Below are 285,944 nucleotides of genomic sequence, written 5' to 3' on the forward strand. Positions count from 1 at the left end.
TATTAATTGGAGGAAACACCTGTGAAGGATAAACGGGAGGGAACAGGAGTGGGTGGGAGAGCCTTGGGGCTGTGGTCCTGGTAGAGAAGAAAGAAGGAAGGGGCCCGAGGCAGGAAGAGTCTTAGATCGCAACACGGTTCCCAAAAAAGCTCAGCCCCGTGATGGGGAGTCCTGGAGCTAAAGTAGGCTGAGGGGGGAAGCCCGCACCTCCTAGGACCAGGCCTGTGCCAGTCCCCCTGCCACGGCCCATCACAGGCTGGGCGCAGCCTGCAGGGAACGGGAAGCCTGCCTCAGTGAGGATGCGATGGTGGGCCCGGCGGGACAGAGCTGGGCTGTGGTCCACTCGGCTCCCTCAGCGGGAGATCCAAGTGGTTCACTTTTACCACATTTGCTCACTCAGTAGGCAGACTTGGGAAACATACTCATGCTCTCCGAAGCTCAGATTCACCATCTGTAAAATGCGGATGATAATAATAGCTTAAAACAACACTGATTTATTCTCTCTCACAATTCTGTGGGTCAGTGGGGCTCAGTCGGGGGGCTGGAATGTGCAGGGTGGCATCTCACCCTCCAGGTGCTCCCTCCACAAGGCTCGTCATCACTCCACAGCCCGGCCTGAACTTCTGTGCAGCATGGCGGCTGGCTTCAAAGGGCAAGCAGTCCAAGAGGACAAGCCCCAGGGGCCAAGCATTTGTCAAGCCTCTGTTTGCATCATGTGGGCTAATGTCTCATTGGCTGACTCGTGACGCATGGCCACGCCCAGAGTCGGCACGGTGGGGGAGGGGGCACTACACAAGGGCATTCATTGTGGTCACCAGTGTTACAGGCTGCCACAGGGCTACGGGGGTGGGGGTGGGGTGTGTGTGACAGGATGATGTTGCTAAGTGCTCAGCACAGTGTCTGGTCTGCCTCTATATATGTGCCCAGGACACAGTGACTGACGGGATGAAACCTCCCTCTGAAAGGCTCTGGGGTGAAGGTGTCCGCTCTGGCTCTGAGGAGAACTTAGCAGAGTGGGCTGATTGGAGAGGGGACACTTGGGTCTTGTCCCTGCCCAAGGATTCCCAGGAAGAAGGGAAGTGCTGGAGCCCAACTTTGTAGATTCTGGGTTCGGGGGAAGACGCAGGTCAACAGAAGCCCAGTAGGTCAGAGCAGGCCTCCCGGGGGACGAGGAGAAGACTTCCTGCCAAGAAGATTCCCAGTGGGAAGGAACTCACAACTGTGGAGTAACTGGGAGAAAATGTCCTGTGGAAACTCTCAACCCATCATCTCTAGGTCTCCCGGGGGAGAGTGAGAGGAGTCAGCTCCTTCCAGAACATTCCGTGTAATGACTTCAGTCTTGGGAGACTGGCGAGCGCACAGTAGGCCTCAGTAAACATGGACTGAAAGAATGAAAGTTGAGATGATCGGGGGAGGAATGGTGTGGTGGACGGCTGGGCAGAATTTGGCAGGGAGAGGCTCAAATTTATATTCATTATTTCACATAATGCTATCCATCCCTCTTCCCTCACCTCTCTTCACAGATGAGGAATTGCTGTCCAGAGATGCTTAATAACTTACTTACAGCCACACAGTTTCTAAGTGGCTGAGCTGGGATTCGAACTTGTGACTTGACACCCAGACTCTTGACAACCACTCCATATAGGTCACAGCACACCGCACCATACCTCACTCAGAGAAAGGGACATTTCAGGGGATCACAGCAACCAACAAGGCCCAGACAACAAGCGGATGAGTTCAGAGCCTGCCAAAGCCAGACAGCACCTTCCCCCCGGGGAGCAAGGCCACCCAGTCACCCCATGGTTGCCATCTCCTGCCTGCTCTCCCCCAGCACCCCCAGGGCTGAGGACACTCAGTCTCCCTCCCAGGACCAGGGCTCCTGAAGGGGGCCCCTTGGCTTTGAAGTGTGGGTGACAGGAGTAGATAGTGTCCATGGATAATGTAACAAAACCCTTTTCTTTGTGCCCTGAGCAGTATCCTGGGTCTTGGGCAGAGGGAGAGGGGGGTGGCTGGAACAAACTCCTCTTTGACAGCTGAAGCAGAAAGACGCTGGGGAAAAGCAAACAGAAAGCGCCCAGAAAAGACTGACTTAACTGAGCCACAGCTCTGGTAAGGAGAACAGCTTATTCATATTTGAAGAGGTATTGAATGCTGGCAGCATACTAAGTACTGGAAGGAAGGGAGATGCTGCCATCGAAATAGATCAAGGCAAAGTAATGAGATGGAGAAGCCAGAGGAAAAGGCATTGGCAGGTGGGGTAGCGGGGGCAGGAGGCTGGGGAGGGAACGAATGGGAGGGTGAAGGGGGCAGTGGGCCGTAATCGTGCTTTCCCTCACAGACCTACTCTGTTTGCCTTAGAATATGATTCTTCATCTTTGGGGGATTCTGATGAAAGCCTGGTCCTCATCATTCCTATAACACCAAATGTACTTGCAGAGAAGATTCGGAGTGGGATGAGAGGTCCCGAGGCCCATCCCCAGCCCCTCTAAGACAGCATTGTTGTTTTTCTCGGCCACGGCACACATGCGGGGGTCTTAGTTCCCAGACCAGGGATCGAACCCGTGCCCTCTTCAGTGGAAGCGTGGAGTCTTAACCACTGGACCGCCAGGGAAGTCCCAGACAGTGGGTTCTTTTTTTTTTTTTTTCTTCAATATACCAAACTCGATTGTATTTCTATACATTTGCAATGAACAATCTGAAAATGAAATTAAGAAAACAATTCCACTCACAATAGCATCCAAAAGAATAAAATACATAAGAACAAAGTCAACAAGAGAAATGCAAAATGTATCTCTGAAAGCTATAAAACATTGCTGCAGTAAACTAAAGATCTCAGTAAGTGGAGAAACATCACGTATTCACGGGTAGACAACGGGCTCTTAACGAGTGGCATTCATCCCCATGGTCCACCCCAGAGTCTCTGGGTCAGCGAGGCAGAGGTGGAACTTGGCACTGGTTTGGGGAAAAGCTTCCCAGGGGACTCCGACGTGGACCCTGGTTGAGAATATTGTCCTGGGGCTCCAGGAATCCCAGATGAAGACCTCAGGCTTTCAGGGAGCAAAAGTGTTCTACTCTAGCATTGAGAACAAGTGAATCCAAGCCAGGAGTGGACCTCACACAGCCCCCCCGGTGTCCTGACTGGTTTGGGAACCTCCAGTCAGCCCCACAAGGCAGTTAGTCACCCAGATACGAGCTCAAGAAGATCTGTACTGTCTTCCCATGTGCTCAGAATAAAAGCCTAAATCCTCATCAAGGTTCACCAAACCTTGTGAGATCCTTTCCTCAAAGTCAGCAAATACAAGTTCTCACCTCAGGGCCTCTGCACTTGCTGTTCCCTTTGCCTGGAGCTATTCCCCCAGAGATCCATGCAGACTCTCTTTCAGTTCCTGAGGGTCTTTGCCTAACTACCCTGTCCAAAGAGCATTCCTTCTTGCTCTTAATCCCCTGCCCAACTTGCATTTTCCTTATAGCACTTATCCAACTCTGTTGGTTTATATACGTTGTTCATTTTCTGTCACCTGTTTCAGAAGGTAAATTACAAGAGGTCTGCCCCTTTTTGTTGCCTTCTGTGACACCAGTGCCTAGAACGGTGTCTAGCACATGGCAGTGGCTCATTAAGTGTTTGTTGAATGAATGAATAGTGATAATTCTTTACTCTCTGTTATCCCACAGGACACAGATGTCACTTTCAAATTCGGTTAAAAACTCCCTGGAAACACAGAGCTGCTTTTTAGAGCCGTCTTCCCATGTAATCAGCAAATAAGTAAACAAAAAGCAGCTCCTTGACACCTACTGTATGCTCAGCCCCCATAGGCTAAAGGGAGGTACAAACAAAGAGTTAGTCTCTCTCTTCAAGGTCTTTACAATCCAGCTGGGGATGAGTGCTCCGGTCGTAGAATGCCTAAGCAGACAACTGCTCAGAACCTTGAAGGATAGTCGTTGGAGCTCTGAGGGGCTGGAGTGGTCAGAGAGGCTTTCTGGAGGAGGGAACACCTGCAGTGCCCTTTGAAGAATAGGGCCTGCTGGGTAACTGGTTGGAAGAAGAATGTTCCCCAGAGGGCAACCAAGTGGCAACCTTCTTCAGGTCCTGATGGAGGAAGGTGGGTTGAGCGGGTCACAGCCACCATATCCTGACATTATGGCATTCCTGCTCCTCAGGCTGTCCACTCCAGGTCACCTCATACAACCTGGAGACCAGGCCAGACCTAATGGAATCGTTAGGGTACTATTGCTGTGGCCCAGGAATCCAGGAAGAGAACACATGGGATTCAGACACACCTGGAGTCAGGCCAATGCAAGCAGCGTGAACTTGCACAAGGCTGAGGAAAACTTGCTGGGCCTCAGTTTCCCCATCTATAAAATGGAACCAAGGACACTTTCCTCATTCGATTGTTGGGATGCCCAGTATGTGAAACTCTGGATCCATGTCCTCAAAGAGAGCCCATCACTATGGACTCTCAGGTTCTGGCCACAAGTGTGCATGGGCCAGGGTTTTCTCAGGTCACCTCCTCTCTGGGCCTCAGTTTCACTGCTGTCTATCTCTGAGATGGGTCAGGGAACCCTTTGCAGTTTCCTCCCCTCTTGTCTTCACCTCTGTGCTTGCCAGGCTCCTCTTTCCCAAGTGAATTTGCATGTGGCCAGGTGGCTATTTCAAAGTCCAGGGAACTGAAATCAAGGGAGCAAGGGTGATACAAACCAGGGTGGGAGTGAGGGAGGGCAGGTGCTCAGGGCAGCTGGGTCCGCGTCCTTGGGGGAGGAACTAGGTCTTTTCCCCACCTCCCACTGCCTACCTCCATGCTTTCCCCACCAGGAAAGAGGACTCAAGGGCCTTCTAAATGAGGCCAAGCCGGACACTGGACTTGGAATCTTGCTCTGCTTCAGCCCGAAAGAGCTGGGGAGGAGTGGGGAGTGGAGCGAGGGAACAACAGCGTTCAGCACATCTGGATTCTAATCCTACCCCTGAGGTTTTCTAGTTGTGCGACATTGGCGAAGGCACCCAGCCTCTTTGAGCCTGGGGTCCTATCTGAAAAACAGATCCTAGGAGACCCTAAGAGCGCAGGGGTCGTGCTGAGTCAGGTTGGGATTGTATTGCCGGGCTCGTCCGGGCCCCGCAGTCGGCGCGAGCTCGGTCCCAGCCTTCCGTGAGCGCGCGCCACGCGGCCGGGGCGCTGGCTGCTCTCGGAGGGGGTCGGGGCCTTCGCCCACCTTTCCTCCCGTCCGCGCTTTCTCTGCGTCTGCAGAGGTCCCTGCCCTGAGTTTTCCGCGCCAGGAAGGAAAATAGGGGTTTAGCGACCCCTCTTGGCGAATGCATGTTACAGCTGTTGTGGTCGCAGGCGTCCCACGGGCAGGTGATGGGAAACGCGGGAGGCTGGGGGAAATGAGGGTTTTCCCTCTGGGCAAGTCTTCATTCCACCGTCAGCAGTCACCTGGCGACTGCAGTGATTGGTTCCTTCATTCCCGTCCTCAGTCACTCATCGAATTGCTACCAATAGTCGTCAACAAACACTGACCGAGAACCACCTCTGTGCCTTGGAACCTAAGAAGCTACTGCCCAGAATGGACCCATTGCATTATGGTATACATTCGTTCGTTCATTCGTTCGTTCCTTCCTTCATTAATTTACCCACTCGCTCACTCATTCATAAATGTGGTTGAGCTCCCCTATGGGCCAAGCACCATTCTTTACATTTGAGAAACAGTAAGCAAACAAGCAAAGACCCTTGCTCTCATGAGCTTTAAGTTTTAGAAGGGGGCACTGAAAATAGTGCACATAATAAACAAGTATCGAGTACATGTGAAGGAGAAAAGTGCTATAAAACATGAAAAGTGGAATGGGGGGCACTGCAGTGCGGCAGGGGTGGAAGCAGGTTGCAGAATGAGGTAGGTGGTCATAATAGGCCTCCGAGAGAAGGTGATATTTATGCAAAGAGTTGTAGGAGGTGAGAAAGTGAGCCGAGCAGGTATCTGGGGGCGGAGCAGTCCAGGCATTGGAACCCAGCTAGAGCAAAGGCTTTGAGGCACTGCTGTGCTTTATACTGTAGGCATGAGCAAAGAGCCTGGGGATATAGGTTGGGGCCCCTAAACCTGCCTAAGGAGTCAGGGAGGAAGTTTCCTTGGAGGAGGTGACATGCAGGCATAGACCTGAAGGAGAAGCAGGAGTCTGCCAAGTGGGTAGCTTTGTGAAAGTGCTCTCTGAGTGGAGGCAACAGCACATGCAAAGGCCTGGAGGAATGAGAGATGATGGTGTGCTGGGAGCGATACAGGAGGTTCAGTGTTTTGGGGCTGTTGGTGGTGGGGGAAGAGAGGTGCAAAGAATGAGACTAGGCAGAAATTTGTGATTGATTATTCTAGAGGTCTGGTATGCCACACGAAAGAATTTGGATTCAGAGGTTGCAAATTGATGGCCGAGGGCTGAAATCAACTGGTAAAACCGTTTTGCATGGCAGTGCTTGCCTTTTTTTTTTTTTTTTTAACTTGAAGGCATAGAGGAGGGATATGCAGGCTTCTGTTAGTCAACAGTCTCCCCCGTCCTCCCCTTTGCCTTAAGCCAGCTTTGCACATTTGTTACCATTGTGTCCTTGAAGGCATTTGGGTTTATAACCCCTGTAAGAGGAAGGGGAGCCACTGAAGGATCTTGAGCAAAGATCAGACTTTTCCGTTGGAAAATGTATTCTGGGACTCCTTGAAATTGGGGAACTTTTCCTTTATTTTGATAGTCTCACGGTCTAACACAGGGCTTGGTACATGATAGGTGCCCAGTGAATTGTTTTTTTGAGTGGGGAATGAACAAATAAATGACAGAAGAGATGGGTCGTCAGTGCAGGCCAGGCTGTGGAATATGTGAGGTCCTAACGCTCTCGGTAAAGTGCCTGCCCACTGCTCATGCGTCCTCTCAGCGTGGAGTCCACGAGGACAGCGTCTCTCCAAGAGGAATTCAGAATCACCTGCCATGTTTGTTTTAAAATGCAGACTCCTGAGCCCAATTATAGACCTACTGGATCGAAATCCCTTAGTGGAGCCCAGGCACCTGCATTTTAAACAAGAACCCACTGAAGTTGGAGGACAGGCACAAGACAGGGTATTCTTGAACCACAAGCTGCTTTTGGCCTTGCTTCTGTTTGTCGACCCTCAGGGAAGGCAGACCAGGAAGCTCGTTCACCTAGGCCATTCCCATCGCCCTTTGTGAGGTAGTTTTCATGACCTCCCCCTTTAACAAAGAGACACTGAAGACCCCGAAAGGCTGAGTGGGTTTGCCAAGGACACACAGTCAGGTAGGGCTAGGGGGATTGGGACCAGCCCTCCTGGCAATCACTCCAGTGCTTCCTAGTCAAGCTGCCCTTCCTGCCTGAGGTTAACCCACTGCAGCCTGCTCTCAACTGTGACCTCCCCAGAAACGGGAAAGGTTAGTAGCTCATTTGTGCTTTAATTGAGGTTCCCTTGCTCCAGTGGTTCTCAGACATTGCTAAGTATCCAAATCACCTGGTGGTCTCAAGATACTACTCAGGCCCCGGCCCTCGCCCACTTCCAAGAGCCTCCTGCCCTTTATGAGCCCTCCAGGTGACGCCAAGACCTTCAAAGTTTGAGAACCAGGGCTCCAAACTGTGGTTCTCCCAGGTGTGGGCATTGCTGAGCCTCTCTCTGTAATGGTGCAAAGAAGAGTCCATTTTACTCTGAAATTTTTAATCTCCATAATGTTTTCCATAATGGCTGCACTAATTTACATTCCACTTCTGGGTGTTTATCTAAAGAATACCGAGACACTAATTTGAAAAGATACATGCACCCTTATGTTCATCACAGGATTATTTACAATAGTCAAGATATGGAAACAACCTAAGTCCCATCAATGGATGAATGGATAAAGAAGATCTGGTATAGGTATACTATGGAATACTACTCAGCCATAAAAAATGAAATCTTGCCGTTTGTGATAACATGGATGGACCTTGAGGGTATTATGCAAAGTGAGATAAGTCAGATGGAGAAAGACAAATACCGTATGATTTCACTCATAGGTGGAATATAAAAAAAAAACGAAAATAAATGAACAAACCAAACTAAACAAACACAGAGAACAGAGTAATGGTTATTGGAGGGGAAGGATGGAGGTGGGGTACGAGTAAAAGGGATCAACTGGGTGATGACAGATGGAAACTAAACTTTTGGTGGTGAGCACGCTGTAGTGTGTGCAGACGTTGAAATAGAATGTTGTACCCATGAAACATATAATGTTATAAACCATTGTTACCTCAGTTAAAAGTAAAGCAATAAATTAAAGAAAATTTTTTAAAAAGAAAGGCCATTTTAGGTAATGAGAGCAGCTGGGGGAGATCCCCTTGGAAAGGGCAAGGTGGATCTTGTCGCCCTTGAAATCATCTGTGCTTAAAAGCAGAGCATGCAGGCCCAAAGCAGTAAGCAAGCCTAGTGGGAGGAGGAGGTGGTGGAGGGGTCTCTGGGCCCCAAAGATTAAGAACAATTTCATCAGACATAAGGATTTTATTTGTTTTTGGTTTTGGTTTTTTGCAGGACGCGGGCCTCTCACTGTTGTGGCCTCTCCCGTTGCGAAGCACAGGCTCTGGACGCGCAGGCTCAGCGGCCATGGCTCACGGGCCCAGCCGCTCCGCGGCATGTGGGATCTTCCCGGACCGGGGCGCGAACCCGCGTCCCCTGCATCGGCAGGCGGACTCTCAACCACTGCGCCACCAGGGAAGCCCAGACATAAGGATTTTAGACCAGAGAAGAAATGAGTAAAAACAGGGACGGAGGTAAATGCAGCGTGGCTCGGTCGGGAGCCGCGGCTGTGGAGTGAGAGGGGGCTTTAGGCCAAACATTGCCGGGCTTTACCTGGGCCCCTGGAGCCCCAGTGGGGTGGGGCAACGATGGACTTAGGGGGCTTCTGGATCCCTGAAAGTGAAAGCCAAGCTTTGAGGGGATATGCACCCTTCCAGCAAAAGCCTCAGGGAGGGATAGTTAAGAGGGCAGTGGGGCCTGGGGTTCAAGCCTCCCTTTCCCATCCTATTTGTGTGAGCCTGTGTGATTCACCTCCTGCTTTTGAGCCTCTGTTTTCTCATCTGTAAAGTGAGGCTAATGGTGGTACCCTCCTCATAGAGTCACTCTGAGGATTAAATCACGTGGGGCATGCAAAGAAGCCAGACCAGAGCCCGGCTCAAGGCAGCACCCAATCGGTGTAAGTTGTTGTTGATAATGTTGCGGTTGCAGAGGGTCTGTGACCCCCAAAGTAGCTTACACTGTTCCTACTCATTCTGGGTATGTAGGGGGGCTGCATTAAATTCAACAGACTATTATTATGTCCTCATTCACCCCATCTGAAAGTTGGGGATAACACCTCTAGGATTAAAGGAAAATGAAGCTGCCTGTGGTTGGGGGTTCCAGGCAGTGCTAGGCTCACTCATGAGGTGAGTGCCCCCGGTTGAAAGTGCTGGTCTAGTGTTCACTACCGAAGTCTGGTCAGCATATATATGCAACATGGGTGTAGCTGCATCCCCATAAAACTGTATTTACCAAACGATGAACTGGGGCCCTAGCCTATAGCTATACTCAATTCTCTTGTAGAACGTCTGTTAATTCTTTTGCGTCTTCCAGGTAGACAGTAGGAATCTGTAGATAGCAATCATCCAAGTTCCCTATTTTTAACTCTAATTTCTTTCCTTGCTTAATACTTCTGGCCGAGACCTCTGGTACAATGTTAGATATTTCACAGTGATCACGGGCAGCCTTAGCTCTTGTTCATGATTTCAAACCCTTCAGTTTCTAGATTGAGTAGGAGGCTGGCTTTTGGGCTGAGAGATGTCTTAGTTAAAGAGGTAGCCATTCATGGCATCAAGTTGTCTAACTCAAGAATGGGTATCGAATTCTGTCAGATGTCTCCATAGCATCTATAGATCAAGTGACTTTTATCCCCTTAGGATCTATTAATGAAGAGTTACTATAAATCATAGAATTGAGCTGTCCTTCCATTCTCAGTATGACCCCACGTGGTTATTTTGTTATGCTGATGGATTCTGCTTGTTAGGTGCTATTTGTCTTCTAAGTATTAATAACCTAATCATAGGTGAGATTTGTCCATAGTTCTTCATATAAACATCATCAAATCTACATATCACTGTTTATTTGATTATGAAATGTGGATGATTTTCCTTTCTTCTAGAACAATTTAATAGCACTGGAACAATATTCTCCTTTAAGTACATGGTAGAATTTCCTTATGAGACCCTCTGGGCCAGATACTTTTTTTTTTTTTTTTGCGATACATGGGCCTCTCACTGTTGCGGCCTCTCCCGCTGAGGAGCATAGCCTCCGGACGCGCAGGCTCAGCGGCCATGGCTCACGGGCCCAGCCGCTCTGTGGCATGTGGGATCTTCCCGGACCGGGGCACGAACCCGCGTCCCCTGCATCGCCAGGCGGACTCTCAACCACTGCGCCACCAGGGAAGCCCTGGGCCAGATACTTTTTAAGGGAGCTAGCTCTTTGGTAACTTCTATGGAAACGGATTTGTTTAGATTTTATTTCTTATCTGGAATTAGGAATAATAAGCTATAATACATTTTAAACTGAATTATCCATTTCTTCCGGACTTAGGCATATCCATTAGAATAGTTCAAAATACTCTTTAGTTCATCTTATTTCCATGCACGTGCTTTCTCCTATTTTTCTTGACTAAGTTAGCTTCTGCTTGCATTCTCTCTCTCTCTCTCAAGAACTGTCTTTTCATTTTTTTCTACTGTAAATTAATTATGCAAATATCCCTCTGTATACTTGGGGCCTGTTCCCATACTGGTCTTTACATTTGAAGGGCTAGCATTGGAAATGAACTCATTTAGCTATTTATAGTCTAATAGAGCCTTAAATTAGCTACAGCTGCATTTTCAAAACCTACTTAAATATAGTAAAATTCATAAGTGTACACTTTGAGCTTTGACAAACGGCTATAGCCGTGTAACCATCACCCTATCAAGATATAGGTCATGTCGTCTCCCCAGAAAGTTCCCTGCACCCCATTACAGTCAGTTTCCCAACCTCCTGTCCAGGGAGCCACTGTTCTGATTTCTATCACTACCGATTACTTTTGCCTGTTCTGTGAGTAGAACTGTACTGTATGTACCTTGTCTGCTCTCTATCACTCCGTTGGTTTTAGCTTTTAAAGGCAAACCTACTTGCTCTGGTTAGTAGTGTCCTCTGCAGTAAATCCAGCCCCTCTAGGGGGAGAAATTGGTACTACCTATTGAAATGTTGATCTTGTGATGGCTACAAGATTCTAGGTTGGGAGTTATTACCTTTCAGTATATTGAAAATAGCATTTCACTATCTTCAGGTGTCTGCTGTTGCTAACACCAGCTTTTGGTCTATTATTCCTTTTAGATAACTTTTTCTTTTTTTGCTTGGCTGCTTTCAAAGTGTTTGTTTTGTTTTTTTGTAGCTTCACCATGATGTCTTTTTTTTTTTTTGTAGCTTCACCGTGATATATATATATATAGGTATAGATTTATTTATCCTAATTTGCACTTGTTGGGCTTCTTGAAGCCATGCTTTGGTGTCTGGTTATTTGGCACTGATAAAACATCTTATTCAAATTGCTTCTCTTCTGCCCCATTTTCTCTTCCTTTGGGACTCCAAGCGAATGTGTATACGTGTATGTATATTTTAGATTTTATATCTTTTGTCTTTCTTTTGTGTCTTCATGCCACACTCTAGAAAGTTTCTTCAGCCTCTTTTTCCAGGTCACTAATTTTCTCTTTAGTTGTATCTAATATGCCATTAAACCCTTCCACTGAGGTTTAAAATTTTTGATCATTGTATTTTAACAACAGGCGATCTAGAATCTCCCGTTTTCTTTAAATCTGTCATTTAAGTAACTTCTAATTTTTGTCAACTTTCAGGCTTGGGTTTTGTCTCCTTGAACAGAAAAGCAATTATTTTACAATCTCCTCCTAGTACCTCAAGTCCAGTTGGTCTTTGTTGTCTGTGCTGGTTTTAGCTCATGCTGTTTATTCATGTGTCTGGATTTTCTGTGTGCTCGACACTGTATTTGAAGAATTATCCTTTTTGAGAAATCTAAAATCTAAAGTATACTGCTTCCAGAGTATTTGTTTGCTTCTGCCCAGGGACTTTGAGTCACCAACAGTACAGGATGACAATATTGTTGGATGAAGTTAATCCAACGTCAAAACTCGAGACTTCTGGGGCATCATGTGATGTGAAGTCAGGCTGTAGTCTGTGTAGGTGCTGGTTTTCTGCCAGTTCACTGTTTTTCTAGGAGTTCTGGGCTAAAGTCAGAGGGCTTAGGTTTAAATCCTGGTTCTACTATGGGACACTAGAAGCTCCTTGTCTTCACTGAGCTCCAATTTTACCTCCAACTGAGGTAAGTACCTTCTCATCTTACATGAGTAACTGATGCCCAGGGGAGATAATTCTTCCAACATCCTACAGTTGTTGAGTTGCAACTACAGAATAGAATCTGGGCTTCTCCAGGCTGCTTTTACCTGAGTTTTCAGTTTTGCAACTTGTATTTAGGCATCTGTATCCCCAAACACCTTGCTTCCCATGCACATAAAGAAGACTCGACAATCTTTATCATAATTACTACATTGAAAAGGAAGAATCTTAATTAGGTTAGAGTACTGAGACTCCAGGGGAGGCTGGTGCATGGCAAGGGGAAGGAAGGCCAAAGGGCAAGATAGAGCTAGAAGGGCTTGTAGGGCACTAAAAAAAGAGACAGAAGTATCCTGGTATAAATGGTATACCCAGGTACTGGCATCCCAAATGAACAGGAGACAAGCTTGTTCCTAGTTCACTTCCCATGTTCTTTCCCCATTCCCAGTTTCTACTGTTTAAGATCTTTCAGCTCTTATCAGAGGGCACCAGCTGGGCTGGTTCTGAGATGCTGCTTCTATAGAAGGGCCCTGAGTGTGGTTTGGGAGGTAGATGGTTGAAGGATGAGAAATACTGAAACCAAGGATGTAGCCAAAAAGACTTAGCCAGACAACTTAGGGCTGAGAGTTAAGGACATTATGGCCTTTGTGGAACAACATCATTACAATAGACTTTTCCTGTGGAAAAGACAAGTTTTGGCAGAGGTCCATCTTCTAGGTTTTCCCCCTGGCCTTGCAACATACTCAGTTCCTTATCAGAGAAAACATTTACCAGGAAAATACACTTTTTGCAGTTCCTTGCCTTGGCCCCACTTTCTGCTCCTTAAGCCCGCCTGGAGAGGTTCTCATTCCACCTTCTTTAAACAGCCTCCCTCCTCCAATGGCTTGTTGGGCCACCTGGCCTCCAGCTTCCCTGCCCCATCCTGATCCCTGTTTCCTGTGAACCTGGAGTCCCTGGCTGAGGGCTGGGTGGATGGGACAGAGTAATGGGACCTTGGTAACAGCAAGGACTTCCAGGATAAGAAGTCCAAGAGACTCCCTAATCCAGCTTGACCTGGAATAACTTAAATCCTGGGCCCATGTGCTGCTCTATGGAGCTGTCACATCTTTGATTTTATTATGAAGGTAAAACAGAACAAACACAGTCTATATGTGACAGCCCAGGCCTGGGAGAAAGCAGAAGTGCCCTGGTGACAGCTTCTTGCCCATAGAAGGGAGGTCATCTCCACCATCTTGGCCCTTCCCACAGGCACTGATCAAGACCAATAAGGATGATGGGTACCACCTTTTGGAAGGCAAAAACAAAGGAACCTACTCACCTCCAGAGTTGAGAGCCCCGTTGAAGTGACCCTCTTACTTCTAGGGGATGGAGCTTGGGCCAGAGCAAAGCTTTTGCTTGTGAAACAAAGGGTGAGTCTGGGAATAAGAGCTTATATTTGTTCAATTTCTTTCTAAGTATGTTTCTAAAAGTGGTAAGTAAAGTTCTTTGTATCACTGTTGATGAAATGTTGACATCCTAAGTCAAAACTTGGTACCCCTTTGTCCTATGGCTTCATCTGGCTGTTGCTCTGTCTTCCATAGCTTAAAGTCTTCAGTCATTGTTCATCTCTTTACTGACTCGGCCACATCCTTGTGGTTATGCCTCTCCCAATAGTTACCTACGTGCCAGGCACTGTGCTAAGGATGTGATGACGAAGTCTGACCTGGGCAGATACTGAACAAGTAACAAAATTAAGCATCATCACATAGAAGTATAGGTTGCAAAAAAAAAAAAAAAAAAAAAAAAGAAGTATAGGTTGTGATGGGAACATCACAGGCAGACCAAGGATGGTTTGGAGAGGTTGGGCGGAGTGTCTAGTACTTTGAAATGCTGGTGCCACAAACCTGTAAAAGAAGTAACAAGGTTTTGTATATGTGGGGGGAATGTAAGGGATGTAACATAGAAAAAGAACTTAGAAGATGGCATTTGGTGGGAGATGTGTAAGTCCAGATTCTTAGAAAAAGAGGTCTCAGTGACTGGGCATATGAGGATTGTCTTATAATGAATTAGAGGCAGCTGTCAGCCTCAAATTTTCTTACCTCCTGGCTTCTTAATATCTGATTTTTTTTTACTCTTTGAGGCTTTATAAAGGTGTTTCTCAAGTCTTATCCAGCATTTTGACTTCTTTTCAGACAGAAGGTTGTTCTGAATAGTTAGAGGTTCGGAAAGTATAGTCCTAGGAACTTCGTTAAAACTGCAAGTTCTTAGGCCCCACCCCAGACCTCCTGAAACAAAGTACAGTGATGAGGACTAGCCATTTGTGTCCTCACAAACCTTCTAAGTGATTCTGGTGGACTTTAAAGTTCGAGAACCATGTATCTCAACCATGGTTACTGGTGATGGAAGTCCAAGGCAGCTGTCACCGTGAGCAGGTTGAAGGCATTTACAGGAAGTAACACAAAGTAGGAGCTTTGAACATCTGGTACGGCCAACTTGGGGAAAATGGCAAAAAGAAGGGCTGACGTTCTAGAACAAGAGCTGGCAAATGTTTTCTGTAACAGGCCAGATAGTAAATACATTAGTCCTTGTGAGCCACGTGGTCTGTGTCACAACTATTCAACTCTGCCGTTAAAGTACAAAAGCAGCTATAGATAATATATAAACAAGCAAACACAACTGTGTTCCAATAAAACTTTATTTACAAAAACAAATGGAAGGCTAGTTTGGCCCTTGGGCAGTAGTTTACTTACCCCTATTCCAGCAGAATGACTTATTCAGCGTTTTGGTTTGGTGTTTTCGTTTTTAGCAGCAGAATCCCTTTTCTTACTTAGAACTCTACAGAGCAGGAATTGCTGTGGTTGAAGAATCCACAGCCTATCTGTTCAGTTTCCCCTTTTTCTCTAAGTGGGCCCTAAGGGTCTTCCCCAGAACATATGTTAATGACATTTATGTACAGCGCTCCAGCATCTGGGTTTGGGGCCACTTAGGCATTGCCCTTGAATGAGCAGGTAACTCTTCCTGAATTCATCTGGGCCTACAACCAAGGTGTGGAGGTAGGAGGAACTAGTGACGAGCCTGAGATCAGGCCCAGACCTTTGCTGCAGTGCATGGACTCTCTTTCTCTGCAGGTTCCAGCCAGCCTGCTGAGGCCAATAGGAATACCCAGAGTATGAGTGGCCCATCAGACATGCCCTCCATGCCCTATGGCCAGATGAGGGACCAGGCCCTCAGAAACCGTAGCATCCACACCCAGCTGATGGAGATTGTGCTGTCCTTGCGGCAGACGGTGGAGGATAACATCACGCAGCTGATGACCAGGCACCAGCAGCAGGACCTGGCGCTGGAGAAGCAGAGGCACAATCAGGCCGTCAGGGACAAGGTGGCCTTCCTGGGTCACTTAATGTTCCAGATGCTCCACTACCTGCAGTCTGGGGCCACAGGTGACCGGAGCTTCCAACTGCCTGACACTTCCATGGACTCTAGGGTCGATGTCAGAGGTGGGCAGCAGGCCCAATCATCCAGGCAGATTTGCCAGACGTTTTACCAACGGAGTGATTTTGAAGATACACTTATCAGCTATGACCTGTACAACCGTGGGATTGACATCTCTGCCTTATACCACTCCAGCTTCCAGGACTACACCTACCAAGGAAACAAATACCACAAGGACGAGAACACCCTGGTGAGGATGGGGGGACATACTCTAGGGGCCCCATCACTAGGAGTTACTGAGTCCCGTGTCACGTACTGTGCACTCTCACTGACTCTTCCAGCCCCATGAAGTAGGCACTATTTTCTTCTATAGGTAAGGGGATGGGCACGGAAGTAAGGTGATGTGGCCAAGAAAGTTGACAAGCTGGGTCTGGTTTCCCCTCCTGTCCCAGCTCTTACCCACTAGGAGTCACTCTGGTCACTGTGGTAAGTGAACCTACCGTCATGGAACTCAGTCTGGTGATGGATATCGTCGGCCATTGGGGAAATGAACATGAATAATGTTTGCAAGAGCGCTAAGGGGATGCCTGCTTTGGGTGGTCAGGGAGGATGTTTTAAAGGTTGAATAAGCCAGCCATGTGGTGGGAGTCGGGGTGGGGGTCCTCCAGGCAAGAGGAACAGCATGTGTGAAAGCTTTAAGGTGGGAAGGGCTTGGAGTGATTGGACAAGGAGGCCCATGTGGCTTGAGAAGGGACAGTGAGTGCTGTGACAGAGGTATGGATGGGATCAGGCCATTGTGAGATGTTAGGATGTTATCCTAATGGTGGTGGGGGCAGGAAGAGACTCCCAGCAAGGGAGGTTCACAGCAGCTGTCCAGCCAGAGGGCGGAGGACCACACGAGCCACACCTTTCCTTCTGTTCCCATCTAAGTGACATGTGGCTGGTGACTGTCTGCTTTTCTGGGGGCCAAGAGAGTCAGGTATCCCCACTGGCCTCTGAGGGGTCATACCTCTTCCAGTAACTTGAAGGGTCCATCCATGGAAGTGGAAATAGCAGAAATGGATACACGCAGGGCCTGTGCTGGCTAAGGATCCAAGCTCTGGGGCCAGTCAGGTGGAATTCTGCCCATCACCAAGGTCACATGGATAGTAGTTTATTCAACCTTTCTGGGCTTCACGCCCTTTAAGCTGAGATCAGAATAGAACTTTTTTCTCAGGAGTTGTGAGAGTGAAGGCAATTCACAGGAAGCACTTAGTCTAGTGTCTAGAACATAGGAGCTCAATGAATGATAGCTGGTACATAATACAACTATTATTATCTATTGGGCTGGCCAAAAAGTTCATTTGGTTTTAAGTAAAAATAAAAGACATTCTTCATTTTCACCAAGAACTTTATTGAACAACATATTCATTAACCAAACAAACTTTTTGGCCAACCCAATAAATGGCTCGAAAAAGGGAAACTTGCAAGCTATGAGATCTTTAGGGTTTGTAGAAATTTATCTAATATTAAAGTTGTCAAACATGGATTGCATTGCCTCATGGAGCAGGGAGACCCCCATCTGGGCTCGTCCAGCATAAGTACTTGTGACCAGGGCAAGAGGACTGACCTTAGATTCCTTCCATCTCCAGGGCTACATCAACCTTGGTACCAGTGAGAAGAAGATCTGTATTGATCTGCTGGCTGAAAGGGTAAGCCATGTTCCAGCGTGTGCTGGGACCCACCTTCAGGCCCAGGCCCCCTAGAATGTTCTTTGGCATGTTGTAGATACAGGAATAAGACTTAGAAGTTTGGGGAAGGGAGTGGGGAAATAGCTTCTAGAATAGCGCATCCAACCTCCTGGTTGGGCTGTGTTGGGAGGTGTTCTCTGGATGGATATATGATGGGTAAGCTGCTAAGGGAGCCTCCGGATCAAATGTAGGGTTGGGGAAGTTGTCAGACTCTTCCCAGTGGATAGCTATTTGTATAATCTTTGACAAGAAGCTTGAAGCCTCCATTCACCAGGGAACATGAAGCATATATGCCCATTTTCCTCTGGAGGCCCTGTGTTGCAGGGCAAACACCCATATGCGTCCTAGGAGCAGGCAGAAACTTCTTGGGCATCCCTGGTCTGGCTGGGCTCATGCTCTATTTGTCAACAGTTGACTCGGACTGACATGCTGTACATTGATGAAGACCTACTGCAGTATCCTGATTGGAGAGGGCAACCATTGTAAGTAGCCCCTTACAGAGCTGGGGTCTTCTGGTCCACAGGCACCTGTCCTCATCCAGGGAAGGACTCAAGGTGCCAGATTCTCTGCTGGGTGCCTACCTATTTTGGGGGACAATGACTTCTAGAAAATGCCTAGCCCAGAATATCATAGGAGGCAGGCTGGTATCATAGAGATAGCACTGCCCTATAATTCAAAAGGCCCAAGTTCTTGTCCAAACTCTTACAGTTAATATCTGTGTCACCTGGGGAGTTGAGAGCCTCAGTCCCCTGTTAACCCTGTAAGGACCCTGAGGTTGGATGCTTTGCTCTTTCAAAAAGACCCAAGTCTAGACTATGGGGAAAGCCCACAGGCAGGCCTGGGAAACACAGGTCTCTCTGGGTCTGTCCACAGCCTGCGGAAAGAAGTAGCCCGGTTCCTGACCTCCGACTGTAAGGCACCTGCCCGCCTTGACCCAGAAAATGAGCCTCTTTCCAGCCTTCTTGCCACCCTGGGGGAAGACCATATTCTTGGGGGCCTCTCTGCCTTTCCAGCACAGCCCCTCAGAGCCGGGGCAGAGTGAAGGCCAATGGGTCCTAGCTGAGGAGACTCCTCATGTCTGTCCTCCCAGGCGGAGAGAGACGGGGGAACTATCCCTCTTACGTGAGGATTGGTTTTCGACTTCTGCCTTCTGTGTATCTTCTTCAGGTGGTTGTTCTAAACGGCTGCTCCTCTGTCTTCTCCGCACTAGCCATGGTTCTGTGTGACCCAGGTGGTAAGTCAGTGGGCTCTGCGTTCCCTCAGGGAAATAGCAGCATGTGGGCATGAGTGCATGGGCACTGGGCCTTGGGGGAGAAGAGCAGCTTGACTGAAGGCCTTTCCCGTAAAGAACTGGGGTGCTTCCTGCACTGGTTAGAACGTCTTCCTACTATTTGTGCTGGGGTGAGGGATTTGGGTTCCCATTTAATATGGACATGTGACAGTCCTCAAGGAGGTCTGCCCCAAGGATGGTGACAATGGGAGCCAACTCATTACAGTATTAGTTGGACTTTTGGTCTCAGCTCCAATCCAGACAGCCCTAGTAAACTAGACAATATAGATGCTCTGTCTCCTCAAAAAACAAACAAAAACACCAAAATCAAAAACTGAGTTCTGGACCAAATAAAGCTTGAGAGATTTGTTCTCAGTCTCCTTCTTAACGATGCCTCCTAACAATCTGAAATAAAAATCTCAGATTTCTTGATGAACCTACTGTATGGGAGACTCGTTACCAAGACGACCATTTCACTTGAAGGGGTGGGTCCTTGATTAGCCCATCAATGAGGCCGAATGGACAGGAAGAAAAGAACACATGAGATCACCAGGGTCACATGACCTGAGCCATGTAGAGAGATGAGAGCCCTCCCTGTGCGTGGACCTCAGCCTCCAGTGTCGGTATGGAGCTGACAAGACTTGCTGATGACCCGTGTTCTACCTGCTAGCAAGCCTGGCTTGAGTCCCGGGATTCCAAGTCACTTATAGCAGTATTCTTCCCTTTCTCCTCTAGTGTACCTGCAAAGAAGAGACTTGAGTGTTGTTTCCCCAAATAATGTTTAGAAGAGTGGGTTACTTTTATAGAGGCTGTGCCCCAAATCATTCATCCCTAAGTAGGAGGGATTACCCAACTAACCTTCTCTGAGTGTAGCGTTGCTGCTGGTCTGAGGGTCCTGGCACGTTCTGACTGGGAGACCCTGGACTAACAGCTCTGTCTCTCTGCTTCCAGAGGCCTTTCTGGTCCCCACCCCCTCCTATGGTGGCTTTATCTTTAGTACTCACCTGTATGCGAAAGTTGAACTGGTTCCTGTCCACCTGGAGAGCCAGGTCAGTGTGGGGCCCCTTCCCCTGCTCAGCCCACCCAGGCAATGGAATGATCTTGGGGCATTTCCAAGGTGTAGGGGGTTCTTGCTTTTCTCCTACATAAGTTATGGGAGAAGGATGGAGAAATCGGGCAAAGAGGGTATGTGGGACTAGTGCCCTGGGTATGAAGGTAAAGGATTGTTCACGGTTTATAGGAGTGAGGAATCAAGGCTTGGAAGCTTCCAAACAGGTGGTTCTCAGGCCGTGTTTGTCTTCCAGGTCACTGAGGCGAGCGCCTATCCATTCCAGCTCACTGTGGACAAGCTGGAGCAAGCCCTGCTCGGGGCTAAGATTGAGGTCAGGAGAGAACAAGGTCTTCAGGGTGGGCACTGCCACCCCGGAAAGGGACTGAGTATGGACACTCTGGTATAACTTGTTCACCGAGATGCTGTGGGCACCTTCTTCAAAAGAGATAGTGTCCCAGGGCACGTCACCCTGGCTGTGGCGGCCCCCAGAGCTCCTTCCTGATCCCCTCTGTGGGCAAAAATATGATAGTTGCTCCTCCGAGAGCCCACTGAGGTCTTGATTAGGTGCTCGATACTCGGTGCCCTAACCTGATCTTTGGCTGGACTTGATGTCGATGTGAAGGACTTGTGTTCACTTGGTTATGTTTGGTCCTTTTTAGGGGAAAAAGGTCAGAGGCCTTGTGCTAATTAACCATCAGAATCCTCTGGGAGACATCTACTCCCGAGACTCAGTGATGGAATATCTGGAATTTGCCAAGAAGTATGAGTTCTACCCCCTTGAGACTAGATGAAGTCCGTAAGAAGGGTTCCAATCACTCAGAGTCAAGGAGTCAGAACCAGAAATAATATACCTTAAATATCCTTACTGCGTGGTATACTTTGTGAAGTTACGGACAACTAACTGCAATTGAAATGAAGGAAAATGCACCCACCTGCTCACTACTTCAAACTGTGCCATTTCCTTTCTAGCCTTTGTCCATGTGCACATACCTACACAACAGTCATCATACAGTTCTGTTGCTTTTCCACCTCTTGTAGCATAAGCACTTTCTTCCCGCATCCATTTCCCAAACTACTTGGCTTGAGGTGCCGAGGAAGACAGCCTCTCAGACCTTGTGGGGTGAAGATGAGTCCCTGTAGAACTTTCATGTCTCATTTCTAAGAGCATGTTAACATGTTATCTCTAAAGTCTGGAAATAGCCCTCTTAGGGTAGATAATCTTCTTTTATCTAGAAGAAACCCTTATTCAAACTTTATAACGTATCCAGACCAATTAATGGCAGAGCAAGGGATAAGAGGAAGAATGCTGGGGGAGGTCTACATTCCAGCTCTAACATCTGCTAGCTGAGGGAATTAACTTTCTGTCTCAGAAACTTAGTTTCTTTCTGTGAAATAGAGCTAACAGTACTGCTTCAAAGGGCTGTTGGGAGAATAAAGGAGATGAAGCACATCAGCACTTAGCCTGCTTTATAAACCTATTTGATTCAGATCTTGGGTGTCAGCTCCTGACTGTACCAGAAGAGACCTCTCTGGGATGCCCAGTCCCTTCCCACTAGTCTCTGCTTGATGGTTGAAGCGTGAGGTCGAATGTTCTCATGCATGTCTTTTGGGTTCTCTTCCTTCCTAGTATCCCCAAGTCAGGGTGAAAGGTCCTCTCTGGTGAAGGAGAGACCCTCTTCTACATTGCCACACCTCCTGGAAGGGTTGGAGGGGCTGCTGGGGCAGTAGGAGTGTCTGATCTGTGTTTAGAGAGGACCGTCAAACGAAGCAAGCTAACAATTGGGGAGAACCTGGATATCGTCCTCCCTCTTTCACCCAACCTACAGGTACAACCTCCATGTGATTATAGATGAGATTTACATGCTGTCTGTATTTGATGAAGCCATCCCATTCCATAGTGTTCTGAGCCTGGAGAGGTAGGTTGGTCTTGGCTGGAATTGGGAATGAGAACCATGAAGTTCCTACTTTGCAGGGTGAGTCCACGGGCCATCAACTTAATTGGCTGCATGCCAGGAACTGAGCTCAGAGCCACTGGGAGTGTGAAAGTGAGCAAAGTGTCATCTTTCCTCCCAAGTGTCTTCTCCAAACGCCATTTTGTACATGAGATAACTTGAGGGAAAGGTAGCATATGCATTGTCAAAAGTCAAGTTGAAACCCTCCAGAAGGTCAGGGTAGGAACTCCTTGAGAAGTAGGGCACGGGGAAAGAATAGAAATAGAGCAGAACTTTCTGGAGGGTAGTATTCGGCCCTAGGATAGGACGCGGCAGGCAAAGCAAGAGAAGAGCGTGCCTGGAGGAAGGAAGAGCTTCGCCAAATGCGGGGCAGTAAGAAATAGGTGAACACATTTTAGAAATGGGGGGTGGCCCACTTGTGTAGGAGCCAACTGAAGGTGGCTTTGGACCAGCTGTGGGAAGACCCCGAGCCAGGCTGCGGGCCCTGGACTTCATTCAGTGGGCACTTGAGAGCTGTCCCATCTGGTTCCACGAGGATACCTTTTGTTGACTTCCTGGCTTAACTGGGGCAGCTGTTTCTTGACTGTGGATCCCATAGGCCTTTCTGTCTAGGAAGGCCCTCAAGGCCACTTTCACCTTCCCTTCATAGACCCCAAGTCTTCATCCTTCAAATATTTCTCCATAATCTTGACCGTACTCTCTCCTCTTCAGTTTGCCTGACCCCAACAAGACCCATGTGATCTGGGGCACCAGTAAAGTGAGTCCCTGCTGCCTGTCCTTGGGTAGGGAAGGAAGTCGATCCAGGAGCAGAAGGCAGACCAACTGGGTATTTCCTTCCCTACTTCTCTTCCTCTAGGGTTTCGGCATCTCTGGCTTCCGCTTTGGCACTCTGTACACCCGCAACAGGGAGGTGGCCTCTGCCGTGAGCTCCTTTGGCTACCTCCACAGCATCTCTGGCATCACCCAGTACAAGCTGTGTCAGCTGCTCCAGGACAGAGGTACTGAGCCCTGTTCAGGGCCAGACCTCGTGGCCACGGGGAATTCCTGGGTCTGCTTGGGCCTCTGACATGCCTTCAATACAGTGAGACCCTGTTCACTGTCTTGGGTTTAACAGTGGCAGGACAGGAAGTTTACAGGAGGGCAGGCTGTAGCTCAGATGATGCAGCCGGGTGTAGGCAGAAGATGGAGGTGCTGGTCTAAAACACTGGCCATCTGGTAGCTCGTGCTCTGCTTGGAAAGGGGATCATCAGCTGTACTCTAGGACTTAAAGGTGCGAACTTCAGAAATGAGTCTTTATGTAAAGGTCAATTTTCCCTCCCCCAAAGCTGGCTTGCTTCAGGCAAAGATTACAAAGGGACACCCTGATTCCTCGAATATGATTTAACTTCATCTTCCAGTGTGGCCAAAGGAGAGCTGCCATTTGGGCAAGTTGGTGTGGCTACATGTATGGCACCTGAATTCACCTTCCCCTTGGATCTTAAGTGAATGCTGGCTTCAGAGGGAATTTCCCCCCTTTTATGCCATGGTATAAGGGCTCCTTTTTAAAATTCCCTGTAATACAGCAGATGCCAGGCCCGAGGATTTAAATTAAAAGCAGAGATATAATGAAACAAACTAATGTAATCAGATGATCTGGTTTAGAAAACAATTTGCTTTCAGCTTTGGGTGGAGAAAGGGGTAGGTAGGAGAAGTCCAGCTGGATGCCTCCCTGCGTGGTGCCAGGCCCTCTAATAGTTTGGTAGAAACCAGATTCCCAGCTCCTTGAATGCTGGTTCTCAGTCTTGGACGCACATGGCAATTACCTGGGAAGTTTAAGTACTGATGTGTAGGCTGTATCCGTGAAGATTTTGATTTAGATGTCTGGGGATATAACCTGGGCCATCAGGCCTTTTAAAAGCTTCCCAAGTAGTTCTAAAGTGCTGCCAATGCTGAGGATAGTTGGGCCAAGATCATCCCCAAGCACGACGATGAGGTTCTTCAACGTCCATTTGTTAGGGTCTAAGGCAGGAAGTAAGGGAGCTATGAGTACCTGCTACTTGCCCAGTTGACAACAGAAGCATCAGCCCCGTTTAGGGGACACCTCAACTTCTTGCCTCAAGGGTGTAAACTCAAACAGAACTTTCCTACACAATTATTGAGAAGCCCAATGTCTCCGCCTACCTAGTGGAAATGGGTGTGTTGGGTATAAGTCAGCTCAAATATAATACAGTCAGGCTTGGATAGAATCAGCAGGCATGGAGCCCAGGTAGGGAGCATTTTGTCAGGAAGCCTCTGGCAGATCTTAGCCCTGAGATGTGTGACAGCCCTCTTCCTCCACCCATCCAGAATGGGTTGACAATGTGTACCTGCCCATTTATTGCTTCCGGCTGCAGGAGGCTCACAGGTACATTACTGACAAACTGAAGGTATTGAAAGTCCCTTTTCTCAATCGTGGCTCTGGCCTCTATGTCTGGATCAACTTAAAACAGGTGAGTTCTGGGAATGAAGACAGGTGTTAAAGGGCAGATCTGCCTGATGGCTTTTGAACTCAGCTTTGTCCCTCTGTCCTCCCCAGTACCTGGACCCATGCACATTTGAGGAAGAGCTGCTCCTCCATTGCTGCTTCCTGGACAACAAGCTGATTTTGTCCCGTGGCAAGACCTTCGTGGTCTAAACCAGCCTGGCTGGTTCCGCCTCATCTTTGCAGCTAGGCCCCTCCTGCTAAGAAGCGGTGAGTGGGGCTGACCTCCCAATCCTGGCATCCTTCAAAGATGCTCCAGCCACTCCTGTATGACTCAATAGCAGAGTCGTCCTTTTTTTTCCTTTAGCAGCCTATAGCTTCAGCCCTTCTAGGCCCTCTGTTTCCACTTTCATATCTTTAAGCTCCTTTGTAAACAGGAACTGACAGGCACTTGAGGTATATTATACCTTTTGGGTGTTTGGTCTGTGTCTGCCATTGAGCAGGTCATTGGGACTGTAAGCTCTCAAGAAATGGAGCTCTGCCCATGTGGGACTTGCTGGCTCCTAGGTGAGATAGACAGGGAGATGACCTAGAAGTCCCTGTATGCTATACTGTGGAGTTTAGATTCTCCTCTGAAGGTTATGGAAACATGACATTCATTTTATCTATTGTATCTCAACACATGCAGGTCACTGTTCTACCTGCTGGGAACATAGCAATGAATAAGAGAACATTTATGTTACACAAATATCTTTCGGGCTAATGTGGAAAATAGACTGAGTGAAGGGCCACTAGAGGCAGATAGAAAATGATGAGGCCAAGGCCATCAGCTAGGTGACAAGATTTGATCTGAGTCATGAAGGTAAACTGGCAGGCAGGGGCTGTGATGATGAAGCCAAAAAGAGCCATGGGGGATGCGGCAGGTCGACTTGGAAATCTATCCCAAGGAGGGGAAGGCTCAAGTTCAGCATCCCTGAACGAGAGGCTCTGTGGTGGCCTACTAGGACCTGGCTATATCTGGGGCCTACATGAAATGCACTAAGTATTTTTCTCTGTCCCCATTTGGACCCTCTAGCCATTCAGCGGTTCCATCAGGTGCTAGTGGAGCAGGGGCAAGATTGGGGAGTGAAGCAACTGGAGGATGCAAAGAAGGAGGAAGTGTCTACCTCCCAGCCAGCGGCTCCAGCCAGTCTCACTCTCAGGAAGTCCTGACGTCAGCCTCGGATCTGCAAGGCTGGTATACTGACCTGGAGCTGTGACCAAACAGACAGTGGGCTCCTCTAGGCATGAGCTCGTTTGACCTCACCATCAGCCCCCCTAAGCTGAGCATCTGTCATTTTTGGAAGCTTTACATCTTTTTAGTCTTCTAGCCATTGTGTGTGTGCAAGATGCTTTTATGGCGATTCCGGTGGGAAAGCCTAGAGAGGAATAGAGGGAGGTCTCTGGGTCCCTATTTAGATGGGTTTACTTTTATATTTGATATCTAATAACTTCCATATTCTTGTAAATTCCAGGCCTGTTTTGTTTCTTATTCACGTGCTTCATATCACCTTTTGAGAGCTAGATGATTTTTAAATTTTTGATTACACTTAATTTAAATTTAATTAAAATTTAATTAAAAATTAAATTTAGGACTTCCTTGGTGGGGCAGTGGTTAAGAATCCGCCTGCCAATGCAGGGGACACGGGTTCAAGCCCTGGTCCAGGAAGATCTCACATGCCACGGAGCAACTAAGCCCGTGCACCAAAACTACTGAGCCTGCGCTCTAGAGCCCGGGAGCCACAACTACTGAGCCCATGTGCCACAACTACTGAAGCCCGCGTGCCTAGAGCCCACGCTCTGCAACAAGAGAAGCCACCGCACTGAGAAGCCCGCGCACCGCAACGAAGACCCAACGCAACCAAAAATAAATAAATAAATAATTTATTTTTAAAAATTAAATTTAGTTTTTAAATTCTAAAGCAGGTTATATGTGAAGAACACTTCTGGGGCAGATCAGAAAGGAAGGGAAACCGTGATGCCTAATTGGTGGAGCATTTTCTAGGTGTTGGGTGCAACGTCCCACAGGATCCTTTCACAGTCACAACCACCTTATACACGAGTGGCTCAGTGGCAGGATGGGGGCATAACTCCAAGTATGAGTTCTTTCCATTCTTGCCTTTTCGAACAGCTTTTAAAGTGAATCTCTGGTGATAAGCCTGAGGCCTTCCATTTTCACCTCTAGTGTTTCCAGCTGTTCAAATCATACCTCCTGTGCATTTCTCTGCAAAGCCTTTGTACATCTGAGCTTTAGTCTGAGCACCAATGCTGTGAGATGGGCAGAGTGGGGACTACCACCATTTTATAGATGATGGAAGAGCTGTTAGCACCCACCAATGGCTTTGGTCCGTCACTTGGGTTTGGGACCATTCTTCCTCTCTTGGGTAGGTTTGTAGCCTGATGCTTCAAGATGTTTTACACCAGAGAAGTTTTTTTAGAAATCGACTTGACTAGCAGACACAGAAAGGGAATTCATTGGATGCATGAGGGAGCTCATGGGACCAGAAGAGAGGGGGAAGATAGGAACCAGAGATGCTCTTGGCATCTCTGCTATGGGAGCTCATAGCCAGTCTCATCAGGGCGCTGTCCTGGGAGGAAGATATGTTGCCTTCCATGGAAGCGATAGGCCATTGCTGTCTTCTTTTCCACTCAAGATTCAAATGGTTGACTGGGAAGAATTTAATTTTTTCCTATCCAGGAACACAGAATATCCCTCCATTTATTTAGGTCTTTAATTTCTCTCAGCAAGGTCTTTGTAGCTTTCAGTGTACAGGTCTTAGGCACAATGCCTTTCATGTTATTTTCAATGTATAGATTATTAATTTCATTTTTAGTTGTTTGTTGCTAGTATATTGATACAACTGATTTTATATCTATCAAGAACTTTGACGGCTCTGAGGTTTTACCTTACTTGCAAAATAACAGGTTTCATGGATGCTGGCTGAAGGCATGAGAATCTTGGATCAGAGACAAAGGACAACTTATTAACTCACAGCAATAGCAGTAATCAGTATTGGCTTTTGGTTCCCCAAATCCTGATTCCTATAGGGCAAAGTGAAGGGAACCAAGGGATGCCTGTACATGCAATGGGGTGTGTTGCAGGAGAGGATAACCCAAGCTTAAGGAACCTAATTCTTTTGTAATGAGCAGTAAACCTGCCTGAACTTTGGCCCCGAGGGAGAAATTATCTTTATTATACTTAGTAGTAAACAAACCTACCCTTTTCTCTGGAGGCAGACACTATCCCTACCATCCAAGGTTGGTCACTGTACATATATGTGCACATACACACACACGTATGCACGTACATGTATGCATGTACTTACACATATATATAATCCTATACAGCCCAGAACAAAGGCAGTCAGTGTCTCTGCTTGCAAGACAGGCAGAAGCATGAGAGACCTGGGAAGAACCACCTCCTGACAGTATCTTGAGACCTTGCTAAATTCATTTCTTAGTCCTAGTCGTTTTGGAGGGGGATCTCAGTGAATTTTCAATGTACACCATCATGTTGCCTGCGAATAAAGATGATTTTCCTTCTTTCTTTTCAATATTTATGTCTCTCATTTTTCTGTTCTAATTGCATGGCCTAGAACCTCAAGTATAATATTGAATAAAAGAAGTAAGAGGATATTCTTGCCTTGTTCTCAATCTTAGCAGGACTGAGTTCTGTCTCTCATTCTTAAGTACTGGACGTATTTTTCATACTGCCTTTACCAGATAGAAGAATTTCCTTCAATTCCTAGTTTGCTGAGAGATTTACCATGAATGAGATAGAAGAATTTCCTTCAATTCCTAGTTTGCTGAGAGATTTACCATGAATGAGGGTTCAATTTTTGTCAGATTTTTTTTTTTTTTTTTTGCAGTACACGGGCCTCTCACTGCTGTGGCCTCTCCCGTTGCGGAGCACAGGCTCCAGATGCACAGGCTCAGCAGCCATGGCTCACGGGCCCAGCCGCTCTGCGGCATGTGGGATCTTCCCGGACCGGGGCACGAACCCGTGTACCCTGTATCGGCAGGCGGACTCCCCACCACTGTGCCACCAAGGAAGCCGAAACACCATATTCTTAATCGTACCATTTTATCCAGTCTGATGATCTTTTAACTGGTCTTTGGTCATTAATTTAATGTAATCATGGATATGGTTGTACTGAAGTCAATTATCTTGCTATTTGTCTTCTATTTGTGCCCTGTGCTCTTTGTTCATTCTTTCCTTCCCGCATGCCTTTTGAATTAATCAGGCATTATTTGGTATCCCATTTATTCTTAATTATACCTTTTGACTTTTTTTAAAAAGTGTTTGCTCTAGAGATTACAATATATATCCATTGCCCTCAGTGAGAAGTTCACAGTCCTTATAAGGATTTATTAAGATTCATGACCTGATCCCTGATCATATCTCCAACCTTTCTCCTGAACCCTGCAAGCTCCGGGGGTCAGTATTAGGCTTGTTGCAGTTCATTAATGTTCCACACGGACTCTAACCTTCAAGGCTCTATCAAAGGCTTTCTTCTGCTTCCAACACCCCACACTCCAGCTAGCTAACTAGGACTCGAGCATCACTTCCTAAGTGTTTAGGGTGAATGAATGTGTGTGTAAGGCTTCCTGTATGGGACCAATGCATGTGTGTGTGTGTCAGGGAAGGGGGCAGTGGTGTTAAATCTCCCTGCCGCATGCTTCCCAGGCACCCAGTAATCTTTCTTATTAGTTAGCACATTTGTATGTCTGCCTTCCCAGTCAACCATGCAGACCCGCTGTTTGTTTTGCCATCACCGTATCCCAGCACTTTGCAGAGATCTTGCACGACACAGGCATTCAATAAGACTACTTACCTGAATTAAACAGAATGATATGACTTAAATGGAGAGAACTGGCTTATTTTACATAGAGGAACAAAAAGTCTTGAGAGCTGCTCAAGGTCACAATGTTAGTGGCAAGGCCAAAGCGAAGCCAAGAAGTGGAGTGATCTGAAGACAGCCAAGTCTTCAGCCAGATCTGTACTGATGGATCCTGCTCATTGCTTTTCATGGAGAAAAGGAAACTTTTCCTACTCAAAGGCTCAGCGCGGGCGTGGGACCTTGGTGGTCTAACTCATTGCCAAAGTCCCGGAATGTGCAGGGTCCCAGGCAGAGTTCACCAGATGTTCTGTAGAACGAAAAGAGGAGAAATTACAAACTCAGGTCAAAAGCTTTCATAGGGGAAGGATGTTTTCAGGATGCCCTTAATCGGAATTAATGTAAGTCCGGAAAGCCTTTTCCATGGGCCGCAACCAGGCATACATTTGTCCAGTAACCTCCGTGACTCTGCCTGTAAATGGGGACACTAAGGCCAGGAGGCAGAGGGAGGGGCCCCCGTGTGCCAGGGGCGGGGAGACCGGGGCGGGAAGGCCGCCAGGGCGCTGAGGCCGCAGAGAGCGGAGGTAGCAGTGGGCGGCCCGTCCCTTCCAGGCGGAGCTCTGGCCCTGGGCCCCCTCCCTTTCCGCGGCTTCCCCTCCCCGCCCCACGGTGCTGCAGCGTGTGCGGTCCCTGCGCGCAGGCCACACCCGGGAGTCTTGCGGCCTCGGGCGCGAGTTGACGAACTGTGCCCGGAACCTTCTGGGAAGCCCGACCCGGCGTGGACGGTCCCGAGTGCGAGTGCCTGGGCCCGGGTGCCCTGCGCACAGCGGCGGTGAGCGAGTCCGGGCGAGGATTCGGACACAGACTGCGCGTGCCTGAGTGCCGGCGGCGGCTCCTCCAGCTCCGCAAGTAGGTGCAATCCACGCTTTGCAGAACAGGGGGCCTTGCCCGGGCTCGAGGCCTCGCTGCAGAAGTCCCGGCCCTTCCGTCTCGAAGCCCTCGGCCAGACTTAGACTTCCTCCTCCCGGAGGCCGGGAGCCGGCGCCCGCGAGGCGCCCGCCGCCATGCAGGGGTCTTGCGCTCTGCCTTCCACGCTGTCCGCCCTCTCGTGGATCTCCGAGGCCCGGCCGCGCGGGTTTCGGGCTCTGGACTCGCCGCCGCCCCGCTGGACGCCCCGAGCCCGCCCTTCGCTCCCGCACGGCGCGCGCGGAGCCGGGGCCCGGCCGGCCCCCACCTCCACCCCGCCTCAGCCCCTCTGACCTGCCGAGGGCCCAGGCATAGGATGAGGGGGGGCGAGGTGAGGCTGGGGAGAGCCCAGTCAGTTGGGGGAGACCCCAGAAAAGACGTAGTGGAGCAAAATTTAACCGAGGAGCCCCCTGGGTTTCTGGGCCGCTGGTTGGTCCCCCATCATTTGGTGTTTGGGGCTTGTGCATCAGGACTGGGGAAAGCGGCGAGGAGTTATAATAACATATTTTACTGAAGTTTGTCCATGAGCCAGGATTTGTTCTAAGCCATTTACACTAACATATATTTATGTCCTCACTGCTACCCTATGAGGTAGTTACGGCTACACCCACTGTGCCCGCGAGGACGCTGGCTTAGAAAGTGGAGGAGTTCACATCTGAACGCAGGATGAGACCAGCCCCTCGCAGCGGCCACGCCTCCCCCACTTCGGGAGGGAGCGGGGGTGGGGCCTTGGGCTCTGCTCAGGGTCGTGCACTTGCACTTGTGGGAACCCCACTTGCTTCTTCTCAGGCCCCACCCATCATCGCCTCGAAACAACCAGATAATCTCATTTTATCCTTTACTTCTATTCGCAACAGTCACCACAAGACCCCTGGACTCCAGGCTCTTTCTACTTTAAGTCAGAGAATTTTAACTTGGCTTTTTGAAATTGACGTCGGCAAGAATGGAAAAAGAAGCTGGTGACTCTTCAGGCTGCAGAATGAAAAACTTCCACAAAAGTAAAACAAGCTGAAGCAGCCATTTATTCAAGTTGTAGAAAAGTAGCAAGTACAGCCCCTGTCTGTAGATCCTTAGCAGAGTTGATGCCTTGAAGCGATTGCGCACATGGTTACAGCTAGTAAGGGACACAGGAAGTGATGAGTATATAAACTTGAAGGAAGGGGCAGATAGAGAAGGGGGAGGGCCCCGTGACTCCCAGTTCATTTTTGTTGCTTGGTGCTAGGAAAGCCCTTGATCAGATCAGGCACTGAGTGCTTTTGTCTTTCTGCAGATGTTCCCACTCCCTCAGAAGGACTCCGGGACACCTACCACCTCTCCAGGTTCAGTCTCCACACAAGGCCTGCACAGTAACCATGGGGATGGTCTGGAAGGAGAATGCTCCGGAAAACCAGACCAGAAGCCGCTGAAGCTCTATGGAGTGGGTGATCCCACTGCCATGTTCTCCTCCGACAGCCCCTACCTGTCCTCTAGAGGAAGCATCATTAAATGGTTCTGGGATTCAGCAGAGGAGGGCTACAGGACCTACCACATGGATGAGTATGATGAGGATGAGAACCCCAGTGTGAGTGAAGGCCCCCTTCCCACTGGGACACAAGAGAGCACGGGGGGTGGAGGGGCGGGTACCCCACCTTGACCAACGGGGCAGCACACAGCTTGCTATTGTCATGTTGGAGTTGTGCCCCTTTGACTCCCAACGGGGTGTCTTATGTTGCTCAGAGAGGCCCCTGTATATTACCTGAATCAGAAAATGGCCCATTTATAATTAAGGGAATCTTGATTTGTGAGGGAGGAATTCAAGAACCATGGAGTGCTCTTATATGGATCCTGATCCACAGCCCATCGACTATCCAACTTTAGATCTGGGACAGAACTAGGGTTCAGGTTGCAACTGTTTCACTTTTGGGTTGTGTATTCTTGAGCTAATTACTTAATGTCTTTGAACCTCAGTTCGTCTCTATAATGGGATAGTAATACCTCCTCTATAGAACTGTCACAATTAAATGAGATCAGCTATGTAAGTTACTAGCACAGTGCTTCCACACAGAGCATTCAATAAATGGTAGTTGCTATTATTACTAATATTGCCTGCCCCAATTATTATAATTTATTACTAGTAATACCTTCAGAGGGTAGAGAGCTGTCACGAATAACCCTTTAATAATCTTTATTTGTTGAGCATGTACCAGGTGCTGACACTGTTCTATATACCAGGGTTACAGCCGTGAACAAAAATAAAGTTCCTGCCTTCATGGAGTTTATAGTCTAGTATGGGAGACAGACATACATATATATATATATATATATATATATATATATATATATATATATAAAATATGTTGGGATAAGTCTTGTAGGGAAAAATAAAGCAGGGTAATAGGATAGAGACTGGTGGGGTGGACTGGGGATATTACTATTTTATGTGAGGTGGTCATAGAAGGTCACTTTAATATGGTGACATTGAAGCAGAGACCTGGAAAAAGTGAGGGATTGTATTAGTTATCTCTTGCTGTGTAACAAAGGACTTCCGGTCTTAGCAGCTTAAACAAACAGTTCACAGTTTCTGGAATTCAGGAATCCGGGTGGTGCTTCAGGCTAAAGATCTCCTGGGAAGTTGCAGTGAAGCTGGGGCTGTGGTCTCATTTGAAAGCTTGGTGGGGTGGGGAGATGATCCACTTCCAAGCTCACTCACATGGTTGTTGGCAGGCCTTGGTTCCTCACCACGTGGTCTTCTCCATGGGGCTGACAGGGCCTCTTCTTGCGGTACAATGACCCTTGTTCCCGTTCCTGCCAGAGCACCAGTTTACTGTGTACATTCTTTCATCCTGTAAACTGAGGCTTTTAAGAGATACAGCGGTGTCTTGGGCATGTATCCAGCCTTCAGGGACTTCCCATCCAGTGGGGGAGATAAAGCCTGTACATCAGACCCTGTGACCTGGGACAGAAACTGACTAGTGCCGTAAAGGGGGACAGATAAAGTGCTTTGGGATCCAGAAGAAGAAAAGATCCCTTGCAGGTGGGATTTTGAGGAAGGCTTCCTGGAGGAGATGGCATTTGCACAGAGCTTTAGAAATGGGAAGATAGGATCAGGGAGCCATGTGGAGGGCATGGCTTGAGCAAAGGCCAGGAGGGGTGGTGGGAAGGGCGGGATTGCAGAGAGCTTCGCTTTGCTGCCTTGGTGCGCCCCCCGGGGCCTTCTGATAGCACCCTCTGCTGTGCTCACATGGCTCTGTACCTCTCACCTCCAGGGCATCATTAACTTGGGCACCAGTGAGAACAAACTCTGCTTTGACCTGCTGTCCAGGCGGGTAAGTCCCGGTGCACCTCTGGGTGGCATCCCCAGCTGCAAGGGGCTGTCTTCTCTGGGATTCCTTGGAACACTTCCCCCGGAGAGCCTGCTGCTTGCTTCAGCGGCCTTGGGGACCACTTTCCCTCCATCTTGGGAGAGTCACTTCCCCACTGTGATCCTCCTTCTTCACTTCCTCTGGCTCTTTCCCTCCTCAGTTCCTCCTGCTGGCTGGGGCCCTGCTCTCAGGGGGAGATACTCGGTGATGTGTGGTCAGTATTTAACAACTGGCCCTGGGAGAAAGGGGCCCCTGATCGGTAGCTTTTCTGATTCCCATAGTGTAAATGCCCCCACTGTGGCCGATATCAGGCTATTGCCGTGACATCACTGCATGCAGAGCTGGGAAGAGAGGTGCAGGGGCACCATCACGTGGTAGTCCCACCATGCAGACACATGGACGGAAATGACCTCCAGAGCACAGATGAGAGCAAAGTGGAGTAACATAGACAGGAGCAATATTGTTTGAGCACTTTTTACCTTTGTTTTTACTGTAACTGACTTACATAATTTATATGTATAGTTTATATAATTTAATTTTTGAAAATGGTACAGTTTGCAAAATTCCTGAAATCAGATTTCTTTCTTTTATTTATTTTTTTAAATTGAAGTATAATTGCTGTACAGTATTATACAAGTTTCAGGTATACAGTAGAGTGATTCACAATATTTAAAGGTTATACTCCATTTATAGTTATTATCAAATATTGGCTCTATTCCCCGTGTTGTATAGTATATCCTTGTAGCTTATTTTATACCCAGTAGTTTGGACCTCTTAATCCCCTACCCTTATATTGCCCTTCCCTCTGCCTGCCAACTCACAGATAGAGAAAATAATCAGATTTCTTGAGCTGGTGTGAGCCATCTCTAGTAAACTGCTGGAACTATCTGATGAATGTGTCTCTCAAGGCCTAAGAGTTAGAGTTTGGAACTGTGGAGAGAGTGATCCTTAACCCAAAGGAACATATTTCCAAAGGGAAACATCTAAGCTGCAAGGGGAGAGGGGTGTAGGGAGTGGGGTTGAAAAGTCTGTTCTACCCAAAGCCAGCTCCCCACTCTAAGGCAGCTCCGCGCCATCCAGTAGAAATAAACTGTGAGCCACGTATATAATTAAAATTTTCTATTAAATAGTACAAAGAAACTGGTAAAATTCATTTTCATCATGTATTTTATTTAGCCCATTGTATCTAAAATATGGCTATTTCAAAATGTAATCAATACAAAAAATTATTAATGAGATGGTTTGCATACTTCTTTCATATAAGTCTTCAGAATCCAGTGTCTCAATTCAGGAGAGTCCCACATAAGAGCCCCATGTGGCCAGAGGCCTCTGGATCGGACAGTGCAGTGCTCAAGGACGAAGGAGAAATGGAAGAGGCTGGGGTTATAGACACGTGCCTCATTCCCTTTCTTCCTTTTGGTCCTGCCGCCCAAGGCTTCTGCCTTCCCTCGACTTTGTGGGTGTGATGCCCTGGGAGTCACTAACCCAGCACCCAGGCAGGGTGGGGATGGTCTGGAAATGGCCACATTTTCCAAAGTGTGAGGTTGAGCTGAGCCTGCAGGAAGACAGTGGCCTGAGTCCCTCCATGACTTAGAGCCAAGACCGAGGTAGGGCACCTAGTTCTGGGACCTCTTCTGTCACCCCGTTGGAGGAGCTGAGGTGCGCGGTCTCCTATCGCTGCCTCTGCAAATCCACCCCTCTGGTTTTGTTGGGCGGCGGTGTTGTATAAAGAGCACTGGACTAGGAGTCAAAAATTCTGGCTCGTCTTAGCTTCGCCACTGGCCGGTGCTGTGATGTTGGCTGAGCCACCTGCCTTTTTTTTTTCTTTCGGTCGTGCCGTGCAGCTCGCGGGATCATAGTTCCCTGACCAGGGATTGAACCTGGGCCCCCTGCAGTGGAAGTGCACAGTCTTAACCACTGGACCGCCAGGGAAGTCCCACACCCGACATTTTTAAGCCTCAGTTTCCTCATCTGCAAAATGGGCATGAGAATGCTGTCCCTGGGCTGCCCCTGTCTCAGTTTCTCTGATAAGCAGACCAAGCCCTTGGCTTTAGAAGCCCTGGTGCTGCATGGATGCAGGTGGCAGGGCTGGCCCTCACCATGAGTGTGTGCGTTCCTCAGCCCTGCTCTCCCCTGTCTGTCCCCAGCTGAGTCAGAGCGACATGCTGCGGGTGGAGCCGTCCCTGCTGCAGTACCCTGACTGGAGGGGACATCTGTTGTAAGTAGCACCTGTAGGCCAGTGGTTCTCAACCCCAGGGCGGTTTCCTTCCCCAAGAGACAGGTGGCAATATCTGGAGACATTTTTGGTTGTTGTAACTGGGAGGGGGTTGCTCCTGGCTTTTCTTGGGTAGAGGCAAGGGAAGCTGCTAAACCTCCTACAGTGCCCAGGACAGGCCCCTCCACAGGAAAGAACGATCTGGCCCGAAACATCAATAGTGGCGGGTTGAGAAAGCCTGCCCTAGGCTGAGGGCCTAGTCCTGGAGAGCTGGCAGTCATGGGGTCTCCTGGAGCATCTGCAGGGAACTAGTGCCTCCTGCCCATCCCACCCCTGCTTAGCGGCTCCCTGGCTTGGTTTCTCTTGAGTCCGAGGAGTGGAGAGGGCCTTCAGGCCAGGAGCCTTGTCTCCAATTTCTCAGTAGCTTTAGAGGAGCCAGAATCAGCTTAGGAGGAGATGGTTGGGGCCTTCGGCTGCTAAGATGGGAAATAGTAAGTAAAACTAATAAGAGTTTATATTTATTGAGCACTTGCTAGGGCCCAGATGCTGTCCTAAGGATTTAGTGCTGGAGCTGGACTTGATTCCAAGAGTAATTCCAAGCATGTGCTCTTATAATAATTAGGATGGTGGCCCTAGAGACTGACCACTGGGCTTGAGTGTGGACTCTGCCACTAACCAGCACGTAACCAACTCCTTCAAGCCTCAGTTTTTTTGTCTGTAAAATGGGGATAATAATAATAGTAGTTGTGTCATAGGGGTTTTATGAAGAGTAAATGAGGAATATTCTCTAAATAACACCTGCATAAGGTAAATGCTTGTAAATATTGGCAATAACTATGATAATAGTTATTGTTATAATAATAATTATATTATCCTACATTATATTATATATTTTATTATATTAATGTGCTATTATTACTATTAATATTAGCTAGATCTGTATAGAGACTGTTACTTTTTGATATTCCTGCAGTCTGCTGATTAGGTGGGGTCAGGTGTCCTAGAACTACTGGAATGGAAGTTTCCACACATGCGGGTAGTGTTGGGACCGAGGAGGGAGGTGGGTACCAAGGAGCGGAGACAAATAGTGATCGTATTCCCATCGTGGGAAGCAGAGAAGGGTAATGGCAGCTGCCTGAAGATTCGCCAGAGGAGCTTTGGGATGGACTTGGGGTCGGAGCCCCTCTGACAAGCACTGCCCATCTGTCTGTCTGATCTCCAGCCTCCGGGAGGAAGTGGCCAGGTTCCTGTCTTTCTACTGCAGGAGCCCCGCACCCCTTAAACCAGAGAACGTGAGTAGCCCCCTCCCCTGCTCCTTCCTGATCTTCTGCCCCCTCCCCAACTTTCGGCTGGCCAGGGGTAAGGTAAGGTCACTTAGTTTTGATTTGGAATTAGGAAGACCCCCTCCCTTCCTTCCCCTCATCCTAGATATTTAGAGTTTGGGTATAATTTCTGCCCCGCTTTGTTCCGTGGCCCCTCTTTGCCTCCACACCTTCGGGCAGGACTCTGAGTGACCAGCTCCCTCTTCCTTGCTCAGCTGATCTAGAACAGGGTCCCCACGCATAAGCCACACAAATGGACTTGGCTGTTAGTCAGGAGGGGCCTGCGGGTATGACCTGGCCCTCCCTCTGTGCCCTCCTGGGTTAGAGGCTGCAGGCCCTTGCACCCTCCTGGGACAGATTCATCTTTGTCCCGTGGATGTGTCACCCTCAGGTCGTGGTTCTGAATGGCTGTGCCTCTCTCTTCTCCGCTCTGGCCACAGTGCTGTGTGAGGTGGGGGGTAAGTAGACCGCAGCCCATTCAGTGCCAGGGGCTGCCCTGTGCCTGCAGTGTCCCTAGCTGCCTGTCCTCGAGGCCTGCATCAGGGTGCTTTTGCCATAATAGACTGTTAGACCACAGGGGGCTTAACTAAGGGGCCTGACAAGACACCAGGGGTTGGCAGTTCCAGGGGAAGTCAAGGTGATGCCAGGGTTCTGGGCCATTTCTCTGTGACGACCTCATGTGACAGCATGTCCTAAAGCAGGAAGAGAGGGAGGCTGTGCTGTGCCTGTCTCTTTTTTACTGGGAGGGAGGAAATGGGGCTACTCTTTCCTGGAAGAGTCCCCGCAGGGCTCCCCTTGCATATTTCTGGCCAGGACGGACTCACAAACCCATTCCCAAAGCAGTCCCTGGCGAAGGGGAAGAGAACGCTGGTTGGCTTAAACCAAACTTGCTTCATCCCCCAGGGCTGGGGGAAGGTGCACCTTCCTTGGACTTATTGCTGGTCATAGCTGAAAAGTCTGGTGCTCTCTTAGCAAGGAAGAAAACTGGAATGGCTGTTGAGTGTCGAGCCAGCAGTGCTTGCTGCAAGAGCCATGGTCAAATCAAGGACGTATTGACCATAGTCATGGTCAGGGGCTGTTGGTTGCCAGGAACAGAGACCCACTCATATTAGCTTAATTAATAATCATAATTTAGTAACGTTTATTGACCACATACTACGTTTCAGGCGCTGGCCTAAGGCTAGGCATAGTCTGTCATTTAATCCTCACTCTAACCCCGATGAGGTAGGTTCTGTGCTTATTCCCATTTAACAGATGAGGAGATTAAGGCCCAGGGGTTAAGTTACTTGTTAAAATAACACAGAGAGACGTAATAACCAAGTTTGGAACCCTGAACGGAAGATTCATCACAAGGATGTAATAGGCAATTTCCTACCCGTTCTAGAACCATCAAGAGTAGAATTAGCGTCACACTCTCTGTCTCTCACTGGCGTGTGCAGTCCCCCTCCCCCGCTTCTTATGCAGGCCTCTCTCTGGACCCTGCTCAGCTCTGTTTGGCCCAGGTTGTTGGCTCAGCTCTGACTCCACAGGACCTTTGCATTCAAGTGCATGTTCTCATCTCACAAGGATCTGTGCTGCTTGGAGCAAAGTCCTGAGACAGAGAGAACGTGATGGGTGTCTGGCCAGCCAGTGCATTGGCTCCTGGGGTCATTTGTCTACCTCTGGCCCAATCTCTGTGGCCGGGGGAGGGAACATGTAGGGCAAAGTCTGCCCCTTCCAGAGATGTGCGGCGGGGGTGGGGTTGTGCTGAAGGGAAAGCTGGGAAGGGAGCAGCTTGACCGATGCACCCTCTTCAGAGCTGGAGGAGCACCTTTACCTCTGCCTTAAGCGGACCTTGGGCGTCATCTCATCAACCCCTGTGTCCACAGCGGGAGTCTTCTGCATGACACCCCCTCGCCACCGAGCGGTGTCAGCCTTTGGCTTCAGTGCCCCCAGCGGGGGAGCTTTCACTCCTCCAGAAGCAGCACATTCTGTCTCTGGGCAGTTCTGTGTCTTGTCAAGTTTTCCCATTTGTCACACCCAGATCATCACCCTGCAGCTTCGACTCCTGTTCCAAGTCTGTGCTTGCAGTAACCCAGCATGTCGTGTGCTTCCGAGGGATCTAAGCTTCAGTTTCCTCATCAGTAAAGTGAGGATAATAATAGGACTTACTCCACAGAGTGATTGTGAGGATCAAACGAGATTAAAAATATAAATATTTAGCACAGATCCCCATGCATATTAAGTGCCCGATAAATGGTAGCTACTAATTATTAGAAAAGGGACTCAGTGGATCCCAGCTTTAGAAAGGGTTTGGGGAATTGAGAGAGGGAGCGTGTTCCCCAGATGTTCCCCAAGCACACTGAAGGCTTGGAGAGGCGTGGGGTCAGTGGACGGGGGTCTGGGTGTTCCGGCCAGAGGGTGACGGGCCCTGGCCCACTCCTGCCCCCAGAGGCTTTCCTGATCCCTGCCCCTTACTACGGAGCCATCACGCAGCATGTGTATCTCTATGGCAACGTCCGACTGGTCTGTGTCTATCTGGACAGTGAGGTAAGAGTTCCTGGGACCCCAGGTTGGACCTGGGTCTTCCTGTAGGCCGAGATGTTCCTCTGTCTGAATTTGAGGGTAGAAATGAGAGGAAGTCCATGCCGAGGCCTCTGGGGTTATGGCTGAAAGGAGAGTGGAGCCTTCTGCTGGCCACGGCTGCCCTTGCCTAGGTGCCCTGGGGACACCCGATCTTCCACCTCTGAGATCCCTGGGGTCGATGCAAAAGCCAAGGGCAGCCCAGGGAGACCACACCGGAATGGTGGGGTGAGAACGGGGCAGAGCAGACCTCAACATGGAAGCCCACGGACCCCAATCAGTGGACCTCAGGGGGCTCTTCCCCAATCCTAGGAGCCGTGAGGGTGTCCCTGATGTGATGGGGTGGGTGGCAGTGAGAGAGGAGTGACCCCCCTGTGTTTTTCTGAGATTGTTCTAAGAGGAGGCTGGAGATGACAGGGGTAGGAGAGGCCCCAGCGTCCAGGTCTGGGGGGGGCGGTCACCGAATTTGGCTGGTGGCCCCAGCGTCCAGGTCTGGGGGAGGGTCACTGAATTTGGCTGGTGGCCCCAGGGTCCAGGTCTGGGGGGAGGTCACTGAATTTGGCTGGTGGCCCCAGGGTCCAGGTCTGGGGGGAGGGTCCCTGAATTTGGCTGGTGGCCCCAGCGTCCAGGTCTGGGGGGAGGGTCCCTGAATTTGGCTGGTGGCCCCAGAGTCCAGGTCTGGGGGGAGGGTCCCTGAATTTGGCTGGTGGCCCCAGCGTCCAGGTCTGGGGGGAGGGTCCCTGAATTTGGCTGGAGGCCCCAGCGTCCAGGTCTGGGGGGGGAGGTCACTGAATTTGGCTGCTGGCCCCAGCGTCCAGGTCTGGGGGGGAGGGTCCCTGAATTTGGCTGGAGGCCCCAGCGTCCAGGTCTGGGGGGGAGGTCACTGAATTTGGCTGGAGGCCCCAGAGTCCAGGTCTGGGGGGGGGTCACTGAATTTGGCTGCTGGCTTTTGTGGATCTTCTTCCAGGTCACTGGGCTGGAGACACGCCCCTTCCAGCTCACAGTGGAGAAGCTCGAGATGGCGCTGGAAGGAGCTAATTCTGAGGTCTGGGGATCAAATTAAACCCAAGGCTGGAAGGCGGGGGGGCCTGAGCAGGGCATGGACCCCCTTCCTGTGGCTGATCTCCTGGGAGTAGTGGTGGCACTACGTGATGGGGACGGGGGGTAGGGTGGTAGCATGGAACCGTTCTGGGGGTCAAGCGGGAGCCTGCCCATGGAGGGCTTCCTGCTAGAGAAAGACTCTGAGACTCTCAGTGTACAGAGAATCAACTAGAGAGCTTGATTAAAAATACTACCCCCCCGGGCTTCCCTGGTGGTGCAGTGGTTGAGAGTCCGCCTGCCCATGCAGGGGGCACGGGTTCGTGCCCCAGTCCGGGAAGATCCCACATGCCGCGGAGCGGCTGGGCCTGTGAGCCATGGCCGCTGGGCCTGCGCGTCCGGAGCCTGTGCTCCGCAACGGGAGAGGCCACAGCAGTAAGAGGCCCGCATACCGCAAAAAAAAGAAAAAAAACCTACTACCCCTCACTTCTCCCGATTCTGACTCAGCAGGTCAAGCATGGAGCTTAGAAGTCTGTGGTTCAGCAGTCTCTCTGGTGATTTGGGGAGGTGGTCCCCCTCACTCTGAGGGGATCTGAGGCCTCCCAAAGAAAGGCATAGACCAGCAGCCCTCCAGTGGTTCCTGTCCAGTCCACTTTTCAGAAATCTGTCAATCTGTTTTTTTTTTTTTAACCTTGGTCATAAAATCCATATATGCCCACTGTGGGAATTTTAAAAGTACAAACCGCCACCCATAATTCTACCAACAAAGGCAACTTCTACTGGCGTTTGGGCATATTTCTCTCTGAGCTTTGTTCTCTGCATTTGTTCTCTTTTATAGTTGATACGATGCTGCAGATATAATTCTTTGCCCTTATTCGTTTCGTGTTGGGTGGTGAACACATTTCCCTGGGATCTGGCCCAGTGGGACCGTGGGGCCTTGGGGAGGAGCTGAGGGTCTCCTGTCCCACTGATGGTTTCAGGGTGTGAAGGTCAAAGGCCTCATTCTCATCAACCCCCAGAACCCTCTGGGTGATGTCTATTCCCCAGGAGAGCTGCAGGAGTACCTGAAGTTCGCCAAGAGGTGAGGCACCCCACGCTCACCCCGTAAAGCGTGTGACGGATCAGGGTTCTGATGTGAGCTTTGGTTCAGGTCCTGTTACCCCCTTTACCCCACTGTGGGTTTCTACCTGCTTTGGCCCTTTCTGGCAGTGGAGTCAGGGGGTAGGGGTTGGTGGGATGCTACTTCTCTCTTCCTTTTTATAACAGCAGCTGCTATTATTGCCCCGCTCTAGGGGCCCCGACCCCTGCTAAGCACCCTACATGCTCCAGCTCATGTAATCCTCCCAACGACCCTATTAGGTACAGATACTGTCATTATCCCATTGACTGCAGCTTAGAGTGAGGGGTGGAGCCAGCCGTGAATCTGGGTCCGCCTGTACGTAACTGTCTTGCACTTAACTGTGGCTGGAGGTGCCCGAGGGCTCCGCCTCCCCCGTCCCCCCACATTGCTTCAGAATCCCCACTGTCATCTGCCTTGTGTGTGCACGGCTTCTTGTTTGCTTGAAAGAAATAGACAAAAGAAGGGTGTTCCTGGAAAAAACAAGTTTGGTAACCCTGGGCTAGACCGTGGTCCTTCTGGATTTCCGATTCACTGCCATCCCACCCTGGGGGATGCATTTGGTCTACCAGCCAATCTCTCTCCTCCCCCCGACCTGCCCTCCAGGCATGAGCTGCACGTGATGGTGGATGAGGTCTACATGCTGTCTGTGTTTGAGGAGTCGGTTGGGTACCACAGTGTCCTGAGCCTGGAAAGGTGAGCTGACTCTGCCAGTCCCGCACCCCTCCGCCCACCCAGGACAGTTCCCCTTCCTCCCAGCTAATCCTACTGTCCTCAGGTCCCCTAACGAGAAGAAGGGAGGCTGGGCCAATCAGTGGTTTTCAGATTGTTCTGTGGTGGTTCTGAAAGCTCCAAGGAGTGGTCTTAGGATTCCTTGAGGGAAGGCTGGGAGGGTGGGAAATGGGCCTCCTCTGCCGTTTCCCTCATCTCCAGAGTGGCTCCATTTTCACTCATTCACTCATTCATTCAGCAGATACTTCTGGGGCGCCCTGCATGTGCCAAGCCCTTCCAGCTATCGGAGCTTTTTCATTAGATGTAGTTTGAGTCAAGAACGTGTGGCCGGAACACCTTTGGAAACAGTTGGATCGGATCATCTGTAAAATCTGCACATCTGGCATTTAGGGATTCTGACAGTTCCTGATACTCGTTGAGATCTTTCAGCCCTGCTGGGTCCTTTTGTTACCAGAAGGGGGACCCCTTCCAGGACCCGAGAGTGGGCTCTTGTCTAACACTCCGAAATGAATTGTCTGAGGAGACACGCGTACTGACAAAGCAAGAGACTTTGTTGGGAAGGGGCACCTGGGTGGAGAGCAGGAGGGTAAGGGAACCCTGGGGAACTGCTCTGCCACGTGGCTCGCAGTCTCAGGTTTTAAGGTAATGGGGTTAGCTTTCCAGGTTGTCTCTGGTCCATCATCTTGCTCCTGCCCATACTTGATCCAATTCAAGGCCCTTCCTGGCGGTGCGCACATCTCTCAGTCAGGATGGTTTCCCGTGTGAGGGTTTCTGGGAGGTTGGTAGAACATATTATGGGCTGGCGTCTCCTCCCTCCTTTGGGCCCCTCCTAAAGTCTTCCGGCTGGCGGTAGCTTGTCAGCTCCATATTCCTTAGCAGGACCTCTTGTTGTGAGATAACTTGTGCAAGTGGTGATTATCCTGCCTGGCCAGGGTGGGTGGTTTCAGTCAGTGGTTCCCGAACGCTTTCCTTTGCTCTGCTCAGGCAGTCCTCGCGAAGCTCTGCCAGGTGGATGGCACGTAGGTTGTTCCTCCCCTTTGCATATGGATTAGGAGAGTGAGACTCAGGGAAGTAGGGATTTGTCACTTCCTGTGGGCCAGACATTATGCTGTGCTGGAGATGGCATCAGTGAACAAGAAAGATATAGACCCTCCTTATGTGGAACTTGTCTTTCTAGCCGGAAAAAAAAAACAAAAAAACCCCCCAAAACTTTTAGCAACTAGATGCACAGCTAATCGTTTGATTATTGAAAAGCAGACGTCTGGAGAGCCAACAGAGGATCTGCTTGGGGTACCAATTGGCCTGGTGTACTGGGAGGGGGTCAGAGAAGGTCCGCTTGAGGAAGCGATGCTTGAACTATGCTCTACGTCAGCGGCTGGCAAATATTTTTGGATCAGATGGCAAATATGTTAAGCTGTACAGGTCATATGGTCACTCACTCAGCTCTGCCATTGTAGCATAAAATCAGCATGGGGGCTTCCCTGGTGGTGCAGTGGTTGAGAGTCTGCCTGCCGAGGCAGGGGACATGGGTTCGTGCCCCGGTCTGGGAAGATCCCACATGCCGCGGAGCGGCTGTGCCCATGAGCCATGGCCGCTGAGCCTGTGCGTCCGGAGACTGTTGCTCCGCAAAGGGAGAGGCCACAACAGTGAGAGGCCCGCGTACCACACACACACACACAAATCAGCCATGGGCAGTACGCAGGTGGGAGAGCGTGGCTGTGCCCCCTTAGAGGTTCGTTTACAAGAACAGGCAGCAGGCTGTAGCTGGCTGACCCCTGCTCTAAAGGATGTGTAGGAATTGGTGATTCAAGAGATGAAACCAGACTCATCTGTCTCCTCATTTGTTCAACCAAACATGTGAACTCCGACGGGTCTGCGTTGCCTCTGTTCCCACCCTGTGCTCTCCGCAGGCTGCCTGACCCCCAGAGGACCCACGTGATGTGGGCGACCAGCAAGGTGGGTTCCTGGCTGGCCTTGGGGGTGTCAGGGGGAGGTGAGAGGGCAGAGAGGTGGGTGGAACCGGCTTCCTCTGGGAGGGATGTCTGCCTCCCACAGTGCCTTTCTCCTTCAGGACTTCGGGATGTCTGGGCTCCGCTTTGGCACGCTGTACACAGAAAACCAGGACGTGGCCACTGCGGTATCCTCCCTCTGCCGCTATCACGGCCTCAGTGGCTTGGTCCAGTATCAGATGGCACAGCTGCTCCGGGACCGTGGTGACTGCCTGGGCCTGGCCACCTGAGGATGGGGGAGGGTTGTAGTCAGACTGGGACTGGCCAGGGGTCATGGGTGCTTCTCCCATGAGATGAATTTAGGGTGGTGTTTGAGAGTGCCAGCTCTGAGCCCAAACCACGTTCATATCCTACTCGGTCACGTCCCGGCTATGTGGTCTATTCCTTCACCTCCCTGAGCCTCAGTTTTCTCTTCTGCAAAACAGGGATCATAATGGTACCCGTCTTGTAGGGTTGGTGTAATTTGTCATTCAATTAGAATAGCACCTGGCATATAATAGGCACTTAATATGAACTCATTGTTATTAGCTGTGAGCACTTGAAAAAGAGCAGAAGCTACTAAGGGAAGGTTGTTACAATGGAAGTGTCTCTGTGCAGGTCTATTCTGTTCCTGGGTTCAGATAGTGAGTTTAGATAGCAAAGGTTACCTGTAATTGCCACCATTCATTGAGCCCCGCGAGATGCTCTCAATCTCATTTGTCCCTCCCCAGAATCCTAGGAAGCAGGTGTTTCTGCATTTTCCCCATTATTTTATAGATGAGGAAAATCAGGACCGGGTAGTACACACCTGCTATAATAGCTGAATTTAAAAAGATCCTGATAGTATCATGTGTTCCTGAGGATGTAGAGCAGCTGGAACTCTCAGTGCCAGTGGGAATGTTAAGGTGGAACAGCCACTTTGGAAAACGACTGAGCAGTTGATTATAAAATTCAACACACACTTACCTAATGGCCCAGAAATCCTGCTCCTAGATATTTGCCCTTATGGTCACATAAAAACCTCTCCATGGATGTTTATAGCTGCTTTATTCATAATCACCCCAACCTGGAAACAACCCAAATGTCCTTCCACAAATGAATGGAGAAACAGACTGTGGTTCACCCTCACACCGGAATACTACACGGCAATAAAAGCCATGAGGACACAGACCCATCTCAGAGGCATTGTGCTGAGTGAAGGAAACCAGTCCCAAAAGATTACATTACTGTATGATTCTACTTACGTGACATTCTGGAAAAGGCAAAACTACAGTGATGGAGAACAGACCAGCGATTGCAGGGAAGGGGGTGTTGTGACTTCAAACAGATAGCACAAGGGTGTTCTTCGGGGTGAGGGAACCATTCAGTATCCTGCCTGTCATGGGGGTTACACAAATCTATGCATGTGTTAAAATTCATCGAACTGGACACTGAAAACAAAGGTCAGTTAAAACAATGGGGATCAAGGAGGTGAAGTTGCCCAAGGCCTCACGCCTAGTCAGTGGCCACACTGTGATCTGAGCTTCCACCTGGGTGACTCAGAAGTGTCACTATGTAAGTGGGTACACCTCTGGTGAGGGTCTGAGTCCTGAGGGACTTTGTGTCTGGGCTCCTGAGAATGTCATGCAGGCCCTGGAGCCCTCAGGGCCAAGGATCTGGATTTAAGGTGCTTTTCACTGAATATTCCCATTGCCCCCAATCAACCAGCTACAGGAGGGGCTCACCCAGCTTTGGCAGCTCATGGCCTTTTTCTTTTCAGCATTTAGACTCTCAGGCCAGAGCGGAGGGTTGATGGCGAGGTTGATCTTCTGGCTTCTCTTTCACCCAAACAGACTGGATCAACCAAGTGTACCTGCCGGAAAACCACGCCCGGCTCAAGGCTGCTCACACCTATGTCTCGGAAGAGCTCCGGGCCCTGGGGATCCCCTTCGTGAGCCGTGGGGCCGGCTTCTTCATCTGGGTCGACTTGAGGAAGGTAATGCAGGTGGAAATGCAGGTGGTGGGGGCAGTGTTAAAGCTGCCCCCAGCAGGCAAGGGCAGGGGGTCTCATTCTGCATCCTGAGCGCCTTTCACCCTCCCAGTACCTGCCCGCGGCCACCTTTGAGGAGGAGATGCTGCTCTGGCGCCGCCTTTTGGATAACAAGGTGCTGCTGTCCTTTGGCCAAGCCTTCGAGTGCAAAGAGCCTGGCTGGTTCCGCTTGGTTTTCTCTGACAAGACCCACCGGCTTCGCCTGGGTAAGCGGTCCGCCTCCTAACTGCGTCCTTCATTCTGCCCTCCCTCTTCTGGCCTCACCTGTGGCCCCAGCAGCCAGAGCTTGCTCGTCCCCACCCACCCAGCATCCGTGCTGACCCTCACTTCCCCTTCTCACATCCCAGGGATGCAGAGGGTCCGGCGGGTGCTTGAGGGCCAATCCCAGGTGGCAGAAGACGCCCCTTCCTGCTAGACCTAGGAGCCGAGCGGTCCGCACAGGTGAGCTGGTCGCTGTCTTGTGGCCACAGGGCCTGGCAGCCCCTGTGAAGACTGATGGTGGATAAGCCGTTTGCCAGGCAGATACCCTTCTTGGCCTTGCCCTTGAAGAAGAACTGCTCCTTGCTCTCCCGGTGGCAGCGAGACACGCCTTAAGTCGTGATCCATTCCCCTCCTCGGCTATTAAACAAAACCGGGAAAAAAACTAGAAGCCTCTGCTGTGAGTCATTTATGGAACAGGGGGAGTCGTGACTGCTCCTCCCCACAGCCCTCAGCCCCCCAGGACATGAAAACAAACTACCTGTACCCGCTTTTGTTGCTGCCTGCATTCTTCTGTCTTTGTTGCCAGGGAAACAAGTCAAAGGAGCAACACACGTTAAGAGAGCGTTTGCCCCCAAAAGAAAAAAGAGTGATGATTTCTACAAGGAGAAAGGAATTAATTCTGTATGTTCAGATTACTCTCCCTGCACATAGGATGTGTGGGCCTACAGCACACCTGGGACCTGAGACCTGGGACATGGGACCAGCCCCCGCGTGGGCCGAGGTGAACGGGTCCCCGGCGGGAGTCAGGAGGGGCGACTCTATCTCCGGGATACTCTTCTTCCTGGGAAGGAGCTGCCTTTACTGCTGGTCTCGAACCGGAGCGACCTAGCCGTGACTGTGCTGGGAGATGATGGGGCCCTGAACGGAGGCTGCAATGGGGACAAGCTCTGACCCAGGCTGGCCTTTCCACCTTAAGCATCAAAGGGCCGCTCACCCCTTCCCCAGGGGTGCTTTAGTTCAGAGCTCCAAGGAGCTTTCTGAACCAGCCTTAAAGCTGTGGGCTGAGGACCCTTCTCGGGTGCCGACACTCCTGTTTGGAAAAGCTGTCTTCCTCTGTTCTTCTGTTTAGAGCACATTGGTGAAATCAGCGTTTACTTTCTATAAACCATGCTCTGTGGCTTAGGATCTGTCTTCCTCTTTCTGCCTTTCACTCATTCCTCCTTCCTCCCTGTCTTTTCTTGAATACCTTGTACGTGCCGGACACTGCGCTAGGTAATTTACATGCATCGTTTCTAACTCTAACCACCGTGGGAAGCTGGCAATACTAACCCTCATTTTAGAGATGAGGAAACTGAGTCTCAAACAGATGAAATGATGTTTCTGAAGTTACGTTGCTAAAAAGTAGCAGGGCCAGGATTCAAGTTCAGGTTGGTTTGGTTCACAATCTTTCCACTCCGCCAAACCACAGTCCCGAAGGATTCTTGGACTTTTCCAGTCCTGAGAACCAGGCTTCATGCTGTCATCGTTTCACCTTTCATTATTTTTCAACATCGTTGGCTAAGTAGCACTCGTTTCTACTCCCACTTCCAGGATACGTTGATGCCAGGATTTGCTGTACTGGGATGCCTGCCGCTTTTCCGGAGGTCAGAACAGAATGGCCACGTTGACGGCCCTACACGTCCTCTCCAGAGACCTCTGTTGTTGAGGGTCCCCCGTGAAGGACCCACGTGATAAATTCCATTTAGAATTTTCAGAAGGATGACTCCTAGCTCTCCCTTAGAGGGAATCCAAGCAGGTTTTGTAGCAGAGGCTGACTAAACTAGGAATCTGGATCTGAACTGAGCTCATTGGTTTGAGTAGAGCTGGCTTGTGCTCTGCTGAATGGCTGTGTTCCATATGTCTCCCTTTCTGGAGCGTGGACTGGACATATCCTACACCCACCTCACATCTTCTCTGATCACCTTTCTGCTCTGCCAGTTACTACAGCCATCAGGTTTTGTGTTCTCTCCTTCTCTTTTCCTCTGTGTGGCTTCATTTTCAGACATGCTCCATTCAGATGGTGGCAAGATGGCTTCCAGGCAGCTCCAGGTTACATGGTCCTTGTAGCAGACACCTATAGGGTATTAGCAAGATAGACACCCTTTCTTCCTCAGCATTCATTTCTCTCCTGCCATAAGAGGCCAGCAGGCCTTACCTCAATCATCTGCCCATCCAGGGGAACCCAGGTTCTATTCATCTGTCCACTCTGCCATCCTTAGTGGGTTGGCTTTTCCCCTTCAAGCTTATTTCCTCATTGTCTCAATATGGCTACAGAAGCTCCAAACATCACCTCCTCACCAACCACTTCCAGACACAGAAAAGAGAGTATGTTTTTCTGTTGCCTCCTTTTCATTTTATTTCATTCATTTAAAAAATATTTGTTTAAGCCTCAGATTTGTAGGAGTTCTTTGTATGTCTGGAAATGAGTATTTATTTTGCCAGATACTCTTCATTTATTAACATTCACTTTATCATTTTCTTTATTCTCCTCCTGAACATGGAAATGACCTTAGAACACTTAACTCTCACTCCTTTATTTTCATCTCCTGCCATATTGTTGACTAGTATTTTAGTTCATGCCTCTTTGTTGTTGTTGTTTTTTTCTTCCTCTGGAAATTGTGCTTTGAAAAGTCATGACAACCCCAGTTTGGTCGAAGACCTGGTCAAATAGAACCTCCAGTTCTGATGTGAACATTTCTAACAACAGTTCTAAGGCTCTCAACAGGATATTTAATGTTTGACACCATGTTTTCTTAGACTCCATCACCCTAAGTCAAAATTTAGGGCATTGTTTTCCCATAAAGAGTCTGAAAAAGAGTTCAAAAGAAACTGAGAATGGTAGTTGCCTATGGGGTAGGGAAACTGGGAGGATGGGAAACAAGGACAGGAGTGAGAATTTTTACTCTTTCTTTCACTGTTTTGGTTCTCCTGGGTTTGTTTTAATGCTTTTTGTTTTTAAAACCACATGAAAGCTGTATACAGTAAAAAAAGAAATAAACTTAAAAATTCTATTTAGGGAAAGTACCTAGGAGAGTTACAGATACCATCTAGGTCTAGTACTGGTCTCATGTCTTTTGAGCTTCTGCTAAAACACTGCATTCAATTAATTTTTAAAAACTGAAGTAAAGTTTACCTACAGTGAATTGGGCAGATCTTAACTGTAAGATTCAATGTCCTTGACATATGTATATACATCTGTGTAACTAATATCCTATCCCCGTCATGATGTGGAACAGTTCTATTACTGCAGAGAGTTCCTTCAAGCTCTTATGTAAGTCTCCCAATCTCCTACGGCAGCCACCACTCTGATTTCTAGCTCCATGCATAAAGTTTCCCAAGGGCTCATATAGCTGTTCACCTTTGTGTCTGGGTTATTTTGCTCAGCTTCATGTTTTAGGGTTCATTATTTACATTTACATGTATCAGTACTACATTCTTTTCTCTCTATGTGGTAATATCCCCTTTTCACTCCTAATAGTGGTAACTTTTGCTCTCTCTACTTTTGTTTTTGTCATGAACAGTCTTGTACTGGTTTTATCAATTTTACTAGTTTTTCACAATGAACTATTACTTTTGTTAATTCTATTGTATTTTTGTTTTCTAATTTGTTAATTTCTTTTCTTTAGGTGTTTATATGAGTACATGGGACCTATAATTTTTGTATAAAGGGAAAATCATTATTTTTTGCTCCTTTCTTCTGCCATTACTTTTCCCCCCTCACCTGCCAAAGCTACTGTTATTCCCTAATTTAAAGAAAAAGTACAAAATATGTGCATCATACTGTACATACATTTTATCTCATAAGAAAAAAGGAACTGCAAAATATTGATCTCCAGTTAATGATATGCATTCAATAAAATATTCAGATGTAACTGCTGATATCTGCAACTTATTTTGAAATGTAGCAAAAAAAATGATGGATCAGCAAATGGATAGACAGACATGTGACAATACTGTAAAATATTAATTGCATAATATAGACAGTAGATATATGGGTATTTGCTGCAAAATTCTTTCCATTTTTTTTTTTTGTTTCTTTTTATCTTTCACCCCCTTCACCCATTTCTTCCACCTCTGGCAACTACCGTTCTCTTCTCTGTGTCTATAAGCCAGGTTTTTTGTGTGTTTGTTTTGTTTTTTAGATTCCACATATAAGAAAGATCATATGGTGTTTGTATTTCTCTTATTTCACTTAGCAGAATGCCCTCGAGGTCCACCCATGTTGTCACAAATGGCAGGATTCCCTTCTTTTCGTGGCTGAATAATATTCCATTCATCTGTCTATAGAGACTTAGGTTGTTTCCATATCTTGACTAGTGTGAATAATGCCGCAGTGAACATGGGGGTGATGCCTAGTTTTTAATCTCCAAATTTGTTGTTTTTATTTTTATAGTTTTATACAGCCAGTATTTGTTTTGATTTACCTATGAGTGTATCCATTTCATTACTTCTTTACTTCATCTCAGTACTTTCTTCTGGTTTTAATATTCTTTTTCCTGAAATACATCTCTTAAGAAATTCTGTTAGGGTTTACTGATGGTAAATTCTTTCTATCAGTGTTTGTCTGAAAATGTGTTTCTTTCGTATTCTTGAAGGATGGTTTCACTAGGTCTACAACTGAAATTGACTGCTAGCTTCTTTTGGCACTTTTACCAGTATCTTATGACTTCTGTTTTTTGTTTTTGTTGAGAAGCCCACTGTTAGTCTTATTGTCCATCCATTACAGGTGATCATCTCTGTCCAATAATGGAAGATTCTTAGTGACTGTACCCTTGGAAACTGCTTCTACTGCATTCTCTCTGTTCCCTGTTTCTGGATACATCCTGGGTTTTCTTCCTTTATTCTCCCTCTCTTTCAACCTCCCTGTCCTATATTCCATCTCCTTGTTTTTTCTTGAATCTGCATTCTGGGTAATTTATTCAGATCTATATCTCAGTGTATTAATTGTATCTAATCTGTGGTTTTTAACTTATGCATTGAATTTTTAATCTCAATTTTTATATTTAGTACTTTTTCAATCTCTTCCGTCTTTGGGGAAAAAAACCATCTTGTTTCTTTCTAATATTTACAGTTCCATCTTTTGGAACTGTAAGTCTTTGAGCACCATAAACTTACTTATTTTATATCTATTTCTCATTATCCAGTTATCTGTAGTTTCTGCAGGTTAAATTTCTGCTGTTTGTAGGTTTCTGCTGACTGGTTTATTCTTCATGCGCTTTGTAATTCCAGATTGTGAGTTTATGTTTGTCAGAATCCTGGGCAGCTTGCCTTGAGGGCATGACCCTCCAGAGGGGATTTATGTTTCCTTTGCTTCAAGTTACTCTTTAGGTGGGGAACTTCCTGGACCATGCTGGCAGTATCCATTCAAATCCCACCTTGTTGTGAAGCTTGAAATTAAAGCTTCTCAGCAGAGGCTCTTCTTTTCCCATTCTCTGGACAAGACAGACAAGTTTTTTTTTTGGTTTGTTACTGAAGTTGAGCACATTTTTCCAGCCGTCCATCTCAATAGCCTAGCTTTACATGGTTTTCTCCACATCTTCCCATCTTGTATGCCCAAACTGTACCTTCAACACTCAATTTTCTCACTTCACCTTCATTTTTGGCTCCTTGTATATTTTCTTTACTTCTTTTGTGAGCTCAGTATCCATTTGAGAGAGTGTTCATTATATTTGCTCTGGTGTTGATAGGTGTTTTCTGGTCCACCCAGGCTGCCTGCCAGTGTCGTATAAGCTGACCCAACGTGAAATACCACAGAACAATTCTTTCACGGAGTCTTTTTTCTTGGGGAATGTACCTTTCTCCATACTTACAGACTGCTATCGTGTAAAGGAAGTGGTAAAGCTGGCATTCATCTCCACACTAGCAATTGCTCTTCATTGTAAACTCTCTTTCAAAAAAATGGCTGATGGGGCTTCCCTGGTGGCGCAGTGGTTGAGAGTCCGCCTGCCGATGCAGGGGACACGGGTTCGTGCCCCGGTCTGGGAGGATCCCACATGCCGCGGAGCGGCTGGGCCCGTGAGCCACGGCCGCTGAGCCTGCGTGTCCGGAGCCTGTGCTCCGCAAGGGGAGAGGCCACAACAGTGAGAGGCCCGTGTACCGCAAAACAAACAAACAAAAAAACAAAAAGTGGCTGATGATGCCACTTTCCTTGAAAACCACACGCTTTTTAACGCTCGCTTGCACTTCTCCTGGCTCACTGGGTACGCGGGACTCTGCATGGTCTTTGCTTTCTCCTGTACCTTCAGAGCAAGTAATGAAATGTCTTTCTACAGTCTCTCTTCTAACCACCGACCACAAGTACTTTTCTACCTTCTGAGACTTCAGGTCCTGGCCCACAGTTTTCTTTCTCATTCTTCTCTGCAGTCGCTCTCAGCTGCTTTAGCATCACGTAACTTCTAATATCACAGCTTCTATACTTTCTCACCTCCAATTCCTTGCATGGTTTCTACCCCTAGAAATGTAGCCCCACCGTTTGAACCATGCTGGTTTAAAAGACACTTGCTCTTTCTGACTGCTTCTCCTTCTTTCTCACATCTGTGCCTTTGCTCATGCTTTTTTTTCTCTGAGGGAATGCCCTCTTTGTCCTCTATTTGTCAAAATCCTAACTGTCCTCCAGGACCAGCAAATGTGTCAACTCTTGCGTGAGGTCTTCCTACATCTTTCCAGTTGGATGTGATCGCTTTCTCTCTTGAACCCTGTAGCACAGTGGTCCCCAACCTTTTTGGCACCAGGGACCGGTTTTGTGGAAGACAGTTTTTCTACTGACTGGTGGCAACCAGTACCGGCCTGGGGGTTGGGGACCCCTGCTGTAGCATTTTGTGTACATTTTCCTATGCCACTCTCCATCCTCTGCTTTGGTGAATCTTACTTGTGCATTTGTTTTCTTTCTATTGAGCTCCTCCCAGCGTCTGGGCACCCTTTATTCATTCAAAAACTACTCATTGAGCACTTCCTATGTGCCAGGCACTATGCATGTTTAGGGTTATAAAAAGTGAGTAAGATAGGCAGGTTCTTCAAGGGCTATGCCTAACACGGGTCTTTAACACAGAAAGTCCTCATTTAATGAAAAAATAATTCATTTAAAATGTTTACAGAGAAAGACAAAGAAGAAAGTGAAAATGCTTTCCACGTATCCGTTTCTCAAATGTGGTGTATGTGTGCTAAAATTTCTTATCATTTTTTTTGGGGGGGTGTGGATTTGAAGAGCAGAGCAAATGCTCTCTTAGATGTGGGGAAGCAGAATGTGTTTTCCTGTCTCCAGAATGTTCTCATCCCAATCTCTCTGGATCTTTGTTAAGCAGGCATTAACTCACAAGAATATTCTTGGAATCACTGTTGCTGCTGGAAGCCCCAGTGGGTCTCTAGACTCAGAATCATCCCTATGAATATTTAAGTTCTAAGTGACAGCTTCCACCAGATGGTGCTGAGGTACAGCTGAGCCCAGATGGATTTGGATTCTGCAGCCGTTGTCTGTAAACTGCATAGGCTCAGTGGGGTCATTTCATTAACTTCTCAATAACATCACTCTGCATTTTGATTGAATTTTTTAGACTCCACGTACTGTCTTATGACAGGGGTTTTGCTGTGCATGTAGGAGGCTAGATCATGTAAATAATACAGAAACAAAATGAAAATGAAAGTTTTTCTCCCCCATTTCTACCTCCACAATAAATCCCTCTAAAACTGTTTATTGCTTCTTGAATTATTTCCAGAAAACATGTTATATATAAGTGCCTGAATCTAAGCATCTACATATATATTTTGTCTTGTTTCTGCATACATATATATGTACATTTTATTACATAAAAAGGTTCATACTCGTCTACTGTTTTAAACCATGTTTTCATATTAACATGTCTTTGAGATTTTTCCATACCAACATACGTATTCATTCTCTCATTATTACATTCTAATAATTTATTTTGATTAATATCAAATTTTCCATAGTTTATTTTGGTTGTGTCCGGGTTTTCGCTATTATTAGAAACAGTACTGTAATGAATATTTTTGATAAAGGTCGTTGAGAGTATCCATAGGGTAAACTCCATACAGAGGGATTGTTGGGGAAAGTTACCTGCATTTTACGTTTAATGGATACCTGCCAAATTCCCTTTCAGGAATGTTGCACGCGCATGAATACCGATTATACTAAAACGTTTACATTTTTGTCAGTTTTATAAACAGTTTTGTAAGTTAAGCATGGGGCTTAACTTTAATTAATTTCTTTAATTACGAACGAGGCTGCGTGTCTATGGATTTCTCTGTGGAGCCTGAGTTTCGCCCGCCTATCTGGGAGAAACCCTAAGCGGTGCCTTGACTCCTCCTGTCCAGCAGGGGACGCGGGTAGGGGCCGCTCGCGCATGCGCAGTGCGCTGGGTGTCAGGCCGCCGAGCGCAGCCGGCCCCGTGCTCCCCGCTAGCTACCGCAGACCCGGCGCAGGCAGCGGCGACCAGCAGCTTCGTGCGATCCCACCCAGGCGGCTGTGGCCAGTGCCCCGCGGCATGAGCCGGTGACCGAGCGCGGGGCCGAGCAGGAGGCAACCGTGGCCGAGGTAAGCGCGGCGCGGAAGGGCCGGGCGGGCCCCCGGTGAGGGCTCGGGCCTCCCCGGGCCGCGGCGGAGTCGGGGCCGAATCGCCGGGGAAGCGCGGACCGCGCGGGAGGTCCGAGGGCTGCAAGAGGCCGGCGCCACTCCCTGTGAATTCCCGCTTTGGGTGCGCTTTGATTTCCTCCCCGCCTTCTCCTTCGTCACCCGACCCGCCTAGCACTTTGGTTTCCCACCTGTTTCCTTGCCCACTTCTGTTCCCCGTCCGCACCTTTCCTTTTTCCCGGGATCCTGTGGCTTCCTTTTCCGAAGGCCCCACCCTCTGCCGTGACCTCTCTCTGCTGCCAGCTCCTTCCCGCGAGCCACAGGGATCTGCTTTCTCCCACTGGGATTTTTCAGCTCTGGGTTCTGCCTTGGCCAGTGGCGTCCCGTGCGGTACCAGATGCCCTGGGCAGGACCGGATGCTCTGGTGAGGAGGGTGGCCAGCGGTGTCCGGGCTCTAGGCATCTACTTGAAGCTCAGAGGCACTTGGAGTTTTACTTACTGGCGGCGGGAACCAGATCTATGTATACAGTTTTGAGGTTAAAATTATTTGGTGTAACTTACTGGAAAGTGCTAATCTAGAAGGGTCCTTGATTTATCTGTCTGAAGATGTCTTGAAATAGAAATTTAAATTCTTCTTCTAAGTTAATTGAGTGCCCTGAGGACTTAAACTGGACTTAGTTTGTAAATTTCAGAGCTCAAAGGCTATTTACAGTAATAAAATACATGACTCAATTTCTATCACTCCTCACTGCCGCTGACTTAAGCCATCTGGTTGCAAATGCTGGTGTAAATGGATAGATTTGCGTCTGTCAAATTATGCTGGTTAATTGAGGACTGAAAAAGGTGTATCTAATTCAGGCTTTTAAGGGTAAGTAGGGGAGGCAGCTTCACATGGGGGTTAGAGAGTGCAGGCTCCGGAGCCAGGCTGCCATTCTCCAGATCCTAGCATTGGCATTTTCTAGTTGTGTGACATTGGGCAAATTGCTTAGCCTTCCTTGTTACTTTCCCTGTCTGTAAAATGAGGATAATCATAGCTTGTCACAGGGCACTGTTAGGAAGATTAGGTTAACGCAGAATGCTTAAAACAGATCCTGGCATGCATGTAGTGGGTCTGCAGTAAAGTTTAGTTATTGTCAGTAGTTCCTTAGTTATATGCACTGTGTTAATTATAGTATAATTCCCACAAAGGGGCACAGGTTTTTGTTTTTTAAATTTGGAATCATTTTTAGGGGTGGTTCACTATAACATAACTTTAATTGTAAAGGATCCTATCAGGTAAGGCAGTGAATTGCAGATTTTCCTGCTTCGGTTAATATTTGGTTCCTTTGTTTTCAGGAACAGGTGAGTTAAGTTCCAGGGTAGCAGCGGCCCCAAGAGTTCATCTGTGAGGGCTTCTGTAAAAAGGTTAAGAAGATGAGAGTTTGGGACTGCAAACTTTGGACTAAGCGGATTGGACATAGCCTGAAGCACTAAGGAAAGGTTATGCAGGCAAGATTTAGGAATAACTAATTCCAGGAACAGAAAATGCATCTCATCTTGACAGTAGAGTGAGGTTGAAAGATTTTTCCAGTGATTCAGTGCCTGACATCTAGCCGGATGATTCCAGTGTTTTGCAGGGACAGATTTGATGTGCTTTGAGGAGGCTAAAGTTTGTAGGGCTTGTTGTGAAATTCTTATTTTGACCCAGGTTGTGGTTTTATATGGAAAAACATTCATTAATAGGAGATTCCTTTTGGTTTGTCCTGTTGGGGAAGCTCAGTGTTAGGGGAGAGGAGGGTGGTCAAGGGTAGGTACAGAAAATTCCATCTGTGAAATTACCTGTCTATTTCCGCCCCCCCCCCCTTTGGAAACTCTAATTCAAGAAAGAAAATGATCAGAGTTCATCACCATATAATTACACAAAACTTGGGCCTTGAACAGTGTGTGTGCTGACGGAACTGGGAAGTATATAGACACTCCTTCATTCAACAAACATTTATGTTTACATGGAATGTGTTCTAGACATGATATTAGATGCTGGGAATACTGAGCAGACATGAAAAACTCTGATTACAAGAAAATGACCAGTAGAAGAGAGACTTGCAATTACATAACCAATTACTACAGTCTGGCAAGTGCTGTAATGAAGCCTGTGAAAGGTACAAGGATGTTCACCGAGAGTTCTCGGTCTCTGAAGCTCGACTTAGTTAGGGGCTGGTTTCTTGTTCACTTAAGGCTTTTCCCCTCATTTCTTTTTTTACTAAGAGTTTTTACTCCACCTCAAGTGCTCGCCATCTCTCTCAGCTGTTCAGCACAGACCTGTGGACGCTCACTTAGCCAGTGTAGGCAAACCTCAGAAATGTGAGTTTATATCCCTGGGAACAGCCCTCAGGTGGGGGGTGGGGGTGGGGGAGGCGCGGGATGGATAGGCTTCGCGGATGAATGTCCTTGAAAGGGACAGTTCTCAGGTGCATTTTTCGGAGGGACCCTAGAAGGGTTGAGCCCCATCTGCCCAGCTCAGTATGGCAGCCAGCACGGTAATGCACCCTCGTGGCTTTCCGTTCTTCTCCAACTCCTCTCCTTACTCCCTCCCTCTGGCTTTCTGGATTCGTCTTCTGCAAGCTGCTTGCACCCAAGCCATTTTTAGTTTGGCAGAACATAAACTAAGGCGGTTGGTACTGGAAGTGGCTCTAGAAAGCAGGTCCTGAGAATAGCGTTGTGAGACTGGAATCGCTCACCCTCAGGTGGCAACCAGGACCCCTTTGCTGGGGGTAGGTGAGGCGTTGATAACCCCTGGTGCCCTCTAGCGTCACTGAGTAGTCAGGCTGACCGGTGGAGGGTTGGGATGAGGTTCAGGTAGAAAGGAAAGCATTGGCTGGCACAGGAACTCTAGCGCTCGAGCAGTGTGTGGACCGCGGTCATGATGACGCTGGTGGAATTGGTTGGCTCTTGTTATCCCCTTAGAGGCCTTAGGTGCGCTCAGGCTCAGATCAGCCAGATATCAACTCGGGACGCATTGTGAAAGATAGAACTCCATGGCAGCGTTTCCTGCAGCTGGAGGGCAGACTGTGTTGAAAATCAGGCCCAGAATTTCATCGTAATTATGGCTGAACTGCAAAGGAAGCTGAGAGCACGGCCTTGACAGGCTGCTTCTGCTGAAGTCAGGGCCATGATGGGGAAGAAGCGGGACCGTGAGTCTTAGGATGGAGATTTGGGGTGGAGGCGCTGAGGACTGAACTCCCAGATTTCCTAGATCCTCTGGGCCAGCAGAAGTCTCTCTCTCCATTGCTGAGAAGAAGCGCTCCTTACCTGACACTATGCAGAGCCTTCCCTGGAGGTGGATACTTTGCAAGGTAGTGCTTCTCCTCGTCAACATTGCCCATCCCTGCCCTCAGATCTCAGCACTGCCTAAGTGGGGACGTACAGCCCCTGCTGCTGGGGTGATAGCTGTTGTACTGGAAGAGCTGTAGGACCTGGCTCGTGTGGACCAGCAGGAACTGGAGGGACACACGGGAATGAATCTTGAGGGTGTCAGACCAAAAGTGGGGTAGCGGTGGACTGTGAAGCCAAGTGGGAGTGACTCTTGGGAGGATTCTCTCCTGATTCAGGGTTTCGTGGCCTTGCAGGGACAAGCTGGTCCTGATGTGCTGCTGGGCAGGCTCCTGGAACCTTGGATATGACTGTCATAGCGTTGGTTCTCAACTGAGGGCCAGTTTGCCTCCCCAGGGGGTATTTGGCAATATCTGGGTGTATTTTTAGTTGTCACAACTAGGGGTTGCTTCTGGCTTCTCTTGGTTAGAGACCAGGGATGCTACTAAACGTTCTGCATTGTACAGAACAGCTCCCCACAGAAAAGAATCGTTTGGCGCAAAATGTCACTAGTTCTGAGCTTGAGAAACCCTAGTCTGGAGTAAATGAGGTAAAGGTGCCAGAGCTGTGTTGGCAGAATATTAAGGTGGGGGTCAGAGGTTCAGGGAGGTGGAGATTTGAAATAGATTTATTACTTGAGGCCAGAGGTGCATTTCCTGCCCATGCTCCCAGGAGGGCGTTCTCCCTTCCCTCTGGTAATGTGGAACCGCAGGGAGGGGACCAGCACGTTTGAGAAGCTCAGCGTTGATTCTCCTCTATAGGCCAGGATTGACCTTATGAGATTTGACTATGGAGCTGGGTTCCCAAGTATCAATGAGGATGATAGGATTCTGAAATGGCAGAAGCCAGGTGGTGGCACTAACCATCAGAGGCAAGGCAGACACAATATCCATAATAAGCAGTGAGGCTTGACTCGAAACCAGTGTGTCTGGACCCACTGTGATGCTAAGAGAGCCTGGCATTCCTATAGAGGGTATAGATGGGCAGCCAACTAGGGTATTGTTTCACTGTATAACCAGAAAAAAAAAATCAACAGATGACAAGTAGAAGGCTGATGTCAGCTGCTGCAGTGGAAGAATCACTATCACCTAGTTTTCAGATGTGAGCCAGCTCTCAGACCTGTATCCCGTGGATTGAGGGGGAGGCTGGATCTCTTTGGAGAAGAACTTTGCAACATCCCTGAAAGTATAGACAGATGTTTCCCGAGTCCTTCCTCAAGGGAACTGTAGGTCTTTATCAGACTTGTGGTACATCAAGGAAAGGAGAATATCCAGACCTTCTGAGGGCTGTTAAGTACAGGGTCAGAGCTGATAATAATACCAGGCAACCTGCAAGCAATGGTGGATAGGAGTTTGCAGATAAATGACCTGGCCTCTCCTCCTTCTGAGGGACATGGTGTAGTTTGCATGGTTCTTCAGAGGGTTCCTAAAGAGCCCCTGTTACCCAGCTTGATAACACACTCCTACTGGCTTTCCCTGGTTCCCTGTCTCTCTTCTTGCTCTGTTCTCTAGCTCCCAAGTAAAACTGCCTGCACCCCCATCCTCGTCTCTGGTTCTTTTTGGGGGGTTAATGATGGGGGGGACTCAAACTGTGACAGGTGGGAAGCAAAGTGTGATGCCTAGGACTCTCACATAGTGGGTGTCAGCCTCTCTTCTTTCCAGCCCTCCTGATGCCCCCTTGGGACTGTGGAGCCAGGTCACGCTCCTACTCTTGGAGTTCCTGTGGCTCCAGGTCACCACCAGCACTTGGTGGTGTTTGATGCTGACATTCTGCCATGTTGGTGGGTAGAGATGTCTTGCTGTTTAATTGCCACACTTTTCCTGTCCATTAATTAGACTAAACATCTTTTCAGATGTTCATGTGCCATTTTGTGGCCTCTTCTGTGACATTCTTGTTTAAGTCTTTAGTTTTCTGTTGTTTGTTTGTTTTGGCTTTTTTGTTTGTTTCTTATTACTTTGTAGGAGCTCTTTATTCTTGTTGATAGTTAGTCCTTATTGGTTACCTGTATTGCAAATATCTTCTAGTTTATAGCCTGTCTTTTTACTTCCTTATGATGTCTTTTGATGAATAAAAATTCTTAATTGTAACACTGAATTTATTATTTTATCTTTTTGTGATTTGCATTTTTTGCATTTCATTTTGGACATCATTCTCTGCCTGGAATTCACAGATATTCTCTTTTGTGTTCTAAATATCTTACAGTTTTGCCTGTTACGTATAGCTCTTTAATCTGCCTTGAATAGATTTCCTCCCCTCTGGCTGCTTTTAATATTTTTCTTTGGCTTTCTTTTTAGTGGTTTTACTTTGACATATCTAGTTGGTTTTTGTCTTGTTTTTGGGTTTTTTTGTATATATTTTACTTGGAGTTGAGCATTTTGAATCTGTGAGTTGATATATTTCATTATGTTTGGAAGAACTTGACAGCTGGATTTTTGTGTCTACTTCTGCCTTCAGTCTTTGCATTATCACACATCATGTAGCCTCTGGCAAATGGAAGGTGAAAAAATAATGTCAGTGTTATTATAAAAATAGTTCAGATCCTTTGAAAGGGTCTTGGGGACCCCCTGGAGCCCCCAGACTGTATTTTGAGAATCACTGGTCTAAGATTTTTGGTATTAGTGTTATACTAGCCTCCTAAAGTAGGTCAGGAAATGTTTCTTCTTTTTTCCAAACTTTGTGTAAAATTGGAATTATTGTTTCTTGACTGTTTGGTAGAACTTGGAAAATCTTTTGGATCTGGAATTTTCTTTATAGGAAGATTTTTTAAACTTTTGATTCAGTTTCTTTAATGTTATAGAGCTTTCCAGGTTTGCTGTTTCTCCTTGAGACTGTTTTAATAAGGTATATTTTTTAAAGAATCTCTCCATTTCATTTAAATTTTCAAATATTTTGGTATAAGTTCATTGATACCATCTCATCTTTTAAATACATGCAGTATTTAGAGTTATGGGCCCCTTTTCATTCTAGTATTTATTTGTGCTTTATTTTCTCTTTATCTTGATTAATCTTACCAGAATTATGTCAAATGTCAATTTCTTTCTTTTTAAAAGAAGATGTTGGGGGTAGGAGTTTACTTATTTATTTATTTTTTGCTGTGTTGGGTCTTCGTTTCTGTGCAAGGGCTTTCTCTAGTTGTGGCAAGCGGGGGCCACTCTTCATCGCGGTGCGCGGGCCTCTCACTATCGTGGCCTCTCTTGTTGCGGAGCACAGGCTCCAGACGCGTAGGCTCAGTAGTTGTGGCTCACGGGCCTAGTTGCTCCGCGGCATGTGGGATCCTCCCAGACCAGGGCTCAAACCCGTGTCCCCTGCATTGGCAGGCAGATTCTCAACCACTGTGCCACCAGGGAAGCCCAAATGTCAATTTCTTTAGTCTTTTTAAAAAAAGGTTTAGCTTTGTTGATCCTATTTGGGTTTTAATTAATTAATTTCTGTGCTTTTATTTATTACTTAATTCCTTCTATTATCTTTGGATTTATTTTGTTGTGGTAATGTCTTTTTTTATAATCTGGACCTCATGAAAATTGTAAAGGTCATATGTGGATACTACCTTGGTGGATTATTGCTCTAGTAGTTTATGGCCAGTATTTTTAAGAAGCAATAGGATAATAGAAGAACACAGTGTTCATCACATGTTCTGTGGCTAATACTATGTACTAAGGTTAAACATTGTTTTGTGAAAATAGTGTTTTGTGAAATATTTGTTTTATTTCAGATATTATACATACACATCTATGTCTGTATTGGGTCATAATATAAAATGTTGTCTTACAGGTTTTAGTTTAAAAAAAGTTTTAAAAGCTACTGTGCCCTGGTGTCGCAGTGGTTAAGAACCCGCCTGCCAGTGCAGGGGACACAGGTTCGAGCCCTGGTCTGGGAAGATGGCACATGCTGTGGAGCAGCTAAGCCCGTGCGCCACAACTACTGAGCCTGTGTGCCACACTAGTGAAGCCCACACGCCTAGAGCCCGTGCTCCGCAACAAGAGAAGCCACCGCACTGCAATGAAGAATAGCCACTGCTTGCCGCAACTAGATGAAGTCCGCATGCAGCAACAAAGACCCAACACAGCCAAAAATAAATAAATAAAATACATTTAAAAAGAAAAAAGCTACTATGTTAAATGGTAGTTTGTCTAACATTAGTGAAGGTTTCAAACCTAGCTGCATAAAATAAACATGCAAGGGCTTGCTAAATCGGTAGATTCTTTGACCTTATTTTAGACCTACTAATACAACCCTCCAGTGCTGGGGCTAAGGACTCTGTGTTTTAACAAGCTCTCCCTGTGTGCTTCTTATCATTTGGGTGTTTGAGAACCACTGATTCAGGATATAGACACACCTTGAGAGCCTGTTGGGCAGTTCTGGCATGTGGTATATGGAGAGTGCAGCTCCTTGTGTGCATTTGTCCCAGGACCTCTTTTCTAGCTCCAGGAGAGATACATGGAGAGAAGGAAAACGATAGGGTGGGCCTGGTGGTAAGTAGGGGTTGGGGGCAGGCTAGGAACATCCTGTTCATCGTTAGAATGACAGAAAAAGTGAAATAGCTCTTGTGCCTGCATTTCTGGCATGGAATCTATTAGTATATATTGAATGGCTAATGTATGTACCCCAAAGATGATAATCTTTAAGCTTAAAATGTATGAACTTTCATATATTAGTCCATGACAAGCACATTTCTTTTTTTGGCGGTACGCGGGCCTCTCACTGTCGTGGCCCTCTCCCGCTGCGGAGCACAGGCTCCGGACGCGCAGGCTCAGTGGCCATGGCTCACGGGCCCAGCCGCTCCGCGGCATGTGAGATCTTCCTGGACCGGGGCACGAACCCGTGTCCCCCGCATCGGCAGGCGGACTCTCAACCAGTGCGCCACCAGGGAAGCCCGCAAGCACGTTTCTTGATATGTTCCAGATCATGGTCTCAGAGAGATACAAGTTGAAATCATTCATGACCATTCAGCACATTTTACCCAAAAAGCTGATAATGATTGCAACATTCAAGGCTTGATGAGACCCTGCTGGCTAGGAAGGAAGCAGTCTTACAGTGTGGGCATGATTGGGAAGAACTCCGTTTAGCTATAGTGCAAATGGTTGATAAACCTTAAGATAGACCTCTATGAGCTTTTCAGTTATTTCCCTTTATATTAATAGCTTTTCCGAATGAGGCCATTTTGAAGATCGGGATTTTGACATGTGGAATGCTGAAGTCCTAAAGTCTCTTGTTGCAGTAACGTGTCTGTGCCAGATGATGCAGTCACACTCAAGGCTTTACCCTCCCCACACGGTAGCTAGGCATCAGGTGTCGGGCTTGTTCGGTAAGGATCTTAATTTGTGGTCTACAGGGGGACTCTGCATTTTCAGCTGAGGACTAAGGATTTTCTTTGTATCTGTCAGTGATGCTTATTGGCTCTTTATCTATTGCTACATGACAAACCACCTCAAAACTTACAGACAGCCACAGCAACAGCCATGATGTATTTGCTCGGGATTCTGCCATCTCTACAGAGCTTGGCGGGGCTGGTTCATGTTTGCTTCACATAGTTTCCCCTGGGGTCTTCCTGAGGTTGCCCTAAGCTGGGAGCTCAGCTTCCTTATAACGTGGCGGCTGGCTTCCATCGGCTACAGGGTCTCTTAAGTCTTGGACTCAGAAGCCCCAGAATCTCACTTCGGCCACGTTCTTTTGGTCAAACAGGTCACAAGGCTAGCCCGAATTCAGGGGGAAGGGAAAGAGATTCCACCTTTTGGTTGGACGAGTGGCGTGCACCTTCACCAGTGGGAAGAAGTGTTGGCATCGATCTCTAGAAATGGATCGACCTCATTGGCCTTTCTTTTCCTCCCTCCACCTCTCCTTTCCTCCTTCCCTGTTTCTTCATTTCTCCCTTCCATCTAAATGTGTCAACTATCCCTTCATTATAAAACATCAGTATATATTTTATTTAAAGATTACTCTTCTCTAATACCCCTTGGCCTTTTCTTGATATTTTCTTAGTGGTGTTTTTACATTCCGCATTTTGTTACGGTTTTGTGTCTCATTAGCATATAAATTCCTCTAAGGTAGGTTTCCACTTTCTTCTTTGTTTAGGTCCTCTATGAGGGTTGAATGAATGAATGAAAACAGGCCTTAGTACAATGAACGAAACCTCAGTTTGTCCAGATGAAGCATCAGTTTATGTTAGGCAAGTATTTGAAAGCGAAATAAAGCAACTGTCTTCAGCTGTTGCACCTCTGACTTTTCTTCCTTGGTCAGTACCCCTCTTCCTAGGTCTCACACATTTACCGGCTTATGCTTTCAGAGAACATATATCTATAGAATATAGTAATATTTTTACATTATGTTAACAGTATTTATATTAAGTATGTAATATTAAATACATCATATTCTCATATGTACACATTTATTTATTTATAAGACAGGTCAAAAATCCCTTTTCATTATTTCATCAGACCACTTAAGGAAAAGAGGTAGATTCAAAGTTGAACGGTCCTTTCAAGTGTCATCTGCCACCCTAAAAACCTCACTTTTCTCTCTTCTCCCCTGGTAACCAGGAGTGTGAGGAAGAGGCTCTCTGGGTCATTATGTGTGCCTCGGTCAAGTACAACATCCGGGGTCCTGCCCTCATCCCGAGAATGAAGACCAAGCACCGCATCTACTACATCACCCTCTTCTCCATCGTCCTGTTGGGCCTCATCGCCACAGGCATGTTTCAGTTCTGGCCGCACTCCATCGAGTCCTCGAGCGACTGGAGCGTGCAGAAGCGCAGCATCCGCGACGTGCCGGTGGTCAGGCTGCCGGCCGACAGCCCCGTCCCCGAGCGTGGCGACCTCAGCTGCAGAATGCACACATGTTTCGACGTCTACCGCTGTGGCTTCAACCCCAAGAACAAGATCAAGGTGTACATTTACTCTCTGAAAAAATACGTGGATGATGCGGGTGTCCCAGTGAGCAGCACCATCTCCCAGGAGTACAACGAGCTGCTCACGGCCGTCGCAGACAGCGACTACTACACCGAGGACATTGCCCGGGCCTGCCTGTTCATCCCGTCCATCGACCTGCTCAACCAGAACGCGCTCCGCGTGAAGGAGACGGCGCAGGCGCTGGCCCAGCTCTCCAGGTATCACAGCAGGTCTTCCAGGAGCTAGAGGGAAGGAGGGGCAGAGCCAGTGGTTCTCTTGAGCTGGTGCCAGCTGCCTGCTTGTCTCTTATCTCATATGGGGGTGAGTGGATGTGCGACTGACTTGTAGGAGGACTGGTGCTTTGAGCACCTGGCCTCTGTACCACCCTCCCGTGCCACTGCTGTGGGTTCCCAGCCTCTTAACGTTTAGAAGCTAAGGATGCTTCCCATGCTTTTCCTTTGAAATTTAAGCACTTTTTTCCCTTCTTTATTACTCACATAATATACATTCACTATAAAAAGTCTGAAAATACAGGTAAGCAAAAAGAAGAAAGTAAGGTTCATTCCATAAGCCTGCCTCTAAGAGATGATCATTAATATTTTGCTGTTACTTTTCAGTCATTTTTGTATAAAACATAGGCATGTATGTATACATTTTTGTATAAAGTATATATACCTATGCATGTGTATATAACATTTTTGTCCAGAATGGGATCACACAGCAAAACACGTTCTCTTGCTGCCTTTTTCCCTTCATTTATCATGAATGTATTTCCAGATAATTTCATCTTCATCTGTCGGTTCTACATGACTTTAAGGGCTGTATAGTATTCCATTTTGTACATGTTCCCTAATGTATTTAACTGGCCTTCGGTTTATTTATTTTTTGTTTCTGTAACCAAATGGTGAACACTCAGGTAGCGTTCAGGTTTTCATTAGCATAAGCAGTTCTGTAGTGCACAAGCTTGGAGTGCACATCCCCCAGCTTTACTTTCAAGGAGCCAGGCCAGTGCCTGATGCACTGTTGGGATCTCCAGGCACTCCTGAGAAGAGGCCCTGTTATGGGTTGGGGAGACTACTTGTCATCCAGAAACTGACTTGTCTTTGTTTCTTCATAGTTGATGTGTGAATTCTCCTACATGTTTAATTTCTTAATAGGTGGGATCGAGGAACCAATCACCTCCTGTTCAACATGTTGCCTGGAGGTCCCCCAGATTATAACACGGCCCTGGATGTCCCCAGAGACAGGTAGGTGTATTTAGGGCTGTCCCCGTGATAGGGTTCTGAGGATTAAGTAAATGCAAGACCCTTTCGTTCATGAGAAATCATATTTCTCAGCCCACTGGGACGTACTTTGTAACCAGAATTGTTTGTTAAAGTGGAGAATTGTCCTAGGCCTTTTCCTCCTCAAGACCTAGAAGCATCAGACCTGCCTAAGTCTGTTGGGGAAAACCAGTTGGAGCTTAGGTCCCAGCGGGGCATCTTAAAAGTTTGTCTTGTCTTCCTAGTCTGGGTTGTGCTCTCCTGAGCGTAACCTCTCCTCCAGCCCCTGCACGGCCTGGTTCCTCACTGGCTTGTGTCAGCTTTCTCCACATTTGGGAGCATTTGCCAGAGGTAGAGTCGCAGCTACTGAGGGGAGAGGGCGTGGCTGTGTAATTGGAGCCCGTAACATCCGGGGAATGAGGGCACTCTGAGTACCATTTACTCTCTGTTGTTTCAGTCAGTGGGCTTCTTTCCTTCCTTCCTAATAACACTTCCGAACAGGCAGATCCGGTGTGGGGCGGCCATGACGTCACGGCTGCAGTTGGAGCTTGCTTACTGTGTTTTGGCCCTTTTGTGCATTGACTGCACCACCTCCTGGAAAACTCAGGAGGGAGGTGCCGCTTAAGGTTCCTCTCCCATCACTGGGTTCGAGGGTCTGAAGAGAGCAGAAAGTTTGGGCCCAACATGTGGGTCCGGGGCAATACTCAAGGTAGAGGATTATTGTAATTTCATATATGAACTCATTTATAACTAACTTACAGTTATTACAGTTGATGTTTATTACAGTTGATCTTTAACTCTTAAAAGATCATTATTACAGTTGATGTTTATTATTTATTACAGTTGATGTTTAACTTTATTGATGTTTAACTCTTAAAAGATCATTGTTACTGAAAAAGGTGAGGCCAGCTGTGGGAGGCCAGCATTGTCATTTATGAAAATCTACACTTAGTACTGCTTTTCCCCAGAAGATTAAATCTAAGCCCTCTTTGCTTTAAGTGATTATCTAGAGTCAGTATTGAGTTTCTATCTGGAAATACAATTATCACTAGAAAAGACACACCCCAGGACCATTCCTCAACTTTGGTGTAGAAACCATTTTGGACGATAGAGGGCAGTCAGGCCACACAAATTCTGTAGAAACCATCTAAACGCAAGGTGATCCCTGATTTGGCTCTCAGCCCCAGTGTTCCTGAGTGGGCTGCTGTTCTATGCGTTTGGTTGTTCTGGGAAGGTGAAATACTTTAGAGGGTAGAGAAGGGAAGGGAAAGAGCTGTTAGGAATGCAATGTCTTCACCTGCGGTTCTGTTTTTTTTTCCTTCAGTATGTGGGCCTCTCACTGCTGTGGCCTCTCCCGTCGTGGAGCACAGGCTCCGGACGTGCAGGCTCAGCGGCCATGGCTCATGGGCCCAGCCGTTCTGTGGCATGTGGGATCTTCCCGGACCGGGGCACGAACCCGTGTCCCCTGCATCGGCAGGCAGACTCTCAACCACTGCACCACCAGGGAAGCCCCTCTGGGTTTGTTTTGAGAAGGGCTTATTTCTGTTTGGGACATTTCACTTTTGCTGACATTTTGGTATATGTATCTGCATGGGAGAAGTATTTTATTTTTATCAAGTGCACACGTTAAAAGGGGTTTCATTTCTCTGCAGCAGAGTGTCAAGTAATCAGGAGAGAGTGTAAGTCCTTGCTGGTACTTAGGTGTTAAGGGTCAGGAAGGTTAAATCGTTTTCCCTGTGCATGTGTTTTTTGTAAGTGATTATAGACAATCCTGTAGCAAGTAATGAATCATCATATAGTCCTCCTTTATCTTTCCATGGGAGAAATATCATTTTGAAGCCTAGGTAGTCTTCTGGGTGGGGTAAGGATAGTAGATTTGTTTGTTAATTTTTCTTATCCTTTGTCCTTGCTTCTGGATTCAGAGGAGGCAAGAGCCATGAGTGTAGAATGGTTTCAGCAGGAGCTGCACATCTGATTATTCAGAAATTAGGAAACAGACAGGCTAGATTAGACTGTTTCTAAGATTCCCCTGAAATCTAAAGTCCTAGGTGTGATTATTTAAGAATTACTTGACTCAGGGAAACGCAAGGACCAGGACTGAAGCAAATGTCCGCTCAGAAAATACATCTTTTATGCTGTTTGAATCTGTTTTTCTCTTTCAGGTTTTAAAAATCCTATGCATGGTACACATATACCTTCTTGGTACAAGATTAGAACAATATGCAGGGGTACAAAGAGTAGAAGTATGCTTTCAAATCCTCCTCTTTTTACTCTCTTACTGAGAGGTAATCACTGTTATCAAACACTGTATTTTTCGAGTCTTTATTTGATGGATTTATAGTCAAACACACACATGTATATATTCACATACCCATTTTATTTTAAGTCAAATGACAGCAAATTGTACCTCTTCAATGTCTGACTTTACTGATATTTGTTTTCTCAGACACATTCTATAATTTTATTACTACCTTAGATTTTTGTTATCCTTTCTTTGCACGTATCTCTCACAAATTTCTACTTTCGTATGGGTGTATATTTATTTAAACTTCTTACGGAAACTTTTAACCTTATATAAAAGAAGAGAAACCAGTACAGTGAGCCCCGCACACCCACTGTCCAGCTGTGATGTCGTCAACTTGATTTATCTGTATTCCTACCTGCTCCTCGCTAGATTATCTAGAAGCAAATCCCAGATGTTATATCATTACATCTGTAAACATTTCATTTGAGGCTCTGCATAAGAGCTTTTTAAAAAATGTAACTACAGGGGCTTCCCTGATGGTGCAGTGGTTAAGAATCCGCTTGCCAATGCAGGGGACACGGGTTCAAGCCCTGGTCCGGGAAGATCCCACATGCCGCGGAGCAACTAAGCCCGTGCGCCACCACTACTGAGCCTGCGCTCTAGAGCCCGCGAGCCACAACTGCTGAGCCCACATGCCACAACTACTGAAGCCCGCGCACCTAGAGCCCGTGCTCCGCAACAAGAGAAGCCACCACAATGAGAAGCCCGCACACCACAGCGAAGAGTAGCACCACAACTAGAGTAAGCCCACGCACAGCAACGAAGACCCAATGCAGCCAAAAAAAAAAATATATATATATATAACTAGAATACTATTATCATACCTAAAAAAATTAACAGTAGTTCTTTAATACCACCAGATATTCACCAAATATCTAGCCATTGCTCAAATGTAGTTGTCTCATAATTTTTTTTTTTTTTTTTTTTTTTTTTACAGTTTGAGTAAGTAAACAAACAACGATAATCAGTAGAATTGGTCAGTTTCTCTTTTTGAAAAACCTAAAACGTGAAGCTTTATATTTGAGGAATTTGCAGGCCTGATTCAAAGGAAGCAAAAGATACACTTGCAGACGAACTGTGTTCAGGCTCTGTGAATACTCACATGGGAGGAGGCGAGCTGTGAGAGCGTCTGGGAAAGACCCAGGGTAGGGATGCTGAGTCCACGAGGCCAGGCTGAGAGGAGGAGGGTCGGTGATGTCCCTGAGTCAGGAAGTCCCGGGAAGTGCTGAAGATTCTGGTGACACTTGCAGTGATAGAACGCCTGGTGTGAGTGTGGTCATCATAGTGATGCTTTCTTAGCTGCAAGGTTTGTATTCAGTCTCTGCGGCTTCGGAACGGATCTCTGATTTGGGGATACATAATGGGAAAACAGAATGTGCTTCTCAGAAATTTACTTTTCAGTCAATGTAAAACACGTGTTCTGTAAACAAGGGAGGCTTACAATTTTTTCTCCATTATAATGTTAGGGAAAGCTTGGCAGAAGAAGATACAGTGACTTCGAGTTGAAGTCTTAGCAGCAGGGCCGGTGTGCGGCTTGTTTGACTAATTGCAGTGGTGACTCTTCCTAAGATCACACACCAGATTGCACATGTGTGATCTGTGGCAGGAGACATGCTTCGGGTTGCATGCTTTCCTCCTACCAGTGCTTAACCCCCTCCCTTACCCCCGGGGCTCCAGGTACAGAGTAACAGTAAAAGTTGGCATCATGTACACCTGCTTCCTTTCTCACTACATACACATGCTCCTGTCCTCTGGGGTGTGGGTGTAATTACCTCATCACCCACTACCCTGGCTTACCTGGACTGCTTGGTGCCTGTATGTCGGATCAGTGTTTGCTTCTCTGCACATAGGTTGTGGGGACCCATGCAGTCTGCTTGCCATCATGGTCATGGAACCCACCCAGATTCATGTTGGACGGATTCATTGCTGAATGCCACTCAAGAAAAATAAGACCGTGTGTTGATACGAAGGCTAGTTACTGAGTCTTACATAGAGGACTGGCAGCTGGAGAGGTTTTTAGCCTGCACGTTACCTCCCTGACCAATTCTTGGTTTCCTAAAGCTTAAACAAACACATTGGGATTTCCAGGGGTGGTTTGAAAATCTTTGAACTTACACTGGTCATGTTAGAAGGGAATGTAGGCTGTCATCAGGGCAGGGAGGGGATTGGTAGCAATCAAGATGGCACAGAATGTGGCTTTTCAGTTCATACACTTTGGCTCAGACTGTGCAGTGCATGGAACTGGCATCACTCTGCCCCAGTAAGTGATTTGATGGGTTTGCAGCCCCAGGGGCAGAATAACTATAAAAGTTGATGTGATATACACCTGCTTCCTTTCTGATGAAGTGTCATTGTACTACTTGCTGGATCCAATTAAAACAGAGTCTTCTTGGCTTTCTAACTAAGGAGAATAAAAGCTCATGCATGCAGACTGCAAGAGAAGCACTAAATGTCCAGTTCTGGATTCTGCTTCCTGTAGACGGAATTGCGTTAATAAGACTGAGTAGCTGGAATGGATGGTGAGAGCTGGTAGAGGTTACGTGATGCACACGGAGCTCTGGGATGACAGTGGAAAGAACTGCTCGGGGCGGGAATTGGAGAGAGGCTGGGGTGTGGGCAACATGAGATGTGATACTTTGCTGTCACCACTGCTTTCTTTGTCCATTGTCCCCTGAGATTCCAGTCAGTGGGGTTGGTAAGTGACTTCCCCAGCCAGTTGTCCTGTACAGACCTATTATTATTGCTGTTATTGTAAGTGTGTTTAAGAGTTGGGTATGACTTTTGGGAGAGGTGAATGGGATCTGAATGAGGTGACAGAGGGGCTGTTCAAAGGGAGTCCTGGCTGTGATGTATTTTAAAACATGGAAAGTAGGGAAAGACTACTTAGGACCCCAGAGGAAGGGTGGTGACTCAGGAACAGGATGCAGCTGGTGTCCAGGAGGTGTGATTGTACAACATTGAGCACAGTGTCTCTGTAGAAAACGGACTTAGTAACCATTAGCTGTGGTTGATATTGTTATGAATATTCAATTACCCCTTTCCACAGAGCTTATCAGAATGAAGACCTTCTCCCTTTCTCATCATTTGACAAAATCCTTTGCTTTCAGGGCTCTGTTGGCTGGTGGTGGCTTTTCTACGTGGACTTACCGGCAAGGCTACGACGTCAGCATTCCTGTCTATAGTCCGCTGTCAGCCGAGGTGGACCTTCCAGAGAAAGGACCAGGGTGAGGAGCATTCGGCACAGCAGGGTGTGCTGGGAGATGCCAGCGAGGGCCAAAGCATCGACTACAGGCCGGGGTCTTTGAGTCTACCATTTCCCTGCCTCACCCCAACTTTACTGATCCTTCAGTTCTCTCTCTCGCTCAGTCAGTTTTGAGTGCTGTCTGCCAGGCTTCCCAAATCAGAAATCTATGGGGTGTCGTCAACTCTTTCCTCTCCCTTACTTCATGTATCAGAATAAGAAGTCCTATTGATTCTGCATCCTACGTATTCAATATTTTCTAGCTCTGTCTACCTCTCCGTCTCTCTGCACCCACCCTGCGCCAGGCGACTGTTGTCCTTCCTTTGGATTGCTGAAATGGCTTCCTCTGTGGTCTTCTGCCTCTGGTCTCGCGGTTCTCCAGTTTGACGGTTGGCATCACGTTGTTCTTGGGAAGCCCAGAGTCCTTAAAATGTCTTTCAAGACCCTCGACTACATGACCACTGTCTCCATCTCTAGCTTTTTTTTTTTTTTCCTTAGAATAAGCTTTGCTCTCTCAGTTTTTCTGGGCTGTAAACATTGTCTGGAAATCCTTTTCCTCATTTTCATCAGACTAATGACCTGCTCCCGTCCATCGTCCATCCCCAAGACCACCTCCAATTTTGATGATTTGCAGGAGGACCCACAGGACTCAGTGTGTAGTCATACTCGTGGCTATGTTTTATTACAGCAACAGGATGTAAATCACAGTCCCCAGAGAGCAAAGGCACATGGGGTGACGTCCGGGGACACCAGGGGCTTCCAAGGGTGCCCTCCCCTTGGCATCACACAGGAGGGGCTTACTTCCCCCAACACCAAGTTGAGACAACCGTGTGAAATGCTGCCCACCAGCTAAGCTCGTTAGAGATTCAGCGCCCAGGGTTTTTTTGGGAACGAATCCCATGGGCAGTCTCTGCGTAGCACGTGCTGTGCATAATTCCAGGCTCCCAGAAGGAAAGCAGGTGTTCAGTATAAACCCTGTTGTCTGTACAGTTTGGGCCCAGTGAGCCATCCTTACAGTTCTCCCCCCAAATCGAAGTTCTGTGCACCAGCCGAGGGCCAGCCTTTCGAAAAAGAGAGCCGTCAGTCTGTGTTAACTCTGCACAAGGTGCTGCAGGCATCTAGTGGGTGGAGGCCGGCGATGCCGCTAAATCTCTGTGATGCCCAGGGCAGGCCTCACTACAAAGACTCATTGGGTCCAAGTGTCGGCAGTGCTGCGGCCGAGAAAGCCTGGGCAAGACAGGGTGTGAGCAGGTGAGGAGCGAGTCTGGCAGGCCGGCTCAGCTGCCTCTGGGCCTCTTTCTTAAGACTGCTCGGACGAAACTCTCTTTATCGTGTCATCTCTTGAGTATAATCTAGCTCTCTCTCTTTTTTTAAAATAAATTTATTTATTTATTTTTGGCTGTGTTGTGTCTTCGTTGCTGCGCATGGGCTTTCTCTAGTTGCGGTGAGCGGAGGCTACTCTTTGTTGCGGTGCGCGGGCTTCTCGTTGCGGTGGCTTCTCTTGTTGCGCAGCACGGGCTCTAGGTGTGTGGGCTTCAGTAGTTGTGGTGTGCGGGCTCAGTAGTTGAAGCTGACGGGCTCTAGAGCGCAGGCTCAGTAGTTGTGGCGCACGGGCTTAGTTGCTCCGCGGCATGTGGGATCTTCCCGGACCAGGGCTCGAACCCGTGCCCCCTGCATTGGCAGGCGGATTCTTAACCACTGCGCTACCAGGGACGTCCCTAGCTCTCTTACATTGGTTTAGGACTGTCACTTCCCTTTAGACTTAATCCAGGGAAAAAAACATACCGAAAGGAAAAGATTCAGTGAAGCTGAAACAAAGGAGAGCAAACCACTCTGAACAGTAATTACCTTCAGAGAGTAGTTTCAAAGATTTACAGGCTGTTTTCTCGGTGGTGTTTTCTTGGTAACTTAATCTCTAATTTTTGTGTATAACTAGGCTGAAATTAACATCTTTAGATGGCTGAAGGCTGCAGTTGATTTCTAAACTTCTGATGTTCAGTAACTAGATAGAGTAGCGCTGTACCTTCAAGGGTAGCAGAAGGACACTAAAGGCTGCGATGGGCGTGGTCCTCCCCCTGCTGGCCAAGGGGTGGATTTCTACAGCCCGACTTAGACCCGCCCTCTCCATTTCCCCACCGGTTTTGCAGTCTGGCCCTGCAGTTGTGTTTCTTTTACAAACAACACTCCTCTCCCTCTGAAAAAAAGGGGGAAAAAAGCAAAGCAAAGCAAAGACAGGCTCCAGACTCATCACACTTTCCAGGGACTTGGGAGGAGGCAGTGTGGGTGACCTCGCGGCAACATTTGGGATCTGTTGCTCTTTGTGAGAGTTGCTTTTTAAGGGAATTCCCACACCTCTTGAGGGCTGCATAGAGTAGTAAGAGGCTTGTTTTTATTTTAAATCTCTCTCAATATTTTTCAATGGGAAGCTGAGGACTGCTGCTACTGATAGCTTCTTCTCACAGCTGTGTTGGCCTCAGCTGGAATTCTTGTCATTTTCTCTCTAAAAGGAACTAAATTGGGAGTTTACAACTGTTACTATTGAGGGAGACTTCAAGTTCTCAGCATGATTTTACTTAAGCTTCGATATCAGCACTGCTGGGAGGAAACATGAAAGTCATAGCTGGTAATTTTAGTCCTTGAAAGAAAAACAAATCCACCTTAAGATTTTGTTTGCTTAAAACTAAAATGGGCCTACTCCATCGACCAGCCATCTGCCGGGTCAGGGAGAGCCAGCATGCAGGCAGGGGGAACATTTTTATACTCTTGTTCACATCTGCACATTTATGTAGAAAATGGTAGTGGTAGGTGGGGACCCAGGGAGCCTGGTGGCTGAGTGTCTAAAAATAGAACTGTGTTCTTAACAGTGAAATCCAACCCAGAGCCTTTCTTTACTCAAGAGTTTCTTTGAGCACCACATGTTAGCATCTGTATTTATTTCTCTGTCTATATAGATGGATCTCTCTCTCTCTCTTTCTTTCTCTCTCTCTCTCCCTCTTTCTCTCTCCCTCTCTGTCTCTGTCTCTCTCTCTCTATCTCTCTCTCTCTCTCTGTGTCTACATGTATTGAAAACCATGCGTTCATATTGGTATCTTCAATCCATCCAACACTGCAGGGGCATTCTGGTTTCTCTCTTTTTCCATATGTGTATATATATATATATATATATATTTTTTTTTTTTTTCCCACTGCGCCTCTTGCGGGATCCTAGTTCCCCAACCAGGTATCGAACCTGGTCCATCAGCAGTGAAAGCGTGGAGTCCTAACCACTGGACCGCCAGGGAATTCCCTCTCTTTGCATATTTGTGGTTCCCTTCTGTGACAGTGAGAAATCTGGCTCCCCTTATCCTCAGTATCTTATCTGATCAGCCCTCTTGTATGGGACCAGAATTCTGTCGCGTTGTTGCCGCTGCCCCCTCACTGCACAGATACCCTCTCCACGCCCACTCAGACTCTGACCCTCATGTAGCGCTCCTGCTCTCCCCATCACCCCAGGACAGATACCCTCCTCACCCTTCTTGAGTCTGACCGCCCCCCCGCCCACTGGAGCGATGCTACTCTTGCCATCACCCTCCCCCACGCTTTCAGCCTGCCCGGCCTCTAACAGTCTCCTGGGCTGCCCGGATGCCCCCCTAACCTCACCTGGTCTCAGCATCCCATGCTGGGGGGCCATAACTACCTCTACCCATTCCCCTGTCACTCTTTTAGGGATCTCGTACTCTGTGCCAGGCCACCTCCCTGCTCTTCCCCCAAGTAGAAGCTCTCCCCCCACTAAGACTTCAGCATTCCCTGTGGGCGGGCCACCCTGCTGTGCAGAAGCACCCTCTTCCCTCCAGGACTCCAGCACTTTACCTCCTCCTGCATGGACACCCCCTTGGATACCAGATTGTTTATTCTTGTTCTTAGCAGCCCGGAGCACCAGTTTTATGTTGCTTAAATAGAAAATCTCCAGAAATATCCAGCGAGTCCCAGGGCTCCAGGACATCCACCGTAGAACCAGTGTCTTGGGAATTGGAAAGACCTTTAGAGGCCGTTCAGCTCTAACTTAATGTATACCTTTTGCTGTTACTTCTTAATGAAAAGTTTTCTGATTTGTCATAAAAAGGACTCAGCACCTCACAAGACAGTTCATTTCATTTTCAAATGGCTTTAATTGTTAAGGTGGTTTCCATGCTTGTCTTGAGAGTTTGACTGTAAATCTTCCTCCTGTTTAAACAGACAAGTTTGATTACAGAAATACTTTGAATGGAGGCGGTCTTCACTTTGGGATGATCTGAGAGTGCTCCCCGTATGTGATCTTCCCATCATAAGTCATCCCTCTGAAAATTAAAATTGCTTTTACAAAAGAAAAATAATTGAGGCTCAGGGCTGGGAGTAGAATTCAAGAGTCTGTTTCAGTGGCTAGAAGGAATACTTTTGGCTGTAAATATACAGTGTATTGTTCAATAAAACGTGATTTAGGGGGATGTTGCCCAGGATGAGAGAAACCAGTCGCTACAGCTGATCCACACTGTCTCCCTGACGGGCTGCTGTTCCACGTCTCTCTTACCTCTGCTTGCCTCTACCCCGGGCTCTGGGTCTGCACTACCGTCCAGGGCAGCTTTCTCAAATAGAACTTTCAGCGAGGAGATGATCTGTATTCGTGCTGTCAGGTGCCCACTGGCCACATATGGCTGTTGAGCAGTTGAAATGTGGCTAATGTGACTGCGGAACTGGATTTTAAATTTTAATAGATTTAAATGGTCTCACGTGGCTAACTGCTGTTGGGCAGTGAAGTTCTAGGGAATCTGCTTGTTCCTTTCTTTCCTCCCTGTGGTGTGGGCAATACCCTTTGCTTTTAGTTCAGCTATAGAAAGAAATGACCAGAAGAAATGGCTCTGAGGATTTGAGAGCCATGCACAGCTCTGGTGACTGCTGCTCTGTTGAGCTGAATTGCTGGCAGGGAGAGTGTTCACCTTCTCAATCACTGCTCTGGGTCTTGTGGGCATGAAGCGTAATGCTTGGGGAGGTGCCACCTCCTCCATTAGAGAATGATTATTCTGTGGCCATGGGTGGATGCATACGGTGTTCTCCAGCTGGACCCTCCAGATAAGCCTGAGAAACCGTGGAAAAACAAAACAATTACCCTTTCTTTCTCCCAAAGCAAGAAGGAAAGCGGTGGGGTGGGGAGTGGGGTTCAGACTGTGGCCTTTGGGTTGTTCCTCATGCATCGCTTCCTGTTATCTTCCCTGGTGGCAGTACCTAGAGAGGTGTACGTTCAGTATTTTCCCCGGTCTGTACCAGTTTGAGGTAGATTTGAGTGAGTCCTGCTTCTAGGTCTGATGGGGGTTTCATTTCCTCTGGAACCTGCTTTATATTCTTCCTTTCTTCTACAGTGATCCCTGCTGGTCCCTCAGCCCATGTCGTGTTTATGCTCTGTAACCTGTCTGCCTGCGGGAGGGAATGACTTACCATCTGGTCTCCCCAGAGTCTTCCCCCAACTCCTGGCTTACTCACTTTGTGCTCACGTTTTGTCTCTCGTGGAGATTAAAATGGCGCTAGCTTCTTGGAAGTCCTCCTTTCACTCCATTTTCCTGCTATCCGGATATTAAGACTGGTTCTATCCCTTGGTGAAGATGGTTTTTTCCACTTGTTCTCAGTGCCCAGTCTGGTCTTCCCGAGTCCCTGTGGCCTTGAGGATGGGGATGTTGAGTGGCATAGAGTGCCACCCAACAGCTGGAAGCAGTCTTTCACCTATTCTGCTTTCACAGCCACTGCTGTCCATTAAGACCCCTTGTTTTCCTGTTTGAAGGATGCAGCCCGCTCTCAGTTCCTTTTCAGAGCAGAGAGCTCATATAGAACTAATGGTAACATTTGATGTTCTTCCAAATAATCAACCAGTCAGTCCGTTTCTGTCTTTACACATATACATACACACACACGTAAAGCCTGTTCCCTTAGCTCGGCATATTATAAGCATTTCCTGAAAACATTAAGAACTTTTCCCAAATGAAATCTTCAATGACGGCATGACGCTTCAGCATGTGAATGAGACATAGATTGCTTTCTTAGATTGTATAATATTTTAGATATTCAGCAATGCCGCAGAGTATAATTTCCCAAAAAGTCAAGGATGTGAATAAAGAAGGGTGAGAAAATGCTTGTTGCCATTAAGTTTAATATCAAAGTTGGTCTCACCTTGACTCGCACAGCGGCTGCAAGGTCCCAGTCCCTCGTTTTGTCCTTCGTAGGCCACGGCGGTACTTCCTCCTGTCGTCCCAGATGGCTCTGCATGCCGAGTACAGAGAGGAGCTGGCCGCCCTCCAGGCCAGACACGGAGAAGCGGCGTTAGTCCTGGACAAGTGCACCAACCTCTCCGAGGGCATCCCCGCTGCACGAAAGCGTTGCCACAAGCACCAGGTCTTCGATTACCCACAGGTGCTGCAGGTGAGTGCCACCCGGCTCCTCTCTCAGGGCTCGGCACAGGTCACATCCACAAGGTGAAACTGACCCCAGCAGACAGGTGTTTCCCACGCTCAGCTAGCAGCACTCCCCAAGGGGAGAGGAAGACAGACTGCTCTTCACTGCAGCCATGGACCTCCAGGAGCTTTGGCATCTGTGTACTGTTTGTGCAAAGCTGCTTGGCCTATGAGCGTTCCTACTCCTTTCAGATATTCATCTCACTGCAAAAGCACAAATCCCATAGATTTACAGAAAAGCCACATAGACAAAGCAGGCATATGTATTTTGCTTTATCACTGTATTCATAATCCAGCCCAGAGAAACTTCCTTCTCGAAGGTGCAGCTTGTATCCTCTGACTGTGCCAACCCGCAAGGCCATGGTCAGCTTTTCCTGAGTGGGAGGTTTTTATTTTTTGTTACCGTTTTTGTCTCGTGGTGTTTTTGCCGCCCTTAGCCTGTCCTACTGGTATTGTGGAAGTGGCAGGGCTTCCATAACCAGAAGCAGAGTAGTCCTTTTGGGGATGTTTTATAAGCAGGATAGTTCACATTGCAAGGGCCTGGAGGCTAGGAAAGGAGAAATTGAGTTTTGTTCACTTAAATATTTAAAATACAGACAGGTTAGTTCAAGGAGAAATATCAAGGAGCTGGTGTGATTTTTTTTTTTTTTTTTTTTAATCTCCAAAGAGTACTGGCCCATGCTGAGATTGTTAAAATACTTTCTTTCAAAAAGTGCTGCATCTCCTCTGGAATGTCTGACTGATAACAGTGGTGATGTGAGCACGAGTATTTATAGTAACCTTTGTCTAGACAGGAAAAATGGTTATCAGCACGTGTGTGCACATCTGGACACCGACTCTTTGGGGCCAGCCGAGCTGTCCACCTGCGCCTCCACCATGACTGATGCCCTTTTTCCACTCTTGCTGTTTTCTGGTTTATCCCCGGAGGAATTTGGCATGTTGAGTTTCTTCATATTTTTTCTGAACTTTCCTTTTCTCTAGCTTTAAAGATTAAACAGTGTTCTGTTTTTTAACTTTTTTTCCTCCTGAAGAGGCAAAAACTGGGAGAAACTGAGTATTAGAGATGGGGTCTTTTCTTATTTTGGTTGACTTATTGCAGCTGTTTCTTCTCGTGTACATGTCTCACTTTCCCAAACGTGTCCCACATCGAGTACAAGTTTGAGGCAGTGAACGAGGAAGAAATTTTTTGAGATTTTGCTTTTTGTTCGATGGATTGTTTCTAAATAGAACATATCTGTCTTCCTATGTTTTCTAAGGCATTGCATTCATGAAGTGAATGTCTTCTATATGCAAAGCACACTTCTAGATGCCATAGGGAGTAGAAAGATAAAAGGAGATTTGATACTTCCTATTTAGGAGGTCCTCTAGGGAGACTGATAGGCCCAGATCAAATAATTCTATAACAAGGTAGGCGGAGGTAAGTGTTCTGAGCGCTGTGCAGCCACTGTGCCACAGTGTGTGTACACAGCACACTAGGACTGAAAGAATCCAGCCCTTGCAAAGTCACGTTGTTGAGTGTCCAGAGGAAGACGTAGACGTGTGTTGTGAACATTTTCAGAATGCCAGCAGTGGAGGCATTGCGCTGATACTGGAGAGTGGAAAACCAGAACATTGCAGCCACTTAAGCTTTTCAGTCTTACTGGTGTGACCTGTTACCTTTCAACATTTTTGGTGTTGCTTGGCTTCAGCCCTTGAGAGAACTTCATGGTCTGCCGGGATCAGAGTAAGTGGATCAGTGAAATTGGTATGTAATCCCTCCCTCTGCCTGTATTCCTGCAGGAGGCTACTTTTTGTGTGGTCCTTCGAGGAGCTCGGCTGGGCCAGGCGGTGTTGAGTGACGTGTTGCGGGCCGGCTGTATCCCAGTTATCATTGCAGACTCCTACATTTTGCCTTTCTCTGAAGTTCTTGACTGGAAGAGGTGGGTGTTACCTTCTGATAAACTTTACACCAAGAGTCCTGCATGGATTAGATTTTAAAAGTCCCCCCAGCAATTGTAACGCATAGCTAGGTTGGAGAACTACTCCTTCAGACTGTTTTTGCTATATTTTCCATAAGGAAAGTTAGTCCGTTGGCCTGGAGCCGAGGTTGGCCAACAGGCCTTTGGGCCAAATATGGCAGGCTGCCAGTGTTTGTAAATAAAGTTTTATTGAATCACAGCATACCCATTCATTTACACATGATCTTCGGCTGTTTTTGAGTGACAGTGGCAGAGTTGAGTACTGTAGTTTAAAATGACAGAGATTACGTGGCTTGCAAAACCTAAAATATTTACCATCTGGCTGTTTACCCTTGACCTAGAGCAGTGGTTCTCAGCTGTGACTGTAGAGTGTACTCACCTGAAGAACTTTTAAACACATACCTGGGCCTTGTCCTCAGGACTTTTGAAGCTCCATGGGCAATTCTGATTTGTAGCCACCGTTGAGAACCACTGCTCTAGAGTCTGTTGAATTTGCATGAAGTGCTGGCTGGAGGCAGAGCGCCTGCACACGGGTGAAAGCTTAGAAACACTCCCAGTGGATGGATGGACACGCGTGCGTCCTGCCTGGACATGACTGTCAGTGCTGTGCTTCATGGAGTAGTCTGCTCGTCTCTTGTTGTTTCATTTCCCCAGGACATTGGAGGTTAAAGGTTTTTGAAAACGAGTTCCTTTTGTACATACCTCTCAGGCTTGTCTTTGCCTCAAATGCTTAATTGCTTTCTCCTCTCCCACCTTTTTTTTTTTTTTTTTTTGCGGTATGCGGGCCTCTCACTGTTGTGGCCTCTCCCGTTGCGGAGCACAGGCTCCGGACGCGCAGGCTCAGCGGCCACGGCTCACGGGCCCAGCCGCTCCGCGGCACGTGGGATCTTCCCGGACCAGGGCACGAACCCGTGTCCCCTGCATCGGCAGGCGGACTCTCAACCACTGCGCCACCAGGGAAGCCCCTCCCACCTTTTTTGATACCCTGTTCAAGCCTGGTCACCACAGGTATTTGAACAATTTAAGTAGCATTCATTCATGTGTACATTCATTTATTTCACATTTACTGGAAAGCCTACCGTGAATAATACAGGCTCTGCTCTTAAGGAGGTGAGAATCCAGTGGGGAAGACAAACCCACAATTATAGTATTGTATGCTAAACGCTGTAACAGATGCATGCAGGGGGTGCTATGGAAACCCAGAACAGGGAGGGAGCCCAGTTCAGCCTGGAGGAGGAGGGTGTGTGATTCTCTGTGTCCTGGAGAAGTGATGAGCCACTTCCAGTCACTTATTCATCTGTGGAAATATGTATTGAGCACCCTCTCTTTGCCAGGTACTGTGTTGCGTATGGGGATACAAAGATGATCAAGGTCAGGTCTTGCCTCTGAGAAGCTCTTAGTCCAGTGGTGGGAGATAGACAAGTAAGCCAGTGATTACCAGATGCAGAGCTGAGATGCAGCCCTGGCTGGATGGGATGCTTGGAGGGGGAGGAAGAGACACATACCCTTGCTGGCTGTGGGGTCGGGTAGGGCTTCTCAGAGGCAGTGACCCTGAGCTGAGTCTGAGAAGATATTCATTCCTACGAGGATCTAGATGTGCTTGGGTAGTTGTAATTAGGGATAAGTGGTGGAAGGGCTCTGGATTTGAAGACAGAAGGCTGGGGTTCAGATAACCAGCTCTATTCCTGGCTAGCTTTGTGATCTTGCCAATCATTTAACCTTTTTGAGCCTCAGTTTTCCCATCTGTATGGTAGAAATCATTTACTTATTTAACAAGTATTTATTAAGCGCAATTGTGCTAGGCAATGTGCCAGGTGCTCGGGTATGCTGGTGATTGGGACCAGACATGGTTCCATCCTAATGGACTAGGCTAGTGGGCGGAGGGGGTCTCAGGTTTTAATAAATTAACCTAGACGAATGTAATGACCAACTCTGCTGAATCTATGAAGGGTAAGTCGTCATCGAGCCCTCTCTCCCTTACCCAGCATCTCTAATCTGGTGGCACGTCCTGCTGGCTCTGCTCCCTCGTCACTTTCATCACTTCCTCTCTCTCAGCATCCCTTGCCTGGACCCTGCAAGGGGCCCCAGCTGTTCTCCCTGCTTCCGCTCCTGCTTTCTGTAGTTTGTTCTAACTCTTCAGGCAGAATGATCCTGTTGGAACCTAACCAGATCGTGCCGTGCCTTCCTGACCCCTTCTGTGGTTTTCTATCTCAGTGAAAGCGTAAGTCCTTAAATGGCCAGGGAGGCCCCAGAGGCTTTGCTGTGACCCTCCCTCCCCTGTTTCTCTTCATTGCCTGGTATTCTCCACCTCCTTTACTGTGCTCCTGCCACACTGGCCTCCTTGCTGTTGCTGGAACGTTCCCGACACCCTGCTTCCTCAGGGCCTTTTGTTTATTGTTCCTCCTGGAATGCTCTCCCTCGGGTGTTCCCCTGGTCCTCTCACTCCCTGGCCTGCCTTCCATGTCTGATTTGTTCACTGTGGTATTGCCAGGACCTAGCACATAGTAGGGGCTCCATAAATACATGCTGAGGAAATGAATGGATTGGGGAATGTAGCTGAAGGAGAAGAGTCATTGTTAATTCGGAGCGGGCAGTGAAGAGTGAAGAAGAGGACCAGGCAGGCAGAATTGGACGCGCAGAGCCCTTGTGGTTAGGCAGGGTGTGGTGTGTTCAGGAGACTGAGAGGGTACCTGTGTGGCTGAAGCACAGTGGGGAGTGGACAGAGGATGGGAGAGGAATGGAGTGGTGCTGGGGAGCTGAGAGAGGGAGCTGGTCAGCCCTGAGAAAGGGGCGAGGAAGAGGGACTACTCCCTGCAAGGACTGTGGGGCTGAGGGTAGTTTGGGGTGTTGTTGCTTCTGCTTGTGAGAATTAAACGAGAAATGTACGTAGCAGTGCTTTGTGTACAGGGCTGCGCGTCCATCAGTTGTTTTGCTCTTGTCTCTAGAGCATCTGTGGCTGTGCCAGAAGAAAAGATGTCGGATGTGTACAGTATTCTGCAGAGCATCCCCCAAAGACAGATTGAAGAAATGCAGAGACAGGTAAGGGGCCAGGCAGCCCTGTGGGCGAGGGGGCGTGGGTGACGTGGAAGGGTGGCCCTGGCTGCTTGGGTACAGAGCGATGGCTGCTGAGTGCGGGAGTGGGATTTATTTCCTCCACTACATTGACCAGCCAAACTTAAAAGAGGAAAGCAGCGTTAGGGAGTTGCATCAGGTAAGGTTTGGAATAATAACTATCAGAGATTCAGAAATGCTCCTGAGGTAAGCGTGCTGTGATGCTAGGGTAACACCTCAGCGGTGTGCTCAGGACGCAGAGCTGCCCCTCTCTGGAAGGTGGTTTACACGGCAGGTGAGGGTTCTGGTGACTGAGGTGGCTGTGGAAGCCAGCACGTTTCAGGGTGATGCTTCTGAGGAGGCTTGACCCCGAGAGTGTCTTGGTGTCAGCTGGCCTGGATCCCCCCTTCAGCGGCCCTCGTGATTGGGAGGTGCCCTCCTCTCCCCAGAACACGTACACCCTCCCTCTTCCCCTCCCAGGTCTCTCGTCTACCTTCTGATGCCCCTTCCTCTGGGCTGCTCTCCACTGTCTAACGCATCCACCACGTGTCCTGTTTAGTCCTTCTGCCGTTTCTCTCTCCCAAAAGGAGTTTAGTTGGGCTTAAATGTGAAACAAGTTAAAAACTGAAAAAAGACTATCCCAGTATTGGTACTGTGCATGTTGTCTCTATTTCTTTTTTTCCTTTCTTTTTTTTTAAAAAATTTTTATTGGCGCATAGTTGATTTACAGTGTTGTGTTAGTTTCTACTGTACAGTGAATCAGTTATACACATACATATAGCCACTCTATTTATTTATTTTTTTGGCCGTGCTGTGCGGCACGCAGCGCAGCATGTGGGATCTTAGTTCCCTAACCAGGGACCGAACGCCCCCTGCATTGGAAGCGCAGGGTCTTAACCACTGGACCGCCAGCGAAGTCCCTCTGTTTCTGTTTTGTAAATAAGTTCATTTGTACCATTTTTTTTAGATTCTACATATAAGTGATATCATATGATATTTGTCTTTCTCTGTCTGACTTACTTCACTTAGTATGATAATCTCTGGGTCCATCCATGTTGCTGCAAATGGCATTACTTCATTCTTTTTTTATGGCTGAGTAATATTCCATTGTATATATGGGCCACATCTTCTTTATCCGTTCATCTGTTGATGGACATTTAGGTTACTTCCATGCCTTGACTATTGTAAACAGAGCCGCAGTGAATACTGGGGTGTATGTATCCTTTCAGATTATGGTTCTCTCTAGTTCTTTTTTTTTTTTTAATGGATTTTAACAAGTTTTTATTTCTATCAAAATTATCTATGTAGGTGCTGAGCTGGAGAAGAGGTTTGGAGGGCTGTCAGCGTTGAGGATGTAACTGCCCCGTGCACCCCTGTATCTAACCTGTCCCAGGAACGAGCCTCAAGCCTCTGTCTGGGCTAGGGCAGGGCAGTCACCCAGCTGTGTGTGGAATGGGGAGGAATTCTGGGCTTCTGACTGCTTCTTAAATACATTTTCCATCTGTCCTCCTGCCCTGAGCACTGCCTTTTCCCCTGAGTCTCTGCAGCGGAACCCAGATTTTTCTCAGCTGATCTAGGATGCGCTCTCTTGGGCCTATAGCGTCAGCTACCACCTTTCCTTCTGCTTTTCCGCTTCCACATTTTGTTGCTGTTATCTCCTCCCCCGTTCTCTTTATCTTTCAGTGATTATGCCTTAATTTTTAAAAATTCCCCTTAATTGTCATTTCAGGGTTTTAGGAGGGAGTTAGTGAATGTGGTCAGTCCCCCTCTTTATTTTGGTACTGAGCTTCTTAAACCAAAGAGATGACACATCACACAGTAATGAAGTCTGTAGGTTCTTTCCCCAGCCTGCCTGTGTTGAATGCCAGCTTGCCCAGTTACTAACTCTGTGCCCTTGGCCAAGGATCTGCCTTCTCTGGACCTCAGTAGCCTCATCTGTAAAACATTTTGGTGTTCTGATTTGAAAACAAATCACAGGTTGAGCTTAGCCTCCCTGAAGTTTTTTCATAGCACACCCATGTTCGTTTTAAGTTTCTGGGCTTCCCCGTGTGTTACTTAACTCCTGACCTCATCTGAGTTTTAGTGAATTAGAAAGTCAGTCTAGAGATCTCTGTGTTCTTGATCTAAACCTGTGATTCTTACAACTCATGTAGAAGAAAATGCTCCTTGAAGGGCGCTGGTATTTATGCTCTTTGTGTTTCTTTTTATGACATCTTGATTTGTTAACATAATTAAATAGAAAATCATCTGCTAAATCAGATATCTTTTTCTAGATTTAGTCTAAAAGGCTAAGAAAACACTGGGTAGGTAAAAATGAGCAAGTTCTGTCCAGTTACCTTCTCCCCCCAGCCACCTTCGTGTTGGAAAGAGAATCACTTAGTTCCCAAGCAGAGCTCCCACTGTCAGCTCACAGAATGCCCTTGTTTTCCAGGAGCTTGGTTTGGGAACCATAGGTCTGAGACGAGCCTGGCCGGCCTTTTCGGTGACAGGCTTGGAATCATAGAACCGTTGAGATGGAATGACTAAAGGTTACTTAAAACAGTGTACTTTTAGGTTATTTTGGTTCAAAGAGACACACTTGGAGTCAAAAGACTCGAGTTTGAGCTCTGGGTCTGTCCCTGTTAATTATACAACCATGACAAGTTACCAAAGCTCCTTGGACTTTCCTTTCCTCATTTATGAAATCAAGGCATTGGCTAGAACATCTCTCATGTTTCATTCAGCTGTTAAAAAACGCTGTGAAACTCTTGTCCTTGACAACATTAATAATTAAGTGGTCATCTCTTTCCCATGACCACCTCCTGTCATGAGGGCCTGTCACTGTCTCTGGTGGTGAATAACCCACATTATGTCAACTTGGAGGATAAAGGCAGTCTTGGTACTTTCCTGCCTCCCGTTTCTAAACCTCCCTCTGCTTGCTGATGCCCCTTTTCTCTGTGCTGTTTTCAGACCTTCTGGCACTCTGCTGCCATGCCCCGTTTAGTCCTGCTCCCCTTTCTCTGAATATTCTACATCTCCAAAACGACCTCTTTTCTTCTCCCAACCTCACATTTCTAGACTGGACTGATCTCAACTAAAGGTGAGATTATCTGGTTGAAGCAATTCCCAGATAGTTATAAAGGATGAGTAAGTTCAGCTGCCAGATGCCAGCAGTACACCTGTCTCCCAAGTTGTGACAACTGGCAATGTCTCTAGACGTTACCAAATGCCCCCCATGGAGCAGAATTTCTGTGATTGGGAACCACTTTTCTATTGATAGTTAATCATCTCTCTCTTTTGTCCTTTCCCGAATATGCTTGTCATTTTGCCTTCTGTATACCCTCCATTGATTTAATCTGACCTTGGCAGGAGTAACTGAAAAAATAGCACACACTTGGTTCTGGAAAGTTTTTACACCTTAGTGAATTCTCTTTAGGGAGGTCAAATTTGAGTCTTTTTGTAAGACAGGCATAAACTTTTAGGGGAAAACCTGGTTGCATCGGTAGCTGATACCTTGGAACCCCTGGTTGATCATGTTAGAATGAGCTGAGACCGAGGAACAGAGGGTCTGATTTTCTTGCTCAGCAACTCAGAACCGGCTCAAGGGCCTGCGTGGACAGTTGTAGCCAGCAGAGGGCTCCATCCACTTTTAAGTGACTGATTTTCCTTTTGAGTATTTGTTTCCAAGAAGTCCTAAGTGCTGTGAGCTACGTTGACATTGTCCTCAGAGCCGGTCTCTCGAGACCCGCTCCTTCCTGCACTTAGCACAGGATTCTGCTCTCCTGTGATGGAATAGAGCCAGAGTTTCTGAATTGACCCCAGAGATGTGGGGTGGGATCTTGGTGACGAAGGTATTGCAGTAACTTTTTGCAGCTTAGAGTTCAGGGGCTATAATCTGATCGATGAATACATGGTGAAAATCCTTAACATGACTCAGGAGTTAGGATGTACCAAGAGAGAAGGATATTCTGCCTGACAAGGAAACCTAATTAAGTTTTCCACCTGACCTTAGATGCGCTAGTGAAGCAGCCATAACGTTAAATGCAGGGCTAGACCCTGAAGTAAGAGCTGGGGTCAAGCTAAGATTTTTGAAGTACAACCTGCATCTGTGTTATCTACCCCTAAAGGCGAACAGCCAGCAGTACTGGCATATATGGCATTGAAAGAGCTGGGGTGGCTTATGGGGTTTTTTGTGGTTAAGTTAAAAACCAGTTCCTTCAATGAGAGGTTAATAGTTACAGCAGTATAAAGCCAACTTACCAGTCAGCCTTTAATTGTCCTATGAGCTAAATTAACTAGTTAATTAATTCAGTGCAGCCCTAATTATGTTTTTCCCCCAAGGGGAGATGATGGGAGATGATAAGCAACCTGTGATCCCCACCCACTGAGGCCTAACAGCCATCTTGGGGATGTGTGGGAATAAGCCTGAAGAAAGCTGAGAAGACGGTGCACGTTTTCCAAAGGATGTCAGGGGTCTGACATGGGAGGAAGTACGGGTTAAAGCTGTTAGGGACAGCTTTATTGGGGAGGTAGCATTTGATGTAAGCTTTAAAGATGGGGAGTCCCGTCAACCATCTTTCTCACATTGGAAACCAGGAAGAAGTATTTTTCTATAGTCGTATGGAACATTCACATCCCCAGTCTCCCTTTGAATCACAATGGAAAAGAAAGCAATCTGGGATATTGGAGGGCTGAATAGACACTGGACTGTATAGTTAGAACTGTTTGTGTGGATAGGGGGGAAGGCGTAAACGGATCCCCAGTTTATCTGTTGAGCGGAGTTTCCAAACATTCTTTTATTGGTCAGTGGCTCCACCAGCAGTGACCTCTAACCTCAGCCACACTAGGAGGTGGAAGTCAGGAGCCTGCCTTGCCTTTGAACTCTTCTTTGTACTCAATTGACTAGGAGCCTTTGAGGTGGCAGAAACATTCAGCGTCTTCTTTGCTCTATCTCTCCTTTAATGCTTGGCTAAGTTAAAATATCCGTTTCTTTTCAGTCTATTACACTGACCCATCTCAGTCTGCCTTCATATTTTCCTACTAAGCCTACCAAATATTTGTGCCATGGAGGAGTACTTGAAGGTATAATGGGCTGATTAGGAAAAAGAACACTTCCATCGAAGAAACTGTGGTACCCTCACCTAGCAGGACTGTAGTTAGGTGTAGCTGTGCCGGAGGAGAGAGCAGAAGAGACCACAGAACAGTAAGCGCGTGTGTGTCCACCAGAGCTCATGCATTTTATTCAGGGGAGAGCCCCGACGGGAGGCAGCAATTTCAGCACATTAAATTATCCGCTTTCCATAGCCATAGTAGTCTAAAAGTGACAAATTTGAAAGAGAGAAAGACTACACCTGAGGGTCTGTGAGATGGGTCATCTGCCAGTCAGGCATGAATAGAGAAGACGGAAAAGCTATTTTAGAAATAGAACTCTCGGCACTTTGGATGTATGCAGACCGCTGTGTGCGCTTCACGATATGGGCGTGTCATTGTAAGATGGCGGAATTCCTCGGTTCAAAGAAGTATGCGTGTGTTTGTTTGTTTTTCATCTTTTGGATTTCTGGCATCCAAATGAGTCTTCCCATCACTTTGACCATTGAATATAGTTTCTGTTTCATCCCCTTGAAGATGTTACTGATGGGCATCTTCAAACTGAGGAGATACAGAAATGGCTCTTCTTGGTGATGCCCTGCAGTCTTTAAGTGAGGGTTTAAATTTTGTTTAGCATATATATATTTTTTAAAAATATTGGCTTTCATGTAAAATATTTTATAAAGTTTTCTATCTAAAATATTTGGTTTTATTTTTTAAAAAGGTTTTGTGGTTCACTTAAAGGTGTAAACCCTCGGATATCTGGAAGCCTCAGCAGTCCAGAGGGATGTGTTCTCTGAGGGTTCCCTATGCTGGTGGCTTGACTGTTGTGTCCATTGATGCTACCTAGCAGTCTGTGTCCATTTCTCCCTCCCTCCCTCCCCCTGCTCGCCCCCCCCAGCCCGCAACACACACACAGTTTACAAAGCAAACTCTGTAAACAGAGTAGTGAGATAGGCAGCGAGAGGAGTAATCCGAATTTTTTAATGTGAGGAAACTGAAGAGAAGAGATGTAAAGTGATCCTCCCGAGACCACACAATATGTAAGGGACAGACAGGGAACATACTCTTTTGCTGCCCACAACTTTATGCAAATTATAGAGCTTTGTGGCCTGGATCGAGGCTGAAAATCAGGATGCCCTTCCCAGTAATTCAGGCTAACTGCTTATGGGATAGTCTTCCCCAAAACGTGGTTGCTTGAGACACTTGGGACTGGACACATCCCTGGAAATATGTTATGAAGAATGTGGAAAAGATTTCACTTCTCATTTCCAGGATCAGTATTATAATGTCTGTCACTCTTATCCCCCCTACTGTGAAACTGAAAATTTTCTAATATATATAAACTGAACTCTCAGGGCTTTTAAAAAACGCCAAGTGTTCCCTGCTTCCCTTCCTCTCCCCCCACCCCATCCCACCCCCCCGCTCCCCAGTCCCAACATGCCACTCCAAGCTCTATTTCCCCATCCCTACTTTTGTACTTGCCCTAAAAAAAGCTACTGGATCACTTACCCTTCAACAAACACACTGACCTGATCCCTGGAGTTCTCCCTGTGAAACAGACAACCATGGTCTGATACAAAGGCAGGCTCTTTGGCCAGTGGGAGAGCCTTGGGGAAGAGTGTGATTACGGGATATTTTGAGTTTCATAATTTTGTTTCAGTAGCACTGTATACTCTGTTGGAGTTTTCCTGAATGTATAAATCCATGTTGTGAAGGAGACGGGTCAATGTATGTTTAAAGTAGGATAAAACAAGGACTCATTTAATCGAAACTCTTAAGGAAGAGCATTTTTATGTGTTTAACTTACCTTTTTTTTCAACTTCAGTATTAAGAACCTTATTGGAAAAAGACTCTTGCCAAGTATCTGATGGGAAGCCAAGAAAAGCATTTTAATAGAACTGTCTCAAATTTATAGTGCACTAGGGCCTGTAAATAAATTTCCCTGTCTTTAAGGTATGGGCTGATTTGCAGTTATTTTGTATAGCTTCTGAGATTTAAATCCTTACAGTCCAGATGGAGAGACCATAAAGCTGCTTTCCTTGGCAACCTGGGCATACCTTGTCCATGGCGAGCATCATGGGTAGTAGATGGAGCTCTGTCTGTAGATGCTCGCTTATTGTATTGTGATGCCAATTTTAATTGGTTTGGCGACTTTTCCTAGAGCAGCCCACCTAAATATTCTCTAAATCTAGAGAATTAGAGTCCCTGATTTCATAGTGCAAACCCGTCCAATGAATATGTATTGAGTACCTGCTTTGTTCCTAGAATGGTATGGGCACACTGAGGGAGATTTTTGAAAAGGGAGGGAGGGAGGGACACAGATCCTGTCTGTAAGAAAGGCCATCACGGTGCTGGGGAGAGTACTTTCAGTAGTATATGAATGAAGAGGCCAGAAGTGCTGTCACTCAGTCGTACTGTGGAGAGTCAGGAACAGATCAGAAGGTGAAGGGGGCTTCACGACTGGCTGGCCTCGAATAGGGAGAGAGGATGCTCTGAGAGGTACTGACCTTCTCCCAGAGGCTGGCTTCTGTGGGAAAGACTCGGTAGGTCAGATGGAGCAGCCCGAGGGGGGGAATTGGAATCCCAGTAGCAGAGAACTTTGTAGGGAGTTAGAAGGAAGGGAAGGTCAGTGACAAGTGGAGAGTAATGAAAGGATGTGTGATGAGAGGGGAAAGCAGTATCAATTAAGGAGATTGAGGGAAAAAAAGAGCTGGAAGGGACCTTAGAAATTATTCAACCCCTTTCTCATGTTTTATAAATGACGTATAAACCCTAGAGTTCAAGTGATCTTGAGAATGAATTGCTAGGGTCAGAGCTGAGCCTACCCTTGAACCCAGGTTTTCTGATCCCAGCCGATGACTTTTTGGGGGAAAGGGGGACATTGGGTACTGCAGTATGTTCCAGACTGAGGGTCTCATGATTCATTAGTGGATCATGAAGTCAGTTCAGTGGGTCTCGACTGGCATTTTATTTTTTAAAAATGAAAGATAATAGAAAGATACTAAACTATGACATAGCAAGGGTAAATATTTCCTGAAACCTTTGTTTCTTTTGTATGAATGCGCATGGTGAGTTGCAGTATAAAATGTATTTGTATGTTTCTTAGTGTGGGTCCCAGTCCAGAAAGTCTGAGAAGTGTTGGTAGCGGAAGCCACATGGGCTTTTGACTCGGAGAGACCTGAATTTGCATCCCAAGCTGTGGTGTCTTGTCTGTCAACTTCGTGAGTGTGGGCAAATTACCTAGCTTTGCCAAGCATCAATTTTCTTATCTCAGACCTGGGGATAATAATACGATAGAGCAATTGTGTTGATTAAATGAAATCACTGACTTAAAGCATCTAGATCTTGGTCCGCCTGCTGGCCGTCATCTGGGAGCGCTCCGCCTGGGTCTGTGTCTGAGGCTGGCAGGAGCCTCCTGGTGTGGAGCTTGGTCTTCAGGAACCACAGTGAGTTACCAATGTGGATGTATTATGCATTTGCTTCTGGGCTTGGAAACTTGAAACAGAACTTTTTCCTGTGGGTCTGGTGTACTTTCTTCATCTTGGCGTGGAGGGAGGGTCACCTCTCTGTTTTTCTGTTAGGATCAGGATGGCTTATGAAAATCAGTGGTTCTGTACCTGACCTTAAAGAAAAAAAAATTCATTGGCACATTTGGATAAAGTACTATTACTTTTTCCCCTTTCCAATGAGAAAAGTTTTCGTACTGAGTCTCTGCCCACCCTACTACCCCCCGCTTTTAGCATGTTCTCTGCTAGATCATTTATTCATTTTTTGAACTAGAAGATTAAAAAATAAGCTTAAAGAGAAAAGTCAAAATCAGAATTGACATTTGGGTGGTGAACAGTTGAGGAACTAGAGTTTTACTAGGTACGTACTAAAAATAAAGGAAATTTTTATGTGAATTTAAGAGGACCGGTCAGATACCTCTTAGGAATAGCTGTTGTTCACCTCCTACTGAAAGGAGAATGAAAGAATATGGTTTTCCTTGTTCTCTGCTGCTTCCCTTCCCCTCTCCTCCTCCTGCTGCCTCTGCCGCCCTTCCCCCATCCCTTTCCAGTCAGCTCCATCCCATATTTGAAATCCCGCTGGAGAGCGGAGACGAGCGCTTCATCCCCAGATGACTTGGGCCAGGGGCTAAAACACTACCATAAATCTGCAGCTCATTTTAAGGCCACGTTAAAACAGTGTGAGCGGCTGGTTTCCGTGGCCCCTGCCCTCTTTCTTTATGGGCTTCTTTGGCTCTTCTTTATAAAGAGGCCCTGCGGAGTCATTTTAAAGTTCTTATCAGTTTGCTGACAGGTATATGGGCCCTTTTGCCGAGTCCAGGAGCTCTGGCAGGCGTGTGAAACTTCTGATATTAAAATTGAAGAAAAATGCCGGGCAGAAGGGATTGGGCAGCACAGCGGTGATCTGGAGGGAAAAGTCTAGCAAGATAATTAACCTCTGCAGGTCTGGAACTTCGCCCTTGGCCGGATACCTGGCTCCTGGTTGGTGGGGGCAGGGCAGCCAGGGTTAGGCAAGGGAGGGTTTTCCAAGGGCTTTTATTTTTATCCCCGATTAGAAATGCCGTTCCGCTGGTAGTTTGTGCTTTCAGGCTTCAGCAGGCGAGCTGGGCAGCCCTGAAGGGCTAAGGGAGCAAGCTTTACAATGTAGCTTTTTTCCTAAAGGCCATCTGACTGGCTAGACCTCTGCTCACACGTCTCTGCCAGCTCCAGCTCGCTGTCTCTGTGCCCACGGCGTCACTGTTAGCGAATTCAAAGGGACTTTCATCAGTCTGCTTCACTGCCCCTTTTAGACCAGGTTGCTAACCCCCAGTAATCCTCCCAGACTGCTTTGTGGAAGCGCCAGGCCCTCTATAAATGTCAGCCCGCAGTGCTTGGCCCTTCGTACCTTCTCGGTTACAGAGAGGTGGACTGGAAGCTGCCCCTCCCTCTCTTCCACCACTTTTCCTTTCTCTCTTCGCTGGAAAACTCTAGCAGCAGACAGCTGAGGGCAAGGAAAAACCATTACCTGGATCCAGGCCAGTGGCTTGATGGAGCCTCAAAATCGCTGGCATCTCCTGACCAGAATGTTTTTCCAGGCGTTTCGAAAAGTACATCCTCACCCTCCTTCTGCTTTCAGCTTTCCAGCCTTGATTCCAGACGGCTGGCTGGGTGCATTATGCCCCAAGAATCTACTTTATATCTGTCTGCTCTTCTTCTCCTAACTAAAGCTTTTAGGAAGAGGGTAGTAGAGATAAGCAAAATCCAGTGGACATATATTTTTAACTGCTCGGCACCCTTTTGGCACAAACACATTATTTTCCCTTTTTCGAATAGTTTTGGACATGAGTACTTTTGCAAGTGTGTTCAAGTTAAAATAGTCATTTAACTTGAGGTTGAGGCAAAAGCAAGGAATTTTTGTAGTAAGTTAGTCAAATGATATAGCTGTTGATCTAGGATTGATGATTTTCATTGAGCAAACAATAAAAAATACTGGTTTGTTTCATTACTCATGTAGCTCCTGTGGGGAGAGTAATTAGGTATAAAAACCAAACAAGCAATAAAACAAAATAAAATGCCCCAAACTCCAAAGCAACAGAACTACTATTTTGTACATTTCTGACAAATTGATATCCTAGAATTAGTTAAGAAGTTTACTGGACTGGATGTTATTGCTTATGGTACAGTTTTAATAAGCTTACTAAAAATGTCTAACAAGTAATATATTGGAAATTCTCAGTAAATATATGATGATGAACAGTCTTCATCATACAGCCTTTGCAAGGGGTGTGGGTATGTGGAATGGTCAGTTTCCTCTTTGGGCACCGGTTGGAGAACCGTCTCTAGAATTAACCACGGGTTGGTTAATCCCTTGTAACGAGTCCACGATATGGGGCATTGCTTCCGGAAATGGCCTCGCTAATAAAAGTGTTAAATATTAATTTTCAGCCTATATAAGGATTGTCTGACTCTTTGGGGCTGGTTTCCTACAGGGTGGGACTATTTGTGAAGCATTTCTGAGAAATAATTGCTGATTACAGGAAACATAGTGCAGGTTTGAATTCATTATGTACCTACTTAGAAAAATATCTAGGTTTGTTTACAAAACAGTAACTTGTAAATTATCAAGTGTTGATACATTTGGTAAAGAATTCACTACTGTCAGGTCTTCAGTAAGGGTCAAACTGATCCATTAGATTTCTGTCTATATTTATAAATCTCAATATAGATTATTATATATTTTTCTATCTCCCTCAGCATCGAAGAGGTTGAGAGAGTTTGGAGTTGCATGGTTACTTTACAATAACACAATTAACCTTGTAATTCCAGGCTACTGTTCTTCGGAATGTAAGACAACAATCATGTATATTTATTACATTCAATTTGACTTAAAGACCTTTAATACTGGATCAGACCAGGACTGGTACAGAAGTAGCTCCATGTAAACCATTTCTGGCAATACAGTTCTCTCTCTCCTTGTAACTTAAAGGCTAATTTGTTGTATTTAAATGTGCACTTATTTCCCATTTTGATAAGGCTTTAATAGGAGGTGAGCAGGTCCTTCTTATCTTTCAGAATCCAATACTTTTTATTAAACAGAGCAAGTGGTTTGTCTTCAAGTATTTGAAGTCCATATATGTACTGAAGTATTTTTAATTTCCATGTTAATTTGGCCAGGTTTTGATGATCTTATATCATTTGTATTTTAGAGGGATCTTTGCGTTTTTGTTTGAAGCTGCAGACTGAGGGTTGAGTTCTCTCAACCCTCTTGCTCCCACTCAGATTCTTAAATCTGAATCTGAGTGGGAGAATGGGGACATGAATTTCTCTTGAGAGTCCTTGCCATGATGAACCTCAGTTATTCTTACTCATAGGTATATGTCATCATCCAGGTAAGAAAGAGCAGGGGAAACAAAAGTGAGAACCACTGACATAGCAGGTGTAGCTATTTCAAACTTCTCCCTCTGTTCAGAGTCCCAATTTACGGAACGTACATTGGAGTTTCCACTCAGGATCAACAGGAGAGTTTGTCTTGATAACATGTGATCAGAAGAAGGAGATTCCCGGATGCAGGCGGCTTATAGGGGCCCACGTGCCTCTGGTCAGCTGGCACAGTGATAAGAGGCATTGGGCCCACAGGCTTCTCAACTCCTCTTCCTCCGGGAATGTGTGGGGACAGTGGAAGGGCTCCCATGGGACCTGACTGCTGAGTGAGTTAGTATCCACAGCCAGAAAAAAAGAACCTGCCAAAAACTAGCTCCTCGGCCGTCTCTGGAATGGTTACTACACGGGAAGCAGATGGAAGAGGGAACATGGCCCTAATGTGGCATGACATGGGATGAAACGAGCCCTCAAGTCCCGTCCTCAGTCCCTTCACACATTGTATTTGTGTGTGTGTCTTAATTAAAAGGGCTAGAGGCCTTTCAAGTGTGTCTGTTGCAGTGAGACTTGCTTTATATTTACCTTCTCTGATCAAACAAACTTATGCTTTCTCCTGATTTTAGCATAGCAAACACGGGAAATCTCACCCCAGGCAGATTCCTTTACAACTAGTTGACCCAAGTCGTGCTCTTATTTATTTATTTTTGATGACAGAGTCTGATTAAAGGTTTCCAATCCACCTTTTAGCTAGTCCACGGACCCAACCAGGAGGCAGGGCTTGTCAGCTGCTAATCACTAAAGAAGCTCCCTGATCTGACCTAGGGAACAGTGGGATTCAGAGGCATGGATAACTCTGAAACGGGGCACGGGAGAAATGAATCTCTAGTCCCTTTGCTGAGAAGGTTTGACCAAACACAGTTTTATTGGTCAGTGGCTCCTGCTTTAGTAACCTTTCACCCCCACGGCTCTTGGAGGTACAAGCCATTGGCCGGCCTTGCCTTTGAACTCCTCATGGCTCCTGCCACCTCAAAGGCTCCCAGTCAGAGGCTTGTGTTTTGCTTGGGATCTCTCCTCACAGCAGGGTGTCAGCAGTTGGGAAAACTGATCCACCCTTAGAACCCTGACATATTTGAAGGTGATACCCCTGAGACTTGAAACCTATGGCTTTCTATTTCAGGAGCTGCCTGTCACACGTCAAGAAACACAACTCAGGCTGCCCCCTTTTCCTCCTCTGTCCCTTCTTGCTTCCCATAGGGCAGGAGATCGTAACATTTGAGCACACCCCACAAGTATTCGCGGAGTCCTTCCCTACTTTCAAGCTCTTTTGCCCCTTTCTCTTCCCGGCTTGCCCCAAGTATCATCTATTTTTGAAAGAATTTTTCTTTCAGATAAGGCTAAAACATGCAAATTAAGCCATCTTTGGTGTCTGGGAGCTGAATCGATGGGGAAGATGGTCTAGGGAAAGTATCACGGCTTCCGTGTTCAGCTCCAGTGCGTCCAGGTTGGATGAGCCCTACTTTTAAGATAGCCCAGCTGCACTCTTCCCTGTCTTCTTGATCCGTTCTGTCTTCTGGAAGAAGTAGATCTTCCAAAAAGAGATAGAAGTGGCATGGATTGCTCTCCCACATCTGCTTGGCTTCCAGACTAAGGAACAAGAGTGAAAGCTTTAGTGTTGAGAGGCAAATCCAGGGACCTGTGACTATTAGATGACTTCAATATAGCTTCTTCGGCAAGAAATCAAACCACTCATTCTAAGAATATTGAGTAGAAAATGCCTTCTACTTAAGATGCCTTTAGCTTAGAGAAGGAGCAAATGATCTCTGTTGAGTTCCTCTGCTTTTCTAGAATTCAAATGGAACGTTACTGATAATCCTTAGCAGAAAGGACACTCTGGCAGGGTCTCTTTCTGCTTCAGAGTAAAGGTTGAGTTTTTAGCAGGTACCCAGGTATCAGAAGAGACAGGCCTGGTTTTACTACTGTCTCGTTCTTTCTTTGGTCGTGAGTATGGTCATGAGCTTACACTTCCCAGTTGACAAAGGGAAGGGGAGAGTTAATATTTATGTTAACTGCTGTGTCTGGTGCTGTGTTAGGAACTTCCTCATGAGAACCGGCTGAGGTAGTTGTTAGTCTCATTTTTTGAAGGGGGGCAGTGAACCTTAGAGGCTGGTAGATGGCCTGTAGCCACAAAGCTTTAGTGGCAGGCTTGGGACTGGGAAGAATTGTGGCATATGATTAAGAAGTTCACCTTTCTCACCTTTTCTCCAGGGGCATTTCCCTTTTACACTGAGATAAGTATGTCTTTTGGGACATTTGTGTATTGGTGATGGTTTATAGGTTGCTTCTCTTTGCCTTTAGTTTCTGTTTTCCACCTAATTGCAAATTTACTTCTCCCATTCTAAATCCTATTGCATGACTTTGAGAGAGGAAGGAATTTGAAATCCCCATTCTTCACTTGCCTCTCTCTGCCCCATGTTCTAATTCTTCCTCTGTATCCTTCCTCTGATGGCAGCTCAGGTTTTTAAACTCTTTATAGGAATCAACCATATTACATGATGCCACGTGAGCTTATAAAGAACCTGTAAATATGTATTAGTCTTTGGAAGAAAACACCTTGTCTAATTAAAGACTGTTGTGAACTTAACCGAGCACACTATCTTGCCATCAGATGTCTTGGGCCTCATCGTTCAGACCGCCTCCTTACATTTTCTTGATTCTTAAGGATCAGAAATGGCCGGAGCCATTTTCTCCGGTAACTACACGTGGAACTGACTGCATGTTAATTCTTTAATCACTCCCCATAAATATAAATACTGAGGATGGAGATGAATAGAAGGAAATCTTTGCTTCGAAATGGATGACATGGGCTTACATATGGGCTTTTGGGAATTTTCCGGCCAGCTCTGTCTCAGAATAGGATTTGAGTACTGGTCCATGTACTTGCTTGTTTTCCTAAGCTTTGAGTGACTCGTGGTTTTAGATGTAAGAATAAGGTCTAGAACTCCTAGAAATCAGCTGCACAAATGGAAGTTGTTATGTATTCAACAACTATTCCTATGGGGCTGGGGCTGCTGCTGGTGTTGAGAGGTCTTCAGCAGTTCTTGGGAGCGTGCTGGGGGGACGTGGCCTGGAAGACTGTGTAAAGACCACTTCATCTCAGCGCCAGGAAAATGGGATTAAATTGGGGGAAGTTGAGGGATGGTTAACAAAAATGCTAGGAGTGGAGAAAGCTAGATTTAAAGGAGCAAGTACTCTACAGCCAGCAAGTTCTCAAAGTCCCGAGAAGGGTGAGAAGGAGAAGAAAGGGCCCATTTTGTGTGGCAGAGTTTTATAACCACAGTCGCTAGTATTAAGGTGATTTTATTTTTCTTTTCACCACCTATGTGCCAGCTGGGTAGAGACTATTTCAAACAAGACAAAACAACAACAAACCTACTGTGGATTCCGAATTCTAATATATTTTTAGAAGGCTGGGAATATGGGATAAGGTAAAAATAAAATTGAGATTAAATCCTAGGAGAGATGAATTCCTAGCAAGAATTATCGGGCTCTGTGTGAGATCCTAGGAGAAGAGCAAAAATTTGTTCATTAGGTGTGACACATTAGATCTTGCACTGGGCAGTGGCTGTACTGAACGTTCGAAATGTTCTCAGCTGTTCCCCTGCAGCCACACAGCTGAAAATAGAGACCCTACTGGTTAAGCCAAGTCTAGTCCTGCTTTGTTGCTGCTGTTGGGTAAAATGAAACACTGAGGATGGTGATCTGTCGCCTTAGTCTGTTCCAGTTTCCCAAGATGGTTGGGCCTTACGCTAGAGGAACTGCAGGATACCCGTGGAAAGAGGCGGAGAGAACCCACAGAAACGCACTGCCCTAAATCTGCAGTATTTAGGGGCTGAGTTTTTGAACCCTTGCCCTTGAGTGGGGCCTGGTAAGTTTTGCTTTGTACTGTGGGCCATCAGAGAGTTTTTAATCAGGCTGGGAAGATGGGTTTTTTGTCCCCATGAGATAACAGTGGGGCAGAGAATTAGACGCTAACTCTTGTGTAAAAATTGTCAGATGAATTTTAAAAAGGGCCTCAGTGTAATTTTGAGATTAAATGAAGTACAGGTATGATTTTTTTTTTTTAATTACTAAATTTTATTTTTCAGAGCAGTTTTAGGTTCACAGCAAAATGAAGCAAAATGTAGAGAGAGCTCCCCATACCCCCTGTTCCCACAGCCTCCCCCATAACAATGCACCACAGTGGTTCATTTGTTACGGTTGAACCTACACTGACACATCCTTATCTCTCAAAGTCCATAGTCTACATTAGGGTTCCCTCTTGATGTTGTACATTCTATGGGTTTTAACAAATGTATAATGACTTATTTCCTCCATGTCACTATTTCTTTTTTTTAAAAATATATTTATTTATTTATTTATTTTTGGCTGCATTGGGTCTTCATTGCTACACGCGGCTTTCTTTGGTTACGTCGAGCAGGGGCTGCTCTTCCTTGCGGTGCACGGGCTTCTCATTGCAGTGGCTTCTCTTGTTGCGGAGCACGGGCTCTAGGCACGCGGGCTTCAGTAGTTTTGGTGCGCAGGCTCAGTAGTTGTGGCTCGCGGGCTCTAGAGCACAGTCTCAGTAGTTGTGGCTCACGGGCTTAGTTGCTCCGCAGCATGTGGGATCTTCCCAGACCAGGGCTCGAACCCGTGTCCCCTGCATTGGCAGGCGGGTTCTTAACCACTGCTCCACCAGGGAAGCCCCATGTCACTGTTTCTAATTTAATTCCATTGTGGTCTGAGTGCATACATCATATGATTTCTATTCTTTCACGTTTGTTCAAGTATGTTTTATGGCCCAGAATGAGGTCTGTCTTGGTGAATGTTACTTGTGAGCTTGAGAAGAATGTATAATCTGCTATTGTTGGATGAAATAGTCTATAGATGTCGATTATTTGGTGCTGTTAATAAGTTCAACTATGTCCTTACTGATTTTCTGCCTGCTGGATCTGTCCACTTCTGATAGATGGGTGTTGAAGTCTCCAGATCTAGTAGTGGATTCATCTCTTTCTCTTTGAGGTTCTGTCAGTTTTTGCCTCATGTATTTTGATGCTCTTTTGTTGGCTGCGTACACATTGAGGATTGTTATGTCTTCTTGGAGTATTGGCCTTTTTATCATTATGTAATGCCACTCTTGATGCCTTGTAATTTTCCTTGTTCTGAAGTCTGCTCCATCTGAAATTAATATAGCTACTCCCACTGTCTTTGGATTAGTGTTAGCATGCTATATCTTTCTCCATCCCTTTACTTTTAGTTTATATGTGTCTTTGTATTTAAAGTGGGTTTCTTATAGACAACGTATAGTTGGGTCTTGTTTTTTGATCCACTCTGACAAGCTTTTAATTGATGTACTTAGACCATTAAAAATGATGAAAAGAACATGGACTTCAGAGCTAGACAAAATGGCTTCGTGTTCTGGATCTTCAGTCATCAGCTTTGGGACCATGAGCAAGTTACTGTTAACCTTTCTGAGCCTTGTTTTCTTGTCTGTAGGATTATCTCTTTTCATATAGGATTATTGTGAGGGTCAAGTGAAAAAGTATATACCATGTTTAATTGATTCTCAGACCCTTATTTTTTCATACTTCAAAATCTTTGATGTCAGATTGTGTTAAAATTGATATTGTTTTAGCATTGTATCATATCTTAATTGGAAGCTTTTTCTTTCTTAGTGTTATGTAAAATAATGGTGCATCTTACAATCATTTGTGTCAGGCAGCTATCCCACATTAATGGGACTGCGTAAATCCTAAACAAAAAAATATAAATCGAACCTAGCAGTATATAAAAAGAGATATCTATCATAACTAGATGAGGTCAGGAATATAAGATTGGTTTAACATTAAAAATTTAATTAATGTACCTTCTCACATTAACAAAATGAAGGAGGAAAACCTACCTGATCATCTTAAAAAGGTAGGAAAAAATCATTTGATAAAATTCCGCAATCATTCTTGAGAAGAACTCTCAGCTAAATGAGGAATAGAAAGGAACTCCTGTAACATGATAAAGGAAATTTATGAAAAACTTAGAGCTAACATTATACTTACTGGTTCAGTACTGAACGCCTTCTCCTAAAATTGGAATCATGTCAAGGATGTCTACTCTCTCCACTTGTGCCCAGCATTGTACTGAAGGTCCTAGACAGTGCAAAAGAAAAATAAATAAAAGGCATAAAAATTGGAAAAGAAAAAGGAAAACTGTCTTCATTTGGAGATGACATGATTGTGTATTCAGAAAAGCCAAAGGAATCTACAAACTACTAAACTAATAAGAGATGTTATAGCAAGGTTAGAATACAAACTCTTTGGCTCTAAAGAAAATTTGAATTTTGGCTGAAACACTTTGTCTCGTTTTCTTGTCATGAGACACGTGGTGGTCTGGTGGTCTTTTGCGACCTTCTGTAACATAACTAGAGATGGAATTAAACTAATTTTATTATGTGTATTTTGCAATTATCCACCTTCCTGGATTCTGTAATTAGTTCGCATATTTCTAGCTGATTCTTTTGAGTCTTCCAGATATAAAATCCTATCATCTGCAAATAATGACTGCTTTTGTGTTTAGGGAAATGAAGGCTATATTATGGTCTTCACATAAGAGAACAGTATCAGGAGGATATGTAACTAAATATAGAAGAAAACTCCACTAACCATCACTAAAGAAGTCAGGGTTTGTATGTCTCACATTAAAAGAAATCTGGAAGTAGGCAATCCATCCAGGGCAAGTGTAGTGATTCAGTGATGCCATCAGAGAAGCAGGCTTCTTTCTCTGTTTCTGCTCCATCACCATCAGCATGCTGGCTTTGTCTTTTCATTTACAATACGTCTGCTTCAATTCCAGCCTATCATGTCTGCATTCTGGGCAAGCAGAGGGAGAAGACCAAGGGAGAAAACCAAAAGGCTTACCCTTAAAAGACTTCATCTTTTTAGTTAGGAAAACTCACATACCCAGGGGCTGTACCAGTACTGTGTCACACGGTCATCCATTGCTGCACAAGAGGGTGGAAAATTTAGTATTTTAAGCTGGTTTTGTTAGTAAAGATAAGGAAGGTAATGGATGCTGGGGAGGCAACTAACATCTGTCAGGACTAATAGTAATCTGGACTGTGAGAAGTTGGGGTAGTGGGATGAACTTTGCCATTAATTGTGTGTGTGTGTGTGTGTGTGTGTGTGTGTGTGTGTGTGTGTGTGTACACAATCTCACTGGGTATTGCTGGGATACAAGAGTTTTGGTTTTTTGTTTTATTTATTTTAAACACTATTTTGTAGCTGGCCACTTAACTGAACTTCCTTATTTGCTCTGATAGGTTTTTAGTTGATTCTCTAGGATTTTCTTAATAGCCAATCAATGGAAAGCTCTTGGATTTCTTTTCAAATTCCTTTCTTTTTCTGTTTTCTTATTGTTTCTACTAGTTTCCTTATGTTTCCTTCATTCTTTTCCAAATTATCAAATTGGGTGCTTACTTTATTTTTGGATGGTAATTCTGTGTATATATCAGAGTAAAGTTAAACTATGAGACTAGAAGCAACTAAAATTTGGAAATATTTGAGGTCTCAGTAGATTTCATCTCTTAAGATTTTTTTAATTGTTGTTTTTTTTTATTAATTTTTTATTTATTTTTTTGGCTGCGTTTGGTCTTCGTTGCTGCAGTGGGCTTTCTCTAGTTGTCGCGAGCGGGGGCTACTTTTCGTTGCGGTGTGCGGGCTTCTCATTGTGGTGGCTTCTCGTTGTGGAGCACGGGCTCTAGGCGCGCGGGCTTCAGTAGTTGTGACACGCATGCTCTAGAGCGCAGGCTCTGTAGTTGTGGCGCACGGGCTTAGTTGCTCCGCGGCATGTGGGATCTTCCTGGACCAGGGCTGGAACCCGTGTCCCCTGCATTGGCAGGTGGATTCTTAACCACTGCGCCACGAGAGAAGCCCAATCTCTTAAGATTTTTAATAAAAGCTGGCTATATGCTTTTCTCTTTTCAGTAGATGAGATGTGTTATCAGTCTTCAACTTAACATTTAAGGCAAATGTCAGATTTTTTATTTAGTGAAATTATTGAGGAAAGAAAAGTTTTAATATTTCCAGAAGCCACAAAACCCCATAGGCTTAAGGATTTTAATAAAATCCTATACTGTGTATACATAGAGTAGCTAACATATATATAATACTCGGTGAATAGAATTTCATAGTTTTTAATCCTTTTAAACAACGCTAAAAATGGTGTGCTAAATTCTTTGATACTCCCTCCTCCAGGAGGTGGAGCTTAATTATCCTCCCTTTGAATACAGTCCGAATATAGTGACTTGCTTCTAACGCATAGATTATGAAATGGGGATGGTAACTTTACAGTGGAGAAACCTGGTAAACCCCATCTTAACCAGGGGATCAAGGTGAACTTACCCTGTAATAAGTCACGGTGATACCATGTGTCCCCCGATATGAAGTAAAGAGAAAAGCACATCAGCTCTGTAGTATTCTCCAAAATCCATAACCCCAGTCTAATAAACCAACCCAGATTGAGGGACATTCTGCAAAATTCCTGACCACACTAGGCAAAAGTGTCAAGGTCATGAACTACAAGGAAAGATGGAGAAACTGTCACAGATGGGAGGAAACTAAGGAAGCATGACAACCAAATGCAATGCAGTGTCCTAGATTAGATCTTGGAACAGAAAAGTGACCTTAGAAGAAACCTGGGAAAATCCAAAAAGAGAACAGAAGTCTGTAGCTGAGTTAATAGAATTAACTAAATGTTAACGTCTTAGTTTTGATCGTTGTACCGTGGTGATACAGGATGTTAACATTGGGAGAAGCTGGGTGAGGGTATTCGGGAACTCTCTGTACTACCATTGCAACTGTTCTCTAAAATTATTTCAAAATGAAAAGTTAAAAAGAAAGCAATTGCAAGTTTGCGTGGTAAAGAAATAAAAAAAATATACACCTACCAAAAAATTGTGGAATGAACTCTGCTACTGTTATGTGAACAGATGTCTCTGGCTTTGAGGAAAGTTCAGTCAGTGGTATATGTGGCTTCCTCAGGGGCTGTGATCAAGTAAGTGAGATGGTGGGCCTGGGAACACTGCGCTAGATGATGGAAAAGTGCCTCCAGGGCATCAGGGACTTTTAGGTGGAAGATGCGTGTGGAGAGGGCGAGTAAAGTAGCTTCATGAGTACGGGAATGAAGAAAAGCACTCTCAGATTTTGTGGAGTGAGGTATTGTAAATGTAATTAACAAAATAAATGTTTTAAGGAAAGAAAAAACTGGAGTGCTGATAAATTCCTGATATATTAACCTTTTCTGCTTCAGAAATCTCTCTTTATTTTAAAGGCGGTAAATCCTTTTTATTATTGTTTGTTGAATCATTGAGTAAAGGTATCAAATGTTAGTGAACTTCCTCTTCTCCTCTAGAAAAACTGACAACACAGGCCTAGTACGTTTTTAGAAAACCTTCAGTCCATGAGAAGTGCCCCGAGGGGTTTTGTTGATATTTTTTTCCCCTAATTTTAAGTACGTTGTCTTGTAACTGTTATGTTTATAAAAATGGGATAAGCAAAAGAATAAACAAAAAGCCAGTCTTGCAGTAGTTCTCAACTAGGAATCAGGATGCTCGGATTATCATTTGACCTCACCAGTGCGTGCCTTTGGCTGCCAGGTGGAGGTTGTTCGAGCCTGTCTCTGCTGCCTCCAGGCTGGTGTGAGGTTAGGCAAGAAGGGCACTGAGCTCCCTGCTCTTGCCCTCTCATCTGTACGGGAAGGTAGCGAGGAAGAGAGCCAGTGTAACCCTGCAGCGTTTGCTGCATAGGAGGCTTTGGAGCAATAGTAGGAATGCTCATTGGTTCCATTTGTCACAGCAAACAAATGAAAAGGAACTCATCAGCCTGTGGTGCACTGGTGCTTGGAAAGGCTTAGAATCCCTTTGGAAGTTTTCAGATTCATCTTCAGACACAGCTTTGAAAAATTAATCCATGAGGCGTGGAAATATTTTCCAGCCCTTCACCTGAGATATATGGTTCTGTCAGTGTAGTAAGCTGAGAGAGAATCTCCTGTACTCAGATCCCTTGAATCTCCCAGGTTGCTCAGACGCAGAAGTGCTTTTGCATCTTTAACGACGCAGCTGTTTCTTAAACTTCCTGAGGGAGAAGGCGAATGCTTTATTTACTCTGTCTTGGTTCTCTGCACTTATTCAGTCTGTTTTATTGTTTTTCATTAATTTTGGAATATTCTTAGCCATTATTTCTTTAGATGTATCTGTTGCCTTGTTTCCTACCCCTCTTCTGGAACTCCAGTTACAGCTACTGTAAGAACATTAGATATGGTTCTACAGTTCTTGGGTGCTCTGTTCTGTTTTCTTACACTCTTTCTCTTTGCATTTTGGTTTGGATAATTTCTTTTTTATTTTCAAGTTCACTACAGTATTTCTTTCCTTTGCCATATCTACTGTGCTGATAAACCAATTGAAGAAGTTCTATGATACTATGTTTTTTACTTCTAGCATTTTCATTTGGCTCTTTTTCTTATAGTTCTCATCTCTCTACTGAATACTCCCGTCTGCCATCTGTTGATGTAAGTGGTCTGCCTTTTTTACTAGCTCCTTCAACATATTAATTATAGTTAGTTTAAGGCCCCCATCTAGTAGTTCCAACATCTTGGCCATCTTTGGCTCTGGTTCTGCTGGTGGCTTTATGTTTTGACGGTGGATTGTTTTCTTTCGCATTTTGTTTCCGATAAATGTTGACTGAATGATGGACATTGTGTGTTAGAAAAACAAGAGACCTAAAGTAAATGTCATGTCCAGAAATGGGCAGACCTCTTCTTCTGTGAGCTGTTAGCATGGGAGGTTGACTCAGTCTAGTGTGTAATGAAGGTGGGTTTGGGTTTGTCCATTGCTAGACTTACCTCCAGCACCACACACTTCAGATGCTGCTGGTGGTCACCTTGTTCCTGTGTGGGGCACAAGGTACTAAGGTTTTTCTCAGAGTTCCAGCCTCACCCGCCACTTTCAGCAGGCCCTGCCTGCCTGTGCCACACAGGAGGCCTTGCTCCCGTCCGTGGGTCGACTTCCCTTGCTTGTGTGTGGTGCTGGGCTCGTGGTGGAGCAGCAGGATTCTGTTCCCCTGGTCCAGCCGCAGTCTGGCAGGCTTGCTTGCCGGGGCCTTGGAGGTGGGGCTTTCTCAGCATTCTTGCTCCTCCCCCTGGGCAGCTAGAGTCTGCCCTCTGTCTGTGGGCGTCTGAGGTTGGAGGGAGTTTCCTGCCCCGCCCTTGGTGGTAGCTGACCTGTGCGCTGTATCCGTGTAGGAGCCTGATCTGAGCGAGTTCACCTGGTTGTCCTTCGGGGCAGATGGCTCTTGCGTCTGCCCCTGCTACCAGGGCAGCGTCCCTCTGAGTTGCTGGTGGGGGGGTGTCCTGCTTATGTCTGGAACTTCCAAACTGCCCTACTAGCCCACACTCAGTTTGAGGAATTGGTTAAAACTTTAGCTGTATTTTGAGGCCGCTTTTACAGTAGCCACCCCTACCTTCTGTGCTTTTCCAAAGCTGAAATAGTTTGAGTGTCCCATTGCTCCTGGGTGTCACTCTTTGGAGTTTGGTCTCCCTGATTGCCTTATGACCATAGCTCTCCGATCGGCCCAAGACACCTTATGGTGTTAGTGGGGTATCTGGTGCCGTTTTCTCATTGTTATGGTGGATTCCATGTTCCCTTGTGGCTTTCTGCATCCTAAGCAGAAGCAGATCCTTTATGTTGTGACCAACCAGTGGGTGGGGGGTGGGGAAACAGCAGAATTGGGGCACCTTCTGATCCACGGCTACATGTCGTTGTCGGGTGTTTGGACGGTGCTACCTCTTGCGATTTGGGACAGAGGCTTAGCTGGCTGGTTTATCATTTTATTTTGTGGTTTTCATTAGGAAAGTCCTTTAATGCACTAAAATGAAGCCTGTCGACGTGGGTCACATTCAGGAGGTTCTGATGGGAAGGGCATATTGCACAGTCGGCTGCTGACTGAAGGGCACTGGAAAGCCGTCACTGCTTTGGGAGGCAGATGCTCTTGGACCGCGAGGGATCCTGGGCTCTTGCCCTTCTGTATAGTCTTTGAATGGTTGGGTAGCCTGTCCACTAGGGACAGACTTGCATGGCATAGTTTTAACAACCGTTTCTCTCTCTCGTGGTCTCTACGTGCGTAATATAAGGGCAACTTATAATCCCATTGCTGCCTTGCTGTTTCACCCAGAAACAAATTTTCCTTTTTTTCCCCTCAAATCCATTTCCTCCATCTTTTACCTTTTAAAATTCTGCATACAAGATGCGGTCATTATTATTAAATGATGGTCTTCCCCCTTTAAGGTCATGGGCTGGTACTTAGAAGATTTGGAAAGTCCCGTGAGATGCATGTGATGCCTGTGAGGGAGATGGATTTGTTCTTTCAACAAACGTTTGACTGCCCACTCCTTGACAGGCACTGGGCTAGGGGCTGCAAGACCAGTCGTGAGCAAAACCAGATGTGTTCCCACCCTCACAGTTTCCAGAGGAGTGCTGGCCTCTTCCTTGGAAGCTTAGAGATTCAGGTAGAAGGGGCATGTCATTGGTTGCTGTACTTTTCAGTATAAAGGTCTGTCACACTCGTACTTGATTTATTTTTATTATATCTAACTCTGTTCTGTGACCAGTTGGATTTCTTTACTGGCTTCAAGAATTGAGATGAATGGAGTGTAATGTTGAGATCCCATCCTGTCTCTCCTCTACCCCTTCCTCCCTTCCCACCCCAAAACAGTGCTGAGTGTATTCTAACATAAGTGACAGAGACCCTGAGGGGACAGGATGGATGCAAGGGTTGAGCAGAGAGCTAACGTGTTCTGATTATCTGTTCTGCACTGGCACTGGGCAGGGAGCTTTACAACCCTCATCTCACTGGATCTTCAGCTCCACGAGAAAGGTGGTGTGGTCTCCATCTCATATACTTCAAAAAACAGAGGGGTTAAGTCACTTAAAATTGTGCAAGGTACTCATCGCCATGGTTCTTTCTACCATGCTGTGCGGACTTCCTTTAAACACTTGTTACTGCTAATCCTGTTGGCTTTATGTTTCTGAAAATCAAAGAAATTAAACCAAAGTAGCAGTTTCAATTTGAAGTATTTATTTGCTTAAGTTAGTTTTAAGTTGGCCCAATCCTTGCCCTTTGCTTTATGATTCTAATATTTGAAAGCATCATAGGAACTTTGTAGTTCTTATGCTTTGAAATATGCACGTTTTACAAAATTACCATGGTATCTGTTTAATGAAGAAAAGCTAAATGCTTTGTCGAACGTTATTGTTCTGACCATTTCATATGTGACTTACCTTTCAGTTGTGTAGATCCAGTGTAGAGTGCCTGGGGAATTTGCAGAGCTGTGGAAGAGTCCCTCATTTAAACTTTTCAGATAGGGATAAGCGTGGCCCCTGTTTTAGGGGGGAAAAACCCTCAAAACATAATAAGCATTTGCTCACTGGATGGGAACACTGGTGCTTTCATGTATTGCCAGCATAGCTGAAAACTCCTTCCTCTCTGCCGAAAAGTGGCTGACGCTGAGTCCTGGAGGGGCTGTAAATTATGCCTTCTAAACACTTCAAGGTGTTAAAGAGGTCCTGCAGAAATAATTAAGCCTGCAAAGTTCACTTATGCTCAGGCTGAGACACTTGAACTATGATTATTGGCAAAGCTTGCTTCCCTTCTGAGAGAAGTTGTAATTTGGTGGACAGGGCTAGATGATTTGAGACACCTTAAATCAGAAGCTCTGTCCTACACTTGTGCAGTTGGCTGGTATTCTAGGTGGATTTGTTACCAATCATTGTTTCCTATAAATCCCCAAATGCTGCTGTCTCTGCTGTGATTCAATGTGAACGTAAAGCTTTGGAATGCTTAAGTTTGAGTGTGGTGTGATTTAAAATAAAAGAACCTACGAAGATGGACCCATTTGGGTAGAAAAGGAGGTAAATATTTAAGCTGTGTGTGTTTATGTGTGGGGCTCACGCTTCTCAGTGAATTTTCACTCCTTTCAGTTCCTTGGTAGAGGACCGTTTCCTGAAACTTACTGTGTGCTGGTACTCTTAATACTCTAGAATGGCGTAGGGAAAGGTCTGACTTTAGAGTTAGGATTCATGAGTGGTGACACTGCCACTTAACAGCTTTGTGTCTCAGTTTCCTCACATATAAAATGAGATTTGCATCTGCCCCAAATAAGTGACAAACTGATAATAAAGAGCAAATGAGACCATGGATACAAAAGTGCTTTGCAACAGGGAAAACATTCTAACATTTGCAAGGATACTAATAAAAGAATGCCAGTTTCCACACCAAAGGAATTCAGTCTAGCTGGAGAGAGAAATGCGATCATCCGAAATAGCAGCAAAACAGTGATAGAACAGAATGTAAGACACCTGACCTATAAGATAAAGGCTGTAAGTGCTGTGGTGTTTCACAGTAAGAGAAGATTGTTGATGTTGGGGACGCTCAACCTCAGTAAAGTTCTCACAGAGAAGATGGATTCTTTTAGGTCTCATGAACTGTAGGTATTTTGGCTGGATGATGGGAGGGAAAGCAGCAAGATGACTGAGCAGGAAGGAGATTGGAGTGAGTGGAGTGTATCTAAGAAGCAGCAGCAGGCAACCAGCAGGCCCCCAGGCTGTACCCAGATGGCCGACCACAGGACAGCTTAAGTCAGATGGCCTTGGAAGCTAAATCTGTTTCTGATTTTCTTTGAGTAGGAGAAATTCTCATTGGGATGCTTTGCCTTCTTCTTAATGTTAGTGGAAACAACAGTCATCATATAACTCAGAAGTTATCCTTGGCTTTAACTAATGAATAGAGGACTTGCCCAGGAAACAGAACCAAAGTCAGTAAGTCTGGACTAGAAAGCGTCTTTTTCCTCCACCTATTTCGGTTACGCTTCCAGTTTCTCATGCTAAACTTGGAAATGTTCGCCCCCTTGTGTAAGTCCTAACAGTCTCTGATTTTGAGTGGACTCGTAGGCTGAATGAAGCTGGCAAGGTCGTCTACACCAGCATCCTGCTTTCATTAGGAACCGAGTTTAAACTCTGCTTGGATAAGAAACTGTCTTCTTTCAGAAGGCTCTGACACAGTAGCTGGTTTGGGAGTAACCCTCCTGTCAATAAAAGAAAAAGAAGTATAAGAGCTTATTGAAGTAGATGAAACAACAGTTCAGGGAGCAGCCCATGCAGTCAGGACTTGAGAGACAATTCCTGAGAGACAGGAGCACACTGAGGGGAGCTACTTGTTCACTCTGGCTCCTTCCCCGAGGGTGCTTCCTAATTCACAGCCCAGGGTATGGAGGCTTTGCAGAAAGCAGCAGTCCCACAGGGCTGACAGGTTGGAGTTAGGGGCTTCCAAAGTATCTGGGATTTGAAGAACAAAATCCCAGGAGAAAGGGAACCACGGGAATATAGCAAAAAATGGGCGTGCAATCTTCCCTTAAGGTGTTTGCCAACTTCTGAGGTACACACGATCAGAACAAAACTCTGAGAATCCCTGCAGAAAGAAACAGCTGGGAGCCTAACAAGCTCTGTAGCTATTTCAGCAACCGTGTATAGTACTGATGAGATAAAGATCAGTGTTCAAGGCTGGCCAAGATGGAGGGGTCCTGGTAAATACCCCAGGCTTTAATTGAAGGCCCAGAAGGCCACACCTTCAGAGTAAGGGCAAGCTGAAAAAAGGTGGCCCTGACAAAACTTGAAACCAACCCCTGACAGGATTATAGTCGTCTGACTGCATTCTCTGTACCTGCCAGAAGAATATGTTACATTCTTAGGAGGAAGATAATCTGGATCATCCAGAACCTCTACAGTTTTCTAATACAGAATGTTGGCATCCAATAAAAAATTAAGATGCACGCTAGAAGTTGAAACCAAATGACCAAAATGAAGAGTAAAAAGATGATAGAAAGAGACTTACAGGTTATTCAGATATTGGGGTTATCAGTCAGGAACGAACAATGTTCAATAATATAGAAGAAGAGAAGGAGGATTTCCACAAAGTTTTGAAATCTTCTTTTAAAAAGTCAAATGGAAATTCTGCGACTGAAAAATATAAGAAGGGAAAGTAAGAATTCAGTACATTGGTTTAATAGCAGTTTAGACACACACACAAAAAAAGGATAAAGGATTATTGGACCGGAAGAAAAAGTAGTAGAAAATACCCAGATTGAAGCACAGAGAGGAGAAATACAGAGAAGAGAATAAGAGACATATGGGACATGGTGAAAACATTTTACGTACATGTGTATTTGGAGTCCTAGAAGCAGAGGAGTGTGACAGAAGCAATATTTTAAAAAATATTGACTGAGAGTTTCTAGAAACAGAGAGAGACATCAAATCATAGATTGGAGAAGCTCTCCAATCCTAGGTGGGATAAACACAAAGGGCCACACTGAGGTATATCTGTGAACCTCGATGAAACAAATAGAATGAGCATACACTTAAACTCAGCCATGTCAGAAATTACATTAAGCGTAAATGGACTGTATATACAATTGGAAGCCAAAGATTTTTGAATCGGATAAAATATTAAAAGCCATTTATATCCTTTTTATAAGAGACAATCCTGAGACAAGCTTTGAGGGCACAAATTTGAAAGTAAAAGTTTTGGAAGTAAACACACGCACACACATGTACGTGCACATGTGCACAGGCAGAGAAGAATCAATAAAGATAAAGAATATTGAAACAGTACTTAAAATCAACTTATTGTACTTTACAGTGGTAAAACATCTCATCAACGGCAAAATTCTCTTTTTTTAAAGTGCACATAGATTATTTACAAAAATAAGCTATGTACTGGGCCATAAATCAAGTTTAAATAAATTGCCAAGTTTTGAAATAACGTGTGTTTTCTGACTACAGTGCAAAGTAGAAATCAGTAACAGAAAGATAAATAGAAAATCCCAAAATGTTTGGAAATTAAACAGCATACTTCTAAATGACCCATGGGTTAAAGAAAGTATCACAAAGGAAATTAAAAACATTTTTCACCTAAATTATAATGAAAATGATATATAAATATGTGGGATGCATTTAAAATAGTGCATAGAAGTAAATTTATAGCTTTACATGTATGTATTAAAAAAGAAGAAAGATTGAAATATCTAAACTTCAACCTCAAAAAGCTAAATGCAGGATGAATTAAAATCCCCCAAAACAGAAGAAAGTAAAAATAAGAGCAGAAAGGAACAAAATAGAAAAAAAATGTAAGATAAAGAAAATCAGCAAAACCAAACATTGGTTTTTTGAAAAGATAATAAAATTGATAAACATCCAGTAAGACTGATCAAGTACAAAGAGAAAACACAGATTATCAATATCAGGAATGAAAAGATGTGTATTATTACTACAGGTTCTATAGGCATTAAATAGGCATTGACGAACATTTAGTCCAATAAATTTAACAATTTAGGTAAAGTGAACACATTCCTTGAAAAATACTACCTGCAAAGCTGACATGAAAATGTGAGTAATCTTATGGGTATGAAAGAAAATTAATCCATGATTTAAAACCTTTACACACCAAAAAAACACCTAGCCCAGATGGTTTTTTTGATGAATTCTCAGTCTTTCAAGGAAGAAATAATGCCAACCTTGCATAAAATTTGTCAAGGAATAGAACTTTTTCAACTTCTATGAGGCCAACATAACTTGACACCAAAATCTGATTTTAGTATTACAGTGTTGAGCAAAAGAGTAAACACTGTTTGATGCCATTCATATGAAATGCAGTAGTGGGCTAGTAGAAATCAGAATAATGATTACTTTTGGAGGGATGAGGTTCTGACTGGGGTGCTGGAATGTTCTATATCTTTATCTGGGAAGTAGTTATAAGAGTACTGAAGGTAGAAATTCATTGAGTTGTACCCTTAAGATCTGTGCACTTTATGTATGTTATATCAAAAAAAGACTCTAAACTTACTCTGGTTAAACACACTGATATTTCGTCTTAAGTATCATGTAGTTTCTCTTAAACCTAAATTGAATCCAGTGTGCGTTTCACATGCTCACGTGCTATTTTGACTGCCTTGGTTAAATGCCCACTCTGATGGAGCTGGCCTTGAACAGCAGGGAGCCTTTGCCTTGGTCTCCCTCTTCTTCGGTAATAAGGCAATTACCCAGACCCAGAGTTGGCTGGGACGGAGCATCTAGTTCTTCACTCTCTTTGCTCACTTCACACAGTGTGGTTTTCTTCACAGGCACGGTGGTTCTGGGAAGCGTACTTCCAGTCAATCAAAGCCATTGCCCTGGCCACCCTGCAGATCATCAATGACCGGATCTATCCATACGCTGCCATCTCCTATGAAGACTGGAATGACCCTCCCTCCGTGGTAAATGAATTCCGGGGCGAGCCACATCAGGCCTGGGCCGGCTATCAGGATGGGATGATGGGAAATGTACTGAATTTGTAAAGGTTATTCGAATTCGAGCTTTCTAAGATGAGAGTTTGCTATCAGACTTGGGGCCGATAGGACCCGCTTAATTTTGAAATGATGACAAAAGTAAGAAATACCGAAGCAGCAGCTTCCAGTTTATTTTAAATGTACTTAGGAAGGCAGTATGTTTATTTATTACAGAAATAAATGGGGAGGCCTGGGTCTTGTTGGAAATGGAAGACTTCTGATGACTTCTGCAGTTGTGGTGCTTTGAACTCTTGAAAGGATTCTGTAAGCAACTTAATAACAGCTTATATTTTGAGCACTTCCCCTTGTGCTTTATGCTAAGTGCTTTCCACGGATTATGTCGGTTAACATTCAGACCCCTTGTGAGGAACATCCTCAGCAAAAGTGATTGAGAGGCGTTAGGGATCGCTCAGGACTTTGGCTGAGGCCCCTGGGTACTCCCAGCAGCGAGATGGTGTGGTCAGAAGCTGCTCACGGGGCTTCGTCCTTGCTTGCAGGAGTCACGAGGCACTTGTGGCCTTGCAGGGAGTGTGTCAGCAGCCACGGCTTCTTTCTCACTGAAAGTGCCTGAAGCTGGAGAACACCTGCCGTCTGGCTCACAGACCCTGAGGCCTCCACCTGAGAGCACTAGGGTCTTCTCCATGTCAGACTGAATCGTTACTCTTTCCGGCCGGCCGTCCTTGTCTCCTGACTCTACCTTCTCTAGATAGTCCTGTGTGCTGCCACCTGGTTAATCTTCATGTAGGGCCCTCCTTCCCTCCCTCCTTCCTTTCTGCCTTCCTTCCTCCCGCCTTTATTAAGTGGTTCCTATGTGCCAGGCACTGTGCCATGTGCTGAGAAGGCAGAAAAGGAAAGCAGGCCCTGCCCTCAAAGGAGCTCTCCACTAACTTGGGAAGCCAGCGAGGAAGGGTATTGTATGAGTAGTCCTGTACACCCTAGTGTATGGGGTGGAGCAGGCAGCGCTCCTGGATGGGGGTGGGCAGGACACTTCCTGAAGCGAGGGTGCCTGAGAGGAAGTAAAACGGTAACATTAAGTGAAACAACAGCAGACACCTTTCTGTCTTGCTTGAGGTAAAGTTTCCTTCTGTCTGTCTCTTCCCTTGAATCTGTTGCCAAAGGTAACCTTCCAGAAGGTTTCTATTCCTATATAAACCTAACTGTATAATCTTAGAACACAAATGGGATCATGCTATTCATAGTATTCTGTGCCTTGCCTTTTTCACTTTACTAATAGATCATGGGCTTACTTCCATTTCATTCTGTATAGGTATACTTCAGGTTTAAGGATGGCTGTATACTATTCCACTGTTCAGGTGTATCTTACATGCAAATCTATTTTCTAACAGTGATACAAGGGACATCCTTTCATATGTGTTTGCACATAAATGTGTGAGTGTATCTACAGAATTAATTCCAGCTGAGAAATTGCTGAAGGAATAAACACATTTTGAATGTTGATAGATATTAACAAATGGCCCTTTCAGAAGACTGTACCAGTTTATAGTTCCACCAGAAGCATTTTGGTTATTCTGGTTCTCCATGCCTTCAGTAACCCTGAGTACTTGAATTTTTGCTCAAGTGGAGGTTGACATCTCTGTCAGTTTCTCCCAGAATACAAATATAAATCCTATTTGTATTTCGATTGGTCACATTGAATTTTTAGATAGTTTTAGGCATTTATTCATTCAGTGGGTACTTACTGAGTGCCTGATATGTTCCAGGCAGTGTTCTTGGTGCTTGAAATATGTCAGTCAACAAAGCAGAGGAAAATCCATGCCTTGGGGATTTACATTGCAGTAGATCTTGCCATCTGGAAGCAAGATTTGTCTTTCTGGTAGAATTTTAAAGTTTTCTTTATATAGGTCCTTCACAAGTCCTGAAAATTTTTTTCTTAGGTATTTTATCTTTCTTATACTCTGATAAAGGAATATGTACTCTCTGACATTGTCGTTTCTAACTTTTGTGTGAAGACATATTACTGGCTTCTGAACATAAATTTTGAAATACTCTTTTACTGAGTTCTGTAATTGTTTCACTTTTTAAACATTGATTCTCTTGTGTCTTCTAGATATGCAATCGTATTTACAAATGCTAATTTTGCTTCCTTTTTTCAATATTTGAACCTTTTATTATCTTTGATCTAATTACCTTGGCTAGTAGTTCCAGAACAATGGTAAATGATTATCTGAGTGTTAAAAGGAGAAGGGCAGGTGTTTCTAGTCAGGGAAAGGGGGGAAGTTAGGTTCCATCCAGAAGGATCGGCAAATTCAGAAGTCAGAGGGACAAGAGAGCATAGCGGTTTCAGGAACTTCGAGGGGGTCAGTGTGGCAGGAGTGAAGGGGGCTTGTGAGGGAGAAGCAGAAGGTGGAACCTACAGAGGGCCCAGGACACCAAACACCTGGCATCTTTTTTTTTTTTTTAAATTTTTGGCTGCGATGGGTCTTCGTTGCTGCACGCGAGCTTTCTCTAGTTGTGGCGAGCGGTTGCTACTCTTTGTCGTGGTGCGTGGGCTTCTCATTGCGGTGGCTTCTCTTGTTGTGGAGCACGGGCTCTAGGCGTGCGGGCTTCAGTAGTTGTGTCACGCGGGCTCAGTAGTTGTGGCTCGTGAGCTCTAGAGCGCAAGCTCATTAGCTGTGACGTGCGGGCTTAGTTGCTCCGCGGCATGTGAGATCTTCCCGGACCAGGGCTCGAACCCGCGTCCCCTGCATTGGCAGCAGATTCTTTAACCACTGTGCCACCAGGGAAGCCCACACCTGGCATCTTGTGGAAGGTTCTGGAATGTTATCTGTGGGTGATGGGAGATCACTGAAGTATTTACACAGGAATCATGTGGTGAGATTGCGTTTCGGGTCAGTCTGCCATCAGTGTGGAGGATGGATCCGTTGTAGGAGGTTGAACCTAGAGGCAGGAGGCTGTTTCAGGAACCCAGGTGAGAATTAATGCAGGACAAATGTGAGTGATATTAGGGATCACTGACTAGCTGGCGGAGGGGGGAGTTCAGGAAGAGTGAGGAACATGGTGTCGTTTATCCAGATATGGAGTGCAGGTACACGGGCGTCGTGGGCAAGGGCGGTGTTGGCATCCAAGCGCAGTCTGACTGCAGGGCCTGCCACAGTCCAGCTCCAGGCTGCCTTTCTAGCTTTATTTCCTTCTGTTGCCTTTCAGGGAGCACTAGATCTCTGGCAGCACAACTTTGTCCTTTCTGTGTTTGCTCCATGCTTTTCCTTCCCTGTGCCCTTGTGACTGTTAGTCCTTTCACTGAGATGCCTCTCTTTACCATTGTCTCTGGTCATCCACATTTTATCTGGATATCAGGGGCCTGCTTACATACCCCTTCCTCCATGAGGTTTTCCTATACCCCTAACTAAGCACGAAGTAATCTTTCCTTCTTGTAACTCTTAAAGCATATTATCTGTTTCTTTCGTATCACTTCACATGCATAGAAGTATAATTTCCTGTAAAGTTTTAAGCTTCTTAAGGGAATTTCTGAGTTATCTTGGTATTCCTCATAATACCTAGGACAATTTAATTCAGACAGGGAGCCCTTGATACATGAAGGAGGGAGGGAGGGAGGAAGGAAGATCGGGACCCCAGGGCTTGAGCCATCCAAGGCTCACTCACATGCTGTTGTGACAGCCATTATTTTATTTGACCTTCACCCTGTTGGGAAGGTGGGGAAAGTGATAGATTCTTGCTCATCTCTAAAGCAGACACAATGAGGTTCACAGAGCCTGATGACTTGTCCAAGGTCATATAATGGGCAAGTTGTGTAAACAGGCAAGAACCCAGGTCTTCTACCTGCAGAGTACCTTGAGTTACTTATAGAGTTTTATGGGAGCCATTAAGCCTCCTCTGGGCTGAAACATTTCCACTCTTGTGAGTATATGGTACAAGCTTGAGACAAAGAATATCACCTCTGTTCCTCTGTAGGAGAATTCATACAGGTGGGATGGTCATGGCGCAGCCAGAAAATGTGGAAACAGTAGGACTTTATTCTGTACTTTGAGCTAAAGCTCTAAGAAAAGTGTATAAGAGTAAGTGGCTGGGATTTTGGTCTCTGTCTTTCATAAGAATATAGACTAGGAGAAAATAGTATATGAAATTTTGTAGTTTTGAAATAGGTGTATTTTAATTTAGGACAGAACGATCAAAGTGCTGGACTCTAATTTGGGAAAGAACAGAAGTATAAAAAGCATAGATCTGGATATGCAACTGGAAAATATCTTCTTAATTTTTTCCTTTAACTCTTAATCCTTTTTAGGGAAATTTAGTGTTTACCACATTTCTAGGAGCTCAGGTGATGAGAGCCCTGATTTAAAGCTGTGGGTTGTACATTTCTGCATCTTTAGTGAAAGCAACTGACAGGCAGCCTGAGTAACGTTGATTTATTTACAGTTAACTTTCCCCCTCCCTTTCAGAAATACTTAACCTACCCTAGATGTGATTACTATGAGCCCAACCTTCAGGGAAGTCTCCCCTCTAGATTCCATCAAATTACAGTATCAGACACCCCAAGGTGGGAGTAGGTGTGGATCTTGGTCAGTAAATCAAGGGATGATCTGGTTCTTTCAAAGATCTGCTGTCAGGGCCTCCAGCCATGCGCTGAGCTAGCTCAGCTGGAGAGGAGGGGTGAGAGTAGAGAGCCCTGTTTTGGCCTGATGCCGCTGCCTTAGTTTAATGTTAAAAAAAAAAAAAAAGGGCCTATGTGTGTGAATGGTGGAGACAGCGAGGGGTTGCTGGTGTCGGCAGATGCTTTGCCATTTTCTGTAACCAGAGAGGGGACAAATTACGTTATCCGCGTTGCGCTACACTCTCAGAACTTGAACAAGTTTGAGAAAGTAACTCTGGAGCACAACTTTAAAGTTGCATGGCTGTCAGGTCTGGAGAGATTAGCCCTTTGTTTTGAATCTTCTCTTTGGAAGGCATTTCTCACCAAATTAAGGTTCTTTATGAGGGATGACATGTTTGTTTTTATCGTTAATTTTCTTAGCTCCTCCTGTCAATGATGCCTGCATTTTACTATCTTTTTAGTCTCTCCATGCTTTCATTTTTCTCCCTTTTTTTTGCAAATATCAGCAAAACTTTATCATCCCCGCAAATACGCCACACCTGTATTGCTTCTGAATGTCTGTGTCATTTCTGGTCTTGCCCCTTGGCAGGCCTGGTCCCTACATCTGGGCCTAGCCTGTGTGGCTGGGGCTCTCCTCGGGCACCCTCCCCCACCTTACCTCTGGTTCTCTGCCAGATGTGAGCATGTCTGGAGGACAGAGACTGAAGCAAGTGAGCGTTAAATGTGATGCGGGGATGGAGTGGGCCTAGAGCTGTGAAGTTTTGGATTTCGGGCATGTGCCAACAAACCGTATCCTCTCAGTGTCACGGTGCGCGGGCCTCTCCCTGCTGCGGCCCCTCCCGTTGCGGAGCACAGGCTCCGGACGCGCAGGCTCAGCGGCCATGGCTCACGGGCCCAGCCGCTCCGCGGCACGTGGCATCTTCCCGGACCGGGGCATGAACCCGCGTCCCCTGCATCGGCAGGCGGACTCTCAACCACTGCGCCACCAGGGAAGCCCTCCGTGTCAATTTTTAAAAAACTAAACGTAATGTAGTCCTAAAATCATGTTGTAGAGTGAAGTAGTTTCCCATGTTATTTTTCTACAGTGTGATTAGAGAGATTATACTCCACCTTATCAGTATGTCCTAATTTTATTTACCCAGTCCCTTTTGACAGACAGTGTTGTTCACATTTGCTCTCATAGATAACACTAGTAAAGATACCGCAGATTTTTTTTCTTTTCGGCATTGTCCATACCAGACCTAGAACAGGGAGGAGAGACAGCTGGGGTCCCATGGCTGTTGACAAAAATTGATGAGAAAAATGGAGAAGTAACTTAAAATGGATTGTCGAACCTAGCATAAGAATAAGGTTGAAAATAAGAGTTTGTTCCTATGAAATCTAGCCAGAACGGTGACTTAGCTGCAAGCAGGGCCTCAGACGAGGATGATATACTTACCTAGACGTCCTGTCAGCATCAGTCCGAGTCCAGCTTTTGGAGGCCGGCAGGGAAGGCTTGGTAAGTGGGAGGGTTGTGTGCGAGCACTTACCTGACTGGCACTCATCACCCATGAGGAGCAGGGCTCAGGGCTGTGGGCACAGTGCAGCAGAGCTTGCTGTAGCCCCTAGTTCTCGGGGAAGTGGTTCTCCAGTATCAGTATGCATCAGAAGCTCCTGAAGGGCTCACGAAAACACGGGTGGCTGCCACTCCACACCTAGTTTCCGGGTAAGTCTCGGCGAGGTCCTAGAATGTGCATTTCTAGCAAGTTCCCAAGCAGTGTTCATGCTGCTGGTCCAGGGAACCGTACATTGATGTGGGGTTGATTCACAGGGTGTGTCCTGACTCACTGCCTGGAGAAAGCTCTCCCTCTCTCCCCATCCAGTTCCTCTTCTGTCCCCCTGGGGCTTGGGTTAGAAGCATCCAGGGCCGGGGTTCAGCCCACATCTGTCTCAGCTACATGAAGAACTCAGGGCTACTGGTACTTAGAAGTTCAGACGGCGGCCCTCATTCACAAAGGTTGTGGTTGTACAAGCCGCTGAAAATATCACTCAGCTGTAAATACTAACAAGCTATAAATCACTCTGCAGGCCGAAGAAGTGCCAGGTCAGACGCACGAAACGGAGCTCTGAGCTGAGAAGATACCCGGTTAGCAGTCTGTTTAACTCGGCCCCATGCCCTTTAACTTCCAGGTTGTGGAATGTTTCTCTGGAATTTGAATGCCTGTCCTGCCCCCCAGGAGGCCCTCTTGGCCTATTCTCCCCTTCTTCCTCCCACTGCCCAGCTATGACTAAAGTATGTATGGAATTTAGAAATCTTAGCTTGAATTTTAAGTAAGTTTAAGCTTTCGGAGCCTTTTGTTTTTAGAGGCACCACATTTACAGGATCACAGTCGCACAAGCGGTCCACTCTGCTGCCCTCAACTCCAAGCCTTTCCTTGAGCAGCCTTTGCCATTGAATTGTTTTGTATCTGTAGTTACTTCTCTGGAAACAAGCTAGAAAGTCTCAGGTCATGGAGTAAAGACAGCTGAGTTGGGTCTGTGAATGGGGAGATGCAGGAAGATCCCAAGAGCTGGACCCGGGACCCCAAGCCAAGAACTTGGCCAGTTCTGATGGTCAGATAGAAAATGGAGAAGATGAGGTCGCAAGTCAGATCCAGGTGGGGGAGGATAAGTAAGGCACATGAAGAGACAGACGCGGGGGTGTTGCAGAGAGGATCGTGTCAATCAGAGCGTCCTTCCTCGTAGAGGGAGAGTAGTATACCTGAGCAGCACACACCTGCACGGCGACTCCAGCCGTGGCAGTGGGTGAGCCACACGCACGGTTTCCCTGGATGCGGGCCTACATCTGCGGTTTTTGTAGAGTTCACTTTTATGACTCTGGCTTTCGTGAGTCAGCAGCTGACTGCTTCCTTATGTCACATGGAGGAGGGCAGCGAGGGGAGTAGTTTCTCGAAGTCTGTGGGAGCTTGATGTGGCCGTAGATGAACTGAGGACATATTGAGTGTTTGGGCCACGTCATCCTTCATGCCCCAGCTGTCGCTTAGTAGCACAGCAGATTCCCTTTCCCCTGTTCCAGGGGCCACTTCCGTTCTCCTGTGAATCTGCTTAAGAGGTTACCAGGGAAAGGAGTTGTTGTGTATCACAGCATCAGGGTAATGCATTCTGTTTCTGTTTCTGATTTCCTATACTGTTTACATACCTGTCAATTAATATTTGAGTGTAGTTTTCTAATAAGTGGGTCATTGTAGCTGCAGAGGAGAAAAATTTCCACACTGCTCCAGCTGGAGGTTGATTCTTGATTTTTGGTTCTCTTTCGTATCTCAGCTGCATCACTTAATTTTGTAAATACTTAAAAAAAATAGTGCGGCTTAACACATGTATGGTTTAAAAATTCAGATAGTAACATAAAACGTAACTAAAATTAAGGCCTGTTCCCAAGGGGCAACTTCTTTCAACTCTGTCAGCTTGCCTCCGATACTTATTTTCCTGTCTCCTCATAAAATGCTGATAGTGCTATTTTTGATTTCTCAATCACAGACATTATCTTTTTACTTCCTTAGAGTTAGTGCTTTGTTTCCTGTCCTTGCCTCTTCCTCTGCACATTTCTTTTCTTTCTCATCTTACCAGTGGGGCGGTATCATCATTTTTCATTAAAGCAGTGTTTATTGTTGCATTATTAGGACTATATAAATGTTGCTGTCAACGGAACCAAGTAGTAAAACATGATTATGTATAACTTTTTATTTTCCGGGAAGTAAATACACAACCGCCCTTTTTCTCCCCCCTCTTAGTTTTCCACGTTCCTGTCACTGGTTGTTACTGAATTTTCCACCAAAAGAGTGAAATGATCAAGCACAAGTAAACTATAGGATTTCTTCCCTCCTTCCCCATGTTTTTCCCTCCCTGCCTTCCTCCACCCTTCTCTCCCATAGCCCTGCACCTTCAGCTCCAGAGTGGATTGATTGCTCTCCAGGTCTCCTATGCAGAGGTCAGCCTAAATTCTCTGTTCACCATGATGCTCGGAATTCCCTTCTTTTCTCTTCTTTGTTGGATTCTTTGTTTCCAAGTTCTAACATCTTTCTCTTTTTTGGGTTATTTTTTCCAGTAGCTTCCCCAGAAAGGGGACTGTTGGGGGATAAATTTACTGTCACCTTGCATGTCTGAAAGTGCATTTATTCTATTTCACATTGATTAATAGTTGGGCTAGTGTAAAATTCTGGTTGTGGTAGCTTTTCTTCAGCATTTTGAAGACATTGCTTCATTGTTCTCTAAGCTTCCCGTTTTAATCTCAAAAAACTGAGGTGTCATTCTAATTCCTGATCCTTTTATGTGAAATGTTTTATTTTCTTGGGAAATCCTGTGTTCTGAAACTTTATGATGGTGTGCCTTGGTATGAGTGTTTTTTTGTTCATTGGATACTGGTTTGGGCCCTTTATGAGGAAATTTTCATGTTTAATATCTTTGATTCTTTTTTTCCTCTGTTTTCTTTTTCTTCTTTATGGAACTTGGGTACCTAGATGATGAATATGCTAGACTGATACTTATTTTTCTTACCTTTGCTTTCCTGTTTATCATTTCTTTCTGGCTTAATTGCCTTTGTTTTAATTTCTTAGGTATTTTCTCAATTTTATCTTATAACCTTTCTTTTGATTTTTAACGTTTTGTTCACTTTTAATTTCTTAGAGTTTTTTCTTGACTTCTAATTAATCTTTTTTTATATCTTCCTATTCTTGTTTTAAGGATACTGTACTTTCTCTCTGAAGATATTTGTGGTTTTGTTTTTATTTGTCTTTAGCTCCCCGTATTGTTTGTTTCCTTTGAACTCCTTTTTCAGGTCTTTATTTTCTATCTTTCATATTGGAAACTTTCTTCAAATACCTGATGGCTTTCAGCAGTCTGCTCTTATTTAAGATAGAGGCACTGAAAGCTGATTGGAAGCTCTGCATACATGGATAGGTTTGTCGCCTTATGGGCTTTTACTGAAGTTATGAGGATGGGGACCTGATGGTTGGTATTCATGGGTTATTTCTGTTGGATTGGTTCACTGATCCAGAGAATAATCTTTCTGCCCTTGGGAGTAGGGAGAGGATGGATAAGTCTGGGCTGCATGCATGTGGGGAGCTGAGTGGGGGAAGGAGAAGGGTTCTCATCCTTCACTTGATAGGTGATCACTTCATCTGCTGTATTCAGTGTGGTGCCTTACCCTGCCTTCCGTGCCTCGTGTCGCTGAGTATGGAATCTCTCTAATTCATTTTCCCCAGAGAATAAACATCCTTCTCCTGCTAAAGTGGCAGAGGGTAGGGAGGACAGGTAGGGGGTGGGCCTGCCTGTGCATATAAGTTTAAGGGATCATGGAACCAACCGTTTCTTATTCTTGTTTTTAGAGTCCGTCCTTCCTGGACACCTAGTACCTCCAATTTCTGAGTCTTCTTATCATCATCCTTGGAAGGTTTAGCTTCTTATGTTTTGCTAGGTACCTTACGTTCCCCTATCTGCCTTTTGTTTGCTTAAACAGACCTAAAATTCTCTGTGTTTTTTAAACTTTTTATTGTGACATAATTTCAGACTTAAAATTCCCAAAATAGTACAGAGTTTCTGTGCACCCTTCACCCATATTCCTCAGATGTTAATATTTTACCACATTCCCTTTATTCTTTTCTGTGTGTGTGTGTATTCACATTTATATATGTCTTTTCCTGAACCATTTGGAAGGTGCAGGTATGGTGTCCCTTTACCCCTAAATATTTCTCATGGAATCACAGTACAGTTAACCAGAATCATTTGGAAATAAACAGTGATACAACATTATTATTTAATTTATAGACCTTATGTAGAGTTTTGCTAGTTATTCTCATAACATCCGTTATAGCAAAGGAAGATTCCAGACCATGCATTGCGTTCAGCTGTCATGTCTCTTTAGCCTCCTTTGGAACCGTTTCTCGAGTCTTTTCTTTGTCTTGCATGGCATTGGCCTTTTCAAAGAGAACGTGTCAGTTACTTTAGAATATGTCCCTTGATTTGGGTTTGTCTGATGCTTTTGTGTCAAATTATGCATCATGTTCCAAATTATAGAAATTTAAGCTATGCATTTTTGACAGGAATATCACAAAAGTAACGTTGGTTCTCAGTGTATCCCATTGGAGGACACATGATGTCAATTTGTCCTGTCAGTAGTGATGATAACTTCGCTCACAGGTTTCTCCAATGGGAAGTTACCCCTTTCTTTTAACGTGTCTTGTGGGGGAATACTTTGAGACTCTGTAAATATCCTGTTACTCCTCAAACTTGCACCTACTGGTTTTAGCATCCACTGATGATTTCTTGCCTGAATCTGTTGGTATAATGGTTGCCAAATGGTGATTTTCTATTCCCATTCTCTGTCTGCTTTTGAGAGTGATTTTTCTTCTTTAACCTGGAGTTCGTGTCTTTAATCAGTGTTGGAAAATTGAGTCATTTTCTCTTTGAATATTACATATCTGTCATTCTCGCCAGTCCTTCCTCTTGGAATCCTATTAAATGTATGTTAGGCCTCTTTCATTCTGTGTTGTCTCTCAGGTTGGTTGGTTGGTTTGTTTTTTCCCCTCATGTTTTACACATCTTAACTCTTTGTGCTGCATGCTGGATAATTTTTTCACATCTATTTTGCTCTTTTCTTTAGCTGTGTCCGATGTGGTTTTTTTACCCATCCATTGAGATTTAAATTTCAATAGTTATTTCTAGAAGCTGTAATTATTTTTGAAATCTGTCTGATCTTTTTTTCATAGTGTCTCTTTTTTTCCACATATGTTTTCAGTTCACTCTTTTATACCTTAATTATTTGAGATACTCACTTTATAGTCTCCCGTAATCCAATTTTAAAATTTCTTGTAAGGTCTAATCCTGTCATTTGTCTGTTGCTCTTGTTGCATTGTTTCCTTATATGTTTTATAATTTTGGAATGTGAGTTCATCTCTGGTAAGATTTTCTGTGGAAATCTTTGCCACCCGGGGTAAGGGGGTATTTCTCCAGAGAGTTTGTTTGCTCTTGGTTTTTTTTTTTTTGCTTCTGCCAGGTGTTCCAGAAGTATTGCAGAGATAAATCACTTTTTAACATTAATTTCTTGGTAAGAGGTTTCCATACTACACAGGGAAAGTCCGTTTAGACCCTAAACCTACATGAGGGCTAGCCTCTATGGAAAGCACCCACTGTGCCCAAACTCAGGTTGAAAAGGATAAATGTTTTTCTGTTGTCTCCACATACTAGGGGTGACTTTCTGGACTGCCTTCTCACTGACTGTGCAGGCCTTGAAGGATTCTGGCTTGATGTGTAAGTCTCATTGCTAGTTTCCTTCCTTCCTATGCCCAAAGCCGTGTCCCTCTTCCGGTATGGGTGTGAAAACCCACACCCCTGCATTACTAAGCGCAGCAACAGCCTCTGCCCTCCCCAGGGCACCGTGGTGTCAACAAGCCCCTGGGCCTTCAGCTCTCATTCGTAGTTTTTCTTCATTTTTGGTTCCTGGCGATTTCCCATTTCCTGAATATTTAAGAAGACTTTTGTTACATTTTATTCTACATTTCTGTGTGTCGTCTAGCAAGAGGCTCCATCTGTTTCACCTCCCCAAATGTACTGAACTCCTGTCCACCGGTGTCTCCTTGCCTATTCTTTTTGCCCCTGTGGGTTCATATGCCCACCCCCCACCCCGGCCCAGGAGGAAGCAGAGATAAAACATAGTAGACAAAACATGTACCTTATTGGAATTGCAGAGAAGTTAAGAATTAAGAAATGACTGCATTTTAGAGGTTGCTCTTCCCACTTTGTATCAACTTTAATGGTGGTGTTACACTCCTGTCAGCTCAAAAGTGTATGAAAGCTTTGGTTTCCTTGGTCTTAAGTGTGTGGGTGCTTTGTGCTCGGATGCCACAGCTGTAACTTAACCTTTCCCAAGAGTTTCTGTTTACCAAGCTAGTGAAGTCTTCCTCCATACCATAGCTGACCGCTAAAATACAGTCAGTGGGCCGCCAGCAAACATTTTTATGCCCAGGCCAGGGAACGGGCCTCTCTTTCAGACTGTGAATGTTTCAGGTATGGGATAGTCGGATGAAACGGTAGATCTGTTTCACCTCTCTTGAGAAGTAGGAGTTTGAGCCACCATTAGCATTCTTGAACACTTTGGATTATAGATTAACCTTGTTGACTTGAATCAGGTAAGTTTCTAGTTTTTTCATTGAAGTGTTTCTTTTAAGTGTTTTCAGTGTACTTATTAAGTAACAGATCCAGGGATGAGGAGTGTGTGTTTGAAGACTGTGTCTAAGAATAATCCACATTTTTTGCTATCAGACAGCTGAACCGTTATTTTTAACATATAAAATTATGAACCAGTAAAATCAATGATGTGTTACATTTACGCCTACTTTATTATATTCACCCATTTAATTGATTTGACAGTATCTTAAACCATCTTACCATAGATATGTTTAGTGAAATTTATTACTTGCAGACTGATATAACTCATGAATTATTAAAAGCATCAACATATGGAATCCACTCATTCCTCATTCCAGCTCCTTTCAATATGGCTTAGGCTGAGCCATTTAACTGGCTTCTGTCCATCCCACTGATGGAAGCCACAGCCAGACGAGGGTTCTTACTAAATGACTGGCTTCCTTTCCAAGCAAGAGGAGGATGAAATGTCAACTTTTCCTCTACCACCTGAAAAGCAATCAGGGGCAACCCTTCCTGCTGTTCTTGACAGTAGTTTGGCTTTATAGAAGAAGGGTGGGCACCAGGCCAAATGTGAATTTCAGTGCTATGTAAAGACAAAAGTTAAGAAGCTAAAACTCAGATAGTAACTGGAATTTTCAGAGAGGCATTCAGATGGGTTTAACCTGTGAGCCTTCAGAAAACTAACTGTAGCTGAGAAATTCCTGAACTGCAAGTTTTAATCCCTTCTTTCCTGGTGATGATCCGAGTAAATTGAAGTTACTTACCGAATCTCTCTTTGCAGCAATTTGCTCATCTGTAGGACTGGGTTTAGGGATATTAATAGCTTCAAAAGAATAGTATAGCAGTTAGTGGCTGATTACCAATTGCTAATCAGGGTCATTGAAAAGGACATTTTGGAATCAACCTGAGTTCAAGACCGTTTATTAGCTTAACATTGTGCTTTCTTATCTCTTTGAAATTTGTTATCCTTATCTGTAAAATGGGATATTACTTATTTCACAGGATTATTATGAGATATTAATGAAATAATATATGTGGAAGCATTTTGTAAGTGGCATTAATGTAATGCTGCTAGTGTAATGCTTTATCACATGGAAACATACATTCTAGAATTGGATGGGACTTTGGAGGGGAAAATTGAAATTTACAGAGGGTGATTTTTTAGATAGATAGATAGGCTCTATTGTGTATTTTCTGTCGTTTAATCCTTACAACCCAAAAGCAGCATTCTGTTGGCTCCATTCTTACAGATGAAGAAAGTGAGTCTTATTTATTTTTAAGATCTATGTCCCCATCATCCCATTTTACAGATGAGGAAATGGAGGTCTGAAGAAGTGTGGTGCCTTGCCTGATGCAGAGATTCTCAGTCCATCATTCCATCTATTATAATACACTGCCATGTTTTCACAATAATTATTTTTATCTTGCGCACAGACTTGGCCCTCAGGAAACACAATAGCACCTAATTAGATTATTAGTGTAAATATAGAAAGACTTCTGTCACTGGCTTCATGGTGGATTAGATATGCTAAATGACCTTCCCAACTGAACAACGAAAATACTGAATAAAGTATGATAGAGCCTGTTGCTAAGCTGGTATAAAAGTAAGATATTTGTCGACCCTAAACAAAGTGAAACTAGGTATCCTGGAAGGTGAGTGGGGGCCAAAGCTGGCTTTTGCTGCAGAGATTTTGCAGAGTTTGATGACCTGGAGCTCCCTGCCTGGTAACTGTCTGAAATAGGGGATAAGGGAGCAGGATTGAAAGCCTGTGGCCTGTGCAAGTTGGAGAATCTGTCAGGAGCTTCCTGGATGAAGCCAGGAAACTAAAAGAGCCTCTTCAGTGTCAGGGTAAAGAATAAGAAGTCTGTATTGACCCTGGTGTTGAGCACTGAATTCATAAGCCACCTTCACATGGTTTGTGGTCCAAGTTCGTACTACAAGTGTGGTCTGAATAAACCTTAAGAGGAGAATTTCGTTGAAGGTGGCCCTGAGTTGATAGGGACCAGCAGAAGTAGACACACATCCTCTCTGGAGGAGCTCATCTTCAATCCAGGTCTCAAATAATTCTTAAAAATAAAGTGTCTACGGAAAATGATCAGCTCACAGTAAAAAACCATAGTTTTTTACTACATCAGAGTGAGAACCAGCAGAAACACAGCTGCAAGAACTTCAGATTATTAGATTAGATTAGATTATTAGATTCAAAGCAATTGTTCAGAATGCAGCCCAAAGAGGTGGAAAATATGAAAGAGTAGTGACATGGAGAACAGAGGAACAAGGTACAACATACGTCTAATCACAGTTCCAGAAGGAGGAGAGAGAGTGAATGGAAACAGGCCCTTTTGAAAGAATAATAGCTAAGGCTTTTCCAGAACTGTTGAGTGATGCCAGCCCTCAGATCGAAGAAGACCAACACACCACAAGCAGGAAAGTCATAATGAAACTGCAGTGCAGCAAAGAAAAAGGAGATCTTAAACACATCTGGAGGCAAAAGAGACTAACAGTAAGAAAAGATTTGGCTTGCTTCTGTGACCCTGAGTTAGTCTCTGTGGCTCAGTTTCTTTGGATGTTAGAGAGTCACCATACCTGTTACTCCAATCCACCCAGATGTGGTTAGATGCATTCCAGTGCCACCATGTAGAAAACTTATTTACCAGTACCTTACTGTAAATAAATTGTAGGAATTCTAGGTTTTTAATTTACTGTCTTCCTTGGTTGTGTCTACAGCACTAAGGAGATTGCTAGCCTTCGATTTTCTTCATCTTTCCTGTGTCTGTTTAATGTAAAGTCAGTGAGATTTAGGCATCAGTGTTCTCCTTGTTTTTCGGAACAATCAGTTATTTTTTATGGGTGGGATGAATCAAAGACACAGCGCAGCAAGTAGACTTCAGGCTCGTCCCCAGATCTTTTCTCTCGCAATGTAAGAGAGCCTGCTGGAAGACATCCTTAGGTCTCTGTGTTTCTCCGGCTTCCCGAGTCAGCGCACGCCCAGCGGAGTGCTGTGCTGCAGAGTGGAGCTGGAGAGGTTTAATGGTTCAGGCAACTTGGGCCACGTTACTGATTGCCCCTTTCAGATCTCCCAGCACCCATTAACATAAATATCATCTCACCGTTTTGGACAGGGGACACCACCCTCATGCACGTTAGTAATATGATGCTAATGCTTAACCCTTTCATTGCTCTCTCTGCTTCAAAGGCCTTGCCCTAATCCATTGATAGGGAGTCTGTTTGAACCTAGAGGAGAAATGAAAGGGTTAACTCCTTTTGGTTTTGCCCTTTGACCACTTCAGGATGAGAGGCATGATGAAATACTTTTCAAAGTCTTCAGTGGAAACACATCATGCATAATTGGAGCAAAAAAGAATAAATCAAAGCTTCCCCCCCCCCCTTTTAGCCTGGTAATTCATAATTGAAACCACATTGAGGTAAGAGTTGATAACTTCAAAACAACCAAGAAAACTGCCCTTTCTGTCAAGGTAGGGATAGGTGAGGCTACTCATAGCCAGGAGCTCGACAGCTTCTGTGTAACAAGCCTGTCCTCTCCTCTTTTCCTTTCTCCTCTGACTTCTCACTTTTCTGCTCTGGCATTATACCTTCATTTACATCAAATATGGATTGACTCAAATATCTGCTTAATTCTCTTCTTGTCACATGAAGTTGTACGTAGTGACATTTTAAAATGTCTGCTATGGTGAGGAATAGGGATTCTCTTCTTGTCACATGAAGTTATACATAGTGAGTAATAGGGATTAAATTTTGGATTATGCTGCTTTGAGCTTGATTCCTCCTGTCTGGAATTTGGTTGGTTTAGGTTGAAAGAGTCCTTTCGTTGGTATTAGAATGTGGTCTTCCTCACTCTTGATTTTATAATCTTCCTGTAGTTCCAGCAAGAACATTTCGGAATGGTTAGCAATGTGCTCACCAGCTTCCTCCACTTTCTGTATGGTAGGTAACCTTGACTGGAATGGTTTTGGTTAGGCTCATATATGACTCCCATGGCCTTTCTACTAAGGAAGCAAAACAGGATTGCAGGAAGGGCCCAGACAGCTTCCTCTGTGTGAGATTGCCAAAGGCACTCCTAGTTAGTTGAGTTTGAATCCCTTTCTTGAAGGAGAAGGCCCCTTCAAACTGGTAGTTGACTTTAAGCCTGGTTTCCCAAGACTTCTCTTTCAGGGGATCCTGACACCTGAACCCACATCTCCGTCTTGCTGGTTTGTTTGTTCACTACTAGTTCATTCACCAGGGCTTTCCAGAATAAGTGATGTGATAGGAGAGAACTTCTGGAAAGCGGGCATGGTGGCGTGACGGTTGTCATGGCTCTCGTGGATTACGTTAACAGTCTGGATCGCTCAGCTTCCATGATGAGTACTTGTTTTAAGAGTGAGGAGTGGGCTTCCCTGGTGGCACAGTGGTTGAGAGTCCGCCTGCCGATGCAGGGGACACAGGTTCGTGCCCCGGTCCGGGAAGATCCCACATGCCGCGGAGCGGCTGGGCCCGTGAGCCATGGCCGCTGAGCCTGCGCGTCCGGAGCCTGTGCTTCGCAACGGGAGAGGCCACAAAAGTGAGCCCGCGTACAGCAAAAAAAAAAAAAAAAAAAAAAGAGTGAGGAGTGAAGCGAGGAAGGGGGGGCGCGAGATGACGGAGGTATTTGGGCTCAATGCTGGTGCTCTGTCAGAATGACACACGCTTCTCCTCTTGGTATCTCCTCTCACCTTGGAGTGAACAGTTTCACTGAGCGTATCTGAGAACCAGCGTTCCGAGGTACGGCTGCAGTAGCTGGGCTTTGCCTTTCCTCTGGTCTCTATTGCCGGGTGCCTGGTTTCATGCCCCATCTTGCCATGATGCAGATTTAATCAGGCAACAGAGTTAATTGCCGCATCGTTTGCTTTTTCCCTGGCAGAAGTCAGAGTCTTGAGTAAATTATGGAGGTTTAAATGTGCTTGATTTCCTGCAGAAAGTGGGGTCAGAAGGTCCCAGACTGTAGACACTCTCTTTGGTCAGCCAGCAGGGGGTCAGTTCTTAAAGGTATTTCAGAGGTGACTAAATGCTGTTTTTGAAATGTCCTTCTCCAGTATGTTTTTTTTTTTTCTGGGGGTTGGTTTGTTGACCTTACCCCAGCGGAGTGGAGTGTCTGCATGAAGGCGTGCACCCCAATTAAAGCTGCCTTTCTCCACGCTGTCCCTGGGCTCCAAAGGCAAATGGGATTATGTTTGCAGAGGGAGAAGCACCCGGCACAGAAGCCCAGCTGCAGATCAGCGTTTCCTATTTCTGACCTTCTGAGATAGAACATGAAGGTAGCTGTGTTAATTTATCAGTAAAACAATACTCAGGAAAAAGAAAGTTTCAAAAGAAATCAACAGAAGGCCAATCACAAGACTTAAAAAGAAACTTCTGTCATATGGTCTTTTCATGCTGTGGCTTTAGCCTGCCTGACTCTGAGGTCCCTCGTCTCTGCTCTCCTTCCTTCCTCCTCCCAGCCCTGGCTCTGGTGGAATCTGTCCCGGTCTTGGAAGCAGGTCTTAGGACATGCTGCTCAGTTTGCCCTTCGGCTTCTTTGGCCAGCACTCTCCTACTTGGTCTCCTCCTCACCTCCTCCAGGGAGATGGAGGTGACAGTATGGACCTTCGTGTGCCCACGGGACTTCAGGACCTTGTTTTAGTACTTGTTATTTGCGTTATAATTTGTCTTTTTACCTAGCTGTCTTCCCTACCAGATGATGAACTGTTTGAGGGGAAGGAGTTTGTTCATCTTTGCATCTTTAACACTATTCTAGGCTTATAGTTTGTGCTCAGGAAATGTTGACTGAATGAATGAGCACCAGAAACCATAATGGTGGGAATGATTGCTGAGCTGCTAAATACCATTGTTCAGCAGACAAGAATATGAATTGGAGCGAGCTAGAAGTTTTTTGTGTTTGCTTTCAACTACCATTCATGGATTTCTGTGTTGAGCCCTCCGCTGAGTGCTTACGTGCATAATCTCATTTAATCGTCATCACCTTAAGAGGCAGGTACTGTCATGCTCTTCATTTTACGGGTGAGGAAGCTCATACTCACAGAAGAGGCTTTACACACCACAGTAAATGGCGGCATCCAGATCCCAACCCTCTATTAAACATCCTAATCCTACACTTCTTCAGAATACTTAGCACAATAAGATGGTTGGTGAGTATTTTTAAATGAATGAACTAAGTTGGAAATCATTTCAGAGCTCATGACGTCACTCATTTGAATGTACATTAACTGTTCACACCCATACACAAAGAGGACAGAAAGAACGCGACCCGGATCATTTGGGCTTAACTGAATCATTTTCAAACAAGTTTTTCTTCAGTCGCACCAAGCACCGTGCTAGATGCTGGGTGTTAATAACAGTTACGGCTCCTTTTTTCACGGAGCTTTCAAGACAGTTAAAATATAATGAATAGGAAGGAAAAGAGAAAATTGTGAAAATAAAAACAGTATATTTGGAAAGGAAGAAGCAGAGGTAGAGAATCCAGGTAAACCAGGACCCCAGAGCATGGTAAGGTAAAGGTAGAGAGGAAGAAGGGTTTCATTTAAAATCTTGGTGCTGGAAGATACCTCATGATCGCTTAGCCTACCCCCCTCTTCTGAGACCTGCAAAAAATAAATCCCAGAGAAATTGCTCTTCCCACAAGGTCATCTGTTGGCTGCCTTTATCAAATGTTTGTATGTGCCAGGTACTTTACATTTGTTACCGATTTACTTTCATTAACAACATTTAGATTGTTAAGAAATAATAAAGACATGTTAATAAGTAATTATTGTGTTAAGTAATACTACCTAGAAAAGTAGTATTATTATCATGATCTTATAGATTCAGAAACTGAGGTGCAAGAGAGGTTAAGTAATTTACCCAGGTCACACAGCTGGCAAGTGAAAGAACCTGGGTTCAGATTAAGGACGTGTGACTCTGAAACTGACCCCAAATGTGCTGATTCACTTTTGAAGTCTTTTGCATCCACCTTGGTGGCATAGCCTACAGTAAAGTGTCGAGCTTGTAACATAGTAAATGTATGCTCAGCAGCTTCTGTGTTGCCTCCACATTCATCTCAAAGCCTGTTTTTTATGGGAAAGTGTTGGCAAGATTTCAGAGCTTGTTATGTTCCTTTACATGCCCTGTCTCCCCAGTATGCTGCCTTTTCTGCTTCTCCAGTCTTCAAACCCTGTTTGGTATGCAAGTGAGTGGTGTGGAAAAATTGAGCACCGAAGACAAGTTACTGTCTGTTTCCCACCGACCCGTTCCTTTGTCTCCTCCCCCAACCCATAACCATCCATTTCCCGAAGGGAGCTGGCATAAGGGATGAGACCAGATCTGTTGTCTTGCCAGAGACCCTGTTCCTTCTCCCTGGCAGCGCCTTGAAACCAGAGCTGTGATGCCTTTCAGCGGGGGTGCCTCAGTTTAAATTCCAAGGGATTCATTTTCTGAAACCAAGCTTTGCATCTCTCAGGGAATTTTCCTCTCCTTTTAATGTCATAGAGTCATGCAAGTGTGCTGGCATTCCCCACTTCTCCCAAAGAACAGACTTCATTTTGTTGGGGGTTTAATAGTTTTTCCTTCTGTGTAAGAGGTGTATTTACCATTTTAAATTTATGTGTTCCCTTTGTGTCAGTGTTATATATTTGGTGTGTTTTTTTATTCCATGTACCCTGTGAAATCATAGTGTTTGGGTGGGTCCTTACATATTGGCCCAGATTTAATTATCAAGGATAAAGAAAACCTCCAGCATTTTTGTCTCAGAGAGAGCTGGAAGTAATAAGCTCTGGAGTTTCCCACAGTTCCAGTTTCCAGAGTCTATAAGTGGTGATGCTTACGCCAGACTCAGAGTTGGAGGAAGGGCCGAGAACCACCACATCCTGGTGTTCTGGAGCCAGATGGCCTGGGCTCTTTCCCACTTCTGTCACTAGCAGGTTATGTAACCTTGAGCGTCATTCACTATTTCTTCCTTCCTTTTTGGACTGGTAAAGCACATGATTAGACATCATTCACTATTTCTAGTCCTACAGTTTCATCATCTGTAAAATGAGAATAATAGCTATCTATCTTGGGATTGCTGTGAGGCTCAAATGAGATAATTTATGTAAAGCACAGTGCCTAACAGTTCAGTACTCAGTAAATCTTGACTGTTTCGACATCACACATTAAATTATTTTACACGCTTCTTTAAAAAATCTTTTTTTTTCTTTTCCATTGAAAATGGTGATTTTCAAGCATACGAGTATTATGTCGGGAGGAGTAGATGAGTGGGCTGGGATGGTGATAGCAGAGAGACCATGAACCTTAGGGAGGAATTGTGACTTAAGCACAGGGCTACTTCCTGACCTCAGTTTCCATGCAAGTCAGGAAGCTATGAAGAATAAGATAGGAGTATAAAATGAAAAGGTGTTCCTACAAAGGTAATTAGATGCAGGCTACAAACACTAAAATCCGGGCACCTTCCTAAGACTACAGCTTAACGCCAAAGCATGATGTCATGGAAACAAAAAGTCAGCGTTAAGAAGATAGCCTTTCCTATTGTGTCTCTTGGTTGTGAAATCTAATTATGGCCTGTTGTGGACATTTTGGCTTTAATATCCTGATTACATTAGGACTCCAGGAATCCCGTTCAGTCTCCTTGAGTTCCCATCCATGTGTATTCCATGTGTTTGTGTACATTTCCTGTCCCACACTGTTACATCTGGCACACAGCTGTTGTCATATACGTGGTGATGGGTGTCCATCAGTGATATGGATGAGGTTAGTGGGGGGACCTTGGGAATCCCAGAGTATGAAAGACTGTAGGGAGTGTAAGCAGCCAGAATAACAGATAGGTCATTTCATATTCAGCCTCCTCTTGGGGACGACAAAGTTAGGTCCTGGGCTTTTCACATATGAATGTGAATGTAATTAATGCCACTGAATTGTACACTTAGAGATGGTTAAAATGGCAAATTTCCTATTATATTTTACCAGTTTTTAAAATTTAACAGTGTAATATACCAAAAACCATTGTATACTTAATTATATCTCAATAAAGCAGATTGAAAATATAAGAATGCTTTAACAGTCGTTCCCTATTATCAATACAAAAATATCTTGTTTACATTGCTGCATTAAAAGTGACAATATCTTAATGGTAGCAAAGAAATTGAATTTTATTCATTACTTTTTAAACCTTATTTTGAACAAAATTTAGACTTACAGATAAGTTGTGAGAATTGTACAGTGAACTCACATGCTCATCACCTAGATTCACACATTTCATTGACTCTTTATGCCCAGTGTTCAGAAGTGATGTGCTTTGATATGGTTTTTGTTTCATTGGTTTTTTTAGTTGTTGTTGTTTTATCTTTTTATGTTTTCAAAATTCAGTGTACTCATTACTTATTTGGTCCTTTCAATCTGAAAATTTGCATCTCATATCTTCTGTTCTTAGAACTTAATTTCTTTGACAGTTTTGTTTCCTCCATATTCTGTGTTTTCTTTTTCAGGAGCCTCCTATTAGATGGATGTTGGACCTCCTGTATTTTCTCATCTTTTCTGTCCTGTTTTTCATCTCTTTTTGTTCACCAGACTGCAATACGTCATCATCTTTATCTTTCAATACTGCCTTAAAAAAAACATTAAGCTATCATATTTTTAATGTTCAAGGGTTCTTCCCTATCTTTGATAGACCTTTTAAAATAAAAATAGCAATTTATTCTTATTTCATGGGTGGAAAAGTCTCAGAGGATATGAAGTTATTTAAATTTCCTTCTGCTTCTTCTGTTGTCTGTTTCCTCTGAGTTCCTGTTCTTCTCTTTGTTCATTTGGTTTCTGTTGTTCATGCTGAAGATATTCTTGAAATGTCTGATTCTAGGATCTGTTTGTGATTAAGAGGGAAGCACTAAAAACCTGATCAGAAGGGTTTTTTTGGGTTTTTTTGTTTGTTTGTTTTTCACAGTTCATCCATTTAATAAACGTCTGACAAGAACAAAGCTAGGTGTCAGAAATCTAAAGACAAGTAATCTAGGGGTCTCTTTTCCCAAGAGGCCAACTATCTGATTGTAACAAAAAAATCTAAGCAGGGGAAGGGCAAGCTGAATGGTCAAGTACTGTTGTCATTCACACTCAAATCTCACTGAGAGGGTATTGCCATGTTCTCTTCTCCTATGGGATCCGAGGTGGTTTCTAGGTCAGACTGAGGTCTTCTAGGGCGCAAGGGACAGGGTGGGGAAGGCCCAGGGTGACAGTGCACGTCAGGGTGTGTCAGACGGAGAAGGCGAGCGTGTGCACTGACACAGCAGTTCACCTGGACACATGATCAGAAGTTTTTTGTTTAAGGGAAGCTTGTTGCCCGAGGGCTTCACTGTAAGGTGGTGGAGCTTCGCTGTAAGGTGATGGAGCTTCGCTGTAAGGTGATGGAGCTTCGCTGTAAGATGGTGGAGCTTCACTGTAAGATGGTGGAGCTTCGCTGTAAGGTGATGGAGCTTCGCTGTAAGGTGGTGGAGCTTCGCTGTAAGGTGATGGAGCTTCGCTGTAAGGTGATGGAGCTTCGCTGTAAGATGGTGGAGCTTCGCTGTAAGGTGATGGAGCTTCGCTGTAAGATGACGGAGCTTCGCTGTAAGGTGACGGAGCTTCGCTGTAAGATGGTGGAGCTTCGCTGTAAGATGGTGGAGCTTCGCTGTAAGGTGATGGAGCTTCACTGTAAGATGGTGGAGCTTCGCTGTAAGGTGGTGGAGCTTCGCTGTAAGGTGGTGGAGCTTCGCTGTAAGGTGGTGGAGCTTCGCTGTAAGGTGGTGGAGCTTCGCTGTAAGATGGTGGAGCTTCGCTGTAAGGTGGTGGAGCTTCGCTGTAAGGTGGTGGAGCTTCGCTGTAAGGTGGTGGAGCTTCGCTGTAAGGTGGTGGAGCTTCGCTGTAAGGTGGTGGAGCTTCGCTGTAAGGTGATGGAGCTTCGCTGTAAGATCATGGAGTGGCAAGTAAACCACATGACTGCCGATGTTTTGGGATCTGGAGGAAGGCAGAAGGCCATAGAGCTCATCATTCAAAATATAGGCTTTAATTGCATTTTCCTCTCGTCTGTGCCTGTGTTTCCATGTCTAGAGCTTCAGTTTCCTCAGAGGATAAATCTCCCTTCTCTAGCTCGGGCAGGGAAGAAGAGTAGTTTTCTGGCTGAGTGGGTAGGTGATGGGGAGGCCTGTGCCCTGAGTCCGTCGCTGCTCCTTACAGATATTTTAACTAGTCCTCCTGTTTTCAGCCCCCTCCTCTTACTCACAAGGGCCCACTGAGCCTTTGTGGGGCTACAGTTGGGGCTTGCTTGCCTTGTTGCTCCCCCTACCCTCCGCCCACCTTTTGGTACTTGGGTTTCAGCTCTCCCTCTCCTGTGCTGTCATCACTTCTCCAGCCCCTTTCCATCTTTCAGAAACACATTCACGCTGCTCGTCAGCTGCTGTCTCTGCTCCCATTTCATTGTCTGGGTAGATTTATATCTATTAACTGCACTTTTATATGTATATCTATATATATCTATTAACCCACTTTAGTGGGTTTGGGGAGGGAATGAAGATAAATGCATGTGTTTAATCTGCCATGTTTGACCAGAAATCTCTTCTCAGCTGCAAAACTTCTCTGCCCCTTGTTCAGGGGTATCAGAGCCAAACTTAATTAAAGAGCATCAGCACAGATTTTGAGGGAAAGACTTTGAACAGTTGCTTGGCCCTTGGATTGGTCATGGGAAAGGCCATCAGATCTCCCATGTTCAGGTTTATTGGTGACGCTGGGAAAGAGATCAGCCTCATTGTTACTAGATCCCTCTCTGACCCACATTCATGTGCTCTCTTGCAGAAATGGGGCAGTGTGAGCAACCCGCTCTTCCTACCACTGATACCGCCACAGTCTCAAGGTTTCACGGCCATCGTCCTCACCTACGACCGAGTGGAGAGCCTCTTCCGGGTCATCACTGAAGTGTCCAAGGTGCCCAGTTTATCCAAGCTGCTGGTCGTCTGGAATAATCAGAATAAAAACCCCCCAGAAGGTAAGAAGGGAGGGGAGACAGTGCATTCAGGAAAGGCCTGGTTTGGGCGTTAGCGAACCCCGCAGCTGGGTCGATATTTGGATGGCCAAATGATTTGCATCCTTTGGTTTAAAATGAATTTTCCTGCTCTGTCAACAGTAATGCCATTTCTGAGACAGCATGACCCCGGTTTTCTCAATCATCCCATCCTTGTTCTAGGGTGGCCCGTTTAACTCTAAGCCCACGGCCTGCTCTGTAGCCGCAAGTGTTTGAGGGCTTAGGAATCATAGGATCAAAGGCCATCAGCCTTGGGAAAACAGATCTCAGCTTCCCTCGGCCATCTCAGCTGATGTGTTTACATGAAAACTCAGTTTAAAAGGCATTAGTTTTCTCCTTCCTTATCTCTGCTCTGATACTGTGCTCTTCTTCAAAAAGAGCAGCCTCACCTCCGATGGGGAAAGTTAGCAAGGCACGCCCTCCCGGGCTTGAATCAGTTCCTTAGAGTGAGCCCTCTCTGGAAGTTCCCACCGGCTCATCCTTAATGGCTCTGTTGCTTGCCTTGGCCACCCCCGTAACCTGGAAGCTAGGGTTGAGGGCTGTTTGATTCACTGGATTTGTTTTTAATTCAGGACGCATAGAGTACGTTCCACCTGCATTTTGTTTCTCATTCAGTCCGTCTATTACTGATCCTAATCCCAGGGACTTCAAAGCTCCTGCCCTTTATAGCCTATTAATGCCAGGAAGTTTCTGATGGATTAGAGCAAGGAATGAGTTTGAAGTTTGTAATGTGCACCACTATCACCGATAAGGTCTAGTTTATTGCCTGACAGTAGTATCTGCACTTTTTATGGCTGTTCTTGTTTAATTGGTTATACTGAAGTCAGGATAGTCAGCCCTGGAAACTCCCGGTAGCAGATCCGTAGTCTAGGCTGGGAGAAGAACGTACTTCTGTCTGTGAGGCAAATCAGGATTTCAATGTCCTCCTGAGACATTTAAACAGTTTTACTTGGTGGGACTTTTGTTCTCTGAGAGAATCAATACTTACTTTCTATATTCAGAGAGCCACAGTTTAGTAAACAAAGTAGCTGTTTTAAATGAATAGTATGCCCATAGTGTGCCCTGAAGCACACTGCCTTTTGTATTATTATTATTAACTATCTTTTATGCCAAGTTTTTTTCCTCCCAACATTTCTGGATTTTTTTTTTTTTTTTTTTGACTCTCAGTAAAGGAGGAGGAAAGGGGTAGAAGAAAGCGGAATGTGTTGGCACCAGGTACCATCTGAGAGGGAGAAAGGGAGGAGGACGGGACAAAAGGAGCACCGCAGGGGTGGTCATGGGAGACCCTGGTCCACCAGAGTGAGGGAGATCGGAGGTACTGCGTTGCTCATTCGTCTCTTCATTTATAAAGGAGAGGTCGTGTTTTCAGAAGCAAGGCTGCGTGTCCCGTGTCCCTCGTGGGACGCGGAACAACTCTGTGTCATGCTGCAGTCATGCTCCTGTACGCACGCGGAGGCCACCAGCTTTCAGAGAGCCTCCACCCTCACCCCGCCCTCCTGCCCAGATAGGCAGTTCTGTCCTTAGAAAACTTCATTAGCCCCTTCGGGCTTAAGGTGAATCAGTTATTGTAAATTTGAGTCACTTCTTTGGGGCAAGTATCATTACAAACTACGAGAAAGGAGAAATCTTTTTCTTCCTCCTTGGTCTAAGCCCCTACATTGGCATAACTAAAAGCAAGAGCACAAACCTAGGTTTTGGAGCTGGGTGTTCAGTTTTAATTTTTGGTACACCCTAGTAAAGTGTAGTGGTTAATTCTATGACCAAGAGTTTAGTTTATTTTTGAAATATTTTGGCTCTAGAGAGGAAAGACAGCCCTCAACTGATGAGGCCCTAATTTTGACACGGTTAGGGACTGGACCAGCTTTTTTCTAACAGTGGTTTTTAGGTCAGGGCTCCAGCTCTGGTGACGTGGTTGTTAAGGGAGAACGTGAACCATGTTTACTCTTCTGTGGGGTGTTGGTTCAGTTGGTGAAGGCGGCTGTCAGCTCTGGCCCTCGTGCCAGCAGAGGCATCTGATTTTTCATGTACGGCATTAGTAACATATATATTTTTTAAAAAGCAAGTCCAAGGCTTTGAAATATTAGAGGCAAAAGTGATGTTTTCCGCTCTCTCTACATTTACTAGAATAAATATTGTGGCTAACATGCCTGCTGCTGGGAGGGTTAGTGTAGGCAGAAATTGCCCCCTTCCCCCCCCCCCACCAACCTTTTTTTTTCACTCTGCGACCCAAGCAAATACTTTTTTCTTTTTGGTTACATTTAAGTCTAAATTGCTGGATTTGAAGTTTAAGTAAATACTTAGACTAGGCAATAGAAATTTCCAGCAAGCTTTCGTCACGTTGGTTTTGAGCTCTGTCAGAAGAAAAGGCAAGCCACTGCCTTCTTCTCCCCGGCTCTTTAGTTTCCAGGCTTGATGGATATAAAGGTTGTTAGGCTTGGCCCCTGGCCCCTGTCTGAAGGAAACTGTTACATTGTACATTTCAGATAGGTTTAACTCAGCCTTCTGTTTTAATTGATTTCCGTTTTAAATTTGAGTTGATCTCAAGGAACCCCCCATCCTGACCCCAGCTTCAGATTGGGACTCTCATAGTTCTTAACAGGCAGGATGGGATTGGCTGAGCATTTCAGGATGGTCACCTCGGAAGAGGCAAGCGAGAAGTAGAAGCAGCAGCTCTCTTCCTTCGAGCTGAATCCTGGGACCTGGGGAGGGAGGGGCCTGGGGACCGGCTGTGCACCAGGCAGCTCTAGCACTCCTGGAGGGGGCTCGAGATTTGTATGGAGATAATCTGATCATTTAGTTGGTGGATCTGTGGTTGTGTTTGTGACAGTGATCGCCAGGATGGGCTTTGGGTCATCGTCAGGCAACCTGAACATTGTGTAGTGCCTTTGCAGAGTCGGAGAATTCTTGCTCACGTGGCTCTTGGCATCCAATTTGGAGAAAACTGTTAATCGGTACACATTTTTTAAAAATCCTTAACGCGAGGAGTTCTTTTTCTCCTTCAAGCTGGACTAAAGCTCAAAACTGTAAAGTTATCAGGTCAGCTGGTTCAGCTGTTTGCTTTTCATAAATTTGGCAATGTGTTTGAGAAATCTTATTTTTCAGACTACTTTGTGTGAATGGAAGGTGACATTTCTGTTTGCCAGCTACAGATTCACAGGATGAGACACAGGCTATAATTCATGTGGTTCCATTTAGAATTTCAAGAAGTAAAGAAAGAGAGCCCATCTGGGATAAGCAATGTAGCAAGAGGCTGAAGGTTTCTAGCTGTGACACTGTTTGCTTCTGCACCCTAAGGCGTCACCCCGTATTCTTCTGTCTACACCTCTTCAAGTTGTCAGAGGGGAGGTGAAGTTCCTAGACTTCACAAGAATCCATCTGTGCAGATGAGAATGATGTAGCGTTATTATAACCATGCAGTGAGTACCTTTTATATCCAAGGAATAGGAACTGTGCTAAGTGCTTTACACGTATTATCTCCGCTCCTTATGACAGACCTGCAAGGAAGCTGTTATTCTTCCCATTTTACAAAAGTGAAGCTCACATTAGTTGAGTAACTTGCCTCAGTCACAGAGCTGCAAAATGGCAGAGCCAGACGTGAACACAGGTCTCTCTGGATCCAAAGCTCATGCGCTGCGCACTAGGCCCCACTGTATCTATTCAGATTGCCAATTAGCGCTCAGAAAATCGTCATGCTTTGTCAGTTCTCTAATTTGGGATTATGCAGATGAACCAGGTCCTTATCAGGGGCTCAAGGAGAGGCAGAAGAGTAAATCTATTCTTTTGAAAATACTTAATGGAAAGAAAGAAAGAAAGAAAAAAAAAAAAAACCTCTATTCTTTCTCACCTATATTTTTCTTTCCCACCTCATGCTCCTGTCCTATTTTTTAATTAATTAATTAATTTATTTATTGGCTGCATGGGGTCTTCGTTGCGATGTGCAGGCTTTCTCTAGTTGTGGCGAGCGGGAGCTACTCTTTGTTGCGGTGCGCGGGCTTCTCATTTCGGTGGCTTCTCTCGTTGCGGAGCATGGGCTCTAGGCGCGCGGGCTTCAGTAGTTGTGGCACGGGGGCTCAGTAGTTGTGGCTCACGGACTCAAGAGCGCAGGCTCAGTAGTTGTGGCGCACGGGCTTAGTTGCTCTGCGGCATGTGGGATCTTCCTGGACCAGGGCTCGACCCCATGTCCCCTGCATTGGCAGGCGGATTCTTAGCCACTGAGCCACCAGGGAAGTCCCCCTATTTTTTAAACAGAATCAAAGTCCCATATCAACATTATCTGCTTTAGGGCAGGGAGTAATTATAATGCTTATTCTTTGCTTGCTGCCCTCTTATCTCTGTATTCCACGGAAGGGATGCTAAAGCCCGAGAGAAAGGTAGTTCCCTTTCTTAGAGGCCTATTTTATTTGAAAATGTGAAAACAAGGGCTTCCCTGGTGGCGCAGTGGTTGAGAATCCGCCTGCCGATGCAGGGGACACGGGTTTGTGTCCCGGTCCGGGAGGATCCCACATGCCGCGGAGCGGCTGGGCCCGTGAGCCATGGCCGCTGAGCCTGTGCGTCCGGAGCCTGTGCTCCGCAATGGGAGAGGCCACAACAGTGAGAGGCCCGCGTACCGCAAAAAAAAAAAAAAAAAAGTGAAAACAAGAAACTGGGAATTCTGCTTGAAGTCCTGTCTTGTAGTAACGATGGTTCATAGACAGCTGGACCATTGGGATGGAGACTCCTTTTGCCGAAGCTGCCTTTGGCTATCCAGCCCCAACCCAGAACAGGAAGAGGTAATCGCATTTCCAAAAGAGCCATGATTCATTCTGCATTCCCACCTGCACCCCGTATCATCCTCTTTGGCCTTCATCACCTTCTAAAACTTCCCCATCAAAGACTTTCTAGAGGCAGGTTAGTTCTTTATGGACATTGTCTCAAGTAATTTTAGGATATATGCAGGCGAAGAATGTGGAAAGCTGTCGAACATGCTGTGCACACTCCCTGAGTGCAAGTCCCGATCTCATCCCGGGTGGAGGCACGTCTACACTTAACCCAAGCAGCTAGCCTGTTTCCTATAGGTACTGCAGAAAGAGGGGCTGTTTGTTGCCTTGTGAAATTAACATGGCAAAAGTTCCACGTTCTTTTGTTCCGCTAGTGTGTTAGGTTTTCTCAGTTCCAGAGGATTAATGGCAGGGGTTCTGTTCCTCTCAAAGTAGACATTGAAGATACATGCTGAGGACACGCCCCTGGCTTGTCAGAGTAATATACCAGATCTGACATGTACCACTTTGCCACCGCTATCTAAGGTTCAGAAATATCCTTTGGTCTGTAAATAGACTCAGACTTTCAAGGGAAAGCACAGCTGACACTTAGTGGATGTCTGCTAGGCGCCGGGCGCCATGCTGCTAAATGCGTTACCGTTCATCCTCACACCTTCTCACGTGTGAAGGTGGTGTTCCTCTTCCATCTTCACAGTCAAAGACACAGGCAGAACGTGATTGACTTGTTCAGGATCACATAGCTGGTAATGGATACACCTGAGATTTGAAGCTCTTTCCAGAGACTGTTCTTTCTGTGCAGTGTTACTGTCCATACAGTCCTAGGACCTCAGAGGCATCTTGTTTGGTCTCTAAGGTTAGTGCATTTCAAATAGAAGTGCACATTGTGTTGCCGAAGGCATTTCATTGCATCAGAAAATTCTTACCTATTTAGAGTGTAAATCAATTTCCCTGTAACTTCCACCCAGCCATTGGTCATGGTTCTAACTTCAGAGGCCATAGAAAACAATTCCCCTTTCATCTGATAATCCTTCTGATATCCCTAGTGTGTTAGTCAAGGTCCAGGTGGGAGACAGAAACCACACAGTAACTTGAACAGGAAAAGTTTAATATAAAGAATTACTAACTAGGAATAGGAGATTGGTGACTAAATGGTAAAAAAGAGCTCTCTAAGGATTACAGGAAATAAACTTGGGAGAGCCTCTTCCCCAGCTAGGTCTGAGATTCAGACCTGGCTGGAGACAGGGTGGCTGCAGCCCACTGCATGGTGAAGGTTCTCAGGTGCCACAGGCCAAGACTGGCAAACAAGAAACCAGCAGCCGCCTTGGATACCCGCGGAATTCAGCAGGAAGTTGTCCAGGGGGTGTTATCAGGCCAGCCGGGGTACTGTCGAGGGCTTCAGTTCACTGAGTTGCTGTTGAAGGTATCTGCAGGAGCTGCTGGGAAGCTGCCCTTGGGGGTGCCTCCTCTAAGACCCTTGGAGCACCCCAACGTGTTACATGGATGTATTGTAAATTATGCGTAGGAGATTTTATCTGCAGTCAGTTCAGACAGGTTTTTTCCCCTCCTGATTTTCCCTCTGTCACACTTCTCCTTCAGTATGGTGACTCTGCAGTGGCCACAGGCATCTCGGGGCTTCAAGAATCACAAAAACTAGACCTTCCCACAATTACGTGTTGGGTTTTTGGAAGCAGTATGATACCTTTTCTATTCTCGTTTGACAAATGTTGCGTGAAGAACAAACTGCCCTCTGTAGAGAACGCTGAGGTCTGTGGACGTGGGTCCTGTATTGAAACAAGTATTAATTTCATGCTGTGCTAAACACAGCACTTTAAAATAAGGAACCTGAGGTTAAATGGCTTCAGTCATTTCAAAGTAGAATGGGAAAAATGTAAGGCAAGTCATGAGTTTGTGTTTCTTCAGTATGCCAGAAAATCCCATGTAATTGGACCTAGATATTCGATATTTACTCTGTAAATTGATCATAATGAGAAACCAAGCCCAGTGAGTCAGGAGAGCAGGGCTGTCGAGGCGGTAAGGTGCTAAGTTAGGAAAGCTGAACTCCCTCAGGGCCACAGTTCTGTGAGGGTGGATTTGGCAGCCTTGGGAGCTGTTGGCGATGGCGTGATGGGGGCAGGCGCTTTTGTGTTCAGCACGTGTATTTCCCAGCAGAGCTGCAAGCAGGTTTTGAGCTAGGGTGTACCTACCTGGAAGGATTGTGCAGAGGTGGTAGAGTCCTGGTGTTCAAACCACGGGCCTGAGCGTGAGGCGGTCCAGAGCCCATTCGTCCTCTCATCACCGTGACCTTCATCAAGTCGTTTTGCTCCTCTGTCTCTCAATTGTGAGTTGAAGCCACTTTGTGGATTCTGGTTAAGACAACATTGAGAATCAGTAGTGTTGTAAGGATGTAGAGAGGATAGAAGTATTTACAATGTAGGATATTATAAAAACGCACCTATAAGAGTTTCTCCTTGCCCAGCTGTGCGTGTGGATTTCATGAGAGTCATGGATGTGAGTTGATTCTTCCATCTCATTTGTGATGCGATGCTTTCACCAGTTTATCTCCTCACAGAAGTTAGGAGAGTAATAAATACCTTGGTTTTTCTTTTTCCAGATTCTCTGTGGCCCAAAATCCGGGTTCCTTTAAAAGTTGTAAGAACTGCTGAAAACAAGTTGAGTAACCGTTTCTTCCCTTACGATGAAATCGAGACGGAGGCCGTTCTGGCCATTGACGACGATATCATCATGCTGACCTCTGATGAGCTGCAGTTCGGTTATGAGGTAAGGAGGTTTCAAACGGTGCATTTACATTTTTGATAGTTATTGCCCATTACTGCTTGTCTTTCCTACTAAAGAGTGTTATATTTCAATCTGTAAAGTCGTAATTTCTAAATTCTAGTAGCGTCCAAAAGCTGTGCATAGGAGTGTAGGTTATGAAGCTGTTCTTTAGAACTTTGGGAAAACCCTATTCCAGAACGACAGCTGTGCCATCCACCAGTTGGGAACTCCCAGGGAGAGTCCCAGGGGACATTTTCAAAAGAGCATCTATGACGTTTAACAAGCACTTTAATTGATGTCTCCTTGAATACCACTTCCCTGACTCGAGCAGCTGGGCACAGCAACCATAAAAACATCAATAAGCGAAGAAGCTGGCGACACTGACAAACAGAAAGCAGACCCTGTTGATGGCTTTCTTTCTGAGTTTTAAGTGGAGAGGCTGGCTGCCTGTCTTTGGGGAGAAACATTCTCTATCACCATTCATTCGATGTGGCTGATGGATTAGACTGGGTTCAGGGGTTAAGTATGGAGACCAGTAAAGGTCTCCCCCGGGGAAAGTGCCAGAGCTGAGGCCTGGTGAAAAGCAGTAGGAATTGATGAGTCCTGTCAGGGAGGATGTACACGAGATGCATGATGGCGACAGGCTGAGGCCTGCGGCTGCGGGGGTGTAATGGTGGTATCAGACCCAAGCAAAACAGAGTGTACAAATCAATTAGCTACAGCTGGCACAGGGGAGAGCGGGGGAAGTTTATCCCCCGTAGTCATCCTGTCTTTGGGAGAGAGGTAACCATTTTTAGGATTTGTTAAATTTGAGGTTCTAAGAAATCATGAAATTTTATCTAATGAAGTAATATGTGATACATATATTTATTATAGAAATTTACTTTCTAAGCCTTAAATTAGAAGTGGATTTTAAGGGGAAGAAATAGGAATCCCCCACCACTGCCACCACCAAAAATTAAAAGCTCAAGTTTTCCCAGGTTTTTACTATATATATAAAATATATTTATATATCTATTGTGTATAAAAGAAATTGTGAAATAGACTGATGTGTGATACCTTGGTCGATGTCATTACTGGCCAGTGAAAGGCATGAGACTAGCTAGGAAAACATACACTCATCTTTCTGGATTTATTTCTATTCATATTGGTGTCTTTCTTTCGGATCGTCACGTCTAGGGTGTTGGATGATGTTTCATACACTATCATTCCCATTTTTTCAAAAAGCAAATTACCTACTTCTTCCTCTAAGTAATAAGTAGGCAACTCATGGCAAAACCAGTTTTTCTGCCAGTATTTTCTCTCCACTGCATGTAATGGCTTCAGACCATACCCATGTGTTTATTTTTGTGGTAAAAGGAAGGTTGAAAAAGGGAACATTCCAAATGGTGTAGCCAAGATGGACAGAGTGCTACCTCTTTGATATTTCAGTTGGTCTAAATGAAGTCTAATAAAAGGAAGTTAGACTAGATGAATTCCTTTCAACCTTGAGTTGAAATCTTGGGATCTCATGAATATTGAAACCTGGGATCTCTTTCAACCTTGAGTTCATTTCAAGCAGCAAAAAATGTGTTGATGAGAGGAAGTGCAAAACCCGGAGGGACTGAGCTTGAATCTTCACCTCTTCCCTCTGCTGCCCTGTGTTTACTCCACATTGCCTCTAAAGAAGTAATGTGTATCAGAGGAGTAGGGGGCAGGGAAACGCCTCATCTCCAGTAATTGGGATCTTCTCCAGATGCTATGAAAGGAACAACTTCCCTAACTACTATCTATATACAACTTACTATGTTCCTATCAATTTACTGGGTGTTTACATACATTAATGATCTTTTCCCAAACCTGCAAGGCAGTTCTTGTTTTTCACCTTCTTTACTGAGACTAAGCAAGGTTAGATAACTTGCCTGCAGTCACACAGGTAAATAAGTGGAAGAGTTGGGGTTTAAATTCAAGTTTGTGTGACACTATACTGTCTTCCCTGAGGATTTTTACCATGTCAGAGACTACTGGTCCTCAAAAGTAGTCCTCAGAACCATCAGCATATCCCTTGTCCATCACTAACTTACCTTGCTGCTAAGGAAAACTAATATTTTTCAGGCATCCCTGCCACTAGTGCTTTAGGGTAACTTTGTAAAGTTATTTCTTGTATAGTAATTAATATAATGAACAAAGTTAGGACAGTACTGGGCCCAAGTTTCTACTCTGTCACCATGGACAACTTATGTAATCTCTCTGGGTTGTAGTTTATTCTTGTATAAAATGGCACTAACAGTATCTGCTTCATTGGGTTGTCGCGTACATTAGATAAGATTGTGTAGCACCACCACATGGACAGCGCTCGGGAAGTACCCGTTCTGGGTGGTGGGCAGCGTGCTCTTCTGCTCTTCATGAGATGCCACATTAGCAGCTGCTACCACGACTGCTGCTGTCATTCTCATGATTCCGCTGATTCATGAGGAAGGTTGATGGTTGTGTCCATCATTCAGAAGGGACAGTTCTCTTCTGGAGAGGGTACCCAGTTTTGTGTTGAATCGGAAGACAGAAGATGGTGCTCCTAAATCCTGTTTTTTATGCCAAAGGCTAGGATTACTCTCATGCAAGCTTGACGGAGTAAATGAATAAGCAAATCAGTTAACAAAAATTTATGTCCTAGGAGAGTTATGTTGGAGCCCAGAACTACTTCTTCGTCACAGTTATCACAGTGTGTTAGGACTGTATCTATCTTGTTGACTGCTCTTCATCCTTCAGCGCTCAGATCAAAAGAAACTTTCAGAAAGTCTCCAGACTAGAGCACTCTACCTCTTTGTGAGCAAATAATTGTGAAGTGTGTTGTTTAGTGTCTGCTTTTCTTCTAGAATGTAAGCCCCATAGGGACAGAACCACGGCTGTCTTGTTCATTGCTGTATCCTCTTTGCCTAACCCAATTCAGCCCGTTCATCAGATACTCAGTAATGTTTGATGAATGAATAAATCTTCATTACCAGCCTGCATATGAAAGATAGGAGAGAGATTATTCTGGCCTGCGTGCCTTTCCACTTCACTGTGATCCACAATCTGGATACAGCCATTTTCGAAAGCAGTTTGGAGTTTAAAATGTTAAACATATCTCTACCATGTGACCCCGCCATTCTCCTCACAGAGATTCACCCTAGAGAAATAAGAGCATAAGTATACACAAATACTTGTACGCTAATACAAGTATTAGTATTTGTACTTGCAGCTTTTATTTGTAAAAGCCAAAATCTGGAGGGGGAAAAAAAAAAGTCTTATCAAAAGTTGAATGAATAAACTAATTGTGGTATATCCATACAATAGAATACTACTCAGTAATAAATTGATGAGCTCTTGATGCATACGACAACATGGTTGTATTGAAAAATAATTATGCCGAGTGAGCGAAGCAAGATGAAAAAGAGAACATATTTTATGATTTCATTTATAGAAAACACAAACTAATCTTTAGTGATCAAGAGATCGGTGGTTGCCTGGAGAAGGGGTAGGGAGGGTCAGCTTGAAAAGTGTATTAAAAAGGGGGGCCATATAGGTTCATTGCAAACCACAAAACATTGCTGAGAGAAATTGAACAACTTCATAAATGGAAAGATGTATCATACATCTGAATCCAAAGACTCACTATCATTAAGGTGGAAGTTCTCCCCAAACTGATTTATAGATTCAAAGCAAGCCCAGTCAGAATCCCAGAAGGCTTTTTAAAAAGTTAAAATTGACAAGCTAGTTCTAAAGTTGAAATGGAAACACAATGGGCCTGGAAAAGCCAAAGCAATTTTAAGAAAGAAGGACAAAATTGCGGGACTACCTTATTTTAAGACTTCTATAAAGCTACAGTAATCAGGACTCTGTGGTACTGGTGTAAACTTAGACGTGTAGATCAATGAAATAGAATAGAGGCCAGAAATAGACCACACGTGTCATCAATCAGTTTTCAGCAAAAGACCCAAGTCAGTTCAATAGCGGTGGGACAGGCTTTTCACTAAACGGTGCTGGAGTAATTTGATATCCATATGTCAGTTCAGAATGGATCCTAGCCCTAAATGCAGGAACTAAAATTATAAAGCTTCTTAAAGAAAACAGTGGAAAAAGTTCGAGTGTACCTGAGCTAAGCAATGTTTGGTTTTTTTCCTTTAAGTAAGAGACAAATAGCACAGTATATAAAAGAAACCAAATTGGACTTCATCAAAATTAACACTTTTTAAAAAGACACTTCTAAGAAAATAAAAAGGCAAGTCATAGACTGGGAAAAATATTTTCAAAATATATAAAGAACTCTCATACCTCTATAATAAGAAAACAAGTCAGTGAAAAATGGGCAGAAGATTTGAACAGTTACTTCATAAAAGAAGATATAGAGATGTAAACTAACATATGAAAAAACTCTCCACCTCATAGTCATTAGGGCAATTCTAAAGTAGAAGCACGATGAGTTACCACTGTATACACACTAGAATGATGAAATAAAATTTAAAATACTGATAGTGCCACATGTTGGTTAGACTGTGGAGCAACTTAGAACTCTCATACCTATTGGTTAAAATGCTAAATGGTACAACCAGGTTGGGAAAATGTTTGGCAGGTTCTCATAAAGTTAAAAAAAGTTATAGTTTTCATATGACCCAGCTTCCAAAAGAAATAAAAACGTATGTGTATGGAATTACATACGCTACCAAATGTAAAATAGATAGCTAGTGGGAAGCAGCCGCATAGCACAGGGCGATCAGCTGGGTGCTTTGTGACCACCTAGAGGGGTGGGAGGGAGATGCAAGAGGGAGGAGATATGGGGATGTATGTATATGTATAGCTGATTCACTTTGTTATAAAGCAGAAACTAACAGACCACTGTAAAGCAATTATACTCCAATAAAGGTGTTAAAAAAATTTTTAAAAACAGAATAAACAAACAACAAAAAAATCCCCACAAATTTCACTATCAGGAATGAAAAGGAATTAAGGAAGTGTTGTCACTATAGATCCTACAGGCATTAAAAGAATATTATGAAAATTTATATGAAATGTAAAAATTCTTTGAAAATTACAACTTATATAAAATTAAACAGAATATGTACCCTCTATTAAAGAAATTCAAGTTGTTATCAAAATTTTCCTACAAGGAAAAATCCAGGCCCAGATGGTTTTACTGGTGATTTCTTGAAAATAAAGTGATAGTTTCAGGTTGGAGATAAACTTAGAGATAATCTAGCTTGCTCACTTTTAATTATAGGCAAGGCCCATCCATAAACTATATGAAGCCCATAAATGACTTATCCAATATCACCCAGTTAGTAAGTGGCACTTAATAAGGGCATACAACTCATTTTGGTGCTATTTTCCCCATACCATGCCACCTGGGAAGATTTTATTATGTAACTGTCCTATTTCTGCCTCTGTGCTATTCAAACCCATTTGTTTGAAACCTCTCTTTGGTGAAGGTAAAAACACCTGAACATTTTGTTTCCTATTCCAATATTAACAAATAAGAATCCGTATCAGTCAGGAAAACAGAATCTATACTAATTGTTTCAACAGAATGGATTTAGTATATGAAATTTTCTAATAGAGGTATTAGAGAGCTGAGAGGGCAAACAGGGGCTACTGAAAGTATAAAGAGAGAATAACTCCAGGGAGCGTCCACTACCCCTAGGGTGGGAGGAACAAAGGAAGAGAGGGAAGAGGCTGGGTTCGTTAGAACCTAGAAGCTTGGAAGAGACCCCCGACCCCACCCCCTCACCCCCGGGGCTGGGCCTTAAACCTCTGAGGAGGGGCCACCGGCTGGCTATTGCTAGTACTTCTGAGGGGTCAGGGTAAGGCTGGCTCTGCCGGAAGAGGCTAGAACCACATTCTGCTGCTGGGGCGAAATGCCACACTGTCAGGAAAAGCAGGCAAAACAGGAAGTAATTCCCTTCTCCTTTTCTCTAGTTTTCCAGTCTCTCTCTAGTGCACCCTGTTGGTAGACCACCTAGCAAAGGTGAGATGTTTGCAGAGTCTCAGCCCTAGCATCACAAGGCAGAATTTAGAAGCAGGGCTTGGGGCTACAAGTCAGTAGCTTTATAACCAGTGCAGTCTACCCCTTTGGCTACCCCAGAGCATCCATACAGACCCTTCTACACATATTTGAACTTCCATGCAGCAACAGTAGCAACTGTATTCTTTTCACTAAGAAGGATGCAGCAGCTGTCCTTTATACATATACAGGCCTTGCATTCCCTCCCCTAGAAGGTGAGACACAGAGTCCCAATAGTCATAATATCAGTCTCTGGTTAATTATTTATTCTTCCTTTAATTTTGTCACAATTCTACTTAGTATTCTGTAACTTAATGAATAAATTATAGGCTTCCAATTCTGGACAAGATTGAGCAAGCACATGCCACCCTATTCCTAGAAAAAGAAGACAGACTGGCTAGGGTACTCAGGACCTAAGAGATACTCCAGCAGTGAGTTCCCTTGGATTTTTTTTTTCCTTCCTTCCTCCCTCCTTGCCTCCCTCCTGTATACCCCAGCCTCAGTGCTGCAGAAGGCCATGACACTCATAGGCACAGATAACGAGCATACAAACGCAGAAAAAGAAAAAGAAAAAGAAAAACCCGCTTTCTCTTGTAAGGACTGGGAAGAGGGCCGCCCTGCTGATGGAACGCTTTTGACTGTACCTACTCTACACCAGGCAAACACCATGAAAGAAGCCGTATGTACCCCTGCCAACTAGATGCTGTGACTGGGGGGATTGTCGTTCAGAGCCCTGCTGACCGTTCCCACCCTGCACTACCAGGAGGCAAGAGCAGAGACGGCACTCCTCCCCTGTCCCCTCTCCACTCCGGAGACGGTGGGGTGGAACTCAGTTGACCTTCCATGTCCTCCATGAAGTGAATGTTAGCGAAGACGCAGCTGCAGAGACTGGGGGCTGGGGGGCGGTGTCCTGTCCACCATCCCCAGCCTGCACCAAGCAGCAGACAGCAAAGAGACAGCACCTCATCCGTTCCCAACTCGAGAGTGGAGGGAAGATTATGGAAAGGAGGGATTCCTCCTGGGCACACTGTCACCCCTCTCCCTTCAGATCAGCCCATGCATGAAACTAACTAGAATCAACACAGCAAAGGCTTTGAGAAAGAAATTGTAGTGTAGAATACTGCCCAGGTTTCAAATTAGCCTCTGGGTAGCACACAAATTAGGCAGACCAGAATAGCACGATATAGTCTTTGAAAATTCAATTGATATTCAATCCAGAGCCCACAAAGTGGATCCGGACATGCGCTCTGAACCTCAGCTCCCTGCTAAAACAGAAAATGTGAAAGGCAGCACCATCTCACAGTAACACTCAGCATGTTCAGGAAACAATCCAAAATTACTCATCATACCAAGAACCAGGAAAACTGCAACTTTAATGAGAAAAGATAATCAACAGTTGCCAACACCAAAATGACACAGATGTCGGAATTATCGACCAGGATATTAAAACTGCTATCATAAAAAATCCTCTAATAAGTAATTATGAGCACTGTTGAAACAAATGGAAAAATAGAAAGTCTCAGCAAAGAAACAGAAGATACAAAGAAGAACCAGATGGAAATTTCAGTACTGAAAATTGCAGTAACCAAAATTTGAAACTCACTGGGTGGGCTCAATAGGTGAATGGAGATAACAGGAAAGAACTGGTGAACTTGAGGGTAAATCAATAGGAATTATCCAATCTAAACAGCACGGAGAAAATAGATTGGGAAAAAAAAAATGCACAGAGCCTCAGGGACCTGTGGGACAATCACAAAAGGTATAACATTTGTGTCATCAGAGTCCCAGAAGGAGAAGAGAAAGAATATGGGGCAGAAAAAAATATTTAAAGAAATAGCTGAAAGCTTCCAAAATTTGCCAGAGGTCATTAAACTTATAGACTTAAGAGGCTGAGGAAACTACAGACATCTGAAGAATAAGTTATATAGACTATATACATTGTATATATGAATATATCATAGCTATAATTCTTATATCAAATTGGAAAAGAAGAGACAAATAAATTGGTGTGTATATGGTAAGGAATCGAGAAAACTGCATGGCTGCTACGTTCTTCTGCAGCTTGCTCGTGAGCCATAGTTGATATTTATGACTTTTTTACACTGCTCATCCCACATTCTTTTATCCTCAGCCAGCACTCTAGTATGTTTATTACAGACCCAGTTTCTTTAATGGCTCTAGTACTATTCAGGCTTTCTATCTCTTCCTGTGTTAGTTTTGATAAGCTGTGTTTTTCAAGGACTCTGTTCGTTTAATTTAACTTGTGAAATGCATTGCTATAAAATGATCCATACTATTATCTTGTTATTGTTTAAAGTCTATAAGATCTGGATTGCTGTGCTCTTTTTCATTCCTGATATTGACAACTTTTGTTTTCTCTCCTTTTCTTGAGCCTTGTTAGAGGTATATCAGTGTCATATTCTTTGCAAAGAATCAACTTTTGATTTTGTTGATTTTTCTTTAGTGTGTATTTGTTTTGTATTTCATTAACTACTCTTTTCTTGATTAATCTCTTCCTCTAATTTCATGAGTTTAAGTGGCTGTTATTTTTCTAACCTTTTGACTTGATAGCTTAGATCAGTGATTTCAGTATTTATTTTTCTAATATATGCATTTAAAGCTGTAAATTTCTCCTTAATTACTGCTTTAGGTACCTTCCCGGGTTTTGATTTGTCATATTTTCATTATCCTTAAGTTTAAAATATTTTCTAATTTCTTTTGTAATATCTTCTTTGACCCATAGTTATATAAAAGTATACTGCTTACTTTTGTCAGTTTTTAAAGTTACCTTTTTCTTATTGAGTTCTGATTTGATTCCACTGTGGGCAGAAAATATACTCCCTATGAATTCATCATTTTGAAATGTGTTGAGACTATATGACTCAGTAAAAGGTCTATTTTGGTTAATGTTCTGTGTGCCCCTAAAGAGTCTGCATTCTGCAGTTGTAGATTTAATGATCTTACTAGGTCAGTTAGGTAACGTTAGGCACATTGGCACTTTTAGTACAACCAGAATATTCCCCTGCTTATTCTTCTGTGAAATAGGCATCTTCGTTTCTTCTGGTTTGGCTGTGTGTGTGTGTGTGTGTGTGTGTGTGTGTGTGTGTGTGTGTGTCTATAGCTTTTATTAGTTTTGTAGTAGTTAAATTCATTATCCTAGATTAAATAAAAAATCATTTAAACACAGTATTTAATATGTGAGAATCAAAGAGAAACCATGCAGCAGACCTTTCTCACTGTGGCTCCAAAGCATTTTTAGAGAAATCTGGAGAGACAGAGGCGTCTCCCCATTTGGGAATTTTTCAGGAAGGGGCAGCCAGCAGTCCTCCGGTATCTAAGGTGGTTTTACTAGTCCTTCCTGGAGCTGAAGAATAGACCAGATGACTTCCTAAAATCCCTCAGGTGTTGTGAATCTAAGGGATCAGAAGTACAGGCAAATGTATAAGGTATGGGTTCATGTGAAAAAGAATCCAACTTGTATGCGTAAGAAGTGTCAAACTCCTTTGCTTTCCTGTGAAACCCAGAGAGATTGCTTGTGTGAGGATCCAGGGGTATTTGGAGGCAATGCCAACAGCTTTTTAGGATTGAAAGGGAGAGCACAGCCGTTGCCTCAGCGGAGGAGAGCGTGGTGACCCGGGGTCTGTTCTGATGGCGTTTCTGCTGATGCCTCTTCGGAGGTCTGACATATGTTTCTCACAACGAGAGGGCATTGTAAAGCAGAGCTTTAGTTAGAGGGTTGGAAGCATCACTTTACAGAAACCATTTTAAAGCAGCAGGCTCCACAGCTTGCTTAAGGGACACAGAGCAGAGTCTGAAGGCAGCTCGCAGACGGCACCCTCCCCGAGCTATGAGAAAGAAGGGTGGCCTCCCGTCAGAGCCCAGAGATGAAAGAGGAATGAAGGGGGAAGGTCTACCTGGGCTGTAAGCTTGAAACCCGTCACGACCTCCGGAATCCCTTTCCCGGAGGAAGTTGCTGGAGCCACGGCAGTGCTCGGCCAGCCTCTGCAAAACCATAGCACACGTAGGGAACGTTAACACTGTACTGGGGTCCACGGACAAGGCAGAAACTCTGTTTTAAAGAAACCCGGCATCAGAACGGGAAGGGACCTTGGAGACCATCCTGTCACTTCATGCTTTATTGCCGAGAAAACTGAGGTGCGAGGAGGTTAAGTTACTTCTGTAAGGTGTTAAATGTACGTTGAATATAACCCTTTAAGGGACGCCCTAGCAAGTTCTTGGGAATGCAAGGCCAGACCCTGTAGGAAAGGCCTTTTTTCTTCCAGTGTCTGTGACTTGAGGACACAGACATGTGGATTCAAGACCTAATGCCTGGGTATCATTATTTATTTAATTGGAAGAAAACATAGGGGTCATTTGCCTGTTTAAATGGGTCATATTCCCTGTTGGAAGGCAAAGAGCTTTGGGAAATGTTACATTCCCTCGCCAGCCCCGAAATCAGGAGCGAAAGAATGATCTTCTCTGGCCCTGCGTGTTTCTGACTTGTTTGACAAGCTCTAGTGAGCTACCAGATGTGGAGATTCTTTTCAGCCTGGGATAATTTATTTATCTGTTTATGTATTTTACCAGGAAAGTATCTATTGAGTTCTTGATACTCATTTGCAAGGAGCTCCTGGGGGAACAGTAGCAGTGTATAGTGTTACTTGAATGTTTGATTTTTTTCCCCCCAAGTCTGTCTGCTTTTATTTCAGACCTAAAGAGCTGGGAAATAAAATGCAACTTGTTCCTCCTCCCCTCCCCCGCCTTTAAGAGAGGCTGTTTAAAACATGTGGCAGAAAATGAGCCATGCAGACTTGGCTGGATGTATGAACCCGGGAATTTATTTTTCCTTTCGTACTTTGATCCTCATTTCCAACCATAAAAAATTATTAGTAGCCCTTAAGTGTTGAACATTTTTCACCTGAGAGATGTGAAACCCTCTTGGCTAATAATACTGGTTATAAAATCAGTCCTTCATGTGGGGATGGGAATTGACTAAGAGCAACTGTCTGTTGTTAGGTGCACACACTGCTGATGCCTTTCTTTTACTGCCTGTGCGTCCCCTAGGTGGCAGCGGCTGGTGAAACCTCTTGGGTGCTAATCAGTTATGATAATTTATTTGTTTTATTTTGTTCACAACTCCCCAAGGTAATGGCAAGTAAAGGATCATGAGAAGACAGCAAAATAGCATGGAATGCCCTGCTTTTTCTCATGAGAACGTGAAACCACCTCTGAGTGCGTTCTCCTGCTATAGGAAGCACCAAGATGAAAGGCAACCCAAGTTAGAACGAGCTTGGGTGTACGTGTGGTCGCACGGGGGAGTCACAGGCCAGTTGATGTGGTGGAGGCGGAACTTGTGTTTGGGTTGACGTTGGAAGCTAGGTCGGTTCAGCCATATAGGGCCAGCTGATGGACAGGCTAAGAGGTCAGCTGAAAAGTCAAAGGCGGTGAAGAGGTGTCATAGGTTTGCAAAGAGGTATATAGTCCAGGCAGTCAGATCACAGGATGAATTAGAGATGACAGACTGAAGACAGGGAAAGCCAGTTAGATAATGGTAGTGGAAAACCTATAAGCTTAATGTTCATCTGGATTGAAGAACCAAGAAGGGAAAGGTGGGCTCCGTCATAGCTCAGATTTGATTGGTAACGAGGGAGCTTGGCTAAGTGGAGAATTCCAGAGCTGAGACTCTATATACAGTTAACTTTTAAACAGAATTAGTAAAATTTAGAGCTAAATGTATTCATCCAGGGAGAGGGGGAGAGATGATGTATTCTGTGATTCTAAATAAACTATCCCACTTTCTGTCTCCTCACTAGAAGAGCAGAAAGATGGAAACACCTATCTTAGAATTAGACTTAATAATAACCTCTTTTAAAAAGCTAGTGGGTAACTTTAAAAAAGAAAATAGGTTGTCTCTGTCCTTCTGTTTGTCCCTCTCTGAGCCGTCTGCCAGTAAAGTGCCACAGATACCGGGTCTTGGACTGGGTCTCAAGACTGTTTCCCACAGATACCGGGTCTTGGACTGGGTCTCAAGACTGTTTCCCACAGACTTGTGGTTATGATCTTTCTGATGGGAATTGGCTGCTTTCCTCTCTAGATTTAAGTCCCAGAGTCCTAGATCTGAAATTGTGCTCAGGGTTGTTGGGAATCCAGGGCGGGTTTTCTTTACGGTACATGGAACCACCTGTCTCATCCTGCCATGGGCCCTACGACAGGCTTACACTCTTTGGTTTCACCTAGAGCACCGGGAAACTGGGTTCTCATAGCCAACACTGATAAAAATGAAACGTCCCTAAAGGAGGGCCCAAATGCAAGGGACATCCCTGCAGCAGATAACCTAACTATTGGAAGTGCCTTGGCCTTCAGTGGGACCCAGTGCCATAGATTTCCTTTCCTTGGCCTCTCAGCTGACTCAGATCCTTGAGCCTCCGCATGGCCTGACCCAGTGGCTGCCTGGAAAGACTGGGAGTTCGGGTGTTTCCTCCTCCTCTCTGGATGATGGACTGTAGCAGCAGTGTACCGTGGAGCCAGCACAGGCGTCGGGCCCCATGAGTGCAGGCACCGGCCGTCCCAAGGAGCCGGGCCTGCCTTGGGCGTGCGCAAAATCAAACCTTGTCAGAGCTGTTCGGGGTCAGCGTTTGTGCTGGGTCTGTGCTAAGGCTTTACAGTAGCTATAGAACCATTTTGTCAAAGCTGAGCTTTTTGAACACTAAAAATTGTCTAGGACTTGCGGTGACTTCTTCTTTTAGGATCTGAAGAAGCTGATGGCTGGAAGCTCTCTTTGAGCCTTGCGTATTACATCTGAGTGAGTGACAGTTCCCCTCTGAGTCTCCTTCCTGGGCCTGGCCACCATACAGATCAATGGTGTGGACTATTGAAAGGACATCTGTCTCTCTTTACTTCCATTTTTCTCCCTTTTCTTAAGTACATGAAGAGTTGCCTTTATAGAGACTGATGTTCTGAGAAGAGGGAGCAGGCCGGATGGCTCATTCTGTGAGTGTCCTTGCCCATGAGGTACAGTCAGGGCTCCCCTCACAGGAGGCATGAGGAAGACTGAGGCCAGAGGGGAGTCATTCTTCCTAGAGAATTACCTCCCTGGGGTCTTCACATCGCTTCGGGCTCCCTGTTTCCAGCCTGTGGGAGACCTGAACCCTCTGATAGGTCTGTCCTATCACCAGCTTGCAGACTCGAGGGGCCCGGAGGGAGAATAGTTCATGTGTGCCGCTCTGAGCACGAGCTGCTGAAAGCGGACCCCGAGTGGCAGGCCGGGGCCCACGGAGGTGCTGAGAGAAGCTGCAGTGAGGTTTGACCTCTCGGAGCTTTTCTAAAGCACCCAGTCCCCATCGGAGGGTAAGTCAAACAAATATTAAGGAAAGGAAATCGAATATGTCTGCTGAACACTGAAATAACATCTGATGGTTTAAAAAAGCACCCAGTTGGGAATTACAATAGAGTGACACTTTTTCCTTCCCCACTGAGCAAATTAAAACAGCAAGCTCAGAATTTGTTTGCCTAGCCATTAATGAAACATCAAATGTAGGACTCGGGGCTCCTTATCCCAGAGAGGGAGCCTGCTGCCCGCTGGTACATCAGGTGTCTTCGTTGAAGGGTGTCTCCTCCTCACAGACTCCCATCCCACGGAAGTCAGGTGAGTTAGATTTGCAGTTTTCCATAAGCGCTTATTTTGTTGGGCAGTGCCGGTGAGGAAAGAGCTCCCCTGACCTTCCCACTCCCCGCCCTACGTGCCCCCATCCCGGGCACACCTCGCCATCTTTCTTGTCCGCAGCACCGGCAAGCCCACCTGGCCCCGGAGTTCTGTGGCTCAAGAATGAATGTTTGTAATGTGGGATAGTTATTTTAAAGAGGTGTTGGTACACTTGATGGTTTAAAGAATGCATACTTTCCCTCCCCCATCCAAAAGGAGATAACTGTCGTGATATCCCAGCCCTGAGAGGATCCATATGTTTACGGGTTATTGTTCCAAAACCTGCCTGTTGCCTCTTTGGGATTGATTACAGGCTTTGGCTGCTCCAGGAATCCAGAGCTTCAGGATTTGGTTTATGATTTGGGAATAGGGGGAATTTGTCTTGCATAGGCTGCTTATCTGCCTTGATTTTCATAGGGGTGCTTAAAGGAGGCGTGTGGGCAGGACTTGGCATGGGACCAGGGGAAATGAAAGCCATCCTGGCCGTATCCAGGCCCTGAACTCCCCCCGCAGCTCTCTCAGGAGGGCAGAGCCTGCAGCTTTCGGAGCAGAATTCTGTGGTGTGCTGCCCAAGTGTGAAGCCGCACCGTTCATTGCCACTTGTAAAATTGCTTGCAAAATCGTGAGTTTAAGACAGTGGTTGGTGGTTGCTATCGCATTAGGCATAGCAATTCCCTGTTTGGGAAGAATAGAAAGAAAGAAAACTTTAAAGGAACGGAGTAGTCCCCAAACCTTAAAAATGTCACACCTGGGAGAATGAATCTCAAGAAAACAAGGTGAGCTAATCAGTGTGATAAAATTACAACTCACCTCTTAGGTCAGATTTATTTCTTGCTGCTCCAAAATTGGTGCGTAGGGTTAATCGTGATTGCAGTATATTGGCTACTATCTGTTGGCTGCTTTAGATCAAAACTTGTCAACCTTTAAAAGCAAAATTTCTAGGTTCCCATCCAGCCTCTGGAGTTGGGGCTGAAGACTTGAGGGGTGGGGCAGAGGTCCTGATCACATGTTGATACTCTGCTCCTGGAAGGGGCAGGAAAGGGCTAACTTCTTATAACCGAGGCCACTAATTGACATCGGTGGCGTAGATCTGGGGCTGGATTGACAAACCCCTCTCTTTAGCTCGGTCCATTCAGACAGGATTGTGTTTGCCTGGTCTACTGCTCTGTGCCTAGTGGGTGCTCAGTCAGTATTTACTGATTGAGTGCACGTAATGTGGTTGGATATGGAATTTTTTTATATATAATTTCTATGAGTGAAATTAGAAGGAGTTTTTCAAAGTTTAAATGATTCTGTATTTTGTATTCAGTGGGAGAACTCTGGTTTTCTCCTTGCTGGCCTGCTTAAACAGAGAGCAAAGAGTACAATTTTGTACTGATAATTTACCTGGTTGGGGGCAATAGGGATCTCAGCCCTAACTTTGTAATTTAACTTCCTTTTCCTTTATCCTCTTAAAATGGAATCCATGAAGCTTTTTCCTTGTTCTCTGCTTTCCCATCCCCGACTTAACTCTTTTTTTGTACTTTTTCCTGCATCCTTGCTTTCTTTCATCTCTAGCTTTCTATGCATATGTCATTAGGTTTTCTCAGTGGTAAGCTCCTTAGTAACAAGATATATCCTTTATTTTTGTATTCACTCTTTGAAGTATAAGACAGTCCCTAGAAAATAGTTGGGGGCAACTGATTTTTGACCAGAGGTGCAAACGCAATACAGTGGAGGAAAGACAGCTCTGTTAATGAATGGTTCTAGACAAATTGGACATCCAGAGGCAAAAATTTAACCTTGACCTAAACCTCACACCTTACAGAAAAATTAACTGGAAGTGAATCATGGGCTTAAACATATGAAACGTAAAACTATGAAACTTTCAGGAAAAAAGCTTAAGGAGAAAACTCTTCAGGATCTAGGGCTAGACAAAGAGAAGCATGATTCATAAAAGGAAAAGTTGATAAATTGGACCTCATCAACATTTAAAACTTATGCTCTGGGGCTTCCCTGGTGGCGCAGCGGTTGAGAGTCCGCCTGCCGATGCAGGGGACGTGGGTTCGTGCCCCGGTCCGGGAGGATCCCACATGCCGCAGAGCGGCTGGGCCCGTGAGCCATAGCCGCTGAGCCTGTGCGTCCAGAGCCTGTGCTCTGCAACAGGAGAGACCACAACATACTGCATACTGCAAAAAAAACTTATGCTCTGTGAAAGGCCTTGTGAAGAGGATTAAAAGACAAGCTGCAGACTGAGGGAAACTATTTGCAAACAACGTATCCAACAAAGGAGGAGCACCTAGGATATATAACTCTCAAAACTCAACAGCAAAAGACAATCCAATTAGAACATGCGCAAAGGACAGGAGCAGTTATTTCACTGAAGAGTATATACAGATGGCGAAAAGCACGTGAAAAGATGTTTGACATCATTAACCATTAAAGATTAAAACTGGAATTACATACACCTATCAGAATGGCTAAAATTTTTTAAAAAATTGTCACACCACCAAACGCTGGTGAAGATGCAGAGAAACTGGATCTCTCATACATTACTGGTAGGAATGTAAACTGGTACAGCCACTCTGGAAAAACAGTTTGGGCCATTTCTTATAAAACTAAGCACGCAACTACCACACGACACAGCAGTTGCACTCGGGCATTTATTCCAGAGGCAGTAAAATTTCTGCCGACGCAAAAACCTGTATGCAAATGTTCGTAGAGCTTTGTTTGTAGTGCCAGGAAATGAATTAGCCCAGATATCCTTTAGGGGGCGAATGGTTAAACAAACTGGTCCATCCACACCATGGAATATTACTCAACAATGAAAAGGACCAAACTGTTGATATACAGAGCAATTTAGATGAATCTCTGGGGAATTATGCTGTGTGGGAAAAAGCTAATCCCGAAAGGTTACGTATTGTATGATTCCACTGATACATAGCCTTCTTGAAATTACGAAATTGTAGAAATAGAGAACAGATTAGCAGTTGTCAGAAGGTACCTGGATGGGGAGGGTCTATAAAAGGTCAGCAGGAGGGACCCTCATGCTGATGGAAATGCTCTGAAGCTTGACTGTGTCAGTGTGAGTATCATGTTGTTACGTCACACTATAGTTTTGCAAGATGTTACCATTGGGAGGAACTGGGTAAAGAGTACACAGGCTCCCTCTGCATTCTTTCTTACAACTACTTTTGAATCTACAGTTATCTCAAAATAAAATGTTTAGTTAAAAAATAGTGGGAGCTCAGAAAGTATCTAAGAGTTGAATGTGTAAATGAATTAATAAATAGGAACACCCAAATCTCTCCATCCCTAGACTGTGACTTAAGCTTGCTGTTGGGTTGCCTTTCTAGAACTTGATAGCAGGATCAATATTTTTTTAATAAATTTATTTATAGCTGCGTTGGGTCTTCATTGCTGCGTGCGGACCTTCTCTAGTTGCGGCGAGTGGGGGCTACTCTTCCTTGCAGTGCATGGGCTTCTCATTGTGGTGGCTTCTCTTGTTGTGGAACACAGGCTCTAGGCACGTGGGCTTCAGTAGTTGTGGCCCCCCCGGCTCTAGAGCGCAGGCTCAGCAGTTGTGGCGCACGGGCTTAGCAGGATTGCTCCGTGGCATGTGGGATCTTCCCGGACCAGGGCTCGAACCCATGTCCCCTGCATTGGCAGGCGGGTTCTTAACCACTGTGCCACCAGGGAAGTCCAGGGTTAATATTTTTAAGATAGGTGGAATCTCTGGATATTTAAAGAAATGTTATTGAGGGCATCATCTGTTTTTTGTCTTTTTTTGCATCATCTGTTTTGATAGTTTGGACTTTATTCTAGTTTTTGCCTTCTGTTGTAGGCCATCCCAAATCTTTTTTTTGAAGTAGATGGGATACAAATAAATAAGTGATTTAAAAAGAGTTCCTCTGCTTCTTGATTTTCCACCAAGAGCTTATGGAGTTTAAGCACACATATAGGGCACTCCGATTAATTAACTCATTAAAGAATCGTTTTGGAACCACATTTATGCTTCAGAGCCAGCCAGGATTGCAGTTTGTGGTCAATGCCATTTCCTCCCTTTGCACAGTAAGAAAACAAACCTGGCCAGTTCTGCAGTAGCATCTGTGAGTGACAGGGCAGAGCAGTGACGTGAAGTAAGAAGAGTGACTTCCTCCCTGCTGGGCAGAGCTGATATCTTTGGTCTCCAGTCAGTCAAATCAAGGCTCACCAAGATCAAGTTGAAATTTTGAAGGCTCAGTAATGGTTATTTATAAAAGCTGAAGTCTCCGTTTCCACCTCGTGAGGATTTAAAGGGAATAGCCATTTGCCTTATGATCACTATGCTTCTTTTAACTTCATTAAACAATCCCCTGGGACCAGACTTAGAAACAGTATCACCCCCACTGGAGTTGAGGTTATGGAAATAAAAATGATTTCACGTTTAGCGGGTCTTAAGGAGCACGAAATTAGAAAGCCCGTGACCTGATCCTGACCCATCTCTGCCTCCTCCCATCCCCTCAAACTCACGTCTCTCCTTCCCTTCTTTATTATCTCTCAGGAGATTCATTGCCTCATGAAAAATAGTAGTTGAGTTTAATCTTTTGTTCAGCTGCTTTTTGCTTGTCCTTCCTTCCCTGCCCCAGAGCCTCCCGGATTACAAGGTTCCAGTAGGCCCTCGGTGTCCTAAGTGGCGTCTCACTCGTTTGCCACACAGCTGATGAGACTTCCTTCTTTTAACGGTGTGAGCACGTGGCTTTCTCTGCTAAATGGAAACCACGTTCATGAAGAGCCTTCGGCTTTCAGAAGATGGATGCTGAGGGGAGCAAAAGGTTTTGTCGTTTTCCCCGCTGCCTCTCGCTCCCCCATCCTGTTCCCCACCTCGGTCATTCACATGTGTGTAGGACCCTTAACCATCTCTGCCAGCAACTGCACACAGCTGAGAACACTGACACTGAGTATGACTTTAAACCCCGTCATCTGACCTCTTTGTTTGACAAGTGAGGGCCTGAGTGTGGGGAGAGGAAGTGCTTTTTAGAATCAGGAGAGCGGGAAATCTCAGGACTTCGTGAGCAGAGGCTGGACGGGGAGTTAGGCATGACCTAGCAGTGTGACCTCTGGACAGCGCTTCTTGTCCAGCCTTCAGTTTTCCCATCTGTCCAGTGAGGGGACTGAACCAAATGATCTCCGCCTTCCAAGTGACCCCTGAGTCGGCGTGGGCAGCGGTCCGCAGCTCACACTGCCGGAGTGTGAGTCTCTTCTTAACCATCCACCGAAGGCCTGTGGTTGTGCCGTCTGGTGAGATGGCAGATGTCTTAGAGCCACCTCTTCAGTGGTGTCTTCCTAACAGTGGTACCCGCGAAAGGTTTAACGCACATGCTCCTCTACCAGCTGTGGCCAATCCTGGTCTGTCTCCCTACCTTCATCACGGCCCCAGGCCTGAAGAGAGGACTTGAGAGGAGTGGCAATCATGTGCCCCAGCGCCAGGGCACTAACCTCCAGCCAGACTGGGGCAAACAGGATCGCTGCCAAAACCCCAGGAGCCTTCCCATGATGGGGCTTTTCCTGTCTGGCTAATTTTGAGCAGAACCCCACCTTGGGTTGGAAAGGTCTCTGGGGCAGACTGAAGTGATGTAACAGGTAAATCTTAATACATAATGCAGTGTGTACGTGTATTTGTCAAAACCAGTCAGCGTTAGGGCACTCCAGATGACAACGTTGGGCTCCCTTGCTCTAGATGCCCAGCGTTAGCATCTAATTGTGTCCCAGACATGGGTAAAAGCTCTTTGGCTTTTTGCAAAGCGCCCCCTTGACAAAAACTACCAACCACCCTTGTAATTAAAAGCATGAGCTGAAAATGGAGCCAATCAGTCCCTCCATTCCACTTCATTTCAGGAAATTCCAAATATAAAAGGTGAGCTTTGTTCCCAGAGGGCTGAGAGTGAATCCGATAACTGGCTTCTCTGTGGAAACCAGCTAGAAATTGGACCTCAGCCAGCTCCCCCTTTCCCATCTGGGCAGCACGCAAGACAGTCCTGACGGAAAGGACGGCCACTAATCCAAAGGTGTCTGCAAGCTGGGTTCCTTGCAACTCTGCCACGACTGACCCTCGCATGTGGCCACAGGGCTTGGGCTGGGTCATAGCGTTCTGTTCCACTTGGATGGTTAGGGATCAACAAAACCTAGGGGGCATGTGCAAGGAGAGAAACGAACCCTGGCCCAGTCTGGGTACCTTGCGTCCATGTTCTGCCCCCTCTCCACCACCCCCACACCCCCTTTTCCCTCACCACTTCTTAGTCCAGCTCTTGATTCATGAATCCTGATACATGTGGCATCCGTCTCACCCAGTAGCAATATCCCTGTGGGAACTATGCCTTTGAAAGTGTGATGACTGTAGCAGCCACTTCAGAGAGTTCCTTTCCTCCTGGAGCTAGCCCATGATCTCCTAATCGGACATCCCAGATGGGCGCCACCTGTTGTTTCACCTTCTCCCTCCCCCACCCCACCCCCAGTCTGTTTCCTGAATCTGACTGTGGTTAGCACACACCCTGAGTTTAATATGCGCTCTCTAAGCTGGCTTAGAATATAGTGCATTATCCTCTTTTCAGGAACATTTATTGGGTACCCGTATGGGTGTGGCATTTTAAACAAAGTGAAATAATGCAGGCCGGCAACTGATCACAGTTGCTGAATTAGTTTCCTTGGAAATAGGTCAGTGAGGAAGAAGATGTAAGAATTTAGGCCTAAAAGTTCATTAGAGGTCATTTAATCCAGCCCGTCCTTTTGCAGAGGGCAGAATGGAAGCAGGGCACCTTGAGTAGGTCTGGGGCACAACTCATCAGTGGCAGAGCCAGGCCTGGATATACGTTAACCTTGTCCCCAGTGTACTTTCTATAAGCAGTAATCAAGGCTGGCCGCTGTGCCTTTTAAAAAAAAGGTAGAAGCTCTTAGTTTCATCCTCTAGTAATGGGAAGCCGCAAAAGACCTCAGGAAGCTTAAAAAAGAAAAAAAAAAGGGTAGATAGAAAACTGAAAATAGAGAAGTGAGCACAGCTGGGAGTCCAGAGAGGAGGATATTTCCATAATCCAGGTAAGAGGTGGTTGGGACCAAGATTATAAAAATTAGAAGGGAAGGAAATAGGATGGTATTAGGTTATTACAATTTCTGTTTGAACAGTGATGTAGAATAGGCCCCAAATGTAAGGACTCTTCAAATGATCGCTAAGCCCCTAACTGAGGCGTGGAGTTTGTTATAACAGACGTAGGCCTCTGTCTTAAAAGATGTGTGCAATTAAAAATAGATGAGGGCTTCCCTGGTGGCGCAGTGGTTGAGAGTCCACCTGCGGATGCAGGGGACACAGGTTCGTGCCCCGGTCCGGGAGGATCCCACGTGTCGCGGAGCGGCTGGGCCCGTGAGCCATGGCCGTTGAGCCTGCGCGTCTGGAGCCTGTGATCCGCAGCGGGAGGGGCCACAGCAGTGAGAGGTCCGCGTCCCTCAAAAAAAAAAAGAAAAAAATAGATGACACTATACATGGAGGACTTCAGTAGTATAGGCAAACAATTGAATGATGGCGTTGTGACTTGAACATAGCTCTGGGAGCACTGTTACTAGAACTATAGGGATATAATGTGAAGTTTCAAATTCCTGCACTACAGTATATAAAGGCATCTGTTAGTAATGACCAAAGGCTGACCCCGGAGCATTTCCCTGAAGTAAAAAGAAAAAAGTTGAATTAGAGTGGGAGATGGGTAGCGAGGAGGGAAGGGGAGGGGTCGGAGTCGAGTTCTTGCTCTTCTGGCTGGGAAAATGCTTTACTATATACATAATCGACTTCGTACTACACCGGGGCTCGGCTAGCGAAGGCCCATCCCCTTCTGCTGCACTCCGTTTTGATCCTGCAGTCAGCTGCAGAGTTATAGATGAAGTGACAAGGATGGTATCCTGATTGCATCCAGCTGCCTGGAGTAAGTCAAGGGCAGAGAGGCCCCGCCTGAGGAACAGCTCTCACTGAAGGCTCCAAAGGCATCTGAGATTCGGGACACCTCTGATGCTTTCAGAGCAGCGCAGTTCAGCGTTCTGTGACCCAGTGTTACCAAATTAAGTGTCTCTGGAGAGGAGTCTGGTAAGTGGCTTCAGCTAACAGGAAGAGGACTGAAATCTCAACAGCCTTTGACCCTAAAACTGATCCAGTGTTATTATTATTGCTGCAGATGGGGGCTTGAAAAGAACCCCTCGGGAAAGTGATTTGACCTTCCTTTGCGCGGATTAGAGAGCTGTGTTGACTCAAATACAGGGAGGGGGAATGCAGCTTCCATCCAGCAGAGGTGCCAACTGAACGGATGCCCCCATCCGCCCCCCCTCTCCTCCACCTTGCCCATCACTGGTGTTGAGTGCAGTTACTTGCGCTTGGAGCCCTTCAGAAATCTCTTTAATTCCATTGAGATGGATTGGTGGTTGTGGTCCTGGTGTGACTTGAACAGGCAGGTGCTTGGTGCCAAGCAAAGGAACCTGGCTGTGCGCTTGGTGGGGTGTGTTCAGGCCCACAGGCCAGACAGAAGTTACGGCCCACAGCCTATGTTGTTGCTCTGGGCTCTATAAAACTGTAATAGTATCGTATTATTTTAATCTGCTGAAATACAAACCCCAGAGTAGAGAACACAGCAGCAGCATTAAACATCTGAGGAAATGTTTGACATGGATTCATTTGTCTACAGCTATTATGATGATGCCTGTGGCCGATTAACTCTGTTGGTTACAACGTGGTGTTAACGAGGCCAAGGTTGTGGGTTGGAGAGGCCTGTTAGGTGAGCTGGTTCCGCACGAAGGAAACCTCTTTTCACAGCTCCAGACCACGTTCAAGACCCTGGTCAGACAGCCCATGAAAGCATGTAGATGATCACAAGGCCTGGGCAAGAGAGTGTAATGACTCAGCAAATGTCCCTTTACCCGCTGCTGGAAAAGCAATTTAAAACATGTGCTTTAGTGATGGTGAGTTACTACTGTGATCTTCTCACACAAAGGCTATCACATTATTATGAATGGTAACTGGTGATCAGTACTGTTGCAGACTTCCTTTCTGAATTAAGAAGTATACTAGCTCTGGCTGCGAAGAAGAGAGGAAGGATCTTTGGTTCCCTTCTTTCACACTCAGCTTTCTGCCTGCCGAGATTTTGCCGCCCCCCCCCCCCCCCCCCCGCCGTGCATTCAACAAGTGTGCACGGAATGCTCTCATGTGCCGACCCTGTGCTTTGTGCTTGGGAGGCCGCAGTGAGTAAGACAGAGTCTCTGCCTCATGGAGCTTAAACTCTGTGGGAGGAAAAGGGATAGTGAGTAGACAGTAAATAACCAGTGCAATTTCAAGAAATGGAAGTTTGGTGAAGAAAAGCATGGGGTGAGGGGGCGTGATGAAGAATGGCTGGTTGGGGGACGGCGTTTACCTTGGATGGGAAGGTCTGGAAAGACCTCTCAGAGTAGGTGACATTTAAGCAGAGACCTGACTGATGAGCACGAACCAGCCTTTTGAAGAGCTGGGGGAACATTCCATCGAAGAAATAGCAGGTGCAGGGGGCTTGAGGTCTAGTCTACTCACAGTTAAAGAACAGGGAAGCCAGTGAATTGTGGGAGAATGTGGTACGAGAGAGATTGGAGAGTAGGAAGGCCGTTTAGAACATGCTAAGGAGTTTCGTTATTATTCTTAGTCAATAGGAAGCCATTTTTTGTTTTTTAAAGATTTTTGTGGGGGGGGGATGTTATGGATTGAACATATCTAAAACAGGTATGTCGAAATCCTAACCCTTAGTAACCTTATTTGGAAATAGGGTCTTTTCAGAGGTAATTAAGTTAAAATGAGATCATTAGGGTAGGCCCTAACTCAGTTTGACTGGAATCTTTATAAAAAGGCGAAATTTGGGCACAGAGACACACAGAGAGGGAAGAAGACCATGTGAAGACAGAGGTTTGGAGCAACGCATCTACAGGCCAAGGAATGCCAGAGATTGACAGCCAACCCCCAGGTGCTGGGAAGAGGCAAGGAAGGCTCCTTCCCCTGGGTGCGATGGTCCTGCCAGCGCCTTGATTTTGGATTTCTAGATTTCTAGCCACTCAGTTTGTGTTACTTTTTACAGTAGCCCTAGCAAACTAAAAAAGGGGGAGTATTAGTATACTGGCTCTGCCTTTGGGAAAGCAATGAAGCATCCTTCCTGGACTCAGTGACACTGGGGTGTTGGGTAAATATATAATGAAAAAATACATAATGAAAAAATATATAAATTAATAGGATGGAGCCCACTGATTGAATTACCCGGTATAGAATACCCCACTGTTCTTTTAAGAATGGTCCTTTTAGTGATGCTCTGTAAATGATGGTTTGGAGGGGCAAGAGTGGAAGCCAAGAAATAAGTTGGAAGTCTGTTACAGTAATCCAGTAACCTGCATTAATCTAGTAATGAGTAATGATGGTGGTTTGAGCTAGAGAGAGTGGTAGTAGAAATGGTAAGAGGGAGGCAGAAGTAAAGCCAGTAGGACTTGGTAATGGACTGGATGTGGGGAAAGAGGGAAAGGAAGGAATAAAGGCTGACTCTTAGCTTTTGGCTTGAGCAGTTGGATTAGATGACGTATTGAGATGGAAAAGGCTGAGAGAGAATGGCTTTTCTGAGGATATGGAATCAAGAGCTATGCTTTGGACATGTTAGGTTTGAGGTGCCTGTTGTTTATCCAGTTGAAGATATTAAGTAAGTAGTTGGTAGTCTCAGAAATGTTCCGGGCCAGACATACATTTAGAGGTCATCAGCGTAGAGACAGTATTTAGTGATTGAAACTAGATGTTACTTAGAGGAGAGAGTTGAACGAAGAGAATGGGGGCCAGGAGTAGGCCCTCTGGAACTCTGCTGTTCAGAGGCCTGGTCAAGGATGAGGATTCGTGGTGCTGAGAAGCGGCACCAGGACAGCTGGTAAATTGTCAGTATTCACTAATGGTTAATGGTTTAAAGGTTAAACTAAGTTGTACGGAAATACATGGGGAGAGGTATTGGAAGTGCCCCACCCCTCATATACCAAATTCTGTTTAACAAAAGCTATATCTAAGAACCTTTCCAAATCTAAGAACCTTTCCATGTGCGGAAATCAAGTTTTTGTTTTCAGTTTGTTACAGATTATAGAATCAGACAAATTCTGTATACTTGAGGCTTCCAAAAGGTCATTAAAATGTCTTTGTGCTCCAGATAGATTTTTTTTTGTTTTTTAGAAACAGAGACTTTGTAAGTTTTCACAATGATCAAAATTTGTCATAAATCGGAGTTCCATTTAGTCTTCATTTGTGTGTTCATTAAGAGTGGAACCTGTTTCATTAATCACATGTTAAGAGATTACCTACCTTGGCCCAATTCAGGAAGCTATTATTCTACATTACTCGAAATTTCCAAGCAAGCACGGGGAAGTTTTGGAGGAAATTAGAATCACATCTATCTTTGAATATTGGCAGAAGAACTAGCATCTGTTGGATCAGATATCTTCAGAAGCCTAGTCTGCTCTTAGTATGTGAAGATTTGAATGTGGGGACTCTGTCGATACTGTTCAAAGAACTGAGCACTGTGCTTGGTTGTTGTCTGAACTGGGAGTTGATTGCTGATGTGTTTCTGTCCTCAGGTCTGGCGAGAATTTCCTGACCGGTTGGTGGGTTACCCAGGTCGCCTGCATCTCTGGGACCATGAGATGAGTAAGTGGAAGTATGAGTCTGAGTGGACCAATGAGGTGTCCATGGTGCTCACGGGGGCAGCTTTTTATCACAAGGTAAGTCGGGGGCAGACTTGGGGCAAGTGGGGCTGAGTTGACATACCAAGAGTATGATACTCGCTTTATTTGGCCCAACTTAATTTTCACGAGTTTTGGAAAAATGTTCTACTTTAGATGTTTTTTTCGAGTTTGCCTCTTTGATTTACTAATTCACACGTACAGACAGTTGTAAATATTCTCATTAGCCTGCTTTTTGCATGCATTATATTGTGAGCTTTTTTCTTATATCATTAACATTTCTTCATAAACAACTTCTTAACATAATTGCTAATATACCATTATGTTAATATTCCATAAATCATGTATAACTGTTTCTCTATCATTTAGGTTGTATCTAATTTTTGTATCTAATATATTATTTTGTATCTAATATATTTAGGTTGTATCTGATTTTTTTGCTAGATAATGCTTTATATCAGATGCTTAAACAATGACCAGTATCCATTTTCATACCCGTTTGTACTTAGGATCATTATGATAGATTCCTAGAAGAAGAATTATGAACATTTGGGGGAGGTTTTGATATATATATATTTGTTGGTTGTTTTCAATATAGTTTGTGCCAATTTATATTCTTCCCAGCAAAATACAAAAGTATCTTACCATACCCTCCCTTGCATGAAAAACATTTTTAAAAAAATCAAACTTAGCTATTTTGATAAGTGAAAGTGGATCTTATTGATTTCACTTTGATTTGATAACTGTTGAGGTTGAAATTCCTTTTGTGTATATTTTAGCCTTTTGTATTTCTTCTCTTCGAATTGTCACTATGTTTTTGACTCTTTTTTTTATTAAAGGGAGAGATTGAAGGGTATGCATTGGACTTTAGAATATTCTGTTTGATGGTGGAGTGCTCCCTGGGAGTGTGTGGCTTAATTAAACAGTAATAACTTGTCAATTGTCAGCAGTGGCATAAGGAACTGATGTCAGGAAAAAGATCTGTGCAGCTCAGCACAGTTAATTTGACTTCGCTGTATTTATATTGATTGCGTGTTGTTATCTCAGCACTGCTGCCCTCATATTTTTCAGGGCTCTAGATCCAGAAATGAGTTTTTGTTCTTAGCAAAGAATAAATAAATAAATAAGGTTTATAATTCTTGGGGTTTGTGGTAGACTGATAAATACCTTTTTTTAGCCCACACATTTCTGTACTATTTCCTACGTATAGGTTATGTAGTTTCAGAATTGCCTCATTTTGTTTCACTTTAAAAAGGACATGTCTGCAGTGTCAATCCACCATTAATATATCTGTTTCTATCTGCAGTCTATAGAAAGAATATGGAAAACAGGGTTGAACATTGTGACTCGGGGGAAGGATTTAGTGAAGATCAGTATGTAGTGTGTTTCTGAACAATATTTATCAAACATTTGATATATTAATCAGTCCAGAGGGCCTACATCTTACAAGGGCTTCACACCATACGGTACACACCTCTGTTTACTATAAGTGATTTTTTAAAGAATGACAGTGTTAAAGACACTTGGTCACCTGACCAAAAACCATTCTAATACTTCCTTTGCCCTTTCTGTTGATCCAGGCTTGTGACTAGTCTTACGAGAGAAAGCTTGTCCCCCTGCCATGGCTCAGTTGCCCTTTGTGTATCAACCGCAGGGAACTGCTGTTTGAATGTGTCTCCTTTTCTGTCTCACCTGGCAGTATTTTAACTACCTGTATACCTACAAGATGCCTGGGGACATCAAGAACTGGGTGGATGCTCACATGAACTGTGAAGATATTGCTATGAATTTCCTGGTGGCTAACGTCACGGGGAAAGCTGTGATCAAGGTAGGAGGCATCCTTGGCCGGCTCTGCCCCAACTTACTTTGCGATCTGGGGCATGCTTCTGGTTCTCTGAGTCTCAGAAGTTTTCATAACTATAAATGAAGCCTTGGAATAGATGAACTTTAAGCTCCCTTTTAGCTTTAAGATTCCATGATTGATGCTGTCATATTGTGAAATTGAAGCTAGGCTTTGATGATTTAAACATATGTTTTATATGTTTTTTTTTTCTTTTTGTTTTCACATCTTTATTGAAGTATAATTGCTTTACAATGTTGTGTTAGTTTCTGCTGTACAACAAAGTGAATCAGCTATATGTATACATGTATCCCCATATCTCCTCCCTCTTGAGCCTCCCTCCCACCCTCCCTATCCCACCCCTCTAGGGGGTCACAAAGCATCGAGTTGATCTCCCTGTGCTATGCAGCAGCTTCCCACTAGCTATCTATTTTACATTTGGTACTGTATATATGTCAGTGCTACTCTCTCACTTCATCCCAGCTTCGCCTTCCCCTCTGGTGTCCTCAAGTCCGTTCTGTACGTCTGTGTCTTTATTCCTGCCCTGCTACTAGGTTCATCCGTATCATTTCTTTTAGATTCCATATATATGCATTAGCATCCGGTATTTTTTTTTCTCTTTCTGACTGACTTCACTAGGTATGACAGACTGTAGGTCCATCCACCTCACTACAAATAACTCAATTTCATTCCTTTCTATGGCTGAGTAATATTCCATTGTATATATGTGCCACATCATCTTTATCCATTCATCTGTCAATGAACATTTAGGTTGCTTCCATGTCCTGGCTATTGAAAATAGGGCTGCAATGAACATTGTGGTACCTGTACCTTTTTGAATTATGATTTACTCAGGGTATATGCCCAGTAGTGGGATTGCTATGTCATATGGTAGTTCTGTTTTCAGTTTTTTAAGGAGCCTCCATGCTGTTCTCCATAGTGGCTGTATCAATTTACATTCCCACCAACACTGCGGGAGGGTCCCCTTTTCTCCACACCCTCTCCAGCATTTACTGTTTCTAGATCTTTTGATGATGGCCATTCTGACTGGCATGAGGTGATACCTCATTGTGGTTTTGATTTGCATTTCACTGATGATTAGTGATGTTGAGCATCTTTTCATGTGTTTGTTGGCTGTCTGTATTTCTTCTTTGGAGGAATATCTATTTGGTCTTCTGCCCATTTTTGGATTGAGTTGTTTGTTTTTTTGATATTGAGCTGCATGAACTGCTTGTATATTTTGGAGATTAATCCTTTGTCTGTTGCTTTGTTTGCAAATATTTTCTTCCATTCTGAGGGATGTCTTTTCATCTTGTTTATGGTTTCCTTTGCTTTGCAAAAGCTTTTAAGTTTCATTAGGTCCTATTTGTTTATTTTTGTTTTTATTTCCATTTCTCTAGGAGGTGGGTCAAAAAGGATCTTGCTGTGATTTATGTCATAGAGTGTTCTGCCTATTTTAATCCATTTTGAGGTTTTTTTTTTTTTTGGTTGTGATGGGTCCTCGCCTCTGTGCGACGGCTTTCTCTAGTTGTGGCAAGCAGGGGCCACTTCATCGCAGTGCGTGGGCCTCCCACTATCGCGGCCTCTCCTGTTGCGGAACACAGGCTCCAGATGCGCAGGCCAGCAGTTGTGGCTCACGGGCCCCCAGCCGCTCCGCAGCATGTGGGATCTTCCCAGACCAGGGCTCGAACCCGTGTCCCCTGCACTAGCAGGCAGACTCTCAACCACTGTGCCACCAGGGAAGGCCCATTTTGAGTTTATTTTTGTGTATGGTGTTAGGGAGTGTTCTGATTTCATTCTTTTACATGTAGCTGTCCAGTTTTCCCAGCACCACTTATTGAAGGGGATGTCTTTTCTCCATTGTATATTCTTGCCCCCTTTGTCAAAGATAATGTGACCATATGTGCATGGGTTTGTCTCTGGGCTTTCTATCCTGTTCCATTGATCTATATTTCTGTTTTTGTGCCAGTACCATACTGTCTTGATTACTGTAGCTTTGTAGTATAGTCTGAATATACAATTTTTTTTTTTTTTTAGTTACAGTTTTTAACCTCCAGTATCAGAGATAAAGGCTGTGGTGGTCAATCTACAAATCATGTTTTTTTAAAAAATATAATTTTATTCTCAAACGTGACTTGGAATCTAGTTCTTTTCGTTAAAGAATGCAGTTTACATCTTTCTTAAGGTAGCTGATTTTTTTTAATAGACGCTGAGAAGATAGCACACTTTGTACAATTGTAACTGTAGTTGTCCTAAACATTATTTTAAGATAGCGATTACCAGTTTGTAACAGTACCTTTCCTGTAACATATTAAAAGCTGAGATCACATGGGGATCTTTGTATGTGTAATAGATGTCTGTTCCTGAAATGTAGATCTTGCTCAAATCAGATCCCTAGGAATGCAGGGAGAGTACACTTCTGTGTAACAGTGGAATCATCTTGACCTTTCTTTCCTTCTGGATTAGAATTCCATATGTGAAAATGGGCAGTGCTTCTAGGCCAGATTCCTGTACTGGAAGCTTATGTTGGACGCATGGTATGGCATCCCCAAATGATTCCTCATGCTGTTAATTGATGAGACAAGCTAGGTTAAACCAAAGTGACTAAGGAAAGAGGAAAAGTCACTGTGTGTTCAGACTTGACCCAATCTTACCCTACCCCCCAGCTCTCTAAATTACTCAGTGAACAGCTCACTGCAGGGAAAATTAAAGAATATAAATTGCAAAACTAGTTTTAAAGGAACTCCCCTTATTTCCAAATTTGCTTTTTTGTTTGTTTGTTTTTTGCGGTACATGGGCCTCTCACTGCTGTGGCCTCTCCCGTTGTGGAGCACAGCCTCCAGACACGCAGGCCCAGCGGCCATGGCTCACGGGCCCAGCCGCTCCACGGCATGTGGGATCTTCCCAGACCGGGGCACGAACCCGTATCCCCTGCATCGGCAGGCGGACTCCCAACCACTGCGCCACCAGGGAAGCCCCAAATTTGCTTTTTGACATGCTTCAAGATGTTCTTAGCTGTGCCTGCATGCTCTGGACGGTAATTCCTCGGGTCTGTATGCTTCTTAGCCTGGTCTTAGTTATCTAGCTTTCTTCCCCTCCCATCCCTCTACTGGTTACTTATCTTCACTAGGTTAGGATAGCAGCCTCCCCTGAGTTTGCTAAAAAAAAAATTAGAAGTTTAACGTATGGGAGGGTGGTGGGGAGAGTCAGGGAAAAGGATTCAGAGGGCAAAGGACCACTGGATTTTTCTCCCTGACTCAACGGGATTGCAAAATAACCTGGCATTTTCAAGAGCATGGTGCTGCTCATAGCATTTGCCATTAGCTGGAAGAAGGAGAACGAGCGCCTATTGGAACTAAGGTTACGATGAAAGTTATGGGAAGCTGTATTTCATCGCCCTTATGGCTGCAAGAACAAATGGTGTTTATACAAGGACCTTGGCAGTGAGAAAACAGTCATTAAACAGGAATTAAGGAGCTTGTCATCACCACTTCTTTCCAGTTACAGAAGGCAAAAGCCCTCCAAGCCTTTTTTATTGGGCCCTTGTGAGTTCTGCTGTTGGCCGAGCCAGACAGAACTGAATGGAGGAATAGTGAGGCATGTGTGTGTGCATGTGTGCCTGCAGTGGGAGTGGGCATCTCAGCGTATAGAACGGAAGTGTGCAGAGAGTGGTGTCACGAGCGTGATTTTATTGTCCTTGGCACTGACAGCCAAGTATATTTTTGTGCTCTTCTGGCAGGTAACACCACGAAAGAAATTCAAGTGTCCTGAGTGCACGGCCATCGATGGCCTTTCGCTAGACCAGACACACATGGTGGAGAGGTGAGTGAGCCTCTAACCAGAAGTCTGCCCTAGTCTCTGATCCCCATTTCCTGCCTTGGGCCTGTTTATGGGACTTTGTTGCAGATATAAGGACAGCAGCTGGTAGCCATAGTCACCTCCTTTTGCACGTGGGAATTGGGTTAGTTCAAGCCCAGGTCACCCAAAGAATTAATTTGGAATGCTACTCACTCAATTTGTAATGGTTGGAAGGATCTTAACAATATAGCCGGCCTTAAGCTCCGGAAGCCAGATTCTCCGTGTGGACTAGGCAGTTAACTATCCACAGTCATTCGAGTGGAAGCGAGTTAACTCCAAAGAAATACTGGATTGTTTTCCAGGGTGATAGCTCCATGTTACAGTGAAAGTTTGATTGGAAAGAATTAAACTAAACCCACTAGAGACAAATTACCTTTGCTGACACAACTGAAACACCTACCTACCAAGAACAGAATTGAAAGCACAGCTCTTTACATTACAGAGAGAGAAGCAGGGCAGCTCTGAGATACTCCCTTTATATTGATTCAGTCGGTCAGTAAGCACACCTCTGTGTGGGTGTGATACAGGGCCTTGCAGGTGAGTATAAAAGGAGTGGGAGAGGTCTGTCTTCCCTTAAGACCTTTATAATCTTAGAGTAGACCTAATAGTTCTCACTTGTAACCCAAAGGTCCCCAAGCTTCCAGTCTCCTGAATCAAACCGAATTCTTCCAAAAGGCAACCCTTACACAAGACAGCAGGCTCTGACAGCCAGTAACACTGTTGTCAAGGGACCAGCATGCATTCAGAGAATGTCATGAGAAAGGCATTAGAATGAGATATCTAGTTCAAGTTTCCACAGGTCCCATATGCATCTGCTTGCAGCATTCATTTCTGAAATCTATCAGCCACATCAAAGTCCTTCGAGCCTGGAGGATGGTTTTGTACAGCGAGTTGTTTCACTTGGCCTGGATTCTTCTATAATGTTTTACTCCTTCTTACTCTTACTTCTTACTCTTACTCTCTAAATAATCTCTTTATCTCTTTCATATATAAATGTCTTACCCAAATGACATGACTTTTACCAACCATCAATATGAAATAACATATTATTGTGATTTTGGAAATATCTGTCACTGGTCCCAAGTATTACCCAGTCAAGGACAGTGACATCAACTGTCATAGCTCATTTGGAAGAGACCCCAGTTATAGTTCTATTAGAGCACATGAACTTGGTACTTAAACCTACCCCCATTCTGTGTTGGGAAGAATTTCATAGCATTAAGCAATTAGTTATTGATTGGACCGAGTTAAAATGGTGGGGTTATAGGGTCCAAGAAAGGAATTGTATGGAGAAAAGTTGACCTAATAATGGCCCTTAAAGTTCATGCTAAAGCTAAACAACTCCTCTGTAACACCACTGAGATCATAACAAATGCAGTGGGAAAGATTTAAGTTAGATATAATTATTATTAAACACTGAAGAAAGTAACTATGGGAAATGTGGAAGCTTCCTCGTGGGAAGAGGCTTTTGAAAATAGAATAGGCAACTGCCCAGATGTTGGTAGGCTCGATTTTATCAGAGTTTATAATTAACAATAACAGATACACACACGTGTGTGTATATATATTTAATACGTGTGTGTGTGTGTGTGTGTGTGTGTGTGTAAAACTTAATCCAAAGCTATATGTGGTAAGAGTCATAAGGAAGGCTCAAAATGTCATACCTGATCGCAGGAAAGAGAAGTGACTTCTTGCTAGGTCAGTTATTAGGAATAATTTTGTAAGAGGTGGCACTTGAAGTGAGCCTTCAAAGGTCACTAGGATTCCAACCGATGCAACTCTGGGCAAGAAGAGGAGATCCTCGGCAGGGAAACTGGATGGTCCAAGGTACATTTGGCAAGCAGTCAAGATATCCAGTTTGGCAAGAACGTAGCATTGTGGCCCATTAGTGCCAAACTGCAGAGAGCCCTGGATGCCCAGTTAAGGAGCTGAGCTTTTTTCTCCAGGCTCTGGTAAGCCATAGAAGGTTTTTGAATAGGAAGTAGCTTGATCAAAGTGTTGTTTTGAGGCTGATTTGGAAGTGGTGCATAGAATGGAATGAAGGTGAAGAGACAGAAGAAAGAAGAACAGTTAGAAGGCTCGAACTAAATTGAGTGTGGGGAAGAAGGGATGAATTAAATTGCAAGGGATTTTTTTTTCCCCCTAAAGGAGAAGAGCTGGCTCTTGATTTCCAACTGAATAGGTATGGGGAGGTTATGGAGAAGCAGTTGATCAAGACAGTCAGGAAGAATGGTAGTACCTTTAACAGTGTAAACAATATAATTAGGAGGGATGCCAGTTATGGGAGGGAAGGGGATGAATGTTGGACCTCACAGTATAACTAATGAGGCCAGGAGATTTAATCATGTGTGAAGTTGGAGAGCAATCAGGCGGGTGAGTTTTGGGTCTTGCCCTCTGTCTATGCAGGTGTAGATACAGGGCAAGCAGTTGGAAATATGGAACTAGAACTTTAGAAAAAAGATTAAAACAAAGGTGGAGATCTGGAAGACATCTGTCCAGAGATGGCAGCTGACTGAAGAAAAGCCAAGGGCAGAATCTTGAGAAATTCGGACACTTAGGAGACAGAAAGAGTAACTGAAAAGAGAGAAGCAGCCACTGGCGAGGCCAGGAGAGAGCCAGCGTCTCCGGTGCTCGGCAGCAGGGAGGAGCAAGGAACATGCAGACTGGGAAGTGGTCTTGGAATTAAAACGGTCATTGGTGACTTTGGGAAAAATGATGTCATAGGTTGATGGGGCTAAAGAGTGTGAGCTAGTAGTGAGGAAGTAGAGTCAGTGAATGTAGGCTCCCCTTTTGAGAAATGTGATAGGGAACAGAAGGAAATCAATCTTGAAATTAATTAGAAACTGAGAGCAAAACTATTCGGATGAATGACTGAATTACTAAATAAGGCACTTAGATGGGGAGGGAGGAAGACGTGATTTCAGCCCTGTTGGGTAGACCAAGAGATGGAGTGACAAGTGCTGAACTGTTCATTTGTTTTCTTTTTTTAAATAGTTGCCTTTGCAGAACCCACATTTTTGCACAAAAGAGTTAACCACTCTGCGTGTTATGACCTTGTGTTGAGATTTGTGGTTCAGTAAGCTTGTTTATCCTTATATTTGGGGTCTGGGGTCAGAAACCTCAGTCGTGGAGGAGAATGGCTTTTACTACCCAGCATCCATTTCCAGGACCTGCCGTTAGTTCTTTAAGAAGCAGAGGAATTTGTGACTGTTCATCTTGGCCAATAGCTTTACCCAGGTCAAGACGGTACAGCAGACAGACGGTGTTGGTTTAAGAAACAAACATTGTATTTTGATTCAGGCCAGTCTTTGTTCAGATTATGATTAGCCACTTATTAGCTGTCCAACTTGAGGAAATTGACTTACCTTATCCTGAATTTCCAACCTTTTCATTTCTTAAAATAGATATATTAACTATCTATCATGTTGCATTCAGGGGTTCAACAGATATTTACTGAGCATCTTTGTACCAAACAGTGTGTTATATGCTGGAGATGAAAGGAGTAATAATACATGAAAGCCTGTAGCGCGGGGCCTGGCGAGGTTAGTTCGCTTTCCAATTTCCCCAACGCTGATCCTGAAGGCTCCTGGTTACTTTAGGTAATTGTATGTGTTTGAAAGGAAAACTGAAAACTGTTAGTCCTTTCTCCCCCAGACACTTTCAGCGCTTTGGAGATAGACGTTGGCAGTTCTTAGCCTGTCTGTACTTGATTAGAAAACCAACCCAGGGGAACAGTTACTGACATGGTAGCTGGACCCCTGACAGAACAACTCAGGTGGGCCACCAGCGATCAGCCAAACTCTTAATCTACCCTAACCTGTCGCCCAGCCCAGATCCCCTGCGAGAAAATAAAGTAGGAAACACAGTCAACACCCGTCAGGAGAGCTAAGGACCTTTACCATTCAGCATGAGCAGCCATTTCTCCAGGGCAGGCTGTGTGGAGAGAGAAGGACTCACTAACCTGGGTTAGCCGGGGCAGCTGTCAACAAGTCGAGCTGGCCTGAGCCCCAGTGGCCTCTTGCCTGGGACCCGGCCCTGTTGGCAGGTCTAGTTACAGAGGAGACGTTGTCCTCAGTGCTCTCCAGGGGGCCCTAGAGCCCCTGTCCGCTGCCAAGAGCCATGATCCTTCTTTAGTACACGCTCGCTGGTGCCTCTGCTGGGCACGGCTGGGCTTTGCTGGCCAGCGTCTACAAGCAGAATAACTGGAAACTAGAAGAACTGCTACATGTTTATAGGCAGAACAACTGTCAAAAGTAAGACCTTGGGGAAAGCTGACTTAGTCTGCCACTGCCTTGACCTCATGATTTAAGGAGAGAAAGGCTGTTGTCCAGTGCTTGCTTCATACCATTTTGTTAAAACCCCTCGGTCTTTTCCCCAGTCTCCTGTCAATTTGGTACCTGGGACTACGACCTCCCGAGTCTCAAAAGACTGCCAACAGGAGGGAAACTCAGTGACCTGTGGGTTATTGTAGAGTCCGATAGAAAGAGCAAGGGCTCTGTTGCCAGCGCAAGACTGGGTTTGAAACCCAGCTCCACCACTTTCCAGCTCGGGGTCCTTGGGCAGTCCCTTAGCCTCTCTTAGCCTGAATTTCTCAAACCATAACAGGAAGCTACTATACGCCAATCCTTGGGCATACGGATGGGGATATTTAAAGGAACCATTGGGATCATGTATGTAAATTAGCTGGCACGTCATGGGTGCTCAACGGTTGTTAATTTCCAGCTCCTCCCTTTAGACCCTAGAATTATGTTAATAACTAAATGTGTATCATCTCATAATGAAGACTTTAGCCTCCGCAGCCAGAACACCTGGGTTTGGTTCTGCCTCTTACTAGTTACTTGGCCTGTGGTCCTGTCTCTTAGCCTCTCTGTCTTCCCAGTGTACAGTGGGAAGGATAGCAGACCTGCCTCACAGGGTTGTTGTGAGGGTGAAGTGAGTTACTGATACATGTCAAGCACTTGTAACACAGCCTGGAGCAGAGAATAAATGTTAATTGCTGTTGATTTGTGGTCATGGACACAGTGATCTTATTAGCTGGAAGAGCTCAAAATGAAATAGTAACACGTTTTGACCAAGAGAAGAAGCAAGAGAAAAGAATTGATAGTACCTGGCTTCTTTACTTATTGGTTTCTTGCTAAAGCTCAAAGGACTCAAGTAAAAGCTATTGATTAAAATAAGTTGAAACAAGGCTTACAGTATCTCTGAGGACAGAAGAGCCTTCTGGTCTGTGTCTTGGAATTCAGCCCCTACCTGGTAACCCGTTCTCAGGTGCCATGGGCCTGACTGAGGAGAGAGAATACTGACCTCTCTGAAATCCATCCTTGAGGGCCCCTTAGCTTCGAAAGTGGTTTTTACGGGCTTGATTTCCCCCTCGGGTCTGATGCTGAAGTGTCATTAGCCAGCTGTCACACTCCGCTGGCCTGATTGACCAGAACCATTTTCTGCCAGCGTGTCTGACCTGCTCCCCTCTGGAGCTGCTCACGAGGCTGGGGGCGGTGTCGGGGCATGGGGGGGCGGGAGGGGTGTGCTGAACTGCCTCCTCCCGCAGCAGTGCTAAGTTGCCTGTTGCTTTGTTGCTGCCGGTTCTAACACAGGAGTGGCTAAAATTGTGAAAGCTGTCCTGTGTGAACTTCAGCTTTCATGGAAGAGCTTATGGAAGTTGCCCCATAATTCCCAGAGGTTGCCACTCACAGGCCCACAGTAGATGTGGGTTGACTGACTGAAGTGTTTGTCCTTTGCAGTTGAGGTTCAGTGCCCCATTGCCTCCTTCCGCCTTCCATCGCTCCATGTGTGCGATCTTCCCTTCTCCCTTTTAAACTTGAGTGGGCTGAAGCTCAGATCCAAGTGCCTTTTGCCTTTCCCCGCTTCGTCGTCTCTGCAGCTGGCAGGGATGGGGTTAAGGGTTGTTGGCAGCTAATCCACCTTGGTTTGAGGCCCGCTTCTACGGAGCTGGAAGAATGACTGGAATTTGAGGGGGAGGGGAAAAGATATTCTGACCTCTGCAGGCCCCTGGCCTCCAAACAGCATCCCTGGTTCCCTTTCTCCCGCCGAACGAGTAGTTGAAGTGCCCCCAGATCACGTCCTTTATCCACACCCTCCCAACCATGTTAAGAACCTGGGAGCGTGCTGGGGGTCCTTGCATTTCTCTTGTAGATGTTGAAGACTATGCATTGATATTTTGCTCTCATTTCTCAGCCTCTTGAACGGTTTCTCTCTTCCCCACCCCCTGTCCCTCTCCTCTGCTCCACTGCCCTCCCCAAACCCCACAGGTCTGAGTGCATCAACAAGTTTGCTTCTGTCTTTGGGACAATGCCTCTTAAGGTGGTGGAGCACCGAGCCGACCCCGTCCTGTACAAGGACGACTTTCCTGAGAAACTGAAGAGCTTCCCCAACATCGGCAGCTTATGAAATGTGCTGCTGGTGGAGGTCTGAACACTAATCCCGGGCGGAGGAAGAGAACACGTCCCCCCAGCGCTCTGATGCCCAGATTCCAGAGTGGGAGATTGGCACATCCCTGCCCAGCCTGCTTACCCGAGAGCAAGAGCCCAGGGAGGACATCTGAGTACCTCGTGCAACCTCTGATGCTCTCGATGAGTTCTCTCTGAAAACTCCAGATGGAAGCCTTGGGCAGGCTCCAGGGGTAAGGCCAGCTCAGGCGTCCTTTGTTTGTAGCTCGATACAAGGTCTAAGAGGAAACTTCACTGGCTGTAAGACAGCTGAGAAACCTCCAGCCCATTTCAGATTTGGGGAATCAGGTAAGAGCTACCTGTTTCTCACTTTTCATTACTTCAGATCAGTGAGTTCTTCAGAGGAGAAGCCATGCCCAGAATTTGGTGCAAAATGCAAACATCTTAGTGGCATTTGATGCCTTGGGACAATGGGGCACTGGCCTCGTCCAGAGGAGAGCACCGGCTGCCGAGATGGGACCTATAAGTTCCATGAACTGTCTCTCTTTGGTTTGGCTTTTTGATATGATTAAAATTATTTTTTATTCCATTTCCTACTATGTCTTCAATATTGGTTATGGAACTCTGTTTCTTTTTGTGTGTATTTAACTCTATCTTCTGGCCTCAACTCCAGTCTCCTCCTCATGTCTGGGAAGATACGTAGCCAGGAGGAGTGTCCAGTGCCATGTACATCCAGCAGAGGAGGAGCCCCAGACTGCAGACACTCTTAGAGGAGATGTGTCCCCGAACCTCCAAAGGCATCTGTATGCTTCCTGATGAGATCTAGATATTCTCCAGGAAAAACAGAAGGCCTCTCATAGCCAGACACTGAGTCGCTCTGCCGGTACCATGTTGTAAAAGTTGAGGCAGTTGTGACCCTCACCCCAAGGGGATGCCAAAATTTCCCTCATTCTCTTGGTATAAACCTAACATTAGCCAGAGAGGTTCTGGCTAACGTTAAATGCTGCTATAACAACTGTTTTGCAATAGTTGCTGGTGTATTTAAATCATTACATTTCAGCATTTAGTAATACTGCACATGTGTGAATTATACCTCTTTAAGCCCAGTTGATGGACAAATCTACGCTGGCAAATGTTAGACGTTATGGATTCGAAACAGATTTATCTGTGGCTCTGATATTAAAATTAGCCACAGTTTGGGCTTTAGCCGTAACATATGTCCCCAGAACACAAAATACATAATAATTTGCTTGGAATATGGGTATAATTACTGAAACCTAGTTGTGTGCCAGTCCAAGTCACTAAACCACCACGCATTGTTCCGTCGAGTGACATGAAGGTGAGCTGTTCTCCTGCTGTAGTTTTCGAACTTGCAGTTTTAACGAGTCACTTCAACTGTGCTCTCATAGACTTTGAGAGGCCAAAGAAAACTTTCAGAAGTAGCGAAATTGAGAGTGGAAATCTTGAGAGTCTCATCTTTCATATTAAGGAGCGGTAGAATCACGGACTGTTATAGGTGGAAGGGATGAGATAGCATCTCCAGGTCATTCATTTTGCAGACGCAAACACTGGAGTTGTGATTTATTCGTGTATTGCAGCTGCAAACACACGTGCTTAAATCAATACTAATGATTTGAATAATTAGTTTCTAGTCAGCAGGGGATATGAGAAGGCATTTTGGCCTCCTATTCATAGTACTGGAGCTGGGATGATAGAAACCAAGAGGAAGGGTTTTCTCTTGTACACCCAGATACTGGTAGCTGACACAGTGAGTACCTCTGACCTTTCTAGGGGTTCTCTAGCTTGTTTTCCAAGATTTGGGGCAGGTGGAAGGGGAGGAGGGCCTCATTTAAATCCCAGCTAAAAGCCAAGAACTGTGCTGACGTTGCACATGTGTTATCTCACCCTCAATGTATAGCACTCTGCTCTTTTCACACCACCGACTGCACTACCTTAGTGGCTGGTTTCTAATCCAGTTCTCACTCTCAAAGGGTAAATTAATCCTCCCTCCCTCCCTCTTTATTTGCCCTTTGATTATGGAAGAGAAATGCTTCAATCTGAAGTCATTGGGAGCCCCAGGGGACTGAGTTAGGGGGCCTTTTTCACCTTCTTAGGAGTTATTGGACTTCTAAGGGCATTAAAACTCTATTTCAAGTACCTTGCTACCCCCAGAAATATTGGGGGCTAGATCTCGCAACATAGCAGAAAAGAATTTTTATTATAGAATGAGTATTACGTCCTAGGCACTGGAAGCAAACCTCAAAGCTTCTATTCCTAGGAAGACGGGGTGCAGGTCACCAGGAGAAATTCAGGACAGGAATATAGGAAGTGATCGTGATTCATGGATTCAGAGACTAGGGACTCAACCCCTGTGTCGGTGAATTTCTGAACTGCTCACCAGGCAAGCCTCACCTATAAGCCTGGGCGGGGATCATCTGTCCTTGGGATGCCATAGGGCCTGGTTTTAGAAGTGGAACAATAATGCTAATGAAAATGTCATGTTCTGGCCTACAACAGACAACAGCTGGTTTTAAATTTAAGAAATCTTTTTTAAGGAATTGCATCCTACTGGCCTATACAGACGATGAACCTGAGTTGGCCCTGGCCTTTGTCCGAATGTGTGCTCTAAGTCACTTGCCTTTGCCCCCAGGGATCTAATTAGGATGAGCTGGCCCACTTGGAACGCCAAGGTTGGAAACACTTTTGTTGGTTAACATTAGATAGCTGTTAATATTCTTATCGTGTATTTTATCAAGCCTCACACATGTTTAGGCAAAAACCTCCTTTTCTGGGAAAATTAAGGAGGAAGATATCAACTTTTGTTCTCAGAATCTCTGGTGCTTTCCTGCAAATGATGCTATCCTGTCTCCTCTTCTTACTCAGTGTCATGAAGGTCAGAACTCTGCTGAAGCCTTATGTGCTTCCAGCTTGTGGTTTTTAGGAGTTTCTCTGCTGCCTCTGGAAAAAGTGACCATCATCCTGGCCTGTGCTGACCAGGACTGGGAGCTGGAAGAGGCCAGCAGCCTCCGTGCTGTCACTTGCTGAAGAGGTTGCTAATAGCTCTGTGATCCCGGCTTCCTCCTGGGACAGTCCTGACTGGTGGATCCTTGCCACTGAAAGGTAGCAGGCTTCTAGCCACGGAGTTCTAAAGGTCTGATTGCTGGGTTCAAGTCCAAGACCCTTTGATGGTAGAATTAAGAAGTAGATGAAGCAGGGACTTCCCTGGTGGTCCAGTGGTAAAGAATCCGCCTTACAATGTAGAGGACGCGGGTTCGATCCCTGGTCAGGGAACTAAGATCCCACATGCCATGGGGCAACTGAACCTGCACGCCACAACTACTGAGGTTGCACGCCTCAACTAGAGAGGCTGCGCACCACAACTAGAGAAGAGAAAACCCGCACGTCACAACGAGAGAGAAGCCCACGCCTCAACGAAAGATCCCGCGTGCCACAACTAAGACCCAAAGCACCCAAAAATAAATAAAATTAAATAAATAAATAATAAATCTTTAGAAAAAAAAAGAAGAAGAAGAAGAAGTAGATGAAGCAGAGACGTGTTGGGAAGTGGTTCAGTTTTGGGGGGATTCTTCCTGGCTCTGCAGTCCCAGGATCCCGGGGGAACCCAGCCGAGAGGGTGGAGGTTTTGGGTGTTGGAGGTTCCCCATCGTCCAGCCACCATGAGCCTGGTGGGTTTCCTTTGCTTTGGGGACAGTAGCATCTCTGGGGGTAGGCTGCTTTTCCCATTTCTCTTGGTCGTCTTCTATTGCAGCAGCAGAAGCCACAGCAGGCCATTTCCTGAGCCGCCCTGGCTCAGAGAGGCAGAGGCAGAGAATGCCCACTGGGCCCTCACCCCTTCAGCCACTTCCTGAGGAGCAGTCCTGACAGGAGCGCCAGCCATGTTGGTAGGCGGCTGCTGTCCAGGAAAGCTTTGGAAGTGACTTGAGCTTTCCACTCAGGGCCCGGAGGCATATGAACCCTGGGGTCCGGCTGCTCGTCTCACCCGAGAGCTCTGTCCCAAGCCCTGGGGCTCCTGTCCTAGGCTAGTGTTTGCTTCTGAGTAAAACTGGGGGCAGCTTTTGGCTCCAATTTGCCAAGTAGGCCTGGTGTGTTGATCTGAACAGGCCTCATTGAGCTGCTCCTGGCAGAGGAAAGGTAGGCAGGTGGACTCCGCTCTCATTTGTAAGGTTTTCCCCCTCTTTAGGGTGGGAACGTCCTAAGCTAAACTCACAGCCTCTCTTGCACCTCTGTTAAATGGACTGTCAAGGGTCCCCCGCATCAGGCGTTGTGATGTCCAGGTTCCCAGGGAGGGGTTGTGTGGTCTGTCCAGGCAGTGTTGGGCCTCGGCTTTTCAATGTCAGGCTCACCATTGCTGGCAACACGGGGAAGGTGGCTGGGCAGTTTGGCCCCCTCTCCCAGCTTTCCAGGCTTCTCTCCTTTTCAAGAAATTGTTGAGTCACCAGCATGTGTGTCTGGCATTTGGTTTCCTCAAATTTACAGCCTTCTCAGGGTAGAGTTTTTTCCTTTCTTCAGCTCCCAACTGGTTGGGCCCCTGGTTGCATTTCTTCCCAGTCCTCCTGACTGGCGCAGAGCTGTCAGGCCAAGACGAAGAAAGGGCAGGATGTCTGGGTCACTCTTGAGAGGTACCAGGCAGCTGTGTCTGCTAGAGGTTTCCTCAGCAAAGCACCAGCTCGTCTCCAGCGTCTCAGGAGCTGCACATAGAGTGACAGCTGCCAACAGAGCAGGGACTGGAATCTGTGGGTCTTGGACCCAAGCCTCCATCCACTCCACCCACTCTGCAGAGCCTTCCCCTCACAGTGTATCTATTTGAGCTTTTATTTACAGCTGCCAACTTCTATCATTAACTACTATGCCTAAGAAGAAGCTCAAGGACTGTCTGGTTTTCTGGTAATCACAGCTGAAGAACAACCAACTAGTTACTGACCCAGGTAAGGTAGTATTCAGTCATTCAGTTTTCTAATTGTTTCATCAATTAGAAATCGATGAATCATTGATTCATCAAAATGTACTCTTTGCCAGACCCTATGCTGGGTCCAGGAGATAGAACGGAATAAAACACAATCTTGATCTCCAGGAGCTCCAGTTCCAGTGGGAGTTCTTAGCTCTGTGAGATGGTGCGAGTCCATCAGTGGCCTAGGACTCCACAACATACATTTTAGTCCCAACTGTAAATGAGGATTCCATTTACACCATCTTCTGCGGTGCCTGGAGGATGCGAGCATTGTTTTATTTCCTCGTCTCATAGCACCTTACTCTGAGTTGAACCCTGGGCCTTCCTTGGCCTTGAGGGAGTCCACTCCTATGCCTTAGTTTCCTCAACCAGAAATTGGAGATGGCAAGAGCACTTAGACCTGGGTGGGTGAGATGCAATGATGGATCTCTTCCTCTCTCCTTACCCAGGGTCCTTGCCAGGTTGTACCTGATGATGCTGGCAGCCAGCCTTTTTCCGGCCCCTATTTCTGCTCACCCTGTTGCCAGAGAGCTTGGGGGTCTGGATCCTATCTGGCCCCGTCAGGGTGGATTACTGAACGAGTGGTTCTTTTGCCCCAGTCCCTTTCCTGTGCTATAAATAAGCCCCATGTTTATTTTCTTATGTTACTGAAATGAGCACTTGGGATTTGGGCCTCTTGACAAGTCCGGAGCGCGTCCATCCGGTGCCTGGTGAGGGCCCTGCATGGCTGGCTGCTGTCTGAAGTTATTTGGAGTCCTCCCGCTGTGTTTTGGACGTGGCTTAATTTCAATAGTAAGGGCTGTATGCAGCCCTGTATCTGCTGATTTTCAGGTTTCAGCTTTCTGCCAGCCTTACTGCCTGCTTAGAAGTAAAGCCGTGTTTCTCATTCAGGGGATAACGGCCACGGTTGAGGTAATTAACGAAAATTGTGTATTGGTGGCAGCAGCTCCTATAGAATTTCCTATAGAGTCTTTCTCTAGTAGATCCTGAGGGGCTTACCTTCATCTCCTCCATTCTGCCTACCCTGTGCCCAATCTCTGCTGTTGTTTTCTGGATATAGGCCTAATAGTCCTAACGATTTCTCTCCTTACAGCCTTGTTCTTGTCACCAGATTGGTTTGATATATTGACAACTTGACCAAATGAAGATTCCATTGACTCCATCTTCTCCAAAGCATGGAAGATGCAAGGATTTCTTTTCCTCTTCCCATAGTATCTCCCATTTGCCAGTTGTACCTTGGCCCTTCTTTAAAAGTTATAAGATGAATATCCATTAATAACAGATAGATGCTCCCTTTAGTACCATGGCTGCACCATCTGAATGGAGAGGGTGACCTGGGACATGGTGGGATAGAAAGGAAACATCTGGCAGCCCAGTGCAGCGTATTATATGCTATGTGGACGTCTGGGAAATAGGAAGTGTTCCGAGTTAGGATTTCCTAAGGAGTGATTTCTGGCTCCTTCAGGCTTTGACAGTTCATCAAAAGTATCCAATGAGACTGAGCAGCACACAGCATTGTCTATGAGAACTTGGGCTAAAGATCATTATCTGCTTCTCAGGATGGATTAGCCTAGTAAGTCACTCAGTAGAGGAATCTTTCTGTGGACAAACCAGAACCTGCAGTCTATTAATGAAAAGAATTATATCTAACAAACAGTTTTCAGACAAGGAACCAGGAGAAAGTAAATTTTCACTCATATGTTTTTAGTCTGTTGACTCCTAAAGATTCTTTTCTTTTAAAAAATAAAAAGCCTATTTTGATGGATTCATATTTATTGAGCACTTACTATGTGCCAGATACTGTTTTCAATATGAAGATGTTGCATTGAACAAAGTGCCTACTCTTGTCAAAGGTACATTCTAAGAAGGAAGACAACCAAAATGAGTAAATGAATAGAATTTCAAATGGTAAAAAATGCTATGAAGAAAACAGCAGAGTAAAGGGGAGATGGATAGTGACTTGGGCATGAGGAGGTATTTAAGATGGGTCGGTTAGGAGTGGCATTTAAACACAGATCTTAATGTTGAGAAGGAGTGGACCATGGAGATACCAGGCAGAGGGAAGAGCTAGCGTAAAGTCCGTCAGGCAGGAAAAAGCTCAGCTTGTTTTTAAGAACAGCAAGAACTCCTGTGTGACTGCAGTTTATTGTGTGTGGAGAGCATGGTAGAGATGATGCCAGAAAAGTAGGCCAGCACCAAATTTTGTTGGGATCATGTTGGACAAAAGAGTTCTGGATTTTTATTGTGAGTGTGATGGGAAGACACTGGAAGGTTTTAAGCAGAGGAGTGGAGTGGGGATGGGATTTTTGTTCAAAGATCCTTTCAGCTACTATGTGGAGAAAAGGCAGTAGGGAACAATAATGGAAGAAAGGAAATCAGGAAGCTATTTTAGGAGTGCAAGTGAGAGATGGTAGTGGCTTAGACTAGGATGGTAGCAACAGAGATGGTGAGGAGTTATACTGGGAGCAGAATCCATTGGACTTACTAATGAATTGGATATAGGAGATGAAAACAATAGAGGATTCACAGCTAACTACTAGGTTTTTGTTATAACTGAGCGATACTATTAAGTGAAATATGGCAGACCGGGCAGGGGTAAGGACAGAGAAGTATGAGAGGGAAAATCAAGAGCTCCGCTTTAGATGTGTTAAGTTTGAGATGTCTTTTGGACATCTAGGGGTAGTGTTACTTAAGCAGTTAGATGTCTAAAGCTCAAGGGAAAAGTTAAGACTGAATATATAGCTGGGATTTAAAACCATAGGACTAGATGAGATTACCCAGAGAGTCAGAATAGGTAGAGAAGAGAAAAGGACTGTGGCCTGATTTACAGGTAGAGAAGATAAGGAAGAACCAGAAAAGGAGACTGAGGAGTTGCCAGTGAGTTAGGAAGAAAACCAGGAAGATGTCTGTAAGATAGACTGTGATAAGTTAGAGATACACATTGTAAACCCTGGAGCAACAGCTAAAAACATTTTTAAAAGAGGCATAGCTAATAAGGCAATATTGGAGATGGAATACCATAAAAATATTCAATCAAAAAGGATTGAATTGATTGAGAAAAGAGTAAACAAAGAACAGATGGGAAACACACAAAAAGCAAGACAGTAGACGTAAACCCCAACATGTCAATAATTACATTAAATGTAAATGGCCTAAACATTCTACTTAAAGGACAGAGATTATCATTCCAAATGCTATCTATGAGGAAAACACTGTAAAATACAGTTGAGTTAAAAGAATAGAAAACATTATAGTAGACAAATATGAATCACAAGAAACTGGAAGTGATTTTATCAATAAAGGACAAAATAAACTTCAAAACAGGAACATTTCCAGGGAGAAAGAGGAATAATATATAATGATAAAGGAGTCAATTCATAAAGAAAACAAGTAATCCTAAGTATGTAGGAACTAAATAACAGTGCTGCAAAATGTATAAAGCAAAAAACTGACAACTGAAAGTGAAACAGAAAATCCACAATTATATTTGGATATTTCACCACTCCTCTCTCAGTAATTGACATAACAGGTTGATAGAAAAATCAGAAAGCTATAGATGACCTGAATAACACTATCAACCACTTTGGCTTAATTGACAGTTATGGAACACTTCATCCACCAATAACTGAATACACATTCATCTCAGGTGCACATACAATATTCACCACCAATGTGTTGCACCATAAAATGAGTCTCAATTTTAGAGGAAATGAAAACATAAAAAATGTATGTTCTCTAACCATAATTCAAAAAAACACATGCACCCTGTTGTTAATTGCAGCACTATTTACAATAGCCAGGTCATGGAAGCAACCTAAATGCCCATCGACAGACAAATGGATAAAGAAGATGTGGTACCTATGTACAATGGAATATCATTCCGCCATAAAAAGGAATGAAACTGGGTCATTTGTAGAGACGTGGATGGACCTAGAGACTGTCATACAGAGTGAAGTAAGTCAGAGAAAAACAAATATTGTCTATTAATGCATATATGTGGAATCTAGAAAAATGGTACAGATGAACTGGTTTGCAAGGCAGAAATAGAGACACAGATATAGAGAACAAATGTATGGACACCAAGGGGGGAAAGTGGAGGTGGGGGGTGGTGGGATGAATTGTGAGATTGGGATTGACATATATACACTAATATGTATAAAAGATAACTAATAAGAACCTGCTGTATAAAAATAAATGAATAATATTAAATTTAAAAAATATATATACATATACAATAAAAATGGAAATAAAAAAAAAGTTCAGGTTGAGAGCAGTGTGTGTGGAATTCCAACGAGTCCTAGGTTAGAATAAAAGATTCCTTGATAAATACGCTGAGATAAAATGAGACTTTGAGAAGGTTTCCTGACAAGACAATGTTTAAAGCAAACAATAAGTTTGGATGAAGTATAAACAGATGTATAATTCACGAACACTTGATGCTGGTTTGAAGATGGTGAAGTATACTAGAAAGAGGTCTAGCCTCAGAGGTTAGAGGCTTGTGCCTTTCACCGTAAGACCTGAGGCAAATGACTTAATCAGTGGTATTTGTTTTTCTCATCTAAATAATTTTAAGAACGAAGGAGTTTGATTAGGCTTGTCTCTATCTTTGTAAGCTTTAATCTTTCATCAGCAGAATGCCAATGTACTCACACACACAAAAAGTATGTTCTCTGATCACAGTGGAATTAAGTCAATAACAGATATCGTGGAAATCCCTAATAGTTAGAAATGAAATAACATATTTCTAAATGCATGGGTTAATAAAGAAAAAGAAGTAAATTAGAAAATATTTTTAGCTGAATGAAATTGAAAGCAATGTATTTAAATGTGTCAGGTGGAGTACTTGGAGATCTATACTTGAAGTGCTAATATTAGAAAAGAAGAGGGACTTCCCTGGTGGTCCAGGGGTTAAGAACCTGCCTTCCAACTCAGGGGACATGAGTTAGATCCCTGGTCGGGGAACTAAGATCCCCCATGCCACGGGGCAACTTAGCCCATGTGCTCTAGAGCCCGTGTGCCACAACTAGAGAGCCTTGTGCCACAACTATTGAGCCCACGTGCTCTGGAGCCCATATGCCACAACTAGAGCGCCCCTGCACTACAACGAAAGATCCCACGTGCTGCAACTAAGATCCCGTGTGCCACAACTAAGACCCAACGCAGCCAAATATTTTTTTTAAAGAAAGAAAGAACTAAAATCAATTATCTAAGCAACTACCTTAAGAAAATTGAAAAGAGCAAATTAAATACAAAGTGAGTAGAAGAAAGAATAAAGATAAGCGTGGAAATAAAATAGAAATGGACGAACAGTGGAGAAAAATCAATTAAACAAAAGCTGGTTCTTTAAAAAGATCAATAACTAGACTGTTCAAGGAAAAAAAGAAAGAATAAATTACCAGTATCACAAATCAAACGGGGGCATTGGTACAGATTCTAAAAATATGAAAAGGGAAATACATATGAAAACTTTATACTGTTAAATTCTACAATATAGATGAAATGGACACAAACTTCAAAAGACACAAAGTGATAAAAACTACCTCAAGAAGAAATAGAAAATCTAAATAGCCACATATCTGTTAAAGTAATCAAATTTGTAGTTTAAAACTTTCCACAAAGAAAAATCTAAGCCCATATAGTTTTACTGGCAAATTCTATCAGATATTAAGAAATAATACCAATCTTACACAAGCTCTTTTCAGAAAATAGAAAAGATAGAAATATGTGGCAACTCATTTTGTGTGGCCATTATTACCCTGATACCAAAGCCAGACAAAAACATTGCAAGAAAAGAAGACTGCAGACCAATAGCCCTCCTGAGCATAGACACAAAATTCTTTTTTAAAAAATTAGCAAGCCAAATCAACATACAGAAAGGATGATACAATATGACTAAAGAATATAAGGTTGGTCTAATATTTGAAAATCAATATAATTTACAACAGCAATAGAATAAAGGAGAATAACCATATGATTATCTCAATAGATATAGAAAAGATAATTTGACAAAATTCAACACTCATTCATCAATGTCTTTAAAAAAAACAAAAAAGAATCTTCTGTATAGCGCAGGGAACGCTACTCAATGCTCTGTAATGACATATATGGGAATAGAATCTAGAAAAGTGGATATATGTATATGTATAACTGATTCACTGCTGTACAGCAGAAACTATCACAACATTGTAAAGCGACTATACTCGAATAAAAATTAATTTAAAAAATATTTTAAGAATTCAGAGGAAGGCTTTGTGTGAAAAATAAACATAGAAGACCCTTGTGTTAAAAAAAGAAAAAAACATAGAAAATATATATCCACACAAAGACTTGTACACAGATGTTCATGGCAGGTTTATTCATAATAGCCAAAACCTGGAAAAAACTCAAATGTTAAACAACAGATGAATGCAAAGGCAAATTGTGGTATATCCATAAATGGAATACATCTACACAATAAAAATAATGAACTGAGACGCGACATGGATGCTTTTCCGAGATAGGCGAGCAAATAAGCCAGACACAAAAATGTACATACTGTACATACGTACTATACATACATACAAACGTACTCTTATGAGTAAAAATACAATCCACTTATTAGAAGTTTTACAACAGGCAAAACTAATCTAGAGTGACAGAAAGTAGATCAACATTATCTATTGCTGGGGATCGGCTGGGATGAGACACAGGGGAACTTTCTGGGGTGAGGAGAATGTTCTATATTTTGATTGTGGTGATGGTCACATGTCCAAACATCCAACTCTACATGTAAAATTGGTGCATTTTATGTAAGTAATACCTCAATAAAGATGATTCTTTTTTCAATGGTCGTTAAAAGCTGTCACCTTTCACAGTTCCTTGGCTTTGTCATGGACCAGCGTCTTTCTCCTTTACCTGGACGTTTGCTTAGGCCTCAGGTCTAGGCTACCTCCAGTTCCATTGCCTCTGTTTAGTGTTTTCTGTTGTGTTCTTGATGTAGACGGCAGATTTGCCAGGCATCTAGCTGATGTTTATTAAATGCTTGCTATATTACTGTACCAGGTGTTACAGGTAAGTAGGTGAAGAAGATAGCTTTTCTGCCTTCGAGGAGCTTATAATCAAGTTAATACAGGAAATAAGACCCTTATAGTCCTGTCTACTGTACACAACTGAACGATTAAGGGTGAATTGCACACACTCCCTGCTGTGGTCGCTTCTGACTTGGTGAAGAGGGTGAGACTTGAGGTAGGTTTTGGAGAATTAATAGGTGGAGATGGGCACTATATGGATAGGGGTGTGCTGGGAGGTCAGGCAGGCACTTTGACCTGGGGGGAGTGAAAGGAAACAAGAAGATGAGGAAGTATACTGGATATCCTAGATTTGTAGGAGCACTGACTCCAGGTTGGGACATTAGAAATGATGAGGCTGGAGAGTGGTTTAGGGCTAAACAAAAGAGCTGAAATGTCTGTGGGCAGTGTGAAGGCCTTTCAGATGATTGTTCTGCTTGGGGACGTGATCAGAGCTAGTCTTTGACACCACCGTGTTGACACAAATGATGGAGTGGAGCAGGGAGGGATCAGAAATGGGATGTAACTACTTAAGCAGTAGCCTAGGTAGTAAGTGACAAGGCACTGAGCTGAGTGGTTGCTGGACTCACTGGGGAACTTGCTGGGAAATGTTGAAATCCTTTGAGATATGGGGTTGAGAAGAACAGCCACTTCACCCATATAACATACCAGCCACACTGCTTGTTACGGATCAAATTGTATCTCCCCGCCCCCCACACTAAAGTTAATATAGTGAAGCCCTAACCCCCCAGTGTGACTGGTTTAGGAGATAGGGCCTATAGGGAGGTAGTAAAGTTTAAGTGAGGTCATGGGGTGGGATCTTAATTCATTAGGACTGATATCCTCGTAAGAAAAGGAAGAAACACCAGATCTTTCTTTCTGCATGAGCAAAGACCACGTAAGGACACAGTGAGAAGGTGGCTGTCTACAAGCCAGGAAGAGAGGCCTCACTAGAAGACAAATCTGCAGGCACATTGATCATGGACTTCTAGCTTCCGAGAACTGTGAGAAAATAAACATCTATGGTCTAAGCCACCCAATGGGTGCTATTTTGTTATGGCAGCCCACGCAGACCAATACACCACTCACCACGAGATCGCTTACCACCCACGTTCCCCAGCCCATAAATATAATATCGAGGATCTCAGGGCTTTATATTCTGGTGACACACCTTTGTGAAACAGTACCTTAGCCTTTGGCATCCTGCCCTTAGCCACTCGGATAGAAGTCAACCCTGTCAGCCCTTCCCAACCGTCAGAGTGCGTGATTCCTCCTGTCTCTACAGCTCTTCCCTATTTTCAAGTATTTTGACTCTTTGGGACTTCATAACCACTTATCTCACTTCCTATGAGATCAGCAGGAGTTGGTTTTCCCCATTTTACAGATGAAGAAATGGAAAATCAGAGGATTTTAATGGCTTGCCTAAGATAACCAAGCTAATAAGTTGAAAAGTCAGTTTTTAAATCCAGCTCTCCTGTCTCTCGCTCACCACACAGCCTCCCGGCCCGTGCTTTGCTATGCCCTCCTCTGGACAGAGCTTTCTGTTCAAACCTATCTCAGAGAGGAGATGTGGGCAGCCTTTGGGCATTCTTCTCTTCCTTCCCTTGTTCTCCCGACACACACACATACTCACTCCCTCACTCATTTATTCATTCTCTCTCTCTCCATAATGTAGCTTGGCCTTAGTGTCATAACAACAGGGAGCTCTTCCTTTTCCCCCAGAGCCTAAAAATGGCAGAGCTCCATTGTGGGTAGAGGACAGAGCAGGGATGGGGTGGGGGGCTTGTGATGCAACCAAAAGAGAAATCTCAGGAGGTGTGGCGAGAACGCTGCAGCCCCTGGATTATCTGAACTGCATCTCGACCAAGGCTCTGGGGGCATCTCATGTGGGCCCCACCGTGGGTTTATTCCCAGCTAGTTAAGGCAACACCTAACACGTGGTGTGCACAGGGTCATCGACTGAAGCTTCTTTTGGAAGTTTGCCCTTCCTAAAGCCTGTTGGTCTGTGTGGAGCTAAAAAAGGAAAATCTGTATGGAATCACAGAATTCCCGGGAAAATGTCGACTCTCACACCCCATTGTCTCTGGAGCTGGCACGCATCTTCTCACTTCTGAGCCCTGTTTTGAGGGATGGGTTGTTTGTGGAGGGCCTCTCGTTCCTGAGCAGCTGAGCATGCAAGTCTGAGCCTGTGTGAGGAGAAGGACCCCCACTGCTGCATCACCCCGACCGGCCTAATCAAGGGTTTCTGCCGAATCACAGACCAGCCAGCTTGTGGTGCCCTGAGGTTGGCAGTTGTTCTTGTAGCGAGACCTGGGACAATGGGATTGGTGAGAAGCTGACAGCAAGAGCAGTTTCTCTGGAGGTTGGAAAGAAGCTATCTACAGACCGCCCCTGAGGTAGAGTGGAGGTGTGGAAGGCTTAGGGGTATAAGGATGGTGGAGGGATGGCTGGGGAGAGGAAGGGTTTGAGCCCAAGGGTAAGTGGAAAAGCTCTGAGATGAGCACTCTCAGACACAAGACGTCTCGGGCCATTTTAGGGAGCTGGCCTTGTGCCGGCCCAGCCCCGGGGACACGAAACAAAGAGGTCAGCCTTCCAGTCCTGGGCTTGGCTCGTCAGGGGTGCACGTGACCCCTTGAGGAGCAGGGTGGGCAGGGTCCACGGCCAAGCAGAGGCTCTGAGTTCACTCCAGGCCCATCTCTAGCCTTCCTCTTCCCATTCAAAACCAAAACTGAGCCTCCCCTCGGCCCCGCCTTCCCATTCGTTCTCTCACTTCCTCATTGTACTATTTTCTGAGGCGTTCAGACGTGAACGGAATTGGCCCTCTTTCGGAGCTTTGTAGACACGTGGGCTGGTCAGGCAGATACACAGGGAAATCACACGGTGTTCTGTGCTGAGACACTATTACAAACAGTTCTGTGGGAGCACAGAAGGAGCAACCACCGGCCTGGGGGTGGAAGCTGGGGTGAGGCGTGGTGTTGAGAAAGATCTTCACAGAGGACATTATCACTTGGAGGCCACAGAGCACGAACAGGAGTTTTCCCGGTAAAGAGGGCTGGCGACGGGGCACAGGCATTCGAAGCAGACAGATGGCAAGTCCACTACTGTGGCCAAGTGAAACCAGATGGTTTGGGGAGCAGTGAGTGGTCCTGGCGGCCAGACAGGGAACGGCTGAGCTATAGTAGATATTCAAGGAAGCCCTGCTGGCCTGGTCCTCCCCGGAGACACTCCTTGGAGGCACAAGTCCCAGGGATGGGTTACGTGAGTCACCAGGGAGGCCCAAATGGCCCTGTCGAGCCATCCTGCCCTTTGGCAGTAGCGCTCATCTGGACTCCAGGTTACTGGGGTTGCTAAGCAGGGGTGCAAGGCAGGCGGCTTCCCATGCACAAGGCATTTCTCCCTCTGCTTCTGTTCCCACCCTGGGACTTAGCAGTGACTTGGTGTGGAGAGTCCAAGAGCTGCCATGACCCTAATAGATGAAAAGGGTCATTTTTAAAAACAAGTTCCCAGCTCGAGCCAACCTAAAACCATCTAGGTCCATATTGAACGAGAACTTACCCTACAGGTACCGAATCTGAGATGTGTCTCCAAGAAAGCAGCATTTAAATAGTTGGAAAAAGATGAAAAGGAGTCTCCCGTCGGACTCAGAGCTGGTAGCCGGAGGGAGTAATCGTGGTCCTTCATGTCACCATTGCCACATCAGCTTACAAAGTCCATGCATGTGTCATCTCCATTTAATCCTCCCCCCGCATTGGTGAACTGGGCAGGGACAGGCTTCTTCCCCTCCTTCAGATGTGAGAGCTGAGGGTCAGTCAGGTCATTTGGCGAACGAAGGTGTCTCCCCCTCGGCACGGGGAGCAGGGGGGGGGGGGGCTCCCTTGGAGAGTAACTGCCTCTTCCTTGAGTCACCTTCATGCTGGAAAGCAAGGAAGCATCTATTCCATAGCAGAACCTGGGCCCCCCACCCCTGCTCCATAATTTGTATTTAGAGCTTTGCTTTAAAAATCCCCCAAACAAACCTCCTGCAAGTTCTCTCAGCCACTAAGTGTAGAGCCAGGACGGGGACCTGCCTCTCCTGGAAGCCTGTCCTGCACTCTTTGTGCCAAGCAGCCAGGTCTCCCCACCCTGGACCTCCATGCCCTGGCTCGCCCCTTGCTTTCGGAACAGACCCTGGAAACACAGATGGTACCAGTGACATCGAGGGGCCATGATGAGCGCACTGGAGATGCAGGGGCAGCCCCTGTTTCCCCCCCTTCCCCCCTCTGCTGCTTGCCTGCTGTGCAAGCAGGTCCTCTGGGATGAGGGGGGTGGCGCTCCAGCCCCTCGCAGGCCACGCACCCCTCTTTGTGCAGGAGCCCTAGCCGGCCACCTGTTGTTAATCTAGCCCTGGTAATCCATTCTGTACTGTGTCAGCAGTTCAAAAGGGCACTGTTAGTATTTTTTGCCGACTTCAATTAACGTGAGATTTCAGAGGCCCCTCCGATCACATTTCATCTGTCACAAGTCAGGAACAAAACAGACAGGTTCCAGTTGAGAGGAGGAAGGAGAAGGAGTTTATTGCAAACAACAACCAAACAGACAGTTTGGGCTGTGCCCAGCCAAGGGTGCGCTGGGCGCGCGCAGCGGCATCAGTGCTCCATTTGGCCCCGTGCCTGGGCCCCTACGTCCTCTTCTCATCAACAGTCCTCCCCTCCCCCAAAGATGTAAGTGCAATAACTTACTTTAAAAGGCAAGAACGTTTCTTTTAATATTTTTGCTATAATGTAGTTACATGGTGGTATAGGCAGTAAAATTTTATGGAACCGACCTCATTTTTTTATACATTTTTCTGAAGTTTTAATGTCTTTTTCATATATATTTTTAATATTCCACCCCAGGCCATCAAGCTAAAAGAAAAGTTGCATTTATACAGGGTTATGGTATCTTACAAGGAGAACAGTCAGTATTGATTGAGGTTCATGTTCCTTCCAGCACTCAGCTCTCTTTTCAACCACTGCACACCAAACAGACTATTAGACATTGAAAACTGTCCTTCAAAATCAGTAGTATAAAGGCCTAGCTCTATGTATGTATGTGAAGGGGAAGAAGGGGCGGGGCAAGGGCAGGTAATGTTTTGTTCACTGGAACACCTTCCCCTCCCTCCAGCATCCTCAGGGAAGTCTCGTGGGCTCCCAGTGACTTTGAGAAGTTGAGTGTTTGTTGTCTTCTCGTTTTTCTCTTTCATGATCACGGATTATTACCCTGGGGGCCTGGTTGCCAGCCATCCTCACTCCCGCTAGGCCTGTTTGCTTTGGCACCTGACAGGCCATCACGCAGACCCAAAGCCCCAGAGAGTCCAGCCCTGAGAGGGAATGGCTGCGGAAGCGGGATTTGTGGTGGTTTTTCCTGGAAGAGTTCCTCTTGTCCACCCAGCGGGAATGAGGGCGGAGGGGACACTGTCACTGGGCCCAGTGTGGCTGCAGCCATGGGCGCTGGGAACCCACCTCACGATTGCTACCCCACCCCCTTGCAGTGTCTTTGAACTAACTTGGCCACCATGCTTCCCCAAGCTGGAGGCATGGTGGTGAGAGCTGAGAATCAAGTATAGTTGAACGAATTCAAGGAAAGTTCCAAAGCCCATGTCTTCCAAGTGCCGTTGAAGACTTGGGGACAAGCCTCTCTGTGTGTCCCCAGAGCCCTCTCCTCCCATGCCCTGGGAGCAGTGAGGGCATCTGAGGGTGGTAGCAGCAGCTTAGTAGTGTCAGGCCTTGGCTGCCGAGACTGGTTCCCAGCAGGGATCAGAGGCTGGCAGTGTGGGAAGGCTGCCCATGGGCCTGCCAGCCACCCATCACTTCCGGCTTGCGTGGCCATCTCTGTTGAGATCTTAGGCAAATAGCAAAGAAAACCCCACCTCTTTTAGCTTACTGGCTTAGCAGTGACCCCCAGAGAGGGTCCACTCTCCTCTGCACCTGCCTTCATGAAACCTCACTCCTGAGGACGCCGCCAGCCCCAGAGAGTCGCCCAAGCTTGCTTAGTCATCACGGGAGAGGCTGCAGGGGCACCTCCCGCCCCAGCAGCTGACAAGGCAGAAGGCCTGGGCCCAGCCTCCTGACCAGGGGAGCTCTGCGCAGCACCGGCCATCAGAGCCCCTCGCTCAGCTCTGCCTCAGGTGAAACACGGCTCAGGGTGGTCACGTGCCCCCCTGGGGGCCAGGGTCATCTCCACTGTGAAGGGATTGGGCTAACTAGAGGGTTTCTAATGCCTCCCCACTGGGCGATTCTGGGATTCTCGGAGTGTCAGGCAGGCCCTTGAGGGCTGGGACAGGGTGAGGACAGGCCTGGGGCTGGGAAGCTACCTGTGGGGAGATGCATAGGGACATGTTACACCAACATTTTAATCCTAGATACTTGACTGTGTTGGTGGGACAGACAGCCAGAGACACACAGCCTTCTTCTATCGGAAGCTTTTTCTTCTCAAGCTTTGGGTTGCCTGACTTAGGTCTGGCCCAGGCAGAAAGCAGACACAGAGAGGAATTGATGCCTGGGGTCCCTTCCAGAAGATTCCACTTAGGGCCCTCCTTCTCCCTTCCCTCCTCCTCTGCGGCTATCCTAGTTCTTTCTCTCTGTCTGATTCTCTCCCAGGGGAGCACATACCCCTGGCGAAAGTCCCTCTCATGTCCTTCCCAGCCAGTAGGGCATTTAAGGAGGAACTGGGGGATTGTCTCCAGCCTAAGGCCATTTCTTCCTTCCTCTTTCTAGATTCTGGGAGTTTGAGTTGTTTCCGCCAACCTCAGAACTGGAAAAGGCTTCCTGAGAGTCAGTCCAAGATCCTCAAATGTACGAAACACTAAAGCCAAGCCTCCAGGAACATTTAATTCAATATCCAAGACCCTTTTCACTTCTAGAAGGTCAACTCTAGAGCTACGGTTCACAAAGAGGTCTGACTCTTGTTAAGGGAAGTCAAAGCCAGCTCCTTCCCCAGTCTTGTTTCTGGAGCACATGAGAACATGAGACAGAGGTGGAGACCACGATGTCCCCGAAAACCTAAGCAGCTCAAGGGGGAGGGTCTCACTCCTCCCTGCCCACCACCCAAGAGGCTGTCCTGTGTCCAGGCCTCTGGGCCTGGTGGACCTGGCCCTCCTCACTGACAGAATCGGGGTAGAAAGGAGAAAAGGCAGGCCCTTCTCCCCAGGGGCTACCTGCCAGGGGGCTTCCCAGGGCTCTGAAAGGCCTGCTTTGGAGGACAGGTACCCTGTGCCCCGAGCTTAGGTGACGGCTGGGCCCTGGAGCCTAAACTCAAGCTGCAGGCCTCATATCGGCAGAGGTGGCACCCCTGCAGAAGGAGGCCCCTCCCTGCAGGCGGGGAAATCTGCTTCCAGAGAGCATCCTGACCTCTGTGTCTGGAACAGAGCAAGTGACTCAGAGGAGCTCAGCCCCACGAGCCCTTCCGGAGGCCAGGGCGAGGGGCTGGGGTCTCCCATCCCCTAGGGCAGAAGTGCAAGGGCAGGCGCTCTCTGCCCTACGCCCAGAGGAACACAGAGCCTCCGCCTGAGTGGAAGGCTCTGGGCAGGGGTGGCGCTGGAGAAGGCTGAGGGCCACCTAAGGCCGTGTAGGGGCTGGCCTGCCGCTTGGAGCCCGAGTGAGCGTGCACTCATCCTCTGGCTGGTCCTGCAGCTGCTCTTGGTCCTCTGCCACCGTGCCCGCCGGCTTAGCTGCTGTGTCTGAGGTGTAAGTCCTTCCACACCAGGACACTGCTCAGCAGCCCCAGTGAGTGACCAGAATGGGACATGGGGAGGGACAAGCACCTCCAGATCCTCCTGGAGGGGCTCGAATGGATGGAGAAAAAGCTACCCAGACCTGCCCACTGTCGCCGTCATCCTGCCTGCAGCGGGATGTCAGGTGGCCGGAGAGCGGACCTGTGTGCACGAGACCCTGCCCCCCACTCCCCTGGACACCTCCCTGCAGCCCTCCCTGCTCCTGGAAGCTTCCTTCCAGCTTCATGGGTACCGTGGGCGGTCTGCATCCTCCCTTGCACTGTTCACCCATATCCAGGGTCTCGGGGTGCGAGGGCGGCTGTGCGTCCTCCGGGGCCAGCGTTGCTGGGTGGCAGCAGGATCCTTCAGCTCCAGCTCGTCTCTCTCTCTGCCCAATCCCACCGGGTGTGCCCAGCACAGGGGACAGCAGGACGGGGACTCCTCGCCATCCAGGGTGAAGGCAAGGCGGGTGCCTTGGGTCCAGGAGGTGGGATTCCGTGGGCTTTTAGGGAGAGAAAAGGAGATGGGAAGGCCGAGGCCGCCTCTGCAGGGCAGCCTGTTCTTCAGACACAGTCATTGGCCTGGTGACCAAGGGACCACACAGCAGAGGGAAGGACGGACATGACTGCACTGTGGCCACTGCTGGGTCTGCATGGGAGTCTATCCTCGACTCAACGGTCAAACTGGGCAGGGCAGAGGAGCAGGAGTGGGGAGAAAGGGTCTTCAGCTTATAATGGATGCAAAGCTGCAAAACTCGGCCGCCTGGCTTCCTCCACTGCCTCTGGCCGGGAGCAGGGGGCTCGGCCTCAGTGTCTGCTGCCCCCTCCCTCCCAACAGTCCACGGGGCCTCAGACTTGGAGCGGCGGAAAGTGCTGAGGGTCAGGCCCCCGGCCCCGGGCCAGGTTCCTAAGAGGAAAGTCGAATGGGTGGCTGGGGGCCTGGGAAGCATGGGCGTGGCCAGTGCCCCGAGATGGGGGAGGGCACGGGGATGGGACGGGGGTGCTCCGTCATGTGGCCCAGGAGATGGCCGCGCTGTGCTCCTTGGCCTTCATGCGGAGGGCCGCGATGCTCGACGTCTTGCGGTCTGGCTCACCGTTGAGCTCGTAGCCGTTGAGGCCCGGGTTGAGGCCCGCGGCTCCAAACAGGCTGCCCATGTGCGTCTGGCCCACGTGGCTGCCAGCCCCAGAGACACCCAGGAAGTCGGTGACGCCGCTGGCCCCAGAGCCGGGGGGGTGAGCGTGAGGGGACATGCAGGCGGGCACAGGGTCACAGGGGACCACGCACGCGGGCACCGGTGAGGCAGCCCCGTTGTTGCTGATCCAGGACGGGTTCTGAATCTGGGGAGAGGGGAGGCAGAGATGTCACAGGCTGGCGGGGGCTGGGGTGCGGGAGTACATCGGGGCTTTCCCCTCCCCCACGGACGACCTCTCCTCACTTACGAGCCCACCCTGATGATGAAACCATTCCGGAGCGTTTGCTTGGGAGCCTCTCAAAACCTTTATGGCCATCTAGCCCCTTAGGAGCCTTTGGCTTTTAGGCTCTGGCTCCTCTGTTCCCAGGGCCAGGCGAGCGAGCGGCAGACAGAGGTTCCGTTTTAAACTTGAAATTTCATCAAGCGTCTAGTGAAAGGGCTGTCCTGGGGACACAGCTCACCAGCTGAGGGCAGCCCGCAACTTAAAGGCAGATGCAGACTTTGTCTCTGCATCCGTGGACCGCTAGGGTCAGCGACTGTCTCACTCGTCTCTGGCTCTTCCCCAGGCCTGGCAGGCCCTCGAGACTTGATAGACGGGAGCTGACGTGAACCCAGAGAGCTCTGGCACTGGGAACATGGGCTGTGGGCTTGCAGGCTGTGGTGTGGAGGGGATGGGGTGGACAGCGGGGGCCTTCCAGGGGCTCGAGCCCTTGAGGCTTCAGAAGTAACTTCCGGGACTGAAAGGGCTGCCTCAGGAGGTGGTGAGGGGAGGGATGGAGCCGGGCTGGGGGTGGGGTGAGGTGGGGGGGCACATGGAAGGTGTTCAGGCAGCAGGTGGGGTCGACCTGGACATGTTGTCTTCTATCTGTGCAGCTGTAATCCCTTCCCTCCCCAGCTTCCACCTCTGGACCCATTTTCCTCTCAGCGTTTATGGGGAGATAGAACTGGGGACTCAGCCAAAATTACATCCCTCCAAGTGTCCAGGCTGCCTGACTTTACTCACACTACTTCTTGTCCCTTTGCATCCCACTGAGGACTCAAATGCCCCAGGACGAGGGAATGACTGACAGCCATGGAGGAATATGGGAGAAGATGGGACAGACTCCTGGGAGAGCCGTGAACACGCAAAACAACCTTTCTGAAACTGGATAAGTCACAAAGCACTTTTGCACAATCTAATTTAGACCTTCGAACAACCTCTAAAAGAGTTGAGGCAGATGCTTTTTAAAGCCCAATTCACAGGTGAAGAAACCGAGGCTCAGAGAGCTTGTGACTTGCCTGTAGCGAGAAAGCGCTGGAGCTGGGATGACTAAGGACTCCATGTTCATTCCAGCCCTGCCTCAAGGCCTCCAGGCTTTAGGACCCCTCTCCTAGGAAACACTCGGAGTGGCTCCCGGGGGCCCGGAGGCCCCCCTGGCCTTCAGCAAAGCTTCCTCGGTTCTGATGCTCACAGCGCAAGTGGCCAAAGTGGCAGAAGAAAACGCCACTCTCACCGCCCCGGGCTTCCTTCCCTAAAGTCCAGCCAAGGCTGGGTCAACACTTACGTCGGACAGAAGGAGCTCCGGGCCTCCCACATTCTGGAGGAACGCACACGCCCGGAATGGGCCCCGAGTCCTCTTTCCGGGGACGGTGCCCCTTCTCAGAGCGTGAGGGGCTGGGGACAGGCACGTACCTGGGCATAGTTCTCCGCTCGGGTGAGGAGGGGCAGCTCGTAGGCCGTGGAGAAGTGGGTTCGAACCTGCTGCATCTGCCCAAAACGCTCCCTCTTCCTCCACTTGGCCCTCCGGTTCTGGAACCAGACCTGCAGGACAGAGCAGTTGTCACGGGGGTCAGGCCAGGAGCTGGAGGCCCCGCCTTCGGGCAGTGCCAGCCTTTCCCTTGAGTCTCACCAGTTGCAGTGTAGGGTCGAGGCCATGGGGGTACAGGTAACGTGTCTGCCTCGGCCTTTATCCTCAAGAGTTTACAATCTAGAATGATAGACGTTGAGAGCCTGGAAGGCACTTTATTCCAGTTTATCATGTGGGCCTGATCTTGGGCCAGTAGCTTCATTTTTCTAAGCTTCAGAATCTAGAGCAGGCAAGTGTCACACACACAAAACACACGCCACTAGTCATCTTAGCGGTCATCTAACCAACCCCAACATGGGGGGCGGCCTGATCCACTGGGGCCACAGACTCCTGGGGAGAATCTGATAAGAGCTGTGAGCGCTCACCCAGAAAATCATTCTCTTGGACGATTGCACACATGTGGTTTGCCATCATTTTCCAAAAGGTCTGGGCTTCCTGGGACCTCTCCACCCAGGTTCAGGATTCCCACTTCCTGAATCCTCTGTGCAGACTTCTGTCGGAAAGAGTTTCCCGGCTCAGAACACCCTGGGTTAAAGATTCTCTGGGGGACAGGGGTTCCGTCGGGCTCCAGAGGCAGTCAGGGACGGCTTTGCGGAGGGAAGGCTGGGGCTGGGCTCCGAGTGCTGGCTGGAGGGACGGAAGTCCAGGCCGAGTTTAGAAACAGCAGGGCACACTCAGGAGACCTCGGGAGGCCACGCTGCCAGTTGGGGGAGTGATGGGAGGGAAAGGACCATGGAGGTGGGAGCCAGATTGTGGGGGGCCTCAAATGCCAGGTGGAGGGGGTCGCCACGGTGCCTCGAAGAGAGGCAGCTGCTGCAAAATCTCAGGCTGACGAGTAGCCTGGTGCCGAGGAGGAGAGGAGGCCCGCCTGGCACTGAGCATGGGGGTGGGGTGTTGGCGTGACCTGACCAGGTACTGCATGGGGAGGGCGGGCTCTGAGTCAGGTGTGTGAGCCAGGGTCTCTGGCCATGGGGGTGGAGGTGGGGTGGGTCCTTTTCCTTTTGCAGGAGCAAAGTTTCTGGCAGGCTGAGAACTTTCCTAAGGCTCAGGGGCAGGAGCTCGCCTTGGGATCTGTCACTCCTGCCAGTGACTTGGGATCTGGGGAGGGGGTGACGGGGACGGGGGAGGGTGGGAGAGGGGGAGTGAGCAGGGCTCAGCTTCCAAACCAGAAAGGGCTTCAAGCTGAGTCCAGGGCAGACCTCTGAGCTCCGTGGAGGGAGATTCCTGGCAGCTTGATGTGCACCTACCCGCTGCTGACTGAGGTGCACGTGGGCACACCCCGAACAGCACACCGCCCCCGCCAGCAGTCTTGCTGAGAGCATGGAGCTTCCTCGGACGAGGGGGAGGGAGCTGGGCCTGAGGCCTGGACGGATTCACCATGCGGCAGCATAGAGGCTGCTCGCCCATGGGTGCCCACTGGGGTGCCTGGCATAACCACTGGCCTCAGTTTCTGCATCTGGAAAATGGGGCCAATATCTGTGCTGACCTCTTTCCAGGGGTGGTGCCTCTGAGGGCAGCAGGTGAGCTAGATGGGAAATGCTGTCACAGAGTTTTTAGAGTACTTCACACTTGTTTATCTTATAGCTCCTGACCTTCCTTGCTGTCTTTTGCTAGAAGAAAGAAGTCAGAAAAGACGGGGCGGGGGGGGGGGGGGTTGTGTGTGGCCCATGTTAGTGTGCGGAGAGTGGGGGTGAGGAGGGAGGGTGAGGCTGCAGCTCGTCCCAGTACACAAGCATGCGTGTCACACACACACACACACAGAGCGCTGCTGGCATCTCTTTCAGCATCACTCTGTTTCCTGTCTTGACTCTGGTGTAGGAGAGGCGCTCTCCTGGGTCCCCCACCCCCACCCCCGGAGCCGGCCCTCTCTTGGGCTGGAGTCTCAGCCGCTGCCCCACAGCCTCCCGGGGCTTCCTGTCCTCCTGGGGCTCCTGGGGTCCGGGCCCAGGCCGCCCACTGGGAGCCAAGGGTAGATCGGGTCTCCTCTCTGTGCCGCTGAAACGGGATCCCCCTTTATCGGTGGTCTGGAATGGGGGACTGGGGGCAGGATGAGAGAATGAATCAGAGGCGCTTGTTTTCATTTCATGTTTAATTTCCTGCAGGCTTAGCTCAGTCTTTCCGCTCCTTCCTCAGCCCCCCAGGGTTCTCTGAGGGGGAGGCCAGCGGGAGGGGAGAAGCCCACTGGAGGCATCTAGATATATGACTGCTTTCTTTCTTTGAGGCCGGGGAGAAGGCTAGAAAAAGGTGACGTGTCTGCCACTGGGGGGTTGCTGTTGAGTCTCTGTGGACTCGGTCCCGTGGTGGGATCCAGAGGTGCTGGTGGAGGTGACACGCAGGCGTGGGCTGGGCTGGGAGGGACACGGATGGGGAAGGAGGCAGCCCAGTACCCTGCACGGGGTGGGGGGGCCTGGGGTTGAGGGGAGGAGCAGAGTGGGGGGAGACGGAGTGCGTGGTGGTGGCTGGAGGTGAGCGCGGGGTAAGAGGCGGGGGAGAGGGGAGACCTGGGTTCTCCGGGAAGATAGATGAGCCCGGGGGAGAGGCAGCTGAGAGAGCACTGTCTTGGGGAGGGAGTGGAAGAGGGTCAGGCTGAGGGATTTATTTGAGGGCTAAAGATGGAGATCGTGGGAGGCGGCACAGCTGCGTGGAGCAGGCCGATGGGAGAAGAGCTGCCCACCTCCACTCTCTCCTCCGGGTCTTTCCTCCCTGGGCCTTACCCTGCATACAAGGCTGGAGGTTTTCTGCCCAGACGAGGCTTAAGCTAAGTCAGCCTCCTGGTCCTCGGCCTCCTCACACCTCAATCGGGTGGCGGCAGGGGTATTCTCGCGGGCCCCTTCTGTGCTCACATCCAAGGGTCCTGAGACTCAGAGCATCCTTCCACTTCTGACCCTTGGGGCCTGGGGCTGTGACAGCTGCCCCCGTAGGTGCTCCGTGCCTCAGGCTCTGTGGCCCTAGGTCTGTCTCCACTGTGCAACCCCAGAAGAAAGGGGGACTGCAAGGCCCAGGACCACCCTGCTCCCAGCCCACCCCAGCCCGGGCCCGCTCAGCACAGGCCTCTCCCCGAGGAACCAACCATCTTGGCAGGGTCCTTGCTAACCGCAGCCCATGTTGGGCCAGGGCGGGGTGGCCCGGCGCAGGGAGGCCTCTGTCTTATTTTCTTCAGACACCAGCTGCGGAGACTGGAGTCCCAGACAGCAGGGAGAGGCCCCTGCAGCCCCCTGGAGCGGGGCCAAGCCCCGGGCTTCTTCCCAGGAAAGGTCCATCTCGGGGCCCCCATCACCCCCTCCCTGTCCCCACTGCCACTCTACGCCAGGCACCTGGCTTCCCACCAGCTGAGCACGGGCCCTAAACAAACTCAGCAGAGGCAAGCAGGGAGATCCATCCCCACATCCCCCATCCCTGGGGCACTGCCAGGCTCAACCCAGAGGTCTGACATACATGACAGTCCCACCCACCCTGCTGCCTTTATACAAAGAAAAGTCTCAGAACAACCTGGCATGCGTCCTGCTACAGCAAACTAAAGTAAAAGAAGCACTGGGCTGGAACTCAGGGTCCCATGTTCTATTCTCAGCACTGCCACTGAATCACCTTTCCTGAATCACCTGATCACAGGTGATCGCTTCCTGCCTCTGGGCCTCTTCTTCCTTGATATCAAATGAGAGGACCAGGTGATCCTTTCCAGCACTAGCATTCTATACTTCTATGGCCCTTCCCTTAGATGATAAGATATGCACACATTAGAGTTTCCCTTTCTGCCTTGGCTGCCAGGAAGCTCAGGGTTGAAATTTGCGCTCAGTGGCAAATATGATCCTTAGTCTAGATCTTTGACATAAATACCTTCCCATTTCATGACTTTGTTCTTGTTCTTAGATGAAAATAATAAACCTTTAATTGTAAGCTGCCCCAGCTCCTTTTTGCAAGTAGGCATAAATGTGTGTGTGTGTTTGTGTGTGAGTGTGTGTCTGTGTGTGTGTATGCAGGGAGAGCGCTCCAGTTTAGCACTCCATTGTGGTGCCTGAAAAATGTAAAACGTACCCCAGTGTCATTTCCATGTGTTGTACTAGAAGGACCATCCTTCTTTTGATGCTACGTGAATTTTACTTCTTGGCACCCCTGTCCATTTGTTAGGGACACACACGTGCGCACACATGTGCACACATGTGCACTGCACAGAAAATGAACGGTTTGCTTCACACAAACACAGCATCTACAGGAATGCCCCATAACAGCCACCGGCTCTCCACCTACTCCTTTAGCTCCTCCCAAATCCACTGGCTGAGCTGAGGCCAGATGCTGTGGCTCCTGTCCAGACTCTTGAGGCACCAGGAAGTCGCATGACTCAGGTGGGACAATGGGTGTGAGAAGGTTTCTGGAATCACAGTGAGGCCTCAGCTGCCCTGCCTTTCTTCCCCAAACACTTACTGCGAACTGGAGAGGAATAAACCGGGAAGCTTGTTTTTGGGAATTTACAGATAAACGACCTGACTGTTCAGAACGCCCTCGGGTTCCTGCTGTTTCTGGATGGCTGTGTATTCACTGACAACTACCAGTGCCTTTTCACATTAGCCATTTTATTTTGTTTTACTCTATTTTATTATTATTATTTTTAATTTTTGGCTGCGCCGCATGGCATGTGGGATCTTAGTTCCGCAACCAGGGATCTAACCCGAGCCCCCTGCAGTGGAAGCGTCGAGTCTTAACCACTGGACCAGCAGGGAAGTCCCCCACATTAGCCATTTTAGATGAAAACGTGTCTGGACCGTATTACAAATGCCTCTGCCTTTTTAAACAGAGCATGGTTGAGACTGATGAACCTTTTATTGATGCCTTAGAAACACTGCTGAAGATTCTCTAGTGAACAAATGCAAGAGAAGGTGCCCTTGGGGTCTGCGAAGTAACAGGGCTTTTTGTCCTGGTGCTGAAAAGACCTGAGCAGAGCTGTGCTGAGCTGATCTGAACTGTGCTGCTTGTTTTAAAAAAACTCCTCTTTGCTCTGAAGCTGTTGATTTCCACAGCCCACAGGAGGGGGAAAATAGCTATCTGCCAACACCTGGTTTGCTGTTTCTAACATGCTCTGGGTTGGAAAGGCAGGCTGAACATGACGTTTATTCTGTGTTACGCTGAAGCTGTGTCTGGGGTACTTAGAGGACTTTGATTCCTTTCTGGTTCTTTCTCTGCTGTAATTTCATGCAGGGAGGGAAGACACACCTCTGTGGTCAAAGGAGGTCAGTTGGTCCACGTATGTTTATTTTTTGCCTTTGTTGCTCTGAGTTCGGCCTTCTCTAATTGGTAGGAATACAGTGTTGAACAACAGACAGTACCTGCCCTCAAGGAGCTCATATTCCAGTGAGAGGAGACAAACAGATAAAATATTTTAAGCCGTCATAAATTCTATAAAAAAGATAAAATAGGACAATGTGGTAGAAGCTGACCTGGCTTGCTTGTGTTGTTTTGTGTTAATTTGGGTTGCGTTGTGTTGGGTTGGGTTGAGCTGTGTTAGGTTTTGTTGTGTTGTGTCGGTTTTGGTGGGTTCTGTTACTGTGTTGAGCTGTGTCATGTTGTGTTGGGTTGTGTTGAGCTGTGTTGGGTTAGGTTATGTTGTGTTGTGTCGGCCTCTGTTGGGTTGCATTGAGCTCTGTTGGGCTGTGTTGGGTTGAGCTCTGTTGGTTTACGTTATGCTGTGTTGTGTTGGGCTCTGACAGGCTGTGTTGAGCTGTGTTGAGTTCTGTTGAGCTGTGTTGGTTTAGGTTATATTGTGTTGTGCTGTGCTGGGTTGTACTGTGTTGAGCTGTGTTGAGTTCTGTTGAGTTGAGCTGTGTTGGTTTGGGTTATGCTGGGTTGTGTTGAGCTGTGCTGGTTTAGGTTATGTTGTGTTGTGTTGTGTTGGGCTCTGCTGGCCTGTGTTGAGCTGTGTTGAGTTCTGTTGAGTTGAGCTGTGTTGATTTGGGCTCTGCTGGCCTGTGTTGAGCTGTGTTGGGTTGAGCTGTGTTGGTTTAGGTTGTGCTGTGTTGTGTTGTGCTGGGCTCTGCTGGCCTGTGTTGAGCTCTGTCGGGTTGTGCTGGGTTGAGTGTTTTGGTGGTCGGGTGATGGTGGCGGCCCCTTCTTTAGCCATGGTGGTCGGGAAGACTTCTCAGAGGAGGCATACTGAGTTGGAACCTGCAAGATGGAGGACGAGGCAGCCATCCTGGGCAAAAAGAAGATCTGGGTTGTCTCTGTTTCTGCCCACTGGGCTGCTACGGATGTATTTAAGTTCGTCCTGTTTCCTTTCTAAGAGATAGGCCTTCCAGAGCAGAGACCAGTTACCTTCTCCTTCATGAAAGGGCCTGGACTCCCACACTACGTAGAACTCAGAAGTACAGCTTACAGGCGTCCTGCCCGTCCACTGGGAGCTTCGCCCCAGCTCCAACCAGAGCAAGAGGCCAGACAGTGAAGTGAGTGAAAGCCGACTTGCTCTGGTTGGAGCCGGGGCGTGAGGGGTGGGCTCCTTGCACCGAAGTGGAGAAAGCCCTGGCGTGACCGGGGACAGTCAGGCAGTCCCAGCTCCGGCCACCATCCCAAGGGCAGGCCCTGCTCTCCCGCGCCCTCCCAGGCGCCTTCACTGACCTGCACGCGGGCCTCGGTGAGGTCGGTCCTCATGGCCAGCTGCTCCCGCGCGTACACGTCGGGGTAGTGGGTCTTCTGGAAGACTTTCTCCAGCTCCTCCAGCTGGTAGCTGGTGAAGGTCGTTCGGTTCCGCCGCTTCTTGCCCTTGTTGCTCTCGGAGTCCGCCTTCTCCAGTGGGCTGGGGAGGTCGGTGCTGGCCCGGTCCTGGGGCCCCTTCACCCCAGCCTCCTTCACGCTGAGGTAGCTGCTGTCCATCCCCACGGTGTCAGAGTCGGGCGGCAACTCTGGCTCACCCAGGGAGCTCTCTTTGGCTGAGGGGGGAGGAAAGAAGGTCAAAAACCAGTGGCTGAACCAAGCATGAGAGGAGGGAGGGACCGGGGAGCCATCCCTTGCCTTTGCCCTCTCAGGGAAGTATTGGATGCAAGGTCAGGAGGCCCAGGTTCTAACCCTGGCTTGCCATTAACATGCTGTGTGACCTTGGGCGAGTCTCTGACCCTCTCTGTCCTCATCTCAGCATGGGCTCCTTTCCGCACCAATGTCCTATGACTCTGGGTCAGCCAATCTGACCTCTATAACATTTAATCTCCACCCCACTGACCCTGGGCTCCTCCCTCTAGAAGGACTCCCTTTGCCAGCACTTCTTCGGGCGTCGAGGTTGCTGACTCAGTGCCTCGGACTCCCAGAGTGGGAAGGAAAACTCAGTCAGCAGCCATATCTGGCCCAATGGGCTTGGAGTGAGGAGGAGAGGCCCCGCCTTTCCTGGCCTGGTCCTGTTTGGGGTTCAGCAGGGGCTCTGGAGACTCTGCCCAAGAATCCAGCGCTGAGGGGTCCTGTCCCGGCACCCTCCACACTGGTCTCACCTATTTTCCAAGTGGTGACCTGCCCCTCCAGGTGGGGGGGCATGTTTACTAAGGAAGTGGGGCACCTCCCCCTGACACGCCCAGGATGCTGACACGGGGGACCCAGCAGACTTACACAAAGCTCACGGCCCAGGCCCACAGCCACTGCTGTCTAACAGAACGGGGCTCTGCCCGCTGATTCCTGGATGCTCAGAGCTGCAAAGGACCAGTCAGCCCACAAGGGTCAAGGGTGGAGCGGGAAGTAGCTGTCCAAGTCCAAAGAGCCCAGTTAGCACCCTGGGCACACACTCGCCTCAGGGCAGGGGTCAGAGCACAGGCTCTGGAACTGGCACCAGGGGTGTGAGTCCCAGCTGGGTGCTTTGGACAGTTCACCTAACCTCTTTATGCCTCAGTTTCCTCCTCTATAAAATGGGGATGCGGAATCCTGTAGGATCTTCCTCACAGGGTAGTTGTGGGATTAAAAAGGCTGACACACAGAGCACTCGGCGTGGTCCCGGCGAGGCAGCCTTCTGCCCGTATCATTAAGTTACTCCCAGTTCTGGTCTAGACTTGTGAGCAGAAGATTCTGACCCTGGAGAAGTCCTCCAAGTGGGCAGGCCCTCCCTGGAGGCCCCAAGCGCAGGAGCGTGTGCACATGCTGTGGGGAGGGCGCTGGACTGGTGTCTGGAGACAGGGGTGTGAGCACCTCTCTGAGCCAAATTCCATTGACTGTGACTCTTGTAGAGTGAAATAACATACAGGATTAATAAGACATGTGTGGGGAGCATTTGACAAAACCTTTCACATGCGCAAGCTCTGATTATGACAAGGATTTGTGGTCGGTGTGAGCACCAACCACTCTGACCCTCGGTCTCCTCTTCTAGGAAGAGATCTGAGCAGCGGGCATTAAGTCAGGACCATGCCTCTAGCCCAGGTCTCTTAACCCTGTCCGGGTCCTAGGGCCGAAGCTTCAGGTTCAGTCTCGCCCCTGGCTTTCTGTGTACACTGGGGGCTCTCTTACTGCTGGGGAAGCTGAGAGGGACGTTTTGCTCTCTGTCATTCTCACCTCCCTCTTCAAGGCACTGAGGAAATCGGGGTGGAGGTGAATGCCCAGAGTGGGCCTGGAAGCAGCTTGGGGAGGCTGTTCTTGAGGGCCACTGGCAGCGTCGATACCAGCAGGGTGGGGGGCTGACCCTCAGGCATCACATATGACACCCACGTAAGCCCAGACACAGGCAGACCGCCACGGCTTTGGTGACAGCATCATGCAAGCTGCAGCTGGCAGCCGGGCCAAGAGCTTTCAGCAAAGATATTTATCTTCCTGGCAGACAAATAAGTTTTATGTTTTGGGTTTTTTTTTTAAGGAGAAGAAATCCCACCCAGCCTCACCAAAAATAAACATCTCTGTTATGCAACTTCCTGGAGGCTAGACTTGGGAGGGGGGGCAGCCCCTGCCCCCTCTGCCCTGGCACTGCTCCCCAGGCCCCATCCCATGACCCCGTAGACCCTTACCGTATCCTCTGGCCTTCAGCCTGGGATCGGGACCACCCCACACAACAGCAGGGGCTGGGCCATGCAGGGGAAGCTCCATGTTATAAAAAGCAAGTGTTGGTAGGGACCAAACTCCTCATGTTAAGTCAGGGGAAACTGAGGCCAGAGAGAGCAGGAAATGTGCTCTCATTAGCGACAGAGTGCAGCCTCTCAGCCCTTGGTTGGTCCTTTACTCCTACCCATGGTCTCGCGGCCTCTCCTGGGGAGAGAGGTAGGACCAGAAGGAATCCAGGGGCCTCACATAACCAAGAGGCTTGGTCTGCGCATCCTGGGGTCAGAAGGACCAGCCCCAGAGGAGGAGAGAGTGCGGATGTGGCCTCTGGGAGAAGCTCCCCAGCGTGGGCTGGTTCCAGGCTCAGCTCGGGGGGAGGCGGCAGAACGTCCAGTCTTCCAAGAAGAGGAGTAAGAATCCAGGTTCCCCCCCTCCAGCCACCCACTGGGAGGGAGCGAGTGGGTCAGGAGTGGGGAGACAGCATGGCGTGTGCAAAGACCACCAGACCGAGAGATGGGAGATCTGTTCGCAGTCCCGGCTCTCCCAAAGTCTGCCTGAGACTTCAGAGGATGCCTTTTATGTCCCAGAGCCTCATCTGCACACGGGAGCAGGCACGCCCTGTCTGGTGTCACAGCTTTGGCCCGGTGGAGTAAGTCGCCCTCCCGTCTTAGGGACCAGTGGGACCTTCCCCTTGGGATCTGGAGTGGGGAGAAGAGGGGAGAGGATGGGGCTATGTCTGTCCAGGCAAATGTCAGCTCACTGGAAAGGCTTAGAGATGAAGGAATTCTGGCAAAACTGAGGTTTCTCTGGTCCTTGAAGAGGGAAGGAATCTTCCAACTCTCCATCTTGATTATTATCATCTTGCTTTAAATTCTGAGGTTGGGCCCCTCGTTTAGACAACAAAGGAAAATTCCCCAAGGTTCTGACCCAACTGGTCAGAACGACAAGCCAAGGAAGTCCCTCTCAGGTGCTCAGGGCATCAGTTTCCACCTGCTGCCACCCCACAGCATCTCTACAAAGTGCTGTCATCCAGGCTTTGGTGACAGAGAGCTCACTGCCCCCAGGACAGCTGGACCATCTGTCCTTAGGTCCAGCCCGTCTCCTGTAGGGTCTGGCTCATTGGTCCTGGTTCAAAACGTCCTGGGGCCTTTCCCAAGCCAGCCCTGCGGACATCTGGAGACGGCTGCCACGCCTCTCGTCTTCCATCCTCCTGAGTAAATAATTACAGTTCCCACCGCTCTTCTGCAGGAGGTCCTGAGTTTAACAGGCCTGCCTGAGACAGGTGATGAGACAGGTGATGGTGTTGGGCTCTGGGCAAAGCCAGCAGATCGCTCTGCAACTAGATGATCCAGAGGGGCCGGGTGGAGACTTGGTACCGTGGCCCGAGGCCTGGCGCTGGTCAGGGTCCAGCTCGCTCTGTGACTCCCTCCTCAAGACAGCCACTGAAAACGGGGCCCGAGACTCAGGCTGAATTACTCCTGAACAAAGGAAAGCACTGACCTCCTTGGTCTCCCTCACCCCCACCTCTGTCCACCTGCCTGGAATGTCCCTTTTTTTCCAGCTGACCTCCAAGGTCCAATCAAGCACCAGCTCCTCCAGGAAGCCCTCGCAGACTGGGGCAGTCATACAGACCCCGCCATCCAATTACTGACTGTGTTTTCGGACTAGTATATAATCAAACCCCAAATGTCCAGCTCCTCCTAGAGAATCAGTTCCCTGTGGGCTGGGACCTCATGCCATTCATCCTTTCTCAGCCCAGGATAGGACAGGCAGCAGACAGGAGGAAGAGGTTACTGAAGAATCAACGAACCATTTCTAACAAACAAACATTACTGAGCTCTCACTCTGTCCAGCTACCTCTGTGCACCTACTGCGTGCCAGGACCTATAGGGTACGTGCAGAGATGTTTGTTGAATGAACACATCCCCGTAAACACTGAGGAGAAAGGTGGCGATGATACGTGAGAAAAATGCCCGTAGTGATGAACGCCTCCATCAGAGGCTGAAACAGAAGGGGGAGGTGAGACCACCGAGGGAGAGAGGAAAAGACGGAGGACGGAAGGAGGGAGGGAAGCAGGAAGGAGGGGAGAAAGACCAGGCAGACATGAAGGATGTCTCCACGCAGCAAGCAAGAGGGTCAGGGAGGCAGGAAGAGAAGCACAGAGATGGGCTTCACGGAGCGCGGCTCCGGAATTGAAATGCCCAGGAAGCCCAGTCCAGCATCTGCCAGGAACCAGCTCTGCATCCATCGCGCTGCTATACTGGGACAGAGAAAGGCCACTGGGATCTCCCAGCTTGCCCCGCTGCTGGGCCCACCTTCTTGAGACCCAATAGCATCCGGCACTGGCGTGAAGCTGAGCAGCGACAGAGCCCCTTTGGGTCCAGGCCACCTGCCTCCCTGGCTGGCTTCCCCCCATCCTCCCTGGGGCAACCCCCTTTGGACTCTGGCCTGGTGCTATGCTGACACCCCGACCAGAGTGGGAAGGGATCCCTGGGCGGGCTTTGTCCCAGGCTGTGTGGCCCAAGACAACGTAATTGCAAGCTGCAGCTTCCCCGAGAATGTCTTGATCTGGAAATAGGTCCCAGGCTACCCAGAGGAGTCAAGTAACGTGCACAGAACCCCGTGAGTCATCCTTGCCTGCCCCGAGGCAGGGACGCTGGCCCTTCAGACAACCCCAGGCAAAGACTCCCATCGACCACTTCTGATGAAGTGGGAAGCATTCTTCGGTTCGAGGTTATATTCTCCATCAGAACCACAGAAGGCCCTTGGGCCTCTGCCTGAACTCCCCTGGGGAGGAGGCCTGGCCTCTTCTGGGAGCCACCTGGTCTGCTGCCGGACAGCCCTGGCTGTTGGATTTCAAGAAATCCAACGAGAAACGGGAAACCTTTCTTCATTCCCTTAACCTCTAGCCACTCGTCCCGGTTCAACCCTAGGGTGTCACTCTAGACTAACTTTTTTTGACATGAAAGGCCTTGAAAGATTTCCAAAGGTGACCGTGATTTTTTTTTTCATGACTGTGATTTCAAGAGAATTTTTTTTATGGCTGTGATTTAAAGAGAATGAACTTCTGAAGCCATTTGGGGACAGGGTGCTGCAGGCCTGTGTGCGTATCCCTTCCGCGTGCACGGATGTGTGCCCTTGGGCACAGGGCAGAAGCCTGCAGTTGCACGTGGGTGCGGGGAACATGTGTAGTGGCCTGCGGATAGGTCTGTGTAGCGTGCAGGCTCGTGTGGTCAAGGGCAGGCACACAAGTGGCACGTGTGTGCCTGCGGACGTGTGCTGTTGCGTGTGGGTATGGGTGTGAACGTGACCCTGTAGATACACGCGGGTGGGTATGGACGTGGGTGGTGCGTGCGTGCGTGTGTGCGTGCGTGTGTGCGTGTGTGTGTGTACCCTTGCACATGGAGGGTCTAAGGGGTTTGAGTAATTTTATCCTCCGTGCTTTTGATTACATCTATTTTTCCTCCAAACATCTGCTTTGTGGGGGACATGCCGCTTACTCTGTTCTCGGGTGAGCCGGCCGCATGCCCTGTGGCAGTGTGCACACCACCGATGCAACCTCCTTAAACAAAACAGGCCAGCGTGAGGCCCTTTCATGCTATTTAAAGGGCACTGACTAAGCCCACCACTGTCCAAACAGTCGTGCGGGGGTGGGGGCAGAGGTGAAAGGTGAGCCATGGATTATAACCCCAGCCTACCTCATCTGCCGCTGGACTCTGTCCAGAGTTCAGCTTAGACGTCCCTAGTTTTAGCTCCAGGCCCAAGAAATAACACCAAAGGGGGAGCAGTAACTGGGGCGGCGTTTCAGCAAACGTGCATGGAGCCTATCAAAGCGTACCCAGTAGAGACGGACGGTGCTCCTGCCCTGGAGGAACTGCCAGTTTGTAGAGAGGAAGCTCAAGGGCTCAGGCCAGCCACCCACGAGGTGACTTAGGCACTCCTGTCACCAACATGCACCCACCCAAGCCCTAAATGTGCCTCTCAGAACAAGGAAAGCCCGAGAAACTGTCACAGATCACAGAAGGCTAAGGAGACATGAGGACTAAATGTGATGCGGTATCCAGGACAGGGTCTTGAAACAGTAAAAGGACATTAGGGAAAAACTAGTGAAATCTGATTAAAATGTGGAGCTTAGGTAGCAGTAACGTTAAAACTAAAAAAAGATGGGTAAAATATTTGAATGGGCATTTCACCCAGGAAGATATACATGGAAATCAGCATGACGACCCCCTCAGTGTATTATCCACTAGGGATATTCAAACTAAAACCCCCTTGAGATATGGCTACACACCTATTGCAATGGGAATAAAAAATCTGATGATACCAAGTGATAGTGAGGATATGAAGCACCCGGAACTCTCATTCTTTGCTGGTGGGAAAACACCGTGGCATTGTCTTGTAAAATTAAACACACTCGTATGGCTAGACCCAGAGATCCCACTGCTAGGCATTTGCCCTAAAGAAACAAAGACTTATTTTCATTGCAAACGTGTATGCAAATGTATATAGCAGCTTCGCTCCTCATCACGCCAAACTGGAAACAACCCAAATGTCTTTTAACAGGTGGAACAGCCATGCAGTGGGATGCCTCAGAGGTAAAAGGAGCGAACTAGTGATACGAACAATGGCACGGATGACTCTCAAAGACAGCATCATGGTCTGTACAAGAAGTCAGTCTCAAAATGTATATAGTGCATGACTCTACTTATTTATCGCATGGTATTCTGGGGAAGGTAACAGTACTAGGATGGAGAACAGATCACTGGTTGCCAAGGGCCGGGGAGGGGGCAGGTTTAGACCACAAAGGGCTGGTGTGCAGAACTATCCTATCTCGTTTCCCAGTTGTGATGGTGAGTACGTGGGTCTGTACAGGAATGTGTTCAAATTCATACAATAATACCCCCACATTTTAATTTTATACCATGCTGTTTTAAAAATTAAAAAATATGTAAACTATACAGAAAATTAAAAATTGGGTTTAAATATAGTAAAGAAAAACTAAGTAAGTAAAAAGTTTGTATGTCTTCACCCAGAAATCTCACTTCTAGGGATTTAAACTAAAGACAGAATTAGGGATGGGCACAAAGAATTAACTAGAGAGAAAGTTCATCATGGCATTATTATATGGAAAAACTGAAAATAACCAAAATATTCAATAATAGGAGATTGGTTAAATAAAGGACGATATTTCCATAACTGGAAGATCCTTCCTGATTTTCTTTATTCTGCAGACTGTTTCTCTCTTGGCATTTAATACACATTATTTTGTATCTATTTGCTTTTCCTTTATTTATTGTCTCTCTCTCTCCCTTCCATAAAACAGGGAATATATCTGCATATACTTGTTTTGTTTAGCCCTTTTGTTTAATGCCTAGTATCGTGGCTGGTATGCAGAAGGGGTTCAATAAACATTTGATGAAAAAGGAGTGAAACTGATGTGAAAGAACAGCATTTTAGTAACTGAAAGATGTTCGTGTTATAGTAAGTAAATCTCATTTTGAAAAAAAGGGGAGGTAGGGGTGGGGTACCTGTCCTTAGAAAATACTAGAGGTTTCCAGAGGTAAGAATACTGGTATCTGGGTTTTGTTCCTTTTTTTTCCTCGTCTGACTTAATTTTCTATTTGTCTTACCATGACCAGAAATGGCTTTTATCATTTTAAAATGCTATGTGGAAGCAGCGATTAGAATCCTGAGTGATGTCTGCTCTGGCAGGTGTTGGATTCGGCTGTGTGATGTGGGAGGTGGGTGTGAGCGCCACGGGGGAGCCGGGTGGAGGAAGGGTAGGGATGCTTCAGCAAAAGGCCCCTTTCGCGGTGGGGATCGGCCACTGTCCTCACAAACTGGGCCACCCCCCCCGCCGCCCCTTAACTCTGAGGCCTCTTGGATACTGGAGATTCCCAGAGCTCTGGCTTAAGTGTAGATCTCATTGGTTTCTCTGCCCTCAGACTCACCACCCTCAACTACAACCAGAGAGAGCGTCTAAAGCACACATCCCATCTAGTGTGAGCCTGTCTAGAGGCCCTCCACTGGTGCCCAGAGCCCTCATTAGGATGGTCAGATGGAATACAGGGTGCTCAGTTAAATTAGAATTTCAGAGAAACAGTTATTTTTTAAGTGTAAGTATGTCCCGAATATTGGATGGGGCATACTAATACTAAAACTTATTCATTATTTATTTGAAATTCAAATTAAATGGAGCGCCCTGGTTTTGTTGTTAGTTTTTTGCTAAATCTGCCAACTCTTCAAGTCAGGCTGACTGTGGCATTCAGGATTCCCCAGGCGGGACTGACACTGGTTCTCCTCACAGACTTACATCTTTCCACACCCCACCTCTGCACCTCGCTTCCGGTCCCACAGACCTGCCCTCATGCCTCCAGTACACTGCTCGAGCGGCTTCAGGCTACCCCATTCCTGCATATGTGCTCTTCCTTCTAACTGGAATGCCCTTCTGCCCCTCATGCATCTGGCTAACTCCTCCTCTCCCTGCGTATCTTCCTCTGTAAATTTTGTGGCTCCCCCCCCCCTCGTTACATAGAATTATCTATGTTCTATATGGAAATTAAAAAAAAAAAATCAAGACAGACCAAAAGAAGAAAACTGTAACACACAAACACAAAAGGGAAACATAATTTTTTTTTGGTACGTCTTTTTTTTTTTTTAACCTAACACTATCCTGTATGTCTTTCCATCCTATTCTATATTCTTCTACTACATCGTTTTTAGTGGCTGCATAGTATTTCACCACGTGGACAAACTATTTTATTTCATCAATCCTTTACTGTTGGGCACGTGGATCGCTGATTGTTTGAAATGATAACAGGCCTGGGATGAATATCCTTTCAGTTAAATCCCTTGATACTTTCATGGTAATTACCTTAGAAGAAGCTCCAGGAACTAGAAATACCGAGTTAGATCACAGTCACACCTTAAGAGCTCTGATAAATGTGTCTTCTAGAAATCTGCCAATTTCCTCCATGTGCCCACCTGCTTCAGGGCCAATACCAGTCATTATACTGTTTTTTAAAATCTTTGCCAGTGTGAAGGATAAAAGTGAAATCTTGTTTGAATTTACATTTTTTTATTACTAGTAAAGTTAACCTTTTATTTGTTGTATTTCTTCTTTGCCGAATTGTTTCTACTGGCTTCCAAGGTTCAGTGCAAGGCCGACCCCTTCTTCCTCCCTGACCCCGGGGGGCTGGGCTTACCTCTTAAACACTGGATTCTCTGCTCTAAAGCACTGGTGTGTGGTCCTGCTTCCCACTCCACTGTGAGCGGTTCGGAGCAGGGCCTCCCTGACGTACAGCTGGGTCCTGAGCTGGGCCCGGGCTCCTTCTGCCTTTGGTAGCGCCGGGGCAGCTCTGCACGCCCTGCTGAGGTGCTGGGGCGCCCATAGGAAAGGGACCCAAGGCCACGGGGCTGAACTCCGGAGCCGGGGGGCCTCGGTCCCTCAGCACACACTGCTGTGTGTGGGCCTTGCGGGATGATGGGGCTCAGAGAAACCAGCCACGGGGCAGGGCATGAAGGGCCAAAGGTGGCCCCGCTGCTGCTAGGGGCCTGGGCAAACCTTTTAGTTTCTCTGCTTCCTCATGTCAACAAGTATTGCCGGATTTCCTGCCAGCGAGAGGAGAGAAGGGGTTATGGAGAAGGCGCAGCCCCTACAGGAAGCCAAGACTGAGGAGGAGTCGCGGGGCCCTGGGACGCCATGCGCACCCACAGGGCAGGTTCCCGGGTCCCTGCATAAAGGCTTTAGGCAGCACCCCCAATCCAGCATGATCAAGGCTGCAGTGGCTCACACTGGCCACCAGGAGGCACTGCAGTCCCAATTAAGTTCCTCGGGGCCAGAGGTGATGCCCCAGGGTCCGGCTTCAGATGAAGTTTCTCCCAGTTTGGTTAAAGGCACAGGCCCTCCCTGGGAGGGTTGGCCAAACAAGCAGTTATTCAGTCCTACTATGTGTCTGCCGCTGTCTCAGCCCTACAAGGGACACAGGGGTGGATGAGGTGGGTCCCTGCCCTTCCCCAAAGAGCTCTTTCCTCCTCAGGTTCTGAGGGTTTCCACATTCTTGAATTCAGAATTTCTTCAGCACCCTCGTTTTACAGATGGGCAAACTGAGGCTCAGAGAGAAGGAATCCATTGAATGTCACCACCACTGGGTGCCAGGCCTGACCTGAGCTCCTGAGTCCCCAGAGTCACCTCCCTTCGTGGAGACTCTGGGGAATCCTCGGTCTTCTAGCTACTTACAAGGGAGCCATGCAAATGCTGCCCACACCCAGGTTTGCCCAGGTGGCTGTCCACGCAGCTGGCGGATCTGTTGCCAGCTCTTCTGTGGGCTCTTCCCCAGGGAAGCGTCAGCAGAGGCGGGGGCTGCAGCCCCCTCCTCCATCACTCCACTCTCACACAGCTCTCTTGGTTCTTCCCACACACTGAGGTGGGGAGGTTTCCTGTGGTCCAGAGGATGGAGGGCGCCTCCCAGAACCAAGGAAGGAAAAGGAATTAGCACTGGGATGCTTCATGCTCTACCCAGTGCTAGCGCACCTGTCATGCCACCACGGCTGCTCTTCACAACAACCATGTGAAATATGCCCATTTGACAGCCCCAGAGACTGAGGCCAGAGGGAGGAAAGGACTTGTCTAAGAATACACAACTGGTGAGAGGCAGAGCTGAGGTCCGAGCCCTAAGCCTGCGGCAGTTCCTCTGGGCCCTCCTGGAGTGGATACCCTGTGTGGGGCTGGGACGGGACAGCCAGAAGACAGGGTCAGGGAGGAAGGGAAAAAGTGGGAGCCACAGGAGAATGGCTCCTCTCTGACGCCCCTACATCTGCCCCATCACATCCAACCTTCAGTGCTGGCCCTGATGAAACTGTCCTGATAGAACTTCATCGACCATCTGGGACCTCAAATGTGGACCCATGCCTTTTCCTGGGACCTTGTTTTCAGGGTCCCCTCCATCCCCCAGCTTATACCCAGCTAATTCTTTCTTGTTTTCTTTCGGACACCGGGTCTCAATTCGCATTTGTTCTCCGCTAAATACCAAAGTATTTCGAGGTAAAGAGGCATATGTCTGCAACTTACTCTTAAACGGTTCAGAAAGAAAGAATACGTACCTGTGTATAGGTATGTATATTGATACATACATATATACAAGAGAGATTGAGAGTGATAACACAAATATAGTAAAACGTTAAGATTTGGGGAATCGGTGTCAGGGGGATCTGGGAATTCTTTGTATTCTACATTTAACTTTTCTGATGTCTGAAAATATGTCAAAACAAAAAGCTTTTAAAAAGAAGAAGTATGCAGACAAACGGGAAGAAACCACTTTATCCAGGAATCCCAGTTCTGAAGCCGGCATTTGTCATAATTTGAACAGGACCCAGACCGGGGTTTAGTTAGCAACCTCCCCTCCTCCCCGTCACCAGCACTGTCCACGGCCTCTGCAAATGAGCTTGCACATTGGAATCAAAATCACAAGGCAGAAGCCAACTCTAGGAACAAACCTTGCTTCCCCAGCCCTATGGAAACCCACATTTCCATCCACGTAAGTAACTGGCGACCCCCTTAAAGCACGTGGTTCTTCTAAATGCTCTTCCAAGGCCCGAAGGAAGCAGTATTTTGTTAGCTGAGGTCAAATTACTCTCGGACCTTAAAAGTAATAAAAGTACCTTTTATTGTTTGAGCCTATTATAATTTCAGTCCTCCTACAATTAGTCTAAGTGAGCGAGGTTTCCTTGTATCCAAAGAGAAGGGCTTAAAAAGAAAGCCCACTGACAATAGCTGGACCATGGAAGTGACCTAAGTGTCCATCGGCAGATGAATGGAGAAGCAAACTGGTCCAGCCACATGGTGGAGTATTATTCAGCCTCAAAAAGGAAGGAAATTCTGACACCTGCTACAACACAGATGAGCCCTGAAGACCCTATGTTGAGCGACACAAGCCAGTCACAAAAAGGCAAATACTGTATGATAGCACTTATATGAGTCCCTCGAGTAGTCAAGTTTATAGAAACAGGAAGTAGAATGATGGTTGCCAGGGGCTGGAGCCCGGGGGTGTGGAGTTAGTGTTTAATGGGGACAGAGTTTCAGTTTTACAAGATGAAAAGAGGATGGATGGTGGTGACAGTTGCCCAACATTATGAATGTATTTCATACCACTGGACTGTACACCTAAAAATGGTTAAGATGGGGCTTCCCTGGTGGCGCAGTGGTTGGGAGTCCGCCTGCTGATGCAGGGGACACAGGTTCGTGCCCCAGTCCGGGAAGATCCCACATGCCGCAGAGCGGCCGGGCCCGTGAGCCATGGCCACTGAGCCTGCGCGTCCGGAGCCTGTGCTCCGCAACGGGAAAGACCACAACAGTGAGAGGCCCACCTACCCCCCCGCAAAAAAAAAATGGTTAAGATGGTAAATTTTATTATTACTTGTATGTTACTACAATAAAAAAAATTGGAAAAAAAGAAAAGAAAGCCCACTAGCCTGTGTCCCTCAGGGCCTTCACTGCCTTTAGCCCCCGAGGTCCCCTCCGTCCGCCCCCTTATGCCCCAAATTTCTTTTTTTTTGTCTTTTCCCTGATGATGTGACTTGGTTTGCATCTATTCATTGTGCTCCTTCCTTGGTTTACTTGTTTGTTCATTCACCGATAACCTCCCCAGAGCTTCCCCTTAGTCATGGCCTCATGGAAGGGACAGACGTGTAACAGTGTGGTCAAGTGTTATGGGCCCCTCTTGCCATTGCAAGAGCCCTGCATCCTGGGCGCAGCGTGTCCACAGGAAGGAGCAGTCAGTTCTTGTTGAAAAGGTCAGGGAGGCCTCAGCAAGAGCGTGACCTTGAACTGCGTATTGGAAACTACAGAGGTCCTGGCAAGGCACGCTACATTTTACGGCAAAACAGGACATCCCAAGTCCCTACTGAGCTGGTCCTAAATTACTAAGTGAGAAGCCTGAGGGGCCTCCCCACAGGGCTGGTGCCACTAATAAGGACAATCACATAACCACTCGCGTTTGAGTGGTACTGACCCATCCACTATCTTATTTGATCCTCCCCAGATCTCTAGGAGGTCTGTGTTTTTACCCCCATTTTACTGATGAGGAAACTGAGGTCCAGAGAAGCTTAACTTGCTCAAGGTCACATAGCTAGGAGGGGCAGAGCTGGGATTTGAACCCAGCTGGTCCAGCTCCAGGCCCAGTGTCCTGTCTATGGCCTCTCACACAACGATGTGTTGTCTCTCTTCCGTAGACAGGCAATCTTGAAGGGATTGCAGGCAGACTTAGTCTTGTCATTGGGAGACACAACTGAGCCACTGGAGATGTTTCCATCACAGAGGACTAATCTAAACAGAACTTTCAGGTGACCATGAGAAGCCCCATGTATGATCGAACACTTGAACATCACCTCCTGATACTTACTGGGGTGAGCAGGGTCGCGACCTCAGTCAGGGACTCTAACCAGCCCTGGGAGCTGCTATCCTCATGGAGACTGAGGTTCCCCGGCTCCTTCCTTCCTGGTCCAGCCTAGGTCTCATCCCCAAGCCCTGCCTCACGAGGCTGGAAGAGATCCTAGCACCCCGCAGGGGCAGGGGCGCTGGCCCAGGCTGGGTCCACTGCCACGGAAGCAGAAGGAGCCTCCACACTCTCCCTTAACCCTAACAAGAAGTCCCAGAGCTCAGGGGTCACCCTGGGCCACTACTCACCTTCCAGGCAGGATACGGAGACCCCGAGCGACCGACCACAAGGCCTGTCAGTGGAAGGGCTGTGTCTGCCGGTTTCAAATCAGCTTGGTGGTCTGTCTGCCCCTTGTCCCTCTCTACCTTCACCTAACCAAGTGGCTTTGGGTATGTCCCTAAATATCTCCCACCTAATCCCTCAGAGCAGGGAGAAAACGTGCATTCCCAACCATCCCCATGGAGACACACTGAAATAGTGCCATTGGATCCAAGGGAGGCGAGATGGAGAAGCTTAAATCCTGCTCTAGGTGAAATGAATGAGAAGTCTTTGGAGCAGGACAGACTTGGGTTGGACTCCTGATTCTGCCACTTATTTGCTGCATTCATTCATTCAGCAACATTTCTGGAGCGCCAGCTATGTGCTGGGCAAAGTTCCAGGTGATGGAAATAGGAAGTCTAATAAAGCATGGCCCCTTCCTTCCAAAAGTCCCCCTTCATGAGGGAGGCAGTGATTATGGTGCGGGGAGGTGGACAGAGCAGAGGCATCTAGGCCAGCCTGGCGGGGGAAGCAGTATTTCCAGGACCACTCCAGATCTCTGTATAGGAGCGGCTTCAAGGCAGCGATCTCCTTGGAGGGGTGTGTTAAAGCTGAGTAGCTAGCTCTTTATGCATGATAAGGAAGTGTCAGTTTTCCCCATTAAAGAAACGGGGAAATTTCTAAAGGAGATTGTTAAGGAGGCTTCCAAGCCACTCATGCTTTGGCAAAGTGACTTGGCCTCTTTGTGCCTCGGTTTTCTCATCTGTAAAGTGAGGTGGATGATACCCACATCCCAGCGTGTTTGTGAGGTCTCAATGAAGTCAAGTGCAAGAATGCACATCTCTGCCTGATACACAGCACACTCTCTATCAACGGGAATCCCCCACGATAGCTTAATACCCTTATTATTTGGAGGCAAGGTAGGCCAGGGCAGCTGCAAGAGCAAAGCAAAGTCAGTCACTCAGGCTGCAGTGTCTCATCCTTCCCCGCCCCCCGCCCCAGGTGTACTCTTTTAAGCTCAAGTTTCCCCAGCTCCAGCTGCCCAGAACATGCCACAAACCCCTGTCCCAAGTAGCCCCCCACCCAGTCCCCTTCCAATCAGGGCCCATTTTACATACATATAACAAAGACGATAAATGGGGTGAAATATTTGACACAATTTTGTTTATCATTTGTTACATACATATTTAAAACTGCTAGTTGATGTTAAAGAAAGGCCCTTCCATGAATACTTTTTAACCTGTTAGGTTGCAACTTGAAGCTATAGCCACGAAATGAGAATTGTAATTTTTTTTTTTTTTTTTTTTTTTTTTTTTGCGGTACACGGGCCCCAGCTGCTCCACGGCATGTGGGATCTTCCCGGACCGGGGCACGAACCCACGTCCCCTGCATCAGCAGGCGGACTCTCAACCACTGCGCCACCAGGGAAGCCCGAGAATTATAATTGTAATCACTGCATCGAAGACAGTGTGGCTTACAAACCAGTTGACAAAGGTCAGAGCAGTCGTGAGCTCCTTATAGAAAGCCCACTCCCACTTACACTCTGGGAGCATCTGGACCACTTTCCTATGGAGGTACCCCAATATTTAACGGCTCCGGAAGAATTCTCTCTGTGGGAGCATCTGCTGCGCTCTAACCATCATACCACCTGAAAGCTCTCTGGGGGTGGGGAGTGGAGAGACGGACCGTTCCAGAAAGGTAACCGATGCCACCACCACTGCTGCTGTCATTTAGAAACCAACTTCGGTGATTCGGGACTATGTTGGGGTCCCTTCTGCCCAGCGAACCCCAGGTCACCTTTCCAGGCCCGAGTCTATTATCACTTCCTCTTTGGGGATTTCCTGCCATGCCCTCCTCGGAACTCCCCTATTGGCCCCTAATAATTAGATTACTTTTCACAAAGCATTGCAAGTGTGGGTGCATGGCAGCCTCCACCCTTAGACAGTATCTTCATCATGGACAGCGAAAACATCTTATCAAGCTCTGGTCCCCACATCTGGCACCCAACAAATACCCTCTGAATTAGATGAATCTCGTTAAGCAACTAAATGTCTCAGCCTGCAGAATGACCACGTCGGCCTAGAGAGAATTTTTTTTTCCCCACCAAAATCAAGTGTTTTCTTCCTCCAGATGTGTTCATGCTGTGTTCATAACCTAAAGAATCACTTACAAGCCAAAAAAGCAAGAAGATGTTTCTCTCCTTGGACAAGAAGGGAAAATAATGGCTGAATTAATTGTGAGGCTGCTAGTTAAAGTTTTCTGAGGTTGATGAGGCTGGATAAGATTATTCAATCTTAGCTTAACAAAATTCCATCTTTAAAATTATAAAATGGTTAAAAATTCAAAATCTCTAGAACAAAATTATACCTAAGCTGTTAGTTTCCATCTAAATGGCTGGGATGTGGAGCAGGTGGGGTCCAAGTGTTTTGCCCATCACGTGTCATAAGTATAAACAATGTTCAATAGTCCAATATTTGCAACAAACATGTTGGTGAAGAATGATTCTTTCATTGCCTTCTGCTCATCTGGACTGAACAAAATGCCAAATACGTCTCTGCTTTAAAGTGTACGGTGTGTACCTTCTACCAAGAAAACCGCAGTGGATATGTGATGAGTACATCTCTTTTCAGGACTCTGTTAGTACTTCTCAGGGAAATGAATCATCCCATGAAACAGTGAGAATGTACTTTGTGTAGCACAAAAATGGCTTCGTGTCATCTCCTCTGAGGGGCTGAGTCCTGTGCAGTTTATTAGGTAAAGCCCGGCCCTGGCTGTCCACCTGCCTCGGCTCAGGCAGTGTTTCTCCAAGGCGGCCCCTGATCCCTGGCGCAGAGCTGATGCTGAGCGAACAAGGAGGCTGGTCCACGAGCAGTCAGTTACCGTGAGTTTAGGGAAGGGGAGCCTAAACTCCCCGGCAGCCTGGGGAGATGTGGCCTGAAGGGTCCGAGGGGCCCGGGGGTACCCTTCTCCCATCCTTGATCCCTCCTGACCCCATGCTAGGCAGACAGCCGGCCTACACCCCTTTCATCACTCATCCGTATTTTAAAACATTTTGTCAACCACACAGTGTGGACTCAGTAATAAATTGCTCATTTTCCAATTTTATGCTTTCAAGTCAACCATAAGTCTTTGTCAAAGTTTCCGGCTTCACCTACTCGAAGTTCCAGCAAAATCCTATCAAAAGTAACAGCTACTATTTATTGAGTACTTACTCTGTTCCAGGAACTGTTTTAAGCTCTTTACCTATATCATCTTACTTAATCCTCACAATATTATTCATATACCCACTCTACAGATAAGGAAATTGAGGCAAAGAGGTCAACTAATTTGCCCAAGGTCACTCAGCTAGACAGGCTGAAATCTGTTCCCAGGTCCTGGCTACACTGGCCTCACCGAATCCAAGGCATCGGAAGCTTCAGGCAGCCTGTGCAGCTGAATTGTAGGATGAACCCAGTTTCTACAAGATTCCAAGAACATTAGACACTGTGCCTGTTACTTGCCTTTGGGCACCTGGCTTGGAGTCTAGGCCTCTGTTTATTCCACTGGGCTGGGGGATTCCAAGGCAGGAAGCACCGGCCTCATAAGAGCCCCCTTTGGGGCTCCCACTGCTCCACCGGCAGTGACAGTGGGGGGCAGAGCCCCCCTCGCCTTTGGTCACCTACCAGGGGTGTAGAATCCTATCTAGTCCCTGGCTGAGCCACTCACTGGACAGCACTTGGGATGGAGGGCAGAGGACAGGGGGCAGCAAATGCCTCTTATGAGAATCAAATAGAAAATCTTCAAGATATTCACAGGGCCAACAGTACAGAGCCGCAGGGCGTGCACAAGGGACCTCCCTCCTAGAGCTCCTCCCAGCTCCATGGGGAAAGCGCTCTGGGATCACCTTACCAAAACGAGTAGTCTCAGATTCGGTCCTCTCAGGAGGCGGTGTACGGACCCTGAGAGCACAGGAGAATTTCCCCCAAGGCCATGTCCTCACAGGAGGGTCAGCTGGAGGACATGGGGGCTCCCAAACAGCAAGGGGCCTACTCAGAGGCCGAGGTCGTGGCTCTGGCACCCTCACCACTAGCTCTGCCCACCACCCCTTCTCACCAGCTCTGCTTCCTGGAAAACAAGTGTGTCCCGGAGCTGAATCTCTTTGGCTGGTCAGGCTCTGGCCTGGAGGCGAGGGACTGAACAGGATGACTTAATGCGGTTCCCCATATTCTGCAACTCTGGACCTTCATCTCAGAAGGCCATGCCGGGGACAGACCAATTGTACAGAATAGAAAGCCTAGAAGTAAACTCGCAAACATATGGTCAATTGATTTTCCACAAAGTTGCCAAGACCATTCAATGGGGAAAGGACAGTCTTTTCAACAAATGATACTAGGAAAACTAGATATCCACATGCAAAAGAATAAAGTTTGACCCTTATCTTACACCATCTACAAAAATTAACTTAACGTGGATCAAAGACCTAAACTTAAGAGCTAAAACTATAAACCTCTTAGAAGAAAACATAAGGGAAATTCTTCCTGGCATTGGAGTTAACGATGATTTCTTGGATACGACAATGAAAGCACAGGCAACAAAAGAAAAAATGGATAAATTGGATTTCATCAAAATTAAAAACTTTTGTGCATCCAAAGGACACCATCTAGAAAGTGAAAAGACAAGAATGGAGAAAATATTTGCAAATCACATATCTGATAAAGGATTGCTACCCAGAATACACATAGAACTCCTACAACTCAACAACGAAAGCCAAACAACTCAATTCAAAAATGGGCACATGAATAGACATTTCTCCAAAGAAGAAAGACAAATGGCCAATAAGACATACAGATGGGGGCTTCCCTGGTGGTGCAGTGGTTGAGAGTCCGCCTGCCGATGCAGGGGACGTGGGTTCGTGCCCCGGTCCGGGAAGATCCCACATGTCGCGGAGCGGCTGGGCCCGTGAGCCATGGCCGCTGGGCCTGCGCGTCAGGAGCCTGTGCTCTGCAACGGGAGAGGCCACAGCAGTGAGAGGCCCGCGTACCGCAAAAAAAAAAAAAAAAAAAAAAGATATACAAGTGTCCAAACACAAAAGGACAAATATTGTATAATTCAATTTCTATGAGGTGCCTGGAGTAGGAAAATTCAGAGACAGAAAGTAGAACAGAGGTTTCCAGGGGCTGGGAAGAGAGGGAGATGGGGAGTTATTGCTTAATGGGCCCATCTGGGATGATGAAAAGGTTCTGGGAATAGTGGTGACGGTTACGCAACACTACGAATGTACTCGATGCCAGTGAATTGTTCGTTTAAAATCCTCGAAGTGGTAAATTTTATGTTATGTATATTTTACCACAATAAAAATTATCCCCAATTAAAATAAAGATTTGAATTTTAAAAGAGGCTACACTAAGCTTGGGGTCTCAGCCTCTCACTGCACTGCTCAGAGGCCTCCAGGGGCTCCCTGAAGTCTGAATACCTCACCAGAAAGTAAATGGCCCTCTCGGTTTTGCCGCTGTCATTCCTCAGGCAGATTCTTGCCTGTGTCCATCATGCCCCCAGCAAGCCACACACCTGCTCTTTCCCAAACACTCCATGTACTTCCCTGACCCAAGTGCTATCTGCTGAGTCTAGGGTGCTGTTCCCAGCTCATTCAGTTGGTGAGCTCCTATTCAACCTCCAAGGCCCATCTCAAATGCCCGTACTCACTAAGTTTCAGTCCATTCGCACTTTTCCTGAGGACTCCCATGTCTTCACATTCCCATGGGTGGGAATCAACTCATTCACTGCCAAGTGCTCCATGCCTGATGACACAGGGGCACAAGCCGGCAGGAACTGTTGGATGGGAGGGGGAGCCTTTGGCAGGACACCTCTCACAGCTTTGTTTATGCCCAATACCCTCTCTAAAGAGGCAGGAGGAACTCCATCAGACTCCATCAGAGTCTCCTCCACCTCTCTGATCCGCCTCCCAGAGTGCCTGGCTCACTGCATAGTGGTGGCCACCACCTGCTGAGTGCTGACTCCACCCCAGGCTCAGGTCTAAATGTTTCTTCTCACCTGGGCTGTAAGCTCAGGACAGCATCCTGGCCGGAACACAGTGCTGCATCCCTTGAGGGTGTGGAATCTCAGAATCCTGGGGTGGGGCGGGGCTGAGTGGATGGGGTACCCAGGGAGGAACATCTTCCGCCCTGGGGCCGCCCCGCTAGGCAGACGGCAGGAAGAACCAGGAGCCCAGAACTCACTGCAGGGAAGGGGGGAGACCTGAGAGGAGTGCGTGTGGCGAGGGGAGGCGGGCAGAGGGACGCCTATTTGACTAGCGCTGGCCTGGTGGAAGCAGCAAGACCCTAGCTGCGGCCTTGGAGGTGACAGCGAAGGAGAACAGTGGGGGGAAAAGGTGCTCCTCTAACTGCCAGAGGCTGAGAGGACTCCAGCCCTGTGCAAAACAGGGCGACCCAACACTTCCCTACTCCCACTCCCCAGAGGGATCCCTGAGGGAAATAAATTATTTTCCACCAGGGTACAAGAGAACTACAAGTTGGGTTCTCATCCAGGCTCAGATTCAAAAGGAGGAGGAAGGAAGAGAAGATAGAAAGATTTTTAGAGTTCCTAGCATTTCACATCCTGATTCCTCCCTCCCTCCCTCCCTCCCTCCTCCCTCCCTTCCTTCCTTCCCTCCCAAATGTTCATTGAGCCCCTGCCTTGTAGAGCAAGCCCTTCTCCAGGCTCTGGGAAAAGTTTGAAACAAAACAGACAGAAGCCTCACGGCAGTCTCTCATCCTCCCCAGGAGGAAGGTATTTCCCCATTGTTTGCTCCCAAACAGGGTCCTTAGCTCCACCCTGCCCTGACCAGAGGTTCTGGCACGTTCCTGGGGCCTCGGGGAACTCAAGGAGTAATCCCTCAAAACAGTTATGAGGTCCCGTCGCAGTGCCTGGCCCCGTGTTCTCACCGCAGCGCAGCAGGACACTTGAACAGGGAAGAAGCTAGGCCCAAGGGCAAAGGTCAGGTCTAGACTCCAACCTGCCACGCACCAAGCCCATCCTTGACCTCCCATCTGCCACTGCATCCGCAGATGGGAAGATGAGAGAAACTCTTTGGGGGCCATATTTGTAAAACCCAGTCTTTCAATCCCATATCATCTGGGATAGGATGAGAGTGACCTCAAATCTAATTAGGGTCATCCCACAAAAGGATGCCGTCTGGGTTCTCAGAGCCCTTGGGCGTCAAGTACTTACCTTTGCGCCTCCGAGCTGTCCCACCTTGGGCAAGTTACTCATCTTCTATGAGTCTGCTTTCATCCCTGAAATAGGGATGATAATAGGGTCTCTCTCTCAGGGCTGAGATGGGGATTCCGTGAAATCACACCCAGGAAGCGCACTGGCACAGGCAGAAGTGCTCAGGAAACATGAGCTGTCACACGGGGTCCTCAGCAGCAGAGGCCTTACTTGCCAACTCTAACCTCCTTTTGCCTCACACCCCATCAGCCTCACTTCCTCGCTGTCCCTGTCCTGAGGCAGGGCGTCAGGCAAGACCGCCAGACTCTTCCTGTTTGGCAGGCTGGACCGAGGAACCTCTTGGTACAATGAGGCCTGGAAGAGCGCAGAACCCCAGGGCCTCAGAAATCAACTAGCTCCAGGCAGGGGGTTTCAGATGGGAGAGCGAGGCCCTGAAAGGAGATCTGTGCATAGAACCGTGGGCATCCCTGTCTACTCTGCCCTTAGATGAGCTCCCTCCTTGAAGGGGGGCCGCGGAGCCAACCCAGCTCAGTGCTGGGGTGTGAGCCAGACGTCAACCCATGTGGCTGAGTGGTGGGGCTGCAGACAAGGCCAGGGAGACCCCTGGATATCAGGGAGGCCCACAAATCTTGGAGGCACCGAAGTTCTGAAACCTGATTGGAACACTGCGCCCCCCCATTCAAAATACCTTAGTATGCGCAAGATGACTAAGGGGGTGGGGCCCTTAGTCCTCCCAGGTGGAGAACATGACCTTGCAGGATATACCTGCAGGCACACTACCTCTCTGCATCCTCACACTCCCTTCCCACGTAGGCAGGGCAGGCCCAAACAGATCCCCTTTTGCAAATGAAGAAACTGAGTGGAACGGGAGATAAGGGGACCGTTCCAAAGGCACAGGGCCATTTCCAGGGAACAGCCAATACTTGAACCCAGATCTCTTGACCTACAGAGAAGGCATGGAGGGGGAAAAGGAGAAAAGAGAGAAGAAGTTGCCAGCTTTTCAGCCAGCAGAGGAGATCCAGCTGGTCTGTGGCAACTCCCAACTTCCCTCAACCTCTCTGAGCCCTCACCTTCCTGGGCGAGGTTCCGCCCACCAGGGGGAGTGGGGTGAGCCAAGCTGCCCCTCTCTGCCCAGCCTGAATCTGGGCTTCCCCTTCCCAGCACCGCCCCTGTGAACTGCAAAGAGCCAAGTCACTAGTCTGTCTTCTGAAGGCAGAACTTCTGGGCCTGTAGGCAGGGGCTGCGTCCAGGGCTTCACAGAATCCCCTGTGAGGCCTGGCACGGGGACAGGCAAAGTCTGGTGAGCAACTGGAATTAGGCATTTCAGTCCCCTTCCCTGTGAAACAGGGCATTTGGGACCGGGTGGGGCACCCACCCTGACACCATGACCCATCACGTTGGAGGGCTGAGTACCAGGCTTCTAGACCCAACCGATGTCCGCAGCCTGGCACATGGTCAACCTCAGAGGAGGAAGTCGGTCATGTGGCCTCAGCTAACCCCCCTTGGGCTCTCACTGCATGGTTTCCATGCACTTAGGAAAGAAAACCTGGTTTAGGGAGCCCAGCAGAGAGCAGAAGTCCTTGCCCCACTGGGTCACATTCGGGATGAGTTCCTGCAATCCCACCGGGTGCTCTTCTGTCGCCCCGGCAACCCCAGGAGCTCATGGTGGAGCCCACCTTATTTCTGAAGGAGGAGGAGACTGCAAACATCTACCCTGTTTGATGCACAGACTGCGGCTTACTGGATGGGTTACAGCGAAGGGAGACAGTGGGCGGGGCCGGGGGGGCGGATACTCCCCAACTCCTTCTTCCCCTGCCCCCAGCAGTGGTTCCCCCCTTCCCACTGGTCTGTGGGGATCCACTTCTCTTTAGGCCTCAGTTTGCTCATCTGTTAAATGAGATCTGCAGTGTGCATAAAGATGGTGCGGACTCTTCCACAGCCAGCCCCACAGGACCGCGGGCACATTCAAGAGCTGGAGGTAGGAGGAGGCCCCGCTGCAGTGTGGGTGGGCTGGGTGAGGGCCCCAGGAAGACGCTTGGGCTCGCCAGCCCCCAGCCCCAGCTGGCCACAGGGGGACTCTGCCTGCCACTCGGTGAGTCAGCCTCCCTGAGAAGCCGCGACCAGCGACAGAGAAGGCCACGGGCCATGACACACAGGCTCTTCGTCACCGCCTCCTGGCCCGAGACTCTGGTGGCAGAGCCTACAACACGCGCGGTCCCCAGGGCGGGCGTAGGGGGGAGGGGTGTCCAGGATTTGCACAGGAGCTCACCCTCGCCCGCACACGGCTCACCTACACTGGCTGCACCCTCGGAAACTCTGGGGAACGCATGCCTTCCATATGGGAGCGCACACAAATTAGTATGCACGGTCCCCTGCATCACCCTGGGAGCAGGACCGGACCGATGAGTATGGGCGGGGCACACCGCTCCGCATTCACGATGGACATGCGCTCACACAAACCCCCAGGCCTCCACCCACACCAGCCAAGGTACTGGGAAATGCTCACAGGGGCACTTAACCACACTCCGGCAACACTCCAAATGAGACACCAATTCTTCATTCATCCTTCCGGCCAGGAAACATTTCCTATGCCCAAATGTATATACCTGGAAGGACAGAAGGTATATAGGATAGCAGGGAGCCGCTCGCTGGGTGTGTTTTAGGAGGTCTGGCACATGGTAGGTGATCAGTAAATGCCAAGATAGGGGAGATGGGTGCAGACAGGGGACAGGAGTAGTGGAGGGGCCAGGAACCCCTGAGCCCCCGACTTGAGCCTGGTCACTTGTGAGCAAAAAGACACCCGCCCCTCTCCCCTCTCCATAGTGAAGCCCCAGCTTGGATGGAATCTAGAGCCTGCATTCAACTTCCGATGCTCTAGGACCGCCTGCCCACCTGACCTGGAACTGCTGCCTACTTGGCGCCTGCGCCCCTTAGCACACCCCAGGAAACCCTCAGGACATGTTTCCACTTCCAGGAAAGCCTTTCCCGGCACACTCAACCCCGATTTCTCCTGTACAAAAAAAAAAAAAAAAAATGTATGTAAGGGTGACGAGGGCAGGGAAACAGGGTGAGGGGGGTCCAAACTGGTACCAGCACAGTAACCCCAGCTGTGGTTACCAGCACAGTAACCCCAGCACAGAGGGCCTTTGGAAATCGTCCAGACTCCTGCATTTCACAGAACTAAAATTCGGACCTAAAAGGGAAAGGGAAAGGGGAGGGATTTTCCCAAGGCCGTGCAGGGAGTAGAGAACACCGTGGTGGAGACCCGCTGCCATCTCAACCCAGAATGTGTGCCCTGCCTCAACGGGTGCCAAGCTGGACCTTCACACCCGGCCCAGACCCTCACAGCCTCTCAATCTTCTCCGCCATGGCCCTTGGAGAGCTCAGAGAACCTGCTGCTCTGCCCCGACCTGGGTCCCTAGCAGTCCATCTGCGAGGTGCTTGGGGCTGACGCCCAGGCTTCGGGACCCCCAGTTTGGAAGGAGAATCCGCTCTGAGACAATCTGCTTTAAGAATCCGATGAAACGCACGCCGGCTCCCTCTCTTTCTCCAAAGCGCAGTGTCGCCCGCACCCAGCAGCCCCGACCCTGTGGTCCCCAGTACACGCGGCGTGGTCCTCGGGAAAGACAGGTACTTGGCAGGCAGTGGCACCCCTTTCAGCGTCCCATCTACCCGCCGGTATTTCCCAGTAACCCTCCTCTCCTCACGTGCATTGTCCCTTCCAGCTGCCCGAAACTGCCCGCTGCTCAGAATCACCACCCCTTCCCCAGCCTTTTGCTGCTCTGAGCATCCTCTTTGCGTATCTCTTTTCCTCTCTACTGAGCCTCAACTCCCCTTCCACCGCTCCCTCCCTTCCTTGGTGCTGCTGGTCTGGGGTGGGATGGGGTAGAGAAGAGGGTCAGTGGCAGAATGCACTGGAGATGGGTGGGTGCACAGGTCCGGTGCGTTGGGAGCTCCCGCGACACCTCCCTGGACACACTGGAGGCTTCTGTCGCACCACTGAGCTCAGCCTTTGTAGGGAGACCAGCTTCCAGGCAGCATGGCATTAGCCGCCCCGGGCTACCCCGCACCCCTGTACTGGGTGAAGAAGGAGCATCTTGAATGGAGTTGGGGGTGTTGCCGCCCATCTGCACATGTGTAGGCTAGGGAAGATGGCACAGGGCTGCCCCTCTGGATGGAAGGTCCCTGGGGGCCACCAGTAACTCTGATCTCAGAAGCACCAGCCTACAGCTGGGAGGCTTTGGTGGCCGCACAGAAGTGCCGCCTCTTTCTCCAGAAAAGCCCTGTTTTGAAAAAAGGGCCTCTTCTCACTGTCCAGTCTGAACAGAAGGCTGGTCTTTGGCACCCACAGCTCCGGAGCAAAGGGCGAGGGTGGGGCGGTGTCTTTCACTCTAAACTTGCTGGGTGATTATCCGCCCATAGCTGAGTCCCCCCTGTCTTGGTTTTCGAATCTGATGACCTGCCTTGTCACCTCAGCAACGCCTGGCAAGCCCCGTAGCTGCGGGAGCACGTGGCCAGGTGGCACCTGGCAGGCGAGGTCCCGATGCAGAGCCTCGATCTCACCGCCTCACCCGAAACAGTGCCTGTGCCTAGGTCCTTCGGTTTCCTGAGGGCGGGGGGAGCTGAGGCTGCGGGTGCTGAGAGTTCTCTCCAGCCAAGCGTGCTCTCGCATCCGGCCCCCAACTCCCCTCTCCTTGCAGTGAAAGGCACACCCACTCCAGCTCAGCCTCCCCATTCTCCATCCCAGGCCCTCGGAGCCTCGCGGGGCGGGCGCCCGACAGTTTTCACATTCTTTCCCTGCCTGCTGCTCCGGGCACCCTGGTCCAGGGGTCGGCGGAGAAGCCCGAACCCCACACAGACCCCGGGACTCCAGCCTCCTTTCACACCAACATGCAAAGGCCCTTACATTTCCATTTCATATTTCAGTTTGCCACCAAAACAAAGCCGAGGGCAGACTTGCGGGAAGAGAGAAAGGAGCTGAGGCCAAGGTGAAAAGGTATGCCCACGGAAAAGAGCGCCCAGCTGCTTTCTGAAACGAAGGTTCTCGGGGACTACGGCAAAAATTTATGTACGGTACATTTAACTTGTTTTCCTGCTGTGGCCCCTCTTTGCAGCGGGCAAAACTCGGGGCTTCGGCGACTTCATGAGAGCCTTGCGCAGCAAGGTTCCCGGCGCAGCCCCTAGTTCCCTCGAAGAGTAGGGACCGCGCAGATCCGGGAGTACAAGGTCAGCCCACTGAAGAAACGCCGCTATCGCGAACAGGGGGCGCGCGGGGGGGGGGGGCGGGGGGGGCAGGCTCTCTGGCTTCCCTGAAGTCTCTTCTGAAATTTCCTTACAACAACTTAAAAAAAAATCCCCCCACCCAAAGTTTTCGTTTACAGATACAGTACGTAAATGGTCTGCGTCTTGATCCAAGTGGTCGTTATACAGCGAACACGTACATAACAATTTTTCAAACTTTCCACTTAACTGTGTACTTCACTGTATATAAATTATAATAAAGAAAACTTCGTGCGCATCGACTGATTTAAAATAATACTAGACCTTTAATCCAGGCCTTCTGTTTTTCTATTTAAGATTGTATGTGTTTAGCCTGGACTGTTAGAGCAGACTGGAGCTTATAGAAATGAACAAAGTAAAAAATAAAAAGCATCTTTCTTCCTCTCCTCCCCCACCCCCAAAATTGACCGGGGGTCGACGTCACAGCTCCCAGGCTTGAGTTTTCCCTCCATCATCCCACAATCACCCACGGGCTCTTACGGCTAATGGGCAAGCCTCGGTTTCTCGCTGTCTTTTTTTGGGGGGGTGTCTCTCTTACACAAAACACACCCCGGTTTTTTGAGTAAAGTCGAATATGACCCAGGAGGAGTTTACACATTTTGTGGTGTGTGGATTGTGCTGGTGGGAGAAAATAAATATCTCTAGCATTCAAACTCTGCGTCTAATTCGCCAAATCAAGACCAGCCCCTCGGCGGTGCCCCAGGGGTCTCCGGCCCTGCCCTCGTCTCCCAAGACCTCTGCGCTAAGAGCGCTGCCTTCGCGGACGGCTGGATGGGAAGGTAGCGGTGGGCTAGCAACGAAAACCTGCGTGCACCGAATCGAAAGCGAAAGAGAAGGAGGTAGCAGGGCCGTTCTCGGTAGCGTTCCGGGGCGCAAGGCCAAGGCCTGGCGGGCCGCGCAAGCGGCGGCTTGGAGAGTCGTCCGCGTTGGGAGCGAGGTGCCGGGGTCCTTACTCCCGCGGCGAGGAGGCTCTTCGCCCGGCTGAGAAACATCGGTCTCCAGCCTGGCGTGTCTCCTGGGGCCCATGCGGCCTAGGATGGGCCAGCGGGCAGGGACTTCGGAGGGCCGCGTGTGAACCCGGAGCCTGACGGGGTCGGGATTGCAACACGCGAGGACACAGTGGGGCTCTTTAGTCAAAGCGCGAATGTCTCTGCACCCAGGGGGGACCGTGGAGTCACACGGTTCGTCGCCCTTTTAGTACTGATGGGGAAACGGAGTCGCAGTTAGGGAACGTCTGCAGCCGTGGAAGGCTTCTCACCTCCTCTTTCCCCATCTCCGAGAAGCCCCGCCACTGGAGACCTGAGGCGGCTGTCCTGCCCCAGGCTTTCTCGCCGTGGCCCCAGCACAGCCCCCAAACCCGCACCTTTCCAAGGAGCGCTTGGACCCAAGGACTGGCTCCCTGGGCTGACGTCCCAAAGGAGACCTCGGACCCTCTCCTCCGCTCGGTGCAGTCGCCCAGACGGAGGAACTGGCTTCCTGCCCGGGGGGACCAACAGAGCTGGGAAGGAGGTTGCCAGGTCAAAGCTCCCTTGGGTGGGGGCCGAGATCAGCCGCTGCAAGTCTAGCACCAAAGCCGTGTCTGCCTCTGCCTTTTCCCCAAGCTGCTGGGGACATCCGGGGTTTTTGCCTTAGACCCATTTCCCCCGCTCTGGAGTACATGCTCTCACAAGTGTGGGAGAGAACCATGTCAATGTGTGTCTCAGTCTCCCTGCTTGCTGGCCATCTAGAGAGCCCGCTCCAGGGGCCCTCCTCCCAGCTGCCTCTACAGAGATCAGAACCTCACCTCTTGATGCCTCGGTTTCCTCCTCTTGGACCTAATGTGCCTAACTTTTTTTCTACAGGAGCCAGAAATCTCCTCTTGGCCAGAGAAACAGCAGCTGCTAAGAGAAGGGAAAGAACAAGCAGAGCTGTTTGTTGTTTGTGGCTTTGCCCTGAGCAGGGCCTCCATCTCGGGCATCAGGGAAGTGGGGTCCTGTTGGTGTTTCCAGCTGCCTTTTGTCTCAACCTGTAGCTTTTGGCTTTGCCTAGCGCAAGGTTGGGGGCCTGCCCTGTCCTCACAATTGGGTGCTTACACGTTCCGACGGCACAGAGGCCGACGGTGGAAACGTGGAGCGGGGAGGCTAGACTCTTGCTCTGTGGGGGAACATTTACTACCCCATGAGGCCTTACTGTTATCTCCTCGTGATGCAGATGAGGAAACAGGGCTTTAGAGGGATTTCTTACTCTCAGGTCGCAGTGTGGGCTGCCCCAGTGGCTACTGCCTGTAGAGGATACGTTATGCAGGCTGGCAGTGGGGGCCCAGCGGGGCTCAGAGGCAGTGCTCAGAGGGATCTAGCTCTTTCCCTTTTCCCTCTGAACCCGAAGACATTTCCAAATGAGAGGCTGAAAGCAGCTCAGGATCTCTCCTTGCCTGATTAACTCAGCCTCCTCAGAAGCCTCACTGGTGAATTTCTCTAACACATGAAAAATCAGTGCGGTGGGAGAGAAAACATGCGAGTCCCCTGGCTCCGCACAGCGAACCTCCACGGGTCCCTCAGTCCGCGACTCGCTCACACCTAACATTCCCAAAGGACAGGGACCAGGAGGGGCCTGGGTGAGGCCAGGAGGAGGGAGCCTGATCTGGCAGGGGCTGGCAGGCTGGTGCATGTGGACAGGGCGAGAGCCCCTCTCCACCTGAGTGTGGAAGGAGCACCTGTGTGGAGCTGTGAGTGTCTGTGATCCGAGTGCCTGATCTCATTCCAACAGGAAGGTGGAGAGGAAAGGTGGAGGAGGTGGGGAAAGCCACCGGATCTCTACATCTGCTCAGTCTGTCCTGCGGATTTGAGAGCGTGTGGCTCTGTGCGAAGCCACATGAGCGTACTTGGTGTGTGTGTGAGCGCGCTGCTCGTGAGGAAGTGGTTGTGTGTGTATGTGTAGAGTCCAAGTGTATGTGTGAGTGTGCGTGTCAACGACCACTTAGTGGACTAATTCTGAGCCTGTGGGGAGCCAGATAGAGGCTGAGTGTAAGGAAGCGTTTCCCATGCGTTGCTTCCTAAGGTTATCCCAGTCGCCAAGGCCTCCACCATGTCCCACCTCTGTCCCCAGGCCTGGTGTCTCTCCATCGGGCCTGGATCAGTGCAGCCAAAGCCGTTGTCCTGTCAGAACCAGCTCATTTCCGGGGCCCTGCCTGAAGGCCAAGGCCACAGGGGGAGAGTGTGTACCCAGGGCTCCTAGCCCAGGCGTTTTTCCCTCCCTTCTCAGTTTCTCTCCCTGCCAGCTTGGGGCTCACCAGTGCCGATTCTGTGGGAGAGAAGGCCCAGGCTCCTCAGCTGCTCTGGCCTCAGGCCACCCTTGAGAGGCTCTCTCCTCCACTACGGTCGCGGCGCTTCGGGGCCCAGGCCTGCGTCCTGAGGCCGCCTTCAAGGGGGCTTGGAGGTCATTTAGGCCTCAGGTTCCCCGTGGGCCCAAATCAGGACCCAGAGCCTTCCCTCTTGCCCAGCACTGTGCCGCCTGGAATTCTGTTCCAGCCGGTCGGTCCTAAACCATTGTTCCGAGGCCGCCGCCTCTGGGGATCGCCGAAGGAGAAACGCTCGGGAACTCTGGTCGGCCCGCCTGCCCGCCGCGAACCACCTCGACTCAGGTCTTCCGCGGCCTCAGGCGTCTCCGGACCCGCACGCGTGTGGCGCCCCGGTTCCACGGCATCCCGGGCGCGCTCCGCCGACTGCGCTCCAGGCTCCCGGCCGGGCTCCGCACCTGCGACGCTCCCACCTGCGGCGCTGCCCGAGGAGCCCCCTAGCCGGCGAGGAGCGAGGCCTCGGCAGCCCCGGAGCCTAGCGCCCGAGCGCTGCGCTGCGACTGTTTCCCGCCGCACGCCTTGAGCCGGTGCGAAGCATCCGCTTCAAAGTCGGCCCGGCGGGCAGCGCAAAGCAAGTGGTTTGGGGGAACGGCGAAGAGGGGAGAAACAGACTCCAGGTTGAGTTTAATAGCCGACGCTCCGCTATCCCTTGGTCTCCTCGGAGCGGTCGATCCCCATTTTCCTACCCAAAGTCACACGCAGCTCGGCCCCGCGCCTCCCAGCCCGCCAACTCCTGCCTCCCGCAAGCCGAACGGGTTTTGAAGGTGCCGAAGCCCTGGGTCCTGGGGACCCCAGCCCGAGGGATTCGCACGTGCACTCACCGTAGCAGGGGACCTGCAAGGCCGCGCTGTGGCCGCCGCCGCCTTCCTGGAGTTTGAGGCTGCCGTCCGGGGGCGTCTTGCAGGCGCCTCGCTGCAAGTAGAGATGCGGTTGCTGCGCGGGTGGCTGCGGCGGCGGCGGCGGCTGCGGCGGCGGCGGCTGCGGTGCCGGCGACTGGGGCTGGAACTTGTTAAAGGAGCCCCGCGCTCCGGCGCCACTCTCCAGGGGTGCCGCCAGGTCCTGCTGCCCCGCGCCGTAGCGGGCGCGGCTCTTGGCGTCCCCGAATCCCTGCCCTTTGGCGGCAGCCGACAGGAAAGTTGTGCTGAACTTATCACCGCCGGGGTATGCCCTAAAAGGCGACGAGCCCTCCCGGCTCTGCGACACCGGGCTGTAGTAGGCGTCCATGGCAGCAGCCGGCGACTCGCAGTAAGAGACGCAAGTCTCAGCATTCATGCCTGGCTTGGGCGGGCGACGGGCGGGGGCGCGAGCGAGAGCGCGAGGACGCCACCGCGCGCCTTGGCTGGGAGTTTGGAGAGGCAAGGAGGCGGTGGCTGTGCGCTCCGCGCCGGCCTGCTCGCTCTCCCCCCTCCTCCGCTCCACGCCTGCCTCTCTCTCTCTCTCTCTCTCTCTGCTCTCACCCCCTCCTCTCTCTCCCTTCTCCCTCCCCACAGCTGGCCCAGGAAAAGAACCGAGGACTGTAAAAAGATTCAGATGTTTCGGAAAGTTGACCAGATCTCCCAAACCCTCTTAAGATTTTGAAGCGGAAAAATAGAGTGAATTTTTTTTTCTTGACTTTTTTTCCCCCTCCTCTCCCTCTTCTCCCCTCTCCCTGCTCTCCTTCCACCACTAACCCCTCCCCCCCTTAAGGAGATGCTACTAGCTCGCTCGCCGCTCGGAGGGGATTCTACCAAGAGCCGCCCAAAGGCCTTTTCGATTCAAGGCGGGGCCAGGGAGGTGTCTGGACTCCCCGGGCTCCCGAGCCTAAGCTGAGAATTGGTGGGTCCAAGCTTTGGCCTAGGGGAGGGGGGTATGCAAAACTTTAGTGACAGATTAAAAAAAATATAAAAAAACAAAACCAAAAACCGAACAGGTTTCGACATTCGGAGTCTGATGGGCCGCTAGCGTCCGGGTGCAGGCAAGTCGTTCGTACTCTTGCGTGCGAATTTGGCGGTGCAGCTGCGAGTCTTCCCACTGGTGCCTTTTCCTCTGTTTCCAACCCCTTTTCCCTATTCTCGGTTCCTCCATGAAATTAACACACACACACGCAGCAGTCATCCTGTGCACGGCCACTTTCACGTCTCGTTAACTATTTCCCTTTCCTGTAAGGGCACTGGGTAGGGATGAGGAGGGGCCCGTGTTCACTCAGACACTGGAGAACCCCCAGGCTGGGACAGTTTCCGAAGCTTTAGAACGCGGCCCCCTCCCCCCACCTCTCCCCTCCTGGGAAGGAGCCGCGTGTGCCTCAGGTCGGTCTCCGCCCGGCCGAGGGGATTTTCTGCCTGGCACACCTGAGAATGTAGAGCTGGGAGACCAGCTGGCCGCGCCTCGTCACGCTGTCACCTGCTCACTGCTCGGGTGGGGGTGAGGCAGTCTCTAATCTCTGGCCTCTCTGTCCCCGACTGTAAACCGAATGGCTTGGGTTTGATGGGTGGTGTGCGCCCCAGGGAAAAGAGCGTTTACAGCGCGTCGAGTCCTTTCCACATGGCTAATCATCAACTGCACCTCACAACAACCGTGAGTGGTGGAAATCGGGGTCCCCAAATTTTCCAATGAGCAAACCGAGGCTCAGAGAGGTGCGGTCACCTGGCTGAGGTCACACAGCCGGGAAGTAGCAGCGTCTGCCTTGAAACCCAGGCTGAGGTTAGTCCCTCGGCAGATCTGGGATGGTGTTGCTGACAGCGAAAACGCACAGAACAGAGGAAACGGATCTCTGACTGCGGAATGACTCAGTCTGAAGGAGACCAGTAAGAGCAGCCCTCGATAAACTGCAGGGAAAAATCCGTGGATAGAGGACGTATCTCAAGGGAGGCTGGGAGTGGGGTGAAAGGTGAAGGGGCAGAGTAAAATGAGAGAGGGCCTGAGCGCCCTGAACCCGGGAATGTGGGTCAGAAGTCAATCTTCTGCACCTAAAAGGTCTCCCTAAGAAAAAATATCTGGGGGGGGGTCGTGCTTCTACCCCCAACCTCATCTTAGCTAATCCTCACCCCCACCCCTCTCCCTTGGTATCTCTGCTCCTTGCTCTGCCGCCGACTGCGCGATCCCACATCTGGTTTCCATCGCGGCTTACCTTGAAGTGCTCGTTAATAAAGATATTCTGCAAACCGCGGCCAGGGGTGCGCAGGCCCGAACCCTTCCCCCGCCGCCCACGGGGACCCGCGCCTCTCTGGCTCGCAGACCTAAGCCAAATGAGGATCTTATAGATACTGAGTGCCTGTTGTGCCAGAAGCCATCCACAGGTCATTCCCTTGGGCCGCCCCAACTATCTGGTGACGCTGGCCGCGTCATACCCATTTTCCAGACGGGTAGACTGAAACTCAAAGAGACGAACTAATTTTCCAACCTCGGAGAGCAAACAGTGAGTGAGCCTGCCATCATCCCAAATGCTCCTGTTCGGCCCAAGTTCGTTTTAGTTCTCAGAATCTGCCAAGTTCTGGAATCCCCCCATCTCATCCCTGCGCTTTTGTCTTGCCAATAACTTGGTGTTCAGCGCAGAGTCTCTTCCTCCAGAAAGACTTCCCATCTCTCCCAGTTGGGGCCGCATCTCCATCCTGGACTTCATGGTTGTCTGGTGGCCCGCTCGGTGTTCGTCTCCACCTCAGTAGTCCGAGGTTTCGAGAGGGAAGCCTCTGCCCCGCCTGGCACCCCGCAAATATTTATGGAATAAAATAGTAAAGCCTGGGTTGCTTCCACTGCTCAGTGAGGCAGTTCCCAGAGTCTTTGGTTTCCTCTGGCCAAGGACAACCGGTTGCTCTCCCTCCCCCTCTTCATGAATCAAGAGACAAAATTAAGAGCGTGCTGGCCTCTCCCGGGCTGCACAAGAACAGTGAGTTCTCTCAGAGTAGGGGCCAGGCCTGCCTTGTTCACCGCAGGGCTTGGCACATCCTAGGCACTCATAAAATGTGCACTGAACGAATGAATGAAAATGCCACGTGGTCCAGTCCGGGGTCTTAGAGGCGCATTTTTGCTGAGCTGTTCCAAGCTAGCAGGCTACTCTGGTCCCCTGCGCCCTGAAGCTGCCTGCTAGCGCCCAGAGGGTGTCTGCAATCCTTCTACTTCTCCCCCCATCCTCCCATTCCAGGCTTAGACACAAGGAGGAAACTAAGAGAAGCAAAATGCATGGGGCGGGGGGGGGGGGGGGGGGGGCGGGGGTCAACACCAAGACAGGTACAATGGCAATTACAATATTCTCCAGTAACTTCTGAGCTGCTCTCAATGCAAATTGCTGTTCTCAGTGCAAAAAGACAAAACAAAAAACAGCCCTGCCGTGTTCCAGAAAGCTTTCTTTGAGCGTTGCTTCTTGCCATCTACCCACCCCATGCTTTTATGACCTGTTTAATCATGGCCTCATTATTTAACCTTTTCCTGGCCACCCCGGGGAGAATTTCAAAACCCGAGCCCTCGGGCGCAGACTTTGGTGTCCTCAGCTGGAATCCCTCCTGGTGCACCGAGGTCCTGGCCCTTGGAACCAGCAGGGGGGCCTTCTACCTTCCTACGAGGTACCTTAGAGATGAACTCAGAAAGAGTGAGCGTGTGCCTGCGAGTGAGAAAGTGCATGTGGGTTTGCCTGTGACTGCGTGGGAACATTCTGGGTGTGTTGTTTTCCCCACAAAAATCGCTCCGGATCCTCCTCCTAAGTCTGTTCACACATGTCTTTCCCCAGAGACGCTAAGTGTAGCTGGTTATTTCTCTGTGTGTTCAATCATTTGCTGCTCCATCGGCCCATCCACCTCTCCATCCATCCATCCCTCTGCCATAGCTGAAAGCTGACCCCCTCTCACCCAGCTCCCCTGCCAGGGTGCAGGGCACCCTTTCAGCCAGAAGTGACATGGACGCCCCTCAAGCCCAGTTGTGGCCCCGCCTTTGCTCTCCCAGTGCATCATTTCTCTCTCAGCTACGGTTCTCCCTGGCTCGCTGTTTGTCCCTCCACCATTGAAGCGCCAGGCAGTATCTCTACACTTCCGGTCACTTCACTGTGTACCAGCTGGGGGTGGCAGGCCCCTCTGCTTCAAGCCCTGCATCCCTACCCCCTGGCAGACACACCCCTGGCTGCCCCTTCTCTCTTGCTTTCGCATTGGCCCACTTAACCCTCCCGAAAGCAGATTCCCCCTTCTGTGGGCTCTGCACACAGCCTGGGAAGGGGGAAGGGTGATAGAAAGTCTTTCTTTGCCAAGGCCAAATGCCCAGTATCACCTCCTCTGGGAAGCCTTCCTTCGCCCCCTAGCTACTGCTCTGTCACATCTGCCTGGTTATTTCCTCCATAGCGTCTATTCTTAGCTGACATTGTCTCCCACATTTGTTGACTTACTTGTTTTATTGTCTGTCTTCCTATGGGAATGCGAGTCCATGGCTACTCTCTCCCCAGTAGGAAATACAGTGCTCAGCACATAGCACTACTCGGTAAATATCTACTGAGCAAATGACTAAATAAGTGAATGAACGAATGGCTATCGGAGGAGCATTGCCCTAGGTTTGCAGAGTAACTGCTCAGTCCCTGTGGCTCAGGGCTGGAGCTCTTGAGGCCAGGGGTGTAGGACTGTGTTGGTTAGAAGGTCCCTGATGGAGAAGGGAGAGGCACAACAGACACTCCTTTATTTCAAAGGGAAGGACAGATTCGGAGCCACCCCCTTTGGTCTGAGCTCCCTCCAGCCCATCCCCCACTGCACTTTCTCTGTCTTGTACAAACAGTGGAGCTGCGGAGGGAGAGCAGACCCCCTTATCTGTTATGTGACTTCCTCTGGCTGCCCCAAGTCTTGACTTCCAGTGCGAGTAAAACAGGGACCGTACCTCAGTGAGTCGCGTACACTACTTGGTTTGCAGTTGCCACTCTGTAAATGCCAGGAGGCAACGAAGACTGCTCAAACTTTCGGGGCTGCTGAATGGGCATTTTGAACACCTGTAGAGGGGGCGGGAAGTGTCAAGAGATGAAGGGGGAAGGCCAGGGATCTTATAAATCTTGGGCGGGAACGTTCCTGCTCTGCAGACGCCAGTACACAAACCTCACACTCCCGACACAACATAAATAAGCCATCGTGTTTCGGACAACTGTTACACGTCAGCTCTTGCACATTGAGATCTTCGCAGTCCTCGCAACAGCCCTATGGCGGTACTATTATCCTCATTTTACAATGATTAAAAAATCGAAGCACAGAGAAATGAAGCAATTGCTTACGGTCACACAGCAAAGCAGACGGCCTGGGATTCGAACTCAGGTGATATGACGTCAGAACCCACGCTCCTCACCGCTGCGCGTTCTCAGACATCTCTGGGGCCCCGCGGGTCGAAAGGTTCCTGATTCCTCTCGGCCTGCAGGGCTCTCAGAGGAGCTCCCACTTCTCCAGTGCCGCAGTCGCGGGCGCGAGGGATTCGGGGCGCTCGGCAGCCTCGGCCGCATACGCTGACCCACAGTGCCCTCCTGGGGCGGAGGACCACGTTGTAGCCCCGAGGTCCGCGCCAGCGTTCACCACCGCCATCCAGCCTTCAAGACTCTGCCCCGATCTCCCCGGAACGCGGACACCCAGGCACCTTCCCGCGTTTGGCTCCAGCACCCGCGGAGCTCCCGGGGCGGCCGCGCCCCTTGTGGGATGGAGCCCGGGAGGGAGGCACTCCCCGCCCAGGTTCTCCGAAGGCTCCGAGGCCGCGGCGAGTGCGGACGCACCACCCGGCAGGTCCGCTCCCAAGTGCTGCCCGCGGAAGGAGCGCGGGTCGCTTAGGCGTTTTGAGCCTAGGGAGGACCTCGCAGGGGAACAGCAGGTCCCGGGAGCGCCGAGTCGTCCGCCTTTCCTCCTTGCCCACGGCCCCCACCTCTCATTCGGACCAGTACCCCGAGTTTAGGTGCTTAGCGTTCGCGGAGTCTGGCCCCCGGTCGGCTCCGGGCTGGCGCACGCGGAGAGGCCTGAGAGGGGCAGCGCCCACCCCACCCCGCCATTCTATGCTTAATAAGGCCGCGGAGTAAGGGGGCCAAAAGGAAGTCTGCAAGCAGGGGTATGTCTTCATTCATATGGGAAAAGCACAAACTCCGAGATGCGGCTAAACGAGGCGTTCTAATGAGTTCTAGTCGCTCGCACACAGTTCGGTCTTGAGGGTCAATGAAATACAAAGCCGGAGGGATGAAGGTTTTGAAAATGACCAACCCCGACGCTCCCGCCCGCCGGAACGCATACCTCCACCCCCCTTCCCCCGCCCCACGATGCGCTGCCGGGATCTGCCTCCCCGATCTCCGGGCGCCGCGGGCACCGAGTACCTTTCGCAGCAGGGCTGGGGTTCCGGTCCGAAGGCGCGGTCCAGGCGCGCGACGGAGCCTAGTTCCCTGTTCCCCACTTAACCCAAGGGCAAGGCAAAGCGCTCAGGGCGGGGAGAGAGAACTCAGAGGCCACAGCAGGCGAAACTGGGGTCTGGCGAGCCCCCTGGAAAACCCGGCTTGGCTGGAAAGCTCGTGAGGGGAGGCCTCCACATAGCCGGGGCGACAGCCTTAATCCTTGATCCGGAGAGGAAGTTGGAACCGGAAGTCCTCCTCTGGGGTCCGAGCCTGTGCACCCTTTGCATATCGGTTACAGCCCAGGAGAACACAGATAATTTACATCCACAGATAATTCCCAAACATCATTAGCCAAAACCCCAGCCAGGTGCTTTTATCGAAGCCCCCTGTCCCATCTTGTCTTCTCCCCTGTCCCTTCTCTCCTGGAAGCCGGCCCTCTAGGATTTCAGAAAGATCAGCCGTGGGAAAGTGGAGGCCAAAACACACCACCTCACATACACAGGAGTCCTGAGGCGCCTCGTGGGCAGAAATGCAGCTTCAGTTTCTTGGGGTGCTTGCAGGGTGGAGAGGATGTGTCCTTGCTCAGCCTTAGTTCTAAGGAAACATATAGAAACTTTCTATCCATTTCTCGGCTGGGGAGACGGAGGCTTCAGTGATGGAGGGAAAGGAGTGTTGATGGCCAGCGGGATCTGAGGACTCCCTCACACTGTGTGTCTGCATGTGCCGGTTTCTGGGGAGTGCGTTCAAAACTGTCAACAGTCTCAAAGGGGATCCTGACCCCAGAGGGTTAAATTTCACTCATTTGGGTAGAGCTGATCCCTTGGGACAAAACAGGGCTCTTTCCAAAGCCCTCTCTGTTCCCTCAGACCTGGACTTTACCCCCTTCCTCTCCACATACCCTTTCCCTCCGCAACAGAGAGGCCTAAATGTCCGGGCTGGGACTGCCCAACTGACAGCCTAGAGCAGGGGTCCCCAACCCCCAGGCTGCAGACCGGGTACTGGTCCACAGACAGCAGTAGGCCAGCGAGGGAAGCTTCGTCTGCTGCTCTCCATTGCTCCCCATCACGCCATTACTGCCTGGACCATCCCCTTCCACCCGCCCCCCCCCACCCCGCGTCCAGGAAAAATTGTCTTCCACGAAACCGGTCCCTGGTGCTAAAAAAGTTGGGGACCTCTGGCCTAGAGGGTCTCTTCCAGGTCTAGTAAGGGGTGGTCTTCCCAACCTGCCACTCAGAAGACCAAGATGGAGCCAGGGAGAGGGAGAGGTGAATGGGGCAGGCTTCTGTGGCGGCAGGAAAGGTTTCTTGATTCTCCTTCTCCGGGGATCCTTGGAATCAGCCCGGGGCCCTTCCCCTCTGCCCCTCCTTTCCCCACTCCTCTCCTCTCCGCCGATCCCCAGAGCCTGTTGGCATATCCGCACACCCTCAGTGCCCTGAGCACGCTCTGCTGCCATCACTGGGAGCAGAGTGGGGCCCCTAATTCCCTTCTCTCTTCTCCCACAGCCCTGAGAGTCCTCCTCCCCTTAGGTTTCATTTGTCCACTTGTCCCCTCCCCCAGCCCCAAGAGTTCGTGGGCAGCCAGTGGCAGCTGTGTTGACTCCAATTCCAACACTCCCCCCAGTGCTGTTCTCATGGATGGTGGGAGGGGGCTTCTGGATTCTCTCTAGGACGGAGCTGGGCTCAGGAGTCTGTCTGTAGCAGTGGCGAGGCCTCTGGGGCTGGAAAAGGTGGGAGGAGGGAGGAGGCAACAAGGGGTCCCGATAGTCATTCCATTAGTGGTCAAGAGCCCAGCTTTAGAGTCAAGTTGGAATCCCACTTCTGCCACTTTTTGGCTGTGTAACATGGGCTCTGTGACTTCTTTCATGGGCCTCAGTTTCCTCTCCTGTAAAATGGGGATAATAATAGTACCTACTCCATAGAATAGCTGCATACATTAAATGAGATCATGCTCACTTTAGGTGTTTTCTGGTATCAGCAATAATGACTTCCTTTCCATATGGAACACTCTGCTATTTTAAACATTATAGCCCAGCCTTAAAGAACCCGAAATGACTAGTTGGGGTTCCTGCCCTTCAACCATCGTGAAAATGGGTCATGTTCATCCTCCAGACCACAGCTCCTCCCTGGTCAGGGTCTTTTAAGGCACCAGGAGTGAAAAGGCCAAAGGAATTTTCAGGCCCCATGGTCCAGCCCCTCCTGTTAGCTGGTACAGGCGAGGTAGAGGCTGTGTGTTGTGTTTTGGGGGGGAGGTTATAGGGGAGAAGGGTGGCTGCTGACCTCCAGCTCCGACTCTGTCCCACCTCAGCACTTTCAGCAGCAGCGCCTTCACACACCTTGATTCTCTGTAAACTCACCACTGTCCTGTGGAGGAGGGTTTATGTCCCTGCTTTACAGGCAGGGAAATTGACGCCCCTTGCCCAAAGCACACTGTAGCAAGAGGTCAGGATGACCCTCGAGCTCGGGTCTCATGGCTCCCAGGCCTGGTATCTTTATCCCGGCGTCCACAGTGCACTGGGGCCTCAAGGACGGGCTTGGGGTCTGGCATTAGCATCCCCTGCCTGTACCTCCTCCCCCGCGTGCCCCACCACCTGCCTCCAGAGAGAGAGGTCCCCGCCCCAGCACCTGTCATAGGAGGCAGCCGGAGCACACACTGTGATCCACATAATCCCGAAGTTTGTGATTGGCAGGGAGGAGGGCTGGGAGGAGGGCTGGGAGGAGGGGAGGGGGAGGGGAATGCGGGAGAGATATACTTCTTGAGTAACCTTAGATGCCCGAGGCAGAAGGAGAGACTGCTACAAATGGCGCTTGGCTCAGTGCCTGGCACATAGTAGGTGCTCAGTAAATGGTGGCGGTTATTATATTTCTATTGCCTCCTGCTCTCACTAGCAGTCCCCCAGCCACCGCAATCCCCTCCATCTGAGGATGCCTGTGGCTTAACCTCCACCCTCTCTCTTCCACCTCGCCTGGGGTCTTTCTCTCCTCGGTACCTGTGGGCGCACAGCTGGCTTCGCCGCCGCGCTCCCGGCTTGCCCGGAGCCCGGCCCAGAGCGCACAGCTGCGGGCAGACTGTGGTCACTTCTGGAGTCTACCTCTCCTCCCCGAGCCGAAGGGTGGGGGTCGGGGGAGGGGCCTTGACTGCCAAGCTAAGGGCAGAAAAGCAGTGCAACAGTGTGCTTCCCCAACCCCGAGCCTTCGTGGGAACCTACGGCGAGCGCTCGCGGCTCGCGGCTCGCCCTGGAGCAGAGAGAATCGACTTGGAAAATCAAAAAGGCAGCTGATGAATTAAAAGAAAACCAAATCTGTAGTCTCCTTCCAGACTCGGGCTGCCACCAGGGGACAGAGACGAGGCCCCAGGAACCGGGCTGCGGACATCCCTGGCAGCTGGCGCTTTCGCTGCGTATATTGGGTGCCCTTTCAGGGCCCCCAGTACCTCCGCTGATCCGCGCAACGCGCACCCCGCCTCGGTCCTCACCCAAGGGCTAGGAGAATGAAAGAGACAGGGCCAGGCCACGAAGACGAGCTGCCCACCGGAAACACCCAGGGAAATGCAACCCTTCCAGAGGTGGCGGTGGAAGGAACATATGGCTGGAGAGCCGGGAGACCCTGCGCTCCTGCCGCAACTGCGCAGTGACCCGCTGTTGGGCCTTGGACACCGGGATTCCTCTCTCAGACAATTATCCCCATCTGCTCTGCCATCTTCAGGAGCGCGGAAACTCCTAGCTGCTTTCTCCAACTTGAATTCGTTTCCAGGTTGTAGAGGAGTTTTTCAACGGGTAGTTGAAAACGGGCTAGCTGTAGAGGCAGGCAGATCTGGGTGCTAATCCCCAGCTGCGGTTGTGAGAGCTTAGGCAAGTCATTCTCCTCCTGTGTCTCAGCGTACTTATCTGTGAAATGGCAATGATTATTCCGATCTCCTGCGAAAGTTGTGAGGATTAGAAATCACGTGGGTAGGCGCTCCCTTAAGTTCAGGTCTTATTCTTTTGGGGGACAGTTGCAGATCTTCAGGGGTGTGGAGGAACAAGCAGTTCTTGTGGCCACCCTGACCTCGAGTCCAGTCGCGTTCAGATTACCCCTCATCAGGTTTCCGGAGCTCCTAACCGGGGGCCACGTGACTCGGTCTTTGATGGCCAATCGAGTCTTGTCAGGATCAGCCTCCTTTAAAAATAATTCACCGGTCTTGTCCTTACCCTTGCCAAGCTAACTGGACTCACTTTCAATTTCTTGGTGATGAAGGTAGGAGGCAAAATGAGCATTGCTGATTTTTGTGCCGAAAATAGCAATCGATGCCTTTTTTCTTTTCTTTTTTTTAAAGGTGAAGTCCTTAAAAATTAACCATTTTAACGTGAACGATTCAGCGACATTTAGCACGTTTGCAGTGTTGTACAGCCACCACCTCTGTCTAGTTCCAAAACATTTCCATCTCCCCAAAAGGACCTATTTTTCTTATTCAGCGCTTTCTCCAGAACTGAGTTGTGTGCAGGCAGACAAGCGAGACAACAGCACTTCATGCCCTTGCAACTCATCTTTTCAATGCCTTTAGAAAAGAGCTCTGTTTCCCAAACGATTTGCAAAGTTGATCTCAGAGGACCAGGGAGCCAAGGAGATGGGAGTAGGGTGTTTATTCAGAACCCATGGGGATCAGGGTGTGCGTGAGAGCATGGGGTAGGGGTGGGGGATTATGGGACAGGGAACTGGAGAACCAGGTCCAGGTAGAGGGTTTATGATGGCCCTGACCATCCAAAAACTATACATACAATTCTCATCCTGCAGGAGTGAGGACTCTATTTAATTTCGCACAAGCATTTACATCACTGGCTTTTAATCATTTTAGGGGAGCCACTTCTCTGATCATCTGATGAAAGACGAGGACCCTCTTCCTGGAAAGATGCAGATAGTTGCTGTATTCATTTCTGAGGGTTATAACAAATGACCACAAACTTGGTGGTTTACAAGAACAGACATGTATTCTCTCCCAGCTCTGGAGGCCAGAAGACTGAAATCAAGGGATCAGCGGGGCCAGGTTCCAGGGAGGGTACTTCCTTGCATTGCCCAGCTTCTGGTGGCTCCAGGCTTTCCCTGTGGCTTTCCTTCTCCCATCTCCACCTTTATCTTCATGAACTTTCTGTGTCTTCTCTTTTGTCTCTTGTAAGGACACTCGTCATTCGAATTGGGACTACCTGGAGAACCCAGGATTAGCTCTTCTTGAGGTCCTTTACTTAATTTAGCTGCAAATATCCTTTATGCAAATAAGCTCACAATCACAGGTACTGGGAGCCAGGACCTGGAGGTATCTTTTGGGGGCTATGGTTTAACCCCGGTACAGGTGCATACACCCAATTTCATGTACAACTTCAGGGGCTCCCAGACTCCTGTCAAATCAGAAATCTCTGATGGAATGTCACAAAGGAATCCTTTGATGTCACTGTCAGAAAGGTGGAGAGAAAAGAGATCACCCCTGTTTCCATGGTTTTTTTTAAGGAAGGACATGCCCACATGTGGTTAAAAGGAGAAAATGAACCGGCCATTCTGCCCCTGTGATATCATCTACCCACTTGAGGAAGGACATTCCAGAACATTCTAGAGACAAAAACTGGTTTCCTTTTTACTAAGAAGGCCTTGAAAAATGCGGCATCAGCCAGGATCTAAATTTGTGAAAATGGACCAACAGGAAATTTCGCCCGTCAGGCAAACCTCATAAAGGCCCTGCAGGGGCCTTACCGCTCAGAGAGGTCTTTTAAGAAAATTGCAACTTTTAGTCAGACCCTGAGGGAAGTCTCACAAAGATCTTCACACTCCTTTGTGGCTTCTCTTTCTGGGGTGGTGAGGGAGGAGCAAGCTTTTCTCCAGGGAAGGAGGCAGGTGTAGAGGTGGAGGTGAGGGATCTGGGCTGGGGAGAGGATATTCCCCGAGCCAGGGAACAGGGTGGCTCCAAAGACAGAAGTGACAGCTTCCTCAGCTGAGTCCCTGGGTCGCCACCTGTGTCCTTCCTGCAGATTGGATTTATAGAGTGCAACATTTTAATAAAACACACACACACCTTCCCATTTTGGCGCATTAAGAGATTTCTAAGAAAACACCGTCATGTTGCTATAAATTTTTCTCCCAGCGCCCTCACGAGTAATAACTCAGCTCTGGCATTTTGCATTTAATGTTTATTTTGACGGCTACATTCCAGTCGGAGTTGGCGCTCAGGGTGGGGAGGGAGAAGGCCAAAAAAAAATGCCTCCTCTTTCCTAGCCATCACCTGTGTGTTTTTAATAAAAAGTCCCCACAAATTGGGGAGCCCACACTTGAAAAGGAAGGAGGGAAATCATGACACCTTATCAGGAAGTCCCAGTGGCCTCAGCTCTAGGAAGTAGCTGGGGTGAAGCCCTGGCTGGGTCCTGCCAGTGTGGGTCCCCAGAGGATTTCTGGAATGTCTCCTCTGCTCATGCCATGCATTCAGCCTGGGGTGCCCTTTTCTCTTCTCCCGCAGCTTCTGAAGCACAGCGTTCTCATCTTCTGGAATTTCCCCCACATCCTTTCTCCACCACTTATGAGCCCCTCCCTTGAAGAGTATTCATTTTATCCTCTTAGCACCTGTAGTGGAATCTTTGGCTGGAATGGGCTTAGGCAAAAGAGTATTGAAGGAATGAATGAATGAATGAACAAGTGAACTTAAGTAGGTTGGAGAATCCTGTTTCACCACATCTGAGTTACCTCCATGAAGGCAGCTCTTTGGGGAATGGTTAATTATTTTCTCCCTTAAAAAGGAATCTGAATAGTTCAAAATCATGTGGAAATCAGGTCACAACCCGTTTTCCTTCAAAGGTGCTGTATTCCAGTCATCTTACACCTAAGGTCAGAAGGGAGGCTTCTAGTTTATTCTTTTGCCTCCAGATAGAAACAAAAGATAGGAGGCTGGTCCAAACTGTCACAGATGTGGGAACTGCTTCCTGGAGGCTGAGGCTAGGGGTCCCATTAAATGATAGCTGATTAAGGCTCACCTTCCCTGTGCCTTGGCTATGGGGCTTCCCCAGTACGCTTCTACCAGCAGCCTCTCCTTCTGAGGACCTCACAGCCCCCCTGCTTGTCTTCCCGTGGAGCCACTGATCAAAGCCTGGCTATTCCCGAGGCTTGCTCAAATTGTCGGTGGAGATAATGAATGGAAAAAAAAAATGCTTGTGAACTGCAGAGTGCCTGGGACATGGAGAGTGGCACCTAACATGTGTATGTTTCAGTGATTGTGAGTCATACAGGTGGTGGGTGGATCAGACCCCGGAGTCAGATGATTTGCACTTATTGGCATGAGACCTCAGTTTTCTCATCTGTAAACTGGGAATAACCTTAGTAATTGGGTCCTGGGAAGTGAGAGGGGGTACGATTATTTGAGAAAGTTCATGGGAAGTGCTTTACTCTCACTGTCCAGATTGGAGAGGACCTGGCTATATATCTGTCACTCCCTGAACTCTGGGCTGGGGTCCCCTTCCTTCCCCAACCTCCACCCCACAGCCCTCCCCGGAAGGGAGGAACAGCCTCTTCCAAGCTACTTTACTTTGCCTTCTCTATGGAGGAAAACTGTTCTTCCTTCAAGAGTTCAGATGCTGCCTCTGCCACTTATTTGCTGGTTGACTTCGGGTGAATTACTTAACATCTCTGAGGCTGTTTTCTTATTTGATCAATGAGGATGATAATACTGACCTGGGTGGATTGCTCTGAGGATTGAAGGAGATGATGGGAAGGCCTGATACACAGCAGGCACTTGACAAATGTTTTTCCTTTCCTTCCTTTCCCCAAGTAGATGACAAGCAGATACAGTACCTGGTGCTCTGGGTGCCTCTCTTAGGGCCCACACACAAAGAGTGCCTACTAGCTGCTGTGGATGGATGGACTGGCAGGAAGCTGCATTGCCCATAATGGGGAGCTCTCAGGAAGATCACCTCACTCATCCTGGCTTCGTGAGCACCCCATGCATTTTTCCCTTTTACAAACCCTCAGCCTGGCCCACAGCATTTTAAAGCTGAGATAAACAGCTCCAGGGCAAAGCCAGGCATCAGGGCTGATCTTGGCTCTTTCCAAAGTATTTCTGAGCCTTTCAGCAGGATCCCAGCCCTGACCCTGCAACCCCTCTAGCTTTAATGGGTGCTGGTCACTTTACACCCGTGAAACCCTCGGCAAATGGTCTTGGTCTCTGCTGCGCCATCCAGGCTGGCAGCAGGGCACTGGCACTCAGCCTCTGTATGAGGAAATGAAAGCCTGATGGGGCTCAAGGGGGAGGTGGTGAAGGAGCTTCCAGAAACATCATGGCAGCTGGAGGAAGCTTTCCCCTATAGCTGGCCCATCCCGCAAACATCTCTCCCTTCCCAAATAGGGCAGTGAGACCTGCTGCATCTGGGGACTCCTGTCAACTCCCAGAGTCCCTTCCTGATCCAGCTGTGTTTCTGACCTACAGTAGTAGTCATCGACAGTTAGTACCATTTATTGAGCACCTATTATGAGTCAGACCCACTTCTCAGCTTGTTCCATTGATTCCCTCTCCCGGGCCACCAATCAAAGTTAGTTCCCTCCCCAGAGACTCACTGTCCCTTACCTGCTTTAATTCTTCAGAACACTTATCACTAGCTGTAATGATCCGGTTCATTTATTTGTTTCCTTTGTCTACTGTCTGTCTCCCCTATTACAATGTCAGGAACCTTGCCTGTTTGTTCATATACCAGGGCCTGGAGAAGCGCTTGCCACAGTACAGGTGTTCAGAAAATATTTTGTGTTTTGTCTGAATGAACGGATAATCTTCAGAGCAATCTTATGGGAGGGGACTGTAATTATCCCCATTTTACAGATAAGAAAACTGAGGCAGAGAAGAGGCCAGGAGCTTTGACAAAAGGCACACATAGGCAAGCAGGGCAGAGCTGGGATTCCAATCCTGGAATGTTTGACTGAAATCTGTGCTGTTCTACCCCACACCACCTCACCCCACTCACCTGGCTTCCCATAAGGTGAGTACTCTGTTGGGAACAGAAGGCCTTGTCAGAAATGGAAACTTGTGGCCCTTGCGTCTGAAGAAACATTTCCCAAATATTTGTATTCATGATCCTACAATATCTCATGTTCTGTAGTTTTCACAGAAATCAGACAGGTTGCTTTCCTTCTATACCATTTTATAATGAAGATACCAAAGCTCCGAGAGGTTGTGCTCTTGCCTAAAGACACACAGCGAGGAAGTGACGGAGCTGGCATTCGAGTCGGATCTGGCTGGAAAGGTCGTGCTCATCTCACCTCTCAGACACATGGCCTCCCGCGGAATCTGAGTGACCCCTCTGGACTCACACAGTCAGGAAGTGACAAAGCAGATACACGGTCAGGTCTTGGGTTGCCATGCCCAGTTCTCCTCCCCCCAACTCAGTATTACAGCCTGGAAACCCAGTGGGCAGAAGGAAGGCATGAAGGTCCTGACTGAATACATGGTGTGGTTGCCTTGAGGGTTGGGAATTGGCCAAAGGTGATGGAGCCTCTATCAAGGAGACTCACAAGGTCATTTGCTCGCGCGCACGCGCACGCGCGTTTGTGTGTGTGTGTGTGTGTGTGTGTGTGTGTGTGTAAAATATTAAGGCCTCACCCCACCCCACCCCACTGTGGATCCGAGTATTTGTGGAGGGAAGACAAGGGGCAGAGAAGCTAGAAAACCTGGCCGGATTTATATGGGAAAGACTGCAGAGACACAGGATGTAGGAATATGTACAGAAAGGGTGAAGGTGCAGGCTGCGGTTGCAAGAGTGGGGTTTTGGGGATTTGGAGTCAGAGAACGGAGACTTGGAGGGAAGCTGCCAGGTCTAGGAGCTGCGGGGGAGCAGAGGGGGGAGTGAGAGTCTTTAAGGTGTTTTTCCATGTAATATTTTAGGAATATAATCCCCCATTTCTGGTGGGTCTGCAGTCAACATTTTAATAGAATTTCAAGTTACTTCTGGACGCTGGCCGATGTTTCTTGGATTGAGGCTCTGTGTCTAGAGAGGCTATGAGCTAGCCTAGTTTTCATGGGTCCATGTGTCTGTGTGGTTCTCCACATGTGGGCACATGTCTGCACATGTGTGTGTTCACATGTGTGTGGGAGTTTGCTCTAACTGAAGGCATGTGTGCATGTGTATGTGGCAGGGGGTACGAATGGCCTGTCCATCCCCACTGCCCAGTTCCGAATTGTGAGCACAGCTGCCACCCAGGAGGGCGTCAGATGACTGGCGGGGGAGGTGGCGGGGGAAGGTCTCAGGCAGGAGGAGTGCCCCACCTCATTTTTGGGGGAATTGGCATCTGTGGGAGACAGAGCAGCCTGTGTGGGGATGGGCTCACAGGGCCAGAGGACACAAAAAGGCCTCCAAGGGGATTTAGCAGAGAGAGAGGCAGACAGCAGAGAGGGAAGGACCCAGGCAAGGGGGTGGTGGTCCTTGGGTGGGAGTGGGGATGCTCTAGAGGTGGTGAGGTGTGTCCAGCGAGGCCGTCCTCATCCTTGCCTTTCCCCGGTCCTCCCACTCACACCAACCCGGAGCAAATGATGCTGGGGCCTCTGGGAAACAATGGCAACGTGCATGGGGCTCTACAGCCAAGGAGCTGAGCACAGGAGTAACTTTTGTACTTAGAGCCAAGAAACCCGGTTACCCTCCGAGCTCTGCTCACACCAACAAGCTGTGCAACCTTGGGCAAATCACCTGGCCTCCTCATCCCAGCTTCCTCACAGTGGCGCCACCTGGGGGCTGGAGGACTGCATGGGCTTGTGGGTGGAACGGTGCTGTGTGAGCTCTGGGGTGCTGGCGTTTGGGGTCTGGGTTTCTTACTGTGACCGCCAGTTCTGACCCTACCCTGGGCTCTCTGGAAATTCTGGGTCTGGTGTTCTGGAAGCAGGGCACCTATAGGGTTGTTTCCAAAATCCTCTCAGTCTTAAATTCGTTGTATTTAATCTTGAATTTGACAAAATCAGTCTCTTTTAGGAGGCCGATCCGGGTGCCTGTTCAGCTACCTTGTGATCGCTCTCCCAGAGCCAAGGGATGACTGATGCCTATGCCAGCTACTCACTGCTCTTTTTGGTGTTAACTTAAAAGGCTGCCTTCGGTGTCCCTTCAGACCCAGCTTTTGCATTTCACCCTCTGCAAGTGGGAAACCTGCAGGCGGGACTCAATGCCTTTTGTCTCCTGGTCTGGTCTCGGCCACAGACTGTAATACTATGTGGATGATGAAGTTATTTGTCAATTACCTGACTCTTTGCAAACATAAATCATTCCTCAGTTTACCCCACTGAACATCTTTGTTAAACTTTGTTTTTCTCGCCCTGCTGATCGATGCACACTGTTCTGAAACCCATCATTTGATGGTTACACACGAGACAAGCCTTGGAGCAAGTGGTTTCCATGACTACTGCCTTGCAGGGGTGTGTATAACGGTACCCCTTTTCCTTGATCCTTTTCTGTCTTTTTTCTATGTTGTTCCCTTGCCTCTCCTATCACACTTCTCCTCAGACCCTCCCTCTCCCCCATCATTCCCTCCCTACCGCCCTTTCAACCTGGTCTGCCCCCTTCCCCTCCCTCTTCCCCAGCCCTGTCTCTGGAGCCAGAGCCTTGGCAAGGATGAAAGCCACTGGCCAGGCCCATAAATCAGCCGGCCTGTGCCCCTTAACCTTCCCCATTAACCTCTCACACTGGCAGGCATTAGGTGTTACACTTGGCTGCCATAAATTACTCGCCAGTGAATTTATGAGCGCTCCCCCCTCTAGAGGGCTGCTTCCTCATCCTCCCCGCACTTGCCCTCAGGGTTTCCAGAGATCAAGCCCCAGGCTTGCAGTCAGTGCCTGGTCCTGGCCCGTGACTCCCAGTTTGATGCTCCGCACCCGATCTCCCCATTACACACACACTAGAAGGCAGAAGGGGCGGAGGGGAGGGGCGGATGTGTGTGGCAGTCACCCCTTAACTCTGCTACTTAGAATCCCCCTCCCCAGAGGCCATCACCTGGAGCTTCCACAGCTTTACTTTGGAAGGTGAGCAGACCCTGAATAATAACATTCACCACCACACATTGTGTTTCTGCCATTTGCCAGACACTCACGTTCACTGTTTTTAACTCTTCTAACAACCCTATGGGTGTGTGTGTGTGTGTGTGTGTGTGTGTGTGTGTGTGAATTGTTATCCCATTTTGCAGATGAGGAAACAGAGGCTCAGGCAAGCGATCTGGCATGGGCAGGACCTGGAACCGCTGGTGTTGAGAGTTAGTGGATTACATTGTCTCCTACTCTATAAAAATCTGATTCTGCAAAACAATTCCACGTATGGAAACCATGATAAGCCCGTGACCCAGAATCTCTCTGCCTCATTCCCCCAACCTGCTGCAATTCATTACAGTAACAAGGACTGTTATATGATAGTAACGACGACGCTGATGATGAGAATTGCTGACAGCTAACGGATGTTACCGAGTATCTGATGTTATGCTAAGTGTTTTACATGCAGAAACTTGCTTAATTTTCATCACTGTATAAGGTTGATACCATTGTTATACCCACTTTATAGGGGAGGACATAGGCAAAGAGAGGTCAACTAACTCGTTGACACTCACCCAGCTGGTAAGTGCCAGGTCAAGCTGTCAGACCCACCAGTCAGCCCCCAGGACACCCAGCTCTTCATGGCTAATAGTGATACTAATTTCAAATGTGATGACGCCACGCATAGAGCAAGTGTTGAGTAGGCGCCCCCAGCGACCAATGGCTGTCGGTCTACTGGCGACTGCAGGGAGCTCCAGGATAGTCCTGTGTGTTTCCCAGGGCATGAGTTCTGCCGGCTTTCATTCTTCTGCTTTACATAGGTGGCAGCGGGGGCTGGAGCCCCAGAGGAACCCAGGACCACTTGGGGTGCCTGTCCCTGGCTGTTGCTCCAGCTCTGATCCCCTGATTCCCGAAGCTATGGGGCCTCTACCGCAGCTTCCTGACTGTGGTCCTGGGGAGAGGGGAGCAGCTGGAGGGAGATGAGGAAGGATGTGTGGAGAGGAAGCTGTTTTCGTGGGACCTGCAGGGACAGCGGACCGAGGCTGAACATGATGGGAGAATTCTGGGAGGATGCCTCCAGACCAGCTGCCACCAGGAGCCCTTCCCTCCCTGTCCCCTCACCTCCCAAGCTTTGGCACACGCAAATGCCTCCCGTGCAGTTCGGCCACAACTCCATGGAAGGGCAGACAGCTGCCTGTGTTCCTCTTGGCTGTGTGTAACCCTGACTTCCAGGGAAAAGGAAGGGTCAGCCAGGCGGCACTGCAGCAAATGGAGGACCTGGGCCCCATTATACTGGGAAGGGCAGGAATGCCAGAGTCATACAGACCTGGTTCAAATCCCAGCTGAACTGGGTTGAATAGTGTCCCCTCCAAATTCACCTCCACCCGGAACTCATGAATGTGACCTTATTCGGACAGAGGTGTAACTTTGCAGGTGTAATTCGTTAAGATGAGGTCAGCCTGGATTAGGGTGGGCTCTAATTCCATGCCTGGCATCCTTATGAGAAGAGGGAAATCTGAACACAGACACAGGGGAGAAGGCCCTGGGAGATGGAGGCAAGGATGGAAGTGATAGGGCCATAAGCCAAAGAATCACAGGGACTGCTGGCGAACACCAGGACCTAGAAGAGGCAAAAAATATCGTTTCCTTCGAGTCTTTGAAGAGAGTATGGCCCTGCTGACACCTTGAGTTTGGACTCCGGGCCTCCAGAACTGGAAGAGAGTAAGTTTCTATTGCTGCAAGCCACCCGGTTTGTGGTACTTTGTTATGGCAGCCCTAGGAAGCTGATAAACAGGCTCCGTCACTTATGAGCTGGATTGACTTGCGTAGGTCACGAGCCGCTCCGAGCCTTGCTGAGCATCCTTACAGCGAGCGTGATAATGCCTAGTTCAGAGGGTGTCACGAGGATGAGAAGAAATGTCTGCGAGGCCGAAGCGGTTCAGTAAACGGCATGGAATTTGACTCTGGTATGTTTACGTAGAGCGATTCTTCAGAGCTGGGCTCCATCGTTCCTTTTGGAAGGCCCAACAGCCGCATGTTATCCTTTACGGTTAATTTTGGAAATTCCAAGTGAACAATTAGGTTAAAAGTTGATCACATTTATGTAATCTTTATCAGAAGTCTCACAAGTTGTATATTCAACATTTTGAAGAAAAAGGGAAAAAAACAGCTATATTTTTCACTCGGCACACACAGATTACATGTTTGGACCAACTGTATAACAGTTAGTTTATACCAGATGCCAGCTGACTGCCTGATGCCAACTGGAAATAAAGTTATGTTTGTATACACACTCATATAAACTTATCTCTAACCTTGTATACAAAACCATATGTGTCTATCTCTTTATGCATGTCGGATGCTTATATATTCATAACAGATGCATATATATATCTCCTCAACAATTCCACGCAGCAAATATTTATTCAGTGTTCACCCTATGCAGGGTGTGTGTGTGTGTGTGCAGATATAGAGGAATATGTGTTTGTACATAAATAATATATACATGTAGCTGATTATACCAGAAGCCAGCCAAATATCTAGATGCCAGTGTGGGAGCATTGCTGTTGGAAAACAGTGTACCCCAGATTCCCTGACTGGGAACAGACCAAAGCCTGGAGGTAGACACCGGCACCCAAACGAGGGAGAAGGCAGCGCTGGGCAGACAGCAGGTGCGGGAGGAAGGCCTTGGGTCCCCTTTCACGTAAGTGGAGTGAAGCTTGGGGCTGCCAGCCCCTCTGGTCAGTGTCCCCCAAGCTGTCACTGTGTCCATCTTGGTGGGGACAGGGAATGAAGCACCTTTTGAGAAGAGTAGCATCTGCGGTGCACGGCCTGTTCCTGCCCCCTCCCGCTCTGAGCATCTCCTCCTGGATACGGGCGCATGGAATGCTTCCCTGGCACCGGCCACCACTGTGGAGGCCTCCTGCGTGCCCCACCAGCCCCACCTCCTCCTTGATGGTGTGTCTCTCCGCGATGGTGCCGGGCTAGGTGAGGGGGCCCCTGTGCTGTCATCCTTCCGCTCATAACCGAAGTGGTTCTTTCATCCCTTGCCTTCACTAGACTCCAAAGGTGCTGTTGGGTTTTGTCTGCTCTGCCGTCAGAGCCCAGCACAGAGCCTGCCTCCTAGGAGGCCCTTAAGAAAATGCCGGGAACTCAGGGGTTTAGACAGGTGAAGGGGTGTGTCCAAGGCAGCCAGGCAGCGGGGTGGGGCTTTTGCACACACGCCCCAACTCAGCAGACTCCCTGCTTTAGAAACGCTGCAGCTTGCCACCAGCCTTGACCAGGACCCCATGTGCTACCGGCCTTGTGTGACCCCACCCACCGGAACAGGAGATCCAGGGGGGCGGCCCTTGTCTGGCTTGTTCACACCTGAATTCCCAGCAACCACCACACCAAACGCACGCAGTAGGCACTCCGCAGATGTTTGGTGAAAGAATGAATGACTTAGGGGCCTGGGTACAGAGCCCTGGAGCTTAGGGACTGTGAAGGCACAGAGGAACAGTGTTTTTGTGCTCCTGGACAGGGAATTCTCCTGCTACGACCTTAAAGCCAATGCAGTGTCTTGAGGGAGAGGGAGGGTGGGCAACCAGCAAGGGGCAGAAATCAGCTGCCGGGTTAACTGAAAATGAGCGAGATTTGCCTGTGACAAAGCGGTTTCAGTCAAGGACACTTCCTATAATAACTAAACATTTCTGAAAGGACTAGAGCTTAACCACAGTAAGTGATTTTAGATACAGGAGGGCAGTTCGGGGTGAAGATTATTTCCAGGTGAGGCTGGGAAGGGGAGGGAAGGGAACAATCTTTCTTTAAGCTCCTGTGAAGATTGATACTAGGGACTGAACACACCTTATTCCTTTATAAGTAGGTAGCTGGAACGATCTCTGTTTAACAGATGAGGAAACTGAGGTTCAGAGAGGTAAAGAAACTGGCTCAAGGTCACACAGCCAGGATGTGGCAACATTGGTGGGACTCAACTCCCATACTGGTCTTGCTACTGAATCTAGGTAATAGCTACGTATTGCCTGCTTGACCTTGCCTTTTTGTCTTTTTCTGTGAGGATTTAGTTATTCTCCAGAGCAAAAAAGAATACATTTGGGGTATTCAAACTTTGGGAATTTTTTTTTTTTTGCCCTCTAGTATACCATTAGGAAGGCTTCTTCCAAGGGCTCCATCAAAGACAACATGAGGACTTCCCTGGTGGTCCAGTGGTTAAGAATCCGCCTGCCAATGCAGGGGACACGGGTTCGATCCCTGGTCCGGGAAGATCACACATGCCACGGGACACTAAGCCCACGCGTCACAACTACTGAGCCCACGCTCTAGAGCCCGTGAGCCGCAACTACTGAAGCCCTCATGCCTAGAGCCCGTGCTCTGCAACAAGAGAAGCCACTGCAATGAGAAGCCTGCGCACCGCAACGAAGAGTAGTCCCCCGCTCGCCACAACTAGAGAAAGGCTGCGTGCAGCAACGAAGACCCAGTGCAGCCAAAAAAAATAAAAATAAAAATAAAAAAGGCAACATGGGCTTCCTGCAATGCTCCTCTTCTCCCATAAGCGTACCCTTCCTGGTCCTTCAAGAGAGCTCCCTGGATGCTGTTGTAAGTCAGAGGGCTGTTTTGTAGAGGTGGCCTCTAGTCCCTATTAGCTGGCACAGAAGCAAATCGTTTGCAAACTTAGGTGCTGGATAAATGAATAAAAGAACTTAAAGTAGGTCCCTCATCACTAACAACATAATCAGTACACACCTGGGGACTGATCCAGACAGGCCTGCATAGGTGGACTGAGCCTGTGCTAGTGGGGTGGGGTGCGAATGTCCCCAGCAGAAGGTCCCTGCAGGTCACACTGGTGTGACCCACCCCTGCCCAAATCCCAGCTAAGTGGCAGAGAGTCTAGGCAGACAAACCTGGTCAAAGACACTTCCTATAATAACTAAACCAGGCTGTTTGCCTAGATCGTTGGCTATAAACTGGCACTGTGGTGGAGCAGGGCCCTTTGTCATTAAATCCCGCTACACTTTGTAGCTTAGTGATGCCCTGTGTAAGTTGCTGGTGCCCCTGAGCAAGTTACTCCAGCTCTCTCTTCCTCAGTTTCCTCACCTGTTAAATGGGGATAATATTACTGCCTCTGCCTTGCTGTGAAGTTTTAGATCAAGCATTTAGCGCAGAGCCAGGCACGTGGTAAGCTCTGAATACACGTTAGCTATGATGAGTACAGTTAGCATCCACAGAGCGGCTGGAGACGGTGATGGAGGAGCTGGTGAGCAGGGGTGTGTGTCCCTGTGTGAGTGTGTGTGTGACCTACGCCTCCGCTTTGGGGACGCTGAGGCCCTGGGGCAGACTCTGGAGGTACAGACATGGTCTCCTACCTTGTTGAGTCCTCCAGCAAGGAGCCTGTTCCTCCCGCACAGGCTGCCTCTTGCAAGCTCTGTCCTCTGGGCTGGCCGCCTGTCCCTTCCCTGGCAAGGGCAGAGAGGAGGCCCAGCCAGGGGGCCCTGGCCCCGGGCAGCTCGCCCACAGCAGGCCAAGGACTCTCTGTCCTGGGAGGGGACCGGCCCTGGGCTGCAGCTGCTCCTCCTGGGAGGGGCAGCGGGGGACGGCTCTCATCTCTCAGCACAGCCCTCTCCGCCCAGGGGTCGGCACCCCAGAAGGGGCACAACCCCAAAGACCCTCTCGGTCCCCTCAGAGCTGATTCCTCCTCCTGTTCGTTTGTCCCAGAAACCTGAGAAAATGAGCTAAGTCCTGGGGAAATGGGGCTCCAGCTGGGGGCCCAGTCCCCTTGACCCCAATTACTGCTAGTTGGGGGTGGGGTGAGAGGTTGTCGTCCTCTTGAAGATTCTCCCCCTGTCCCACCCTCCCACTCAGGCCACGGGCCGGTTTTCCAGAATTCTCCCTTTCCCACACTCTTTGCTGCAGCCTCCTTCACACACCCAGTTCTTCTTAAAGGGGCTCTAAGAAGAACGAATTTCCTATGAACAGAACAATGCCCTATTAATCTTACGAGGGATTTGAACTTGGCAACATTTCAGCCTTTGATTTAAATATCATTTTGGTAATGGGGAGAAAAAAAGAAGGCTGACTCTTGGACAGCACTGAGTTTCCAATACCTTCCGAGCATGAGACGATTTCAAATATAAAATTAAATCCAACTCCCTCCTGCCTCCGCCCCCCCCCCCACCTCATGCTTTCACTCACACAAAAGCTCACTTCCCACATACTTCATGGGGATATTTCAAGTTAAAGTTTTGTTTACCTTATAGAAAAGTTAATTAGTTCCTTTTGATCTCACAGGGAAAATCACACAGGAAATTTTTCTTCAGAAAGTGTACACACGAAGGCATGCTTTACCCTCATAACCAGAGATATTCATTAAAACAATTCGTTTCGATTTTTAATTTAAAGAAAACATTTTACATTTTCCTTATTTATTATTAAGAAAGTAGTTGTCCCTGGGGCAGAGCGTGAAGGGGGTCGGCTGAAGTGTTTTTGCTGTGCTAGCAGCCAGCGTTGGGCAGTTTAGAATCTGTCCCTCGTTTGTTTTTCTACTTTGGATAACAAGAGACTTCTGCGGAGAAGCAAACCTTCAAACATGCCAGATTTCAGTCGCCAAAATATTAAAAATCCAGGGTTTGGGAGATTGAGACTGTATGGTTTAAATAAAGATATTTAAGTTCTGAAATATAAATATTCGAGATCCTGAAAAAACATATCATTGCATTAAAATCTGAAACAGGCAGTGGGTGAGTCGAGGGGAGAAAATGTTTACTTTTTTGAGGTTTAGCTAATGAAATATAATAAATAGTACATCATGCTCTTTTTTTTTAACCCCTAGAGATATTTAAGCAATACCTGGATTTGTACAATAAGCTGCTTAGCAAAAGTCTAGAAAGAGAAACGGTTGGATTTTTGAAATGCGATTTTCAATCTTAAGCACATTTTCCACATCTTGTATTGTTATGGGATAAGGGATGCCGGGGACCCTGCAAATTGTGGAACTCATTTCCAGCCCAGACCAACCGAAGAAAGAAATAGTATGGCTTCCCCGAGGTTGAAAGAACAAATTAAAAGATATTGCCTAAAGCTGTGGTCCCCATTACTGCAAGAAAAAAAATCTTATATAGATATGGCATGGACAAAAAGCCCGTGGAAGAGATGTTTTTACAAAAGCAAAACCACAAAAGCAAAACAGCTCTAAAGAGTGGTGTTGACATCAGTATATAATTTTGAGGGTAGTTTTGGGTGTGTATCCCTTTCCTGCCCCTGACACAAATATTTGGAGATTGGGACTGTCATTGTTGATAAAAATTAAATTGATGCCGCATACAAAAGATATATAAAAACCATGTTAACATATGGGGCGACTTTGATGATATTCTGTACAGCAAAAGTATAAGAATCTGATGACATTTTATTGTCACCAACTTGAGTTTTAATCTGCCCCAACCACTGCCTTTAAAAACAGAACTCTTAATATAGATTTCTTTATCAAAAGTTTTCACCTGGAGATAAATTTTCTGATTTAAATTTATCCCACTCTCCTATTTTTTTTTTTTTTTTTGTAAATGGTGAAGGCGTGTGACAGTTCATTTGTGAAGTTAGGGAAGAATGCATATATTTTGAAGCGGGGTTTAAAAATGCTGGCTGTAGGAGCAGATTCTTACAAACGAACAGCCCCGGGGAAGCCGGTTCTTTAGGCAAGTTTCCAAAATCTTTCTGTTCAAATGCAGAGTCCAAAAACCTTTTAAAAAATTGTCCTTCTATAACATAATTATTTTCATTTCCTTCCTAAGACACCTTTGATATTTTCTTCTAAAGAAGTACTTATGCTTTTTATAGAGTCGGAAATACATTCTCTTCTTTTTTCTTTTTCTTTTTTCCTGGAGGAAAACAGTTTAATGTAAAGTTCAAGGGGGGAGAGAGACTCATTTAACAAAATGGATGGTGAACAGAAGCCTCAAATGGCTACGCAATTCCCTCTTTGGATCTGCCAAATAACAACTCAAAAATCAAATACTTCCCATAAGACCATTGATGGGATTCCTCCCCAGTAAATATGCATCTATTCCTATTTTTATCAAAACAAATAATTTTCTCTGCAGACTGGGGCCCCTTGCTTCTCCAGTACCCTTCATTGGGAACCTTGAGATTTGACTAGACATATATATATATATATGTATATATATATATATGTGTGTATATATATATATATATATATATATATAATTTTCCTTTCCATGCATTTCTAGAAGGTTGGCATTCTTTCTCTAGGGGGCTGGGGTAGAGTCAGGACCCTGGGTGGACACTTCATTGGCCCGAATGCAAGAGGGGAAGGGGTGACAGAGCTGAGAGAAAGCCACGATCCCAAAGGAGAAAACACTAGCAGATAAAAATAACAAGACTAGTAAATATTATCCTAGCGCATTTCCAAGTTAAAACTGACCAAGCTACCCGGTTAAAGAAAGGCAAAAGCAAAATTCGTCCCTACCTTTGTCAGATGCAAAGTAATGAGGGACTTGTTTCCAGAGTGGTTCTGACCTACACAGAGCTTCTTACCTTAAATCTATACATTTTGAACAAAAACAGCTTGGAGCAATTCTCTCCAAACAACCCCAAATGTTAACCATTCCATCTCAAGATCGGGTTTCTCCTTCAGCCTAGATGGTGGTATCAGTTGGGTTTTCTTTTCTTTTCTTTCCTTTTTTTCTTTCTTTTTTAAAAAATATGTATTCTTATGTTTCCAATCCTCAAACATACTTTTTTCATCTTTGTTAACGCTCCTTCTGGCCGCTGGATGGGTTGGGAGTCGTAGGCGTTCTTCTCTTCGGGACAATTAGCCTCTCACTTGATCATCTGAAGACGGAATGATTTGTCGTGGTCACTGAGTGGGGCTCTCTCCCTCTCTCCTCTAATATTGTTGCAGATACGTAAAGTTTACTGCGTGCTGTAAATATGTCAGCTTTTGCCAGGGAGTTTGCTAATAAAGAACCTAGAGGCATTATTGATGGAAAAGATAATGTTTTCAATAAGACTGGCCAGGGCTGAAGTTTGAAACATTCCACACCCAACCAAGCACAGGCATTTGAAATGCCGACCCGCTGGCCGCGGGTGCCGGGCTGGCCTGCCGACCATAGGCCAGCCGGCTGCCTGGCTCTCTGCGGTCCCCGTCTCTCTTGTTTTTCAGCACGGTTTTAAACGCCCAACTGGTTTTAACAGTTCTGTTTTTTTTAAATGGCTTTCCTGACCACCAGGAATATCTGAGCTTATCAGAGAATCACGAGAGACCGCTTTCCCGGTTTGATCTCTTTGGGGATTTAACAGCTCACCTGTGTTGATAGGAGAGAAAAAAGAAATTCACCCTTTTACGTTTGAATCTCACTCACATTTTCATTTGCAATGGCAACTTCTGAATGTGAATTGGATTCATTTTCCTTGACGTTCGTTTGAGAGGATTCTTCAACTTTCCCCCCTTACAAAGAAAAAGAAAAGAAATTGCAGAAAACTGGGCCTCCGCCTGCCCCACAGCCCTGGTCCCCCGATCGCAGTCCCTTGCTCTCGGTTTTTTGTCACATCACCCACATGACAGCTTCATCTGGTGCTAATGTGGCCGTCACATGGGTTGGCCATCAGTATTCCATGCTCATTTACCATTAATCAAATGCATCATTATGAATTGTGTATGCATTTTAGAGCAGACCCAATCCCTGGCTTGATATGGAAGTGTTTTGTTTTTTTTTTCACTTACGTTCGGAAACGAAAGTCACATCTGCTGTGGAGATGAATGGCAAGGCCAAAGCGACATTCTTTGTGTTTGCTTAGCCCAGAAATCAACAACCCTAAATTACAGGTTGGCAAGCGATGTCCAGGTAGCATTAGCTTTTCCGGGTGATTACTATTATTACTTATGGGCAGCCACAGTCACGGCCAGCAGACTGAAGCTGGAGAGAGGGAAGACAGACAAGGCACAGTCTCGGCTCCCAAGGGGCCTAGTGCCTCCTTTTGACTGGGGGGATTTTAGTCTTAAATTGCGTTTTCCTCGAAATAGGGACTGGCCCTTCTAATTTGGAAGAATGTGAGGTATTTGCAGGCCGAGCTCGGATGGGTGTGTGTGTGGGGGGGTTCCTGGGATGGTGTTACCACTGGATGCCTTCGGGAACTGTGGACTCTGCTTCTCCAGAACTCACTTGCCAGCTGGGGCTTTGTGGGAGCATTCTGGAACCTTCCTTGGAGGGCCTGTCTCCTGTCGGTTGATGGGGAACCTGGTGTCTCCTGGGCGTATAAAGACGGTTTTCATTGGGAGTTTGCAGTGATCAAAGTCCTTCCTGAGGATGGGGACTGTGTTTCAGTCGCTTTCCTGAGCTGTCACAATAGTTCTGGGAGGTGGGGCCTGGTGCCTGAGACTGGAGGGCCCCAGCCTGCCCCTCTCTCCCAGCTAGGATGGGGAGACAGGTCTAACTCAGGGTCAGCTCCCATTTTGATGTCTAGCTGCCAGCATCCCCAGCACAGATCAGGAACACGGAAAGAAGTGAGCAGTGACAAGAGGTGGGGCGGGAGGGCTGAGGTGCTGGTTTATTTTGTGGTACAGTTGTTTTTTTCCCTCTAAGCAGACAGCTGGACCTGGATTCTGGTTTGGCGGCCCCTCCCAGGGAAGTGGGGGCACTCTTGCCCCCATGAAAAGGTCTCTACTGTGAGGTTGTCCTGGGCTACTCGGGCTCATGATATTAGTAAAGCCTGTTAAAAATAAATAGCTTTTCAGAATATGCTGCCCAGGGTCTGCCTTAGCCTGTGGTTGGGGAGGCTCCAGGAGAGGCAGAGGGCCACCAGCATCTCAGGGGGGCCCGGTGGTGGGGGGCTGGGGTCTCTCATGAGTCCTCCTGGGCATATGCTTTGGGAACTCTCCTCCCTCGAAGCCTCTGCTCCCGTCTGGAAGGTCTGGACCACTTCCCCGTAGGGGAGTTCAGGGCCGCAGAGCACAGATTTCCAGCCCCTCTCCCTTCTTCTCCTGGTCAGCGGGGAGAGATGGGTGCAAACAGAGCTGGGCTGGGTGACAGCTGGAGGGCTCAGCGGTGGGAGGCAGTCCCTCTGCATAGGGTTGGGGACAGGGGAGTGTGTGAGTGTGAGTGAAGGGGAGTGGGGGGGGGGCATCCCCACCCCCAGGCTAAACCCCAGGCTCTGTTTTTGTCATGTTGGACCCTCTTTCCTGGTTGCGAAGTGGCCCTGATGCTGCGTCAGCTAGCCCCAGCCTGGAAAATTGAATGGGCAGCTTGAGGACGGCAGGTGTGACCTCAGGAAGGAGGACAGCTGGGGTCGGCACTGCTTTCCCTCCTGCCCCATGACCTTCAGGGCCTGGAACCAGGCAGCAGCATCTAGGCTCTGAGCCCTGGCTTCTGAATGGCTTTGAAGAGGCCTGTGGGACATCTTTGGGCGTGCTGTCTTTTGAGGCCTTTGGCTACCCTAGCCAGGTTTGTGGCTTTGTCTCAGAATGACCTGGGGCTTCACCAAAGGCCTGGAGTCCACTCCAAGGCCACAGCATCTTGGGGACCCTCTTCCTAGGACTATTCATTCCTACAACAGTCGTAGGAAGTAGGACTCGAGCCCAGAATTGTTTATAACCCATTCAATGTCACCCCAATCCCAGGCCTTTCTGATTCTGAACCTTGAACCTAAGCTCTGTGAAGGATGCCCCATGCTGTCACTGCGCTGATAAAAATGCAGGGCCCTAAGATTCTGAAACAGAGCTTCTCAGAAAAAGATTTGAGGAATGGTCTAATTGAACTGCTTGTGAAAATATCTGGTGCCGCTCTGAGTGGGCTCACTTGGGGGTTTAGGGAAGAAGCTGTGGTTCCATGGACATTTTATTTTATTTTATTTTTTGGCTTCACAGCTTGTGGGATCTTAGTTCCCCGACCAGGGATCAAACCCAGGCCCTCAGCAGTGAAAGCGCGGAGTCCTAACCACTGGACTGCCAGAGAATTCCCTGACATTTTGGTTTAAAAAAAAAATTAGGATTTGGGTCATTTTGGTTTGAGGTTCAACAAGTCAGCGTGGCTTGTCTGGGTTTTTATCTGCCACCCAGTTTTGTTCAAGGACAGAGAAAATTTCTGTTTATAAAGTAAGTGCAGACACGGCTGCCCAATGCTCGTGTCATTTCTTTTGGTTTCTGCTCCTTTTCAAGGGAGCTGATAAGTCTCATCTTCTCCACCCTGGGCTGGCCATTTAGATAGGCTGGGCCCAGGCTGCTGGGCAATGGAAAACTGCAGCCGGCTGGTAGATGTGATATAGAAATAGATTTTATTTGATGTGGAGAGATGTTCACTACATGCACTAATTTAAACTCATTTTTTTTTTTTTTTTTTTTTTTTTTTGCGGTACGCGGGCCTCTCACCGCTGCGGCCTCTCCCGTCGCGGAGCACAGGCTCCGGACGCACAGGCTCAGCGGCCACGGCTCACGGGCCCAGCCGCTCCGCGGCATGTGGGATCCTCCCAGACCGGGGCACGAACCCGCGTCCCCTGCATCGGCAGGCGGACTCTCAACCACTGCGCCACCAGGGAAGCCTAGACTCATTTTTTAATTGCGAAAGTAACACGTTCGTCCCGTAAGAAACAAAAACTCTACAGAAATATTTTTAAAGCAAATGAAACAGATTTATATTTGTATCGTGCTTAGAAGCGCCTGGCACATAATAAACAGAAGCGCTTATTAAATAAAAATATTTGGAATTAGAAGTCGCTCTTTCTCCCACTCTAGATCTGCAGTCTCCCTCTCCAAAAGCAACCAGATTAATATTTCCTTGCATGTTCTTCCAGAAATTTTGTGTGCTGATGTAAGCGTGTGGGTACACACAATCATTTTTACATCGTAAAGTGAAAAGAGTAGGTTAGAAAATAGCTTTGAAGAATACGATCCCATTGTTTAAACAAACAAACATGCACAGAAAATCATCTGGAATCAGGTATATCAAAGTGGTAACAGCGATTATCTCCAAAAGGTGGGGTGGGTGGATTTTTTTGTCTTTCTGTTCGCTCCTTCTATAATTCTAAAAACTGGTTAGAGAGGAGTGCATATAAAGAAATACATGAGTGCATGAATACATGGACCCCGGTCTTCTCATGTAAACGTGTTCTAAGACAGCTGACATCCCTGCTGGGGCCTTGAGATCCCCATCATGGAGTTTGCCCGGACAACCTCCCCTTTGCTCTCTGGGACCCGCCACTCTGTTGCTGGCACTGAACCCTGATCTGCATTTGGCTCCACCCAGTAGCTTCAGGACTCCCCTCAGGCCCCTGGGCTGATGATCCAATCAAGAGAAAGTTTGTGGGGCTGTCCGACACATGCACCCCACTTCTCACTGTTTGCTTTGCTGCTTCCATATGCCTCCACCACTCTAGGGGAAGAAACCCTCGTCCCTCTGCCGGCCTGGGCCTGGGGGGCCTGCCTGGTTGGGCCTGACCTCCCCATCAGGGAAGGAGGGTGAGACCCGTTTGAAGTGAATCTACTTACGTGTCCATCCTGAGCCCCTGAGTCCCATGGCTTTGGTCCTTTGGACCTGTCGGTAGCCTCCTCTGGGTGTGCCTTTGAGACGTGAACAGGCCGGCCAGCGGCTCTCCAGCTTTCCCTCCTGCCTTACAGGAAGCCCAGCCTGATCCCTGTAGTGACCAGTGGAGCAGGGGTCCTGGGAGAGGGTCCTGAGTGGGCACAGCCGACTGCTCTGAACTCTGTATGCAAGTCTGGAGGAATCAAACAGACCTGGGCCATGAACCAGGTGCTGTTGCTATGGAACGTGGGGCAGGTCAGTTCACCTTTCTGAGCCTCAGTTTCCTTATCTCTGAAATGGGGGCAATAAGGGTACCTGCTTCCTGGTGCTAACATATCTTCATTCTTAAGTCATTCCTTCAGTACAGATTTTTCTGAGGGCCTCATGTGCCAAGCTCTTTACTGGACCTCACAAGAGCTCCAGACATATACGCCTCTACGTAGGATACCAGGTAGAACAGAAGAAATGCCTTCCAGAGGTAAAAGCATGGGAAAGCAGGAGAGGCTCCTTGAAGGATGGATAGGAGCTCTGACACGGTGAGGCTCGCAGCTGGGGGGGGAGATGAGGAGTTTTCACAGCCCTTCCATGTGAGTGATTTTGCATATTTCTAACAATAGTCTTAGAATTCAACTTTTGCTGAGGGAAGGTTAGAGTGAATTTATTTTTTAGCTAGGTTCAGTTGTAAACAGAGGGGAATGTGCTGGACAAAACCAAACAATATTGAAGCGTCCAATCTCCTGCCTCTGCTCTCATCCTGGGGGAACTGGTTGCCTCTTCACCTGCAAAGTAGGGAGAGCTTAAAGCCACTCCAGAGAGAGCTTTCCCCAGGAGACCTCTCTTCCAGTTTTCTATTGCTGCTATTCTCAGGGCTGGAAAGAACAAGATCTTTGGACAGGCCAGCCTCCATCCCTGACTATGTCACATGCATGTTGGAGATCTCGTGCAAGCCTCAGTTTCCTCATCAGCAAAATGGGTATAATGGCAATGCCCATCTTGCCAAGCTGTTCTGAGGACTCTAGATGGGGCAAGGCACCCACTTATGCCAGGACGTCTGAGGCAGGGCTGGCTCCTCTGTCAGCAGGGCCCAGTGTCTGGACTCAAGACATCCTTCTCTTTATTACAAAGCCACACACCAGGTCCAAGCTCATCTGAGGCCCATGTGAACCCCGGGGTTCCAGAGACATTTCAGCCCTCTCTTTGGCTTCCATCTTCCCCATCCTGGCTGAGTACCCACACTCACTGGCCACGCCTCCAGACCCCCACCGGGCAGAGAAATTGGTGACCCATAAGAGCAGAGGGAGAAGGAAGCTGTGAGGTAGAAGCCAAGAGAAGAGATGTGTTTGCAGATGCGAGCCGCATGGGTGATTGGGGCCCCAGATGCCATTTCTGAGCGACGGGGCCTTCTGGGTGACAGGGCCAGCCATGAAACCTGCCCCCGGTGCTTTCCTGCCCCCGACACTTCCCAGATCAAGAAGGCAAAGAAGGTTTGGCTTTTCTTCCCCCTCCCTCTTCTCATCTGTAAAATTGAGACATTACAGTTCCAAAATGGGCTTTGAGCCTGTAGAAATTAATCCGGTCTGGCAGGAGGTCTGCAAATAAACATATTGTTTCGATTGGTGTTGACATTTGGATTGTGAGAAGGTTTGAAAATGTAACTGTAGTGGGGATTTTCCAGCCCATCCAAGTTTTTCCATGGAGGGGCTCAGCGCGTGCAAACTGGGGACTGGGCGACTGCCCTCTTTAAACTGGCCTTGGGCGCTGGGCAAGGCTGGAGATGTCGGGGCTCAGAGCCTGTGCTGAGGAGGCAACCCGCAATCTTTTGGAGGGTTAAGCGTTTCAAGATGCCAAGCCCCTCTGGGCACCTGGGGCAACCAACCACTACAGGAGTGACCTATAAATAAAACATTTAGAGCACCTGCTGTGTACCTGGCACCTTACATGTGCAACATCATTTAGTCCCCACACCAATGCTCTCATTACCCCCATTTTACAGACGGAGACGTTGAGGAACTGAAAGGTTAAGTAACTTGCCAAAACCACACAGGAGTAAAATGAAGACTTGGACATAGCCCTCTCTGGCTCTTGGTGGCCTGCTCTATACCACCTACTTTATGCCAGAACTTTCCAGAAGGTTCTCTCACCAAGAGAGTGGCTCATTGTCCCAGAGAAAGGCCTGAGCCTTGACTGAGGTGACCTAAGTTGGCAGCGTCCGGTTGTTGAGACCACCAGCCTCATCCCATTTCTGGAACCCTTGAGGATTTAAGCCCCTCCCCCTTATCCTCCTGCTACCATGGAATGGGGTCTTGTCCCTCTACCTCCTTGCCCACCTCCATGCTCTGGAGCTCATCCTTCAGTGACTTCTGAGCTCCCAGCTCCTGCCCCTCCCACGCGGCTCCAGCAGGAAAGGAAGGGAGGGGGCAGGCTTGAGAAAGCCCCCTACTCAGGGTTGAGGTGCACACAGCTTTCAACCATAAACTCAGGGTGCTGGCCGGGAGGGGAAGTCATCTCATTTTGGGGAAAGGCTTGGTGATTTCCATACCTGGCAACTTCTGTGTGTGCCAGGCCTCAACTCCCAGCCTCCCAGCTCCAGAGATGCAAAGACCCACTTCAGTGTCTTCAATCATCACCTGCTCCCGTCTCCCTTCCACTATTCTGCACCTGTCCCCGCAGAGCTGAACGTGAACGGGAAACACACACAGCACCATGCTGCCTGCTCCCCCTTTCACCTCACCATGGGGAGCCTCCAAGGGGCCCACGTTCCCCCTTTACCTGAGTCCATGTCCTCTCCCATCTCCCAGACGGCTATTTCACCTGGTGTCCAAGTTAGACCAGATGTGGCAGCAGTCCTCTAGGGCAGGACCCCCATGACACCTGGGGGAAGGCTCTCTGCACCTGCACCTCTACCTCCGCTCCCTTTGCTGCCTGGGAGGGACAGGAAGCCAGGGGCTGCCAGATGGCGGCCCAGGTCCAGCCCCACGCCCCTGGCTTGGTGGTGAGATGCCCCCATGCCTGGCCAGGGAGTGCCCTCAGCCACAGACCCTCCTCACTGCCTCCGCTGCTCCCTCGCTCCTTCCCCAGGGGCTCTGGGGCGTAACTGGTGGGTTCCCAGCGGAAGGACCCACCTCATCTCTACCACAGACCCCCAAGGCTGAGAGAGGCCTTGTCTTTGCACCCTAACACACCTCATCTTTACTTCCTCCTGTCTGCTCTGCTCCCAGCCCCCGTTTGGTCTGACTCCGCAGCACCCTCCTTCTCATACTCAAAAGCTCGAAACCATGACCAGAAGTTTGGGGGCAATGGGTTTGGCCTGACGTCGTTTCTGGGAGCACATGTTTGGGCTTGGATCCGTCTGCATGTTTTGTGTTTGTTGGCTGGCTTTGCCTGCAGGAGGTGTGAACCTCTGACTGGGTTTGAGGTTCTAGAAATCGGGAAAGTTTGTGTTCATTTCAAGGTTCAGAAAATCACTGTGGTTTTGGGTCATGGTTGGGTTTGACTTGCCTGCTTGATGGCAGCGGTGGCCTGGGGGCTCTGATCTAGGCTTCCACAGGGTCCCCGTGGGGTCTGAGTGAGAGGTACTTGGGGGTGTCCCTCTGGGTGGCAGGGTGAGCAGCTGAGGCCCGAGGCAGGGGCATGGCGCTGGTCCTCTTCTCTCTTCAAACCTACCACAAGCACACCTGGACGTGATTTTTCACGGACACATGAGAGTTGATTTGGGGGAAAAGCATGAAGAAAGGGTAGGGCTGGGAGCTGTCGGCCCGACCCCTGTGGGGGACTGGGGGCCCCTCCTAACTTTTCTGAACCCCCATTTCCTCATGCCTCTTCCTAAGGAGGTTCTGAGGATGCAAAAGGGGATAATGTTTGTAGAAACTCACAGAGAAGGTCAGAATACATTAGTTTCTGTGAACTCTGCAAAGACGGGCTGTGCCTCATTAATCGTGTTCTTCCCAAGTTAGCACAATGCTTTGCCCTGTGCTCACTCAATGAGTCCTTCTCGAAGCCAGATGGGGACTGGCCTCGCGGTCACTGCTGTCAGTTTTAACGGCAAGTCTGTTTCCCTGATGGGCGATCTGAGCTGGGGTCCTGAACTGCCCTGACTTACGCTGGAAGAAACCCTGATCTCTGAGCACAGCCATCTTCCTGCAATGGACACTAGCCTTTGGTCATCCCAAGGGTGTTCTCCATGCCCACCAAGGCCTGTCACCTCCTGCCTCTGAACTGACTCAATGCATTTCCATCTTCCCAGGGCTGGAGGAGGCTGACTTCCCTCCGCGGTCACAAGGAGTTCCCCCAGCCTTTGGGTTTTCAGTTTTTGGAAGAGCGTGCTGGAGCCTGAGTAGGGTGCCTGAATGCTCTGGGTTTCCAGCCACGGTTTAAAATCCTCGGCTTCACGGCCCCTGTGTCAGCCTAGCAGCCTTGGATTTTGGTTGGTAAATAATAACTTTGGCCTCAACTTACTGACTTACTCAACTTTGTGGTCTGGACACCTGTTTAATCCTCACTGCTGCCCTGGGGGCGTGGCATTATAGCACTAGCGCTGTTTTATAGACGAGGAAATGGAGGCTCAGAGAGGTCAGTAACATGCCCAAGGTCACACAGCGTGTAGTGGCAGAGCTGGGACACAAAGCCAGGTCTCTGGCCCCGTGGTGAGCCATCTACTCTGCCCCAAACACAGGTTGGAATGAGAGGAAGCTGGTGTCCTGAGGACGCCTCTGCCTCTGACTTGGTCTGTGACCCCGAATCTCCCGGGATCCCTTCCCCATCTGGAACAGGGAATGGGAGGAACAATCGCAGCCCTGGAAGACATGAATGGTCGGCTGCTTCGCCAGGCTGGTCGTCACAGCCTGCTCGGAAGGTGTGACGCTCAGGAAAGGTGGCCCGCTCTGAGCATCACCGCGCGGGGCTGTGGCGGAGGCCGCCTTCCCCACGGGCCGCACTGATTAGCTTCCGCGGTCCCACTCAGTCCCCCGGGCTGTTTCGCCACCAAACCACGAGCCTCAGGTCAGCAGCCCCATGCCCCGTCCCATCACCCTGGCCTTCCTCCTCCTTCCCTGGCAGGGGGGCAGCCCAGGCGCGCGGTCACTGCCTCAGGGTTCTGGGCGGCGACGCCCGCGTCGGGATTACTTTGCCCTCTTCAAAAAGGATCGGCTGCTACCCTCCATGCGGGCTTTTCAGGCCTCGGGGTTCTCTGGGGCAGGAGCACGGAAGGCCTTTTGTGGTCCTGCCACCTTGGAGGATGATAAACAACCGTTGACGAGAGAATCCTGTTGGCAGACGGAAGGACACAATGTAACTTGTCAAAACACACTTTTGTTTCCCTTCACCCTATGGGGTGGGAGTAAATTGATGCAGGAAGATGTCTGTCCGCCTTCTCCATGCTCTCCTAGCTTTCTTCTCCCGCTTCTCCCTTCCCTTATTCTCGCCCAGCCACCCCCTTCGCTGTGCTGAGATGTCCCACGGAGGCTACTGCCTCTTGAAACGCGCCTGTGTCTTCCTGTTTCAGGCTCTCGGTCGGCATCTCTCCCCGAGGTGAGCCTGGTGCCTGCTCTCTGGGCTTACCCTCCTGCCCTGCTGGGATCCACACAGTGACCAGGATGACCTTGAAAAGTGCCCATCTGATTCCATGGGCCTTAACTGTCTCCTGGACTGTCTCTTCTCCTCCTGCCCGTGAGCTTCTGCTCTGGCCTCTCCTCCAGGCAGGTTTCAGGCTCAGCAGCCTTTGCCTGTGCTCTTACCTCTGCCTGGAATGCTCTCCCCCCAAATATCCGTGTGGCTCCCTTACCTCCTCTAGGTTTTCCCAAGGTCATCGTCTCAGACCTTGTTTGTCTCCCCATTGCAAATGGCAGCCCCCTTCTCCAACGTCCCTGATAGTCCCCTGCCCCGCCGTGCTTGAGTTTTCTTCATCATATCGGTCATCGTCTGACGAGAGGTGGACTCTCCGTGAAGCCCATGACGCTGAAGCTCCCGGGCTCCTCGTCCGTAGGTTCCAAGGCCCTACACCTAAGTCGATATTTATCATTATTTTTTCATAAGGAGTCCACCCTCCGCCCCAAATTGTATAAGCCTCAGGTCCCACAAAAGCTTGGAGCAGCCTGGTCCTACATCTGACAACTTACCTGCTTTTATTTTATTACGTCTCTTCCTCTGCCATTAAAACGTAAACTCCATGAGGGCAGAGGTTTTTGTCTTTTTTAAAAAACTTTTATCTCCAGGATGCAGAACAGTGGCTGCACACAGTAGGAGCTCAATAAGTGTTGCTGTATGTATGCATGTCAACTCCAGGTTCCTACTTCTTTCAAGGCTTCACATTTCTCTTAGGATAGAGATCAGCCTCTTTAACACACCCTCGAGGCCCTGCCCTTCGGTTTGCTCCCACATGTGCTAAGATTCAGACTCAGGGCCGTTGCACATGCTACTTCCTCTCCCTGATGTTCTGTCTCCCCCCTGGGCCTCCTCATCCTACAGGTCTCTACAGTGGGCACTCTGCGTCTGTGGGCTCCACACCCTCAGATACAGACGGCTGACTCTGCCACACCCTTTTATGTAAGGGGCTTGAGCATCCACGGATTTGGGTATCCACAGGGGTCGGAACCAATCCCCTGTGGATACTGAGGGACTACCCTACTTTACTTTCTTTTTAAAATAATTAATTAATTTTTGGCTGCATTGGGTGTTCGTTGTGGTGTGCAGGCTTCTCATAGCAGTGGTTTCTCTTGTTGCAGAGCACTGGCTCTAGGCGGGTGGGTTTCAGTAGTTGTGGCACACAGGCTCAGTCGTTGTGGCTCGCAGGCTCTAGAGCGCAGGTTCAGTAGTTGTGGTGCACGAGCTTAGTTGTTCCACGGCATGTGGGATCTTCCTGGACCAGGGATTGAACCCGTGTCCCCTGCATTGGCAGGTGGATTCCTAACCACTGCACCACCAGGGAAGTCCACAACTGTACTTTAATGCCGCTTCTCTGCCTGTGCTCAGCCCGGCCCTGGCGTTGTGTTCTTGTAGGACCTTGGAGTTTCTCTTGATAGCGCTTGCTGCCACAGTCATGTGACATCCGTGCCATTGCTGCTTTCGTACTTACTTCCCCTGAAGACTGTGAGCTCCACCAGGGGGGGCCTCCTCTTGGGTGCTGCTGTATCCCCAGCACAATGCCTGGTACATGCACCTTTTCACTGATTCAGTAAATAGCTGCTGAGGAAATGAGCAAAAAAAAAAAAAACAGTTGGAGAAAGAGAGGAACCAGGCACAGTTAATATGAAAATAAACAAAATCACAGATGCTGTGGCAAGTCAGAGTTGGGAGGGCATTTAGAGATGCTCTAGTCCACAACTTGCAGACTGTGCTCCCTGGTGCCCTGGAAATGCGCCTCTGGGAATTCTGGGAAATCTGTGGAGGTGTCCCACAGGCCGCTGCTGCAAATGTGCAAATGTGTGTGTACATGTGTGAGCATGTGCTCCTGTGTGTATGTGCACATGTGTGCAAGTGTGTGTGCACACACACAAGGCGTTGGGCCTGGGGGTCAGGGAGGTGGAAGGAATGGCATATGGACAGATCTCAGACGCCCTCCCACTTCAAGCAGAGCAGTTCACTTTTACCTGTTTAGATATTGAACTTCTACTCCTGATTTTGTTTGAAAAGAAATAAGGTTTCCATCCAAAATCAAATTTGGAAACTGCTGGTCTGATCAAACACCTCCTTCCCATTTTAAGGATGAGTAAACTGAGACCCAGAGATAGAGGTACCTGTCCAAGATCACAGAGTGAAAGGGCAACAGGACTGGGACCCAACCCCCCACCCAGGGCCTATTTCCTGATGCCCAGCCCCCCTTTCTGGTTTTGGTAGAGCATCACGTCATCTCAGCTGTGACCAGGTGGCTGAACACCTGGATGTCCTGGAGCTCATGGAAAAGCTCCAGGGATCACTAAGCTGTAATCCCATCTGTAAATTAGGAATCATTTTACTTGCCAAAGACATGACTTCCTAGATGCATGCAGTAAAAATCACGTCGAGTACACACACTTGGTGGGAATATCTCAACACACAAAACTGACTTTCTTTTGAGTCTTTCAGTTGGTATCCATTGGCTACTTGTTCATTTATATTATTGTCTGGAGGCGCTCCTAGCAGACACACAGCAGCAAGCAGTGAAGGTTTAGAAAAATCTGTGGGAACAAAATGGAAAAGGGAAATAATTCTGTCCATTAGTTTCATGGGGTGTGTGTAGGTGTGTGAGTATGACAAAAATTAAAAGGACCATTTCTCATATGCTTTGATGCTGGAACAAATACATCTGGCCAATGTATAGGGGGAAGAAGAACCATTAGTTTTCACTCTTTAAAAATGTCTTCAATTCGTTCTCTGATTACAAAAGTATGTAATAGGTACTTCTGGAGAAGTAGAACTTATAGGAATGTACATGACTTAGAAAGCGAATATCAATATTATCCCTGTCCCCCTCCCACCAACCACAGTTAATTCTAATTTGTTTTCAAACCTACTAAGCGTCAGGTTCTATTCTAGGCACTGGGAGGGCAACAGTGAACAAACACAGATGACATTTGTGCTCTGATGGGACTCACAGTTGAATAAGGAAGAGGGGAAATCATTGCACCATCGTAAAAATTAAACTGTGTTTTGCATCGAAAAGAAGAGATATGAAAGCATAAAACTGGGGGAAGGGACTTTCATGAGGAGGTCTGGGAAAACTTTGCTGAGGGAGTCAAGATGGAATTGGGATCTGTTAAGTATGTGAAGATGGGAAGAAAGAGTGGTCAAGGAAGAAAAAACGTCCATGCAAAGGCACTGTGGCAGGAGTGAGACGATCACTGTGGCCGGAGGGACTGGTTTACGGTGAAGCAGCAGAAGCATTTGGGGTTTTGTGAAGACCATGGTAAGAATTTTTGGTCTTTGTCCTAAGAGCAAAGAAAGCCATAAACTGTTTTAAGGAAGGATGGGTATGATTACATTTGCACCTGTTATATATTCTTTTTGATTCTTCTTGGTGCACACGTGCATCAATTAATGCTGTAGCGGGATGGCTTCAGCAAAAGAGATAGTTGTATTGGCTCATGTGGCTGCAGCTAGATCTGGGGGCTCAAACAATGCACCCAGTTTCTCTCCATTTCTCAGCCTTGTCATCTGCTCTGCTGACTCTTTCGAGGCCCTATGTGAGGCCTCCCATGGCACCAGGTGCTCATACATTACCTTTCTACCTGCACCTCAGGGAAAAAGAGTACCTGTCACTGCTGGCATGTCAGTTTCAGCCCTGCTCACCTTCTGCCAACCCCTGAACCAATCGTTGTGGTTAGAGGAATGTGATGCTCTGATTGGCTAGGCCTGAGTCACGTGCTCCACAGGGGGCATGGAATCAACTCTTCCCGGAGCATATGAGCATATGGCCTGGTAAAAGGCAAATTTTTGTGATGAAAGTCAGAAAAGTGGTTACCTCTGGAACTGGGGTGGGGGGTGGGATTGACTAAGAGAGCGCACAGGGTGTCTTCCAGGAGGGCTGGAAATGTTCTATATCTTGATCTGGTGGTAGCTACGCAGATGTGTATATATATATATATATATAGATAGATAGATAGATAGATCTATAGATAGATAGATAGATAGATAGATAGATGTAAAAATGCATTGAATTGACCCTTAACATATTTATACCATACTGTATGTAAGCTATACCGAGATTTAAAAAGTACCTGGCTGGAGAGTGGGGAAGAGAGTGTTCCCAGAGAAAAATCAAGATATGGTTACCAAGTGAAGGGTGGATGAATGTTCATTATAATATATTAATATATATGTATATACACGATACAAAGATGATTTTTAACATAGTGTGGACATTACAG

At 47.6% G+C, this 285,944-nt stretch overlaps 3 protein-coding genes across 5 annotated transcripts; 2 read left to right on the forward strand and 1 right to left on the reverse strand.

Moving 5' to 3' along the window:
- Positions 1-29,820: 29,820 nt before the first annotated feature.
- ACCS (1-aminocyclopropane-1-carboxylate synthase homolog (inactive)) lies at positions 29,821-51,470 on the forward strand. 2 transcript variants are annotated; one of them, XM_060018750.1, is made up of 16 exons: positions 29,821-30,030; positions 30,945-31,085; positions 31,358-31,648; positions 33,333-33,392; positions 35,576-35,646; positions 36,866-36,935; positions 37,357-37,423; positions 39,397-39,494; positions 40,495-40,572; positions 41,546-41,646; positions 42,289-42,378; positions 44,325-44,370; positions 44,486-44,627; positions 46,235-46,377; positions 46,484-46,637; positions 46,779-51,470. In XM_060018750.1, exons 3-16 carry the CDS (start codon positions 31,358-31,360, stop codon positions 46,844-46,846), a joined length of 1,479 nt encoding a protein of 492 aa, XP_059874733.1. In that variant the 5' UTR covers positions 29,821-30,030; positions 30,945-31,085; the 3' UTR covers positions 46,847-51,470. The 2 variants fall into 2 exon arrangements, with proteins under 2 accessions (XP_059874733.1, XP_059874732.1); XM_060018749.1 differs by lacking the exon at positions 30,945-31,085.
- Positions 51,471-55,060: 3,590 nt separating this feature from the next.
- Positions 55,061-184,602, forward strand: EXT2 (exostosin glycosyltransferase 2). 2 transcript variants are annotated; one of them, XM_060018751.1, is made up of 14 exons: positions 55,061-55,222; positions 65,143-65,708; positions 66,648-66,737; positions 72,165-72,281; positions 78,526-78,721; positions 80,533-80,672; positions 83,657-83,750; positions 113,948-114,079; positions 138,727-138,916; positions 146,321-146,487; positions 171,804-171,947; positions 173,608-173,736; positions 177,488-177,570; positions 183,876-184,602. In XM_060018751.1, the coding sequence occupies exons 2-14, from the start codon at positions 65,173-65,175 to the stop codon at positions 184,012-184,014; spliced, it is 2,157 nt and encodes a 718-aa protein (XP_059874734.1). In that variant the 5' UTR covers positions 55,061-55,222; positions 65,143-65,172; the 3' UTR covers positions 184,015-184,602. The 2 variants fall into 2 exon arrangements, with proteins under 2 accessions (XP_059874734.1, XP_059874735.1); XM_060018752.1 differs by lacking the exon at positions 113,948-114,079.
- Positions 184,603-204,764: 20,162 nt separating this feature from the next.
- ALX4 (ALX homeobox 4) lies at positions 204,765-244,563 on the reverse strand. Its single transcript, XM_060017387.1, has 4 exons — positions 244,113-244,563; positions 213,397-213,707; positions 206,622-206,750; positions 204,765-205,094 (listed from the first exon to the last, which is right to left on the reverse strand). Exons 1-4 carry the CDS (start codon positions 244,561-244,563, stop codon positions 204,765-204,767), a joined length of 1,221 nt encoding a protein of 406 aa, XP_059873370.1.
- Positions 244,564-285,944: the final 41,381 nt, after the last annotated feature.

This window comes from Delphinus delphis, chromosome 8, assembly GCF_949987515.2.
Source record: "Delphinus delphis chromosome 8, mDelDel1.2, whole genome shotgun sequence".
Lineage (NCBI taxonomy): Eukaryota > Metazoa > Chordata > Mammalia > Artiodactyla > Delphinidae > Delphinus > Delphinus delphis.

What these genes read in the sequence shown, in the direction of transcription:
- ACCS (XM_060018750.1), top strand. Translation starts at nt 31,358, where the DNA reads ATGTTCCCACTCCCTCAGAAGGACTCCGGGACACCTACCACCTCTCCA. An exon ending in TCTGGGTCGACTTGAGGAAG is followed by an intron (nt 46,378 to 46,483) that starts GTAATGCAGGTG and finishes TCACCCTCCCAG; the next exon opens with TACCTGCCCGCGGCCACCTT. An exon ending in GACCCACCGGCTTCGCCTGG is followed by an intron (nt 46,638 to 46,778) that starts GTAAGCGGTCCG and finishes CTCACATCCCAG; the next exon opens with GGATGCAGAGGGTCCGGCGG.
- EXT2 (XM_060018751.1), top strand. Translation starts at nt 65,173, where the DNA reads ATGTGTGCCTCGGTCAAGTACAACATCCGGGGTCCTGCCCTCATCCCG. An exon ending in GCGCTGGCCCAGCTCTCCAG is followed by an intron (nt 65,709 to 66,647) that starts GTATCACAGCAG and finishes ATTTCTTAATAG; the next exon opens with GTGGGATCGAGGAACCAATC. An exon ending in TTGAAGAAATGCAGAGACAG is followed by an intron (nt 83,751 to 113,947) that starts GTAAGGGGCCAG and finishes TTTTCTTCACAG; the next exon opens with GCACGGTGGTTCTGGGAAGC.
- ALX4 (XM_060017387.1), bottom strand. Translation starts at nt 244,563, where the DNA reads ATGAATGCTGAGACTTGCGTCTCTTACTGCGAGTCGCCGGCTGCTGCC. An exon ending in CTTGCAGGTCCCCTGCTACG is followed by an intron (nt 213,708 to 244,112) that starts GTGAGTGCACGT and finishes CTCCCCCCTCAG; the next exon opens with CCAAAGAGAGCTCCCTGGGT. An exon ending in TCACCGAGGCCCGCGTGCAG is followed by an intron (nt 206,751 to 213,396) that starts GTCAGTGAAGGC and finishes TCTGTCCTGCAG; the next exon opens with GTCTGGTTCCAGAACCGGAG.